General features: G+C 35.8%; 4 protein-coding genes and 1 long non-coding RNA gene across 17 annotated transcripts in view; 2 read left to right on the top strand and 3 right to left on the bottom strand.

Annotated features, from left to right (window-relative positions):
* Positions 1-7,486: 7,486 nt before the first annotated feature.
* On the bottom strand, positions 7,487-152,920 carry LOC142344801 (uncharacterized). 7 transcript variants are annotated; one of them, XM_075396753.1, is made up of 3 exons: positions 54,031-54,303; positions 53,265-53,534; positions 7,487-17,668 (listed from the first exon to the last, which is right to left on the bottom strand). In XM_075396753.1, exons 2-3 carry the CDS (start codon positions 53,319-53,321, stop codon positions 8,720-8,722), a joined length of 9,006 nt encoding a protein of 3,001 aa, XP_075252868.1. In that variant the 5' UTR covers positions 53,322-53,534; positions 54,031-54,303; the 3' UTR covers positions 7,487-8,719. The 7 variants fall into 7 exon arrangements, with proteins under 7 accessions (XP_075252868.1, XP_075252874.1, XP_075252869.1 ...); XM_075396759.1 differs by lacking the exons at positions 53,265-53,534; positions 54,031-54,303 and adding an exon at positions 152,902-152,920; XM_075396754.1 differs by lacking the exons at positions 53,265-53,534; positions 54,031-54,303 and adding an exon at positions 130,168-130,424.
* On the top strand, positions 84,844-112,457 carry LOC142344171 (uncharacterized). Of its 2 annotated transcripts, none has more exons than XR_012759250.1 (3): positions 84,844-85,153; positions 86,033-86,230; positions 111,352-112,457. It is a non-coding gene; the product is annotated as an uncharacterized LOC142344171 (long non-coding RNA). The 2 variants fall into 2 exon arrangements; XR_012759249.1 differs by having other exon boundaries at positions 84,844-85,148.
* A 12,154-nt stretch (positions 152,921-165,074) lies between the features above and the next one.
* On the bottom strand, positions 165,075-165,613 carry LOC142345097 (uncharacterized). Its single transcript, XM_075397182.1, has 2 exons — positions 165,578-165,613; positions 165,075-165,516 (listed from the first exon to the last, which is right to left on the bottom strand). Exons 1-2 carry the CDS (start codon positions 165,611-165,613, stop codon positions 165,148-165,150), a joined length of 405 nt encoding a protein of 134 aa, XP_075253297.1. The 3' UTR covers positions 165,075-165,147.
* Positions 165,614-169,704: 4,091 nt separating this feature from the next.
* LOC142344172 (uncharacterized) lies at positions 169,705-188,112 on the bottom strand. 2 transcript variants are annotated; one of them, XM_075395705.1, is made up of 3 exons: positions 187,896-188,112; positions 176,320-176,469; positions 169,705-170,117 (listed from the first exon to the last, which is right to left on the bottom strand). In XM_075395705.1, the coding sequence occupies exons 1-3, from the start codon at positions 188,101-188,103 to the stop codon at positions 169,777-169,779; spliced, it is 699 nt and encodes a 232-aa protein (XP_075251820.1). In that variant the 5' UTR covers positions 188,104-188,112; the 3' UTR covers positions 169,705-169,776. The 2 variants fall into 2 exon arrangements, with proteins under 2 accessions (XP_075251820.1, XP_075251819.1); XM_075395704.1 differs by lacking the exon at positions 169,705-170,117 and adding an exon at positions 172,591-172,959.
* A 14,090-nt stretch (positions 188,113-202,202) lies between these two features.
* Positions 202,203-288,358, top strand: part of LOC142344802 (TOG array regulator of axonemal microtubules protein 1-like) — a 94,380-nt gene continuing 8,224 nt past the window's right edge. The window contains exons 1-22 of one of the 5 annotated variants that reach the window (XM_075396760.1): positions 202,203-202,849; positions 203,425-203,541; positions 208,350-208,509; positions 208,995-209,928; positions 210,941-211,079; positions 214,842-214,962; positions 215,597-215,826; positions 221,147-221,207; positions 226,352-226,435; positions 229,224-229,361; positions 233,581-233,746; positions 234,871-234,967; positions 244,582-244,907; positions 245,903-245,946; positions 257,048-257,158; positions 257,460-257,651; positions 267,022-267,181; positions 270,837-270,857; positions 273,762-273,953; positions 280,408-280,600; positions 280,981-281,126; positions 287,846-288,007. In XM_075396760.1, the coding sequence (XP_075252875.1) occupies positions 202,547-202,849; positions 203,425-203,541; positions 208,350-208,509; positions 208,995-209,928; positions 210,941-211,079; positions 214,842-214,962; positions 215,597-215,826; positions 221,147-221,207; positions 226,352-226,435; positions 229,224-229,361; positions 233,581-233,746; positions 234,871-234,967; positions 244,582-244,907; positions 245,903-245,946; positions 257,048-257,158; positions 257,460-257,651; positions 267,022-267,181; positions 270,837-270,857; positions 273,762-273,953; positions 280,408-280,600; positions 280,981-281,126; positions 287,846-288,007 (4,097 nt within the window). In that variant the 5' untranslated portion in view covers positions 202,203-202,546. Of the gene's footprint in view, positions 202,850-203,424; positions 203,542-208,349; positions 208,510-208,994; positions 209,929-210,940; positions 211,080-214,841; positions 214,963-215,596; positions 215,827-221,146; positions 221,208-226,351; positions 226,436-229,223; positions 229,362-230,168; positions 230,184-233,580; positions 233,747-234,870; positions 234,968-244,581; positions 244,908-245,902; positions 245,947-257,047; positions 257,159-257,459; positions 257,652-267,021; positions 267,182-270,836; positions 270,858-273,761; positions 273,954-280,407; positions 280,601-280,980; positions 281,127-287,845; positions 288,008-288,358 lie in introns of all 5 variants that reach the window. The other 4 variants (XM_075396761.1, XM_075396763.1, XM_075396764.1 and 1 more) reach the window with 4 other exon arrangements.

A 288,358-nucleotide genomic window follows, 5' to 3' on the forward strand; every position in this document is an offset into this window, starting at 1 on the left:
CATTTACATAAGATTCTCCACGTGCATTTGTTGTTTAAGTCTTTTTTTATATAAGTTCCAGTAGATGTCACTAATTTTTTTTGCTCGATAGTTTTGTTGATTTGGAAGGAACTTTGGAAAAGATCTGGTAAAGTCGGTGGGCTGTGTGAAAGAAGTTTTCATCGGTCTTCCTTAGTCAATTGTTTGCTATTTTTAATTCCGCATTTGCGCTTTGTCTAAACTTTTCAAATTCTTGATAATCGAAGTTTACCTTGACGTCGGATTTATTGTCAATTAACGATAGTAAAAGTAGTAAACTTTTCACTTTCTCCAAGTTCTCTACATAAAATGCAACATAATTCAGCTTATTAGTTTCTCATTTCATATATGCAGGTACATCCTCCAGCCCGGAAGATGTTGAGAGGATCATAACAAGCTTAACGAGCGGACGGATAAGCGATCCGGACAACGTGCCTACGATGGCCGAGCGTGCGAAGCGGTCGGAACTCTATGGAAAGTCTGCAATCCAAGCCTCAGGATAGAAATTTCGAGTGTTGCTTTCTTCACTCATCCAGACTAAATCACCAATCTGTGCCGCTTTTCGGAAGGGGTTTGCAACTTAGAACTACGTTTCAGAGCAGGTTTGTACTTTCTCAGCAAACGCGACTAACAATGACTTTGGTTTCTGTAGATTGAGCGAATTCATTAATTTAGTCAGCCGGATCTGGCACATTGCTGCCAAACTTAAAAAGCCTGAACCCTTCTAAGTGGAGAACATGTACCAATTGCTTCAGCCTAATAAGGGCCCTCTCGGGGATTCCATTGAATTTAGGAAAATATCGATGTAGAATTTCTCAAGGTTGGCTTTTGGAGCCAAAGGATACTCTTTCGCGTCACCACGTGCCGTTTGCTGACGTGCCTAGTTAGCGCAAATGGCCAAGACTTTTGTCCCAAAGATGTTTATATGTGCGTACCACAATACTTGATGTGGCGTCCTCCCGTAAGAAAAAGCGCAAAGGTGGCCAATCACACGGTAGTACTAGCACTTGGCGGAACATTCCAACGATGTTGGCCCATACGGTAAATGAATATTGTCTAAATCGTAAAAGTACAAAGAATGGATTTTGCTGTAATTCGGGTCCGGTGAGCAACAACTTCCTAAGGGATGCGCCTTGGAATTTAGCTGCCCCATTAGCTTGCCAGCGTTTTCTGATTAACCATCAGAGAAGGTTGTTGTCATAGGTACTGAAGATTTTAACCAAACCAGCGCTGAGAACTAATTAATGAGCAAATTGATTTTATCTTTAGCCCACAGCATTCCAATATCGTAATATTTTCAATTACACACTGTGATGTTTTCAAAAAAAAATTTACGCAGATGCATCCGCGCTGGATTGTGGATTTACTTGCTTAAGTGCGCAAAACTCCGCAGGCCGAACGCGCGAAGCTTATGAGCCGGCGAACAGAAAAGGCGGAGAATTCTTGTCCGCAGCGAAGTATTCTAACTGGCGGATTGCTTGAAACATCCCGTCCAAGTATCATCTTGATGCGTCTAGAACTCCTAGGTGCGGATATGTTATTTGAAGTACCTTAACGCTGATTACGTCGGTGCCTGTTTACAAATTCTCCTCTACGTAAAGACTGACTTTGAAAAATTTCAAGCTTGTTTGTTGCGAAGTGTTTCAATTAATTCAAACAAATTGGTGTCAGTAACCTCTTCGCTACTTAAAACCTTGACCAATACCTTAAGTGCTGTACCGCTCAAACCAAACCTGCTTGCACGCCTATTGGACGCACACGAGTTGATGCAATTTTCCCCATCGCACAAATTCAATGCAGTGGTGTTTTTACCAGAATAGCATGCCAAATTAATTCATTCACCTACAGATGACAATGCAGTGGTCTTAATTGATGGCTGCTCTGCAGAGGGATTGGTTTGACTTGCGTCATTATTGGAAATACTGTTGCTGTATGAAGTGCATTGTGGGAGTTGATGCAAACATCATTCCTGCACTTCCTAGGTTTTGTGCATTGCTGGAACACATGCTTTTTCCTTAAACATGAAAAGCACAGCTTTCCACGGGCCACTAACTTTGCTCGCTTAATGGGAGGTTTTTTTGTCTTTCCAATTATAGCCCCCATTTAGTAGTCAGATAACCATATAGCCCCCATCTTAGTAATTAAAACCTAATAGGGGCTACAATTTTTTGGCGGGCTGTAATGGGAACGACCCAAATTTTCATCAAACACCCTACACTGCCAAATGCGGTGATTACCCTTTAGACGCTGCAGCGAGCGAAGGCTTATGTTTTTACAGTTTCAGCCGGTTTATATTTGCCCTTTTGTTGCGTGTTTGCAAAAAATGTCTTTGAGGCAGCTTTGGTCTTGCCTACTTAGCTGATGTCATTGTAATTTTTTCTCTTTATTGATGTTTGCTCATTTCAGCGTCGTATGAAGGTACCTTAAAGACTCCAACAGGACTTGAGATAGTAGCAAAGTAGTTAACGATTTTATCACTTTTGTGATTTTTCAGAAGTGGGATATTGCTGAGTTTGTCTAAATGCGCACTGACTGAGGCCTGCGGCTGGCCAAACTTCCATTCTAGAGTCCTAGGTGCATCCTTGTACATTAGGCCTCTGTATGCACACTCGGAAATGACATCTATTGCTTTTCATGCAACAAAAATTTTCGGGTACATCAACTTATTGTACATCTGTCCAGGAGTGCGGGTCAATCCCACTTTTTAATTGACCGTACAACTCATGTCAAATCAAAGGATTGCCATTGTACTGGGTTGGTTTCCTATCCGGCAGACAGTCAGTCTTCTTGCTGATAATGGCTTGTCCCTAGATTTATAAAATGAATTCAGACTTTCCGATGAGAAGCTGGTTGGAAGGGGGTGCGGAGGGCCACTCAAACACGAACGAACAGCCCTTTTGTGTCTGTATATTGGAGAAATTATTGGCGTGTGAAAAGTATTTTTAATACTGGTTGCAGCAGTTGCCAATGGAGGAAAAATTTATTCTGACTGAATACTCGGGGCACGGATTGAATGGCTGCTGCATTTTGGGGTATGCAGTGTTTTTAAGTAGTTTTGTGGGGATTAAAAACTGCCATTGGCACACGATTAATATTACATATGTTCTGATTTTTATTGGCTCCACTTGACGGATATTTTTTGCGGAAATGCCAGAAGTTAGGGTGTTGCAAAGTATTATGAACAATTGGGTTTACAAGAGTTTGGTATTTTTGCTGCGGAAGTGGTTGTTGATTAAAATGATGTGCAAAAATTTTTGCGTAAGAAGAATTGATTTGTCCAGCCAAAAGTCGGAGTAACTGATAAGCATTGTTTTTCACGCGGTTATTGACATTTAATGGGGCGGCCAGTGGTATTGTTTATGGAGTAAAACAGAACAGGGGCGTGATAAAGCGGAGTTGCTGGGTCGTGGAAATTAAATTGAAGAGGGCGGGGCGGAGAATTTACCTGTTTATGCTTGTGGCGGAATCGGCACAATAGTTGGTAGTGGAGCATTTTCGAAAGTATTAAAGCGCAATGGAAGAGGAGGGCTAATTATGACGTAAGTGACCTGCAAGCATATGTGACCAGCATATGTGACCTGCGAGCGAATTGTTCGTACATTGTAAGCCGCAGCTTGAACATAAGTATTGAATTTAGGAGTGTTTATATTGGGAGTTTGCGCTGCAAAATCAGGAACTACAGTTTTTTTTATTTGATTGCGCGGTTGATCCAGAAAGATGCAGACTCGGTTCATTTCCAAAATCTGCAACCTTCCCGGACGGTGATGATTTATCTCATTATTGGACAACTTTTGTTACCCTTTAAAATGCTTTTCCTGGAGGTCTCACGTGGCTCGCTTTGTGATTACTGCAAACTGATTTGCTCGTCAACTCATTCTCTTCGAGGGTGGCATTAGCTACCTGCTTGCGATGGTAATCTTCAAGCTGGTGAATTTGTTTTCCTCAAAATTGCATTTGCTTTTAACTCAAAAGCCCCTGTCGCGCAATGCGCAGCTATTCCTTCCGTTGTATTTCAAGTTGCCTCTTTTTAGTTTTTAGACATTCAAGTCACGTTTACGCTGGCTTGATCTTTCTGAGGAAGGCAAATACGAACTTGTTTTCGAGTGGTGAGATGTGTTTTGATCAGCTATCTTTTTGTCACCAAAGGCATCACTGTACACCCGAGCAGCAGCAATAAAAAGGTCGCTTCTCTGAGTTACTTTTTCTAACCATTCCTCAAATTTCTTACAGTTGTCATCCGGATCTTCAGTCTTGTTTGCAAGAGGAAAGAGCACCTTTTTCTTATAAAAAACTCTAGGGAAAGCATGTTTGCACTTAACACTTAGACGTTGGATCTTTATCTTGCTATCTTGCTTATCAATAAAATTGTCGATGTCACCACGGACGATATCAAGTTCGGTCTCTAAATTTGACCTCGCTGTGTGAACTCTTTTGAACTTTTCCTGCTATCATGTCATTATCTTTTGAAGACAAAAATTTCATATCAGTGATATAAAGAATGCACACGCACCCACAATAAAATAGAAACGGTTTTCACGACAAACCATCCTTACTTTAAAAAAAATTATTATGTTTAAATAAATTATTCTCAGTTCATCTTACAAAAAACAGTTTCTAGCAATCTGAAAGCATCTGCAAAAACAATTTTGTGTTATTCTTCCACTCTAATAAAGATTTTACAGAATTTATAATCTTTGTTTTGAAAGGTGAAGATGGAAGAAAAATTAATTTTTTTGGAAAGAGTTTAAGACTCACCTTACATTTACTTTAGTTTCCTTTAAGCTTTTACAAAATTGATGATCAATAATCTAAAATTGGCTAATTAGTAGCAATGACTTACTTAGACTTTAACATTTTCCTTAAAAGACATTAGTTTTTGTTGCTTTTTTCGTTTTTAAGTATCATATAGTCTAACAATTGCATTACATTCCATTTTAATAATAACAAAGTCTGCTTTTAATTATTAAAATAATGAACTTCTTGGTGATATGATTGTTTAGATAGAATAGACAACTGAGTAAATTTTATAAACACAAATACTAACTTGTTTATTCAATGAAATTGAGATTGTGCAAGAAATTGTCTATTGGCTCTAAAATTATTGGCTCTAAATAGGCAAATCTTATGTGTGTTGAGGCAACTGCTTTTCCAGTTGATGTTCAAAACTTACTTTCTACAAGTATAGCGATATAATTTCATCTATGTTTATTATCCTATCGATTTAGGTTCTCTCAAAAATCAACTCAGCCTATCAACGCATTATTCAATTGATTCTGTAGTGGTTTTCTTTCATTAACAGCAATATTATCTAAAATATGTTTGCGATAAATACCCAGGTTGAGATGCAGACCCAAATTGGTCTGGTCAAAGGTCAATTTTGATCTGAAAGTTCTGACCATAGGCATACTCGAGCGCACTTGAGTCTAATCATAAACGGTTCGAGGGCAATTGGGTCTGATCATAAACAGTTCGAGTGCAATTGGGTCTGGTCAGGGACCATTTCGATCAGGGACTGTTGCGCCTTATTTTTTTGTTTAATTTTTTGTTTTTTCAGATAATGGCTCTGCCAAGAGAAAAAAAGCAGCTTTTTGATCAGAGACTCATCTGGAGTCCAACCGACAGCAAAGGTCAATCCCCTTCAGAGGACTTTTTGATCAACTGGAGACCACAATTTTTTTTTTTTTTGGAAAGCTGTCTAAACTCGTCCATGGAGTCACAAATATAAAAAAAACGGTACACTGAATGAAATTGATTCTCAACAGTTGGTTTCGGTTTCTTTATCAATATTTTTATAAATGGTTTTTCCTTAGATGTTTTAATTACTGCAAACATCAGTTTTTTGAAATGAATATATATTGTAGCAAAATCAACAGATATGTTTATAAGTAAAATCTTTTTTTCCGATCAAACTATTTCGAGCGCACTGATCATAGTCTGATTAAGGTCTGGGCAATGTTCTGAATTTGAGTCTGGACAATGGTCTGAACGCCTTCGGTCTGAAAAGTGTGATTAGAGACCCTCTTTGTCTGAAAAATCTGATCAGAAGTAAATTGGGCCTGGAATGTCTGATCAGGGTTAATTTCCGTCTGGAAAATCTGATCAGACGAAAATTTGGGTCTGGACTTCAACCTCGGTATTTTTTTACTTAATGATATTCACTTGCAGCTTTTCAAATAAAATTGAGTAAAATTATTCAATTTTGTACGAATAGTTCTGTGAGTAGTCTACTCACATTCAAAAAATTTTTGAAATAAACTAGTGAGATCATTGTTCTGTAATAATGTCAGTTGATTTTTATATCATTGGTTGAAATGTGGGGAAGTGACTTCTTTTTGACCAGCCCTATACATTCCTTATTTTTGATTGTTCGCGTTTCGTTTGAATGAATCTGTTCCTTGTCTTTTTATGTTAAAAGATTTCGAAATTTGAAAACTCGATCCAAATCATTAATTTTGAATAACATTCTGTTCCAGTTCGAAGCATAGGCTTTTGAAAAGTTATTACATTTACTCGCAATTCCAGCGTATTTGCAAGCCTTCAGTTTTTGGAGTTTTTGCACCAGCTCATGCGCGGTACTTTTCTCTGGTTAATTCAAAGAATTTTAATTGCATTGGGGCGCTGTTTCTTTTAAAGATCTGTTCACACATTTTCATGATTTTTGAGTCAAATTGGAGTAGTGATTTTGGTCACGCCGAAACAGGAAGTGAAGCGAAAAAGCGAGTGGTTTTGAGACGTGAAATTTTTTCGCTCTAAATTTAAAGTAGAGTGAGAAAACGGAGTTTGAACAAAAATTCTCTAGTGGTTTTTTGTTCACATGCGGCAATTTCACTTTGATTTTCTGTTTTTTTAAAAATTTTTTGGACCGGATTTTTTTCTCAATAATCCGTTCTAGTTCTAGTTTTCTGTTTAGTCAATGAAAATTCCTCGAATTGTACGTCAGGAATTGTCTTGCTATATTTTGTTTTTTAGGCGGTCCTCATTATAGTAGTGAAATGAAGATAGTAGTTTTTCTTAATTTGCTGTTTTTGCCTGTTTCTTTTATTCAATTTTAGTTTTTGCTTTCTTGTTGTTTTTTTTCTCGTAATCTTTTTAATGGCAGATCTCGTAATGAGGCAAGGCATTATTTAATTCACTTATTAGTTTGGTTGTGTAACGATCTTTTTAAACTCAAACATCTATTTTTGCTTATATTTTGTCAAAAGTGTAAGACAAAAGACAGCTCAGTCAAAAATAAAGATGAGAGCGGGTCGCAACATTATGTGCGAACGCACATTAACGAGCCTCCTTGTTTCCTATCAGAATCAAAATGAGGGTTATTTTGCGTGAAGTTCGGGGGGGGGGGGTCTTAGATCCAAGATAATGATCAAACTCTCCTCTTATTTTCCCTTCTGACTGGGTGCCGTTTTTCAGCCAACTAGACCACTAATCAAACCAATTGAAATATCTCATTTAGATTCAAAAATTCAGATGAGTTCAATATGAATTGAATTTACGTAGTGACTCTACAAAATTAAAGACGTGCTCAAAAACAGACATTTTTACATCTTAGAATGCAAGAGATAGATATCATTATGGAACCTTCTTCTGTATCAGGTAACTCGAAATCAGTATGGCTAAAATGTATACATACACAATTGTACTTACTCGTAGAATAGAATCAAATAGAATTCACATGCAAAGCATTTAAAGAGAAACAACTGCACGTAATAAGAAGCCTCTTTTCACACAAAGCGATATTCACAATACACAATTCTTCACAAAATATTCTTAGCAATATTTCATTCACATTCTTGGCGTTTGAAAGTGGTCACAAACACTCCTTGAAACAACCTCTCTACTTTCGGTTCCCGTTATGACGTCATTGGGACTTTTTTTAGTACCAAATGCTCTGTAAGGGTAGGTTGTTTTTTAGTTATCCGGCTGCGGACCACCAAAAGTAGCTGATTTTAGGGTTAAAACTAGGTGTTTGTTTGGTTAATAATGAGTCTATTTGAGACATTTGAACGGTTCCAAAGTTAGGCAGCATCATCCTAATGAACAAAATATATTTTCAAGACAGAATTTGTTAGAATATTGGCAAAAAAGCTGGCAAAAAGCAACAAAAAGGCTCAATTTTAGCAACGATTATACTTGTTTGAAGTCACAATTAAGCACATATTTAGAGTTGAGTTAGTTTGTTTGTTCAGAGGGGAGTACAGTTGATGAAAATAGCACCAAAGACGCGCACAAAGATTAAAAAGGTTCATTCGAAGGTCAAAAAGACACTGAAATTACCACTTCATTCATTTCTTAAATGTAAAATGTAGGACATCTAATCTTGGGAAAATTAATTTTGACGTGTTCTGAAATGAAAATGGCGCAACATTGCACTACTGACATGCTTCCATAAAAGAAAGCTAAAAATTCAAGCTTTTCCATTGATCATAACAACTGTGACAATAAATTAGCGATAAAACATGAACTTTATAAGGACAAAAGCATTTTTGAATGCTCTAGAACAAGATCGAACCGACTTGGCTGAAATCAAAATAGAAGATAGTGTTTCTGTTTAATACTTTTGAGACTATTAATAAATAATTCAGAGTTTTAGCACAGTTTGGATCAGAAGTGGCGGTTTTTTGAGATAGAAGTTTTCAGAGCTAATAGTGAAAAGGCTCACAGTTCATAAGAAATATCATCTAAGTTTGTAAGTGTTTTTTGTTTACTTGGTTTTCGCAGCAGTTGAGCTCTTAGTAGTTGACGAAGTTTTGGATCCAGTTGTGGTTTTGTTAGCCGACAAAGCGGAAGGACGACTAGTGCCGGTTGTCTTTGACGAATCTGAAGATTTAGAGACGCTGCTAGTAGACTTCGTAGCCGAGGCTGGCTTAGCACCAACTGTTGACGACGACTTCGTGGCAGCTGTCGGCTTGCTTGCAGTGCTGCTCTTTGTAGTTGCTGAATCTTTCCTTGCAGTGGTTGCCGATGGTTTGCTAGGCAAAGCTGCTGGCATAGACGCCCGAGCTGCAGCGGGTTTAGCAGCCGAAGATGCAGATGTGGGTGTCGGAGTTTTGGATGCGGATCCAGGCGCAACCTTGGGTTTTACGCCTGAAGAGGCTGGTACTCCAGGTTGACTGGTACGTGCAGGTGTCGTGGTGGGTTTCGCTCCCGAAGTTGGAGCTTTAGCTGATGCAGGTTTGGCTGCGGAGGGACTAGGACTGGCTTTGGCTCTAGCAGGGGTGCTGGTCCCACTGGACTTTGCAGGAGGGGCTGTGGAACCCGTGGAGCTCTTGCGTGAGGCGGGTCCACTTGCCGTCGCTGATTTAGCAGCTGCTGAGTTGGATGCTGTAGTTGGTGGTTTCTTTGGAGCAGTAGCACTGGTTGCGGACTTAGCGGTGGTGGAAGTGACAGATGTTTTAGGAGCTGTGGTCGCTTTTGTGGCACTCAAAGGTGTGGTCTTTGCTTTGGCATCACTGGTCGATTGTTTACCAACCGACGGTCGAGAGGGTGTTGTGGTTTTAGCAGACGATGTTGTTTTGCTATCTTTGACAGCTCCGGCAGTGCTGGGTCTTTTCTCAGTGGGTGCTGTAGTAGTGCTTGTTTTGGGTTTGGTGGCACTTGTGGATGTTTTAGGAGCAGTTGATGACTTAGCAGTTGGAGCTGCAGTCGGTTTGGAGCTTGTGGATTTAGCTGCTGTAGTAGTCTTAGCAGTAGCTGAAGGTGCCTTACTCGTTGTGGATGTTTTGCTGACTGAAGTTCTGCCGGTTGTCGATGTCTTTTTATCTGACGGTTTTTCTGTCTTTTTGTCAGCCACTTTTGCTGCTGGTTTCTCTTTCTTCTCATCTGATTTGGAGTCGGTTTTCGATCCAGACGAACTGCTTCCAGTTGTCTGTATACTGTCTTCAAGACCGACATCCGACTCTTTGCTCGCCTCAGAGGCGACCTCAGGAATGTTTGCAGATTCTACAATAGCCACTTCGGAACTGCTATCAGTTGCCAATAAAACGGGAATCGATTCGAGTGCGTCGGATGGCTTAGCAGTTACAGATTCCTCAGCAATTGCAGCATCATTGGGTGGTTGTGTCTTTTCTGTGCTGTCAACTGAAGATTCCTTTTCAGCGTCTCCCGATTTCTCAAGGCTTTCCTCAGTTGCGGATTGTTCAGTTTCAACTGCAGACTCGGATGACTTTGGCTCCTCCACCTCAGCTGATGACTCTATGATTGACTCAGTTGTAGATTGACTGTCGGTTTTGACTGATTCCAATTCTGGCTTCACCTCCAGAGTCTCTGTTATGGGATCTGGCCTCTCTTCTTGTTCGGATGTCTGCTTTTCTATTGGTTCAACTGCAGGCGGAGCTTCATTGGTTTGTTCTATTTCCTCTTTCTGTGTAGTTTCTTCAATTTCCACCTGATCGACATCTACCTTATCTTCTGCGGGTGGTTCCACTGTTTCAGAAGCTGTAGCTTCGTCCAGTTTGACCTGATCAAGCGTGGGAGTAGTTTCATCCTGCTTGATATCATCATTAACTGCTGGTTCACTTAATTTGGTTTCCGGAAGGACTTCAGGTTCATTCGTTCTGTTGTCGACTGCTTCTGATGCAATATCCTCAACTTGCTTGTCAGCTTCAGTTTCAGTAGTTTTAGCTCCTTCTTCTGTCGCAAGAACCGCTGGCTTTGGTTCTTCCGCAACCTCGGACTTGAGTTCTTGATCCGGCTTGGAATCAGTTTCTTCAAGTTCCTTGATTTCCTCAGGTTCAGCTTCTTTTACTGGCTCAGGTTCAGATTCTTCAACTGCCTCCGAAACAGCTTCCTCAACGGGCTCGGGCTCCTTGGTTACCACGGGTGATGCTTCTTCGGCGAGCTCGGGTTCTTTAACTGTCTCAGATTCCAGTTCTTCAACAAACTCGGGCTCTTTAACAGCCTCCGGAACAGCTTCAACGTGCTCGGGTTCTTCAACCACCTCCGCGACGGCTTCGTCGACGGGCTCGGGTTCTTTAACTACCTCTCGGACAGCTTCCTCGACGGGCTCGGGTTCTTTAACTACCTCTGAGACAGCCTCCTCGACGGGTTCGGGTTCTTTAACTACCTCCCGGACAGCTTCCTCGACGGGCTCGGGTTCTTCAGCTACTTCTAAGACAGCCTCCTTGACGAATTCGGGTTCTTTAACTACCTCCCGGACAGCTTCCTCAACGGGCTCGGGTTCTTTGACTACTTCTGGGACAGCTTCCTCAACGGGCTCGGGTTCTTCAGCTACCTCTGAGACAGCCTCCTCGACGGGTTCGGGTTCTTTAACTACCTCCCGGACAGCTTCCTCAACGGGCTCGGGTTCTTTGACTACTTCTGGGACAGCTTCCTCAACGGGCTCTTGTTCCTTAACTACCTCCCGGACAGCTTCCTCGACGGACTCGGGTTCTTTGACTACTTCTGGGACAGCTTCCTCAACGGGCTCGGGTTCTTCAGCTACCTCTGAGACAGCCTCCTCGACGAATTCGGGTTCTTTAACTACCTCCAGGACAGCTTCCTCAACTGGCTCGGGTTCTTTGACTACTTCTGGGACAGCTTCCTCAACGGGCTCTTGTTCCTTAACTACCTCTGGGACAACTTCCTCAACGGGCTCGGGTTCTTTAACTACCTCTGGGACAGCTTCCTCAACGGGCTCGGTTTCTTTAACTGTCTCGGTTTCCGCTTCTTCAACGGGCTCGGTTTCTTTAACTGTCTCGGTTTCCGCTTCTTCAACGGACTCGGTTTCTTTAACTGTCTCGGTTTCCGCTTCTTCAACGGGCTCGGTTTCTTTAACTGTCTCGGTTTCCGCTTCTTCAACGGGCTCGGTTTCTTTAACTGTCTCGGTTTCCGCTTCTTCAACGGACTCGGGTTCCGCTTCTTCCACGAACTCGGGCTCGTTAACTGCTTTGGTCGCGGCCTCTTCGATTTGCTCGGGCTTTTTAACTAACTCGGGTTCATTTTCTTCAACAGGCTCGGGTTCATTAATTGCCTCGGCTGAGGAGTCTTTGACGACGGGCTCGGTTGCAGCTTCTTCTTCGGTAATTGCCTCAGTTGCAGCTTCTTCAACGGGCTCGGGTTCTTGAACTGTCTCGGGTGCAGCTTCTTCGACGGGCTCGGGTTCTTTAACTGTCTCGGGTGTAGCTTCTTCAATGGGCTCGGGTTCTTTAACTGCTTCTGGGGCAGCTTCTTCAACAGACCCGGGTTCCATATTTTTCTCTGGTTCAAGGTCTTCAACGGGCTCGGGCTCCTTAACTGCTTCAGCTGCAGCTTCTTCATGAGGCTCGGGTTCGCTCTCTGCGTCCGGTACATCTTCTTTAATGAGCACGGCTTCTTTACCTGCCTCCAATTCAGACTCCTCAACGGGCTCAGATAAAATTTCAACTGCTTCGGGTAGAATTTCTTTTGCTGGTTCAGTTTCTGTAACTGCCTCAAGTTCAACAGACTCCGGCTCTTTAAAAGCCTCGGGTTCGGGTTCTTTTATAGCCTCGGATTCAACTTCCTCGAGGGGCTCGGTTTGTTTGACTTCCTCTGGATCAGCTTCGGGGGTTAGGTCGGTCTTGGTTTCTTCAACTGTTTCTACTTGAGCTTCTTGAACGGGCTCCAGTTCTTTAACAACCTCGGGTTCAGCTTCTCCGACGGGCTCAAGTTCAGGTTCTTTAACTGTTTCCGCTTCAGTTTCTTCAATTGGCTCGGGCTCCTTGACATCTTCAGTTTCAGCTTCTTCAACTACCTCGGGTTGAGCTTCCTGAACTGGTTCGGGACCAGGTTCCGACGGCTCGGGTTCTTTAACTTCCTCGGCTTTAGCCTCTTGAACTGGTTCGGGCTCAAATTCAGAGTGCCCAGGTTCTTTAACTTGATTGGGCTCATCTTCTTGAATTACTTCGGGCTCTGGTTCCGTAACTTGCTCAGGTTCATTTTCCTGAACTGGTTCGGGTTCCTCAATTGCTTTTGCTTCCTCCTCCGTTCCAGGGGCCTGGCTTTGTTCGACTGGCTCGGGCACGCTTGGTTTAGATTCCTCGACATCTTCATCTAATTCTAATTTCTGGGTTGACTCTCCTTCATCTGTTTTGCCTTCTTCGGCAAGTATAGCCTCATCTGAGGGGATGTGGTCGACAGCCTCTGAACTGACAGCCTGGTTGTCTTCGAATGGTTGGAATTCATCTTCGTTACTGTCTTCGTTTGTCTTTGGCTCCACAATACCTACCGGCTCTGACTCATTCTCGGTTGCCTCTTGTGTGCTCTCTGGCTCTTGTTTAGTGTCATCGATGGCCGTTTCTTCAGGTTCAGGCTCTGGATCCTTTTGATCTACAGTTTCAGTAGACTCTTCGACTTTTTCTACTTCTTTCGAATCCTCCACCAATTGGTTTGTTGGGCTCTCTATTTTCGACTCCTCTGGTACTTGAGTTTCTTCTGCTTCAGTTTCTGGTGCTGCTGCCGAAGATTCGACAACTTCGGTTTTTGTTTCAGTGACCAACTCTTGTTCCACGGGTTCCTCTTCCGCGCCTTTATCTATAGCCGGACTTTCTGCTCGTGCAGATTCTAGTGGCTCAGCAACCACTGGCTCTATTGCTTCTGGAGTGTCGTTGATGTCCTCAGCTGGTTCCGGCTGCTCTTCCTGGAGTTCTTTCGTTTCTGGAGCTGGACTTGGATCATTGATCAGCTCAGGTTCAGTTTCTGCAATATCTTTGCTCTTCTGAACGTCCTCGGATTCAAGAACCTCTTCGGAAGTTTCTGGAACATTTACCGACTTGATTTCTTGAACGGATTCCTTATTCTGAACTACTTCAGAATCTTCAGTGACGTCACTCACTTGAGCCGTCTGATCTTCTTCAATCTTTTCTGGTTTTTCGACTGTTTCTTCAGGTTCTGTATGAAGTTCGGACTCATCGGTTGTTTTGTCTTCTACTGATGGTTCAATCTCTTGACCGCTTTGCTTCTCGGAATCCTCAACGAGCTCTGTGTTTGATGAATCAGTTACCTCAGCTGGCTCGGCAGATATCTCATCGATCTCTTTTGTTTTAACAATTTCATTGGAGTAATCCGAGCTTTCTGGTTCAGCTGTTTCTGGGTCTTCATTTTCTGCACGAGTCTCGATTTCGTTCACACTTTCATCGGCCTTGTCAGTAACTTCTGGAATAGATGACTCCAGTTCCTTTTGTTCCGGTTTGTCGTCCGTATCAGACATTTCTGGTTGAACGGAAACATCATCTTTCTTGGAATCGGAAGAATCAGGGACAGTTTCCAGTTCGTCAGAAGGCAGCTGATCGTGGCTGAGTTTCTCTCCTTGTTGTGACATACTTTGATCGTCTTGATTAATGTTCGATTCAGTTTGATTTGCCTCTGTGCATTCATCGGCTGTATCGCTATGCGATTCTAATTGACCCTCAAATTGGTCCTGCGTTTCTTGAATTGCAACAATTCCGCTTGTTTGTTGACAATTAGGCTCAAAATCGACACTTTCATTTGCTTTCATAGTTGACTCAAGGTCGCTATCGTTAGCTTGTAAATCTTGATTGGGTTCAGAAATAGACACACAGGGTTGTTGCTGTTCAAACTGCATGTCAAGTTTACCCTCTTCGGGTTCAAAGCTAGCCAAGTTATGATCCTCTAATTGAGATGTTTCTTCCAAATTTGACTCAATAGCTTCTGATGTTTGTTCGGTGTTATCCTCAACGTTAGACGCCGACGAATCTAAAACGGGTTCGGATGTTTCTAGTTTTTCTATTTCAGGTGGTGCGTCAAGAATCTCATCAACATGCGAAGGATCCTCAGTTTCGAGGTCATCGATTGCTTCTGCAGAACAATCGTCATCTTTTAAAGTTTGTTCAACTTCGGCTGGTTGCTCATTTTCATTTTCAGCAATTTGATCACTTCCCACCGAACAAATTGAGGCGGTTTCATTTTCCTCTATTTGTGCGATATCTAATTGTTCGTCGGTTTCTAATTGCTCATCCGTTTGGTCATTTTCAGCGCCTTCAAGTTCAACATCGCATTCAGTCGAATCTGCTTCTAATTTTGACTCTTCTAATGCCTCATCTTCAATCGAATGAGACACTCCAACTGTTTCAGGTGTCTCATGACTATCAGCTACTTGATCAGTATTGGTTACTTCCGAATCACTAAATGTTTCTTCAGTTTTCTCCGGCTGTTCACTTTCTGCTGTAAGATCGTTAGTGACTTCTGCGGGTGGAATTTCTGCGGTTCGATCATCTTCGGCTGTTTGATCATCTTCGGCTGTTTGATCATCTTCGGCTGTTTGATCGTCTTTGGCTGTTTGATCATCTTCAGCTGGTTGATCGTCTTCGGCTAATTGATCGTCTTCAGCTGTTTCATCATCTTCGGCTGTTTGATCACCTTCATCTTCAGCATCCTCGGCAGAATCAGACACCTCATCATCTTCGTCTTCTTGTTCTTCAGTTCCGGTTTGAAGCTCAGCTTCGGCTTCCGAGTCCTCATGACACTCAGTTTCCATATCGACCACTTGTGACTCTTCTTGTGTGCTCTGTTCCGGTTCTTCGTTTTCTCCCTCAACTTGTTCAGCTGTCACCTCGACAGTTTCAGTCTCAAGTTCTTGAGTACCTACATTCGCATCATCAGTTTCATCAAGTTTCTCTTCCGAAGAATCATCGACTTTTTCTGTAACTTCATCTGCGTTATTATCAATATCCTCGATAACGGTTTCCTTTTCAAGATCAGTATTTTTGTCCTGAACATTTGATAACTCATTTGAGTCGATTTTCTCGGAATCGCTTAATAGATCTTGCTCGATAGAACCAACTTGGCCGCTGCTTGCAAGCAAGTCCATTTCTGCTGCTTTGTAACAATCTGATTCGTCGCATTTTGCACCAAAATCTTGAGAACTTTCAGGGGCTGAAGAACAATCTTCCGACTGTTCAGTAACGTTGGAAACAGGAGACGGTTCATCAAATGCTGGGTTTTCAGGGCGGTGCAAACATATAGGGTCAAAGGTATCTTCTGTTTTATCTTCAGATTCTTTAGAATCATCAGCTTCGCTTTCAAGTTGAACAGAATGTGAATCGACCTCTTCGCGTTCGCTCTCTAGCAACTGTTCATCAGTTTGCTCCAAATTTTCAACTTCGTGAACAGCGCACGAATCTTCAGCCTTGACTAACTCGCTTTCTGAGTGATCAGTTAGCAGAAATTCAGGTTGATCTTTACCAGCAGAAAAATCAGCTTCGACTTGAGTCAAACTGTTTGTTTCTTCTTCATCTGCTGCGGCGGTTTCGTCATCTGGGTCGGTTTGAGTTTCGAGTGGTTCTGGAATTGTGTTATCAATATTTTCTGAGTCCTGGCTATCTGGAATAGCTTCGGGCTCATTTGATTCGCTTTCTGCGGATGGCGAAAACTGTTCCAAATCTTCCATTCTTGGACTCTTTTCAAAATCGTTAGTTTGTAAAATTTCGGTAGCCGGGCTAGTTAAACTGGAAGTTCCTGTATTTTCACTTAGTGGACTCAAATCAGCGTTGGATTCAGTTTTTAATTCAATTGTTTCGACGGTTAAATTCTGATTTTGTACATTTTCTGGCATATCTGCGCTGTTTTCTGTGTTATCCGTGCTTTCAGGCATACTAGGTTGTAGTGTGTCTAAGTTTTGATCAAATTTCGATTGATTAAAACTATCGTCTGCCGTGGTAGCAAGCTCATATGGTAAATTGAGCTGGCTTTCCAATTGGCTGCTTTGGTTATCCTCAGGTGTTGTTAATTCATAACCAGTCTGATTAACATAATTACCCTCTCCCTCGCCACCACTTTTGATGTCTGCAATTTCACATGCAGCATATTCACTCTCCTCAATTCCTTGGGGTCCACTAAGAGAGTGGGTGACGCCATCGCTCTCGCTGCCATTACTGCCCATCAAAGCCGTCTGATCAAAGTCCCCTTTATTATCCGAACCCTCGACATTTTCCTCAGTCGTCGTAACCAACCCATCATCAAAATGCCCGTTGTGCCCATTATGGCCGTTATGGGCATCCGGTTGGCCATAACTGGTATCATCATTAACATCGCAGGAATCACCAGTCCCATGATCAGTGCTCGCTTCGTTGACTCCGTTTATTAATCCGTTTTTAGTTTCATTTTCATCTGATAAGGTCGAAGAACCGTTGTTTTGATGAAGATTGCTTCCATTTTCAATATCTGTGCTTTGTACTGAACTCCTTTGTTGATTTTCCTCCTGAATAATTCCCAAAACTCCTGAACTATATTCATTTCCTTTCAAATCATCTTCATCACTGAACTCTTCCACTTTTAAAAGATCACCAGTTGAACTGTCAATATTCACCTCAAGGTCAATTTCGTTCTCCAGGTCATCCACAGGACTGAGGTCAAACTCACCTCTAGAGGTCATGCCCTTTGTTGACCCCTGTTCTGCGTCAACTGATGAAAAATCATCATGTAGGTCCAACAATTTTTTCTTGCTCGGGGAATCGAAAATAAGCTGTTCAATTTCTTCAGTGGTTGAAACTGCTAAATTTTTATTCATGTTTAGATCAAGTCCCACTTGGGGCTGGGGACCATCGAGGGGTGTGAAGTTGTCGGAAGTTTCATCGGAAGTAGATTTGATTAGAAAAGAGGAACCGGTTGTTTGTTCATGTTGGTCCAAACTTGGTTCGGTTTCTGTGGCTGACATGGCATTCAAACTGTAGAAATCCTAAACAACAAACAAACAATTGTCTAAAAGCCGTGAAAATCAATTTCGGCTTCCTTTTTAGCGCTATCGGGACAGTCATGTGATAATTATTTAAAACTATATTTGAAAAATTTGAATGTTTTCAAACATGCAAATTAACTCAAAATTTTCAGTTCTTCGGAGAATAAATTTTGGATACACGGTAAAAACTTAGAGAAAAGAGTAGGAGATCGGCGGCTCAAAGACCGTCAAATTCAATGCGAGACAACCAAATACTAATACAAGCGATCACTTCGCCGAGGATCAATCTTCCTAGGGGTTTTGTTCCTACTTGCAGGTTATGTTCCTACTCAGGTTACCGCGTTTTCCTGTGATTGTAGTGATCGATACGATCAATTAATCTCATCAACCTTTAACTAAGACCACAAAACCCTAATTCTCATTGCTTTTCTGTCACTAATTGGGAAATCTTACATGAAAAAAAATGAGAGAAACAAAAAACAAAGGTTTGCGAGTAAGTTTGGCAGTTATTAAACTGTTATACACAAAAATATAATTTTTGGAAAAAATTAACAACAAAATTTAATTATTATTGTGTTGTAATCATCCTAATTAAAGAAATGGAAGTCAGAATTAACTAATAATTCTGAAAAACAAGAGATTAACAAAATATGTTCTTGAACCAAAAGTAGTCAATAGTTGCATTAGTGATTGCTTACTTTTCTGACAATAAAAGATGTCAAAACTAAATAAATTTTTTGCATTAAATGGAAGTTATCGTTCTGTTAAAGTTGAATTCTCTTTGCCTGCAAAATCTGATTAAACGGGAAACTAAAATTTGGTAGATAAATTATGTAGATTTTTTTCCTCTGTTATGACGGCCAAAAAACGAAATATTCGGTAAATAATCAATTGATTTCCGTTAGAACGTCGTCGTAGTAACCGACAACTAATTGTCTCGTATCTGTTTTGGAAAGAGCTTCCCTGCAATTTGGTGAGCGTAAATAAGCAATCTAAAACGGAATAAACTTCCGATTAGAAAAGAAACGTGAAAAAAAATTAAATGGAAAATAACCAGAAAAATGCTTAAACGACACGAAAGAACTCCAATAGAAAGAAAAGCAGCATGATTCAGATATAATTTTAATTAGATTAATCTAAGGAAACCGAACCTTAGGTTATCCTAATTTAAGAAACTAATAATGTTTGATTTAGAAAATTCTCTAGTCTTCAATTCAGTGATTAATTGACCTTCAAAATGATAAGATCCAACTTTTTCGAACTCCATGGCAGGCCATTAATTTGCAAATGCTAAACGTTTACGTTGCAAAAAGTAAACTTGTAACTTTTAGGCTTCTCGAGCCTTTGTGCTACAACTTGTCACATTTTTTCCACACTTTATGTCACTGATTTCCAGGTTGAAAAAACGAGTTTATTTGCGGATAACAGTGACGAAATCAGCATGGATTTTGTCACTTGTATTCGTGGATAAATTGAATAATTTTGAGCATTTAATTCTTCATGGAACTTTCCAATGAGCCTAAAATTTTATAGCTCTAATTTAATTAGTAATTACTGGAGACTCAATTCAGAGACTTAATTGTTCTAATCAGCCGTGATATACGTAATTACGAAACGGCTGTTTGTATTTTTAATCCACAATTAGTATTGCGAGGGACATTTCTATAATTAATCACCGAATGGGTTTTCGTTCATATTGTTAACTATCGTGCAAATTAGATAATGTACCCACGAGTGATGGCGCGGACAGAAAAGTTATGGTGGAAGCATATAAGTGACAAAATCTTGTCACTGCTGTCTGCGCTTGCTCAAAGACAAGAATCGCAGACAAATGCGACTGATATTTCCAATTTTGAAGGAAATATGAACCAGTTTTGCTAACTGTAATTGTTTTTATCCACACGCTTACAACTCTGATCTCAAAACACGATAGCCAAAAACATTGAAATTTTCGAGTAAATTAACTCGATAAAATGCACTACTTGCAAGGTAATCGTAATTACGTTATTCAAGAATTTCGTTTTTCCTGGAAAATATTTATTTGCTTATCAGACAGAAAAAATTTTAGCCATTGATATTGATACAGTCAGAAAATATTTAACGCTAGAAGTAAAAAAAACAACTCCACATTTTAAATGGCCGCGGATTATTTTATGTTAACTAAAAGCACACCCGTACTTAACCCCAAGTCAATATCAGTACTGGGCAAGTCTAATTCCAAGTCTAGGTATCAGTACTGATTCAGAGCTATGATCATAACACATTTAAGACTTGTCAGACTTAGCAAGTCTAAGCCAATTGCGAAAATAAAGTTCCGTACGGGGATCGCACCCACGTTTTCCAGCTGCCTAAGTGTTTGTTCTCCTTACTGCGCCACCCTGACTGTTGAAACCTAACTTTTGCGCCGTTCAAATACACTTGAAAGAAGCAAAGAAGTTTGCCCAGTACTGATTCAAACTTGGAGTTCAGTACGGGCAACTAATGCACAATAGATTGACATCGTTCTGAAAATCGAACTATCACGCTAGCAAAAGAAAGTCGGCCTGTATGTCTTAAACAAACAATCCAACCCAGGGGATTTGTAATCAAAAGGCGAAGAAAAGCTAATCCAGTGACCAAAATAGGTAACTTACTCAACTTGCTTACTGCTGCGAGACTAGAGAACTGTATGAAAAGTTTCTGAGTTAATGATAACTTATAATGGCGATTTAACTGAACATGTACTGATTGAGGCAGAAACTTTTTGCTAAGAAAGAGCACTTGTCTAACAAAAAAGCAACAAAACAAAAACAAAGAGAACTCGCTACTCGAGGTTTTGCAAAGAACAGAAGAATCGCCAGCAGCTTAAATTTTGATACATGTAAGCATATGAATTGATATACTCAATGCCAATAACAGTTCATTTGAATGCAGACAAGTCAATTGAATCAGTTAAGTTCAATAGTACTCTGTTAAAGCTCTCGTTTTCTATTTAATGAGTTGATAATTTAGCATATCGAATTAACAGAACAGACCAGACTGAAAATAACATAATATGCATTGAATTTTTCTGTTCAGTTTCGATATTTGTACCACATGGATCACTGTTTCATGTACTGATCAAGATTCTCAAAAAATTGTACAGACGCATTTTATATATATATATATATATATATATATATATATATATATAAATATATATATATATATATATATATATATATGTGTGTGTGTGTGTGTGTGTGTGTGTATCAATAAGACAATGAGAATTACTTATCTTTGAGACTAAGCGATAAGACCACAAGAAAAAAAAACAAAGACGTGCAAGTCTAAAAAATCAACTTTAATTTTGAAAAGAGAGTCAAAATCATAAGAATTATTACTTTGAACTCTAGCAAATGATCAGATTTTCTTATTTATCATTAGTAGTCGATGAAACCTGTCTTTAATGAGACAAAATCATAAGACAAAAAATACAACCAAATTTCGCAAAACCATGAAAACTCGTTAACATTTTTGAAAACATAGTCTAAAAGTCGCAGAAATCATTAGCTGCGGACTGATACAATTATTTATATTAACTTAATCCTCATTAGAAACCGATGAGACCCATCGTTAAATAAAAGTAGCGATAAGAGAAAAAGATGTACAAGAAACACAAGCAAAACTAAAAAAAAATCACAACAAATTTTTGAATACAAATAGTGTCAAAGGGAAGAAAACAAACAGATTTGAATTCGAACCTTCAACGGATTTGAAATCGAACTTTAGGTTAATATATGCCTCATTACCAATCAATGACACAGGTTAATAATGCTTCTAAAAAATAAAACAAATAAAGGGGCGAAAATCAAATAATCACTAAACCAAAAGATTGTTCAAATCCAAATTAAAAACCAAAAATTTGTTCAAAAATCAATTTCTCACTCCATTTTGAAGACAGTTTTGGAAAAAATTATTTCAAATTTCTAATTTGACTTCTCATTGACGGGAAAAAAACCGAAAAATTAGAACAGATCATAAAAAGACAGCGCACCAATACAATCCAAATAATTCGGACTGTAAAAAACAAAACCACGCAGAAGTGACCACTAGAACAACGTTCAAACTTCCACACTGGAAATTTAAAAAAAAATCAAGTCATCTAAAGCTGTATCTAATGTTGTAAAATTTTGGCTGTATCTCGCTTGATTGTTGATAGCTAAAAGAGACTAAAAAATCAGATTTTGAATTTCAATGAAATTAGACAAATATTGCTCAATTAATTATTTGTCGTAAGATTAAAACGATAATTAACGTCGTCGACACCAGAAAATATTTCACAAATCACTAAACAGCATAAAGAAGGCCTACCGGAAGCACGACTTGATTGCTATAGGCAGAAAAGAAAACAAAAACAAAACTCTTACATTACAAATCGCAAAATAACCATTCTGATTTTAAAATACTTAATCTTCATGTCATCTAAACCAGTAACTGCTCTACTCAAAATAGAGCAAGTGAACACCAAGTTGAGACAAACAGAGTTTGGAAAAAATTGCGAAAACAACAACCAATTTTACAAAAATTTTAATGTTCATGACTTCAAAGCTAAATTTGCGACATGCTAGGCTGACAGACGCCTTCTGCCCTCTGAAACAGAATTTAAAAAATTTTTAAAAGATTTGAACACAAATCGTTAAAAATAATGTCAGTTCGATAAAAAGTATTGTAATTAAGGCCTTATACTTAAAACTGGCACTTTGCAACCTAAAAATTAAACAGCGACTCTAAAGGCAAACAAAAACCAGTGTTAATCCATAAAATTACAAAATACTGGCAAAGAATCCGAAATACTATTGAATTTTGGCGCTAAAGGATTCATTGTTAATACATATACCTCAAAAGGTTCAAACAAAAAAAAAATCTCAATTGAACATGGCCTCAATGAACTTCGATTGACGTCAAGTAAATCCCAAATTTTCTAAAATTCCTCTATATCCATTTTAAAAAATCGGACAATAAACCAAAGTCAACCAAAAAAAAACATTTTAAAAATAATTAGTCTTAAATTCATCGAGTAGGCACCAAGTAGATATGCTCTCAAACCAAATACTCATTGCATTGATCAGCCATTAGAAAACGAATAACCGGCATTTACCAGACTGATTATCAGACATCACAAAAACAAAAAGCGAAAAACTGAACAAGGATATGGAAATATCCATAAATCACACTTCATCTGTTATCTGCCACAATCAGAGCTTTAAATATAAATGTAGAATATTCTTTTGGAATTCAAACATTCTCAGCCAGGGTTTCGCTTTACTGCATCGATTACTAGGTAAAAAAGATATCGCTTTACGAGGATCAAGCGCTACGTAAAACGTCATTGAGATGCACCTCATTTCTAGAGAGAGGAAAAATGCATCTACTCAGAAGCATGAAAAAAAATTGTAGTGATATTACCATTCACGACTGGACATTTTGGATAACTTTCAGTAATCAATCTTTATATCTCAGCCAATAGTGGGAGGAACAAAGATGATTTTGAGCTCGCTGCTATCAGAAAATTATTCAACAATTCAAATAGCTTTTTCGTATAGTGCCCGTTCATTCGTATTAAAACATGAAGGACAGCAGCTGATGTAATTTTGAAACTTTTTAAATAAATAGATATTTTTTGATTTGAGAATTTTAAATCTTTTCAACTACACAAACTTCTATTTTTACATTTTTAGCCTGTCATTAACATGATAAAAACAACCATCATTTGTGTCACTTATAAGGTCGAACAAATCTCAAACATTTAAAGACTTATATTTTTTACACTCCCTTAGTTTTATAAGGTGTCCCATAAATAGAGCACAGGAAACCATCCAAAAATCAGTTTGCCTGTACTACGTAGTTAACGCACTGATTTCAAGAAAAAAGGTTCAATGAAAAAATATTTCCATTTTATATTGCATAAATCTAGTGTGAATAGTTTAGAAGGCATCAAAAAAGTCATCAAGATACGCATTACAATGAAGTCGGCTGTTAATAAGAACTCAAATTTATTTTTGCATTATGAAGTTTTATGACTACAGCTTTTCAATAACATAAAGCAAAAAGTTGTAATCTGAGGCGCAGATTTCCGCTGATTGTAGAATAAGTGTAGTGTTATGCAACGACATCTAACCTTTGATATTAACTTTGTGTGATGAGATGACGTTCAGTGGCGTGATATCGTAAAAATTTGCTCATAAGTATTGTACTTTCGTTTGAATCACTTTTTGAACAATAACCACTAACAGCGGGCATTATACTCCTAACATCGAGTAATTGACTTGGACTTTATTTTTGCAATAAAAGCTTGCGGTATACCAATTTGAGAATACGATATGGTGAACAGGACTGGTGACCCTCGGGGGCCGCATCCCACAGAAAATTGATTCAAAGACGATGATTACTGCACGAGTAACACTATTCAGTCAATTCAACCAGTATCATCCAATATTCCTATTACATCTAACATGCGAGTTTGATTGTTTTGGAATGGGGAAGGATTGGTCTAACAGCATCGAGGTTAATCGACCAAAAACAGATTGAATAACAAAGTTCTAATTTTGATTATGCGGAACCTAGCAGTTTATATACGATCGTCTCAACATCAGTGGGAATTGAGACGCCCCCACGAAAATTGATTCAAAGACGATGATTACTGCACGAGTAACACTATTCAGTCAATTCAACCAGTATCATCCAATATTCCTATTACATCTAACATGCGAGTTTGATTGTTTTGGAATGGGGAAGGATTGGTCTAACAGCATCGAGGTTAATCGACCAAAAACAGATTGAATAACAAAGTTCTAATTTTGATTATGCGGAACCTAGCAGTTTATATACGATCGTCTCAACATCAGTGGGAATTGAGACGCCCCCACGACGACGTATTTCCTATTCCCCTGCCCCCTGCAGTAGTTCGACGACAAATCAGCAACTTACTTTTCTCAATATACCTGGAAGTGATTAAAGGGTAGTGTAAGGTCATGCAACGAACTCTAACCGTTGATATTAACTTTGTGTGATGAGATGATTTGTGTTCAGTGGCGTGATGGTGATATCGCAAATATTTGCTAATCAGTTTTGTACTTTCGTTTGAATCACTTTTTGAACAATACCCACTAACACCGTTATTATACTCCTAACATCGAGTAACTGACTAATTGACTTGGATTTTGTTTTTGGTGAGTTCTCAGTCATTCACTAAGTTTTTCCGAAGATACCTGAACGTTTAAGCAGCGCAATAACAGTTTACGGTATAACAATTTGAGTATACGATATGAGTAAACGATAAACTGTTATTGCACTGCCTAAACGTTCTCGTATCTTCGGAAAAATTTATTGAATCACCGAGCGCTCACCGAAAATAAAGTCCAAGTCAATTAGTCAATTACTCGATGTTAGGAGTATAATGGTGTTAGTGGGTATTGTTCAAAAAGTGATTCAAACGAAAGTACAAAACATACAAGGAAATATTTACGATATCACGCCACTGAACATCATCTCAGCACACAAAGTTAATATCAAAGGTTAGAGTTCGTTGCATGACATTACAATAAGCAATTTCCGGAACATCTCACAATTGTGATGTCTAAATTGTAGGTTGGCAATTCTTTTTGTATGAAGTTCTATGACAACCACTTATTCATAAATATGGTATCACTGAAAAGTAATAGTTTCCGATTCTTTTTCACACTAATTTTTTGAAACACTTTCTTTGTGCTTTGTTTTAGCCCTTTTCCTGATTTCTCCCTTTTACGAATAACAACTTTCAGATTATGAAAGCTCTATGACTAGAGCTTTTCATGGACGCCATAATATGAAGTTGTAATTTGATAACTATTTGAATTATGGGGTCAACCCGGGTAATTCAAGAAAGAAAAGTCCAAGAACTCTGCCATCAGAATCTAAATTGAGCTCAGTCACTTGGAATATATAGCCGGAACCAATTGAGAGATCTCACGTGGAAAAAGAGCCAATTGGAAAAAGAATAATCCCTACTGGCAGAACTCAACTGAACTCACCCAGAGGGCACTAAATAACTAAGTTATTATCTTGTACAGTAAAACGATAAAATTATTGATCAGCCTGATTTTTTTTTTGTTAATGCCGCTACAGTTAAACATGGCACAAATAATCAATTCTATTTTCAACAAAATGCGCAAATTTTCAATGTATTGATAGGAAATAGAAATGAGAACTATTCTAGCCAACAATATTTCAATCAAATAAAACTCAACTTCCGATATCTTGTGCCATTAACTATATTATAGTAATATTTACACCAAGGCACAAATATTAATTAGACTATAACTCAAATTGAAAAGAAAGACAAATAGCTCAGCCTAAAAATCAGCAAGTCTAATTCATCACGTGTACAGTCAACGTTAGAGTGACATCTTAATTACAGATCTATCGATTTGGACCATAATGGTTTAGTGCTTGTCATGGAAATATGTATCTAAGTAGCGTCAATTGATCACCGTTTTTCGGATTTAAGGAAAGACTTTATTTAGACGTGCAACCTTTTGCGCCAGTTAGACGTGCAACCTTTTGCAAAAGGAGTCGTTAGTTTACAAACCGAGAAAACACTTCATCAATGTTTGCGCAAAATAGCCATGACCTTAATTCGAGTGACTAGTTTCGTAACTCTTGACAAAATGTCAGAGCCTTAGGATTCTGTTTGCTCATCAGAACAAATATAGTTGACATTAACGTAGTTATGGAGAAATAAATAATCGGACAAGTTTCAAATAAACATGTTTTTGAAATGCTTTGATCCATTTGCGGCTCTCAAATAAAAACAGCTATATAAATTAGTTTAGTGTAACTTTCTGACCAAATGTCAACAAACCTGTATACTAGACCGACCTTCAACTATATATAAATTTATTTTTAGGTGATGACTTTGAAAGCAAACCACAAGTCTTAATAATCAGTGTTCAACTTGATAAAACACTGTTGCCTAGAAAAATTGGCTAATATCAATTATAAGCTTTGTAAACAGTCCGTAACCCTTTAACCCTCCAACCCTTTCTCTTGTTATTCAGTTCAAATTTATTGAGTTCATATTCAAAATCGCTGTAAAAGTCGTATCTCTAACTTAGATTTTTCATGACTTTCGATGCCGAAACTTTTGCTTGACTTTCATAAAGGAGTTTTATCGTTACACGCTTAACTTTGATGATAAATGCGGGTATAACCGCACCTTTGTAAGTTATTATTTAACAACCGTACAAGCTTAAGCAAATATACACAGCACAATAAACTTTTGAAAATCAGTTGTTTTCTCTCAAAGCGGAGCAGACTTACAAAAGATAAGCTTAAAGGACAGAAAACTGTTTAACCTTTTGCAGCGCTACTCACAATTTGGACGTAAAAAGATATTTCATAAACTGCTTGATAATGTCTTCATGGCTCACCTCTTTGGACAGAACGATAAATGTTTCGCCGTTGTGAAAACAGAGGGACCAGCTCTTGATGCTTAGATTTTTCTGCAAACTTTTTTTAACAAGATACCTTAATGCTTTGTTTAAAAAAATGCAGCAACCTTATTCGAGCTAATGAAAATATGTGGTATCATTATTATTTAAACTCAATTTTTTTAAACGTCATCTATTTAATCTCAATCAGACAAATTGCATTTGCTCTTTTAATTAGATGGTTTATTGGCGCTTAGAAATCTGATACTTAAAGTCTAATCCATGATTTTTCAAAAGCTCCAAAAATTGGCTAAGCAAAACAGCAGCGTTACCATCTTCTTAGGTCAATCAAAATGGTTACCGCTTACCAAATTAAGGAAATTGCGTGGGCTTCACCCGGTTTGTACCTTGTTGGATAGTAGTGTTTGCTGATTAACAGTTCAATTTGATAGTTCACCGTATGAAGTAAATAATGAGAGATAAAAATTTTAAATTTTTCTTTCAAGCTAGATCTCTATTAGGGCTTTTGAAATCGTCAGGTTAATCAGCATCATGGCGCCAGAAAGTTAAATTTTCAGTGACTAAAACGGGGTTTCAAGGACCCGTTTTTTTTGTTAGGGACAGTATTGTGCCTCCACTCGATCTTGTGTGACACACTTCTGGAGATTTTAGCCGACAACGCGTCTTAGAAAGTCTGCTGCTCTTGTAGGTCGAACACGACCAGACTTGCTAACTTATTGTAAAATCAGCAATACAAAGTGAATCGAATAGTAAAAACGTTACGAAAAGTTTACCTGATATTAATTAATGTCACCAATTAATACATATAAAACCTAATGCGTTTGAAAAAATTCAATTCAAGCAATAGGAAAACAGAAACCATGAAAACAGAATAGGACAGATGTCAGGTTTTATTTTATCAAAAGAACGCGGCTGCAGTTATCCGAAATGATTGTAAAGCTTGTAGTAGGCGCTCTTTTTAAATAAATCAACCTTAGCTGCCGAGACACCACCCACACAAAATCCATGGTTCCGAAAATTACCTTGAATTCAGAGTTGCTGTGTTCAGCTTTGATCACAGCCTGTTTTTGAAGACATCTTCTATCAATTTTGCAGCTTTTATCTGCAGACCCTTAAGACTACCAGACGGGAAAAAAATACGCTTGGCTAAACTAAGTTGTCACTATAACAGAAAATGGCATCAAATTGGAAAGTCTGGACAGGATACTAGTTAACATGTATAATCAGAAACGGAATTGGGGGACAGCAGAAAAGCGTCATGGTCAACTGAACTGCTAATTGCTTTTAAAACTCTTTGAACACATTAATTCCTGTTTTCTGCATTTTGTCAAAATTGATTTGATTTATCTAGGACTTAACGAAGTTCATGTTTAACTGGTTTAAACACTTCTTTCTAATAAGAGTTCAAAAGCCGCCCAGACAAAGTATACAGGGAGTGTGGGTATGTATATATATACCATAAACATAAATATGCATTAGAGGGGGATGGTAAATCCAGATGCATTCAAATAAATCAATCTCAGGGGAATGGGCTAGTGGGGAAAAGAGGGAGGGGGCGAGACAGAAATTAAATAGAAGCAGGAATCAATTTAGAAGATTAAAGCAAATGCCACTACAGGAAGAAGGTGTCTGCTCCAGGCCAGCATAGCAATACATAGATAGATAATACATCATACCAGGCTAGACAACAAAGGGCAGACTCAAAGACCGAGAACGAGCCAGCATAGCCGAGAACGCAAGAAAAAACGGGTGTATGGTACAAGGCGAGAACTCGATTAGGCGAACCAAATTTTTGTCAACATTCGGCACTTAAGGTCAGCACTTTAAGCTATGACGTGGTCAAGTGGCATTAACATTGCCGAATCCTGGCTATTGTCACTCTTGGTTTAAACTTGCCAAATAGCCAAAACGGGTCTTCGTTTACTTGCCAATTTTAAATTAATTCAAAATAAATAAGAATATATCAAATACTACCATTTATCAAAAGACCGCGACATCTATCGTCATTGCATCTTTGATGCTCTGAATACTATCGACGCTTTTATTTGATATCAGATATTTGATATTTCCACACCAGAATGGCAAGCATAACTTCAATATCCTACATTAAAGGGAAGTAGAAATGGGAAAATTCATAGACACCATTATGTAATAAAAGGTTCATCGAACTGAGCAGATGAATCATCAAAGCGGTTTGAAGGAAAGACTGGAAATTGAAGTCACCTTTATAATCTGCCGATCTGGGAATACCCTCCATTTTGGGTCTACAAAGCCTGCCTTAGCTGTACGTAATTCCGCAGAACAGGTACCAATTGACACAGGTAAATTTGCCCCGTCGTGTAGGGGTAATCCATTTTCTATTCGCAAACATGGACAGAGCGGAGTATTTTACGGATTATACATAGCTTATAGTTCTACGAGTTTGAAATCGTACTTGTCAATAGTATGTGTAAAGTTAAAATAATGACTTTCTGCAAAAGAATATACACAACACCAATATTGTGGATTTCTTTGTTCAAAAATCTTGTCTCCATAACCCACAAAAATGGTTGTTTCCAAACAAACAAAATCAAGAGGCCTAAAATTGAATTGTAGCGATGCATTACCGGTTCTGTGGAGATGAATGAAGATCCAAAGACACTTATGACATTTAATGATTACAAACATTATGTGGAAAAATCTTTACTCAATGCATTAAAGAGAGGCGATGTATCTATCTATAGAGCCAAAAAAACTCTTGACAATCCTAATTTTAACTTTTCACTGATACCCCCTGAAGAAATCTTCTGTTTATAGCACTCATTTTAGCGTCTTAAAAGCATACTTTATCTATCAATTTGCTGTTCAGAAAACAAATAACTAATAAATCAATTTGTTGTCTAGAAAATGAAAGGGGCACATTGGTTGAATCGATAATCAGGAATTGTTAATCAGAACCAATTAATAGACAAGAATTAAGAATAGAACATCGTCGATGATCGCAAAGCAAAGCAGAAAAATCGGATCTTTTCTGCTAGCTCCCCCCCCCCCCCCCCCCCCAGCCTTATAAAGCCGTTAAATTTGCACCCCCCAAAATCTAAGTTTTCGCGAATTGTGAGAGCGATATTTGCAATTCATTGAAATAAGAGTGTCTAGGTAGATTCAAGGCACTTTTAGAATAGTTTCCTTAAGAAGTTTTAAAAAATCAAGCCCTTATTGTAGCCAAAAACACCAAAAATGATCTAATACAGAAATTTTATTGATGCTTACGTTATATGCAACAAATTTTGGTTGAATGTGTAATACTTTCAAACCATAGCTGTGCTAGCTTTTAGTAAATGCATATTGCTCATATATGTTCACGTATAAGATTACGTAGCTTTAACAATATGTTTACACATTTATAAATGGGGGGTGCCTAACTAAGCGGGGGGGGGGGGCGCTAGCAGAAAAGATCCGAAAAATCGATCAACTTTCTCTTTTCCCTCAAACGTTCCAACACTTGGGAATATCGTAACACGAAAGGAGCAACGCAATCAAAAAAACAGTCCAGTTAAGCTGCAAAATCGTGCGCGTATAATTAAGGGTATGTGGGCTAACCTCCCGAATAAGCAGAGCAGGAATGTTTATTACAGAAAAGACTATTTTTGAAGAGCACAGAACGGATTGAACAGAAAATCAATGCCAAAAAATGTGAAAAATTCATGTAAACATGAGTCTAAAAATTACTTTACCCATTCAGTGAATAAAAATTTGCCAAATAACCTTTTTATCTTCCCAGATTATAAAACATAGCAATTCCAATGTTGAGTTTTATATCAATGACGCACATCTCAAAGAACCTCAAAGATTCAGAACAATTTGAATAATCGATGTTTGGTTCTTAACGGCATGATCGAATTTGACCAAGTTCAGGAGTATACGATGTCACGCCCCTATTTCGTACCTCATATTTACGCGATGTTTTCCTGAGTAAAGCCCTAAATATCCTTAATTAATTACTATATATTGGTTTATATTTAAATTGTTCTCAAGGCCATATTGCTCTGTATTTCCATCTAGGACTGAAATCCCTAATTTGTTAATATTCTTTGAAATCAACCACAGAATGGCAGATTACTGATAAACATACTACTTACCCAAAAGTCCTAATGTTTACCTTTTTAAATTAGATGAGGATTAAATTGTATAATTGGGTAAATACTGTAAAAAGAACAGCTGTACTTGGTGAAGCAATTATGCCGCTAAAGTATGGTGCTATTACGGAAATTTATAAGTACCTAATCAACATCAAAAGAGGTACAGAAACCGGAAATAGTCCAATTTGAAGATCACTGAATATTTAAGAGGCAACGATACCGCTCAAGGTACAAACCTGCGGAATGATCGAAACACAACAGCGGAGAACCAGCCAGGTTATCACAATAAAACTAGTCTTGAAATGTTCTTGAAATCTTAAAATACCTCTTATTCTGAAACCGGCAAATTGAAAGAAATAACTCGAAACAAATTTTTTTAAATACCAAGTCAGAATAAACACTGAGAAATCTTAGAGAACACTAGTGGATAAACGGTAGTGGACAAAACACGCATCCGATCCGCTCAAACTAAGGCTATTACTAGCTAATTGTATTGTAACTATATCTGCGAAAATCGCACTATGGAACAACTATAAAAGTCCTTGTAAAATAACAACTATCCCAGTTAATCACTCTGAACATTAACACTCTGAACTCAAAGTAATATTTTATAAAATTTAGTGCGTAACATGAATTTAAAGATAGACATAAAGTTTAACGTTGTGATTAAAAACTGGATACTAGACCAGCAAAGTGTTTAAAAAATACTTCTCAAATATAAACTACAAAAAATGTCCAAAAATTCAAAATACGTTTTTTTTCCAATCAGAGCACTTTTGATACAGGTAACCATCTGTTTTGTCCAATATTGCAAAGTGTTTATTTTCATCTATATATATTGAATGACTTTGTGTGTGTTCCTTGTGTTTCTGTATTTTTGTTCTGGTACTGACAAATTAAATTATTAGTATAGAAACTCCGAAACAATAATTCTGAGCTTTGCCTAGCTTTCCTTCTCATCAACTCTTATCAATAAAAGTGCTGATTTTCTGAACTGAACAAAAAACACGTAGATTATAGGCGTCTCCTTTCCACATCGGCACCAAAACTTTAAAAACGGCCAGACTCGGTACGCTACTTATGACAAAAAATGAAGTAAATCAGACAACCATAATTACGACTAGCTTAAGGTAGCAAAAAAGAAAAGAGGCTTTTACCAATTCGTTACAAATTTTGGTCCGCTAAAATAATTTTTGTTTTTATGAACGTAGTATCACTAAATCTCTAGGCCTAAAAATGTTCAAAACTAACCTAGTAAAAACCAATTTTGAAAATTTTAATGGATTTTGTTTGCACTCGAACGAAGCTGGAAGCAATTGTAGGCGGGGTGTCTATTTCATGCGAAGTATTTGCTGTGCCGATTTCAATATAAAATTTGTTTTTTTCCTGACCCCTTGAACTAACAGTTTACTAGTGACAAACAATTTAAAGGAAGCGCCGAATTACAAATCATTTTTTATTTTTAAATCAAAGCAGTAGTGGCCAAAAAGCTCTAATAATGTCAGCTCATGACCATCAATGAACTTACTCTCCACAATATCAACCCCGAGCCAAATTAAGTTATAATAGAATCTACTTCTTACCTGTCATTTGAGAAGAATTTCGAACACCTTAGTAGGGCATGTTTGTGTGAGTTTGTACGAATTTGATCAAAAATTGATTTTCTAACTTGCCGGACGAAATTCTATGGCCTCGGATATACTAACAAACTCAACTAACAAAAACAATAGTGACCAACAATCAACAGAAAGCCGGCGAAAAATAAAATTAAAACTCTAACGTAACTGAAAAAACGAAATTGCATTTCTCATCGTCTGTACAACTCTACACCCCTGAAATGTAAGTTGAAACATAGAAATCCAAGTTGAAAAGTGGAAACATAACGCAGATAGCAAAGCATTTGAAGATGTGAAAAAACATTGCATATCCTATGAAATATGAATGACTGGTTTTCTATAGAATTCAATTAGCGCACTCATATTATTCCGAAGTACCCCTAAAATGACAGGAAACGAAAAAAAAAACAATTTGACGCGAAAAAAATGCGACAATCCTATTAAGTTCTAGTTCAACAATGGAGTTAGATGATAAACTGATGATCGCTGATATTTTTTAACACAAAAATGGGGTGAAGTTGTTACAGAAGATAGATATTAATATTAAAATTGAAAAATGTCTTAAAAAACCTACGCAAAATAAATAAAAAATTATTCATGCAGGCAAAACAATCTGCAAAAAAGATCAATTGAAAGAGAGCTAAGAGATCTTTGAAACCCCCTCTATTTGTTAAGTTTGAACTCAAAATTATTGAGAGATTGCACAATCTTTGCATCTGTGTCAACAGATACAAGTGGAGATGTTCGCAGTTTGAAAAAAGACTACTGTCATGAAAAAAAGTTTAATTTTATCCAAATTTTGGATTAAATTTTGTGGACTTCATTTTAAGAATGAATTATGCGAGTGGTTAGTGATGTCGATATAGTTTTCAGCACGACTGTGTGGGTCTTTAGTGCTAAGTGTTAGGAAAATCTGAGCGCAATGGTTTTTGTCGCCGAAATGTTTTTCGAAAAAAAAACGATTTCCGTATATGTGGTAGAACAACCAACCGACACGTAGAAGAGAGCGCAATGTTTAACTCGAAGACAACCGAGATTGATCAAACTATCTTTTCCGACATAGTCTCTAATCACTCCCATTTGTAGGGCGCATGGGGTGACAGACCAAATTGGATTGTTTTTTTTTTCAAAAAAAAATTACTCTTTCAATATGTTTTCTAGCCCCTTACCGTAAAAGGTAATTTTGTTACAAACAAACATGTAAATCTCAACAACGAAACCTATGCAATGTCTTTAGCGTAGTTTTCACTTCTCATCGCCTAAAGTTGGACATTGCTTTTTAAAAAGCAGTCTCTTTAGGGGCTGGTTAATATTACTGTCTCGGGGACTGGCTGTTTTCAGTGGCTTGGTTCTAATAAGACTACCCAGATTCTGGATATAGTTCTGATCACACCGTAGAGGCTCTGTTCAGATTATCCAGATCATATCTCCAGACAAGAAAGACTCTAAACTGCTCTGATCAGACCATGCAGTCGTGATGCGGCCCTGATCAGACTTTCCAGGCCGTAGCATTGGTGCCAGAATCTGGATTTCGCTTTACCCGCCTGTGTGCCACCTAAGTTGGTCTGATCAGCTGGCTTAACTGGGTCGCGCACCTCTACTTGGGAACAGCGTGGAATCGGAGACAACCCATTTGGACAAAATTAAACAAAATTATTTTTATCCGAAGATGAAATGAAACAAATGCAACAGATTGTCAAAACAGGGCGATAGAGACGATATGAAGCATTTTGCCAAACAAGGCAAAGTTTGATCACGGAAATTTAACTGCCGATTAGAAGCATGATTACAGAGCTTCTTTGCTGTCAGAAATGGCCAAAGTGACCCAAAGTTACTTTCTCCGAACCTCTTCGAGAGCCATTTACTTTTATAGCAAAATAAGGAAGCGAAATATGTCAGCTAGGATGAGAATTACATCTTGCAGCAATTTGAGCTGTTACATGTACAACAAGCGCTATGCTCTCCATTAAACAAAAAAACAAAAAATACTTATAACGCACTATTGAACAAATTATGAACCAAAACTTTAAAAAAGGCCAGACTGGGTACGCTACTTATGACAAAAAATGAAGTAAATCAGACAACCATAATTACGACTAGCTTAAGGAAGCAAAAAAAGAAAAGAGACTTTTACCAATTCGTTAAAAATTTTGGTCCACTAAAAAAAATTTTTGTTTTTATGATTGTAGTATCACTAAATCTCTAGGCCTAAAAACGTTTTTTTCCTGACCCCTTGATCTCAGGTGATTTAAACTGCTCTGAGTAAACAAAACAGTTTACTAGTGACAAACAATTTAAAAGAAGCGCCGAATTACAAATCATTTTTTATTTTTAAATCAAAGTAGTGGTGGCCAAAAAGCTCTAATAATGTCAACTCATGACCATCAATGAACTTACTCTCCGCAATATCAACCCCGAGCCAAATTAAGTTACAATAGAATCTACTTCTTACCTGTCATTTGAGAAGAACTTCTAAAACCTTAGTAGGGCATGTTTGTGTGAGTTTGTACGTATGTCCGCGAATTTGATCAAAAATTGATTTTCTAACTTGCCGGCCGAAATGCTATGGCCTCGGATATACTAACATACTCAACTAACAAAAATAAGTGACAAACAATCAACAGAAAGCGGGCGAAAAATAAAATTAAAACTCTAAGGTAACCGAAAAAACGAAATTGCATTTTCTCATCGTCTGTACAACTCTACACCCCTGAAATGTAAGTTTAAAAAAGAAACATAACACAGATAGCAAAGCATTTGAAGATGTGAATAAACATTGCATATCCTATGACTGGTTTTCTATAGAATTCAATTAGCGCACTCATATTATATTATTCCGAACTATCCCTAAAATGACAGGAAACGAAAAAAAAAACAGTTTGACGCGAAAAAATGCAACAATCCTATTAAGTTTTAGTTCAACAATGGAGTTAGATGATAAACTGATGATCGCTGATATTTTTTAACACAAAAATGGGGTGAAGTTGTTACAGAAGATAGATAGTAATATTAAAATTGAAAAATGTCTTAAAAAACCTACGCAAAATAAATAAAAAATTATTCATGCAGGCAAAACAATCTGCAAAAAAGATCAATTGAAAGAGAGCTAAGAGATCTTTGAAACCCCCTCTATTTGTTAAGTTTGAACTCAAAATTATTGAGAGATTGCACAATCTTTGCATCTGTGTCAACAGATACAAGTGGAGATGTTCGCAGTTTGAAAAAAGACTACTGTCATGAAAAAAAGTTTAATTTTATCCAAATTTTGGATTAAATTTTGTGGACTTCATTTTAAGAATGAATTATGCGAGTGGTTAGTGATGTCGATATAGTTTTCAGCACGACTGTGTGGGTCTTTAGTGCTAAGTGTTAGGAAAATCTGAGCGCAATGGTTTTTGTCGCCGAAATGCTTTTCGAAAAAAAAAACGATTTCCGTATATGTGAGTAGTATATCGTGAGCAAGACAGGGGGGGTAAAAGGAAGTACCTATGTATTAAGATTAGGTATAGCCCATTTTCGCTCAAATTCCAAGGAAGTACCTCACAGCATGATACCCAAGCTGTTCACACGAGGGGGATTAGCAAGTTAATCCCTTAATATTAAATTAGGTCATTTACTCATTCCCATATTGCACTTAATAATGTAAATTTTCAAAGTCGTACCTCACAGCATGACACCCAAGCTGTTCTCTCAAAGGGGATTAGTTAGGTAATGTTTTCATTTTAAATTAGATAGGGTGACTCATTTACACTTACGTACGGTTTACGTGATTTTCAAAAGTGTACCTCACAGCATGATACCCAAGCTGTTCACACGAAGGGGATTAGCAAGATAGAACCTTACAACAAATTAATAAGGTCATTGACCCTCTACCATATTGCACTTTACTAATGTCAATTTTCAAAAGTGTACCTCACAGCATGACACCCAAGCTGTTCAGACTAAAGGGATTAGCGAGACAGTGTCTTAACAACAAATTAATAAGGTCATTGACCCCCTACCATATTGCACTTTAATAATGTAAATTTTCAAAAGTGTACCTCACAGCATGACAACCAAGCTGTTCACACTAAAGGGATTAGCAAGATAGTGCCTTAACAACAAATCAGTAAGGTCATTGACCCCCTACCATTTTACACTTTAATAATGTAAATTTCCAAAAACGTACCTCACAGCATAATACCCACGCTGTTCGAACGAAGGGGATTAGCTATAAAATGTTTAATTATTAAACTAGATATGATGACTCACAGATATGTACGACTTAAGTGATTTTCAAAAATGTACCGCACAGCATGACACCCAAGCTGTTCACACAAAGGGGGATTAGCTAGGTAATGCTTTAATTTTAAAAAAGATAGGATGACTCATTTACACTTATGTACAGCTTACGTGATTTTCAAAAATGTACCTCACAGTATGATACCCAAGCTCTTCACACTAAAGGGATTAGCAAGATAGTGTCTTAACAACAAACTAATAAGGTCATTTACCCACTCATTCCCATATTAACAAAAAAGTACAATTTTTTATTTTTGATTTTTACAGATTTTTGTGCAATTTTTTGTTTAAAATAGTGTTTCACTGTGTCGTTTTAAACTGAAGTTCCAATTGTTCCAAACTGAAGTTGTATTATTGTTTTGAAAATGTACATTTCTTATTTTTTCAGCCAATCAAATAATCTGTCAGATCTGATTTTGGAATGTTGATGCTGAAAAACATTATCGATTCATTTTGTCTTTTGTCTTGGTTGAAAATAAGTAGCCTAAAAAAAATGCAAAATACTCCAATTCTTCCTTTACTTCCTTCAACATCTTTTCTTTCTACTTTTCATTCAGATTTAGATTACGTTCCCATCACGGAAGCATCAATATTTAAAACGGTAGTAACCGATAACAATTTGGAATTATCTTTTGAGGTGGATTGCACTAGAGTAACAATTAAAACTCAGACAACTAGCTTGACACTTCCGAAGGATTTGTGGAGAACTTTAGAGGCAGCTAGACATCATAACCTCCACCTAGCCGAAGAAAAAGTCAACAATTCATTGCTTTCTCTCCAAACTTATTTTCAAACCATTGAAAGAATTCGAAAAGAACAAGGGTTTCACCCGTTGAAAGACAGCAAAGGAATTATGTTCCCGTACTCTCGTTACATAAATCACTACGGTGTTTGGTGGTTAGAAGACATGTTCTCCAAGCATGCTGACTCATTTTCTAAAAAACCAGAAGCCTTCAATCTGCCCGATTTCAAAGACCTTATTCTTCCTCCGATCCAGGAAAATGACAATGATGAGAGTCAATCATCTCATCAAAATATTCCTTTCTCGAACTATAGGTGTTCTCCAATAGAATAGAGAGATACCTCGCTTTTGTTCGATGCTAAATTCACCCTCACGTGACTAAACATAGAAAACTCATCTTTGACATCACGTGATGTTACTAAAAATAGAAGTGACATAACTATTACGTCATGATGCACACACTATTTTCATTGGTTACGAATTATTTTATAACATCTCATTGGATACGAAGTTTATTTTTCGCTACTGTTCTCGTTCTTTCTTAAATTTCATTGGTTCAAGATATCAAGCCCTTTCTTGAAGACAATTCATTCATTTGTTTCTTTCCACTCTCAATATTCAGTTACCCTTGTATACCCAACTTTTCTACTTTAAAAACTCATTTTTACTTACTGATGGATCAAAGCTCAGTCTCGCCTAATTCCAAAAAACAATTCTCCTTTCCCATCCGCAAACGAGATTACAAAGGAAAACCAGTTGTTCCCTCACCACAATTGGAATACCACAATGAGAGCATGTTTTCTCTATTTAAAGACAACAACGATAAAAAAGACAACACCGACCCAAAACCAAATGAGGAGCACGATGGAAGAAACAACTGTTGGTCCTTTCAAGAATACGGGAACCGGAAGTTTCAAATCAGCATCCCAGAGGAAACAATCAACTCAAACTCCAACTGGACTCACTTGAAAGTATTTCGCGAAAATGTGGAAACTGAATATATTCTGCATCAATTTCTGATGCTATCGGCCAGAGAATTGAAGCTTGTTATTGAAAAGATACCTGAGATGATAAAAGAAGCACTACTGTTCGAACCTACTGTAGGTACTGCGAAGCTGGTGATTGACGAAACTGTGTTCCAACCAACTGATGTTGAGGAAAAAGCAAAATTTGATGTGTTCTGGGAGGTGAGTGAGACTGCTCGACGGAAGGTGTGTGTGACTAGAATATTTTTCCAAGATGATCCGAATCGATGTTATTTCACAATCAAGCTGTTCACACGAGGGACTGAAAAGGACAGTTTTAGAAGGAAAGGCTTTCTTTCGGTCAGAATTGGCGAGATGGAGAAACTACACAGAATGAGCGATGAAATTATTTCAGTGCTGAACAAAGTCAAAAACCAAAAAAGATCGCAAAGTGCATAAAAGTAATTGTAAATTTTTTATATTGTATGTTGTGATGTTTGTATTTAATCACTTTTTAAAATTTAATGTTCCAGTACAGTTGCTTGATATGAACATTGAGGAAATTGTAGCGTTAGAGAAAGAAATCAGTAAACTTTTTGTTGGAAATACAAAACGCAAAAATTTTTTTTTGGCTGTCTGTCGAAGCTTGAACAAAAATGTAGATCTGGATAAAATCAACAGAGAAACTCCGTTTGGGGGACTAATAGGAGTTGGCGACTCAAAGTTAGAAAAACTTCTCAATTGGTCAAAAATTTTTCGATTACATGCTACATTTCATGATGCCGCAGGATACCTGAAAACAAATCTAAATATTGGCCCTGGATATTGTTACGTTGTTCCATTTTTTAATTCTATATTGAATTTTTGTTTCTAGGGACATATAACAGGTCTTGCATTTTGTTGTTTTTTGAAAATGTCATCAAGATTCCAATTTATCAAAGTGTGAATCATTATTTCCTAAAGACGAACAAAAATCAGTTGCTCTCTAATGACAGATCATCTCAATCACGCATCTGACTTTATTTTTGATAATAACAATCAGGAAAGACCTCCTTGGAAAATCTGTGGTCGCACTTGCTCTCGAACAGCTTTTTTGTCAATATTTCAGTGCTTAGTTGTATTAGTACTGCTTCTGTTTTCAATTATTAATCTTATTTTTGCTAGAACTTGTGACGAACGAACAGTTTGGATTGCTATTCTTTCAAGTGCCGTTGGTTATATACTTCCTAATCCCCGAACATAAAATGAACAAAATCATTTCAACAAACGAACGAATTTTCATGTATCTTGTTGGTCCTTCCGGATCTGGAAAAACGGTTTTTATCAGTGATATGCTACGAATGAAAACTTTTCAGCCATCATTTGATCGAATTTTATACTTTTATAAGCACTTTCAGCCAATTTACGACACAATGATTCAATCAATTGCAGATATAGAATTCATTCAGGGAGTTGACTTTGATTTAATCGATAACTTACCCGCTGACGGTACTAAATATTTACTTATATTCGATGATTCATTAGACATTCTTTCCAAGTCGGAAAAATTCAACGGAATTGCGACAGCCGGTAGACATCGAAACCTAAATTGTGTATATATCAAGCATAATCTCTTCCACAAAAACAAAACTGGACGTGATGCCGAGCTGCAGACTACTCACAATGTTTTGTTCAAATCACCGAGAGATGTGCAGCAGATTGATATCTTGGGGAGACAGCTAGGTCTCGGAAGACAACTAAAACAGTGGTATGATGATGCAACACAAGAACCATATGGTCATCTTATGATTGATTTGAGACCATCTACACCTGATTTGTTGAGATACTGTTCAAATGTAACATCATTTCCCTCAGATTTCTTCGTACCGAACAGTCGTGCTCGTATTACTGATATTAATGATAAACGCACAGAACTATTATACTCTGAAGCTCTTTCGGAATCTCAGCAAGAAATTTCAACCCGCTTTCCTTCTAAATTGTGCTAAAGAGTTCATCAGATTTCTCTGTGAGTGTATTGTAAACTTGATTGAAGGAAACCTCACAGGAGTAAGAAAAAATCAGTTTGTTCGCTTCCAAAAACAACTTAGAAAGCTCACGTCAAAATCAACAACCCTCAATTCCAGAAGACTTATATTGGGCTCGAAAGCTGGAATAACAATATTAGGTTACATATATCAACCTTGTATGAACAAATTTTCAACTTTCTTCAATGAGTGAGGTCAGAAAGTTTGTTCTTGTTCCAAAAGAACTGTGGGAGTTCAGAAAAGGGAAATTACCGGAACCCTCCAGCGAGATCTATAAAAAGGAAGAAACTGTTTTTCCAGTTATCAAAAAAGCGAAAGAAGAAATTAGTTCCGAAAAAACCGATCGTCCACCTAAAGAACTTAAGACAGATCTGGAATTTCACTATAAGAACAGTCCCGAGACATTGAAGACTTTGAAAGAAATTTACGAAAACAAACGGTTGAAAGTTTCACTTTCCAATACAATTATTGTTGACAACGTTGACACTGGAGTTGATATAAAAACATTCCTTCATTCAATCAAATTGAAAAACGCTCCAGTTGATCCAAACTATTTCCTAATTCTTAAAGTTCTAAATCTGAGACCACATCTGGTTAAAAACAACATTTTGAGGACACAGTATGGCTCAGACTGGTTCAATTACAGTTTCAGATAGAATCAAATTGCAGAAGTTGTATAAAGGGAAGGGATCAACAGCTTTCGGTTCTATCAACAACCTAACAAAATCAAGTGGAATAAGTCGCGAGAAAGTTACAGAATTTTTACAATCAAAAGACTCTTATACGAAGTACAAAGGGATCAGAAGAAAATTTCCCCGGCTAAATGCGCATGCTCGCTATATTGATGAGATTTGGTGTTTGGATCTTGCACAAATGGATAAACTATCACAATGGAACCGAGGTATCAACTTTTTACTCGTTACTGTCGATGTTTTTTCTCGATTCTTGCGAGTAGAAGCATTACGAAGCAAAGGAGCAGAGGGTGTGAAAGCAGCTTTTATCAAAATGTGTTCGAAAAAGAACGAACTCAATTTCCCGAAAAAATTATGGCTAGATCAAGGAAAAGAGTTTTTTGGAGATATGGCCAATTTTTGCGAGGATGTGGGAGTCAAATATTATCACACTTATAGTGAAACAAAAGTAGCTTTTGGCGAGAGAGCTATACGAACCCTCAAAAACTTAATTTACCGCTACCTGGAGGAAAACGACACATTATCTTACATCAAAGACCTGCAAATGTTTGTTGACATCATCAACTCTAGAATAAATCGGAGTATTGGTTTGGCACCCAAAGATGTAGTAAATGCTGACTTTTTGACTGTCTTGTACAAGCGGATGAAACTACGAAAAAACAAGAAGCCTAATTTTAAAGTAGGTGATAAAGTTCGGTTGGTATTAGTAGGGCACAATTTTCAAAAAGGATATAAGCCTCACTATACACATGAAATTTTCCTAATTCGAAAAATAAACACTTTGGCTCCCTTCCCGACTTACTTTGTTGTTGATCAGAAAGGAGAAAACATTGATGGAATCTTTTACGAGCAAGAATTGTCAAAAGTTAAATAATCATTTTTCAATTAGTCGCGCTAGAAAATGGACGGTTACAATCTGCCTTATTTTAAAGGAGTTCCTCGTCAGAGAGGGCGTGGCTTTGGAGCCTTGGCTAGAACAGTCGCTAGAACAACTCTTCCAATTCTCAAGAAATACGTTTTACCTGCAGCAAAAAAAATTGGACGAGATGTAATCGAGTCAGCCATTCCCGAAATTGGAGGTGTTTTATCAGGACAGACTTCAATTAAAAAAGCAGTAAAGAAGACTGCGAAATCAACAATACGAAAACAAGTTGGTGGTGGTATGAAAAAGAGGAAAAACACGAGACAAAGTATCGTTCGGCAAAAAATTCGGAAAGACTTTCTGAAGAACCTTGACTAATCATTTTCCCAAACAAACGTCACATAGTACAGTCAAACATCATGAATTCGTTTTATCTTGAATTAGTATCCAACGCTTCCTCTCAAGTTTATCCTCAAAATACAATGGCTTCATTCACTAATTTTCTTCCCGACAAAATTGAACTAGATGGATCTTGGGAAGTAGCTTTAGTCGAAGTATCATATCCCGGTATATGTTATAACGTTGAAGGAGGATTGATGACCTTTCACTATGATGAGAAATTTAAGCATGTCTTTGCCATTCCACCAGCAGTTTTTAACTCTATGGATGAATTTGTAAAGAGTCTTACAGATATTCCCAAAAAAGCACGACATCCCAAAAACTTAGATCCTCAATTTTCCATCAATATCGACAAAAAAAGTCGAAGACTAACTTTTTGCAATAGAGAATCTCAAAATGTATCATTCAGCAAAAGTTTGGCTGCTAACTTGGGCGTTGAAGCTGACAAACCTGTTATGCCTTATTCGAAAAGATCATACAACACCAAGTCCTGGGCAACGGCAGATCTCCCTTTTGATATTACTGGAACACATACAGTTTTACTCTACTTGGATATAGTTGAACCCAATTCAGTCGGTGATGTGAAATGTCCTCTTCTACGCTCCTTTCCATTCAAACACCGAGAGTTCCATAATGATGAGATTAAGAGATCGCAAGTTCTGAGTTATCGCAGTTTCGAACACTTGAGATTCCATAAAGTAATCAAATCGAACTTCCACAGTATCCATGTAGAATTAAGAAACGCTGCTGGACACCTTGTTCCCGTCTTCCCTATTGGTCAAGTTCAACTTACTTTATTATTCCAGAAAAAATCTTGATCATTTCCTCAATTATCATTATAAAAAACGGTCGGCTAAAATGAATTCCTTATCTCACTCTATGCTCGACTTTTTTGGGAAAGTTCCAATTTTAGACCCAATTCTTTGGTCCAATGAACAACAAATATTTCCAACAAATTCCTTAAACGAGTCAACAATCGAATTTCAATTGGAAACTGATCGTAATATTTTCACTGACTTGCGATCTACTCGATTATTCATCAGAGGAAGGGTTATTAAAGGCGATCGAACACGTTTGCATAATGCCGAAGAAACATTATTGGTAAACAATGCTCTTCATTCACTTTTTTCTAATTGCGAAGTCTATCTAAACAATGAACAAGTTCACAGTGCCAATTCTCTTTATGCTCATCAAGCTTTTGTTTCTGCTGAGTTTTCAGGTACAAAAGGAACGAAGGAAAGCTTGTCTCAATGTCAAGGATATCGATACGAGATTGAGCCAAACGATTTTGCTAAAAGACCATTTACAGATGTTGTTTTTCAAAAAGATAAAGATGAGTTTACTTTTTACGGTCCGTTGGCAATAGGCCTATTTGCTTGTGAAACTTTACTTCTCCCAAATGTCAACCTCAAACTGAAATTGATCCGGTCTTCTCCAGCGTTCTATATGATCGATACTGGTGGACTGAACTCTGAGGCCTTAATTTTGGAAGCTTGCCTTTTTACTAGACAGGTAGCAATCTCAGATAACTGGATGAGGAGTTTCAAAAGCAGACTGCTTCGAGAACCTGCCATATTTTACTATAATGAAGAACTTCCAAAGACGTTTATTATTCCCGCAGGACAGAACCAGTTTATACAAGAAAATATATTTTCAAACAAACCAATTCGAATGATTGATATTGCTATGAATCTAAATAATGAGTTCAGTGGAACATACAACACGAATCCGTTCCATTTTCGTAAATTTGGTCTTCGGCAAGTTAAAATTGTGCGTGGGAATCAAACTATAGTCAACTTGAAAACAGAAAATCACGTGAGAGCTTATGCTGAAACAATGAAAGCACTCAAGTTTGATGATGACGGTCCTAACATTCAATACAAGGATTTTGAAAACCATTTTCATTTATTTTTCGATCTTACTTCAACACAGGAGGCCAATGTCGAAATGCATTTTCCTGATGTAGTTGGAGCAGGAATTCGTTTAGAGCTCTACTTTGCTAACAATTTGACCAATACTGTAGAATTATTCGTTAGTGGTGAACGTATAAGTTCAATTGCAATTGATAAGGAGGGATCAGTCACCAAAAATGGATAATCAACAACTCTTACATGTTGTCAACAGGTTCCCACACCTAAAGTTCAAATACCTCGGTTCCTTCCCTGCAGATCTTCGACCAAGATATTTACCTACAAACACGTTTTGTATAATCAACATAGATCCATCTACTCAACCGGGCTCCCACTGGATTTTGCTTGCGAATAAGAATGGAAAGTTGTTCTACGGAGATTCTATGGGAGAAATGTTGCAAAATTATGGTATCAAGACAAAATTAAACTTTGGTTCATTAGTACAGGAGAAACTCCAAGATTCAGAATTGTGTGGTTTATATGCTATTTATTTTGCACATGTGCTATTCTCTAAAGTTTCGTCTAAAAATTTAAATGATTTTCATATATTGAAGTTCTTTGCTGATGTTTTGTCAGTTTTGAAAACCAAAATCTTTAAATGTTTAAAAAATAATTCCTAAAATGATGCAAATGGTTTTCAAAACTTTCTATTGAGGTTTTGTAATTTTGTATTTAATTATTTGTATGTGTATTTGTATCTAATTCATTTATTTCAACAAAAAAAACGGCTTTTGTTAAAAAGAGATATTGGTAGGTAAACTGTGAATTAAAAACAGAGGCGATATAAATATAAGACTAAAGAAAACGAGTTATAAATCTAAAGGAGTAGTGTGAATACCATCTTCACAGACTTTACGCTTGGGATAAAAATATGACAGTCCCACTTTCTTTAGTTCATAGGTACAAACTTTCTTGTTGTCAACAACTCTGAAGCCACGATTTGTTGAATAAACTCGCTCCTCATTGAACAGAACTTTTCTGTACTTGTTTAGGGGCTCCTCAATGTTGCTCTTGTTAAGTCCTTTACTTGATAGTTTAACTGTGTCTGTTTCCTCATCGTAACAGCAATACGTCTTTGAACAAAGAGCAATCATTTCAGAGCATCTAAATTCTTCCTTAAAAAGTCCAGGAGTTCTCTTGTCGTAGGCAGCATGTTTTTTGCAACATTCTCGTGGGAAGAAATTGCTGCTGGAGTTTGCTGCAAAGTTATCATTGCAGTCGCTCTGTCTCATCCAGTACCACACTGATCGCATTTCCGGTCGAATGATTTCATCAATTTTTTCCTCACTAAGGGCCATGTAGAGACTGTCGGTATCCATTTCAATGAGTTCGTACTTGTTCTTATCACAGAAAGGGGAGAAGAAGTTGTATTTAAGTTGTAACATGGTGAGTTTGGCGTACTGGAGGATGAAGAATCCTACTATTATTGGTTCCTTATGCTCGATGCGTGTCTTGCTCATTTCTACCTCATATATCTGCTCTGGTAGCTCATTCATAGTCTTGAAAAATCTATTGTTAATAAATTTGTCCACCTGTGAGCCTTTCACGTACTTGGTGTTCGTATGTCGACTACGGTCCATGATCTGATATCCATACGAACTGTTTCCAATCAGCTTCATTGTCTCCGCAACGACTGTTGACTCCTTATTCTGGTCTCCTTCGCGGCGGGCATCGACAACATTCTGAACAAATGTCTCAAAGCAGCGCCGGGGAGTGTATTGGAGAAACCAAAAGACGTCTTTTAGGATCACACCTTTTTCTAGATAAAATAACAAAAGTGGTGTAATAACTGGTCCTCGTTCAAGCTTGAAACTGGAAATGAGCATTTTTCTGGGTCTGGGTAGTAATTTGTTGCGTTCTGCAAACTCTTTCATATGGTCCCCAATATCATCTCGTCCAACTTCACAATTCTTGAAAATTGGAGGAAAGTCTTCAAAGTACGGATACATTTCCTCTGGAACCTCAAGACTACAATCGACGACACCAAACAGTTCTCCACGTTTAATTTTCTCAATGAGCGAGTTTTTGTTCATCGATGGTTGGAAGGGATAATTTGACTTGAGAAAGTCTTTAACCCCTTTTGTGTTGTCTGTCCGACATTTCTTCCATTGACACTCCCAGATCTCTTCAACATTCAACCCCAATCCCTTCAGGTACTCTCTTCTATCATTGTCACGTTCTCTTCGCTTCAATCCGCTTTCTATGTCCTCGAAGAGAAGCGGTTTTTCCTCTTGACACGGACAAAAATGAAAGAAACAACCCATCGCTTCAAAAACCGTGTTGCAATGGTTACAAAACCCATCAACTAAATAAGGACCGAGCTTCTTTTGTTTCTTGTGTGTGAACTGGGTTTGTATTTTACAATTGGGGTGAACCTGTTGGAAGTAGTCCATGACCTGCTGTTCAAAGTAGCTTCTCCAGTTCCTGTTTGGATGAAATTTTTCGGTCTCTTCATTGTACTCCCACTTTGTATAGGGTCCTGTTGGCATCTCTTTTGTCATGGAAAAAGGGTACAACTGACTGGCATCTATTCCGACGATGGACTTGCAAACGTTTTCTGACTCTCGAATTTTTGTTTCACCAACTTTTGCATACCTTGTAAAGATAATTGAGGGTCCCCCTGTTAGCCACTTTCGAATGTAATTATCATATTCTTTATCCTTCCCACAAAACGGAAAAAAAGCTGCATCTGTTGACGAATGAAGGAACCGGTTTGCCAAGTTGGGAAGAGTGTAGCCCAACTTCAACATGTCTACTTGTCCTGAGTGGTAAAAACTGATCATTTTCTTCATAGCCTCAAGTGTAGGTTCGACATCTTTGTTATTGTACCACATGAGGAAGCCACGAAACGTCTGCATACCTTTTCTTTCCCATATATTTTGGAGCTCCAAGTAATTTTCTTCGGCATTTTGTGGAACTTTCTTGAGTCTCAACTTCTTCAAAATTTCATCCTGCTCCATTCCACCGTTTTTCAATTCCACAAACTTATCGTAATCGACTGAAAGAACGTTGTGATTCTTCAACTTGCTCCAAAAGCTGTCAATTGGTGGCAGTTGGGATACATTCAACTTCTCAATACTGTCGAACCATTCATAGGGGAAGAAACCTTTCTCTTCACTCGCTCCATAGGCTTTTAGGAAATTATCCAAAGTTGTCGCTCCTCCCAGGAAGTTTAAAATGTCCAGAAACTGTAGACCAAGAAAATTCATGCCAATATATTTATTCCCCATTCGAATCACTTTAGGAATAACGTTTTTTTCTAATAGGAGGTGATGCAGAAGATACTCTTTTATTAGGTTTAAATCATACCGAGAGCTGTTGAATCCGAAAACAGGTATGTTACTGAAATAATTTTCAAAATCTTGTCTCAATTTTGATATCACCCTGAGCTCGCTTCTCAGTCTCCTAATTTCAAGATCTTCGTCTTCCTCCACCTCGGGTTCAGCTTCGTTCTCAAATGAGTCTTCCGCTCCGGTGGGTACCTCCTTGTCTTTCAATGGAACCAGTTGTCGAAGAGCCCAATATTTTTCTTCCAATACAAGTACGAAATCATTGAGTTTCTCCCTCATTAGAAGCGTGCTCTTTTCCGCTATATGTTTTAAGTTGGACACAAAATCACGAATTAGTTGATTGGGATCTTCGTTGCAAATGAATATGGGGTCATCAAGTAGGTTGGAAGCTATCGACACGCTGATGGGAACATGTTTTCCAATCCATGAAGTCAAATCTGTGTTTTTGAGTGTACTGTCGGGGACTGTTATTGACTCAAAATCGAATACGATAAGATGAGAAAACAATCTCAGCTCTTGCGGAACAATAATATTTACATCTTCCAAACGTTCAAAAATAGTTTCAGATAACTGATAGGCTCCTGTTGGATATTTGTGTTGCGTGTTTTCTGAGCAGTTTTGCATGTGCCGCAATAGGTTGAAGGATCTGTCGAAAAACTGATCGCATACGTAGCATCGGAATTTTTTGAGGAACTTGTTGATGTCTGCTGTCCAACAAATGTGATTTTCATATCTCAGTAATGAAGTTGTCTTTGAACGTTTCATCGAGGAGCGACGAGTAAGTTCAGCAAACATTTCCGATTCTTCGTCAAAAAATATTGAGTAAACTTGAATATTTCTGTCAACTAGAGCCTCAAGAACAGGAATATCGTCTTCATGTATTCCTGGAAAGGTTTCGTCATCTCTCCTTGTCGCTGAGAGGAAATTCTGCATCAATTTCAACGTATTTTGCTGTAGCTCATCGCTGCCATGTAATTCATAGGCCAGTGCACGGAACATACACAAATTGTCTTGGTAAGGTTTGTTTTCGCAGTCAGATACAAAACATTTAACTATTGGATTCTTGACTAAGGCTGATGGAATAGGTTGTTCTATGCATCCTAGCGGAACACCACTAAGGAGAAATACAAAGAAAGTGACATTTGTAACACAATAAAACTTCCACTTTGTGTCTGGACGTTGATTAATTAGATTTGGTAAAAATTCATCTTGTCTCAGCATTGATTTAACATAATTGAGATCTGAGTCATCAGAGAGAACCATGGGATTTAGGAATACGGGGTTGTTATCTGCTGCGTAGTAGTAGCGAAATTCGTCAGGATTTTGCACACTCTGCAGCACGAATCCAAACGAAATATTGATTTTAGCTGAACTGGGTAACTCGTTGTAAACACAATCCAATTTGTCGATCACCGTTTCATGGTTGATCTCCATTATTTTGAAGTTGTGAACTTTCTTTCTGGACAATTCAAGAACCGAGTCTCTCAGAAAGTGTTGAACCGTTCGAAGTTCACTATGAAGAGCGGGAGAGTCTCCATAGATAGATAAGTCAACTTCCTCGTAGGTGCTAGGAGTTGAATGTTGGTGACTGTTTCGTTTGTGATGTAGAAGTTGATAATAAGTGGAGAAGGATAAGGGACAGCCCCTACAAGAAAACTTTCTCTTGATAATCAGAGATGGAGCATGTTTAGAGGCAATGTGTTTCTGCAATTTATCTTGGTCAGGAAATGACTGTGAGCATTGTGAACATCTTTTTGCGTGAAGCTTCTGATGTCTGCTCATATTGGATTTCATAATAAGCTTATTGCATGACGAACACTGTTCCTTTGGGTTAGAATTTCTGGGCATTTTCGCTGAAAATAAAAAATAATGTTAGATTGGAAGTGAGAAAGGAGGAGTAAAAACAATTGTTAAAATGAAAGTTGCGATGGAATAAAAATTTGTCAGAAGTTGGAATGATTATTGTACTCCACTGCACTCCATTCTGTAAATCAGAAAAATGAAAATAAAACGGAAATGAAATGTCCTTTATCAAATATGACGTAATTATGACGACATAATGACGTAATTGTGATGACAAAAAGACGTAACTATGAATACATAATGACGTAATTGTGACGACATAATGACGTAATTGTGACGACATAATGACGTAATTGTGACGACAAAGTGACGTAAATATGATGCCATTATGAGGTAATTATGACAACACTATGACCTAATTGTGACGTGCTATGATGTTATTGTGATGTTATGATTAATATTGACTATAAAATAGTGACTAATTGTCTAATCACCTGAGAATTTTATGATTTTCAATGGTTTTTTTAATTCAATAATTGGGTATATATTCCTACCTCAAAAACATTTTTAATAAAAAGTAAACTTACCAGTTTCTTTTTTGGATTTAAAGGTGAAGTGAAGTGTTGTATTATCTACTATAGGGGGAGGTTTTGGCTGGCTAAAATGGTCCAGTTTAAATACAGGAACAACGGAAGATTTCTATTAAATGAATTTATTTGCTTACCCGCTTCAACACTGCAAGTGTTCAACTTGAAACTGGCAACAAGGAGAAAGAAACAAAGACTATCTGAAAAAAATATAAATTTAAATATAGTTGTGATCAACTGATTTTTAGAAGTTGTTTGAAATAATGAATGGGAGTAGTGGCTTGGCAATAGGAGTAGTGGCTTAATAAAAGCAAGCTTACCAGTTTGTTTTTGGACTTGGAAGCGAAGTGAAGTGTTGCAATATCTACTATTTGGGGATATTTTGGCTGGTTAAAATGATCCAGTTTAAATACAGGAACAAAGGAAAATTTCTATTAGCTGAAATTGTTTGCTTACCCGCTTCAACACTGCAAGTGTTCCACTTGAAACTCTTCTTGCTGCAAGGAGAAAGAAACAAAGACTATCTGAAAAAATGATAAATTATACGAGAATTTTGACCAACTGATTTTTAGAAGTTGAATGAAATAATGAATAGTAGTGGCTAATATATGAGCAAGCCAAACTAATTTGTTATTGAGGGATTATCTTGCTAATCCCTTTCGTGTGAACAGCTTGGGTATCATGCTGTGCGGTACATTTTTGAAAATCACGTAAGTCGTACATAACTGTGAGTCATGATATCTAAATTAATATTTAAACATTTTATAGCTAATCCCCTTCGTGTGAACAGCGTGGGTATCATGCTGTGAGGTACACTTTTGAAAATTGACATTAGTAAAGTGTAAAATGGTAGGGGGTCAATGACCTTACTGATTTGTTGTTAAGGCACTATCTTGCTAATCCCTTTAGTGTGAACAGCTTGGTTGTCATGCTGTGAGGTACACTTTTGAAAATTTACATTATTAAAGTGCAATATGGTAGGGGGTCAATGACCTTACTGATTTGTTGTTAAGACACTGTCTCGCTAATCCCTTTAGTCTGAACAGCTTGGGTGTCATGCTGTGAGGTACACTTTTGAAAATTGACATTAGTAAAGTGCAATATGGTAGGGGGTCAACGACCTTATTAATTTGTTGTTAAGACACTGTCTCGCTAATCCCTTTAGTCTGAACAGCTTGGGTGTCATGCTGTGAGGTACACTTTTGAAAATTGACATTAGTAAAGTGCAATATGGTAGGGGGTCAATGACCTTATTAATTTGTTGTTAAGGCTCTATCTTGCTAATCCCCTTCGTGTGAACAGCTTGGGTATCATGCTGTGAGGTACACTTTTGAAAATCACGTAAACCGTACGTAAGTGTAAATGAGTCACCCTATCTAATTTAATATTAAAACATTACCTAACTAATCCCCTTTGAGAGAACAGCTTGGGTGTCATGCTGTGAGGTACGTCTTTGGAAATTTACATTATTAAAGTGCAATATGGGAATGAGTAAATGACCTAATTTAATATTAAGGGATTAACTTGCTAATCCCCCTCGTGTGAACAGCGTGGGTATCATGCTGTGAGGTACTTCCTTGGAATTTGAGCGAAAATGGGCTATACCTAATCTTAATACATAGGTACTTCCTTTTACCCCCCCCCCCCCTGTCTTGCTCACGATATACTACTTATGTGGTAGAACAACCAACCGACACGTAGAAGAGAGCGCAATGTTTAACTCGAAGACAACCGAGATTGATCAAACTATCTTTTCCGACATAGTCTCTAATCACTCCCATTTGTAGGGCGCATGGGGTGACAGACCAAATTGGATTGTTTTTTTTTTCAAAAAAAATTACTCTTTCAATATGTTTTCTAGCCCCTTACCGTAAAAGGTAATTTTGTTACAAACAAAGATGTAAACCTCAACAACGAAACCTATGCAATGTCTTTAGCGTAGTTTTCACTTCTCATCGCCTAAAGTTGGACATTGCTTTTTAAAAAGCAGTCTCTTTAGGGGCTGGTTAGTATTACTGTCTCGGGGACTGGCTGTTTTCAGTGGCTTGGTTCTAATACTACCCAGACTCTGGATATAGTTCTGATCACACCGTAGAGGCTCTTGAAAGGGGCTCTGTTCAGATTATCCAGATCATACCTCCAGACTAGAGAGACTCTAAACTGCTCTGATCAGACCGTGCAGTCTTGATGCGGCTCTGATCAGACTTTCCAGGCCGTAGCATTGGTGCCAGACTCTGGATTTCGCTTTACCCGCCTGTGTGCCACCTAAGTCGGTCTGATCAGCTGGCTTAACTGGGTCGCGCACCTCTACTTGGGAACAGCGTGGAATCGGAGACAACCCATTTGGACAAAATTAAACAAAATCTTTTTTATCCGGAGATGAAATGAAACAAATGCAACAGATTGTCAAAACAGGGCGATACAGATGATATGAAGCATTTTGCAAAACATTGCAAAATTTGATTACGGAAATTTAACTGCCGAGTAGAAGCATGATTACAGAGCTCCTTTGCTGTCAGAAATGGCCAAAGTGACCCAATTATTTTCTCCGAACCTCTTCGAGAGCGGTTTACTTTTGTAGCAAAAATAAGGAAGCTAAATATGTCAGCTAGGATAAGAATTACATCTTGCAGCAATTTGAGCTGTTATATGTACAACATGCGCTATGCTCTCCATTAAGCAAAGAAACAAAAAATACTTGTAACGCACTATTGAACAAATTATGAACTAAGGATTATAAAGGCGGGTAAACTGATCATGGAAAATTGATAACATAGAACACAAAACAATAATTGATTAATGATATTAGCCTTGTGACTAAAAATATGAGAAAAAAGGCTTAAAATAGCACTACTTACATTTGGATTAAAGTGGTAACCGTTGGATGACCCGTTGAAATAAAATGGGGAAGACATTTTATTGTATAAAATAAAAACAAACAATTCGTATCAACTAAAGTGAATAACTTTTCAACTTTTGCTGTAGATTAGTAAAAGCAGAGTCGTGTTTACGAATATCACAGCAATAAAAAGTAGGTAACTTCTCGATTAACACGGTCAACTTTTGAGAGAAAGAATGAATTTATTTCAAGCAGGGTTAAGATTCGCTTCAACTGATCGCGAGGGACGCTTTGAGTTAAGTTTGAAATAGTAACCTTAGACCGCTTTATGGCTATCACGCACTCTTAATCTACCACGCTATTTATTACGCAGGGTTTATAAATATTTATTTCCTTTTAAGGACCTACAAGTTAAAGAAAAACGAGACAATCGCCCGAGAATTGAATCAATTTTGGAACCCCGGGTTTTTGGAATTTCTAACGGCTGGGATATTAATTCTTTGGTAAATTTATTAACTTAGTAGCGGGCAAAATGTAGTTAAATCCCGTTGAGTTTATTTACGAGGCAACTGCTATTTTCAGAATTAAAAGTTGAAACCAAATTTTGGCTTGGAGTTATTTTCTGGATTACGTTATACGCTTTTGATTGCAATAGTTGAACACACTCACATGTAAATAGCGAGTAAACAGGAATAGACAGAGCGGCAATTATTCAACGCATAAAATTGTTTGTTTAGTCAACTAGAAATTTGAACAAAATCACATGATATTTGTGGTTCATTTACACTTTTAGTCAGGTAATTATTTGTGAAAAGCACAGAACAAAACGCCCCAAGTTGCTGAAACAGAAAACAATTAATAAAAGCAATGCTGTGCTAAATTGTTAAGCAGAAATATAATTTTTTTGATATCAGAAAAAAGCACAAGTTTTTTTAAAGCAGCTCTTTACAATTTACAATAAATGCGTGGACACAATTTGTGAGAGATTTAAGCATATTGAGCAGTCGATTTTAGCATTATAGAGACGGAAGGGGCTTTTACATGGACTGACTATGCACATTAAATGCCCTCTAAATAAGTCTGTCTTTGTTATTCCCTCTCGCTCTCAAGATTTCGCTTTTAATGGACGAATATTTCAGTAGAGCCGCACTCACACAACAACTAGCGAGATTCGAATGTCAAGGGAATTATTCGGGTCTTAGCCAGAAGGTTGTCATTCTTAGCTTACACTACTCCAAACCTACACTCACACTAGCCGAGAAATGTTAAGTTAAAATAGTACTTTTTGTTATTACTGTTCTGTAAATGATAACATACTACAGTGACTTATTTTTTGCTTTAACGTATATCTTGCTTTTATCTTTAGGCTGTTTTTCAATTCGTTCAAGCGCACTTGTTGCGTCGGTTTTTCTGATTACAATGTACATATACTTGGGCCCGACTAAAAAGTTCGTTCTCGGAATAGTCAGACAGTAGTCATGCTAGCCTGCAGATACAAAATATATTATTTGATAATATAAGGTATTTAAAAACATTGCACTACACGTAGGCGCAGTCTTGCTATATTATACGTGAAAACGCATTACACCGAGCCTAAACATTGGCAAACAAAATTACGCAGTGTAAAATTTCTTCACGTTGTTTTCACAACACAAGGCTGTGAAAATAATGTGAAAAACCAGTTAGTTGCTACCGGAATTTATTCAGAAAACGTGTCAGTTAGCGAGGCGTTATTTAGGTGTGAAAACTGAGAAATGACTGCATACAAGTACGGAAGGAACTACTCTCAAATTTAGCAGCAGCTCAAAAAACGGGAAAATGAGCCCCACTTCATTTGGGTTTACATGTAATAAACCCAGGGAGATTATGGTGGTTATAAATCTAATTAGTGGGCTTCTTTCGCTTCAATTCCCCCCTTATTTTGTCACACTCGGGGGGAAATACGTCTCATTTTTGGAAATCTTTTCCAGCTTACTCTTCCAGCAGTGACACCACGCAGCATACCAGATAGACACATGATAATGAACTCCAAAATCACAACCAGTATTTTAATTAGGTTACGCATGTATCCTCGCATTGTTGTGCAAACTAAATTTGATAGCTCATGATGGGGTAGAGGGCATGGTATGTTACAAGAGACAGGAGGGTGGGGGAGGGCTATAGTAATGTAGTTTATAACGGGAAGTCATTAATCAGTTCAGCAAGAAGCTCCGCATTGATATCCAGTGGACCAGCAATCAAGGTCTCAAATTGTCTTCAGGTCCAGAAAACTGCGGGATGACTACGGGCTCTTTTGATTGCATTGCTTTTTTATAGTTCCATATAGTCCTTTAAAACATATGGATGGAGCTGGAATTATCTCAGATATACAACAACCGTGAATAAGGATGCTTGCAATGCGCGTTCACCCTTAATGCTCAGATCCTCTCATCCTCGAAACTGCTCAATGAGAGCAGAGCTATTTTTAGAACCAAAAAATACTATCACATTTTGGTGCATAAATTTACTTGTTCAAAGTTTTGTTTTATTTAAGAATTTATGCCGCCAAACTTTAAGACAAATTCTGTAAATTGAAAAGATAATTTTAGGATTTTTGTGTTAGACAACACCGTTGAAGAAAAAAGGTACACAAATCTCTTCAATGACTTCAAATATAATTTAAAAAACCAATTTTTCTTAATCTATCGATATTTCACTCATTCCACAATATTTTTGAACGTTACGTGAAAAGCAGAATACGACTGTTTATTTTTTTTACATGCATCCTTAGAGTTGAACCGTGGAATCCAAATAACGAAATAACAGATGACCAAAAAGTAAAAACAAATTCAAGCATCGCAAGCAGGTGAGAGCAAAAGAGTATATAATGTTATCAGTCGTTTCTAAATAATTTAAAATTGATTGAAATTCCCCCTGCAAACTTACGACAATTTGAACGAAAAGAAGAAAATGAAGCAAACAACTGAAAAAAGATCAATAATTGAAAGAAACAATTATAAACAAAAGAATTATAACAAAAATTTTTTGATGAATACTGTATAAGTTATTGACAGCTTTGCATATGTTGATCAGTACAAACACATCTTTTTCTTTTGGAACAAAGAGTTCTTTCCTCGCTGTTTTAAGATTCCGAAACAAAATATTGAGTTTTTGAAAGCAACAAGAAATACAAAACTGCACATTGCATTGGAATATTTTATCCTAATTCTTAACTGATTGTTGATCTTTCCTAAGCTTTCCTAAGTTTGAACATTTCAAAAATTCTGACTAATAAAAACAATCACCGCTGCGAATTGAAGTAATTTATGAAACAAAAGAATATGATTTAAAATTTGGGAAACAGTAAAATTAAAAAACCGTGGACTGTACCTATTGAGTACTTATTTTTTATTGAAAAATACCTCCTTTCATCCTTAGCAATTTTTTAAACATTAACACTCATCTGAAGATCTTGAAAAACAAAATTTTATCACAGTCAAAGTGATGAAGTTCTTTTCATAGACAATTTAGGATATTTGCGAAAATGAGGGAAGTTCCGGACAAAACAAAGGTGTTCGCAGGCCTTCGAGAACATTCAATTCTGAAACAGTAAAATTTAGTTATTTGAACGGTCTTCAACAACCAACTTAATCTCTAAATTGTTAGAAATATGAAAAAAATATATAGAAATGAAGAATTAAACTACGGTTTTCGATTTTTTTTGCAAATTATATTCGTTTTTGTTTCTGCCTTTTCTGTTTTTTATATCTCTCTCTTTCTCTGTGTGTGTTTGGATGTCTGGTTTAAGCTTGTGGAGGAATGTCTTTCTCAGGTTTTTTCGCATGTGGTGTATTGCTGCGCATTTCCCGAGCTACAAACCAAAGCATGTAGCTTAACCATTCATACATTTCATACGCATACTCTTACTCTTTCAGTATTTCCAACAACCGTGCCAATTTCTCACTACAAATTCCCACAGTAGTTGTGGTAAAGTAGTACATGTCATTCTGTGGGCTATTGATTTGGTGCAACAAATCAAAATTATTTTAAGTTAAATCAATTTAGTTCATTTTCAGTCATCATTATTTCATTCATCAATTAGTTCTTGTTCTGAAGATCAAATCTTAAGTGTTCACAATTTTAAATTTGTTTACATCATGTGTCTGATATCTTTTGTCTGTTCAAGTTGTCTCGTGATTGTAAGTTGCCACAATTGAAAGTGAAGTGTTGTGAACAAATTGTTGATCAGTTTTAGTTAATCTTTAATTTGAATCATTCTGCTCAATTTCTGAATTCAATTTAGTTGTCTCTCTCTTAATCTAGATTTCGCTCCGCCAAAATCTTAATTTAGCCTAGATAAAATTTAAGCTCATTTCGCTCAGCAAAATACCCCTTCAAACAGAAAATGAACTTTTGCTCCGCCAAATCTACATTTATTCTGCATTCAGAATATTAATTCAACAAGCATCAAAATTTAGTGTAGACTCGCTCCGCGAATAGACCAACAAGTTGGAATAGTTAATTTGAATAAATTGGCACCGCGAATCAACTCAACCTACAGATTGCTAATCTGTACGACATGGCGCAGTCAGCTCAAGAATCTCGAAAAACACCATTGTCGATAGAGCCATTTTGGGAACGCCCAACGTCGGACCCACCAATCAGATGGGAAAAATGGCGGATACAAGTCAAACTTGCGATCCTCGCACGTGAGAATATCACATTGTACACACTGCTACAACCGAAGCCAACGACGGTTCGACTGCCAGCTGAACCAAAGTACGAGATACCAATTGAAGATGCAACACATGAAACGGAGAGAGACCGTCAGATACGAAACAGTCAGTTGAAGTTGCAATGGGACTTAAAATGTCAAAAGATAACAGAAGCAAGAGTACTATGCGGGGAACGGCCATGGAATCTTTGCGATCAAAAATGTGTATCTCTTTTGTACCTAAGCATTGGTACGGAGGGAAGACGCTTACTAACACAAAAATTTCCTCATGATAATATCTATGACTTGACTACCCTAAAACTTTGGGAGATGATGGAGATAACTTTTATCCGTAAACGAAATATCACATTCGATCGATATGTGTTCTTTTCTCGAAAGCAGAAAAAAGGTGAAACAGTAGAACAATTCTACAGCATTTTGAAAGAATTGGCTGAAAATTGTGATTTCGAAAATCGTGAGGAGGTAATCATCAGGGACATATACATCACAAACATGTTGGATGATGATATTCGACGGGAACTTCTCCGTGATTCAGTTGACCCAGAAAGAGCACTCAGCATTGCAGTAAATATTGAAATGGGCCATCAGAACCAGCAGAGAATTTCATCTAATAACGGTGCAACTAACAGTACAGTAAACGCAATACAATGATTCAATCAGCTTCGCGGCGCGGGTGTGCGTGGAAATCAATCAGGTAGAACAGTAGTAAACTTTGCATCAGTTGGACAATGTCGTGGTTGTGGTCAAGCTTTGACAACAACGCACCGCCAGGTTTGTCCTGCTATGGGTAAAAAATGTAATCACTGTGGTTTGCTCAACCATTTTGCAAAGGTATGTCGAAGAAAACTTAACAATGCACGAAATACACAAAAAAATAGTCGTATTAATAATGTAGAAACTGCAGAAACTACAAATCAAAATTCTAGTCAGGAAACTCAAAACGTTAATTATATAAAATATAACGAGCAAATTAATTCGGATTATGATTCTTCAGACGACAATTACATTGCGACAGTAGAAAATGTTAATTCACCGGGAGTAGCACTGAAAAATATGACGATAACGATCGGAAATACAGATTAAGATTTGCTTCTCGATTCCGGCAGCGGTTGCACTATTATCAATATGTCGCTCGCTAAAGAAATAATGTATAACTGTCCGCAATCACAATGGTCAGAGAAAAAACCATTAGAATTAAAGTCTTTTTCTAATGATATTGTCAAAACTCTAGGCACTTTGAAAACGCCAGTTCGATCCAATGATTGGAAAATTCAGAAAGCAAAAATCACGGTTGTAGCTGATAGTTTCCGACCAATTCTCTGACGAGAACTTTTTGATCAATTAGGCATAATAATATCGCAGAAACCTTGCCCGAACGTAGAAGTCAACAACAAAGATCAAATTTGTGCAATAAAATGATCGTTAGCAAAGGAATTTCCAGATTTGATCTCAAGAATCGGAAAATCTAAGCATCACACGGTTAATTCAAAATTTCGTAGAAATTATCGAGTGACTCATCAAAAAGGAAGAAAAATGTCAATACATCTCCAACCGAAAGTGAAAATTGAACTTGAAAAATTGGAGGACATTTAGAAAAACTAACCAATTGTTTTGATCAATTTTTTATTTCTCCAATAGTCATTACAGTAAAAACGGTTCAGTCAATCAAAATAGCACTAGATTCCAAAATTCTAAATAAGGCCATTCACAAAAACAAGTATCAAATGCCAAACATAGACTCGCTAATTCAAACGATTTCTCAAAAACTGTCAACGGCGCCGCAAGAGACTGCTTATTTTACAACTCTTGATTTGCAGTACGCATATAGCCAACTAAAATTACATAGTGATTCGGCCCGCCATTGTAACTTTACTATCATTAGCGGAGATATGACTGGCACATATCGCTTCAAAACTGGATTTTACGGTCTTACGGATAAGCCAGCCGAATTTCAAAAAGCAACCGATTGCACTCTTGCAGTTCTGGATAATACTTTCTGTTTCTTGGACGATATATTGATAGTGAGCAGAAGTGGAATAGAAATGCATCTCGATTTAGTACGGAAATGCCTAATAAAATTAGATCAAGAAAATCACCGAATAAATCTTGCAAAATGTCAAAAAAAATCGAGTGGCTCGGACATAATATTACACAATCAGGTGTAAAACCACTGTCAAATGAAACAGATGCAATTGGAAAATTATCAGCGCCTACTAATCTTAAAAAAACTCCGATCGTTTATGGGTTCAGTACATCATTTAGGAAAATTCATTTCAAATCTGTCGCAACTATGCTACCCACTCCGACCTCTCCTTAAGAAAAATACAAAACTTCTCTGGACGGAAGAACATGAAAAACAGTTCTCATTGATTAAATAACAAATTGCGGAAACTACCGAAAATAAACATTTTAACCCGAAGTTAGAAACACAAATAAAATGCGACGCTTCACGTAAGGGTTTGGGATGTGCATTAGAACAACGAACACCTAATGGATGGCATACAGTACCATTCGCGTCACGATTCTTGAATTCGGTTGAAGACAGATACAGCATAAATGAGCTCGAACTTTTGGGTGTTGTCTGGTCCGTGGAACACTTTTAATATTATTTATACGGCAATCCATTTACTGTAATAACTGATCATAGGGCTCTTCTCTCAATCATGAGAGAGAACAGATCTAACAAATCCTACAACAGTAGATTGACACGTTGGGTAGAACGATTACTCCAATTTGATTTTTCAATTGATCATCTCCCTGGCTCAAAAAAGGGATTAGTGGATTATATCTCTCGCAACCTGCAACAAAAAGCTGTTAATATATCTGCATATGACGAGCAATTTATAGTAGCAAAATTGGATGTAATTAAACGCGGTGCGAAACGCTTTTTATTAAATGCAGAAAATTACGTCAATTTCGCAGCGCGAAATCCGCTTACAAAACAAGCCTCAAATAAATCAAATTCCTCTAACAAATTATGCAGTGAATTCGCACCGCCAAATCCAGAATATTCTACAGTTACGAATAATTATAACTCAATTAACGAATTAACAGCAAATAACTTAGATTCCAATATCAAAATCGAGACAGCTAACATTCCTCACTCGCATTTTGCCTTGAATCGTTCTACCAAACAGTCGCTACTTGAATTAAATAATTTCCAAAGAATCACAGACAAATTCAATAAAGTCTACATGATGTCGCAATCAAATTCAGAAACTTTGATGCAAGTTAACAATCGACGCCTTCCAGAGTAAGATTCGCAGACGAAGCAGGACCGTCATCAGCCCAAGTAGTACCCGCAACGCCAATCACCCCTACTACTGATACAACAACAGTCACCTCGCCTTCAGTAGATGATCTCTATTTGGACTCCTTCAACTTCGCACTCTCAAAGATCTTTTCCAGTTCCCTAATGGTTAGCCTTACAACTAAGGATGCGATTCTAACAGAGATACGGGATTGCATCCCAACCCAAAATGAGGACAGATGCAAGCAGATATCAACAAATATACATTCATTCTGGAAAGATCTACATGTTAAGAATGGATGTGTCTGCATCGACGACAGGATAGCCCTTCCCCATGCCATCAAAGATGCATACGTTGACACCATCCATGCAACTCATCCTGGTACATGGGGAATGACAGATATGGCAACTCAAGCTTGGTGGCCGTTGATTCCGGCAGCGGTTGCACTATTATCAATATGTCGCTCGCTAAAGAAATAATGTATAACTGTCCGCAATCACAATGGTCAGAGAAAAAACCATTAGAATTAAAGTCTTTTTCTAATGATATTGTCAAAACTCTAGGCACTTTGAAAACGCCAGTTCGATGCAATGATTGGAAAATTCAGAAAGCAAAAATCTACGGTCGTAGCTGATAGTTTCCGACCAATTCTCGGACGAGAGCTTTTTGATCAATTAGGCATAATAATATCGCAGAAACCTTGCCCGAACGTAGAAGTCAACAACAAAGATCAAATTTGTGCAATAAAAAGATCGTTAGCAAAGAAATTCCCAGATTTGATCTCACGAATCGGAAAATCTAAGCATCACACGGTTAATTCAAAATTTCATAAAAATTATCGAGTGAATCATCAAAAAGGAAGAAAAATGCCAATGCATCTCCAATCCAAAGTGAAAATTGAACTCAAAAAATTGCTAAACGAAGGACATATAGAAAAACTAACCAATTGTTCTGATCAATTTTTTATTTCTCCAATAGTCATTACAGTAAAAACGGATCAGTCAATCAAAATAGCACTAGATTCTAAAATTCTAAATAAGGGCATTCACAAAAACAAGTATCAAATGCCAAACATAGACTCGCTAATTCAAACGATTTCTCAAGCACTGTCAACGGCGCCGCACGAGACTGCTTATTTTACAACTCTTGATTTGCAGTACGCATATAGCCAACTTAAATTACATAGTGATACGGCCCGCCATTGTAACTTTAATATCATTAGCGGAGATATGACTGGCACATATCGCTTCAAAACTGGATTTCACGGTCTTACGGATAAGCCAGCCGAGTTTCAAAAAGCAAACGATTGCACTCTTGCAGGTCTGGATAATACTTTCTGTTTCTTGGACGATATATTGATAGTGAGCAGAAGTGGAATAGAAAAGCATCTCGATTTAGTACGGAAATGCCTAATAAAATTAGATCAAGCAAATCTCCTAATAAATCTTGCAAAATGTCACTTCGCAGTGGCTCGGACATAATCGAGTGGCTCGGACATAATATCGCAGTGGCTCGGACATAATTGAGTGGCTCGGACATAAAAATGGAGTGGCTCGGATATAATATTACACAATCAGTTGTAACACCACTGTCAAATGAAACAGATGCAATCGGAAAATTATCAGCGCCTACTAATCTTAAAAAAACTCCGATCGTTTATGGGTTCAGTACGTCATTTAGGAAAATTCATTCCAAATCTGTCACAACTATGCTACCCACTCCGACCTCTCCTTAAGAAAAATACAAAACTTCTCTGGACGGAAGAACATGAAAAACAGTTCTCATTGATTAAATAACAAATTGCGGAAACTACCGAAAATAAACATTTTAACCCGAAGTTAGAAACACAAATAAAATGCGACGCTTCACGTAAGGGTTTGGGATGTGCATTAGAACAACGAACACCTAATGGATGGCATACAGTACCATTCGCGTCACGATTCTTGAATTCTGTTGAAGACAGATACAGCATAAATGAGCTCGAACTTTTGGGTGTTGTCTGGTCCGTGGAACACTTTTGATATTATTTATACGGCAATCCATTTACTGTAATAACTGATCATAGGGCTCTTCTCTCAATCATGAGAGAGAACAGATCTAACAAATCCTACAACAGTAGATTGACACGTTGGGTAGAACGATTACTCCCATTTGATTTTTCAATTGATCATCTCCCTGGCTCAAAAATGGGATTAGTGGATTATATCTCTCGCGACCTGCAACAAAAAGCTGTTAATATATCTGCATATGACGAGCAATTTATAGTTGCAAAATTGGATGTAATTAAACGCGGTGCGAAACGCTTCTTATTAAATGCAGAAATTTACGTCAATTTCGCAGCGCGAAATCCGCTTACAAAACAAGCCTCAAATAAATCAAATTCCTCTAACAAATTATGCAGTGAATTCGCACCGCCAAATCCAGAATATTCTACAGTTACGAATAATGATAACTCAATTAACGAATTAACAGCAAATAACTTAGATTCCAATATCAAAATCGAGACACCTAACATTCCTCACTCGCATTTTGCCTTGAATCGTTCTACCAAACAGTCGCTACCTGAATTAAACATTTTCCAACGAATCGCAGAAAAATTCAATAAAGTCTACATGATGTCGCAATCAAATTCAGAAACTTTGATGCAAGTTAAACAATCGACGCTTTCCAGAGTAAGATTCGCAGACGAAGCAGGACCGTCATCAGCCCAAGTAGTACCCGCAACGCCAATCACCCCTACTACTGATACAACAACAGTCACCTCGCCTTCAGTAGATGATCTCTATTTGAACTCCTTCAACTTCACACTCTCAAAGATCTTTTCCAGGTCCCTAATGGTTAGCCTTACAACTAAGGATGCGATTCTAAAAGAGATACGGGATTGCATTCTAACCGAAAATGAGGACAGATGCAAGCAGATATCACCATATATACATTCATTCTGGAATGATCTACATGTTAAGAATGGATTTGTCTGCATCGACGACAGGATAGCCCTTCCCCATGCCATCAAAGATGCATACGTTGACGCCATCCATGCAACTCATCCTGGTACATGGGGAATGACGGATATGGCAACTCACGCTTGGCGGCCATATATGCACAGGGACATAGCTACAAAGACCGCAAAATGCAACCCCTGTGTCAAGATTGATAAAAATTTAAAATCTATTATACCTGCTAATAAATGGGCACCCTTAAAGTTATGCAAAGTTCCAAATGAAGAAATTCAAATTAATTTTGGTGGAGCCATCTATAAAGAAAAAAAAATCAAAAGATTTACTTTCTTGCATGTATAGACCGATTTTCAAAATCTCCGACAGCAAAAGTATTTGATAGAGCTAATGCGGATAATATTTTGAAATTTCTCAAAGAATATATTTTGCTACACGGAATTCCCCGTACAATTAGATTAGATCAAGCTCGTTGCCAAACGGGACAACAAGTTAAAACATTTTGTAGTCAAAATAACATACAGTTAATTGAAGCACCAATACACGATCACAGAACAATTGGCTTAGTTGAGAGGCTAATACAAACAATCAAGAATCGATTAGCTTGTATTAAAACGGCGGAGCGAAATCAGTTCAATGTGAAAGCATCAATAAATTCAATAATTTACCAGCTTCGAATATGCCGTCAAAAGACTATTAATCTATCACCATTTGAGGCACATATTGGTAGAAAGGCGAATACTCCATTAAGTAATGTAACGACAAAACCGGACCCAAAAAGTCTGACCTACAAAAATATTTTAAATAAATATTTAGATTTGGAGACTGTCAGATGGGAGGAACTCATTTCTGACGAACACTGGGACAATGAGGGACGAAGCGACACAGAAATTGAATTGAACAAAGACAGGCTTAGCAAAGATGTGACAAAACGAAAAAATGAGGACCCGAACAAAGAATCAAGAGTGATTCCTCACCCAGATGTCGGACAATCCGTGCCACGAACAGAAGCTTCATTAGAAGTAAAACTCGCAAAAAAGAGACCGCGCACGAAACGATCTAAGAAAAACATAGATGGGTTATTCGACGTGTTGGCGCCCGGTTCTTCGGTGGTAAAACGGATACATTTACCTCAGTCATTAAAGAACCAGGAAAAAGAGACGTAACCATCAGAAATTCAGACTTAGCAAAATATGGCACAAAAGCCGAACGTCAAACCGAAATGCAAGTATACGCAAATCGACGTCCAAAGACACCAACGGGGAAAACAACCAAGGATCTGATCAGCCATCACGCGAAAGAGTTGAGGAAGAAACTAGAGGGAGGTAAACGCATGAAGCACAGGAAATTAGCAGATGATGTCAGTACGGTCTCTTCAATACACTCTAATGTAACACGCGCTCTTCGAGTACGAACGCCCACTAAACCAAAGAGATCGACAATGACAGCACCGCCAAAACAACCCACAGAAGTAAGAATTAATTTCGCGGTGCCAATGGAGATGCCATCGACTTCAATTGTAATATCGGAGCCACCTAGCAGATCAAAACGTAAAGCTGCTACAAAAGCCTCAGCTGCATTAATTCCTGTAAAACGAAAACGATCAACACCCTCGGTTACTGAATCAGATGAGTCCGTCACATCCGCACAAACCTGTCCCCCTACAACATCCAGTCCTGGATTAAGTGCGAGAAACAAAAGGAGACAGATCATCAAACAACAACAAATACGTAACAAATCGATAATCTCAGCCATAAAGACGGCCGCTGCCCAATCTCAACAAAGCGAAACTGACTTTACAGTCGGCCCATGTTCACCAACACAATTGTACCCCACACAATACTGCGTTTCGCCTAATTACGAGGGACCAGAATCATCGATGACGGTTGGCGAGGGCGAAAGATATTATGGAAGTGATAGCGACTAAAACATTCTAATCAAAACTATTGACATTTAACAAATGAAACATTTCTGATTCAAAACATTATAGTGTTATTTATTTAACCAGTACATATGTTAATAATTTTCTGATAAATAACTTTGTCATTTATTTTCGTCAACGGGGAAATGTGGTACAGTAGTACATGTCATTCTGGGGGCTATTGATTTGAAGCAACAAATCAAGTTTATTTTAAGTTAAATCAATTTAGTTCATTTTCAGTTATCATTAATTCATTCATCATTTAGTTCTTGTTCTGAAGATCAAATCTTATGTTTTCACAATTTTAAATTTGTTTACATCCTGTGTCTGATATCTTTTGTCTGTTCCTGTTGTCTCGTGATTGTAAGTTGCCACAATTGGAAGTGTAGTGTTGTGAACAAATTGTTGATCAGTTTTAGTTAATCTTTAAGTTGAATCATTCTGCTCAATTTCTGAATTCAATTTAGTTGTCTCTCTCTCTCTTAATCTAGATTTCGCTCCGCCAAAGTCTTAATTTAGCCAAGATAAAGTTTAAGCTCATTTCGCTAAGCGAAATACCCATTCAAACAGAGAACGAACTTTCGCTCCGCCAAATCTACACTTATTCTGCATTCAGAATATTAATTCAACAAGCATCAAAATTAATTGTCGATTCGCTCTGCGAATAGACAAACAAATTGGAATAGTTAGTTTTTATAAATTGGCACCACGAATCAACTCAACCTACAGATTGCTAATCTGTACGACAGTAGTGTCAATTGATAAGTTCAGTTCTGCTTCGTGGTCTACCGCTACTATGAGGGATTCAGATTTCCTCATTTTTTTAAGAGAGGGTTTGCATTTCAAAACTGATATGGCAGAGACATAAGCGCGAATCTTTTTTTTTGCTATCGTATCTTATATTTTTTACGTTAGTTCTGTCAATTTCGCTGAATTGGTGATTCAACTGGCAGTTCCTTCCCAATGCTGTTTGTTATATTATTAAGTTTTAATCCAATTTTAAATGCGCAATTAGTAAAGCTTTTAACCACTTTTACGTTTTCAATGGATTTAACTCACATCCACTTTTACATGCTCAAAAGCGCGCGTTAAATTAGGCACATTTGCCGGTTATAGATACATTCAGTGCAAAAAATAGATACCTAAAGTGCTCGATAAACTATTACAAGAGTTGTCTTCTAATTTCCAACTCAAAAGCATCTCAATTCTGCAAAACGGGAGGAAAAAATTTTGCGAAAACTAGACACTAAGTTGTCTCCTAATTTTGCTGATATATTGTATCTATTTTCCAAGCGATTTTGACCGAAGAGAAAACTTTGGGGCATACCTGTGCGGCTTTTTGTCTTATCAGTTATTACCTATAACAGCTGTTAGCATTGCCAGATCCATGAGCTTAAATGGCTCCTGAAGTTAATCGGAATAATTAGATTTGACAGCATATCCTGGAATAGAATGATATTGTATTAAAAGGACAGGAATTGTCTCCACGTTTGTTCGCAATCTGCTAGTAATATCAAATATCATCAAAAACCTTTTGATTTCTGAAAAACTGAAAAAGTGCGTCCCAGTAGGAGAGTGAGAGATAGAGAGCAACTGTAACAGCAGTTGCTGTTCGAAAATAATCTTAAAACTATTTCTGAACTTTTGTTTTGAAGCAAATTCATAAATACGCAGAGCTTTACAAAACAAATTGGTGGCCATTAAGAACGAATAAATTAAAGATAAAAATAATATAAAAGTACCGAATATTCAGATAATGTGTCAAGACTATTCTTTAAAAACTCTAAATGTGTATAAATATTTCTTCAATTTTAAAATTCTGAACGACGCATTTATTCTCTAAAACTCCAGGATAACTGAAAGTTGAAGCACTTTAAACATATTGTAAATTTTTACAATAATTCATAACGAGACTCTACCGGTACCGAAAAAACTACTTTCAAATAAAGTGACTGGTGCTTTCCTGTGCCGACTTCTAGTCAATGCGGAAAGCGCTTAAATTTTGTGAAAGTGGTATCCACAAAGCATTTGAAAGCTTTAAAAGTGTGAAAAGTAGTTACGTTCGGCTGTAAGGGCATTTCACAAAATTTTATTCTTTTTAATTTTTTTGCCGTTTTTTTTACGATTTAATGTCCTAAGATTACTAAAATGATGGTTTATACTGCAATTAATCTGCCGCACAATTCTTTGGGGAACGGGCTTCCGTCAAACATTTTTTGCGGTGGAAAATATTTTTCACTTTTTAGCTTCCAGTTTAAAAGTGAAAAACACCGACTGTAATCTTCATATAGATCACCGCTTTTTCGTCCACGAAGTTTATAAATATGTTTTACACGCACAATGCATTAACATAGGAAGTTTGAAATCTAGAAATAAAAACAAGTAAATTTATTCGAAAGTTTGTTAACAGTAGACGCCCGTAATGTGGTCACATGGTATAGCAAGAAATGGTGAACTGAATAACAATATTATTAATAATAGATCAAGAAAGATGTGTGGAGAAAACCGTTTTGAAAAAAAAAAACAGGAAATTGTTACCGACAAAGGTAAGACGCGACTCAAATTGACGACTTAAAAATTACTTGAAAAATTTTAGACTGTTTATTTCTGCTCGATTTCTGTTTCGATCTCAGTTTCTGTACTATCAATGTGTCAGCAATTCTACATTAGATTTTTTCTATTTAAGAACTGCCCGGAGAACATACAGCAGAATTTTTTAGGCCTGCATATGGGCTCAGAGAATGTTTAGGTAACTTCTTCAAGTGGGTACCAGATCAGAGATTAGCAAATACTTCAACAAAAGTCAGAAACGACATCAGCTGTTTAATACATGCCTCTCTCTAAATGCCCGATTTTGATGATCCCTGTTTCATTTTCGACCAATATAATATAGTATTTTAAGAAGTTTGGACGGTCATATTAGTTATTTGACGAAATTTATATTTTAACTGGAAGAAAAACTACGCTAAATTTCAGATCAATGAGATTTTGAAAACAAAACAAAATTGTGTGCAAAATGTGATTTAATTAACTGTTAGATTTTTTGAATTTCGATTTGGCGAGGAGGGTTTCTTCAAAAAAGTGTCAATCTTGGCATTTTTGACTGCTTGTTTCTCTAGCGTAAAACTAGCACAAAATTTATGCTGGTTTAGAAAAACGTTGAATGTTTACTCGAGAGTAAATTGGATGACTGCCGATAACCTACAGTAGAATCCCTAATGTATTGCTGGTGAACAAACGCCTTCCTGATGGAAACTAACGACTTCACATTTTTTGTTTTAAATTAAGTTTAGTCTCGTAAGTGAAATTTTATGCAGCAGCGCAAAATTAATAAATCAAGTTAACCCCTTAACTGAAGCAATAAAATACTAAGCAAATATTATGAAAATAAATTTGACGCACCTGTTAGCTCTGATTACAATTAGCGACATGTAAAAATATGGAATGGAGTAAAAGCAGTGTTAAAATAGACAAAACAAGATAAGTTGAGAAGTTGAAGAATTAGGTCACTGGCAGAGTATGATTGTAGAATGTTTTCAGCTTCAATGCCTTTCAGCACTTACACACACTTACACATACTCATGCGTACTATTTAGAGGTGACTCCATTTCTGGTGAACGAGCACGTCATTACTGGGCAAAAATGGGACACCTAACAAATGTTGGACCTGATTGCCCACTTAAACTTGTACCGACTAACTCACTGTTGAGTAGCTTTTAAGTTTGGCGATACTGAACTACTCTGCTTCAACCCTTCATGATCTATGGTGCAATAAATAAGAATTGTATGCATTGATAAACATATTATGCAAGGACATGTCTGATCTAAAAATTAATATGGCACGATGTGAAGAGTAGAATATAATTCAGAAAAAGAGAGCAGAAAAAAATGAAATCAGGCGTAGGATATCAGGCTAAAACTCGATTAGGTGAAGCCAATTTCTGTAGCGATCAGTCGAAAATTTTGAACCAAAATATCTGGACATTAGGCAAACTTTTCTACTAAGTGTATGGGCCATAAAATCACTAATGAGAAAATTTGGGAGCGAGAGCAGGAGAAGAGATTGCTCGTAGAAGGTAGCGAGAGTGATTTCTATGTTGATTCGAACTGAGTGAACTGATAATAATCACAAGAACAATGATTGCCTGTGAACGAAAATTTCATTAAAGAATTTCAATATTAGGCGAATACTAATTAAGATCGACTTGACAATATAAAGTATTTAAGTGTTCCCAGAAATTGCATTTACATAATAATAACTTACCAAAACACAGTTTTTTTTAAATAATTAGCATTTGCAGCAACTCAACTTATTGCAAAATTATTTCAATATTTTTCTCAAATTTTTCCACGTCCGATTGCACTAAACCAATTAGAACAAAACAAAGTAGATTTTTTGCCACGTTCTTCTCTCTTTACCCGGAACTGTAACCCAAATCCTTAAAGAAATGTTGCAAAAAATAATTTCAAAGAAAATCATTGCATATTTCGGTTATATCTCGTTCAATCTTTCGGTTAAAAATTAGCAAACAAAAACATATCGAAAGATTAAACGTTGGTTATTTGAAAAAAAATACCCAATTAGCTTCCTTTGATCTAAAGTCCTGATCTTTTTTTCATTAATCTCATTACCAATAAGCAGTTCCTATTTCCAACATGTTTTGTACTACTCATGCAAATCAATACTTTGGATTTTTGATCGTTATAGTTTCAAATCAAAATCTTAGTGCTAATAGACGGGGCCAAAAAAATACTCTTACCATTCAAATTTGAAAAAATTTTCACATTTTTTCCAAAGTATTATGTATTATTATGATAAATAGCTTTTCCAAATATTCTGCTAACGAAGAAAAATATTGTGTTGCTTATGGGCATATGCATAATTTGGGATACAATGACAGTTGGTTGCAGATTGCTTTTTGAACATAACAGAACTTTATCATTGTTTAAAATTCTACCAAAGACAATATTTGCTAGGGTATTGTTTCAAAAAAGCAAAACAACTTTTTGAAGTAATAGCCTAGCAAATAAAATCTGGCATCTCGAGCAAATTTAACTGATTAAGGACAACTTGAAACCTATAGTTCGATGCCGATTTGACATCCCTTCCTTGAATACTAATATTTTTTATTTCGGTTATATCTGTGAAAGCCCACATTTGCATCCTAGCTGTTAATGATAGCACGGAAAACTTATCAAATCAATTGGTAACAGTAATGTCGCATAGTAATCTTGCGGCTTGCCCCAGACAATACATCGCAAAATTAGAGGCGAATGGGATAAACTGCACTTCATTTTGTATCATTTGACCATTGTGGCAGAACTCTTTGTACTCAACCCCTCAATCATTTAACCTCGCAATTTATTCACCCCGAAATCGGTTTAACGCCGAAATCTTTTATCTGTTTCGGCGTTCAAATTAACATTTAGCAAGGCTAAAGTTCAAAGGACTTTAATAACACAAAACAAGAAGTTTTCCAGAGTTCAATCCACTTTTCAATTGCTTTTAACTGCTCCCTTAGGGACAAGATGAGATAACGAATTCGCTAATTGTTATAATTTTGCTTTAACCATTGAGTCGTTTGCTTTATTTCCCTGAAAATTATGAGCCATGAATTTAAAATGAATAAATATGAGGTAAAATGACTTAGGTGTAAAAAAGTATTTTCACACCTCATTCATTTTAATCTTTGTAATTAGGCTCATTCGATTTTAACCTCATTCGATTTTAATCTTTGTATTTAGGCTAAATAAAATTGATTGAGACTTATTTATTCGCAATTATAGGGAGCTTAAAATCGGAGTGAAACAATATAGGTTGAAATAATCGAGGGGGTTAAATGATATAAGGGTTAAAAATCGGGGTTAAAATATAGGGGTTAAAAGAATAGGGGTGAAAAACAGGATACCATACTCAACAAATATATACCTTTAAAGCAACTGTCATTTAGTAAAGAATCTGGAAAGAGCTGTTAAAGGAGAAAAAATTGTTATTCTTTAAAAATTATTTTTGCCGATAAAGGCAGTAGGTAATTCATCCGGAGTTATGCCTCTGGAACGACGGTTTTATTTTATGGGATGTGATAATGTGATTGCTTTATAAGTTTATAGTTTATGTTAACCTGATTAGAAAAACAAATTGCCCAAAATACAAAGCAAGATAGCGTTGGTAAAATAGGCCTGTTCTCATCTGCCTTTTTCTGATTATTCCCAAAATTTCAGACTGTTCTTTTCGTGAGAAGTTGCTCGTTTTGGTGGAATTTTTTTGCCTATCAAACGTTCAAGTCGTACCATCATTGCAGCCAAGAGTTTTCATGCTACGATTAACCTGAAGCTACGGACAACTGAGAACTCATCCTTATAGAGACAGCTTCACGTAAACAGATCAAAAAATCATTAATTGGCGTTTGAATTACAAATCCTAACTCTCAGTTATCAAGCCCAAATTTAATCTTTCGTGATATCGCAGTCATTTCACATAAAAACCATAAATATTAAGAACAATGCAGTTTTTAGAAATTATAATAAATGTTGCTCGTTGCTAAATAACGGCCACTGCCTATAATAAAAAGCAAGGCTAAACAAACTAGAGTTGTTATGGACTAAACCCATCAAACCAAATTTGCGTTGACTCAAGTATGGGACAGATGGAACGGGGTAACTGAAGCTCGTCGAGACTATGAAATTTGTCGCATCGGAGCCCCTGTCTGCAGCACAAGTCGCCCAGCACGTTTCTGTTTTGGGCCAAGGTCTTCATTCTGCTCAATCAAGTATTTATTTAATTTATGAAAAAGAACAGTATCCAAGAAGCTTCTTTTTTAAAAAAAGTTTAGAAAGCTTTGTACTTTTAGTATTGTTTGAAATCTCTGTGTTTTAAGAATAATATATCTCTACAATACATTTTTACTACAATTTCTGTGAGTTGGTTTTCCACTATCATCAAGATATCTGGTTATTGAGAATTGCATCGAAGTTTTGTCTTTCTTGATTTCATTTTTTCAGCTATATCTGCGGTTTTATTGCTTCTTTCAATTCGCTCACCAAATGAATAAGAAGCAAATCAATTGTTCGTAATTAAGACTCCTTTGCTGCAAATGACTATGCAAAAACATCTACTAAGAACTTACCTTACACCATTTTCCCCCATTCTAGGCAGCAAAGAAAGATAAGGTCGAGCATCTATAATATTACGATTCGATGAGGAGTAATGGTGATCTGTTTTTTAATCGGTGATTTCTATATTCTATACTAGAGGATATGTTTTAGAGAAAGTCAAATGACGCATGTGGAAAGAAGGGTTTCAACAATTCTGCTGAATAAAAGTCAAAAGCAGAGGGAGAATTTAGAGTGGTTGTCGTTCATGCATTATTCTGAGAGAGAGCGAGAAATGTAGGCGTGAAAAAGTTTTCGCTAATCGAGCAAACTTTTTGATTACGTGCGGATTTTTCAAAGCAGTTTTTTTTAAGTTTTAATTTAACTTTATCAGTAAACGGTTTGTCTGATTCAACTATGATAGTATTAGTGCATTTGGAAACTTTTTTGATCTTCTGATAAAATATTATACTTTTATACTCAATTTTGAGCTAATTTTCCCACTTGGCCCTGCTGGACGCCTTTTTAGGAGTTTTGTAATCTGATTCCATTTTTATAGCATCTGGGGCTTTTTTGGTTGATCTTAATCATTTTAGAAATTTTAGTTGGTCTTATATCAGCGGCATCTAAAAATATTTAATGGCTGACATAATTTGCTAAGAAACATTTCCATTCTATTGCGAATTAAAAATTATACTTCAATTATAGGTAGCTATTACCACATATTAGTTTCAAGACCTTTTTAATTTGCATTTCGATTTGAAGTCATATCGATTTTTATTTCCAACAACCAAGTGTTATCATCTGCAACCATAATACCCAATCAAACAGGTAGTTTTTTGTTATCTTGAGGACAAAAAAATGTCGCTGAAAGTATAGAAAATGTTGATTGTAAGGCCCGCTTATTCGAATGGTATATAGCCAATTTATAATAAAATACAAAATTGAACTCGTTTTTTTTCCAGCCGCTTCTGTCATATCAAGAAGGGCATCCAACGGATGAATAAAGACTAATAATGGTTTTCACAGATACGTTTTAGATATTTAAAGGAATTTGGTATTTGTCAAGTGAATTTTTAACCAACAAAGAAATTTTTGTTGCAAAATTACTAAGTTGAAACAAAAGATTAATTATCCAATATATGTAAAATTTGCTTTTCTTATTAATTGTAAAGTTTAGTGACATTCGGATCAATTAGTCTTATCATTACTCTCAATTTAGTCTGACAAATTCGATAAATAGATGATATCATGTCTGCAATTTTCCACATTTGGAAATCTAAAGAAACAACAAATCCAAAAAAAGTAACAGAAGGAAAAAGGCTGCCGGTCTCCCATGTTTAAAAAAATTTCTGTATTAGATACTTATATTTTTGGAGATGCGTTGCAGTCTCAAAGTACTGATATTATTCAACATCTGATATATTTTTAACTCAAGATTTTGACTCAAGATGACTTTACAAATTGTGGTTCGAAACTACATTTTTTAGCGGCAACTGTTCGCATTTGGTTTAATTTCATGTATAAAATCAAATGTTTAAAACATTTTGACGATGACAAGGGAAAACATAAATATCAAAACCATAATTTTCACCTGTGAATACGATGTATAAAACCTTATTCAGCTGAGAAAAAAATTTTCTGTATTTGATTTTCTGCTTCGTGAAACCAGCCATTTTGTCGGTTTGTAAAAACTCTACTACCCGCATTAGCTTGTAACTACAGCAGAATTGTTTGAATAACACACGCGAACAAATTCTTTCATAACATACCTAAAATTTTTCCACTGTCTTGTTATTTGTCTATTTTTTTGGAAACGCCTAATAGGCATGTGATATGCACATTTAAAATGACCAAAATTAATAAAAACAATAGATCAAAGAAATTCATTTTTCTACTTCCTGTAATTTTATTTTCTCTTAGTCGAATAAATGAGCTCACATTCAATGAGTTTTTTGCCCATTGAAATGATAATAAAAAATCAAAGTAAAAATGTATTTATAAGTAAGTCAGAAATTAAGACCGAAGGTTCGAAAACATTTCGGTTTTGCTGAACAGATAACGTAATGTTCTGTAATTGTGAAAATGAAACATGGATTTGTGAACGCAAAACGAAACAATAAAAGTGTTGGATTTTTTGGTTGGTTTTAAAATAAAATATGATAAAACTATAAAGCTAAGTATTGAAAAAAACGAACTATATATATATATATATATATATATATATATATATATACACATATATATATATATATATATATATATACATATATATATATATATATATATATATATATATATATATTTATTTTTATATATATATATACATATATATATAAACATATATATTTGTATACTTATTTTATATATATATATATATATATATATATATATATATATAGAAGGAGAGAGAGAGAGAGATATTAGGTAGTTACTCTTTGCTTCGTTGTGAGCGTTTTTTTTTTCAAAATAAATGTTAGCGTCTTTTGTTTGGGGGATCTCATTCTTGCTATTTCTACGACAGTTCAAGAGATTAAGTATATTAGCATGGTAAATAACCAATATATTGAAAAACTGATAATCAAAAATAGGTGAGAATGAATTGGACAAGTTGGTCTGATTTATTTATTTTACGAGTCATTTGAGTTCAGACAATTTTGTCTGATTTAAATTCTCCCACTCCAATTGAAAGGAAACGTAGTAAAACCCTCGATTTTAAAGTTCTCAGTAATTTTTGAGGAAGGACCAAAATTTTCGAAGCTTTGGTTTCATCTATGTTCTGTTTTTTTCAGGAAAAATATTGGAGATCTGTACGTTTTCACTTGACCATGGATCTTAGAAACCTGAAATTTTACTCTAGTTAGACAACAATTGATCATCTAAGCATAAGCTATTTGAGATAAAAATGAAACAAATCGACTATCAGATTAAAATGTTTGTTTTTTTCGATGGTTGACGTTTTGATTTTAATGATGAACAGACAAATTTTCAGTCAGCAAAACATCATTTTAAAATTCTACCAATTCAAATTTTTTCCCCTTTGCTTTAAAAGTACTCGAATTTTTTGTTGATTTAGTAAATCAAACTTATATCTTAAATCAGAAGGAGGACCGTTTTAGAAAAAGCTTATAGAATCAAATACGATACCACAGATTTGTTGCTAATTACTTACTCTTGAATTTTTCGTTCATTAGATAGCTAAAACACTCCAAAACAAACAAACTAACATATAACGAAAAGCTCAATTTTTACACTTTTCGAAGTTCCTTGTCATAGGAGATTTGACATACATAATTTCATAAGCATGTGGTATATACATAATTTCATAAGCATATCGAAAACTCTACAAAATTTTTTTTTGAGGTGTGTATTTTCTTCTCACTGCACTTTTTTTAGGTTTTCCTTCAAAATTATGCAAAAATTTATTAAAAAGCAAGAAAAAAGACCTTGATGACTGAAAATTTTTGCGCATCAACAACTTTGTGCATCTTTCTTCAGATCACGGCAAATAATAGATCTACTTTTTTAAATTTCTGGTTCTTCGTATTTGAGGTTTTTTTAAAGAAAATTTCGACGATGAAATATTTAAATGAGCTGCATATTTTTGCTCTTTGACTATACAAGAAGATATTTTAGCCACTATGACAGATAACTCTCTTTGCGTGTAAAAAACTGACTATCTGGAAATTTAATAGTATTTATCTGGAAATAGTATTTGCTGCAAGGAAATAGTATTTGCTGCACCTAGATAACTCTCTTTGTGTGCAAAAAACTAATAATCTGGAAATAGTATTTGCTGCAAGTAGTTTACGTTTCGCATCACAAGCTTACAGCGACTTAATGTCAAGTTTTCACTATTTTTCACTTGATTTAGTGAGAGCTTGCCTATTTTATACTTCAAGCAGTAAACTGAAAGAAAAAGAAAAAATCAGTTACTGATTCAAAAATTGGCAGCTAAAAATCTGCTATTTCAGTTTTTTGTGATTGTGAAAATTACACTCCAAAGCTTTTCTACGGTATATAGCAGGTTGAACAAACATTGTTCAGCTATAAGGCATTGAACTTCTCTATGTTTGAACTTTAAGAAATATGATTATAGGTCTTTTTGGATTTTTTTTGAATATTTTGTCAGTATAGAAAAACAAGACATAGCTTCAACATGGAGTGTGTTTGGCAAATAAGACGTCGTTGCAAAATTTTGCAGCAAAATATTTGCCATCAGAACGTTTTTTACGTATTATAGAAAAGTAACTTTTTCTGTTTTATATTTCCATTTTTCTCCATTTTAAACTAGTTGAGAATTATTTAGAAAACTTGATTGGAACAAAACTAAGAAAAACATCAAACAATTATTGATAAATTGAGAAACCATTTCTGTTTTTCTCTATGGCACTGTTTACTGACTTTTGTAATCTCTACAAATAGCAATTTTCATCGAAATGAGGCTGTATTACCAGATTTAGGTTTATGCTGTAAAGCGAAATTCACCAAGTCCACTGATGCAAATTTAAAACATCTTTTTTTACAAAGAAATGTGCAATTAATCTCAAGCTATTCCGAAATTTCTGTAAATGATTCTTTGGTCATGATAACCTCTGCAAAGAAAACGATATTAGTAAAATCCAGAATTGAATAAGTTACAGACACCTGTCGACAACACTTGTGCCCGGACGTTTTTTTTTTCTCGTTGATTTTCAATCATTGAAGAGTCTGAAATGTGAAAGAAGAACATTCTGTTTATTTCAGTCTGATTTAAAAAAAAAACAACTGTCCTGTCTGAAAGGTGGGGAATATTAAGAAAAAAAGGAAGCTGAGAACAAGCTGCTGTGTTCTAATACTGTTCCAGAACCACAATCCCTCCCGAGCATCCGGCACTGAATTGCCTATAGTAATTGACAGAAAAACCTCGCAATCTAGGGTTCAAGGTTTCTAACCTTGAAGTGAAACCTTGATTCTGACAGATAGTAGAAATTCCTATTAGCAGAAGAATAGCTCATTGAGCGCTAACCATTGAAACTTGAAATAGACAATTAAAGAAAGCAAACTCCGAAATGCGAAAAAACAACTTCGATAAGCAGTAGCACCAATGGATTAGAAAATTTTGAATTTTTTATTTGGACTTTTTGGCGTTATTATGAGTTTCTCATAGACTCTTTATACCAATGGCAAGAGACTCTGGTGGAGAAGAGAACATAAGAAAAGGAGGAGCAGCTTCGAAATATTTGTCAGATATAATTCGGAGGAAGGATAAAGCCGACAGTGTAGTCGTCAATGGCAGAGCTATTTTGCTTTGTATAGGAAAAAGGATGACTGATTTGTGCGTTAGTATACTGGAGGCTCTGACACAATACCCAAGTAGGAAGATGATCAAATAAAAAAAGTAAATCTGGTAAAAAAAAAACTGTTACTAGACACCAAACTCTTTTATTTACCTTGCCCTCTTCTCCAGAGCAAGAAGAGTTTTAGAAATTATAAACCTACAAGACGAAATGAGGTCGAATAAGATATTTTTTTCACTTGACCTGGACTTAAATTCGGCTGGGGCAGCATAAACTCGACTATGCAAGTGAAAAACGCAAAATGGCAAAAAATGATCAAAAGTACAGTCCCGTTTTTGGTGAATACAATTTTATAAACTAGAGAAAAAAGAGAATTCATAGACGAGATGAATTTTTTCGTAGTAGATTAGATGCCAGGGTTCAAGTTCTGCATTGCGCTTGAAGACCAATCAACAGAGAAGTGTTTTTAGACTGCCCGTGGACAGAAAATGAATCACTGTACAGTATGTATGGATATTTCTTTACTAGTGTATGTTGTTGTGGAATCTAAAATAAAATATTGCTAAAATGTGAGAGCCTACTACTTTTACTCATATATAAAACATACAAAATCTCAATACCAAAAAACTACCAAAATGTCACAAAAGATTGGGTGAATGGTTGGGTGCAATAGGATGTTGCCCGAGTTAGACATATAATTGCCCATTGACTCAGAATTTTCCGATCTAACACGAGGATTGCAAAAATCTACACAGACAGCACTAGAAAAGTAGCTGTAATAGTAGAAAATTACTCCCAATAAAATTGAAGTGAGATTAAAAGCAGCGCCTCCAAACTGTTTATTGTTTGTCATTTTATTTGAAGATTTTTGGAGAATTAGAGATATTTGCTGTTTCGAATTGTACTCGTTGGGAAGTTAGAGATCAAGTTATGACACGCTGTCCAGATCAACTGGATAAAATGAATCATTTGAGAGACTGGCAAATTCTGAAGTCGTTTCATTTTCAGAATTAAGTCAAAATATTCTGTGCAGTTAACGAGATCGGCCAATGAAAGCTGAGCTCAAGGCACCATTTTGATTCTGAAAGGAAATTGTACGCAGTTGCATTACTCCAGTCATTTAGGTCAAAAAGAGGAGTTTTTCTCAGTAGTTCTCATATTGCATTACCATTATAGAACAGCAATTGTAAAAAAAAACAAGAAAAAAAAACAGTGTAGTGCAACACACGAAGCTTATACACCGCCAACTTTCTCTCACTCACCAATTGAGGAACAAATCTGGAGTGACACTCAACTCTGTCAGCCTAACCTTGGAACGTTTTAGTGAAATCTAAACTTTAGTCCATGTTTAGTCTCTTCCTCGTCATAAGTCCGATATTTTCTGATTTGGAGTAATTGGTCGGTTAAAATGGATTGGGCCAAATTGCGATGAGATCGTAGATTTTAAGATAAATAAAAACAGAGGTTATGAATCGGAAATTTAGTTCTTTTTAACCCCAATTATTTAACCCCCTATAATTCAACACCGTATAAATTCAACCATCAGTCATTTAAAACACAATTTCTGCACCCTGAAACCTGTTAACACCGAAATTTTTTGAAAATCTATTTGGGCGTCCAAAAGAACATTAAGCTAGGTTAAAATTCAATGGATTTAATTAACACAAAACTATTGACCTTCAAGAAGGCAGCGTTGAAACTCATCTCTAATGACGAGACAGTTTTTTTAGCTTAATGCCTTTGATCAAAAAAATTCAATCATGTTTGGCCTGACAAGTCTGGCCAGTTTTATGTTGTACTTTTGATCTGAATCAAAAAAGTTTAAAAAATTTTTTGTCTAGAAAACGCAGAAACTAAATTTCAATGTAAGGATTTGACGTAGCTCCATGATGAGGACACAAGGAGGGCACCGAACCACAAATGTTAAGATGGATTTCATACACACAGAGACTCAAATCAATACAAATACCCGATCCGTTGAACAAGGCGACTTGAATTCTATAGTGTCAATCTTTGACTGCTTTGGTCGTTCCAGTAATTCCATCTATGGCGGCTCCTCTTATATTCCAATTTATTTGGGGATTATGAGAAGGCGACTCATTAGGGGACAATTGATAGTATTTGATTGAAAAAGGAAACACAGCTCATCTATTTTGTTAATAACAGAGCATTCAGTCTCAACGCAGTCATTTGAGCTGCATATTGGTCTCCGCTAAAAGGAATGATTAGAATGGATTGAGGCCTTAATTATCCTCGATTATATCGGTGAAAAAATCTAGGGTTTAAATTATTGCGGGGTTAACGAATAAAGGGGTTAAAAATTGGAGTTAAAACATTAGGTGATAAACGATAAACGAATAGGGTTGAAAAAATAGAACACCCTGAAATTGAAAAATTGAGGTAACGATACTCAAATAGGAGAGAACTTCTCAGGGCATTATGTAATTAATTTGCAGAACTCTTACTTTTCCCGATTTTTACAATTGATGACGTACTCGTTATATTCTGTACAAACAACTGAGAGAAATGGATTACTTTGTTTCTTTTGGTCTAAAATCCGTACCAGTAAGAGTTTGTACTCACCTCAGCCTTCCGTCAAACAGATTTGTGTAACACATGAAGTTTTTATGATTACAGCTTTCTTCCTCACAACATGTACGGCTGGAGAGAACATATTATTTTGAGAAGCTAGATTAAAAAGGAGGAGTTCCAACAAAAATGCCAACAATTGGACAATGCCAACAAAAAAAACAAGAAAACCAAAAACAAGCACAGAGAAATTTACAAATGGTATGATGAAATCTAGGATCCCTTCAGAGAAAGTAGAAACTTTTTTTTCTGTCCAGGGGCGCTACAAAAATATTGAATGATTTCAAGTTGATCATCGCAAGCGCTCAAGCAACCCAGCTAACTTGGATTGCAAATTTCAGGCAGCAAGGAACGAAGAAACGTAAGTCGAGCAAAAAATGGTCAGGATGGGTCACCTGTTGATGTCGCGAAACAGTTTAGGCGAGACATCATTGTTAATCGTGTACACACAAAAATGAACTCAATCAATTTGAAATCAAAACTGAGAGTGTATATAGCAACTTTTGATGTACAAATAGTTCCAAACCGTTAAAAATGGTTACCGCAGAAAAAATTTGTCAAATTTTAGAATCTGGAAAATTGATCAAACTGTTAGGGTTATATCAACGACCGAAAACAGCATCATAGGCAACTATATCTACTATGTTAAGCTCAAGGGAACTGACGGAGAATACAACTAGGGTGCCGTGAATTAGGCGAGAGTTATGACATCAACGACAAGTAAACGGGACTCAGGAGCACTTCGCCTGAAAAAAATTTGTAACTAGTTTGTCATTCAAAAGCACCCAATAATAGTTAGAAAACGAGGTAAGACATCGAGTTATCAAAATTGCCTCGACCATGTCATGTACAAATCAAGCAAAAGTGAACCGGATTTCAGTACGTTTACAAATTCAATTGATTTCAGTACGTTTATAAATGACAACACACTATTTCACAATAATTTTACACGTATTTTAAGTAGAAGCTCCCGCAAAAGGTTTAAATTGAGTTTGCTCAGCTCTGTCAGCTCACCTTTGAACTTTTGTGTCGTAATTTATGTTTGAAATCTATCACTCTAGCTTAGTTTGACGGAGGTTCAGTTTACAGTGTATAACTTAACTTATCAATAAGTTAAATATCCTATGATTCGAAGTAATCGATCATTGTAAAATTAACTGAGTCAAATTTTTTGCAAACAATCAAAAACTTCAAGGTAATTAAAAATAGAGTTTAAGTTTTAGATTTAGAATTGTCCGAGCTTTTAATTGCAAAAATTTTGCAGTAAAGACACTTAAGAGGTATGAACAATTCCAGGGAAAGATGTCAATATTTTATCGAACTCTTACAATTCCCTTCCTCAATTGATGACGCGCTCAAGTAGCTTCAAATTGAAATTTTCGCAATGATAATAGGTCTGTATGTCAGTAAAAGTGGGCCACTTTAATCTTGAAATCCAGAACATCAGCTTGATCTATCAAACAAATCTGAACTTTAATGTTTCTGTTAAGATGGCCCTGTCATTCTCTGATTATAAATAAATGTTTTTAATGCTTTTTTTCCACTTGGGATGTCCATAACCAAATAAAATTATGGGTAACATTATATTGAATACATTCTAAGTTTAAGATGGACCTGAATTAGTAAGGTCGGTTGGAAAATGATATAGTAATAGTTTTGGCGCAGATGAACAAACTTAAGATTGCAAACACTTTACTAATAAGTGATCAGAAGCGAACTTTCGAACGGCTAAAAACAATGTTTCTGCTAATTGACATCTGAACTAGAATTGTTTTACGAAGTGTTGTTAATGTTCGAACATTCTATCTTTTCCAATTAATACAGTTAGTGATTATTAGGTGAAAAAGAGACACTAACCAATCAGATTTTAGAACACCCAAAAGTTATTGCGAGAATAACATCGTCGGAAAAGATATCGCGTTCCATTGTGATAGATTCATATCAAGTTCCATAGGCCGCTGAGGCTCAGAGTAGGGTAATTTTTCACGTTTTTTTCGCTACTTTTCGAGGTTTTTGTTTGATTAGTCTTGAATTGACGTTTGTCAAAATTGATAAAGGTCTTTTACAAAACATAATTACTTGCTATGGCCCTTATATGAGCTCTGTAATTCTGTAATGCAAACAAATTCACGAAAAATGATACTAATTTTTGCAACTTTTTTCATGTTTTTTGGAACAATTTTGTCATTTTTTTAAGGTTTTACAGTCTCAGGGGCCATAAAACCTCCCCGAGGGTTTGAAGATAAGTGGCACCATAATTCCCATTGGCAATGGAACTTTCTATTTTTTAAAGTGTTTTCGAAAATCTTCATCATTTTTGAGTTTTTGCAGCCTCAGGGACCAGAAAACCTCAGCTAGGGTTGGTTTGGTATTTAAGTTTTTCAGCGAATTTTCGCAGTTCTTTTAAATAAAAACTGCAGTTTTTTCAATTTTTTTTCACCACTAAGTGTTTCCCGTAGCAGTGGCTCAGGATTCTTGTCTAGGGTTTGCTATTAGGTTACTGCATAGTTGCTAGAGGCAATGAATTGGTTATAATTTTTTAAATAATACGAGTTTGAGCAATTTTTTGATAAAAGTTAAATTTTTATTTCAATTTCTCTTAAAAATTTATTATGTCCCAAAGTTATCAAACTTTATGAGCCATTGAAACGATTTAGGGCTTGAAATAGGGTACTAGACAGTCTCTGGAGACAATGAGATGGTTGTGAAGATATTAATATCACGAATTTTAGCGAGATTTTGTTAAGATTTGCTATTTGCTATTATTTTTGAATTGTTTGAATTTTCTTTGTAAATTTCTGAGTTTAACTATCTTAGCTAGTCAACGAAACTTCTTTAAGTTGTGCAGATGCGTTAAATGACAGAACTCCAGAGACAAAAAATTATTGCACACATTTTGATTTCCGAAATTTAGAAATTTTCTTTAAATTTATATTTTTCAGTTTTTTTAAGCATTTTTCATATTTATCGAGTTTATCTACATTTAGTGGAAAATAAATCTCTTTCAAGGCTTGTGCGTGAGGTATTGAGTATAGTGCATTGTATCATATTTGACCTTCATGGTAAAAGTTTCAAGAGTTTTAGCCATGATTTTTTTTGTTTTGTTTGTTTGATTATTTTAGTTTCTCAACTTTTGAGATTGTCTATTTGGCTGGGACTGTTCAATTGATCTGCAGGTCAGGTACATTAGTTCACAGTTTTTCATTCAATTCTTTGGATTTTATTTCAGGACTTGTCCTGCTATGTTTTTATAATTCGGCTCTGCGTCCACTCGGCTATAACTCTCTTAACATTTTCTTATATATTGTTTTGGGGCAAATAGTTTTGTATAATATTAGGTACTAGTCTACAGATAAAATGAAAATGGCAAAATATGCTAGGTAGAGTTGACATTACAACTCAATCCTACCTATTCTGCTGCTCAAATTCGGTCCTAGCTATGTTATACTCAAAAGGTTTCCTCTTTTCCTTAAGTATAGTATCAATCGTAACTGATCGAGCAATTTGGGGACAATTAAATTCCGACTATTCTCATAGCAAGTGAAAAACAACATATTTGTGGTGAGCCTAAAAAACCATTAATTTTTTGAATAAATTGATTTAATGTTTGGTTGTGATATATTCATATCAAGTCCAACGGGCAACTGAAGCAAGGCCATAGTCCGTGGGACATGCCCAAACGCTAGATTTTACAAATTGAGTATTTACAGAATGCAGGTTTGAAGAACACTTTTCTTTTACAATACTATATACTATTTATTATTTTTGGTATAAATGTTTGTTAACATTGGTATACGCGTCTGATATAAACTCACAATCGTTGGTTCAACGTTCAGAAATTACTTTGTAACACAAGCTGATTTTGTTTTACGTGCATTCGTACAAAATTTAATAGGCACAAAACATTCTAACTTAGCTTTTCCCTCGATATTTTACTTATTATCTTTCTATTTTCACTTACATCTGCCCATTAATTTTTATAGTTTGCCCATCATGTTGAATTATAGAAGCGAATGTTCGAATGCGGGACATGTTACACTTTGATGCCATCATTCGATCAGACGTCCTCGAAATAGAGTAACCAGACATAACTGCGTCATTTAGTTCAGTTTAGACCACCTATATACAGGGTTTATCAGTACTCTAACAAAACAGTATATAGCTCTAGGTACAGTCTTTGCTGTCCTCTAAGCGAGGAGCACTCTTAGAAGAGTGCAAAAAAGATAGAAATATTTTGCGTCACAACTTGGTTAGTTTAGTATCACTCTTAAATATATCAACTCGACTTTTCTGCAATGATATCGTTATCTTGCGCTCTGTAATTGGTTTTTCGTTGGGGGTCTGCTTCCCCGTTGTTCTTCCCGGGAAATTCAATAGGGATTAGATCTGTATAATCATCAATGATGACTGAACAGTTCCATTTTGCAGCTCCACATGACAGTTTGCATATCGAAGATGGTTTAAAAATTCTCATTTAAAAAGCAAATTGAAATAGTATTTTCTGTGATGCTGCAACCAATTTAACCAGCATGAAACCATTTTACGTTGTATATTTTGTTATAGTATAGTGCTAGATGGCAAAACCAATAAACCAAATCAAATTTTCAGTCTTAAGTTGCTTTTAGTGTAGCAGTTAGACCATACCTGATGCTTCCCAAATCAAGCATCCAAGCTCTATTTTTCAGGAGTTTATTGATTTTCAAGAACAAAATTGAGACTTCTATGATTTTGTAGAAAAGCGAAAACTACACAACTTTATACAAAGTGCCATTTTTGTCTTGCCACTCTATTTTAAACTAATTGCAATTGAGATTTTGAATGCAATTCTTGGTTTTGAGTGCTATGTTGAGCTTCGTTGCTTGAAAAATTCTTCGTTTAGCGGAGCAGTTTTCTTCAAATGTTTTTCTCAGAAAATAACTAAATTTGGTATTTTTGATGAGAAATCACTTTCTGTCGCCGATTTCGATAGGTGGTCTAAAACAATTAGAGATTCACTTTTGGTGCCTATTTGATTAGTGCCGAGCTACGTTTCAACTCGCCTTCACCTCGTCTTCAGTCTGCCTGGTACACTAATCAATTCGTACATGCAAAAACAGTTTTCTGACAATTACGTAGAATTCTTTGAGCGTCATAACTTCAAAGGCAATCAAATCGAGCACTCAAGTTACGCGACACATTACATAAGGTGAGAATAAAACATCAAATGCGAAATTGTTGGCAATTTTTGTTAACTGAGAACCCTTATTTGCTTGTTTAAGCATGATAATAGAACAATTTTTAAGCAGACATTTCGGTTGCTAAATTTATTGAGTTGTAGAAAAACAGCACAAGTAACTAGTTGCTTCAAAATTCTGATTGTTTCCAGTTGACATGTCTCTGCTGTTTTCAAATTATAGCAAAATTTAAACGAGACATATGACAAAATTTAGAAGAGGACATCAAAACAACAATTCAAAAATGAATCTTTTCGAAAACAAAACACATTTGCGTCAACCATTCAAAGCATTGGAAACCGATTGGTCAGAAATCTTTGAATCTGAAGTAAATTATAGCGTTCAAGCATAGAAAAAGACAATAATCTAGATGTCCATAGATCAACTTTTACCAGAGAGTTCTGCATCATACGCCTCTGGCAGAATTGAAATTTGGAAGTTTTTCACTCGTATCCTTTCAGATGTTCTTTCTTTCGGATAGCTTCTACTCTGACGTAACATACAAAATGTTTTCTTGTTAGATCAACCTCTTAATAAATTAATTGAACTAAGTTAGAATAATGAACGCCATTTAAATGCATTCAACAGATTGAACAGGAAAAAATATGAACAAAAATTAGTGTTATAGTTTTTCGCAAATTTCAAAAGTAATGAGACTTCAATTTTCCGAAGAAAAAATAGTTTTCTCTCAAGTTTTATTGTTGTTATCTATGATCAATAGTTCTAGAATTCTTTATTTTGATCAATGATTAAAAAAACAACAAAAGAATTACTTACCTAAAAGAAAAACTTAAAGAAAGACAACAAAAATGAATCTGATAAAGTGTAATTGATAAATGTACATATTTTTAATGCACGAGGTCTTCTTGTTTGTCAGAGAAGCATCAAAATTTTCTGAAGCCTCGGTGCAACTTGCTGGGCCACAAATTTATAATCAGTTTAGAATTAACGCTAAAACATAAAAATAAGGTATTTTTAAATGTTTTTCGTCTAAATTTTTAAATGTGCTGAATGTTTTTTTAAAAAAAACTAGGGCCGCATACATTGAAAAACATTTTTCTTCCGCAAAAAGTTTCAGTTATACCGCACTTTTACCGCATTGTATAAGTGAATGTGCAACTTCAAAGAAATGAGAACAGAAAGAAATTGAAACGACAGGAACATTGAAGGATGCTAAAACTTCAAACGTTCTTTAAGATTTCTCATTGTTGGGTTTAAATGTTTTAGTTCATTGTTGACTGGCCTTCAGTTTTCGTTAACACTTCCAGCAGCGAAAACAAAAAATACTGTGCATATAATCAAGAAAATATGACAATATAAACAATCCTATTATATAGATTAGGATAATAACTACCAAGAGACTCATGATTAAAGATTTATTTTTTTCAAAAAATGTTTTTTTAAGCGTTGTTCTTTAATTAATTTCAAAATATTCTATACCTTAATTATTTATAGCACAGCATGAATATTATGATTTTATTGATTTTATTTTACACAGTTGTTTACACTGTGGGTTGCTTCAAAAAAGTCGCACTAGAAGCCAAAACTTTATTTCGTTATGTATGTTTTAATTTCGACTGCACTTGAGAAATGAAAACAATTAATAAAATTCAAAATAGTTGTTTTTAAGATTTCGGCGGGTTATGTCTGTTCATTAGACCCCAATTGTTGTGCAAATAGAAAACAGATATTTCACTGAACAGGACAATGAATTTCAAGATATTCCCTCTCAAGAAGTCGCGAGCAGGTTTTTTTTTCCAATTCTTTGCACTTGTTTTTATTTTTTAAGAGCAATTTTGATCTACTGTGCGACAAAAAAAATGAGCGGATTACCGAGCAAATTTAACTGAAAAATTATTCGACACTTTAAGGCTGGCTTTATGGAAAGATTCTTAGCAACCCAATTTTAGCCTTGCTTCGGCGCCCAGATTAGTTTGCATAAAATTTTTATGCCTCCTGGCGTACGTGCTATTTTTTCATAGTAACGTACTATAGTACAACTTATAATTCGTAAGGGGGTTATACTGCTGGTCCGTACATTAGATACTTAAACGACGGGGTTAATCGCGGGACCACATGTATAACTTGAGAGTTCAACCCCTAGTTCTACTCTTGGTATTTAGTTAAGTATTAAAGAAAGTTAAATGCAAATATGAATTAATAAGTTATGTTAAACAGCATCAAATATGAACCGAGCATTAAGGGATAGAATAATTAAAGTTATAAGATTGAAATAGCACAGATTGAACTATTCTAAGTTAACTTATAACTTAGATAGAGTTTGAGAGATGTTAAATTATAACTTAGAGAAGTTAAGCTGAACTTACTTGATTTCCAAATTTGTGCTAAGTTAATATTTTATGACTTAGAGAGTTCTTAGTTAAGAACAAGTCACAAAATATTCTAAGTTAGAAAAATATCTCAAGTAAGCTGAGATTGAGCAAGGGAGCAATACGGGAGTATGATTTTAAATCAGAAGTTATCAGGGACCAAATTGTGCTGGTGGTTGAGCGTGCAAGCTCCTTTTATACTTGCGGACACGTGGTTCTCTAGTATCCTATTGGATAGAGATAACGAGTGTCGACAGAGTTACCAAGGTTAACTTGGTGTTATCTGTGTGGCGTGATAATATCACGTCATAGTATTTTAGTAATCTTAAAATAGTAGCTTATTCAAAACTACTTAGTAATTTGTTCACACGTTAAAATGGACTTTGTCCAAATCAAAATAACGTAAACTCTCAAAATAGCACTAAGATTATCAAATAGTGTTACTGAGTGTAGCACACTTCAGTACATCCCATCCCGGTCCATAGGTATTAAATCAAAACATCAAATTTTACATAATCGAATAAACTATTTAGCTTAATTTTATAATAATTAAGCATTTAAAGTTTGTGAGGTAGACTACTTGGTTAAAGTTCTAAAGTTCATCGTAAAGTTCATCTTAAAGTTAAAGTTCTAAAGCTTCTTGTTTCTGAGTTCTCTCTTGAAGAAGGGTTGACGATGTCCTAAGATACAGGGCTGTACAAAATAATAGATCCAATTTTTTTGGCTGGTCGTTATAATAGACCTTTTGAAGTTTTTCTATAAAATTGTGCTGCTAGTACATCTGACGTTGAATAATAGAATAATATAAGTTGAAGAATATACTGGTTAAAATAATGGTCTATAATGACAAGCGAGGTAAATGAATAGGGAAATTAAAATTACTGCGCACAACACCATAAAGGCTAGAGTTGCCGCAATGACTCCCCAAATAAAGAATTCCGTTTCATAATTCATCTTTATTTGAGTATTGTTGAAGAATAAATCAATTGAAGTAAGCTTTGTAGCTATAGTTTAAGGAATTAATACTTAGACTTAGTTGATCATTATGAATTAGCTTTAAGAAATAATTAATCTTGCTTTTTGTCATCAGTTCAAAATAAATAACAATTTCTTTTTGTTCAAAGTCTTCAAGAAATAAAATGACTTCGCATTGAAATTCAGAATAATATAATTCGCAGATTCTGAAAACTTTATCGTTAAAAATAATCTGTTTAGAAAAGTTAACCCATGCGGATTCAACATGATCAGAGATTTGACAATAATCTTTAAACCATAAGATATCAACACCTCCTTCAAAATATGTGTTCATTTTGAATAATGCAGTAATTCAATTTTAATGTCAATGGGGAGAATGGAAGACCCATTAATTTTTGAAAGGAATTGACAGGAAGATCCAAATAGTACTTAAACTATAAATGGCGGATGGCGATGAATGCATACCTGTTAACGAAAGATTGTAACATTTCTATATCCGTGATCACCAAAGTATTGAAGATTAACATATTAATTGAAATAAGTGAGAGGTCGAAAGTTTAGATTATTGATGTTAAGAATTTCTTCTGTATGAACAAGTTTTAGAATTTCAAATAAATCGTACTCAGGAACTTGATGAAAATAAACTACAATTTCATTAGAATTGTTATCTTGTAAGAATAAGATAATCTCTTGTAACTCAAATGTCCAATGAACTGACAATGGTGTATAGAATTTATTTCCAACTAAGAATGTTTTCGAAGTTTTAATAACTTGCGATTGAATAAATTCAGCGAGATCACAATATGTTTTGAAATATTTAACGTCTACTGAAAGGTTGTGAGACATTAAATAAATTATGGAATTCGATGGAACAATCGAATGATGTCGTAAGCAAGATAAATTGGTAAAGATAAAGAACAAATCAAATCTGTAATGGACTCATTTTTCACCATAAATTGCGCTAATTGTAATCATTGAAGATTGTTTCGATGAAGATTGAAGAAATGCGGATTACTTTACTTGATATAAGTAATGTAATAAAGGAGAGTAAGGTAACCAAAATGGCTAATAATTAGGCGTTTGAACTAACGAATAATTTTCCTCACCGCGGGAGAAAGAAGAAGAAGTAATGAAGGAAGTACTGAACATCAACAACCACAAAATTATCTATTCCATTCCGTGAGTGCTCAACGTGATGAGCGGAGGATGTGGAGTTGATGCTTCAGATTTGCGATCTCCAGTTGGAGCTCAGTAATCCGTTGTTCGAGCTGCTGAGAGCGTTGTCTTTCTGTTAGAAAGTTTTGTTGTACCTGATAAGTGAAGGTATCAAGCTGAGGAGTGAGGTTTGCTGTAATATTATCAAACGGGACTTGTATTGTTTGTCCTTGAAGGTTGTGATTAGTTAGTAGATAAGAATTTTTGTTCGACAAATAACCAATGAGATTGAATCTATTGATGTTGGGTTGCAACTGGTAGATTAAATTTGTATCGTAGTTCGGGTGTCCACTAAAACCGGGGGTTTTAGCTTGTATCTCAGCTTGATGTTGTTTTTGTAGGCGGTCTTGCAAGGGGGTAGTTGTGTAATGATGAAGATTAAGAAAGTTTGGTCGTGACGATTGAGTAGTTGTAGTGTTTGCTAAGACGTTGGGTACCGTACTGTTTGTCTTGGGTATATTTACTTCTAGCGGTGTCGCTGGGTTGAATGTCTCTCTAATGAATTGTTTACGTGGTTGTTTCTTTGCAATTGTATCTGCAGTTTTAGTTCTCTTCTTGGATGATGTAATCGTCGTTGATGAATTTGCACTAGTTGCTTGAGTTTGTACTGCTGAAATCTTGATAGCTGAGAGAAAGGTTGTAGATGGGGTAACGTGAGTTGTGGGTTGTACTAGTCTGTCGAGTTGTTTAACTCCAGATTGAGGTTTAGAAGTTGATGGTGTATTGTATTCGGGCCAACCACTTGAAGGTTCCTTCTGAAAGACTGGTATCAGTTCGTTAGGGATTGAAGAAAGTTCCTGAAATATCAAGTATTCTCTACTTTTATTCTATTCTAAGAGTATATTTTTTGAAGTTATTTTGCTAGTATTCTCTTTTTCTTATTTTTTTTTGTATTCTCTTTCAAAGTAAATCAGTAGTATTTTTGAAGTCAGTCTGTATTATCATCATATAGTTTGATGATATTAAAGTAATAGAGGAATTAATCCTATACTGGAGACGTAGGAACGTTGTGATCGTTTCTAATTTCGTCTTTATTATTCTCATCATGTAGGTTTGGGTAACCACTTTTATTCTCAAATCTTAAAGCTTGTAAGCCTATATTCTCTGCATAAGGTGGAGTTTGAATAACTCGCTCTCTAATATTAATATTTTCGGTTTTTGGAATTTGCATTGTCCGTTCTCTATTTTCATCAGTGTTATTATTATCAGAATTTGTTGCTTGATAGATAGAAGTCAAAATTGGAACTGACATTAAATCAAATGTGGCAGCAAAGAGTGCCTTACCAAAGTGAATGGATGCATCTGTAATTTTGTTAATTTGCATTGCTCGAATTAAGCATAAGACTATGTCGATGAGTAGCTTAATGAATAAGAAAGCGGCAAAGAATATTCCGCATCGCTCAATTATATATTGTATTTTACCAAAGGTTTCAACAAATTGATTATTAAAGAAGTCCGGTGAAATGAATGAATCTAGATAAATAGTTCTAGAGTTATAATAATTCGTGCCTGAAATATTTGAAAATGATTCTCTGCTATCTATTAATGACTTAGTAAAGTGTTTGAGAACTCCTTTCATATTGGAGTTGAAAGTTATTGAATTCCAGAAAGACATCATTTCTTTATATGTGTAGTTAGAAGCATAAATACTTGCAGTAATTACATTCGCAATTTGTTGAATAACTATATGTGGTTTAAAGAGTGCAGGTCCTCTTACTTTTGTGATTTGTGGGGTTAGTTCAACCCATGAATTATCATCGTCAACATCTAGTTGAAATAAGTTTGAATGTTTATCAGAGCACAATTGTTCTTCGGCTTCAGTGAAAGTTTGTCTAGAAATCGGATCAACGAAATGAATTTCATCTTCATAAAGAATTGGTATTCGATTATAGCACTTATTAAGAATCTGTAAGGGTGAATGAAATTCAGGACAATTATATAGCCAGGCAACATTGCCATTTGTTTTGAGAAACATAGATCTGTTTCTTGTTAAGGTATATCCAGCTAAACGTGGATTTTCATGAGAAATCATTAAAGTGTTAAGAATAGTTGAGCGCTCTAATTCACAGTCATTTTTTAATAGCTCTAGAGTAGAAGTTTGAAGTTGCCGAAGATTATTAAAGTGCAAATAGTCAATTTTTGTTCCAAGATGTGCTTCGAAATCAATATTCTCATAAACTTGAGAATATGTTGTATCAACTGTTTTGTTGTCACTGGAATAGAATTTATTTTTCATAATTATAGCACCAGTATCGGATTTAAATTTGTGAATGGGTTCTCCAGTGTTCATATCAAATCCGTCACGAAGACTAATGTATAGAGAGTCATATGGCGTAGGATATACTATTCGTGGATGACTGCATAAAGACTGTGGTTTATTATAAACTTGGAACATAAAGCTTTGTAAGTCGAAATCTGACTGAGCTGAAGTAAATTTAGGATCCTTTACTATGTAGTATTTGTCATTAGCTTTAATCATTTGAGCGTCAAAAGTGCGAATTATAGTGAAAAGACAATTATTGGGTTCATCCCAAGTGTATGCAAATGGATCAGTAGATGTAGAATCGCAGCCTCCGGCTGATAAAGGACAAGGTAGAGGTATATTTTGCCAGTTATTAACTGTGCCATCTCTAAGGTTTATATTCAGGCTAACATTTTGCATATATGTTTCATAAGTGTAATGTGTAATCCAACCTCGGGAGTTACATTCATTGTTTCCAGTTCCAACATCGCCTGAGTTAAAGTTTGAAAATAAAGATTTGTCAAAATCGAATTCTACTGATTTAGAAGAAGAGGAAAGTTTTATCTTTTTTCTTTCCTTTGCAAGTTTGCATTTCTGAGCATCAAGTTTAACTGAAGTAGTAATAGTATTATGTCTGGCATCTATGCCGCTAGAGTCAAAAGAATCGCAAAACCAACGTAATTGCTGTTGGGTTGCTTTACACATAGTTGCTTCTAGTTTAACTTTATAATTTCTTTGGTAGAGAGTGACTCGTGCTTGATTAGTGCTAATTTTATCAGGGCGAATTTCGCAAGGTGCTACTTTGTTGAGAGAATACATCTGGTTTGAAATCATTTTTGAGCAATCAAAGTGGTTAACATGAAGGTTAGGAGCTGTGTTTTCATAGATACTCATCTTTTCAATTGGTCTGGCGTCAGTGAAAGACGTTAAGAGTAATAATGCAAGAAATATAATAAAGATCAAATATTTTGTATAGCAAGTAGTTATAACGCAGAGAAGTGCAAGAGGTATTATAGCAATAAGTTTAAGAAACTGAACAGAACGAATTTGGTTTCCTATGTAGGTAATAAAATACTCTACTTTTGAAAGAAGCGCTTTCTTATCAGTAAGTTTATCTTTAAAGAACTGGTCTTTAATCAGTGATAGTGGCATATGGACGTTACGTTTTGACCAAATTAATAGCTTTTCAGGAGGGTCTAGAAATTTAAGGTACGGAATTTCTTCAGGTAGACAATTATCTCTACTTACGACACATTCTATGAAGTGTGGATGAGAATCGTTATATTCAACTAGGAGTTTTAATTCTGCAATATGCTGAGCAATTTCAGATTCAATATCAGTTGTTACAGGTAGGAACAGAGTTAAGCAAAGTAATATAAAAATAAGCATTTTGTAACTTACGTTTATTACTTCGTCTATTGCTGGTGATTTCTTGATTTCGCCGTCTTCCATTTAATAAACGAAGACAGTATAAGGTGAGTCTAACAGATTCAAGTTAATATTATCCGTGAATGCAATCTGATATTTTAGCTCGTGAACGTGAGCGGGATTATAGGGTACCCAAAATATGACAAACTTTGCGTTATTTTCTGATGTTACAAAGAATGCAACTGTTCTCTGTTGATTAGAAACAAAACACTTGTCAAGTGCTACAGTTTTATTTCCGAATTTCAATATTTTCTGTAGGAGGAATATTCTAATATACGATAGCGGGTCGAATGCAAGGGCAGTAAGAACTTGTGTTTCAAGGGAAGGTGGTAACATAGATTAAGGGTCTACAGTAAAGGGAGCTTCGATGATATCAAGGTCTATTTCGTCTCTGTTGTTCAATTGGAAATGAAAGCGTTCAATATGTTCTGGTTTGTTAGGCGTCCAACTAACAATTATTTCTAAGTTTACAAACTGGTCTTTAACGAAGAAAATAATAATGTTCTCTTTATATGAAATGTATGATCGATCAATTGTGGCTGTTTTGTTATTATACTTTAAGGTTTTATGCGGGATGTTATAAGGACTGTAAGAAGTGGAGAAAGTTGTTCTTGAAGCTATAATCCAATAATCATTAAGCGGAATATTCATTGATCAGTTGGTGGTTCTAAAATCAAACAAGGGACATTGAAAATGTCTAAGTCAACTAAACTTGAATAATGAATTTGATTTAATAAACTGTTAAGTTGTTGAGGGTTATACTTTCCCCAGAAGACAGTAATAGGGTCTTCGTTAGAATTAGTAGCAAAGAATACTACAGTTCTCACTTCGTAAGAAATTTGACAACTGGTTAAGGTGTTTATCTCACTATTAAATTTCAGCTTTTGGTTTGCTTTAATAGAAACTTTCACAAGTGTATCAGGGTTGATAGAAAGAGAAACAAGAAGACCGTTTCGGTCGAATGAGACTTCGGTCATAAATGAGATTGATTGGTTTTAAGGTCGTTGTGTATGTTAGCTGGTGAAGAAAGTGTTTAGTGTGGGTAGTGTTGTTGGGACTTAGAAACTTTCTGAATTGTCAGTCTCTGAAGAGTTATAGTTACTGACTGAGAATTGAATTGAGAATTAATATTGAACTGAGATACCTGATATATGTGTTGTGGAGATGTGTTGTGACAAGTATTTGGTAGTCACAAAATGAAATTGTTGGGAACTTTGCTAAGTTTTTCTAAGTTTATTTGAAAGGGGCAAAAATGTGAAAGATAGAATTTGGGACAGAGAGACGAGAGAGAGAGAGAGAGAGAGAGAGAGAGAGAGAGAGAAGTGTTTAAGTTGGAGCTGTAATTGAGAACGAAAGAAGTAATTGATTTCAGAAGTTAGCTGAGAAAAGTGATTTTGAATTTTGGGTAAGGCTCTTAAATAGTGGTTCTCAGGGTTAAGTTACCAGAATATGTGTACTCAAACCTGATTGGCCAATGGCTGACCTTGACTAGTGGCATGTAGCATGGTGATAGATTGGTCAAATGACAAGAACATGACGACAACTTTGCAAAATTGAATGTTCAGGATTTGCTATTTTTATATGTTCTATGCGATTAAAATATGTGTCTTGAAAAGGAAATTCTGACATTTTCTACCTATTATTCGGGCTAAAGTAAATGACAAGCACAGGAAACAGATGTTTGGCATTTGTGGTCACTTGACCTGACCTTTAAGCACCATTATGGAACATATGAACACTCAAATGCAATCGAACTTTGACAAAATATGACAAACACACCGTAAAACAGATAAATTTGGCAAAAATGAGGTAAAAAATGATGTGAAATTTAGGTCAAAGGTACGAGTTGAGACCTATACCATTGATCGTAGTTTGGTCCCACTAGAAAAACAAAGGGGGGGTTTAGGGTTCACAGATCACCTCCTGAGAAGATACAGCACTTTAAAAAACAGGCAAAATTAGCACTTTTTGATTATAGGGTAAATTCTAACCTTTTATCAAGTTAAAACATTACTAGGGCACTTTATATGGTTCTATTTGACTATTTAGGAATTCGCAAAGTTATATACGTTCAAAAGGACCTAAACAAATATATAAAATGAGTATCAAAATTTTTTGATCGCAACAAACATGATATAGAAATTTCGCTCTGAACGTTTTGTTCGTTAGGTTTTTGTGCATATATGGACAAATTTTGAGTATCGTATCAGGACTCCTTCACAGAAGATAGGTCAAAAGGTAACTAAATTTTAATTTTTTTGGATAATTTCTATGATTTCTCTCATTTTATCATTTCAAGTTAGTGGAGGATTGAAATGCATGCTCAACTGACTGGTAACAGAAGTGAGTTTAGCCATATTACTAAATCGATTTCTATTTGTTCTGGTAGCGGGTATTTGTTTGTTCTTAGTTGCATAACTCTTGTGTGTAGAGGTTGCAATTTTGTGGTTAGTTATTTGCTCATAAGTGCTCTAATGTTTATTTTAAACATTCCTTGGGTCCTTAAGCTAGTAATGTTAGCTCTTATCTGTTGACTATGTACGTTGCTTTAAATATGCGTTTCCTGACTAAGTGCGATTTTACGTGGGTTAAATAGTTTGCAAGGGACAAATTTCTGTATTTAAGGTATTTAACTTAGATAAGGTATTTGTTCATGGGGGACTTGCTTCTACTTAGCTTTGCTTTGGGTAACATGTGTTATCAGCGTTAGTTTGCAATAAAAGGTATGCAAGAATATTAAAAATGTATGATTGTTGAACATGTATAGAAGTTATGGGTGTGTAACAGCTTGCAACGGTGATTAATTGCGTACTTTGTGTAAGATTTGTGTTGAGTGGGCTATTTGCTTTTTGCCTTTAACTCTCGTTAACTCAAGTTGCTCTCTTGATTATTAGATTCCTTCCAAACTTTAACTTCTTATTAACTCTTAATATCAACCTTTGATTCTTCTTTAACTTTTTCCTTAACACTTCGTTTCAACTTTCATTTCTTCATTAAACTTAAATCTTTTTTATTCTTTTCTCCTTAATTTCTTAATCTTGTATCTTCTAATTTTTCTTTCTTTCATACATTCTTTTATTCACTTCTTTCTTCTTCATATTTTAATTCGTTTAGTCATGAACTGGTATACGATAAATTATTTGAGAGAGACCGAGGAAGTGCGAGAGGAGTTAGATGCTGCCCGATGGAGCATTGCTGTGCGGGGGATGGAATTGGAACAAGTGAGCGAATCGGTGGAGCAGATTCGAAGGGGGCAGTATCTACACTTCCTCTACTCTGATGTGGATGGATTAGGGGTACAAGATTTCTTGTTCTTCTTCTCAACTAGTTACCGGACCTCATCATTGGTATTAACCGATGATGAAATTGATGGGATACTTCGAGCAAGAGGAAGTTTCTCTCCTTGGGAGAGGAGATTTACTCAATGTGTGACAGAAGACACGGCTGATATGATCAAGTTCTTCCTGGGGGATGATGAGAGTTTACTTTTTTAATTTTTGGTTTCTATGTTTTAAACTCTAAATAACAATTATGATTTGGTTATTTGAGGCTTTCACCCGGGTAAAAGAATAGACAGAAATGTTAGGTGATATTAAGTGGAAATGTGTAATATTCAGGTGCATATTTTGGTTTCAGTTCTTCATAAGATTGTACGCAAGACGGAGGAGTGAGGGGGTTGACGAGTGGTGGGACAGGGTGATACAGTTGGAAAATCGCTTGGTGGCATTGCAAAGGGCCTGGTGGGATCTGCAAGTGGGACCTGTATTGCAGGACTGTTACTTGCAGAGAAGAAAATGGAACTATACGAAGTGCTTGGCATTCGAGGAGGAATCTTTAATGTGTCGAGTTGTGAGGGGGCTTTTGGAGAAGTTTCTCTGAGGAAGCAAACGAACTTATTGGTTTGTGCAGTTTTGTAAATATTATTTTTATTATTTTTATGATTTTGGTGCGCATGGCGCTTTTAAAGAGATTTTGATTCTCTATTTCTTTTTGAGTTTATGTATCAAGTCAGAAGGAATAGGTTCACCAAAGAATGTATGTGCTTTTCTATTACGCTGAGGTCTGCTTAATACTTCATTTGCGTCTGGTAAATTAGATATATTAGGTGATGCTGTAGGTGTAGGATTATAAGGTGATGATATAGGGCTATTATGCGCTGCTTGGGGGAATAATTGTCGTGTAGCTTTAGCTTTACTAGCATTATTAGGTGGGGAAGAAAAATTTTCTTGCTGTGGGCTATTAGGTGAATACATATTTTGTATAGGGTAGGGGGTTGAAATGCGTGGGGGTAGAAAATTAGAAGAGCTTGTGCCTTGTATATGCGTAGTATTATCTACTCGGGTTTGTAGCGATTCTAAGCCTGAGTCTTTTGTTGGTGTAGCCTCAACATTATAAGTTGGCTGTAGTGGAGTATTAGAATTTATAGTAGGTTGTGTTTCTACTAAGGGCCACTGTGAAATAACAATATGTTTTGCGCCGCTATTAGCGTTAGATTTAGAGATATTATGCCTATTATATTGGGTATAATAATCATCAGTGTCGTCGGGAACTACATAGTTCTCAACTAACTCTTGTATTTTCTCTTCTTTCGGGTAATAAGGTACTATATGGTTTCTATGCACTGTTTTCTTTTCATTTGTTTTGTCATGCTGTATTTCATATGTAGTATTAGTTAACATTCGTTGTACTGTATAAGGTCCTGAGCGTAGCTCTTGTAGCTTTTTGGATTTTAATAGTCCTTTAGAGTGATTCTCTAATAGTACTTTTCTACCTTCAGGTATAGGTTTTCCGAGTTTAAATCTATTTCTATACTTGTGCGCTTTATTCGTAGTTTGTCTACATTTAGTGTAGGTATTCGAGTATATAGTTTTAAATGTATTCTCTCGTTTTAACATTTCGTTAGATAATCTGTTTTGTAATAATTTCTCTATCTTTTTGTTATTACAAGTTTCTTCACTATGTGAGTGTGGCGGTAGATTACTACAATACTCTGATGTGCATTTCTTTTGATTATCTCGTAGTAGTCCTAACTTTAGTGATAAGGGTATTTGCGGTTTCGTTCCGAATAGTATTTCATAAGGGGTATATCCCGTACTGTAGTTTACTGCAGTATTGTGTGAAAATGCAAATTTACTAGTGTACTCGGACCAATTAGATCCACTTTTACTAATAAAATGTCTTAGGTAATTTGTCAAATGTTTATTTTGTACTTCTACTTTGCCGTTAGTCCACGGTGAATATGCAGTTCGGGGGCATAGTGTAATTCCCATTTCGTTTGTGTAGTGAACGAAATCATTACTAATAAAAGCATTGCCGTTATCATGTACTATTTGTTGCGGTATACCAAATGTAGTTATAAATTTCTCTAGTTGATTTACTGTTTCGAGAGCTTCAGCATTCTTGCTAGGATATACTTGTATAAATCTAGAGAAAGCGTCTACTATTACAAGACAAAATCTATTTCCTTTGCTAAGTGGTCGTAGTGGACCTTTATGATCAATATGAAGTGTATGTAGGGGTATAGCTTCTAATTGTCCCCATGGTTCTAAGGGTGCTTCGTTCAAGTCTTTGCGTGCTGACTTATTAGTTTGACAACTTAAGCAATCTAACATTAACATTTCAATCCATTTAAACATACCGGGCCAATAGAAATATCGCTTAACTCTATTGTAAGTTGTGCTTTCTGCTCTATGACCACTAAGTTCATGCGTATGTGCGACTTCGAATATCTTTATAAATAGTGAAAGTGGTGCACATATCCTAACGTCAAAAGAGCCGTCTTCACAAGGTTCGGAATAACAGAGTAAATCATATTGATTCTCTAGAAACAACAAGTTGAAATTATTCCTATAAGTTTGTAGTGCTTTAGATTGTTTAATAATATAGTCCTTTTCTGGAGCTTTGCCTACTTTTAGCCAATCTCTAACTTTATTTATCACGGAGTCGTTTACTTGTTCTTCAAGAATATTATCAGTGTCAAGATTAGCGTTTTTTGCGAAATCTGTAACTTTAGCTATTAAATCTAATGTATCTGTGTGGACATCCTTTTCTGAGATGTTTTGAAAAGCTTCTGGTTCAATAAGTTTCTTAAATTTTGTCCGTCTGATATAGTCGGCTTTAGCAGATTCTAATTGTTCAATAAGTGAGTTTTCAATATTACCTTCTACTAAGTCTAACCAATCTTGGTCATCATAACCTTCTCGGTCATCACTTATTTCAGCTATTTCTTCTATCTCGGAATAGTAGTGATTATCATACTCGCTAGTTAGTTCTGAAGTTAATTTCTTTATTTGATTTATTTGTGTGCCGTAGCGAAAACAATCAGAGAAGCTGTGTATAGCATTACAGTGTTCATTTATGTAGTCTGGTGCATCATCTACGCTAAAGTCACCTTCATCATTTATATTAATAAGTTTCTTTCTTTCGCCTTTGACTTGAGCAATAATTGGATAACAGTCGTTAGCTGAGGCGTCCTTATCGTCTTGATGCAATACAGAGTAGTTAACTTCTTTTCCGTTAATATGAAACTTTATATCTTTAGGTATCACTTTGTGTTCTAGTTGATAAAGTTTAGCATCTGCTAAGGAAACGTTTCGGCTAAGAATGTCAGGGAACGCTAAGTTTTTGCCTTCAGTGTATATAATTTGCAAGTTTTGGAACTTAGTTATTACAACTTGATACTTAAAGAAACGATGTGACATTTGTCCTCGTCGTGACCAAAGAAATAGAATTGGTCTGTGGTCACAATATAGGTAAATTGGAAAAGGGGATCCAATCACATAAAATTCATATGTTTGTAATGCAGATATTATTCCGCATAGTTCTCTATGTTGAGGGGACATCTTTTGTTCAGCTTTATCAAATACTCTTGAGTTTGCTGAAATCATACGTTTTCTATCAGGAAAATCTGGTATAAGAACACAACCTGTTCCTAAATTAGATGAATCAGCATGTATATGAAAAGGATAGTCATTAGAAGGAAACGCGTTAGAAATATCGTGACAGAATCTTTGTTTAAGGTCTGTGAATACCTTTTCGTGTTCTGGTAACCACTTGAATAGTGTTGTATCTTTAGTTAAGTCATATAGAGGTTTTGCATCTATGTGAAAGTTCAAAATATAGGTATGATAGAAACCCATCATTCCTAAAACTCTTAAAACTTCTGTTTTCGATTCTGGCGTTTTTAGGTTTCTAATATCATCTATGCGCGAAGCAATAGGCGATAATCCGTCCTTAGATATAACATGTCCTAGAAATTTCACTTTTCGTAAGAAAAACATTGTTTTATCGGGGGCTGCTTTAAGGTTTGCCTTTCGAAGCAAAGAATGATACTCTTTTACTATTGTGAACATTTCTTGCTTATCTTTAGCTTGTAATAAAGTATCGTCTATGTATGTTATGGCTTGTTTACGTTTTATAAGGGGTCCAAATGCATAACGCATTAGTTTGCTAAAGAAACTGGGTAATGGTGTAAGACCATAAAATCCTACTTGATAGGTGTACTGTCTGCCTCCTACAATAAAACTTGTAACCTTCTGTGTATCTTCAGTTAGTGGTACTTGATTATAAGCCGATGACAAATCACTACTTGTAAATATAGTTCCGGTTATTCTTGTCATTAGAACGTTTAGTGGTTCGAGTGGCCAACTAGAATTACTTGTATCAGTTATAGAGTTTAGGTATCTAGCATCAATGACTAGTTTTACATAATCCTTCTTAGGTAATATGATGACGGGATTGACAAACCAACTATTCATATCATCGTTCTCATTGAGTTCTCTGATTATCCCTGCTTGAATTAATTCGTCCATTAGTCTTTCTAATTTATCTCTGAGATGAATGGGTATTTTGCTTGGTCGTTGCTTTTTAAAGGTTGCATCTTTCTTCAAGGGTAAATGGAACTTATGTTTAGTTCTGCCAATATCATACTTATGATGTGAATAGACATCATTATCCTGAAGTATTATTTCTATCAATTCAAACAATTCATCATCAGTCAAATCACTTTGCGTGAAATCAAAGTTATCTAAGAACCTTTCTAGATACTCTATGTCTTGAACTGTATTTCTATTTTGCTTAATTACAAAATCACTAACTGCCTTATTTATGATTCGGTTGCTTTGTAGTTTATCTCTAAACTTAGGAAACTGTTCGTTGACTTTAGGTCTACATAACTCTTTTGCTTCGGTAGAGAAGTCTGTGGCTAGTTCTCTCTCATATTCTTTGCATTTTTCTATTAACTCACTCTCAATAATTTCGAGCACCTCTTCCTGTTCTAGTGTATTGGTTTCTACTTTTTGTAGTTTATCAATATCATCCTTGCTTGTATACACATAGATAGTTATTCCTGAATTGTTAAATGTTTGTTCAATTAGAGAAGATATCTCTCTCCAATCCATTCCGTCTAAACCACAAGCTATTTTTGGCATCGCTATACAGCGTAAATTTAGTCCTAGTGCATGATCTCTCATAGCAAGTAGTGTTGTTTTGATTGTATCAATTGTTGGCTTTTCATAATGATTAGCCTTAGTGATGAGATTATATACTAAGTTATTATCTGCTCTGAAAGTTATTATGTCACCTATATCACAGTTTCTACTTTTACAGTAGTCCTTTAATAAGGGCATTCTTTTGGAGATTGTGTTAGCAAAACCTTTTCTCATTTCTGCATCTGAGGATATCGTGTGCGCTATAGGCATATTAGAGTCAAATATAGATTGGGTACGAAAATCTATATATCTAATGCAAGAATTAGTTTGGATTTGCTGTCCTTCTTGTAAATTGTTTACTACTGTGTTCAGTATGAAGCAACTGTTATAGTCCTCACTTTCGTTTAGTATTGTACTTGTAAATTCGGCACAGTTTTTGATATTGTATCTTTGTATAGGTTTGTCAGTTATATCACACATAGCATAACCTATTATTCCTCTATTTATCTGTATTGGGTGATTCTTTTGATTCTCCATAAATATGGGTAGAAATTCTTCAGGTTGTGGACAAAGTGTGTTCACAAAGACTAGGTCAGTTTTTGCAACGTTAATATGGGGCATGAAATATGTTCCTGGTGGAAATAAGGCTTGACTGGGGTGCTTTTGCTTGTGTAATTGTGTACTTTTCTGTTGTAGAAAGATTGGTTGAGCTATGTTTAAAGCAGTCATCTCAGTTATGTATGGGTAATCTTTCTCATTGTTAAGTGAGCCGTAGCAAATTAGGTTTCTCTCAGTTTTTAATTCTACTGCGGGGATATCGAAGTGAAGTGCTTTTAAAAACAAATGACAAAAATCAATACCTATTATGTTCTGTCTCTGTTCTTTAGTAACGAATACTTTATGAGGGACTGTATATTTACCGTCAGTTTCGAAGCTAGATTGAGTAGTTGTGTAGCCAAGCATTCTGATTGATGAACCAGTATATGTTTTTGAATCACAATTTGTATTTTGTAAATGCAAATTTTGCCCAAGGTTTACTAGTGCAAGGTATGTAGGATGATTGATAATAGTGCAAGTTGATCCTGGGTCAATCATGAATTCTACTTCTAAACCACTATTATTTTTAATGTCTCCGGTGGCAAAGTGATATAAGTTGAGATAAATTCTTGACTTAGTACTACTTTCTTTAGTAGCGTTCGGAGACTTCAAAAGTTTAAAGGAAAGAAGTCTGTTATAGCATTTACGTAGTCATCGTCGCCTTCAACGAAACTTATTTGATTTGGTTGTTGCTGAATATTGTTGGGTTTTGATTGTCTTTGTTGTAGATTGTTATTTCTACTTGGTGTATAGAAGCTAGCACTTTGTTGTGGCTGTTGCTGTTGTTGTGGTGATGGTGATTGTTGTTCAAGATTGGGTTCATTATTTCTATAGGTGTTTTGCTGAGGGAAGGTTTGTTCGTATGGTTGAGTGAATCTTTTGCCATAACTGTTGAAAGATGTGTTTTGTGGTTGATAGTTAGGCTTGTTGAACCTAGGATTATAGTTTGAGTAGCCACCTCTTGGTTGATAGCCTTGGTTTCTAGGACCATTGAATCTTGTATTTCCTCGGTTATTCTTTCTATAATCATTAGAGAATGTTATATTTGGCCTTCTTGGTTCAACTAGTTCCTTTCTCAATTTGTTAACACTATCATCTATCTGTTTCTTTGTGCATCTAGAGATGGAATGACCATTGCTTCTGCAATAATCACAGAATCTAGTACTGTTAGGTCTACCTTTTATATTAGGGTCTCTTGGCCTAGATGTATCTATAGCATTCACTTCGTTGCTTTTGAAAAGACTGGTTAAATCGTTAATTTTGCTCTCGAGTGTTTTAAGTTTATCTATTCCTGTAGCTCCACTAGATTCTGTTGTTACAGAAAATGTTAAGTCTTTCACGACTAAGTGATCAACAAACTGTGTCCAAGTTATTGAAGGATTTTCAATGAGTTTCTCGTGCGCTTTGCGTTTTAAACCTTGTGGTCTTAGTCCTCTTATAGCAAAATCTATGTATTTCTGACTTCGCTGTCTTTGTTGGATTTCTTTCTCTTTCCTGATATTGTCATCACCTTCAATACTTGTTGGTATCTTTTCTGGCCAACCTTTATCAACTCCACTCTTTATTCTATGTAGATAATTCTTTATTAATTCTCCTTCTTGCCTGAATGTGTTCTCAACCTCAAGTCTAAATCTAAATTGGTCTCTACCGTCTGTAAACCTTTTTATAAATTCATCTTTTAAAGTATTCCAATCTGTAGTATCTGTGACTTCACTTTCAAACCATTCTAGTGCTGTATCAGTTAAAAGTGAGCCAAATAAGGGTTGTTGCCTTTTATCATAGCGAGTTTGTGCAGCGGGTGCTGTAGGCCTAGTTCCTAGTGAAAAGAGTATTTTGTTTTCTACAGAGTTCCAAAAAGAAGTGGCATCCTGATTAGGATCATTGCCTGAAAAAGATACAAGTGAAAGATTTGGATGTGTTATGGAAGTTTCAGGTGGGGGAGTAACGGCAGGTGGAGGAGTACTACCACCAGGACTGGCCATTGTTTAAAGGACTGAAATTATTGTATTAGAATTATTAAGAACAGAGGAATAGTTTAAATCAAAATCAAAAAGGGATTTTAGTAAGAAGCCCTTTGACTAGTTAACTTACACAAGTTAATTTAATGACTTTTCTACAATAAGTGAACAAGTTAAATTTAGGCAGGCTTCTCTTATAGTTTAAATGAACAAATTAAATTCAGAATGCCTTTTCTATATTAAATGAACAAGTTAAATTAAGTTGCCTCTCTCTATTAAATGAACAAGTTAAATTGAAGTTGCCTCTCTGGGACCACCATTTATTCTGCTGGTCCGTACATTAGATACTTAAACAACGGGGTTAATCGCGGGGCCACATGTATAACTTGAGAGTTCAACCGCTAGTTCTACTCTTGGTATATAGTTAAGTATTAAAGAAAGTTAAATGCAAATATGAATTAATAAGTTATGTTAAACAGCATCAAATATGAACCGAGCATTAAGGGATAGAATAATTAAAGTTATAAGATTGAAATAGCACAGATTGAACTATTCTAAGTTAACTTATAACTTAGATAGAGTTTGAGAGATGTTAAATTATAACTTAGAGAAGTTAAGCTGAACTTACCTGATTTCCAAATTTGTGCTAAGTTAATATTTTATGACTTAGAGAGTTCTTAGTTAAGAACAAGTCACAAAATATTCTAAGTTAGAAAAATATCTCAAGTAAGCTGAGATTGAGCAAGGGAGCAATACGGGAGTATGATTTTAAATCAGAAGTTATCAGGGACCAAATTGTGCTGGTGGTTGAGCGTGCAAGCTCCTTTTATACTTGCGGACACGTGGTTCTCTAGTATCCTATTGGATAGAGATAACGAGTGTCGACAGAGTTACCAAGGTTAACTTGGTGTTATCTGTGTGGCGTGATAATATCACGTCATAGTATTTTAGTAATCTTAAAATAGTAGCTTATTCAAAACTACTTAGTAATTTGTTCACACGTTAAAATGGACTTTGTCCAAATCAAGTTTGTGCTTCACGCACTATAACGTAAATTCTCAAAATAGCACTAAGATTATCAAATAGTGTTACTGAGTGTAGCACACTTCAGTACAGGGTCATGGTTTGTAAGGGAGGAGAAGAATTGACCCGTATTTAGCTTTTGCTTATTTTTGCCTAGCCACCAGCCAAAATGACTCGAACACCAAAAGTGACAATACAAATGAATTTCATGACTGCTTCAATCATTGTGATTTATTGTTCCGACCCCACTTGTGGGGGAAGGAACTATATACTCAAATGGGTTTTTTTTTTTTGTTCAGTGAATTTTGGCCGATCGATATATTCGTCGTAGAGAAATGTGAGTGGTATCATTAAAAAGCTGGTCCAGCGTAGAATTCAAAAGTAAAAAGATTTTTTTGAATTTCGTTTTTTTCGAGGAGTTATCGAGGATTGAAGTTTTGTGTGAACAATGGGATCTTTAGCATGATTGTTCACTTTTAGTACAATTTTCTTCAAACTAAGATCTTTTTTACGAAAACATTAATTCAAATTTCTATAAAAAGAATAAATTTTGAGTTCGTAAAAGTTGAATGCAAGGCGATAGAAAGACTAGTTCTGGTCTCATAGGGAAGTTCACTATCAAAAAAAAATCGAACTCTAATTGAGAGCCCTTTTTTTAATAAAACTTTTCTCTTTTTTGCTTTTTAAAGTCACCTAGAGACAAGTCACATTTTATATCGACGTTCTATTAATGACAAAACTCCTTTATAGTCGAATGAAGCGCAATGAACAAAAAACGTCGTTTTCAAGGAATTGCTCATGTTTTTTTTTGGCTTCGATTCTGAGTTTTCGTAATTTTGAATGAAACTTTGAATTTCTTTTTGAAGTTTTACTATTTTTTTGGAGTCCTATGGTAGGGATTCATTGACTAACAGTGCAATATGTTCCATAATGAGCATTAGGTGAACAGGTCTATTTCATTGAGGGGGTGGCTAATGGCTGTTAAGACTTCAAAAATAATTTTTCGAATTTTTTTTTGAATATTAAAGAATCATAATCTTATTATAGTGAATTGTAAGTCAGTCCAGGGGTGAGAGCACCCTCTTCCTTCCTACTGCAACCAAAATTAAACTGGTTAGCGGTTTTATCTTCTATCTATTGGTTATATGACTTCAATGACAAAAAATTTCAATTTTTTAAAAATTTTTTTGGATTTTTACGTATTATTGGTTACTTTTGAAATCTTATCACATTATCCAAATATTGACAGTTCCCATTAGCTTAAAAACGATGTTCTGTGGATGGCCAATAAAAATTTTAAACAAAAATTTATGGTTTAAATGGCTTCGACACGTTCTTCTTGCACTTTTCTACTGATTTTTTGGTTTTCTCCTGTTTTTTTTTGTTGTTTTAATAGTCATTATACTTACTGTGATCTCATAATGAATACCTATGCATGACAAACATAAATGTACTGCCACCGGGGCATCTTTGAGCGTTTTTATTGACTTCCGTTGAAAGCTATTGAATTTAATGTCTGTTAAAATAAAAATCATTTTTCGAAAATTTTATTTGAACAATAACAATTCCTAAATTTTTCTTGAACTGTTAGTGAGTTTCAGTATTGACTGGACCCACTTGCTTTTTACTGCGACTAAAAATATTCTGTTTAGCTGTTTTATCTTCTAGCTATTGGTTATATGACTTCAATGACAAAGATTTCAATTTTTTTAAATTTTTTTTTTGGATTTTTTGAATTATTGGTCATTTTTGAACTCTTTATCACATTATCCAAAGATTATTGTAATCCAATTGGCTTAGAGAGGACGTTCAGTGGATCACAGAGAAAGTTTTCAGAGAATAGCTAATGGTTTAATTGTCTTCGACACTTTCTTCTCGCATTTTTCTACTGAATTTTAGTTTTTGCTGTTTTTGTTATTGTTTTCTGTCATAAGACTTATTGTGATGTCTTTTTAACTATCTATGCATGACAGACATCATTTTCCTCCCTATGGGTTATATCTGAGCATCGTTATTGAGCTCCGATGAAAGATTGAGTTTACTGGCTGTTAAGGGTTTAAAAATAATTTTTCGAAACTTTTTTGAAATTCAACCATTGCTAATTTTTTTTCGTGAATACTCTTGGTCATTGCTGGTTCTAACAGAATCCATTTCCGTTCTACTATAGCCAAAATTAATCTGGTTAGCGGTTTTATCTTCTACCTATTAGTTTTAAAACATCAATGCCACGAGAATTCATATTTTTTTTGGGTACTTTATTTTGTTTTTCGATCCTTTTGAAATCTTATCACATCATCTTACTGCTGAGAGTCCCTATTGGTTTAGGGAAGAAGTTCAACGGATCATAAATAAAGTTTTCAGGGAAGAGCTTATGATTTGAGTTGCTTCGACATTTTCTTCAGGCACTTTTCTACTGAATTTGTGGTTTTTGCCTCTCTCTGTTGTTGTTTTCATAGTCATTAACTTGTTGTAAGGTCTTATTGATGAAATACGATTGGCAAAAAAACTTATTGTCCCCTCGAGGCATCATTTATTGTATATACTGGCTTCCGTTGAAGGCTAATGAATTTAATGGCGTTGATAATACGTGTTTTCCCGCAATTTTCGTGCGTCTAATGTATTTGTTTATATTTGTTGATTTTTTGAAATTATATTGATAAAAAAGGTTTTCCCATTGCTCCTGAAAAATTAATTTAAAATTGAAGAGTGTTTAGTGAAAAGTTCATTTTTTAATGCCTTCGACCCTTTTGTCGCTCAATTTTTTTTCCTGAATTCGCTGTTTTTGTTCTTTAGGTAGCCGTAAATTGCTCACAGATCTCATAGGCTTGTAATTGAGGACTGAATGAATGATGTTGCTCGAAACATTCAGTATATAGCGAATAGGTTCCTTTCGTCAAATTTAACTTCTATTCATCAATCAGATGTCCCATCGAATTTCGTGTATTTCAAGAAATAACATATATATTGATATTATGTGCCACTGTTGTTTCGTTTTTCTGAACGTTTATTGAATGGCCATTTTTTGCGTTTCTTTTTCTCTTCCTTCAGAACAATCGCGTAATAACAGATCCCAATGGTTTTTAAATGTGGCCCAAGTAAACTTATTTAATCTTTCAGTATAAATCCTTCAACTGAAATAGCAGAAATAACAACTGAATTAAAAATACATATTCAGATGATAGGTATTGATTTTAATGGTAGCAAAGGTTTGTGTTTTCGCAAATCGTTTGTAATTTTTTGAGTTTCTCTTTAGTTTGTTTCTATGGCATAGTCTGACCACAGACGGGTGCTTTTGGTTTTGTAATGACTTTTTAGTAATTTATCAAGGATTTTTTTATTAAAAAACCAATGTTTTTTAAGATTTTTGAATTTTCTTGGTGCAAAAAATGTTGATTAATTTTTAAGTTTCGCCTCACTGTTCGTTCTTTTTGTCGGCTTGTTACCTAGTCTCGTTAAGAAAACTTTTCATCTGCTGTATAGTTAGTAAAAGGTAAACTTGTGTAGTTAAGGTTTTATCTGACTGCATTTTGACGTTGTTACCAGGTGCTTTTAAATTTAGATATTCTTTTTTTGCCGCCAAAATTTTGTTGGTGCTATTTTTTTTCTAGTCTCTTCAATGTCAGGTCACGTTGGTGCTGTAATGAAGCATGGCATTAGTAATTCAATTAGTAGATAGAATGTGTAACGATTGTTTTAAACTCAAACATCTATTTTTGTTATCTCTTGATTTGGTTGACATTTTAGTCAAAAATGTAGATGAGCTCGGGTCGGAACATCATGTGCGAACGCACATTAACGAGCCGCCTTGTTTCCACTCAAGAGACAGAACTATCATTTTACTTTTTGATATGATAGTTAACTCAATTTTTCAGCGTTTTATCTTCATGTGCATCAAAAAGCAGAATTGGGGGTTAAATTAGGTTAGAATTTACTTCTGAGAATCCTTCGGCATTTAGAACTAAGCCGTGGGCTCTCGGTTCTAAATTGTTTACTTATTATGCAAAGTTTATAGCGATTTTATTAGTCTTGTGGTATTTTTAATGTGATTTTATGCCTGACGGATTTTTCGTCTGACCCATTTGACTTTTCGTCCTTAACAACTCGATAAATAGGTAGCGCCCGGAGGCACTATACCGCCGTAGCCAACCCCTCGCCGGTCGTATGAGAACAACTCGCCGAACGCTAGTCGGTTATTATAAATATGAGCTAGGTGTACAAAACCATAAGCGAATTTGAACATTTTAGGAAAGTTTTCGAAGGAATGTGAAAGTAATACTCCACTGTTGGTTTTTCACATTTTTTTGGTGGTTTGTACGCGATTTTAAGTTGAAAAAAAGCAATTGTTCGATGTGTGCTGATTTCAACGTCGGAAAATTGAAAACCAGCACTACTGCACTAATTGCCCACGGTAGGCCTAGACCTGGGTATTGTTACTGTCATTCGGTAACCCGTTTGATAATAGAAACACTCACATAAATGTTAGAGAAAAGATATCAGCGCGCAAAATGGAAAAATGTAACTGCTTTTAGGTTTTTTTTTTGTTGAACCGCGATGCCAACTTGGTTTAGATATTGTACAATTTTGTGCGTAACACATGACTGTTCGTTTTTACATTTTAATATTTTGTTTGGTGCTTGCTTAGCAAAGCAGGAATTATATTGGAATTTTCTTCATCTTAAATGATAATTGTACGTTCTCTCATTTTTACAAGTGTATATATTTGACAGCAAATGGTAAGCATGTAAATTTGACCTTGAAATATGAAGTATTATCATTTAACCTACTTAGGCGTACAAAAACTTATTGCTTCGAAGTTCAGTTTCACGATATTCAATATTTTTAACGCTTAGCATTACTCAAAATTTACGTGAAGAAAATTAATTATCTTTTTTTCAGGCTGCCCGCTAAGGAACCAAAGCAGTGATAGCCAGAACAACGACAACGGGTGCCAGAATTCACGTGAATAATGAGAGGTACCGCAGGGGGTGTTGTTATCCTTTGCATGGGGGCACTTGGCTATGCTTTGGGTTCCCTTTGTTTTGCCAAATCGGGAGCAGAATCAGCCCAAATTAACACCTGGGTTGGATTACTGGGTGCCCCATTGTGTATTGCCCTACTTGCCTGCGATGACAACTTCTCGCCATTCGATCATAGAAAAGACCCTCATTTATACTTGAGTTTTGTCAATGGGTTTGTATTCGGAGGGTCGGCATTATTCCTACACTTTTGGTCGCTCGAATTCATACTCCCTTCCGACAACAATATGGTGGCTGTCTTTTTCCAAATTTGTGGATCAGGAAATTATATTTGAATAACAAGGGCACGGGATGTAAGGTAACGACTTGATTGGGTCAACTTGTTGTTTTTCTAGAATAAATTTTGCGTTACGTAGATCTCCCATAGAAAGGACTCAATCTTAATCTTGAAAGATCTTGTCAGATCAGCAATATTTCCATAGTCGGTTCTCGGCCACGGTAAATTTTCAATAGTGAGGTCTTTGTTTTAGCTAATCGCAATAACAAAGACGCAAAAAATTTGTAACTTTGAAGTTAAAAACAAATAAAAATGGATGGTGAAATCATTAGTGGCAAGGTAAAAATTATTTTTAAGAGCTGTACTTTATGCGTTTTCAAGGCCTTTTTTATTTTAATATTTCTGCTTTTCTAGAAGACTAATAATGTCAAAATGAATCTTATGCGTTTGAAATATGAGTTTTAAAAAAACTAAATCCGATAAACTATTTTATTGCATGGGGACCAAATAGCAACAATTGAATAATTCCTAAGCACAATTTGCCGATTTGTTTTACTATCTCAGCATCACTACCCCTAAATAGATAACAAAACGATGAATAGAGATATCAACCCGTTCGTAACTTTCAGTTTCAGAGCAAACACAACGGGTCAATAAATTTGTGTTTTTTTATTTCATTGTCAACCGATTTCAAAGGAAAAGCGTGACAGTTTGATAACTAATTTGTTTAGTAACAACTTTCTTTTTGATTTCTCAAGGACAGATGTCTCGCATGATATGTTTTATGGAATTAAAAAAATCTGTTTTATAAAGAACATTTATTTTTCTCATTAACAGGCAAAAAGTTGTTGGCCTAGTTGAGTGTTACTCTATATCCGGGTTTTTGTTTCTTTCCCCACTCAATTTATGCTTAACAAAAAAGATTCTCGACTTGACGTCATTGCAATTTTCAAAGTTGCCAGTCATATACAAAATTTTGAAAAATGTTTTTAAAATTATTTTAAAAGGTGTTCCAATTTAGGATAGTTATTTGAAAAAATATTTTTATAAACTGATTTTGAGGGCCTTTAACTTGAGTAATTTAGAATAAATTCAATTTAAACTTGGGATAAAATGCAGAACATACTTAGGGAAGACATAAGTTTGAATAAAAACAAAAATTTTATTCCAACAAACGTTAAAATGAATTGTTATATACGACACGGTTTTAAACAGAAAAGATAACATAAATCACATATTAGGTGTGCGGTAAAAAAAATTTGGGTCATTCCCATTATAGACCCCCGCTTAGTGGTCAGATAACCTATAGCCCCCCAATCATGGTAATTATACCATAATGGAGGCTATAATTTCATGGTGGGCTATAATGGGAAAGAACCAAAAAATTTTGCAGCGGCTAATATAAAACTAACTTAAACGAATAGCAAAAAAATTAAACCATAGTTCTACCACTAAAATGTGTTCAAATACTGTTTCAGAAATTACATGTTAACCTATTGATTAACGCCACTAATTAAAATGTCGAAATCACGGAAGTATTTCTTACTTGTCAATATACGTTAGATTTTTAAAAATGTTTCGGAAGTTTTTGAGCAGGAGATATCCATGGAAACGTTGGCAATGAATTTGTGCGTTCAGCATTAAAAATGAGCTTGAAGACTTGATTTTTCAACCCGTAAAAATTTGATTTCAATGTTCCATCAAGAAGACGTATTTGATCACTAATATTTTTGTATTATTAAAATTTATTTTTCTATTGTAATATTATGATGAAATTGTACCACAGCTGCAAAAGTTCAATTAAAAAGTGATTTTTTTACCTACATAAGTGATTTTTTACCTAAATTTGAACTTTAGACAGAAATAAATTGCTTCGTTGAAAAATAATTGTAGAAAAATGACACTAATTGAATTTAGTATCTCTACAAAACTAATTTGTTAGTTCCGAACGACTAAAGATTAAAAACGTTCAAAATTGAACGTTAAAAGTAACTGGAATCGTTACTATACTCAATAACAAAAGTGAGCGTTGAAATAGCAAAATAACAAGGCATCACTTGACTAGGCTTCTTTGAAGCCTATTGATTACCTGTCAGATCTGAGTGACGTGTTTGTGTTGAATGAAAAACATGTCTTTAGATTTTGAAAACAAATTTAATTAAATTAAATTACCTGTTTTAGATGAGGATTTTCTCTACAAAATTCCAATATCCGTTTCCTTAGAAAATGAAACGAATAGACTAGAAATTGATGGAAATTGAAGAAAAACAAAAGTACTTACAGAGAAAATCTCTGGATAGAAGTCTGAGTTTGCTAGTTTTCCATAAAATCAATAAATTGAGTTAACTACTATCTAGAAAATTCGATCTGAATCTAGTATGTGCAAAAAGTTAAAACTTCACAGCATAGTTCAAAAACAGTTCCCGTTAATATTCACTAGACCACGTAATATCGTATAGGGGAAAGAAAACAATCTATATGACTCCAGTATTCATGCAATTTGTAGAAGACCACCAGATACCCTCGTTTCTCACTTTTATTTCTATTGCATTGGGATTGACCGGAACAGCATTTGTGTGCAATCCTCAGGATTTAATGTCCAAAAACATTCTACAACTGGAAAATCTCAAAGGCGTGGCTTTAGTTGCAATGGCAGGGCTTTGTTTTGCAGCCATGTACGGAAACAGTCGCCGCTTCCCAAAAATATCTCCAATTTGGAGTTGTTTTGGGTTAGTTTTTGGTATTCTTACATGTGGGCTCGTATCCTACAGGCCATGGCGTGTGAACACAAACCAAGCAAATTGCCAGTCATTTTACCTCCATTTATTAGCTCTGGCAGCTTCTGCATTCCAAGTAATGTCTCTTGGATTCAATCTAACCGGGATGGGAATTTTTTCCTCTTCATCTCTATGGATAAAAATTTTTTCACAGGCCTCAGTGAACGGAGTTTTTGCTGTGCGTGTATTGCCGTGACAGCTGTTTAAATGGTTTAGTTTGAGGTAGTAATATTATTTATAAACAATATAGAGGACGTCTATATTTTGCTTTTTCGTAACTTAGATAACAAAGAGAATGAAAATGGAACATGTGCTTTTTGAGCGACCGAAAACCCATTTCGAAGAAAAATATTGGACAATAAAGCCCATTTCCACTTAATAAAGCCCATTCCACAGTTTTAGACACTTTTTGACCGCTCATTTCTAGTAGGGAAGAAGTGAAAAGATATCAGGTACAGTTGAACTAGTGGATTAGATCATACTCAAACAGTGGAAAAACAGTAAGATGGGTACTAATTCTCATCATCAGTTTTTGACCCTTCATTTGAAGCTTTGGGAATTAGTGTTATAGTATATAGCTTTTAAAGTAAGGGTAAAGGAAAAAGTTTCCCCAGGGACAAAAGTAGCCACAATAACAGTGACAGCGATGGCTGTGATTCAGTTACTATCACCAGTCTTTAGCTTCCTTATGCAGTTATGGATGTTCTCAACTGATAACATGTGGAGATCATTGACTGGGATTGTGTTTATTTGTTTGGCTGTTGTAACTCAAGTGACTGTTTTGAGACGGAGAGAACGAGAAATGGAAGACATTGGGAAAATTGGAAACCCAGAAGAAAAAGATAATTAATTAGATTCCAACAGTGCTCCAAAATTAGGTTCCGACATGATGGAAAATGAAAAAGACTTGGATTGGGGATAAAAATGGAGAAAGAAGACGACGGGCGCAAATCTGTGCATTCAAATAAAATTGCGGTCCAGAATTAAAGGAGAATGTCAACGTGAATGTCACAAAATGTGGAAAGAACTTTTGTGATATAGCAGCAATTTTTTCAGGGCCATATCTCTGCTCAGGTCAAATTTTGTAATTCACTATTAATTTCGCAAAAATAATGACATAACAATCTACTGTTTTTCAGAGCATGATTAATTGCTCTCAGAAGAAGTTTGTGGCAATTATATTAGTCCTGTGGTCATTTTAAGCAATTTTTCATTTGACTGATTTTTTGGCTGACTCATTTGACTTTTCATTCTCAAAACCGGATAAAAAGGCAGCGACCAGAGGGCATTAAATGGCCGAGCAGCTCTCTTAGAGCCTTACTTCTTACTGGTCTCTAAGTATAGGTTAGAACAAAGGCTTAGTCGCCCCGAGGACTTAGTGCGCTGACACTTAGGGCGCTTGAGCCCGAGTGCTGGGCACGAGACGTAAGGGGACTAAAGTTTTGTTCTGACGTGTTTAGAGAACCAAAGGGTACGAAAGTCTTGAATTTCGTTTGAAATTGAAATTAAGAGTACAATTTTTCAGATCAGTGAAAGAAAATTTTCCTTCTTAAAAAATACAGGAGTTGGAATAAACCAAACGTCTCCGTCTCCGATAGCAAAGAAGCCAATTATTTATAGCGGTTTCATTCAAGTGTCAAAAGATAGACATTAGGCTCTTTGCTCCGGAGTTTTAGAGTCCGATGAAATCGTACCCTGGATTCTCTAAGTATGTGATTGACCAAAAAATTTTTAATGACAATTTCATGGTGTGAATAGCGGTTCTTATTCTGAAATGTTTGACCCCCTTCGCTCCATTCAGCCCCCCCCCCCCCCCCCAATGCTAGCATCGCTAAGGCTCAGCTGGCTACTACCAAAGCCAATCGCCGGACGGTCGTTTCAGAGCAATTCGCCCGACGCTAGTCGGTTATATTATCAATTATGACTCTTAACCTCGACGTGCTAATTGCTCAAACATTGTAGAGAAACTTTTCCGATTGTTTCATAATTACTTTACAGTTGAAACTTTCCAATTAATTAAAACGTTCTAGTTTAATTTGAAATTTTTAGATTTTTAGGACGCCGAAGTGCAAAATACAAAACGTAGGTATCTGGAGAAGAAATCGCTGTACTGGAATCCAAATAGGACGCCTGAACTTGAACTTTAATGACCCCAAAAGCTATTAGTTAGGCGCTCAAATTTTTATGCTGTCCTAAGAAGTTGGGTTTTATTGGTGCTCTGATTTCTTTCGGCGCTGTTTTGATAAGTGAGTGAGCAAAAAGTCGGAAGCTAACGGAGCGAATGCAGTTGGAAAACGCGTTTTCGGTTGACTAATTCGCAGAGCGGAGAAGAGAGAGAGAGAGAGAGAGAGAGAGAGAGAGAGAGAAAGAGAGAGAGAGAGAGGCTATTCTGTTCAGACCTTCTGTGAAACTGAGCGAGCAATTTAGGTGTGAAAAATTTTACAGAGCCAGCGAAATATTATTTGTGTGCTGCAACTTCAAATGGTTTTGTTAATGAAAAACATATAACACTTGACAGTTTTAAACAAGTCATCTATATTTCAAGTTTATAATTTCAAGCAACCATATTTCAAGTAAAAAGACGGCCGGTGCTCTGATTTCTTCCGGCTCTGTTTTTAGTGAGCGAGCTAAAAACCTCTTCAAAACTAGAGTTGTTTTTGAGTTCTTCATAATTTGCCTATTATTGTCTTGGCAATCGATAGCTTAGGTGATTTCGAAAATCTTTTCACGGTTAGAAAATTAATAAAGTTTCCCTAATTTTCATTGATTTGCTTTTGGTCTAATTCCTTTCTCTTTAGTCGACTTAATTTGGTTACTTTTTCTTTTGATTCTTCCTGTCAGTCAAAACCAGATATTTGGAAGTTTATTTTGTTCGATAAAGCCATCGAGACAATTCAAGAATTCTTCAGGCTTTATCTTTTTACAGGAAATTTTTTTCTTCATGCGATAATTTGACCATGGTTTTACCAAGCGACAGGAGTTTTTGGTACATGTGCCGAGTGGAGTAAAAAAAGCTTCTTGACTTCAAATTTTTGCCAATTTCATCATTTTTGCTCTTTTATATTTTGGCCGGTTTATTGAATAGGCATTATTTGCAATTGAGTGCTTAGATCAGTCAAAAGAGCATCAAAAAACTCATAATGAATTGTACTCTAGTCTTTAAGTGTTCTAAGCAAAAACATTGGCCAGGAGATTTTGAAAGTTTTGTTTGTTTTTGTTTTTAACAACTTGTCTGTTAGTTTTTTTTGCAATTTATATAGAAGCAAGATTTGATTTATTTTTTTAACACTTTAGAGTTTTAATCTGAGCAATTTTGAAACCATGGCTTATAAAATAAATTTCTTCAAATTTTCAACTTTACAAAATATTTTTTGTTTCGAACTCATCTTGTTCAGTATTTCTACAGAACGTAATTTTACTTGTCCGATAGTTTTACAGAATCATAAAAAATTATTAAAAAGAAGTTTTTCCTCTTGTTTAATTTGTTTTGCGTTTGGTTTTGCTTTGGCAAATCGTATTGAGATTTTTTTGTCTGATTACAATTGTTGTTTTGCTCATTGAGAATATAATCTAATGTGTTCAGCAAAATCAGTCCGTATCAAGATGATTTAAGTTTTGATTTGCCAAGTTTGCTCCTTTTTTGAGTGTTTTAGTATTTTTTTTAAATTTTGGATCTCCTGGCAAGTTAGTTAGATTTTTGCGTGCTCTGTCTTTCGTAAGAAAATGATGAGCTATTAAGGAATAAAAATTCTGTAAATATTTCCTTGTTTTAATTAGTATTCAACCGCTTTTGAACAGTTTTTTAACAGCTAAAAAATTATAGCCGATTTTTTCATGCGCCTTTGGTTTATTGCCTCCATTAATTTTTTTAGTATTTTAAGTTAGAAGGTGGGTATTTCTTATTTTATGCGGTAGATAGTGTGTAATCAGCTAGAATAAGTAAAATTTGAACTATTTGGTCTTTGTTGGCGTAGCGCATCGCTAGTTATTGGTTCAAACCAGTTTATATTCAAAATATCAATTTGATAAGCAAAATGTTTTTCGCATAATTTTTTGGCAGTTCCGGCAACAAGTAGTTCAGCAAGAAACGGGAAATATTTTGTACGTAATCTTGAAATCTTTTTAGAAAGGATAACATTTTTTTTGTTCTGACCCACTTTTGTGGGGGAGGAAATATATACTAAAATGTTTTTTTTTGTTCAGTTAATTTTGGCCGATAGATATAATCATTGCAGAGAGTTGTGAGTGGTATCATTAGAAAGCCCGTCCAAAACAGAATATGGAAATAAACTTTCTTTTGATTTTCTTGTTTTACAAGGAATTATCAAGACTCAAAGTTTTGTGAATAGTAGACTATATTTAGTTGCTTTTATTGTTAATTTCTGTTTTTTTACCTAATTTTTGTCGCTTGTGCTTAAATATGTAAAAATTGTTAACGGTAGTGCTCATGATTTAAACTTTAAAGATAAAGGACGGTTGCTAATTTGTCTGATCCGAGTTTTTCAAAATTCAACGTCAAAAATTTGACCAAATATGCTTTTTTAGCCCACTTTCTTTAAATTTGCAGGAAGTAGGCACCTTAACACTGCGGTCAAATTTGTCTTGAATCCCCAAAGAGAGCTAGTTTTACTTCTGTTGGCTTTAAGAGTTCTCTGGAATTATAAGTTTGCCAATTTTTTTTGCAATTTTAAAAACGATAATTATACAAAATGCGTTGTTTTTGAAAATTTGATCTACTCTGCAACCATTTGAAGAATGAGTCTTTCTTAGACGCGTAAAATTGGATCTTTATGGTAAATTAAAAATCACGGCTTGAATTTTTATGGTAACAATTTTTTAGATTTAAATGGGGCGCGGCCTATTTTTTTCAAGAACGATTCCGCATTTATAGTTTTTTATGTAAATTTGTGCAAAATTTTCAAAAAGGGCTCAATTACAGCCAGATATTATTCACAAAAAACAGACTAAGCCAACATATATTGTGGTTTTAGAGTTAAGTCCGTGGTTTTTATGGCTTTGACCAATTGTTTTCATATAGTTTTATGGACATCTTATGTTTTGCTTTCATTTGTTATACTTTTGTAGTCCAATGACCTAGTATCCCCAATCAAAGATCAAATTGGTTTTTTCAAGAGGCATAAGCGAGTCTAGAAAATGGTTTCAGATTTCAGCTCATCTCTCCTATGACTTGAAATTATTTGTTTAAGAAAATGTCGCTGATTTCCTGAACTTTGCGACTATTTTATCTTCTTTCTCTCAATTTCTGAAGTAGTCTGAGTAGAAAGAGGCAGAAAACTAAATCCTGTGAGTTATAAATCAATGTTTCATTGGTTTTGTATTTAAGTAATTGTTTCTTTGTTTCGATACAAGTTTTTTTTAAAATTCTTTTTGAGTATAATTGAACATTTTATAAGTTCAAGTGGGTTCTTTGACGCATTATCACACTATTGGAAACCCAATCTCACTAATAAGAAGTTTTAACTACTTTTGTTTATTCGAACATTTTTTTTCGCGGTTGGTAACATGCTTTGACTGATGGCTTTGCCATCAGTCAGAACCTGTTACTTACTGTTTACTGTTCAATTTTTGGTTATTTACTGTTCAATTTTTGGTTTCTTTTTGTTGTTATTTCTACGTAGTCGATTTACAAGTAAGACTCGTTGAAATTCAGATGAGAAAATTTGATGATTTTCCGTTCTCGCAGATATCTTATAATTATAGTGCCTTGAACAGTGTGGAAGCGTAAATTGATGTGAAATTTTGACTTTTGCCTGTATTTTTTGTTATGTCGTAGTCTCGTGAACAAGTCTCATTTTTGATTAGCCCAATTGGCTTACTGAGGAGTTTCAATTTAATCCATCTCTTGTTGTTGAATAATTATGTCCGTTATGAGCATTGAAATTATTTTCTTCAGAACCGTATTTTGATTTTTGAGCTTCGCATTTTTTAAATCGTTTTTGGTCGATTTGTAGCTTGGTCTCTGTAGATAAAAGTCACAGCCCGTTTCAAGAGCTATAATTTATTTTTTGCTAATAACCGCGAAACAATAGTGGCTATCATTGGGACATCACGTTTTTTTAATTCGTCGTCTTCATTGATGATTTTTACGACATGACTTCTCGGAATTAACTTTTTCAATGACTTCAGTGACTTCTAAAGCTTTGCCATTAAAATTTGTGTGTGACGTCATTTCTGCTTTTTGGTCAACTGCGAGACTTGTTGCACTTAAAAATTTACTTCTTCTGAACTCACTAATGGCCTTTTGAAAATTTTATGAACATTTACTATTTAAAGATAGTGTGCATCTAAGTAGTGCCAAACATATATGCCCTAATTCTTGAGTATTAGGCTTTTGTTTTGATAGTGAATAATAATTTTGAAAAACAATTGAGGGTGTTTTTTTTATGGACCGTATGTGTCATAAAATTGACAGTCCCGATAAAGTTCAAAAAGTCTAGTGGTCTATTAAAGGACTGGTGGTCAATCAGTGTATCTTATTTATTTAGTTTTTGCAATTATTGGGAGACCACAAGCGACTATCGCCGCAATTTTCCGGTAATCTGTCGGATATGTTAACAGTTTTAGTTCCAAACATTTGTCTCTTGGATTTGTAACTACCGTTACCTCGAAATTTCAGAATATGTTTCAGATCGATTTCTTCATTTTAAAGGAATTTTGTTTTCCTTTAAGTTATAACCTTAATGGTAGGCCCCCATTGGCTATAAAATTAAACATTTTTATGCTTTAATGACAAATTGAAGTTTTTGTTTTTAACGGCTTCACTGCCATTTTGGCACCAAGTTTAAATGAGCTTTGTATTTCTGCCGGTACTTGTACTTTTTTGTAGTCATATGACGTACAATTGATAATGAGAGGTTCTAAATTGCTTCCTATAGAGATATATTTGAATAGTTTAATGATTTCAGTTAATATCTATTGACATTAGTTTTTTTTTAATTTAATTGTTTCCAAAAATAGAAACGTATTTTTGAATTTCGCATTTTTTTGCTTTTTTTGTCGACCTGTTACCCAGTGGCAATGAGGGCAGGTCCCATATTTTTTCTAATGAAGTATAGTATAATTTATTTTTTTCTGATGCGAGTTTAATTTTGTTATATTTTGCTTCAATATAGACGTAGAGGTTTGGTCCTAATTAATGATTGTTATTTGATTTTAATACCGTTTTTTCTAGTAGTCCTATAAACAACAAGTTTCATCGGCCCTTCATAAAATGGCTTAAAATTATTCCATTAGTGGTCTGTCGAATGATGCGTGAGTTTTTGAAAGTTTTCTATCTCCTCAATTAAGTCAAGATTGTCGATAAGCGGGGTGGGAACATTATGTGCGTATGCACATTACAGTTGTACTTCTTGTTGTACTTAGTTTCACTTTTTCATTATCATAAGCAATTTGCTTTCATTGACGGATAAATTGCATGAGAGTGTAGGTACCACTGCTTTTGAAGGATGGTTTCAGCAATTAATGAAAACGTATGAGCTTAGTGCAAACTTTTTGCTAGAACGTTCTCTACCAGCAGATTTTTTGACAAAACTGAGAGCATTGAATTTCTGAACTCTCGTCTGACTGATTTTATATTGAACTTTATATGTCGAAATTATCAATGCGTTTTTATACCCCTGATCTAAGGCTGGCCTCTCTTTGCTGAAGCCAGCAATAACCTGGCATGATCACGCACCAATCGTTCTACATTTTGGGATGTAGTTTTGTTCGGGAGGTGCCGGCGTTTCAAGTATTTTCCCAAAACAATTATTGAAGACCGAAAAGTTTCCCCCAGAGCTGTTTAACGATACAAAGGTGGTTACTCAGGTAGCAAAAATTTACCAAAGCTAAGTTGCACAATTTTAATGGAAAGCTTCAGAGTGGTCTAGTATGTTCATTGCTACAGTAGATCAACGACCAATACCAGACTCAGAGAAGACGAGCCATCTGATGACTCTACTGACAGGCAAGGCCAAGTCAGCAGTTTTTGGAATGGGCTATCGCGGACAGTTCAATGGTGCTGCATGAATCAATGTGGAGAAGAAGTTTGGAAAACTTCATGTGATCATCGATGTGCAGCTAGAGAGTATTCGCAATTCTAGTCAGGTGAAACCTCACATCTCAACAAGTCTGGTCAGTTTCTGAGTTATCGTTTCGAATTTGTGAATGTGCTCAAAAAGTACAAGCAGACTGGTGATCTGCAACCAAGCTCGACACTGTATATGGCAGTACCTCAATTTCTCAGAAGCAGAGGTGGTTCTATGATGATGATAAAGCTGAAGACTGGCCCGATCTAATTAGGATTGAACAATGGCTCTTTAGGATAGCATTTTTGTATCAAGGGTTTCCAGCTTTCAAGGGCGAGCGAGAACACCAAGACCAAAGAAGCACAAATAGAGACAAATGGTTCTCGAAATCATCCATTTTCAGTGCTAGTTCGAACGTGGAAGAAACGAAACAAAAGCAAGTGATCACTGTTCATTAGTTGATGGCACTCTCCATTATTCATGGAACTCTCCATTATTCAGTAACATAAGTGTGAATGATCGTTACACAGCTGTGAGGAAGCAGCGCTTATGTTACGGATGTCCAGACAAAGACATGTAATAACAGATTGTAAAGTCAATGTGTGCGGTATCAATGGATGCATCAAGAAGCACAACCCATTGCTTCACTCAGAAAACCAAGTGGAAAAGGGGCAATCTTGTGGTCAACGTAAGCGCATCTACAATCAACCAGATTAACGAAGTTACAAGCTTTCTTCAGATAGTTCCTGTATCGATACAGAATGGTTGCCACAGGCTGAACACATATGCTTTCCTCGATAGTTGAACACTCATAATTGATTTCATGCATCAATCATAGTTTGCAAGAGAAGTTACAAGCCCAAAGTACCAATATTACACTAAGTAAAGCCGCTATACACAGAACGAAGAAGCTGATGACAGAAAAAGTTTCTCTAAAAAAGGGACTACAATCAAAGGTTCATTCAATCGAAGCATTTGCACACTCGTCAATATCATTTGGTAACACAAACCACAACTACAACAAGCAGAAGCTTCAATCATTTGAGTGTACAAAACAACAAATGCTCCAACTTGATTGAAGTTGGCATCATCCGTGACCAAGATGTTTACGAGCTACAACGCCCATTGGACTACAAGATAGGAAAAAGAAAAGAAGTTTTCGCCATTTTAACAGAGCTAGGATGGCTACTCAGTGGACTCATGACGGGCAAGAGAAAACAAAAAGTTTGTAATTTCGCCTGCACAGAAGATGCCAAATTGGCTGAGATTATTCAAACCTGGTGTGACATAGAAACCTATGCTCCCAAATTCAACTTCGTCAGTCAGTGAAAAAAAACAATCGAAGGCACAAAAAATGCTAGATAGTACAATGAAACTTACAAGCGAACAGTACGATGTGTGAATGCTGTGGATTGAACCAGAGCCAAACCTACCGAACAATTACAGCCAGCCTTGGGTCAGTTTTATTCACTGGAGCTAAGGTTCGAAAGGGACCCAAACCTGAACAGTTTGAATCAAATCATTAGATACAGATGTAGAAAAGGGATTAGTAAATATATTGAAAGAGTCCGAAGTGAAATCCATCTTTGGGAAAGAATGGTATTGGCCACACGTCCAGTACTAAACTCAAACAAGTCTGGCAAAATAAGACTTTTTTCCAATGCCGCATCAAAATGCATCAAGTATGCCTAATCGATACGCCACAAACAAGATCTGACCTGCTACACGGGTTGATTGGAACAAAATTCACGTAGGACAAATAGTCCTGACAGCTGGCATCCAATCGATGTTTCTACAACTGCAACTTTCTTAACAGAATGGAAGTTGCTTGAGAATTCTATGGCGTCCTTCAACCAACGAACTCGTTCAAATGTACGAATATTAGCGTCATGCATTTGTAGCTAAGCGTTCTCTATTTTTGTGCAAACTATGCTCTTATAAATGTATCCAACAGCAGCCAAAGCCATACTTAACAAATTTTACACGGATGATTTCATCAAATAAAAAAAATGAAAAAGCAGTTGAAGTCTTCAATCAACTACAACTTTTTCTCCCACAGTATGGATTTGAACTGAAGAAGTGGATTAGAAACAACGAAGCAGTTACAAAAGCAATCCCAGAAGACTTGAAGTCAATCAGCAACGAAGCAAGTCCAAGTGGAACCTAAAACAGAGGAATAATCAGTGCTTGGACTACAATGGACCGTAACTGATGATAGTCTTCATGTGTCGGAGGGTACGAGCAAAGAAATTGAAGCACCTAAAACCCAAAGGAAGGTACTGTCACTGGTATATGCACTATTCGACTCGATCGGATTGTTAGCTCCGTTCAGTGTTTACATGAGACTCCTGAAAAGCATCCGGACTAAGAATGGCCAACATTGGGACAACAAATTGAAGCCTTGTGAAGAAACAGAATTGACTAAGTGGGAGGAGCAACTTCCAATTGTAGCTAAAACAAGCATCAATAGAGGATATTTCAACACAGCGAGGGATAAAACCGAACTTCATATGTTTGCTGACGCATCTATAGACACGATGTGTGCAGTCGCCTATCTACGTTCACAACTAAAACAATACTCAGCTGACTCAACATTTTTCATGGGGAAAGGCAGAGTGGCATCGATGACGCATCTCTCAATAACACGACTGGAACTACAAGGGGCAGCCATGTCAGTGAAGCTGAAAAAACAGAAAGTGAAGGAACATGAAATGAAGGTGAACAGTTGCAGTCTGTGGTCAAACTCAACAACAGTATTGTAGTAGATGCACAGCTCACATTGTAAACAACGAGTGTTTGAAGCCAATTGAATAGCTAAGATACTGGATACAACTGATGTTTCACAGTGGAAAAATGTGAGCGGTATCAACAATCGAGCGGATATTGGCACCAGAGCAATCAACATCGAGGAACTCATGAGAAGGCGGTTGCTAATTGAACTGTTCTCATTGAAACGACCAGAAAGCGAATGGCCAGAGCTAGTTAACCTAATTTTTGTCTCAGATGAAGAGAACATACCTCATCAGTCTTCATGATACAGGCTGAAAAGAAAAAAGCTGTTATTCATTGGGAACGATTCAGTAATTTGAAAAGACTAGTGAATACAATGACATACGTACACTGATCATTGAGCAAATACAAACCAGCAACTTTTGTATTCGGTGTTGAAGAAAGAGAAAACGCAAATTTCTTCAAGTTACTACAGCTTGAACAGTTTGGTGAAGAAAAAAAATCTCTGAAAACTGAAAAGGAAGTTCCAAAGGGCCCACAAGTCTCATTTTTCCTGGATGAGCATGGACTTATTCCTGCAAAAAACAAAATAGGCAAAAGTCAATTGGTCTTCAACGCAAAGCATCTAATGTTGCTACATTGGTACTATCATGTGGTTGAATTGTACTTACGAAACGAGCACAAGGACAATCAACACGAAGGCACCAACCATGTAAGAAAACTTGTTCAGCAAAAGATGTGGATCCCAGGCATACGAAACGCTAAAGATCTAACAAGAACAAGTGTTTTACCTGCAGAAAAGGCAGAACTAAAACTATAACACTATTAATGGCCAACCTACCCAAAAAACGGTTAGATGCTTCAACGGCCTTTACAAATATTGGACTTGACTACTTTGGTCCTTTCTCTAAGATTATTTAGCGAAGAAACGAAGAGCGCTGGTGCTGTCTGTTCATATGTCTAAATATGAGAGCGGTGCATATAGAAGCGGTACCAAAGTTGAAAACAGACAGTTGTCTCAAAGACACTATCCGATTTTGTGCGCAAAAAGGCAAACGGAGTACAATCATCAGCGACAACAGGACAAATTTAGTCAGAGCTGAGAATTTGCAGAATACTTTGCGGCATGGAAAAAAGAAGAGATCGAAGAACATCGAATTCAACGAGGAATCAGATAGAAATTCAACCCAACCACTGCACCTATTGTACAGGAGGGGAACAGTTGGTGAGAAATTGCAATAAAGCAAAATATACAGTGTTGGGGAACAAATCGGTCACCGGAGACGTTCTTTCAACTACGATGTGTATTGTTGAGCAGACATTTAACGCAAGACAGTTAACTCCAGTCAGTTCGGACGTTAAAGACTTAGAAGCATTGACTCCCAATCACTTCTTGCTTGGCAGCAAAAACGTGCAATCACCCTATCTACCATGCGCTAAGAAATTTGTCGCTCATCAAAAGCTGTTTCAAGATACCGAAGCCTAAGGAAATCTCATGTGGGACAGATTTCGTAAGGAGTATCTGCCAACTCTGAAAAATGGGCAAAAACGGCGATCTACAGCAAAGGAAACCCCTAAAAAAGGCAATGTCGTTTGGTTGATCGAAGTCAGCAGGAAGCAATGATATCAAAATGTGTGTCAAGTTAGGAAGACCATCAATGGGTCTGAAGAAGTGATTCGATCAGCGATAGTTCAAAAAAAACGACGGAGTTTACAAGAGACCAGAAAGAAGCTCGCCCCTGTAATACAGGAAAGAGATGTTTCCGAAATGGAAAGCACGGCCAGCGATGTTGAAGCTACGCTTCACGCTAAACTAAAAAATGACTGTCGAATCAAGCAATGAAGTTAGAATAGCATGACAAGCGAAATTAAACGGTACATTCTACCGCAGCCATAATAAATTGTTAATTTTTGTCAACATTTATACTTAGTAACTATAATTAGTACGCAATCGTCATACATGAAGCAAAACTGAAGCTAGAACTATCTCACTATCATCAAAATAACATCAGCTCTTAACAAAAATGCATCAGATTCTTTGCAATTGGTTTGTGAAACAACTTGTTGTTGATACACATTATTCGACAAAATTTCTACATGGTTATCGAACTTACCATGACATCTCTTTTCACTGGAAAACAACGTTATGGAAAACAGTTCACATTTTGTCCCCATTCTTTTCAACAACCAATTAGATGCAAATTTGACATGTAAACTCACGTGACTCATGGCATAAAAGAAAAAACTACCAAAAATCAATTGAATTTTGCAATTTTGGTCATTTAGAACAGGGCATATTGAAGCACAGTTCTTTGAGCGGCAAAATTACTTGCTATTATGTCTTGTATCTGTAAATCATCTTAGTAATTGTACAGTTTTCACTTAATTTGAATTCTGAATGGAGAATTAATTTTGATGCTCTCCAGCGTTCCTGAAATGAAAATTAACATTGATATTCTCAAAGAAAGATAAACTTTGAGCAAAGCATAATTTCAGCTTCTTTTAATGGTTTTAATAAATTCTAATCAGGTTCGACATTGGTCTTAGTCGAAACCAATAGAGAGTTGCTATTGTGGGAATTAGAAAAAATTGTTTCAATTTGAATTATTTTGTTGCTCTGAGCGAAACAAGATGTTAAACAGCAAAGCTGAGCGATTATTTTTTGAGACTAATTGAGCAACTGTTAGTGGAAAGGTGTTTACAGTTTGGCTGATAAGACGGTTCACAAAAAATAACTGCAATAGCTCAATATCCGGACAGATTTGAAACCGTTGAAACGATTTGGGCAATGTAAAGTTTTCCCTGTCTTTGATAGGAGAGTAGCCGTTACATTTGGTCCACCGACCCGGAAAGTGGAAGGCAAGCTGCTTTCCAATCTGATGAAAGGAGTGCCGAAGTAACCCAAAAACAAAAATCAAACGAATCAACAGCAGAAAGCCAGTGAGGCGAACAGAAGAATGCCATAAAAAAATGAAGTGCGAACCCTGCTTAAAAGCAAGAACAAAGCAACAGCAAACAGCAGCCAGGCATTTCGATTTTTGTCAACAGATTATGTACAATACGTCTACCATACCAGCCAGCACGAATCCCATACGACAAGAAGTTTCATTATTTAGTGGATGAAGCTAACACCAAACTAAGGCTTGGCTACAAGATAATTAAAGATTCAGATCAACCCAACAAACTAAAGGTTCTCTATCAACAGACTGTTCATCTGCTGGAGGAGAAAATACGCAAACAACTTCAGCGTCGAAACAAGCTTGAACCCTACACAGGAGATTTCGTTGAAGAACATCTGAAAGAAGCAAGGGAATGCAAAGCAAGTTCGAACTATCATTGGCCTGCATATATAAGTAAAGGCACGCAACCAGCATTGAATGCAGAGCAAAGCAACGCAGCTCAAGCAGTGAACGACAGTGCATCAAATGAACGAAGCGGAGAATTGGTGGCGCAATTTTTTTTCAACACAGTGGTTGCAGTAGAGGTCAAAAGAAGAAAATTGAACATTGAGATTTACAGATGCAGCCTTATCACAGAGGCATTTTCTCAGAAGCATTAGAGGCATTAGATTGTCTGAGTTTGAGCTAATTGTGAACAGTATTGAGCTCAACAGCTGTTAGCTCAGTAGTGGAATTCGTTATAGTTGTATTTACGTAAAACAAAACTCCGTTTTCGAGCACTTTATGACACTTAAAAAAGCGTAACCTCTTCTATTAATAAGAATTAATAGAATTCTGTTTTGATCGGTTATGAGCTCAACGTTGTAAATAACAGAACCTGTACACTTTTAGACAGTTTCTTCGTGTATCGATTCAATTTTTCAAAAACTTTCAGAGATATGTCTTTTCTAGTTCTCACATAAAATGTCGATGGGCTAAAATTGGCACAACCTAGAAAGGCTGGCAAAAAATTCTAACACGCAAAGAAATTTGATGCTGGGAACAATAACCATAGCGTCCTTAGAACTATTGTTTTGTGTATGTTCAACACTACAGAATATATAGCCCATTTTCTCTGCAAATTTTTCCTAGCCCTTCTGGTGACAAGCCCCTCAAAATGGAAATATAGACATATTCAATCGCTCTGCGTTAGGATGAAAAGACCCATAAAAAAAATCGGCTCGAAAATAGAATTCAGAAGATGGCATTGCAGTCCGTTGTTATCTAATAATTGGCACATTTAAGAAATAGTTCACTGTATGAATTAATTGACCAAATCCTTGGATTCTGCAGTAAGCACATTCCGATCTTCGGATCTTGAAATAAACTTTTGAGTTTGCTAACAAATTTTGTAATTATTTATCGAGCAATGGGCATTAGCATGCAATTTAATTTCAACAAATATTTTAGTTTAAAACTATTCCTAATTTCTTGAATTTTGCGGAAAACACTTAGGGGCAGTTCAGCTAAGTAATAAAGTTCCAGTTGTAATATTTCCGGAAAAAAACAAGCCAAACTGTTGAGGGCTAAATTGCCGAGAGAAATCTCAACTAAGTTATTAGCAAAAAAGCCCGGAATAACTAATGTGCCTCATAATAATTGATGAAAACAACGTTTATAACAAATCTCTGTGTTTACCAAGCCCTTTTGAAGTTCCACCAGCGTAGGAAATAGGCTAATAGATCGAGAGGCTTGATTTTCTTCAGTAACTGTCATCGTTTATAAAGACTAGATATAATCTGAATCGATCTATACTAAAATTTACTCTTAAGAATTGAAGCGGCAATTTTAGCTAGCTGCCGAAATTAATCCAAAGCACTTTCTTCTTTCTTTCTTTCTATCACATTAATCAAAATGCACTCCATTGTGATATCTTAGCAAGAAAGAATGCTTTTCTCTAAAAAACATTTGAAAATAGAATTTAGTTCAAAAAATTTTTTCATGCTGAATACTTAAAAATTTAAAAATAACTGTGAGTACTCTTACCTTATATGGAAACACTGAGGGTTTTTGATGGCTTGTTCTGTCTAGGGAAATAAAAGTGGCGTCAATTATATAAAAAAAGAAGGGCTACAGTTGCAACAGGAAAAACTGCAGTAGTAGAAATAGCAGTGGTGTGGTGGTATAAACAACAGCAAGGGTAACAATGGTCTGCTTTTATTTTCAGTTTACCCTATGCAACTACCGAGTATTTGTTGTGAGGAACGGCTGCTCAAATTAACAATGGAATTAAAATTTCCCGTAATCTTATCTCTGTGGGTGTAAACCATTGGGGCCGGGACAAGGAGAAAATTCTTCCCTATTTTTGACCATCGTAATAGCCATTAATGCTACGAGAACAACAGGCCGAATAGCAAGCGTGAAAACGTGAAAAACAACTTTACTGTAGTATGAACAACAAAACCAACAAAACAGCGGCGCCGCGGTATTTATGGCTGTTTTGCAGTTTCTTCAAAGAAATTTCATAAAAATGATAACACAAAACCAGGGTGGCTGCAAAAATTTACTACATGCCGCTGAAATTATGTGCAGACAAGTCTACGATACATGAACAATTTTTCCAGTCGTAAAGTTGGAATATTTTTAGTTCACACAATCAAACAATAGTATTGATATTATTTTGCCTTGAGACACGGGAAACTGAATGCTATCTGAAAAATGGCTTGGGAGAACAATTACTGTCAATTTTCAGCTGCCCAAACCCTGATTAGACCTTTTCAATGGGCTTTCAAAGGGGGTTAATAAAAGCCATTCATACAATCACTCTCCCATTCATTCAACTGATTACACTGTTTTGTTCACGTGCAGTGAAGCAACGCTACGCAAGTCGAAGTTACAATAAGACAGCCAAAAGACAAACAACGATAACCAACAAAACATCCCTAAATGCCAAAAATATACAAAGTAAAAAGTAGCTGTACATTGGCACATTATCAAAAAGGCGCAAAAAAAAATCTAGAAAACAATTTGCTCGTTATATTTTGATCAATTCTGCTGTGTGACTTTTTCATTTTCGGCTATTCGCAACCACTGAATCTGCAAAATAAAATTAATATTGCCTATTTCAAATATTTAACTTAATTGACCTCTTATCTTTTTTTTATTTGGTAATCCAAATAGTTGTATATAGTTGAACTGAGTGTTTTGAGTAACCAGGTTGATTAATTGAAATCAGAGCATATAAAAAAATCTTACGTTTCTTGAGTTTTAACAAAACGGCAAAAAAATAAAAGAAATTGCATGTCCCAGACTGTTTTTTAATATAAAGCTTGTAATTTTACCCTCGCCTTTGACGAAGAAAATTGCATCATTTCAAACATCTATGTAGTGCAGTTTAAACCAGAACTAAAATTTTAAGAACTCAAGTTTCATTATGTTAGAAAAAAGGTTTCGTGAAACTGTTGAAATTAAAATATTATTCAACAAATTATATATTAAACTACAGACCAATTTCCAGCCAGGGAAGTGAGATTAAAAATGGTAAAAATTAAGTGTTTGATTAATTTGTAATTACAAGAAGAGAAATTAACAAAAACCAAGAGCAGGGCTAGTATAAATTGTATGACAAGTCTACCTCAATTGCATAGAAAATAGTTTTTTACTGCTAACTTTGAGTTGAAAATTGTGTTCAAAGTTTTGCTATAAATAACATAAAAAAAAATTCAAGTATTAACTTAACATCAATTACGAGATTGTTGTCCTCTGAAAACATTAAGAATTAGTTCTTGAAAAACTATATATCTTCAAAATACAGATAATAACACAGAATTATCAAATTTTACATATTATTCAGTCAAGTCTACGATACATGAACAATTTTTCCAGCCGTAAAGTTGGAATATTTTTAGTTCACACAATCAAACAATAGTATTGATATTATTTTGCCTTGAGACACGGGAAACTGAACGCTATCTGAACAATGGCTTGGGAGAACAATTACTGTCAATTTTCAGCTGCCCAAACCTTGATTAGACTTTTTCAATGGGCTTTCAAAGGGGGTTAATAAAAGCCATTCATACAATCACTCTCCCATTCATTCAACTGATTACACTGCTTTGTTCACGTGCAGTGAAGCAACGCTACGCAAGTCGAAGATACAAAAAGACAGCCAAAAGACAAACAACGATAACCAACAAAAAATCCCTAAAAGCTAAAACTATACAAAATAAAAAGTAGCTGTACATTGGAACATTATCAAAAAGGCGCAAACAAAATCTAGAAAAAATTTTGCTCGTTATATTTTGATCAATTCTTCTGTGTGACTTTTCAATTTCGGCTATTCGCAACCACTGAATCTGCAAAATAAAATTAATATTGACTATTTCAAATATTTAACTTAATTGACCTCTTATCTTTTTTTTATTTGGTAATCCAAATTGTTGTATATAGTTGAACTGAATGTTTTGAGTAACCAGGTTGATTAGTTGAAATCAGAGCATATAACAAACTTACATTTCTTGAGTTTCAACAAAATGGCAAAAAAAAACATAAGAAATTACACGTGCCAGACTGTTTTTTAATATAAAGCTTGTAATTTTACCCTTGCCTTTGACGAAGAAAATTGCATCATTTCAAACATCTATGTAGTGCAGTTAAAACCAAAATTAAAAGTTTAAGAACTCAAGTTTCAATATGTTAGAAAAAAGGTTTAGTGAAACTGTTGAAATTAAAAAATTAAACAAATTATAAATTATGCTACAGACCAATTTCCAGCAAGGGAAGTGAGATTTAAAAATGGTAAAAATTAAGTGTTTGATTAAGTTGTAATTACAAGAAAAAAACTAACAAAACCCAAGAGCATGGCTAGTATAAATTGTATGACAAGTCTACCTCAATTGCAAAGAAAATAGTTTTTTACTGCTAACTTTGAGTTGAAAAATGTGTTCAAAGTTTTACTATAAATAATATCAAAAAAAATTCAATTATTAACTTAACTTCAATTATGAGATTGTTGTCCTCTGAAAACATTAAGAATTAGTTCTTGAAAAACTATATATCTTCAAAATACAGATAATAACACAGAATTATCAAATTTTACATATTATTCAGTCAAGTCTACGATACATGAACAATTTTTCCAGCCGTAAAGTTGGAATATTTTTAGTTCCACAATCAAACAATAGTATTGATATTATTTTGCCTTGAGACACGGGAAACTGAACGCTATCTGAAAAATGGCTTGGGAGAACAATTACTGTCAATTTTCAGCTGCCCAAACCTTGATTAGACCATTTCAAGGGGCTTTCAAAGGGGGTCAAAAAAAGCCATTCATACAATCACTCTCCCATTCATTCAACTGATTACACTGCTTTGTTCACGTGCAGTGAAGCAACGCTACGCAAGTCGAAGATACAAAAAGACAGCCAAAAGACAAACAACGATAACCAACAAAAAATCCCTAAAAGCTAAAACTATACAAAATAAAAAGTAGCTGTACATTGGAACATTATCAAAAAGGCGCAAACAAAATCTAGAAAAAATTTTGCTCGTTATATTTTGATCAATTTTTCTGTGTGACTTTTTCATTTTCGGCTATTCGCAACCACTGAATCTGCAAAATAAAATTAATATTGCCTATTTCAAATATTTAACTTAAATGACCTCTTATCTTTCTTTTTGATTTGGTAATCCAAATTGTTGTATATAGTTGAACTGAATGTTTTGAGTAACCAGGTTGATTAATTGAAATCAGAGCATATAAAAAAATCTTACGTTTCTTGAGTTTTAACAAAATGGCAAAAAATATAAGAAATTGCATGTGCCCGACTGTTTTTTAATATAAAGCTTGTAATTTTACCCTCTCCTTTGACGAAGAAAATTGCATCATTTTAAACATCAATGTAGTGCAGTTTAAACCAAAATGAAAATTTTAAGAACTCAAGTTTCATTATGTTAGAAAAAAGGTTTCGTGAAACTGTTGAAATTAAAATATTATTCAACAAATTATAAATTATGCTACAGACCAATTTCCAGCAAGGGAAGTGAGATTAAAAAATGGTAAAAATTAAGTGTTTGATTAAGTTGTAATTACAAGAAGAAAAATTAACAAAAACCAAGAGCAGGGCTAGTATAAATTGTATGACAAGTCTACCTCAATTGCAAAGAAAATAGTTTTTTACTGCTAACTTTGAGTTGAAAATTGTGTTCAAAGTTTTTCTATAAGTAACATTAAAAATTATTAAGTATTAAGTTAACATCAATTACGAGATTGTTGTCCTCTGAAAACATTAAGAATTAGTTCTTGAAAACCTATATATCTTCAAAATACAGATAATAACACAGAATTATCAAATTTTACATATTATTCAGTCAAGTCTACGATACATGAACAATTTTTCCAGCCGTAAAGTTGGAATATTTTTAGTTCACACAATCAAACAATAGTATTGATATTATTTTGCCTTGAGACACGGGAAACTGAACGCTATCTGAAAAATGGCTTGGGAGAACAATTACTGTCAATTTTCAGCTGCCCAAACCTTGATTAGACCTTTTCAATGGGCTTTCAAAGGGGGTCAATAAAAGCCATTCATACAATCACTCTCCCATTCATTCAACTGATTACACTGCTTTGTTCACGTGCAGTGAAGCAACGCTACGCAAGTCGGAGATACAAAAAGACAGCCAAAAGACAAACAACGATAACCAACAAAAAATCCCTAAAAGCTAAAACTATACAAAATAAAAAGTAGCTGTACATTGGAACATTATCAAAAAGGCGCAAACAAAATCTAGAAAAAATTTTGCTCGTTATATTTTGATCAATTTTTCTGTGTGACTTTTCAATTTCGGCTATTCGCAACCACTGAATCTGCAAAATAAAATTAATATTGACTATTTCAAATTTTTAACTTAATTGACCTCTTATCTTTTTTTTTATTTGGTAATCCAAATTGTTGTATATAGTTGAACTGAATGTTTTGAGTAACCAGGTTGATTAATTGAAATCAGAGCATATAAAAGAATCTTACGTTTCTTGAGTTTTAACAAAATGGCAAAAAATATAAGAAATTGCATGTGCCCGACTGTTTTTTAATATAAAGCTTGTAATTTTACCCTCTCCTTTGACGAAGAAAATTGCATCATTTTAAACATCTATGTAGTGCAGTTTAAACCAAAATTAAAATTTTTAGAACTCAAGTTTGATTATGTTAGAAAAAAGGTTTCGTGAAACTGTTGAAATTAAAATATTATTCAACAAATTATAAATTATGCTACAGACCAATTTCCAGCAAGGGAAGTGAGATTAAAAAATGGTAAAATTTAAGTGTTTGATTAAGTTGTAATTACAAGAAGAAAAATTAACAAAAACCAAGAGCAGGGCTAGTATAAATTGTATGACAAGTCTACCTCAATTGCAAAGAAAATAGTTTTTTACTGCTAACTTTGAGTTGAAAATTGTGTTCAAAGTTTTTCTATAAGTAACATTAAAAATTATTAAGTATTAAGTTAACATCAATTACGAGATTGTTGTCCTCTGAAAACATTAAGAATTAGTTCTTGAAAAACTATATATCTTCAAAATACAGATAATAACACAGAATTATCAAATTTTACATATTATTCAGTCAAGTCTACGATACATGAACAATTTTTCCAGCCGTAAAGTTGGAATATTTTTAGTTCACACAATCAAACAATAGTATTGATATTATTTTGCCTTGAGACACGGGAAACTGAACGCTATCTGAAAAATGGCTTGGGAGAACAATTACTGTCAATTTTCAGCTGCCCAAACCTTGATTAGACCTTTTCAATGGGCTTTCAAAGGGGGTCAATAAAAGCCATTCATACAATCACTCTCCCATTCATTCAACTGATTACACTGCTTTGTTCACGTGCAGTGAAGCAACGCTACGCAAGTCGAAGATACAAAAAGACAGCCAAAAGACAAACAACGATAACCAACAAAAAATCCCTAAAAGCTAAAACTATACACAATAAAAAGTAGCTGTACATTGGAACATTATCGAAAAGGCGCAAACAAAATCTAGAAAAAATTTTGCTCGTTATATTTTGATCAATTTTTCTGTGTGACTTTTCAATTTCGGCTATTCGCAACCACTGAATCTGCAAAATAAAATTAATATTGACTATTTCAAATTTTTAACTTAATTGACCTCTTATCTTTTTTTTTATTTGGTAATCCAAATTGTTGTATATAGTTGAACTGAATGTTTTGAGTAACCAGGTTGATTATTTGAAATCAGAGCATATAACAAACTTACATTTCTTGAGTTTTAACAAAATGGCAAAAAAAAACATAAGAAATTACACGTGCCAGACTGTTTTTTAATATAAAGCTTGTAATTTTACCCTTGCCTTTGACGAAGAAAATTGCATCATTTCAAACATCTATGTAGTGCAGTTAAAACCAAAATTAAAAGTTTAAGAACTCAAGTGTCAATATGTTAGAAAAAAGGTTTCGTGAAACTGTTGAAATTAAAATATTAAACAAATTATAAATTATGCTACAGACCAATTTCCAGCAAGGGAAGTGAGATTTAAAAATGGTAAAAATTAAGTGTTTGATTAAGTTGTAATTAGAAGAAAAAAACTAACAAAAACCAAGAGCATGGCTAGTATAAATTGTATGACAAGTCTACCTCAATTGCAAAGAAAATAGTTTTTTACTGCTAACTTTGAGTTGAAAAATGTGTTCAAAGTTTTACTATAAATAATATCAAAAAAAATTCAATTATTAACTTAACATCAATTATGAGATTGTTGTCCTCTGAAAACATTAAGAATTAGTTCTTGAAAAACTATCTATCTCCAAAATACAGATAATAACACAGAATTATCAAACATTACATATTTTTCAGTATTTTGTAAAAAGATTTACATTACAAAAAGTCCGACAGCGGAACTTGAGATAGAAAATTTGCTAAGATAGGTATTTTTTTAGACTTCTCCCGCAAGAAATAAAATTAACAAAATTCCAGAGCAGGGCTAGTATCAATTGTATGAAAATTCTACCTCAACGGCAAAAAAAGAATTTTTTGTTTCCTGCTAGCGCTGAGTTGAGGAATTGGGCTCAAAGTTGAACTACAAAAAACATTCAAAAAGTTTCAACAGATATTACCAATTTAATATCGTTTACAAAATTGTTGTCCTCTGAAAACAACAAAAAGAATTAATTCTTGAAAATTTAAATATCTGCAAAATATAGAAAAAAAACAGAAACTAAAGTTTACTAATTATTCAACAGAAAATAAATTGAACTAATAAAACCCAGCGAAGGGCTACATAACCAACGACGGCTGAGAACCTTGAAATGGAAAATTTGCTAAATTATGTCTTTTTTCATATTGTTACAACGTGAAGTCAAACAAAAAAACCAAGAGCGTGGATATTATAAACTGTACAAAAAATCTGCTTCAAATGCAATTCGCAAGGAAAAGTAGTTTTTTTTTTCACTGCTAATTTTAATTTACTAATTGGATCCAAAGTTTAACTAGAAACACCTCAATAGGAGATTGAATAAATTAACTTTGAATAAAACATCATTTACAAAAGTGTCCATTGGAAAGAACAAAAAATAACTATTTCATGAAATACTATATATATTTATATATATATATATATATATATATATATATATATATCTGCAAAAATACAGAAAATAAAAAACAGTAAATAATTTTTACATACTATTCAAAACAAAAAAGACCTACATATTAATTTCAAGCTGACCAACTTAAAATAGAAAATTGGCTAATCTGAGTACTTCATTAGTTTGTTATTACAAAAAAGTAATATCAACAAAAAAACTCAGACCAGGGCTAGTATATATTATATTAGATTGTTGTCCTCTGAAAACATTAAAAATTAGTTCTTCAAAAACTATATATCTTCCAAATACAGATAATAACAAAGAATTATCAAATATTACATATTTTTCAGTATTTTGTAAAAAGATTTACATTACAAAAAGTCCGACAGCGGAACTTGAGATAGAAAATTAGCTAAGATAGGTATTTTTTTAGACTTCTCCCGCAAGAAATAAAATTAACAAAATTCCAGAGCAGGGCTAGTATCAATTGTATGAAAATTCTACCTCAACGGCAAATAAAGAATTTTTTGTTTCCTGCTAGCGCTGAGTTGAGGAATCGGGCTCAAAGTTGAACTACAAAAAAAACATTCAAAAAGTTTCAACAGATATTACCAATTTAATATCGTTTACAAAATTGTTGTCCTCTGAAAACAACAACAAGAATTAATTCTTGAAAATTTAAATATCTGCAAAATATAGAAAAAAAAACAGAGACTAAAGTTTACTAATTATTCAACAGAAAATAAATTGAACTAATAAAACCCAGCGAAAGGCTACATAACCAACGACGGCTGAGAACCTTGAAATGGAAAATTTGCTAAATTATGTCTTTTTTTATATTGTTCCAACGTGAAGTCAAACTAAAAAACCAAGAGCGTGGATATTATAAACTGTACAAAAAATCTGCTTCAAATGCAGTTCGCAAGGAAAAGTAGTTTTTTTCCACTGCTAATTTTAATTTACTAATTGGATCCAAAGTTTAACTAGAAACACCTCAATAGGAGATTGAATAAATTAACTTTGAATAAAACATCATTTACAAAAGTGTCCATTGGAAAGAACAAAAAATAACTATTTCATGAAATACTATATATATATATATATATATATATATATATATATATATCTGCAAAAATACAGAAAATAAAAAACAGTAAATAATTTTTACATACTATTCAAAACAAAAAAGACCTACATATTAATTTCAAGCTGACGAACTTAAAATAGAAAATTGGCTAATCTGAGTACTTCATTAGTTTGTTATTACAAAAAAGTAATATCAACAAAAAAACTCAGACCAGGGCTAGTATTTATTATATTAGATTGTTGTCCTCTGAAAACATTAAGAATTAGTTCTTGAAAAACTATATATCTTCAAAATACAGATAATAACACAGAATTATCAAATTTTACATATTATTCAGTATTTTGTAAAATGATTTACATTACAAAAAGTCCGACAGCGGAACTTGAGATAGAAAATTAGCTAAATTAGGTATTTTTTTAGAATTTTCCCGCCGCAAGAAATAAAATTAACAAAATTCCAGAGCAGGGCTAGTATCAATTGTATGAAAATTCTACCTCAACGGCAAAAAAAGAATTTTTTGTTTCCTGCTAGCGCTGAGTTGAGGAATTGGGCTCAAAGTTGAACTACAAAAAACATTTAAAAAAATTCAACAGATATTACCAATTTAATATCGTTTACAAAATTGTTGTCCTCTGAAAACAACAAAATGAATTAATTCTTGAAAATTTAAATATCTGCAAAATATAGAAAAAAAACAGAAACTAAAGTTTACTAATTATTCAACAGAAAATAAATTGAACTAATAAAACCGAGCGAAGGGCTACATAACCAACGACGGCTGAGAACCTTGAAATAGAAAATTTGCTAAATTATGTCTTTTTTCATATTGTTACAACGTGAAGTCAAACAAAAAAACCAAGAGCGTGGATATTATAAACTGTACAAAAAATCTGCTTCAAATGCAATTCGCAAGGAAAAGTAGTTTTTTTTTCACTGCTGATTTTAATTTACTAATTGGATCCAAAGTTTAACTAGAAACACCTCAATAGGAGATTGAATAAATTAATTTTGAATAAAACATCATTTACAAAATGTTCCATTGGAAAGAACAAAATATAACTATTTCATGAAATACTATATATATATTTATATATATATATATATCTGCAAAAATACAGAAAATAAAAAACAGTAAATAATTTTTACATACCATTCAAAACAAAAAAGACCTACTTATTAATTTCAAGCTGACCAACCTAAAATAGAAAATTGGCTAATCTGAGTACTTCATTAGTTTGTTATTACAAAAAAAAAAATATCAACAAAAAAACTCAGACCAGGGCTAGTATATATTATATTAGATTGTTGTCCTCTGAAAACATTAAGAATTAGTTCTTGAAAAATTATATATCTTCAAAATACAGATAATAACACACAATTATCAAATATTACATATTTTTCAGTATTTTGTAAAAAGATTTACATTACAAAAAGTCCGATAGCGGAACTTGAGATAGAAAATTAGCTAAGATAGGTATTTTTTTAGACTTCTCCCGCAAGAAATAAAATTAACAAAATTCCAGAGCAGGGCTAGTATCAATTGTATGAAAATTCTAACTCAACGGCAAAAAAAAAGAATTTTTTGTTTCCTGCTAGCGCTGAGTTGAGGAATTGGGCTCAAAGTTGAACTACAAAAAAAAACATTCAAAAAGTTTCAACAGATATTACCAATTTAATATCGTTTACAAAATTGTTGTCCTCTGAAAACAACAAAATGAATTAATTCTTGAAAATTTAAATATCTGCAAAATATAGAAAAAAACAGAAACTAAAGTTTATTAATTATTCAACAGAAAAAAAATTGAACTAATAAAACCGAGCGAAGGGCTACATAACCAACGACGGCTGAGAACCTTGAAATGGAAAATTTGCTAAATTATGTCTTTTTTCATATTGTTACAACCTGAAGTCAAACAAAAAAACCAAGAGCGTGGATATTATAAACTGTACAAAAAATCTGCTTCAAATGCAATTCGCAAGGAAAAGTTCTTTTTTTTCCACTGCTAATTCTAATTTACTAATTGGATCCAAAGTTTAACTAGAAACACCTCAATAGGAGATTGAATAAATTAACTTTGAATAAAACATCATTTAGAAAAGTGTCCATTGGAAAGAACAAAAAATAACTATTTCATGAAATACTATATATATATATATATATATATATATATATATATATATATCTGCAAAAATACAGAAAATAAAAAAACAGTAAATAATTTTTACATACTATTCAAAACAAAAAAGACCTACATATTAATTTCAAGCTGACGAACTTAAAATAGAAAATTGGCTAATCTGAGTACTTCATTAGTTTGTTATTACAAAAAGTAATATCAACAAAAAAACTCAGACCAGGGCTAGTATATATTATATTAGATTGTTGTCCTCTGAAAACATTAAGAATTAGTTCTTGAAAAACTATATATCTTCAAAATACAGATAACACAGAATTATCAAATTTTACATATTATTCAGTATTTTGTAAAATGTATTTTGTTTACATATTATTCAGTATTTTGTAAAATTTTCAAACAATTGATACTAGCCCTGCTCTGGAATTTTGTTAATTTTATTTCTTGCGGGAAAAGTCTAAAAAAATACCTAATTTAGCTAATTTTCTATCTCAAGTTCCGCTGTTGGACTTTTTGTAATGTAAAAAAGTCATTGGACATTACAAAAAGTCCAACAGCGGAACTTGAGATAGAAAATTAGCTAAATTAGGTATTTTTTTAGACTTTTCCCGCAAGAAATAAAATTAACAAAATTCCAGAGCAGGGCTAGTATCAATTGTTTGAAAATTCTACCTCAACGGCAAAAAAAGAGTTTTTTGTTTACTGCTAGCGCTGAGTTGAGGAATTGGGCTCAAAGCTGAACTACAAAAAACATTAAAAAATTTTCAACAGATATTACCAATTTAATATCGTTTACAAAATTGTTGTCCTCTGAAAACAACAAAAAGAATTAATTCTTGAAAATTTAAATATCTGAAAAATACAGAAAAAAGAACAGAAACTAAAGTTTACTAATTATTCAACAGAAAATAAATTGAACTAAAAAAAACCCAGCGAAGGGCTACATAACCAACGACGGCTGAGAACCTTGAAATGGAAAATTTGCTAAATTATGTCTTTTTTCATATTGTTACAACGTGAAGTCAAACTGAAAAAAACCAAGAGCGTGGATATTATAAGTTGTGCAAAAAATCTGCTTCAAATACAAATCGCAAGGAAAAGTAGTTTTTTTTCACTGCTAATTTCAATTTACAAATTGGATCCCAAGTTTAACTAGAAACACCTCAATACGAGATTGAATAAATTAACTTTAAATAAAACATCATTTACAAAATTTTTGTCCATTGGAAAGAACAAAAAAATAATTATTTCTTGAAATACTATATATATATATATATATATATATATATATATTATTATATATATATATATATATATATATATATATATGCAAAAACACAGAAAATAATAAACAGTAAATAAATTTTACATATTATTCAAAACATAAAAAGACCTACATAACAATTTCAAGCTGACGAACTTAAAATAGAAAATTGGCTTATCTGAGTACTTCATTAGTTTGTTATTACAAAAAAGTAATATTAACAAAAAAAACTCAGACCAGGGCTAGTATATATTATATGAAATATCTTACTCAATCGCAAGAAAAGTGGTTTTTATCTTTAAGTTGAAAAGTTACGGAAAACAAAAAATTCTCTATCGCACACACTGAAAGTTAATTCAGAAGCTTAACAGTGAAATTTAGTAAACTGAGACAGTCCTGAAACACAAATTTTAATTGAAAGAATACCACCTCATGTTAGCAAAAACAAAATATCAAGCTTTTTGAAAATGAACAATCAACCAACTAACTTATTTTAGTACAAGAACCTTTTAAATAAAAATAAATTAGCTTAATCCCTAATAAACTTAAAACAATTAGAAGCATGCTTACAGGTGACATATGTCAGGCTTTACTAGAAAACGTAGAGACAAATCGATTTCTGCTGTCAATTTATAAATGCTAGTTGAGTGTCGGATTTTTCATCAATCCTCAAAAATTATTCCCTTATTAAAATGACAAAATCTATCTATCCATTTATACCCTGTTGACATATAGGCAGATCTAAATTAAGAGAAAGAGACTGAAATTTTTTTTAATTGATCTCGAACGAAGTTTGAAGCAATTAATAGATAAGTGTTGGTCAGTTTTTACGCAAAATTCTCTCGATCGAAGTTTGAAGCAGTTATTAGAAACGTGTTAGGTCAGTTTTCACTTGAAGTTTTTGCTTGACGGTTTTTGCGCCTTTGTTCTGGAACATTCTGTGACTTCATTAGAAACTTTTTCACAATCCTACATTTATATGATCTAAGTTGATCTCGTTCTTAAGTAAAGTTCGTTGGTAAAACTATTGTAAGTCAAAAGAAATCAAGGGCATTTTGGCTGAGTGGTTAAGATGTGAAAAAGCTAGCCGTGAAGTCAGTGGTTCTAACCCCCAAGTGGGGCCGGGTTTTTGCGCCAAGAAAACATTTCTAAGCTTCAACCTCTGTAAATAAAATTGTCCAAGCTTGTCGTTGGAGAGCAATTCATTCGATGTTGACCGGTTATATAACGGTGAGTCCAAAATGTTTGCGTCCTAAAGGCTGCTGCAACTTATGTGATTGTATAGAAAACAAACTATCCAAAATCATTAATTAATAAGATTTTTTTCTTAATTTTACTCCAGCCTCAATGTAGCAAAGAAAACCAAAAAGATTAGCATTAAAAATCTAGAACAGAGTGTCTTATAACTGAAACCTCTATTCAAAATACTTGGTTTCAGAAAACCAATTGAAAAATCATTTAGAACTCTGCAACAAGTAAGATCAATTCACCTTATCATAAGGTGTGTTTGGCTCTAGAAAATAAAACCCAAAGGAAATAAATCCCAATAGCAACAATGAAAATAGCTGGTGATGGCCTATTCTATTGTAATAGTTTTGTATTAAATCCCATAGGCCATTTAGGCATGGCCACGGCCGATGAGAGATGGAAAAGTGGGAGGGGGGTATTTTTCTTTTTGTGGGTCTTTTCCAAAAATTTTTAACAACAAAAACTCTTTCGCGGAGGACAAAACAAGTCCCCCAAGCTAAAAAAAATAACACACATGTAGTATGAAATATCACAAGATGTGACAAAACCTTCAAAAATATCTACAATTATAATATAATTACACGAGAAAGGAGATACAGCAATTCAAAACAAACCGAAAAAAAACCAGTCGGTTAAAAAAAACAAACCAGACGACGCAAAACTTACAAACACAGAAAACGAAAGTTTTGAGAGTTCCGGAGATCCGACTAACCCAATTAACATCGAAAAACAGTTTCCAAAAATTTTGAGGTGTCAAATATACTATTGAAAGCTCTATTCCTCTGGTGGAAAAATCGCACATAAAAAAATCTACTTGGCTAAAATAAATCTACACATCAATTCAATTTCACAAAAGAAACTTAAAAAAGTCAACATTTCTCAGTTGAAAAATGTACACCAACGTATACAGGCCAAATACATTGACTGAGCGTGCATTGAGTGAAACAAGCTGGCAAAATCCCCAAAAAACTTCGACCAAAGAGAAACTTGAGCGATTTTTATAAAGTCCTTGATCCAGGATCTGTAATCGTAAAGATTGATGAACATACATAGGATTAGAGAACTCGGAAAGTCAGAGCGGTTGTTCGAAACAGCAATGTTGCAGAATTCGGGACAAAAGATGAGCAAAAAACTGACCTTAGGAATACATTAGGCAAAAGACCGCTCGTACAGCAGAGAAAACAACTGACCTCAAAATTGAACCACATAATAAAAAATTTACACGAAAAATCATAGCTGAAAAGAAAATGAAGATCAGAAAACTCAGCCGGACTCAGCGCTGTCTCAACCTCAATGTGTTGGACGCAATGGTTTTTCCCTCAAAAAACCGGTGAAATCCACGACACGAAAAAAAACTACAAATAGATACGCTTTTTCAGCTTCAACGATTTCATATCCATCGACAAAATTTATCACTCGGGACGTTTCTAAAGAAAGCATAACTGTTCTATCCACTCCGAGTGGTATCCTCAACCAGTTATTGACGCAAACCGCTCCACCCATCCGTTAAAGTGCCCAACTAAAATATTTAATTTTCCTCGGATTTGAAACCTTTGTTCCATTAAATCCAACAGCTCTAAATTACTCGTCCCTCCAAGCCACAAAAAGCGAAAGAATAAGTGTCGGAGATGTTCCCACTATTCAGCTTTTGTCATCCATCGTCCGAACTATTGTGGACACTGCAGAGCGAATGCCTATACAGAATTTAAGTCTTTCACTTTGCCCGTCATGGGGTGCGTATCTCTAGACCTCAGCACCAAATTCATTGTTAATAGGAGCTCCTTTCATTTTTGAACTAAAACTGGCGATTGAAATAGATACGGAGAAGTTTTACAACTGCTGTAAAACTTAGAACAAAATTCAAGTTTAAATTTCAACTGTGAATTAACTTTATTAACCTATCACTAGCTATTCATAACCAGCAGTTTTAATTTGCTTAATATAAAACCGGTGAATAATGTATTAATTTATTGTTCCGACCCCTCTTGAGGGGGGAGGAACTATATACTCAAATGGGTTTTTTTTGTTCAGTCAATTTTGGCCGATCGATATATTCATCGTAGAGAGTTGAGACTGGTATCATTAGAAAGCTTGTCCAGCGTAGAATAAGGAATTCAAATTTTTTTTTCGTTTTTGACATGGAGATATCGAGGTATAAACTTTCGAGAAAATAGAGTGAATTCCGTTGATTTCATTCACCTTTTTTCGGAATTTTTGACTAAAATGTCGCCAATTTTGATAAAATTTAATAAAATTTTTCACGAAAATGTTGTTGATTTTACGTTTAAAGACAAAATATATTGTCGGCTGTTTTCATTGAATTTTTTTGTCACAAATTTCGGCTAAATATTTCACAAAATTTGGACTTTTTCATCAAAAACAGCACGAAATAAGTTTCTTTAGTCCACTCTGATTAAATTTGCTGGACGTGCACACCCAAACACCACTAACACAATCTTTGTAGACTGAAAAGGGGGCTAATTCCACTTCAACTTCCGTAAGGAGTGCTCTGTAAAAAAAAACTTTGCCGTTTTTGCTAACTATCTACGTTGATTATCAAAAACGCAGCATTTATTTTTGATTTTTTAACTAACAAAATATCTATATCAAAAATATTCAAAAAATTAAATATTCCTAATGGACAATCAAAAATATCAGGACTAGTTCTTTACCAATCTTGGACCGTTACAATCCAAAAATAATTTGGATTGTTGTCAGTCGGTTTTTTATAAAAAAAAAATTCGATCTTTTTTATATTAATTAAATAACAGAACATTTCAAATCAAAGCTCACTAGTGATAGGTCCTATTGGCTTCCTAATTAGCTCACAATTATTTTATCTAGTTGATTGCTTGAAAGCTTATGGTCGTTTTGACTTTCAACACATTTGTTTTTTTTTTTAAAAAAATCGTTTTTTGAACTTTGCCTCTATTTTTCTCTTAAGTTGGTCAACTTGTAGCTTAGTGTCAGCAATCAAAGAGTGCTCCTTCTTTCTGCTCATATTTAGTCTTTATTGTGGTTTTACGCCTTAAGTTATGGTGTTCTGGCTTTGATACTACTAGATTTCACATTTTGTTTAACTTTTAGTTATTTGCCCATTTTTCATGTTTTCTAGTTTTGTCAAATTATCACGTTATTGTCAGTTCATATATCCCTTTTTCGCGTTCAAAATAACGCACAATTGCTAATATTTAAATCCTTAAAGATATAGATTGTGGTTCTTTACCGCTTCGACAGCACTTTCTCGAAAAATTTAATTGAATTTTTATTAATTTTGTCCCTAACTGTCGTTTTTTACTTTGCCTTTTTAGTCGTATTTAATTTCCTGTAAAATGACCCGTTTGGTTTGGCTTTTCCTGCCAAAGTAGATGAGCCAATGTTCTGATATCAGAAGATAGATAATGGCTTTCATGACTTTGAAAACAATTGTATTCCAAAATGAAAAAAAAACATTTCAACTTCGCAATTTTGTTCCTTTTATTGTCTGTTTGTTACCTGGTATCGTTAATTAGAGGGTAAAGACGACATTATTTTTGTCAGGGGAAGGTGTCAAAAGGGATTGGTGTCGCATTATCTATTGTTTTTAAAAAATTCGTTTTGACTTTACTGGCTTCGACACGGGTTTTTCACAAAAAAAAACTAAATTAATATTTGATTTTTGTCAGATTTGACGTTCTTTTTGTAGACGTAAGATTGGTACTGGATAATTGCAGGTCTCAAGGGCTTCCTTTGAAAGAATAAACGAAACTATTCAATTTTTTCAATTTGTAATTAATGGCTTTCATGTCTTTGGAATAAAACATTTTTCGATAAAAACAAGTATTACATAATCTTGCTTTTTTTCTTTTTGGTCTAATTATTACCTAGTTTCATTAATGAGAAGTCACATAATACATTTCAAGGGATGGTGTCAAAAGGCAAAAGGGATTGGTGGCACAAAATCTAATGTTTTAAGAGAATTCGTTATTACTTTACTGACTTCCACACGGGTTTTTCACAAAAAAAAGCAAATGAATTTTTGATTTTTGTCATATTTGACGTTCTTTTTGTAGGCATAAGACATATTCTGGATAATTGAAGGTCTCATGTGATTCCTTTGGAGGAATGGACGAACCTATTCAAATTTTCCATTTTGTAATTAATGGCTTTCATGTCTTTGGAAATAAATTTTTTTCGAAAAAAAACAAGTATTACATAATTTTCCATTTTTTTCTCTAATTGTTGCTGCTTTTCATTAATGAGCGGCCACATAATACATTATCAGTGTTCGACAAAGGTGCAATCGAACATATTTTGGGGGCCAAAGTATGGCTTTATGGCTTCCAAAGCATTTTCTGGCAAGTTTTAATTGATTTTGAGTTTGTTGTCTATTTGTTTTTCTTTTTGTCACTGCAACAAAAATTGAAAACCGAGAGTTCCTATTTCATTTCTATAGAAGCATTGGTAATTGTAAACCTATGGGATATTTTAGTTGCTTCCTAATGGTTTTCATTACTTTGAAACTAATTGTTTTTTTTAAAAAAAAATACAGCGAATTTTCTAACTTTAAAGTTTCTGTTCTTTTTTGTCTAATTGTTAACAAGCTTTATTATGAACTGGTGAATAACCATTTTTTTCTGGTGACTTACAAGTTATTTTGTTTATTTTCAGTTTTATCTGACGCTATTTTGACTTTGTTATTAGGTTTTGTTTTTTAAAACGGACATAATTGTTTTGGTGTAATTAATGTTTGTTGTTGTTGTTCGATTTTGCCGTTCGTCTTCGCTCGTTTTCTTAATATCGGCATATCTCATCAATCTAATGCATCATTTTTTACTCCACTGAGTTATTTGCTTTGGAGGCTATCTTTTCGTTCATACTTCAGTTTTTTTTTGAAAAATACTTGATTTTTTTGTGTTTTTCCATCTGTTCCTCATTTGGTAGACAATTATGCCAAAATTTTGGATGAGCGGGGTCGGAACCTTATGTGCGATCGCACATTACCGAGCCACCTTGTATCTTATGTTACCATAAAATATTGTCAAACTACTCCTCAATATTTTGTCAGCAAATTCGAAAAATGATGCACATAATAATTGTATCATAACTTTCTAAGTTCAGTTTTTAGGTTCATTAAAACTGGTTGATATTGTAATTTTGTATATGAATCATTCTTTGCCTTAAACTCATTCGTTCTTTTTTATTTCACTAATTTGCTCATCTTGTTCACCATACTTATTTAATCTTCGCCAGGCAGAACGCTTCATTGTTCATGCTTCTCTATAGAGTTAATTTCATTCCCTTTATTTTGCACCTTTTCTAAGGTCGCGTAAATAACTCTCTCAATTCGTTAAAAAGATAAACAGATACTGTCTTTTTCTATATCAAAATTAAATAGATTTGATTTTATTGAGTCTTTTTTTGCTTAAACTTTTTTGCATTTTAAATGTTTAGACCAGTTGCAAAAAATGCTCTCGGACTTCACAAGTAACTCTCTTAATTATATTTGTTTGAGATGCATTAAAATGAGCAATTGGTCGCAGTTTTTTCATGCAATTATTTTTATCGAAGAATAATTATTTTACAAATGGCTGATAATGACAAAAGCAGATTGAAATTGATTATTCTGTTTGACCAATTAAAGTCTCATTGTTAAATTTCATGAAAAAAATCGATATAAACATCGTTTTTAAATTCTATTTTCGGGTTTGAGAAATTTAATGGGTAAATGTCATCATGAATTTTTGCTACACTTTGATCTGACCTGCACGCAAGAGTTCCAGCTATTTTGTGCATTTTACTCAGCGTTTCAGGCAGAAATTTGACCAGAAAAACATGACTTACAAGAAAACTGAGGGCTTGTTCAAGCAATCTGTAATATTGTTATCTGGAAATCTCTTGTGAATGAGTAGTAAACAGGGCTCTTCTGCCGTAAATTGAGATTACCAATATCTTGTTGTCTTTGGCGGCTACAAAAGTTTCTCAATAATTTTCCTAAAACACCAGACCTTTGTTTCTCCTTCCAGCCCTAATTTCAATAACTCCACGCCTTCATTCCTCAGCAGCAAATTGGAGCCTTAGTTAAATAGTATTAAAAAACAATCAATAGTTAACATAAAACAATTATATTGATTTGAACTTTCGCAACAGATTTTTAAGTTGCAAATTAATTTTGCGTTTTGCTCTGCGACTTTTGTGCGAAATTCAAGTTAAGTAAACCTTTAAAAAATAATAAACATCCTTAATAATAATAAATTCATCAATTTTAATAATTTCAGTAAATTATTTATCTGTTCTCTAAAATTTCCATTAAGCTCGGCAAGCACCAACTCTGTTACGTAGTTCAGTTGCCTTGTTCTGAACGAGCAGTTTCATTCCAAATTTTCAATGTTTTAGTTTGAAATTAAAAAGGTCATAATTTCAAAACTTTTTCGTCAAATCTTTGCACTGCGAACATGATGAAACAAGTCCAGTTTTATAACTTCAATTTTGCTTCGGTAAATTAGTAGTATACACCACTGCTTAAAAATAATTTTAGCCGCTGAATGACTTAAATTAGTGCAACGATATTGGCAAACAAAAATGATCATGCATTGCCGGAAAATAGCCGCCTTTGATTTCCATAACCAAGATTGGGATTGAAAGAAGAGAAAAAACTAATGAAAAAAATTTTTTGTACAAGCAATTTTAAAGTACGAACTATTTTGATGTCATGTTGGAGCTAGACATAATCTTGATTCGTAGTGAGACGACACAGGGCCTAGTACCAATACCAAAAAGCATCAGAGATGGTAACTAAGAACAAAGTTTGAGTAACGGGCATCTAAAATTGAGCTTTATGGGTTTATCCCGTTTCATTTTTTGATTTCGTTTCTCGATTTTGACTCTGGTTCATTTGAATTAGTTTGCTGAGCAACTACTGTCTAAAATCAATTTTAGCAGAAAGAGAGAAGAGCAAAACTAGCCTACAGAAGTCAAAAAGATTTCACGCGAAATGTTGAACAAGCAGCGAACTAAGATAAAGTGAAAGAAATTTGATACGACGAAGTAAAAAACATAGCAGGACCTGAAATACAAATCAAAGAATTGAATGATAAAACTTAGAACTACTCTATCTGACCAGCAGATCAATTGAACAATTCCAGCCGAAACACAAACAAAATCATCTCAAAATATTGAGAAACAAACAATCTAACAAAGTGAACAAAAATATACTCATTACTAAATCTCTTTAAAGTTTTATCCCCTGAGCAAAATTTCATCCCTTTAAGTATACCTATATCAAAAATATGTTCAAGACCAATTTTTGTTTTTGAAATCGGTCCAGTATTATATATGCAAGACCTGAACAAACTCATTAGCATTTGAAGATCGATTAACTCAGAAATGACCGAAAAATTTAAAAATTGAAATCAATTGCAAACTTGAAGGAAATTTTGCTGAAAATTGTGATATTATTATCTTAAGAATCATTTCTGTGTCTCTAGTGGCTATCCATTAACCCAATTCCAACCATTAAAAAATTCATCGGCTCAAAGATCGATAGGCAATAAGTTTTAGAAAAAATCTCAAATTTCAAAAAATATAAATTGGTTCTATTAAAATGTTGAAAACCCCCTAGCATCTATCTTATAACATATTATCAAACCCTGGATGAGGTTAGCTGGCTACTGAGGCAAGAAAAACTGAAAAAAAAATGTTTCAAAAAAACTTGAAAAAAATTGCAAATTTTATCAAGACTTTTAAATTCTGAAGGTTAATTTGTTGAAAACAAATCCACTGAAACCAACAATCATGTGGTAACTTTATTAGAACGTGGAATATTTTTTCTGGCACTTGAGAATTGACAAATATCAAAAATTGACAATAACTTTAGGAAACCTTGAAAAAAATGCAGATTTTATCAAAAAAAAATGCCGAATTTCGAGACATTAAAAAATTAAAACCAATCCTTTATTACTAGAAACTATGCAGTGCCCTATTATCAAACAAGAAAAGACACTTCACGGCCCCTCAAGCTGGGAAAATAAAAGATTGACAAAAATTTTCAAAAAAATTTAAATTGCAGAAATTAGTAATTTGCGTGTTTGTATTTGTAGTACCAAAACATATAGCTCATAAAATGGTCAAAAACAGGTAATTTTGTCTTGCAAAAGGCCTTCATTATTTCTGAAAAACTTCAACTTAATCAAACCAAAAAACAAAAAATCACAAAAAACATGAAAAATTGCAACATTTTCAGCCCAAAAACTCCTAAAAATGACATTTTAACCTTAAATTAAGGCCATCCCAGCGGCTGCACCACTGTAAGCAATTGAGGGACTACTGAAGCCCACTTTTGGCTTCTAATGAAACTTAATGCCAGCTGGGATTTACCTGTTTATCCCGTTTTGAAAGATCTAAGTCATTCAAAAATGTGTGAAGACATCTTAAAAAAACACAGCACCCCAATACAATTCAAATTCTTTGAATTGTAAAAGCATAGCAAGAAACTTCCTGACGTACAATTCAAAGTATTCTCATTGATTAAACAAAAGACTAGACCTAAAAAAGACTATGAATGAGTTGTGAAAAACATTTCAAAAAAAATTAGATAAAAAACAGAACATCAAAGTTAGAAAGCCGCATGTTAACAAAAAACCACTAGCGAGGAAATTTTGGTTCAAACAAAAAAAACAACTAGTCTTAGAATGAACTATGAATGCATTGGGAAAACCACTAACAAAAAAATCCGACTAAAAAATTGAAAAAAAAACAGTAAAAAAGTGAAATTACCGCATGTGAACAAAAAATCTCCAGCGAGAAAGCGAATCTTTGTTCAAACACCGTTTTCTCACTCTACTTTAAAATTAGAGTGAAAAAAATTCACACCGCAAAAACCACTCGCTTTTTCGCTCCACTTCCTGTTTCGGTGTGACCGAAATCACTACTCCAATTTGACTTCAAAAATCATGAAAATGTGTGAACAGATGATAAAAAAAGACAGCGCCCCAATATAATTCAAATTCTTGAATTGTAAAAAAAAATAGGGGCGCTATAATAGCCGGCTGAGAAGCTGAGGCGGCTATTAAATATATTCTTTGAACAATTTGTTTTTTTATTTACAGTTTTACTTGTCTCAATTATTGAGATGAATCATTGTCACCGCAATTGTTCGCTGCAAGTTTTATTGGACTTGGCATGCAAAAATTTTCTGAAGTTTAATTTATAAATTAAGATTATTTGCCTCAAAATCCGGATTCTAGACTTCACAGCCTAATGATTGTATCCACTTTGAATCACTTTGTGTTGACATGTTAACACCCGCTGCTAGGTACTATTCGTAAAAGCTGGCATTTAACATGCACGCATTCGCACTACCGAATACCGGTTACATCAGCTTAGCGCACTCAAAATAAATTTAGCACTGGTGACCTCTTGACCACAACCGGATATTTAACGCACTGCTTACCTGTCTTGTGTGAGATTGTCAGAAGAACAAAGAAACTGTCGTAATTGGAAGGTCAGTGAGAGGAATTATGGGGAGATGATTCCAGTTGGATGCAGGGACAGAAAATCAGTCAATTGTTGTGGCGTCTACTACTTGCAGAGCTGGTCCAAAATACGCCAGAGGGACTATCGGGGACTCGAGTGGTGGTAAAATTGAGAGAAATGAGAGAAAGAGAGGGAGGGAGAAAAAAGGAGCTTATCTTTTTTGATCCCGTGGCGTGGGAAGACAATAGTTGGACAGAGAGAGGGAGAGGGGGTCTGAATTGTTAAATGGAATTGCACTGTTTTCAATCTTTTGGCTGCTGGTTTCTGCTTTGTTCAAAACTGAATTTGAAGGTTGCACTAGGACCATTAACAGCTTCGAGGCTAGACCTGGATTAACATTTGGGATGCGTCGCTTCTTCCTAAGGAGCGGAAAGTGAACCAAGAGATGGCATGAAATTAATGGAGGCCCAAATGGGAAAGCCAATAGAATCTCAGTCACCTTCGATCAAAACTCAATTAGCCGACTTACCTGAGCAACCTAATCAATCTCATTACATAAGTCCTATATTTAATTAGTAGCCCTTAAAAGTTGATGTCAAACAAGATGAATCCACTGTACTTTTACAGTCGTTTATCAAACTTGAAGTATTCGCTGTTTAATGGTATTTCTTTAATGGTATTAATTTCCATTTTTTCAAAACATACAACCTATAGACAAGAAACTAAATTTTATGCAACGAGCGCTTTCGTTCAAATGGAACGTTGATTGTTTGCTTTGAGTGAATTGATTTTGAGAGAAGTAATAGATTTTGAGAAAATTCTCCTGCAATGTTAGCAGCAGACAACAAAAAAGTCTGGCAGCACAAAAACAGGTCTGGAACGGGGCAAGTGGGAGTTAAAAGAGGGAAAACACTCGCGCTCTTTTACTATTACTTTAGAGTGAGAGAGAGAGAGAGAGGAGAGGGGGGAGGGGTAGTATTATCATCGGGGGCAGGCAGGGAGGAATCCTTTTAGCAGTCTGAGTGTAAATTGATAAAATTAAGAATGCCTCTTCTAAATCAATTTACTTAAAATAGTGCTACTCCAACTTTGTCGCAATTTGTTCACGCTCACACCTGAACTTTCCACCAATACCCCACTTACCCCTGATTCCCTCCCCTCCCCTTTTTTGGCTCATTTTACAAATGGGTGCTCGACTTTGAAGCCAGAAAGTTTTACTAGTCCGCACTTTATCACCATCACCCAAGGCCAAAAATAGTAAAACGGCGAGACTTGGGATCATGAAAATAATTATGTCACTACTAGAAAAACAGCAATAACAGGTATGAACAAAAAGAGATGTACAAAAAGGAATGAACAAAAAGTTATGGACCTGTATGCACATTTTGACAGATTCCGTTTAATATACGTCAGCCTGTAATGTCTCTTCAGAAAAAATTGTTGGTATTGAAGATTTGAATTTAAAATAGGTATCATTTTATCACCTACATAACAGACTTGTATTGTCTTGTAAGTAATAAAAATTACAGCATAATCAACATAATAATCAATAACATCAACTTTCATCTTTGACCTCTCTATATGCACATTTATTACTCACAAAAGGCGAAGATATGAAGTGGATAAATAAACAAACTTTTTTAAAAGCAACCGACACATGGATTGCATTGGGTGGTATTTAGATAAATCACAAGTAGGAGCGCATAGTATGTGCCACAGAAAGTTTCACCACCCCATCATTTCTGGCACCACCAACTATACAAAATAGTTTCCTGAGTCACAAAAAATGAGCATCACAATGCTAGAAAAATGGCATTGGCTCTCCATTTGAACAAAATAAGAGGCAGCATAATTAATGACAAACAAGTTGTTAGTCAGCAGAAAAAAAAACACTTGGTATAACTCGCGTCCGGACAAACCAGTCCCAAATTGCATAATATTCCCAGACAAAATAGTCCAATGAAAGCAGACAAAATAGTCCCGAATAAAAATCGAAACGATTGTAATTATAATCAATGAACAATTAAGAAGCAATCTATGAGTTAAGCTTCTGAATGCATTGGATAACTTTATAGTCCATTGATTTTTTAAAAAAAATACGAGTAACTATGCTTTTCTATAGATATATCAGCCTACTAATGACAATCGTTAGACTACTAATAGCATCAACGATTTCTATTACTCTTCACTCCCAATTTAATGGAAACCTCCGAAAGTTTTATCCTGAAATTAATTTAATAAAAAAAATGATATTACTGGCATTCAAATATGTAATTGGAAGAAGTTCAAGTTCAAAGGATAAAAAAACTTTACCATTAAAAGTGCAGCTTTAAACAGCTGGCCTATAATGGAAAATGAACCGATTGACCATAACAGATCTCAGCCTTAAATTGAGTAAAGCTCAACAAAATTAGTTTTTGCCTTAAAAAATAACTATCCACATAATCGGGGCTTCAGTTAGCGAAGTTGTTCATAAAGTGAAGCCAATAAAGTCAGTGCAAATACCGGCACACCCAATTAGGACATCCTTGACTTAAATTTAAAAAATTTTATCATAGTGGGCCTTTTTAGAGGGAGAAGATTTACAAACCTGCTCCCAAAAAAATTTTTACCGAGATGATATTGTCCATTGAAATCAAGAACTTAATTTGAAAAAATAGTTATTGAAACCAATTACTAAAAATAACTTCTGTATTTAATTAATAGAGCTTGTTTCGATAAATTAGCAAATAGATCATTAATAGAGATCAATTTGTATTATGTTGAACTCAAACTTGTTTTTTAAAATAATCTAGCCTACCGTTCTCACGTTTTTTAAAACAAAGGATATCGGGAAACCTTAAGTACTATTTAGGCACACACACTTCAATGAAGCTTGAAAATCACTAAAACCCAATGCACAACCATACAATGGAGTCAATTAAAAAATCATTAATTCGGGTACTTTATTTTGATGATTGACATTGGAGCAAATTCTTATCTTCAAAATCAAATTATTAAATCCAAAAATGTCGACTACGTGATTATCAGAACTTTGCTCAATCTTACGATTATACTAAATCAATTCAGGTCAATCACACATTAAAATATGAAACCCAAAAGTATAAATTACGATGAATTCTAGGGATCAAAATTCCACGAGATAGCAGCAAATGTTCTCGCAAAAAAAAACGTTAACACTTGAAAAACTGAGAAAATTAAAGCACACAGGTTTCTATTTATACTATGAAGTAACTGTTTTAACTTCATTTGTTGTTAACAAGTATGAAATGGCTCATATACATTTGTGGCCCATTTTGGATGCAAAAGGTCTGCAAAACTGTGCTACCAAAAAGTTTGACACAATAATATTTGAAGGTTTGAAAAAGAGTGCAAATTTTCCAACGTAGGTTACTGTTGGCTATCTTTTTAACTCTACTGTTGAAAACTGAAACTATGATAGTTTGTTTATCTATTTCTAAAAGTATTTAAATCGAGAAAACTCTCATTGAAAATATTACCGTCGAAAATTAATCGAAAATATAATTGTCTAACTAACAATGAACCCACTTAGCTAAATTAACACACGAATTACCGAGAACATAACATATCACGTTGCAGGCATAGTCCGCTAAATTAAACGAGTCAAGTACTCCGAGGGTTTTTAAGTAAAATTTAGCCGGCCGATTGACGGAAAATAGCCGCGATACACGCTTGTGGCCTACCATGAATTGAAACAACTAAAGAAATAAGATTGACAGATCAACCACCAGCTTTTTAATAGACCACAAGAATTTTTGGGTTAGATTCGGACTAATTTTTATGAGACACAATTGCTCCGCCCTAATGGAGCTTTTTCAAAATTAATATTCGATATTAAAACTCAAGACTAATACTCAGGAATTAGGGCATATAAGTTTGGGACTACTTAGATGCACACTATTGACCTTTAATTAGTAAACGTTCATAAAATTTCAAGTTCCATAAATTAGTTCAGAAGTCACTTTTTTGAGTGAGGTAAGACACGCAATTGACCTAAAAGCAAAAATGACGTCACGAACACAAATTTTAACTGCAAAGCAGTAGAAGCCACTGAAGTCATTGAAAGTTTTTTGAAAATTTTTGTCATTTTTTGCGTTTTTTCAGCTGCAGGGGCCAGGGAATCTCCTTTAAGGTTTGATAATAGGGCACTGTATAGTTTTTAGTGATAATGGAATGAATTTCAACATTTTAATGTCTCGAATTTTAGCATTTTTTAAATAAAATCTGCAATTTTCCAAAAGTTTTTGTCAATTTTTGATATTTTTCCATTTTCAAGTGCCAGGAAACCTATTCCACGGTCTGAAAAAAGTTACTGCATAGTTGTTAGTTTCAATGGATTTGTTTTGAACATTTTAACCTTTCGAATTTTGAAAACTTTCAATGACTTCAGTGGCTTCTACTGCTTTGCAGTTAAAATTTGTGTTCGTGACGTCATTTCTGCTTTTAGGTCAATTGCGTGAATTACCTCACTCAAAAAAGTGACTTCTGAACTAATTTATGGAACTTGAAATTTTATGAACGTTTACTAATTAAAGGTCAATAGTGCGCATCTAAGTAGTCCCAAACTTATATGCCCTAATTCCTGAGTAATAGTCTTGAGTTTTAATATCGAATATTAATTTTGAAAAAGCTCCATTAGGGCAGAGCAATTGTGTCTCATAAAAATTAGTCCGAATCTAACCCAAAAAGTCTTGTGGTCTATTAAAAAGCTGGTGGTTGATCTGTCAATCTTATTTCTTTAGTTGTTTCAATTCATGGTAGGCCACAAGCGTGCAAATTGCAAAAACTAGTATCATTTTGTGTTTGTAGTACCAAAACATATAGCTCATAAAATTGTCATAACCAGTACTTTTGTCTCGCAAAAGGCCTTCATCAACTTTTAAAACCTTCAACCTAAGACTAATCAAGCAAAAAACTTAAAATCACAAAAAACATGAAAAATTGCACCATTTTGAGCCCAAAAACCCCTAAAAATGACCTTTTACCCTTGAATTGAGGCCATCCCAGCAGCTGCAACACTCTAAGCACTTGAAAGACTACTAATGTCCACTTTGCGCCTCTAATGAAACTTAATGCCCGCTGGGCTTTACCTGTTTATCCCGTTTTGAAAGATCAAGTCATTGAAAAAAGTGAGAACACATCTTTAAAAAAACAGCGCCCCAATACAATTCAAATTCTTTGAATTGTAAAAAACATAGCAGGACAAGTCCAGACGAACAATTCAAAGAATTTTCACTGAACAAACAAAGAACTAGACTTAGAAGTGACTCTGAGTGAATTGGGAAAACCAATTCTAAAAAAACTCAGATAAAAAACAGAAAATCGATGTCAAAATGCCGCATGCGAACAAAAAACCACTAGCGAGAAGTGAAAATTTGGTTCAAACAACAAAACTAGGCCTAGAATAAAGTATTAACGGATTGGGAAAACCATTTAGAAAAAATACAACCCAAAAAATCGAAAAAACAAAATAAAATGAAATTACCACATGTGAACAAAAAAACAACCAGCCAGAAGGCGAATTCTCAAACACATTTTTCTCACTCTACTTTAAAATAAGAGCGAAAAAGCCACCAGCCAGAAGGCGAATTCTCAAACACCTTTTTCTCGCTCGATTTTTCGCTCCACTTCCTGTTTCGGCGTGACCAAAATCACTACTCCAAATTGATTTCAAAACTCAAGAAAATGTGAGAACAGATCTAAAAAAAACATAGCCGGAAAAATTCCGGAAACGATTCAAATGGAAAACTTAAATGCAATTCAACTTTTCATCAGACAAAACGTGCCTCCACTGATTAAGGATTATCTTAAAACAAAACCATAAAAAAAGTGAAAAAAAAGAAAAGCAAATCTTAAAAAACAATTAAACAAATTTTGATCAAAATTTGCCATAAAATGCGACCCCGAAATAACTTTTTCTGCCAAAATTACTTCATCAAAACAACTAGTACCTACAAAAACCCACTGATGAGAATTTTTCAAAATACTGGAAGCCAAATCATGAAGAAATAGGCGCTTGAAAACAACTTGCACTGAAAAACTGGAAAAGGTTAATATGTTTTTTTAATATTCCAAAAGCACGTATAAGAACAAATCCCTCAAGCCAATGGGGTATCCAGATGCTCGCAAAACAATAGGCAAGGCATAATAGGCTAGTAAATTTGTCTAAGAAACAAAAAGAAACCGAAAAACTGCAAAAAATTATAATAGTTTGAATTTTCGCCATTTTTTGTCATATTTCTCAACAAAATGCTTCATACCACAAAACTGTAACCACTTGTTATCTAAAAACTGCACAAGTAATAGACGTCTTTTCAATACACATATGAGGCAGTTAAACAAAACAATCGCTTGCTCGCTTACAGAATTTGTTTTTCACACCTCGCTCTCAAGAAAACAGCGATATGAACAAAAAACCACCATTTTTTCGCTCCACTCTTCATTTTGTTAAGCAACAAAATCACTCCACATTTTTTCACGTGTTTCATTTCCTGCTTCAAAATTCACTCCAATAAAATTGATTAAAAAAGACTTCTCCAATACTCCTCTTCGAGTCGTAATAAAAAACAGAGCGCTCCAATACAATTCAAATTCTTTGAATTGCTAAAAACTTAGGAGCGCTATAATAGCCGCCTGGAATTGCTGACGCGGCTATTAAACAATAAATTGATACCTAGTATGAACACTGTCTTCAAAATTTTAGCTTGGCTAAACAGTTAAGGGATTCTGTTGCTGAGAAGATCAACGAAACATGAATATCAGTTATAATTTTAAGAAGCGCAGATAAAATTTGTTTGTTTAGCGATAAATACAAAAATTACCAGCATTGTTGGCAGCCTTAAAGAATTTCTCACATTAACTTGAAAACTTTGTCTCACTTGCTCAAAACCCCTGACTAATCTAGTAATTGAAATGCTTGAGAAAAATTAGGCTATGCACTTTAGTTAATTCTTTGTCTGACCACACCTCAGCTAGCTGAACAGATCATAGTTCTCTCTTTTGAGTTTAACGTTATCGCATCTTGGGTAAATACATTTTTAGGCCTTAAGTAACAAATTCAACGCTTCTTATGCAACTGATAAATCTGTAGCAGCGACCTCATTTGCTGATCAAATACATCAGCGTCAAACTCCGCGGTGCTATTTGCACACAGAAAAATCACAAAGACAGGTTGCAAAAAACAAAAAAAACAGACTCGTGTGAGTTGCTTTACTCGCCATTTCACGCCGAAGCTTAGCAAACATTGGCGTTCAACAAAATTTGCATCGTTCTTCTGACTTATGTTGCTTTTTTAATGCAATTTTTGTACTACCAACATTTCACCTGATCGAATTTCGGTTTGACTGCCAAATTTTCGTGACTCTTATTAAGTTGCTTTGCGCCAATGAAACTAGAGCAAGTGATTTTTGGAACTTTGATCAAACTTACGATGGTACAAAATTTGTTCAAACTTACGACGGTTCAAACTTTTGAAATCCAAATCTGTCATTTGAGAGCCATTGGTCTGACGTTGGTCGGTTATGTTTAGTTATACCTTAAACTTCAAAAAAAGTAGTAGACTGACGAAAGGGTCTCTACTGTCGCCGTAACCTCATCGTGGGCCATCCCGGAGAGACATTAACCTAACTAAGCGGCAAAGTCCTAGATTGATCTCACAATTCACGAGTATTCGGAGAACGAAGTCAAAATGCAGGTCAGTCATAGAGAAATGATGGATCGGAAATCTCAACCTCTAGACACCGCTCAAAACGAAGTGTTCAAAGGCAACGACTCGAGAACCTTAACCAATTCTCATGTCACGAGGACTCTGGCTAAGTCAAAACGGCACACGCCAGCTTGGCAAGAAAGATAACAAGGCTCTGCACTTGGAATTGCAAAGTTTGTTTTCTGAAATAACCTCCAGAATACTGGTTGATGATACGAAAATGAGACAAATTGCTTTCTGTGCACTACAGGAAAGCCACCAGAGAGAGAGAAAACTTCTGCCAGATTGATTGATTTTACGCTACTTAAATCAGGAGTAGACAGAAGAACGAGTAGACAAAAAATGAAAAATACGAATAGAGATAAATACGCCCCTACTTAGTATAATGAAGCAGAGTATGTCAGATACATTGATCAGCTCAAGATCAGCATGTATATCACACAAACAAAGTAAAAAGAAAATTAACACTGATGTTTCTTGGCGATCTGAATGCATGCATAGGCAGAAAATTATGGAAGTTAATACCAAGACAGATCGGGCCTCACCTACTCGGAAAAGAGAACAGTAGGAATAGGGAACTGCTAACTGAATTCCTATAAGATCAAAACCTCAGAGTTGAGAACGGCTTCTTTACTAAGAAACCGAGCAAAAAGTGCAGTTGGCGTCACCCAAGAACAAACAAACTCTCATTGAAAGCTTTGCCTTACACCTAGTAACAGAAGTTACAAGGCACAATAAGTGAGATGTTCATGTAGTGACAGCGCCAACAAGACCACGCAATTTCTAATTATTTTGAGGGGGCAACATGAAAAGTAGCACCAAGAAGGCAAAAAGAAGACAAGATACAAGAAGCAAAGTGCGGGAGAAACTACAATAATCACAAACAACCACAACGTTGGAACGGCTCAGAGAAACCGTCATGACAAAAGTCGCTGCCTTAAATACAGACCCAAAAGTCAGGGAAATGCTATTGTTACCGTGAGCAATTTTGAAAGTAAGAGTGACGTCTTCACAGTAAAGGGAAATTGCTGGGTAAACTTTTTAACATCGGAAGAGAAAAGATATTGGAACGAATGTTTGCACAGGCACTATCTTGCAACCAGATCTGACAGCCTTAAGGAAAGAAAGTCACAGCTGAAGAAAGAGGTCAAGAGACTAGCCTCTGTAAATAACAGGAGATTGATAAGAAGCTCAAAACCTTTGAAGGCGAACAAGATACAAGATGCGACTATAAGGCACTGAAAGAAGCACTGCGCTGTTATCGAATAATATGGTTTGATAGAGATAAGCAGGCAACAAATATGCTTAAGCCAGTTGCTTTCAAAAAACACTCCAAATATTTTCAAAGCCCAGCTCACACAGGATACCCGAGTAGAAAAACGCATGAGGATTAAAACAGCAATGAATGGGCACCTCCGACTCTAGCTGAAGTGAACTGTGGCAGAAGGAATATGAGAAGTGGAAAAATCCAAAGGAATAGCGGAATTACACTTGACCTGTTAAAGTAGCTATAAACAGAAATGAGTCCCGTCTTGAAACTATTCTTCACAGCACTGTGGGAGTGAGAACAAATACCACAAAGATACAAAAACGCCAATGTGGTAAACTTGTTCAAAAAGTGTGAAAGGCTAGACACTCATAAAAACAGATCGCTCTTTATGCTAGAAGTTGAAGTTGCTCTGCAAAATTCTGAGAGAAAGAGTCGATACAAAAACCCACAAGGAAATCGACAAATTTCAATTTGAGTTCAAAAAAAGGCATGATCACCCCGATAGCTCTCTGGCTACTCCGAAACAGAAACGAGAGTGCGAGAGAGAAGAAAGAAGACCTGATAATGGCCCTCATTGACCTAGTCAAATCTTTCGATTCAGTTGCTTAAGTAGCGCTGATAAAAGTCCTCGACGATTATGATATAACAAACCCCATCAAACGTCTGATATGGAACAAACAAAAACAGACAGGAGAGGCTAATCGCAAAAACAGCTTAGTTTTTGAAAGGGACGTACGTCAAGGCTGCGTAGTAGTACCAAACATTTTCACGCTGACTTTTGACCAATATGCAAAATTGCACTAAAAAGCACTAGCTTAGATCAAATTGCTTAGGCAGATAATCTGGTCTTCAATGAAAAAATTGCCATTTGCTATCAGAAAACGTCAAAAAATTTAATGGAGAAATTGAGATGGCCGCGATGGAGATATCATACCCGAACACCGAAGTCCCCGCTATATCTGACGGAAAAATAAGCGTAGAGTTGGGTGGCAAAGCACTAATAGCAGTCACACTTCAAATATCTTGGCAGCGTGATCACAACAAACTCTGATCCTCTAAAAGCAGTGTCGGCAAACTGTCAAATCAAAGAGTGCCATGTGTAAGCTAAGACCGGCACCGAAAAGTGTTGCATTGAAGATGAGAACACACACGCTGATAGTAGAAGTTTCATCGAACGTGTGCTTCTCTACGAATTACACAATTTAATCAAACGAGATGTAGACAATGACAAGCTGATTGCTGTGCTGAATAAAGCTACACGAATGACGCTAAAGCTAACTAGCAAATCTGAGTTCAATGTGATCGACCTCGAGAAGAAAGAACTGATAAAGAACATAAGAACTCAAGTGGCTGTTCAACGGGCAAACCTGTGGATTAGAATAGCGCGACTGAAAACCAGCGAACAAACATCAGTCAAGGAAAAAAAGACTTACGACAAAGACCGCGTAGGGGCTTTAAAAAAATGACCTGCAACTACTAAAAGTGAGAGAATCACCCAGGATACTGGCATATACTGACGAACTTGACTCGTCAGTGAAAATGTTGATCCAGAACCTCAAAATAGGGTGCATAGCCAGAAAGTGCTGCGGCATGTTTGCAGCAAATACAGAAGAGAAGCGTCACTTGAGGAACGATCCTACTTTAACTCTACGTATCAAGACAAAGTAACTAGACCGAAAAACCCACCCCATAAATGTCCATTGACCGGGTGCAAAAAGACTTACAACACAGTAGGATGGTGAACAAGGCACAAGAGAAGTGTCCACCCACAGTGCACAATCCTAGATGAGGGTAGCGGGGCACCGATTGTCGACACATTTGAATCAAAACGCTCAACCACAAAAGAGGTCTCCACCACCGAGGTTGATGTTGTTCCTAATGATACGGAAACAAGAAAAACTGATAGCAGAGATGTTTAGTTGCCCGCTCTGCTCAAAGACGTACAATGTCAAGAAAAGTCTACAAAAACACTGAGTTCAAGATTGATATTACACAAGAAATCAAGCAAAGCGTGGTAGAGAGACTGTAGGTTCTCACGACCGAAAGCACACATCCACCGGCGAGAACAATCGCTAAAGCGTGAGTCTAACGGTGGCCTTCTGACTGCTAAATAATCAGAGTGAACTTGCAGATATCCCCTCGAACGTCTGTTAGACTAAATACCTGAGGTATGTAGTACTTAGATCCTGGCAAAGGGAGGGGCCACCACACCCACTAATTCACGCCGGAGCTTGGCGCGAAATTTGTAGCAAGCATTGGCGTTCAACATAATTTGCATCAATTTAATTACTTATTTTGGCTTTTAATGCAAGTTTTGTACTACCAACTTTTCCCCTGATCGATTTTCGGTTTGACTGCCGAATTTTCGTGACTCTCATTCAGTTGCTTTGCGCCAATGAAGCTAGAGCACGTGATCTTCGGAACTGGGTTCAAACTTACGAAGGTACAAAATTTGAAACAAATTTGAATCCAAATCTGTCGTTTGAGAGCCATTGGTCTGACGTTAGTCGGTTATGTTTAGTTTTAACTTTAACTCCTCCACTTCAAAGAAATGTTGAAACAATTCATAAACGCATGATAAAGCATATCAGTCAACAGATCCCTAATTGTCCCATAGTAATATAAATTCGATTAATAATGCACTCAACAACAACATCTAGTACTCCAGTCAATTGGCAATATTACCGCAATAAATGCTTAATGGAAACTTCACGAGCAATTCAACACAATTTTCATTATTCACTGACTAGTCAAAGCCCATTATTTATAAATATACACTTCAAAGTTATCATTGCTGTCTAATTGTTTTTACACGGCCAAACAGATTTTTCCTCGATGTACTTTCTTCAACTACCGCAAAAATTCAGCACGTAAAAGATTGGTTAGATAAATTGCTCGTTTTTCAATCTGCATAAATTTGTAATATCAATGGATTTAAAAATCGTCGACAATTTTGAAAAAACTATCAAAACACTGTCACTTGGCGGTGTAATATGAATATACAACAAGTTATAATGAACAAGACATGGATCTGTTTTTTGTACCCCGTGAACAAATTTGAGCTTATGTGAACAAACTAATAACCGTTTTTGCATTGAGCGTCTGCTTCTACTGCCTAATAAGAAGTGGCATTAGACACTAATTAGAATTGAATATAATAGACATGTATATTGTATGACTTCAAGATGGGTTCGTTCTACTGGGGACAATAAACAGTTCCGCTAAGTTCATGAGTTGGGCGTGTTGACAGGTGCTCGCTGCCAGGGGTTCTGGCTGGCAGAAGAAGGCTGCTTTGCACCGCCACCCAGGCTGGGAAAGTCCGACTGACTTTGGACATTTGGGGGCTTGACGGTCACTTCTGCTCTGGCTCTGATTGGAGGCAGGTAGGTAGCACCAGATGTTTCAGCGAGGGTTGGTTGTTTGTTGCGCAGAGCGCGTGGTATGTAGCGAGACTCACTCGGGGTTGAGGAGGACTCACTAGGATCAGGCTGCTTTTCGTTTGAGGCTACTGGGTTACTGTGCGCAGCTGATTGGCTTGGGGCTTCAAGTGTAGCAGGTTGGGAGTCACCTACAATACAAAAAATTTCATCTATACGCTTTGATAAAAACAATTGCTACAAACACAACCGACTAGCGTGGGACGAATTGCTCTCAGACGATAGACAGGTGGGTGTCAGATGCAGCCTGCTTCATATTATAATTTCATTTAACGGCTTATGATGTTATAAGAGTTTATTATAGTCCACTAGTAAGATAAAGCGAAAAATTAAAAGTTCGCCCACATTTGATTAGACTTTTAGGAAACTGGTACCTATTTAGTTCAACTGCTCAAACTCTTAATGAGAGAAATTTAGATCACGCGACAATCAAAAGTCAAGCCTAAAAGAGTCACTCGAGAGTCAGGACAATTAAATCAGTCAGACGAATAAACGACCAGGAGCCAAATTATTGTTACTCAATAAGGAAGATCCGCATGGTTCTTACTACACATCCGATAATCGCCCTAATTGACATCAGTTGGCATAAATAACCTACGCAACTTTCACTATCTAATTCTTCCACCAATCACTTCCTGCTTAAATTCAGCCAAACAAACTGAAAAACGCGGTTAGCCAATTTTCCTCTTCAAGTAGCGAACATCCAACACCTCTAATAACATTTTTTAATTAATTGTTTTTTTCCATAAATTATTTTTAAAGTGATTTTGATTGATTTCGTAGTTAGAAATACTCCTGTTTCTTAATGACAGGACACAAGGACTAGTATATTAGCAAAAAGCACTAGACTAAATAGAACAAAGTTAAAATATCGGTCACCTAAAATTGCACTCTATGGAATTATGCCATTTCTACCTTTGATTTCGTTCCATATTGACTGTGATCATTATAGATTTCCTCTCTGGGCAACTGCTGTTTACAACCCAGGCACTTTGAGCAGAATGGGCGAAAAATGAAACCTGAGAAGCCAAAGAGATTTCACGCGAAATGTTGAACAGCTCTGAACTAAGTAAAGCGAACCAAAATGTTGGACAAAGTAGAAAAACATAACAAGAATAACATTGCCGGAAAAAATAATCTTTCAAATAGCTAACTGCGCCTGGTAGAACACATGAGGGCAGAGAAAATGACAATATTAGGTCAAATAACAACAAACTGGCAAAAATTAAATTACATAATTCAACAAAATTCAACTTTTCCATTTAGTTGGTTCAAGAACACATATTTTTTATCACGCAATCGAGACTATATAATTGCTCAAAAAGATGAATGGGCACCTCCGACTCTAGCTGAAGTGAACTGTGGCAGAAGGAATATGAGAAGTGGAAAAATCCAAAGGAATAGCGGAATTACACTTGACCTGTTAAAGTAGCTATAAACAGAAATGAGTCCCGTCTTGAAACTATTCTTCACAGCACTGTGGGAGTGAGAACAAATACCACAAAGATACAAAAACGCCAATGTGGTAAACTTGTTCAAAAAGTGTGAAAGGCTAGACACTCATAAAAACAGATCGCTCTTTATGCTAGAAGTTGAAGTTGCTCTGCAAAATTCTGAGAGAAAGAGTCGATACAAAAACCCACAAGGAAATCGACAAATTTCAATTTGAGTTCAAAAAAAGGCATGATCACCCCGATAGCTCTCTGGCTACTCCGAAACAGAAACGAGAGTGCGAGAGAGAAGAAAGAAGACCTGATAATGGCCCTCATTGACCTAGTCAAATCTTTCGATTCAGTTGCTTAAGTAGCGCTGATAAAAGTCCTCGACGATTATGATATAACAAACCCCATCAAACGTCTGATATGGAACAAACAAAAACAGACAGGAGAGGCTAATCGCAAAAACAGCTTAGTTTTTGAAAGGGACGTACGTCAAGGCTGCGTAGTAGTACCAAACATTTTCACGCTGACTTTTGACCAATATGCAAAATTGCACTAAAAAGCACTAGCTTAGATCAAATTGCTTAGGCAGATAATCTGGTCTTCAATGAAAAATTGCCATTTGCTATCAGAAAACGTCAAAAAATTTAATGGAGAAATTGAGATGGCCGCGATGGAGATATCATACCCGAACACCGAAGTCCCCGCTATATCTGACGGAAAAATAAGCGTAGAGTTGGGTGGCAAAGCACTAATAGCAGTCACACTTCAAATATCTTGGCAGCGTGATCACAACAAACTCTGATCCTCTAAAAGCAGTGTCGGCAAACTGTCAAATCAAAGAGAGCCATGTGTAAGCTAAGACCGGCACCGACAAGTGTTGCATTGAAGATGAGAACACACACGCTGATAGTAGAAGTTTCATCGAACGTGTGCTTCTCTACGAATTACACAATTTAATCAAACGAGATGTAGACAATGACAAGCTGATTGCTGTGCTGAATAAAGCTACACGAATGACGCTAAAGCTAACTAGCAAATCTGAGTTCAATGTGATCGACCTCGAGAAGAAAGAACTGATAAAGAACATAAGAACTCAAGTGGCTGTTCAACGGGCAAACCTGTGGATTAGAATAGCGCGACTGAAAACCAGCGAACAAACATCAGTCCAGGAAAAAAAGACTTACGACAAAGACCGCGTAGGGGCTTTAAAAAATGACCTGCAACTACTAAAAGTGAGAGAATCACCCAGGATACTGGCATATACTGACGAACTTGACTCGTCAGTGAAAATGTTGATCCAGAACCTCAAAATAGGGTGCATAGCCAGAAAGTGCTGCGGCATGTTTGCAGCAAATACAGAAGAGAAGCGTCACTTGAGGAACGATCCTACTTTAACTCTACGTATCAAGACAAAGTAACTAGACCGAAAAACCCACCCCATAAATGTCCATTGACCGGGTGCAAAAAGACTTACAACACAGTAGGATGGTGAACAAGGCACAAGAGAAGTGTCCACCCACAGTGCACAATCCTAGATGAGGGTAGCGGGGCACCGATTGTCGACACATTTGAATCAAAACGCTCAACCACAAAAGAGGTCTCCACCACCGAGGTTGATGTTGTTCCTAATGATACGGAAACAAGAAAAACTGATAGCAGAGATGTTTAGTTGCCCGCTCTGCTCAAAGACGTACAATGTCAAGAAAAGTCTACAAAAACACTGAGTTCAAGATTGATATTACACAAGAAATCAAGCAAAGCGTGGTAGAGAGACTGTAGGTTCTCACGACCGAAAGCACACATCCACCGGCGAGAACAATCGCTAAAGCGTGAGTCTAACGGTGGCCTTCTGACTGCTAAATAATCAGAGTGAACTTGCAGATATCCCCTCGAACGTCTGTTAGACTAATTACCTGAGGTATGTAGTACTTAGATCCTGGCAAAGGGAGGGGCCACCACACCCACTAATTCACGCCGGAGCTTGGCGCGAAATTTGTAGCAAGCATTGGCGTTCAACATAATTTGCATCAATTTAATTACTTATTTTGGCTTTTAATGCAAGTTTTGTACTACCAACTTTTCCCCTGATCGATTTTCGGTTTGACTGCCGAATTTTCGTGACTGTCATTCAGTTGCTTTGCGCCAATGAAGCTAGAGCAAGTGATCTTCGGAACTGGGTTCAAACTTACGAAGGTACAAAATTTGAAACAAATTTGAATCCAAATCTGTCGTTTGAGAGCCATTGGTCTGACGTTAGTCGGTTATGTTTAGTTTTAACTTTAACTCCTCCACTTCAAAGAAATGTTGAAACAATTCATAAACGCATGATAAAGCATATCAGTCAACAGATCCCTAATTGTCCCATAGTAATATAAATTCGATTAATAATGCACTCAACAACAACATCTAGTACTCCAGTCAATTGGCAATATTACCGCAATAAAGGCTTAATGGAAACTTCACGAGCAATTCAACACAATTTTCATTATTCACTGACTAGTCAAAGCCCATTATTTATAAATATACACTTCAAAGTTATCATTGCTGTCTAATTGTTTTTACACGGCCAAACAGATTTTTCCTCGATGTACTTTCTTCAACTACCGCAAAAATTCAGCACGTAAAAGATTGGTTAGATAAATTGCTCGTTTTTCAATCTGCACAAATTTGTAATATCAATGGATTTAAAAATCGTCGACAATTTTGAAAAAACTATCAAAACACTGTCACTTGGCGGTGTAATATGAATATACAACAAGTTATAATGAACAAGACATGGATCTGTTTTTTGTACCCCGTGAACAAATTTGAGCTTATGTGAACAAACTAATAACCGTTTTTGCATTGAGCGTCTGCTTCTACTGCCTAATAAGAAGTGGCATTAGACACTAATTAGAATTGAATATAATAGACATGTATATTGTATGACTTCAAGATGGGTTCGTTCTACTGGGGACAATAAACAGTTCCGCTAAGTTCATGAGTTGGGCGTGTTGACAGGTGCTCGCTGCCAGGGGTTCTGGCTGGCAGAAGAAGGCTGCTTTGCACCGCCACCCAGGCTGGGAAAGTCCGACTGACTTTGGACATTTGGGGGCTTGACGGTCACTTCTGCTCTGGCTCTGATTGGAGGCAGGTAGGTAGCACCAGATGTTTCAGCGAGGGTTGGTTGTTTGTTGCGCAGAGCGCGTGGTATGTAGCGAGACTCACTCGGGGTTGAGGAGGACTCACTAGGATCAAGCTGCTTTTCGTTTGAGGCTACTGGGTTACTGTGCGCAGCTGATTGGCTTGGGGCTTCAAGTGTAGCAGGTTGGGAGTCACCTACAATACAAAAAATTTCATCTACACGCTTTGATAAAAACAATTGCTACAAACACAACCGACTAGCGTGGGACGAATTGCTCTCAGACGATAGACAGGTGGGTGTCAGATGCAGCCTGCTTCATATTATAATTTCATTTAACGGCTTATGATGTTATAAGAGTTTATTATAGTCCACTAGTAAGATAAAGCGAAAAATTAAAAGTTCGCCCACATTTGATTAGACTTTTAGGAAACTGGTACCTATTTAGTTCAACTGCTCAAACTCTTAATGAGAGAAATTTAGATCACGCGACAATCAAAAGTCAAGCCTAAAAGAGTCACTCGAGAGTCAGGACAATTAAATCAGTCAGACGAATAAACGACCAGGAGCCAAATTATTGTTACTCAATAAGGAAGATCCGCATGGTTCTTACTACACATCCGATAATCGCCCTAATTGACATCAGTTGGCATAAATAACCTACGCAACTTTCACTATCTAATTCTTCCACCAATCACTTCCTGCTTAAATTCAGCCAAACAAACTGAAAAACGCGGTTAGCCAATTTTCCTCTTCAAGTAGCGAACATCCAACACCTCTAATAACATTTTTTAATTAATTGTTTTTTTCCATAAATTATTTTTAAAGTGATTTTGATTGATTTCGTAGTTAGAAATACTCCTGTTTCTTAATGACAGGACACAAGGACTAGTATATTAGCAAAAAGCACTAGACTAAATAGAACAAAGTTAAAATATCGGTCACCTAAAATTGCACTCTATGGAATTATGCCATTTCTACCTTTGATTTCGTTCCATATTGACTGTGATCATTATAGATTTCCTCTCTGGGCAACTGCTGTTTACAACCCAGGCACTTTGAGCAGAATGGGCGAAAAATGAAACCTGAGAAGCCAAAGAGATTTCACGCGAAATGTTGAACAGCTCTGAACTAAGTAAAGCGAACCAAAATGTTGGACAAAGTAGAAAAACATAACAAGAATAACATTGCCGGAAAAAATAATCTTTCAAATAGCTAACTGCGCCTGGTAGAACACATGAGGGCAGAGAAAATGACAATATTAGGTCAAATAACAACAAACTGGCAAAAATTAAATTACATAATTCAACAAAATTCAACTTTTCCATTTAGTTGGTTCAAGAACACATATTTTTTATCACGCAATCGAGACTATATAATTGCTCAAAAAGATTAAACTAGAGCTCAAAAATATCTAATCATGAAATGAAGAGAAAACATACCCGGAAGATTGCCAAAATAGCCGCTGTTGACTCCCATAACCAGGATTGGGATTTAAATAAGAGAAAAAACAACAAAAAATGATTTTTTTACACAAACAATTTCAAAGTGCGAGCTATTTTGATGTCATTTTGAAGCTGAACATACTCCTGTTTTGTAGTGAGACAACACAGAGGCTAGTATCGAGACCAATAAGCATTCGAGATGTTAACTAAAAACAAAGTTAACAATTCTGATTTCGCTTTTTGATAATGACTGTTCATTTTGGATTGCTTTGATGAGCAACTGCTGTCTAAAAACACTTGAGAATGAGAGAAGAGTGCAACTAGCCTAGAGAAGTCAAAAAAGATTTCACTCAAAAAGTTGAACAAGCTGTGAACTAAAGTAAAGCAAAACAATTTCAGTACGACAGAGTAAAAAAAATTATGAGCGCTATAATAGCCGGCTGAGAAGCTGAGCGCGGCTATTAAAAACTAGCAAATTGAGAAATATAACATTTCTAAGTTTATTAAAAAACTGCTTTGTACAAATAAAATTTAATTTAATTTTGTTGAACTTCACTTCAGTGACCAATCAAGCGCTACTCTTGACCCCACTCGCTTTCGTTGATCTGAAAGAGTAAGAGCAAATAAGAAAATTTGACAACTTCCTGATTTTTTATACGTGCCAACACGTGTTATAATTTGGTAAACACTACTAAACAACCAATATGATGAATTCACCTTCTAAGTTGGAGTACGTACCTAATGCCAGAACTCAATAAGAAGCTTATAATACCAGCTAGCAGTACACTACGAAAATTATACCCAGTCTTTAAATTATAATAAGCCTTTAAGCATTCGGTCTTTAAGCGTTTAAGCGTTCGATGTACTTTCTTCAACTACCGCAAAAATTCAGCACGTAAAAGATTGGTTAGATAAATTGCTCGTTTTTCAATCTGCACAAATTTGTAATATCAATGGATTTAAAAATCGTCGACAATTTTGAAAAAACTATCAAAACACTGTCACTTGGCGGTGTAATATGAATATACAACAAGTTATAATGAACAAGACATGGATCTGTTTTTTGTACCCCGTGAACAAATTTGAGCTTATGTGAACAAACTAATACCCGTTTTTGCATTTTGAGTGTCTGCTTCTACTGCCTAATAAAAAGTGGCATTAGACACTAATTAAGAATTGAATATAATAGACATGTATATTATCACTTCAAGATGGGTTCGTTCTACTGGGGACAGTAAACAGTTCCGCTAAGTTCATGAGTTGGGCGTGTTGACAGGTGCTCGCTGCCAGGGGTTCTGGCTGGCAGAAGAAGGCTGCTTTGCACCACCACCCAGGCTGGGAAAGTCCGACTGACTTTGGACATTTGGGGGCTTGACGGTCACTTCTGCTCTGGCTCTGATTGGAGGCAGGTAGGTAGCACCAGATGTTTCAGCGAGGGTTGGTTGTTTGTTGCGCAGAGCGCGTGGTATGTAGCGAGCCTCACTCGGGGTTGAGGATGACTCACTAGGATCAGGCTGCTTTTCGTTTGAGGCTACTGGATTACTGTGCGCAGCTGATTGGCTTAGGGCTTCAAGTGTAGCAGGTTGGGAGTCACCTAAAATACAAAAATTTTTATCTATACGCTTTGATAAAAACAATTGCTATAAACACAACGACTAGCGTCGGACGAATTGCTCTCAGACGATAGACAGGTGGGTGTCAGATGCAGCCTGCTTCATATTATAATTTCACTTAACGGCTTATGATGTTATAAGAGTTAGTTATAGTCCACTAGTAAGATAAAGCGAAAAATGAAACGTTCGCCCACATTTGATTAGACTTTTAGGAAACTGGTACCTATTTAGTTCAACTGCTCAAACTCTTAATGAGAGAAATTTAGATCACGCGACAATCAAAAAGTCAAGCCTAAAAAGTCACTCGAAAGTCAGGACAATTAAATCAGTCAGACGAATAAACGACCAGGAGCCAAGTTATTGCTACTCAATAAGGAAGATCCGCATGGTTCTTACTATACATCCGATAATCGCCCTAATTGACATCAGTTGGCATAAATAACCTACGCAACTTTCACTATCTAATTCTTCCACCAATCACTTCCTGCTTAAATTCAGCCAAACAAACTGAAAAACGCGGTTAGCCAATTTTCCTCTTCAAGTAGCGAACATCCAACACCTCTAATACCATTTTTTAATTAATTGTTTTTTTCCATAAATTATTTTTAAAGTGATTTTGATTGATTTCGTAGTTAGAAATACTCCTGTTTCTTAATGACAGGACACAAGGACTAGTATATTAGCAAAAAGCACTAGACTAAATAGAACAAAGTTAAAATATCGGTCACCTAAAATTGCACTCTATGGAATTATGCCATTTCTACCTTATTTCGTTCCATATTGACTGTGATCATTATAGATTTCCTCTCTGGGCAACTGCTGTTTACAACCCAGGCACTTTGAGCAGAATGGGCGAAAAATGAAACCTGAGAAGCCAAAGAGATTTCACGCGAAATGTTGAACAGCTCTGAACTAAGTAAAGCGAACCAAAATGTTGGACAAAGTAGAAAAACATAACAAGAATAACATTGCCGGAAAAAATAATCTTTCAAATAGCTAACTGCGCCTGGTAGAACACATGAGGGCAGAGAAAATGACAATATTAGGTCAAATAACAACAAACTGGCAAAAATTAAATTACATAATTCAACAAAATTCAACTTTTCCATTTAGTTGGTTCAAGAACACATATTTTTTATCACGCAATCGAGACTATATAATTGCTCAAAAAGATTAAAATAGAGCTCAAAAATACCTAATCATGAAATGAAGAGAAAACATACCCGGAAGATTGCCAAAATAGCCGCTGTTGACTCCCATAACCAGGATTGGGATTTAAATAAGAGAAAAAACAACAAAAAATGATTTTTTTACACAAACAATTTCAAAGTGCGAGCTATTTTGATGTCATTTTGAAGCTGAACATACTCCTGTTTTGTAGTGAGACAACACAGAGGCTAGTATCGAGACCAATAAGCATTCGAGATGTTAACTAAAAACAAAGTTAACAATTCTGATTTCGCTTTTTGATAATGACAGTTCATTTTGGATTGCTTTGATGAGCAACTGCTGTCTAAAAACACTTGAGAATGAGAGAAGAGTGCAACTAGCCTAGAGAAGTCAAAAAAGATTTCACTCAAAAAGTTGAACAAGCTGTGAACTAAAGTAAAGCAAAAAAATTTCAGTACGACAGAGTAAAAAAAATTATGAGCGCTATAATAGCCGGCTGAGAAGCTGAGCGCGGCTATTAAAAACTAGCAAATTGAGAAATATAACATTTCTGAGTTTATTAAAAAACTGCTTTGTACAAATAAAATTTAATTTAATTTTGTTGAACTTCACTTCAGTGACCAATCAAGCGCTACTCTTGACCCCACTCGCTTTCGTTGATCTGAAAGAGTAAGAGCAAATAAGAAAATTTGACAACTTCCTGATTTTTTATACGTGCCAACACGTGTTATAATTTGGTAAACACTAATTTGGTAAACACTACTGAACAACCAATATGATGAATTCACCTTCTAAGTTGGAGTACCTAATGCCAGAACTCAATAAGAAGCTTATAATACCAGCTAGCAGTACACTACGAAAATTATACCCAGTCTTTAAATTATAATAAGCCTTTAAGCATTCGGTCTTAGCCCACGGGATTTATTGGTTTTATCCCATTTCCTTCGATTTCGCTCTTTGACCTTGAAAGCATTCACGTAATATTGCTGAATGAAACCTAAATTCCATTCAGTTGAAACAGTGAGTCAGATAAGTCGAGCGCTAAGGAAGTCGTGACTTAGGTAAATCATAAACGTGATCAAATGGTGAAACAAATTTTTAAAGAGGAGAGCGGTTAGATAATAGCACTTGAGAGGCGGACGGCGGCTATTAAAAAAGTAACTTAGCCTAGATATTGCCAGAATCGCCACGAAATACTTGCGTGCCTTATAAAAAGACTTGTTAAAATTCAATCGGCAGACGTCTTTTATATTAGGCATCGTTATTGGACGTACCAATTTTTGTGACCTTAAACTATTTCAAATTAAACGCAAATTTCAAATAGCACAAATCAATTTGTTGAGTTAGGTAAGTCAAGTATGATTAAAATCTAATCACGAAAATTATCAAAAGGCTTTCGCTAAGAAGTGTAGAGAGAGTCAGAAATGACGTCATGCGCGTAAATGCTGTTTGTTAGAGGAGGAAATCAACCGATTTGACTTCGACTTTACTGTGTAAAAAATGTTTAGAAGAGCAACAAAAAACAAGGTACACAGCAATATAGCCACGCTCAGCTTACAGCTTTGCATCAATAATAAATATCCGCAAGACAGTAGAAAAATTTTCAAATCAGTGTCAAATCTCGTTAAATTGCCAAAAGGATTAAGAAGCTTCGAAAAGCTATCAAAAGAACCTGATTATTGCATTAGTTGTCAACTGTTTTCAAGCTGTTTTTTTTTTAAAAAAACTTTTCTGCTTGCTCACTTACGAAAAAAGTAAACCACCACGCCTCTTTGAGTCCTAAAAATAGGGTCAGAATAATAGCCTAGCCTGTTGAGATGACGGCGGCTATTAATCAGAAAACTAATCATGTCAGATCTCTAAAATGATGATGATCAAAGACACCCAAACCATTTCATCATTTAAACGGCTGACCTGTTTGTCTTTCACATGAAGCTGTGTTAGCGATCAGCCCAGCCTAGCAGAAACTGATATCCGGGCCAAGCAGTTGAACAACTCCTTGAGCGATCGATCAATTTTTTCGACAATCTTTGACTGAATGAATCTTAACCTCGCAAATCAAAGTACACGTTTGCCTCGGTCAACTTGCTACGCATATAATGCAAACTTTTGAATAGGGTTGCATATTGATCAGCTGCCGAGTTAGTATTGAATTAAAATATGATGCCTACCTGCACTCTCGGTCTGGTTTGATATCATGTTCCAGGGACCCTGCTTTTCTTTCCCATCTGTTGAGCTCTCTTCGGCAATTGTGTGCATGTTGTCAGAGGGACTAGTTGTCAAATTTGAGTTGCCGACTCCACCTTCATGATTGTCAGCTGCTACAACAACATCATCATCACATACAATTAATCAATTCTCGTTACATCAAATCAACCCAAAGTTACATAGTTTACGGTGGAATTGCATATCACCGCCCAATTAACCAAAAAAATTTTAACAAGACCATTTTTGCACCGGTTTTGTTACCACTGTTTAGCAGTCAGCTTGCCTAACAGCGTGTGATCATGGTGAATGCGGGATCGGAACTTTTGATATGACCGACTCATATTATCGAGGCGAACATTTATCAAGATTACAGGGAAAGGGGTGTTACGCATTGTGATCATTTGAGGTTCAGAAGCAGTGAAAGGGCTCTTTTGATGAGTTGAACTGAACTAAAGACAGGGAATTGTTGCCACAAATTATTGTTAGCTAAATCTGTACAATCCAAGCAAAAAACTTTAAACTGATTTGGAGTGGTAGAGTAGTTATCAACAACGTCATCGAATTACCTTTTGGAGGACACGTTTCTGTTGAATTTAACATCATTTTTCTCAAATATATTTATTCCTCGAAACAGTCATTATGGAATGCGTTTCATTAGAATAGATAGTATCCAGCGTTCACTTTGATAGCTTAATACATTGAGTCCCGGGGTTCAGCGTTCCTTTTCTTCTGTTTTTGCTCATTTGACCTTGGTCGTATTCCCTTCGCAATTGATTTTCTTACTACTCGTTACGTAGTTCATTGAGCAAGAATTTCAATCCATTAAATTGAAATTGAATGAGGTAGCTCAGAAGTCAAAACATAGCCAGCAGATTGCAGGAAAAAAAGCCGCCGTTGACGAGCTTGATGCACATCGGGATTGAAACAGAAAAAGAAAAGATAAATTGACCGAATTTTTTTCTGTTTCCTTTTCAGTGTCAAAAGGTTTCTAATTTGGCGTGCAGTTTTAGTTGGATTTTAAAACTATACTTAATTCAGCTTCTAAATTGAAAGCTAATAAGCTTAATGCCAAAATCAGCTAGCAAACACTCTAATGACCTTTAATGACATAATTCTCAATGACTTAATGACCGGGTTTCATCGGTTTATATCCTGTCTCTTTTGACTTGACAGTGTTCACCACATTGCGTAATTGAATGTGTGAAAGAATTTAAAATCCATTTAGTTTGAACAGTGAGTGACGTAAGTAAGAAGTCAAACGTGAAAATCGTGACTTCTGTAAAACGAAAAAACGTGATCAAAAGCTAAAGCGAATTTTAAAACATAGCCGGATGAATTCCGGAAACGACTCGAAGGAAAAACCTAACGCCCCTAACTAACATATAGCTTATTCTACTGGGAGACCACAATAACTAACATAATGCTTATCTTACTGAATAACACAACCACTTTCAAACAAGAAAAAGAAAAAGAACAATGAAGAAGTATCTGACCAGCAAAGACGATACAGCATGTAACAAAAACTTCACACTGAGTTGCAAGTTTAAAAAAACTTTTGGCGAAAGCCCCTGCAATACGTTTAGTTTTATTTCGGTAAACCACTGCAAACTGAGAGAAAAACCCAAAACAAAATTTTCAAATAGAGAAAACGGAGGTAAGAGAAAAGAAATGAAGAACAAAACTAAAAAAATTTTCTGTAAAATTGCAACAAAATTTATACACAAATCATCGATCAACTGCCATTATGCGGAATACAAATCATTATTTTAAAAAATATTTTACACTACTTCTGTTCAAGCGTCCACCAATCCAAAACATTGTCGAGTTAAAGTAAAAACGAAGAACGAAAAAAAAAGCTAAGAAAATTGTAATATCTTTCAATGAAAAGTGCACCCAATAAATTCTGACAACACCTCCCGAAAAGTTCCTATAAAAAGCTAGAACGCCAAAAAGTAGCAAAAAGCACACACAAAAAGCAAGAAGATTTCAGCAAAAATAAACAAGAAACACGAAAATTCGCAGAAATCTTCCTAAAAATTACTTAGGAAAATATCGTTACCAAAATGACTCAAAACTAAATTAAAAAACCATCAAAATGCATCAAAAGACAACTTTTTTGGATTATAGGCATCCCCATATAATAAAAAAAAACTTGAACACAAAGTTTATTCAAAAAGAACATGAAACAAAATCTTTTAAATTATGCGTTTGTTGATTTCACAAGAGCACATAGAACCGCAAAACTTTCATTGGAGCGAATAGACTATTCAAAAGCTTCCAAAAACAATAGGCAAGTAAAACAGGCTAAGAAACTTTTCAAAGATAAGAAAACAAAAAAAAAGCAAAAAATAAAAAATCATTAAACATTTCTCAGTTTATCGTCATTTTTCTTAACAAAAAAATGTTTGATACCAATAAAACTGTAATCACTTGGTATCTAAAAACTCCATAACTAATATGCTTCTATTCAAAGCCTATATAAAGCAGTATAACAAAATGCAAAAAAAAATGCTAAAATTCGCCTAAAATTCAGCAAAAAAGCTGAAAAACCTGCAAAATGGAGCAAAATTCGCATTAATGACCGGAAACCTACAAACCACTATGAAAACAAACCTAAAAATACAACACGACACTCAAACTTCTAAACCACAAACCAAAAAAAAATTTAAAAAGCCGCACTGTACACAAAATTTCGACGGCTAAGAGAAAATTTTTCACACAATTTCTCGCTCTCTTGAAAACAGAGGAATGAACAAAAAACCACTCCCTTTTCGCTCTAATCTTCAATTTCGTTCAGCACCCAAACCACTCCAAAATTTTTCCCGCGTTTCATTTCCTGCTTCAAAATTCACTCCAACTCAAGTGATTTAAAAAAAGTTCTTCTCCAATACTCTTCCGAGTCATAATAAAAGGGGAGCCGCTAAATAAGAGCCGTTGAGAGGCCAACAGCGGCTATTAAACATCGCGAATTAGACATAGCTCACTATAAACGGGCCGCTGCAGAGTTCACTCGAGCCAAAATAGTTTCAGGATCTTTTCCATTTGTGCCCCCAACCCAGTACATAATGCACCCCAGTTACGGAGCATGTTTCATTACACAGTAAATCAATGTTAAAATATGACACGTGCGTTTGGGGAGTGCAAATAATATTCACCCACTAAACTCGGGGATAGATCACTTTTTTATATTCCAGACCTAAAATGCCCAAGAAACTGAACACGTTTGTATCAAGATGGCTCGCGCGAGTCTGTGCGTAGCACAGAATGTCCCAACATACCTCTCAAGCTTTCAATAACTTCGAAATTATGACTGTCCTTTAATTATGAATGTCTTCTTTCCAGGTATACAAAAACTCTTCACCACAATCTGATAAACGTAGTACAAATTGAAACACACAGACACGGAAAAACCAACACATACCACCTTACACAAAAAACACTTTAAACTTAACACACAAAAAACTTTAAGAAATTTGAAAATTGGTCAACACTCAAGGTTCGTTACTGTTAATTAAGGTCTTCTGCAAAAAAAATACAAGTCGACTCTTTGAGGCAATTTCATAGGTAAATTTAATTTTGACACAAGTTTGAAATAACTTTTAAAGTTTTCGAAAAATTTCGATATTTTCAATTTTGATATTTCATGTGCATAATAAAAAAAATTATTTTTCAGATGTGTCCTCATTAAGATTTGAAAACAAACAATTAGAGTTTTGGGCTTACTTAAAGCCGCAATGGGTAAGCAAACATCAAGCAACTTTTTCTAGTTTGTTATGATTCCTGACAATTTTTGCAATCTGCCTCTACTTGTATCTAGCATTTAAAGGAAACCGCTCTCTCAGACCAGCTCTATCTCTCTCTCTCTATTACAAACATATAAAAGAAACATTACAAGCAGGCACACATATACATACAACCACAAGTGTGACCACTCCAATTTGTAGCACATATTAAACAATTTTTCATAATTTTCATGATTTTGTCATGACTTTTTGCGAAGCACCTACTTGTACCTAACAATTAAAGGGAAAACGATACTGACCAGCCCTCTCTCTCTCTCTCACACACACACACACACACACACATACTCGCCACAGACATTACGCACGTGCATAGGTACACATTCCCGACAGTTTTTGCATTCTGCCTCTCTATTTGCGACAAACATAAAGGAACAAACTCGATAACACTAACTCTCTTTCATCTCTCTCTCATACACACGCATACCAAACACATTTCATATACGCACGTACTCCCAAACAAGCCCACACACACAATACAAACCTCGCCACAATAAAGATTTTATTGGCCTCCGATCTTTACTCAAGGACGATCACAATTCAATTAGGTCTTGACTTTTTCCTAGAAAAATAGGTTCGGAATTCTTGAGGTAATTGAATCGATAACCGGTTCGAAAATTGACACTCAATTTGAAATGAAACTCTTCGCAATCAGTTCTTCAAAAATTTAGTATTTCTTAAAAATCAGTTTGCAGGTGGGTTACCAGCTAACTTCAACTTATGGAACACATTTTTGTTTTTAAAGATAATTAAAAGCGTAATTTGTTACAAATATTAAGTAATTTTGCTATTTTCAAGTGAGTTTTTGCACTCTGAATCCAATTGTCTACGTGTAAAGAAACGTCGAGATCTGTTTTCAAAGGCTCTCCATAATTGCCGTTGAGGAACAATGTTTATCAGCTGAATTTAAATTTTGGCGTTTTACTATTTAAGTACGAGTATTTTTAAAGAAATATAAACCGATAAATGTTGCAAGAATTGCTCTCGAACGACAGGCGAGGCAACTTAATTCAGGCGCTGTAGCCTAGATCAATTTTTCTTTATGGGTGCAAAAATCCTCTCCCACCGGAAATCGAACCACTGATCACCCGATCCACAACCACACGCATTATCCGCTGAGCTACGATTCACTTAAATCTGCTATGCTGCAACCGATTTTATATTATCAACATGCTTTACCTCGGAGCAGTAGAGATCACTCAAAAATGAAGAACGAAAGCGTGAAAAAGTCACTTGAGAAGTCAAAGAATGTTCTTGAAGAAAAGCGCAAAATTGTCAAGCAAAAAAATTTGCATAAAAAAGACACAAACTTTTACAATAATTGCTATGAGCTTCGTTCAAGAGCAATTAAAAAGGAACTTTAAATTCCTTTTACGTGACCTGAAAAAAAAGGATTACTTTTTCATCTTCCAAAAAAAAAAATTCTTCATGAGGAGTTCCACAGCCAAAAAAAAAATTGACTTTTCACTTTACAACAACTCCCAAAGACTGGAAAAATCAGTTCGATGAGCAATTTCATAAACCACAGAAATGAAAACAATTTTTTTTCAAAACAAATAAAAATTTGTATTATATTTTTCAACCTGGCGATACATAAACTCTTTAACTAGCAAATTTGTCTGTAGTTTATCATTTGAGAGATGATTATTTCGAACAATCTAATCTGACAAAAAAAGAATATGAAAAAGTAAACAAAGATTTCCATCTTAACTTTACATTTGATTTTGATTAAATGTTCATTTCATGAAACGGCTGTTTACGTCTCTAAGCTTTTGAAAATCTGGAATTGTTTAGTTTTTTTGAAAAAAGAACTATTCTCAAAATCATAAAAGAAATTAGAAAAGAACACATCTCTCTCTTTTTCGTTTTTCTTCTAAAGTTTGACATCTGCTATTTTGAGACCTCAAAATTGGCTGAAGGCATCGATTTCCCCTAACAATTTTTTCCATCAGAGGAGGAACGGTTCGAACAAAATTTTGTAACCAGCAGAAAACAGAGGGTTAAAAATTTTGTGATAAACCAAAATTGTTCACTGCCGATTCCCAGGGAGCGATGTTAATTCGCTTCCCAGGAAACTAAATCCTGAGGGCTACAAAATGATGTTTTTCCTCTACGGTGCGCAAGCCCAAAATGAAAAATAGACTGAAGAAAAAAGCCAGCCTCGCATTTAAATTCCTCCATATTGAAAATGTTGGAGCAATTAAGAAGCAATCACAGCACTACTGATACCCATTATACAAAATGTTAACAATTTTTCTTAAGTCATACAAAAGAAGGACTGACATCACAGTTTCTTTTTTATACCTCCAAAAATAATAACTTTTGAACAGTGAGCATAACAATTTAAAATGCCACATTTTTAGAGTGGATAAATTTGTGGTTAAAAGGTTCTTAAAGAAAAATTTGTGATAAAACTAAATAGTCTTTGAAATTTTCGTCAAATAGTTCATATTGTTAGTTTTTTTTAGTATTCAAGCTCTGAAGAATTACTGGTTACAAATCTCAACTCAACCTAACTTATTTCACTACAAGTTACCCAGTGAGAAGCTTCCTTTTCATTACACTCCTTCGAAAATTAAGGGTCCCCCTTCAAATTTTTGGAAAACTTTATATAACTCAAAGTTTTTATTGTTTCCTCTATAGTGCGTAAACAAAAAGTGAAAAGTTGACTAAAGCAAAAAAAGCCAGCCTCGCATATATATACCTCCCCTTTTTAAAGTTTCGGAAAAATAGGCAAGCAAAAAGCACAACTGATACCTATTATATAGAACGGTTAGCAATTTTTCTTAGATCATACAAAACAAGGATTGACATCAGTTTATTTTTTATAACTCGGAAACTAAAAACCAACTTTTGAGCAGTGAGCATAACAATTTGTAGAGCCACTTAGAGTGGATAAAATTTTTGGATCTATTGTGTAAAAACTCAAATAATCTGCTAAAGGTCAAAAATCTTATTTTTGAATTTCTCAACCTGTAAACGGCAAAATCAGCTGTTAAACATAAGTTCTTATACTCACACAGAAACAAACGGATCATTGCTGATTTTTTAAACCATCATTTAGATTCTATTGGTAGCTTAAAAATACTGGGGGCTGCAGAGATCACAAAGCGCTCCCATCTTGCCATAAAGAGACGTCATTCCACTTCATTTCCGGACCCGTAACAACAATGAGTCCACTTATTTTTTTTTAATTGATTGTATACGAAAAAGTTCGTTCAAGAGCAATTAAAAAGGAAGTTTAAATTCATTTTACGTGACCTGAAAAGAAAAGGATTACTTTTTCATCTTCCAAAAAAACTTCTTCATATGAGGAGTTCCACAGCAAAAAAAAACGATTTGACTTTTCACTTTACAACAACTCCCAAAGACTGGAAAAGATCAGTTCGAAGAGCATTTTCATAATACACAGAAGTAAAACAAATAAAAATTTGTATTATATTTTTCAACCTGGCGATACATAAACTCTTCAACTATCAAATTTGTCTGTACTTTATCATTCTAGAGATGATTATTTCGAACAATCTAATCTGACATAATGAACGTGAAAAAGTAAACAAAGATTTCCATCTTAACTTTACATTTGATTTTGATTAAATGTTCATTTCAAGAAACGGCTTTTAACGTCTCTAAACTTTTGAAAATCTGGAAATGTTTAGTTTTTTTGAAAAAAAGAACTATTCTCAAAATCATAAAATAAATTAGAAAAGAACGCATCTCTCTTTTTAGTTTTTCTTCTAAAGTTTGACATCTGCTATTTTGAGACCTCAAAATTGGCTGAAGGCTTCGATTTCTCCTAACAATTTTTTCGATCAGAGGAAGAACGGTTCGAACAAAATTTTGTAACCAGCAGAAAACAGAGGGTTAAAAATTTTGTGATAAACCTAAATTGTTCTATTTTTGCAATTTTTGTTCAAATTGTCACTCTTTTCACTATTCAAACTCTGAAGAAATAATGTTTACGTATTTCCATTTAGCTTAACTAATTTCACTAAAAATTTTTCACAGTCTAAATAATCACTGGTTAGAAATCATAATTCAACCTATCTAATTTCACTGCCGATTCCCAGGGAGCGATGTTTTAATTCGCTTCCCAGGAAACTAAATCCTGAGGGCTACAAAATGATGTTTTTCCTCTATGGTGCGCCGGCCCAAAACGAAAAATACACTGAAAAAAAAGCCAGCCTCGCATTTAAATTCCTCCATATTGAAAATGCTGGAGCAATTAGCAAGCAATCACAGCACTACTAATACCCATTATACAAAACGTTAACAATTTCTCTTAAGTCATACAAAAGAAGGACTGACAGTTTCTTTTTTATACCTCCGAAAATAATAACCAACTTTTGAGCAGTGAGCATAACAATTTAAAATGCCACTTTTTTAGAGCGGATAAATTTGTGGTTATAAGGTTCTTAAAGAAAAATTTGTGATAAAACAAAATAGTCTTTGAAATTTTCGTCAAATAGTTCATATTGTTAGTTTTTTTTAGTATTCAAGCTCTGAAGAATTACTGGTTACAAATCTCAATTCAACCTAACTTATTTGACTACAAGTTACCCAGGGAGATGCTTCCTTTTCATTACTCTCCTTCGAAATTTATGAGTCCCCCTTCAAATTTTTGGAAAACTTTATATAACTCAAAAATGGATCCTAAGGTCTATAAAACTGTGTTTTTCTTGTTTCCTCTATAGTGCGCGTAAACAAAAAGTGAAAAGTTGACTAAAGCAAAAAAAGCCAGCCTCGCATATATATATATATATATATATATATATATATATATATATATATATACCTCCCATTTTTAAAGTTTCCGAAAAATAAGCAAGCAATAAGCACAACTGATAACCATTATATAGAACGGTTAGCAATTTTTCTTAGATCATACAAAACAAGGATTGACATCAGTTTATTTTTTATAACTCGGAAATTAAAAACCAACTTTTGAGCAGTGAGCATAACAATTTGAAGAGCCACTTAGAGTGGATCAAATTTTTGGATCTATTGTGTTAAAACTCAAATAATCTGCTCAAATTCAAAAAGCTTATTTTTGGATTTCTCAACCTGTAAACTGCAAAATCAGCTGTTAATCATAAGTTCTTATACTCACACAGAAACAAACGGATCATTGCTGATTTTTTAAACCATCATTTAGATTCTATTGGTAGCTTAAAAATACTGGGGGCTGCATAGATCACAAAGCGCTCCCATCTTGCCGTAAAGAGACGTCATTCCACTTCATTTCCGGACCCGTAACAACAATGAGTCCACTTATTTTTTTTAATTGATTGTATACGAAAAAGTTCGTTCAAGAGCAATTAAAAAGGAAGTTTAAATCCATTTTACGTGACCTAAAAAGAAAAGGATTACTTTTTCATCTTCCAAAAAAAACTGTTCTTCGTATGAGGAGTTCCACAGCCAAAAAAAACGATTTGACTTTTCACTTTACAACAACTCCCAAAGACTGGAAAAGATCAGTTCTAAGAGCATTTTCATAATACACAGAAGTGTAAAATAATTTTTTTCTAAACAAACAAAAATTTGTATTATATTTTTCAACCTGGCGATACATAAACTCTTTAACTATCAAATTTGTCTGTATTTTATCATTCTAGAGATGATTATTTCGAACAATCTAATCTGACAAAATAATGAACGTGAAAAAGTAAACAAAGATTTCCATCTTAACTTTACATTTGATTTTGATTAAAAGTTCATTTCATGAAACGGCTTTTTACGTCTCTAAGCTTTTGAAAATCTGGAATTGTTTAGTTTTTTTGAAAAAAGAACTATTCTCAAAATCATAAAAGAAATTAGAAAAGAACACATCTCTCTTTTTAGTTTTTCTTCTAAAATTTGACATCTGCTATTTTGAGACCTCAAAATTGGCTGAAGGCTTTGATTTCTCCTAACAATTTTTTCGATCAGAGGAAGAACGGTTCGAACAAAAATTTGTAACCAGCAGAAAACAGAGGGTTAAAAATTTTGTGATAAACCAAAATTGTTCTTTTTTTGAAATTTTTGTTCAAATTGTCACTCTTTTCACTATTCAAACTCTGAAGAAATAATGGTTACGTATTTCCATTTAGCTTAACTAATTTCACTAAAAACTTTTCAAAGTCTAAATAATCACTGGTTACAAATCATAATTCAACCTATCTAATTTCACTGCCGATTCCCAGGGAGCGATGTTAATTCGCTTCCCAGGAAACTAAATCCTGAGGGCTACAAAATGATGTTTTTCCTCTACGGTGCGCAAGCCCAAAATGAAAAATACACTGAAGAAAAAAGCCAGCCTCGCATTTAAATTCCTCCATATTGAAAATGTTGGAGCAATTAAGAAGCAATCACAGCACTACTGATACCCATTATACAAATGTTAACAATTTTTCTTAAGTCATACAAAAGAAGGACTGACATCACAGTTTCTTTTTTATACCTCCAAAAATAATAACCAACTTTTGAACAGTGAGCATAACAATTTAAAATGCCACATTTTTAGAGTGGATAAATTTGTGGTTAAAAGGTTCTTAAAGAAAAATTTGTGATAAAACTAAATAGTCTTTGAAATTTTCGTCAAATAGTTCATATTGTTAGTTTTTTTTAGTATTCAAGCTCTGAAGAATTACTGGTTACAAATCTCAATTCAACCTAACTTATTTCACTACAAATTACCCAGGGAGATTTTTCCTTTTCATTACTTTCCTTCGAAATTTAAGAGTCCCCCTTCTCAAATTTTTGAAAAACTTTTTATATAACTCAAAAATGGATCGTAAGGTCTATCAAACGGTATTTTCTTGTTCGCTCTATAGTGCGTAATCAAAAAGTGAAAAGTTGATTGAAGCAAAAAAAGCCAGCCTCGCATATATACCTACCCTTTTGAAAGTTTCGGAAAAATTAGCAAGCAATAAGCACAACTGATACCCCTTATATAGAACGGTTAGCAATTTTTCTTAGATCATACAGAACAAGGATTGATATCAGTTTCTTTTTTATACCTCGGAAATTAAAAACCAACTTTTGAGCAGTGAGCATAACAATTTGTAGAGCCACTTAGAGTGGATAAAATTTTTGGATCTATTGTGTTAAAACTCAAATAATCTGCTAAAATTCAAAAAGCTTATTTTTGAATTTCTCAGCCTGTAAACGGCAAAATCAAATGTTAAACATAAGTTCTTATATTCACACAGAAACAAACGGATCATTGCTGATTTTTTAAACCATCATTTAGATTCTATTGGTAGCTTAAAAATACTGGGGGCTGCATAGATCCCAAAGCGCTCCCATCTTGCCATAAACAGACGTCATTCCACTTCATTTCCGGACCCGTAACAACAACGCGTCCACTTATTTTTTTTTAATTGATTGTATACGAAAAAGTTCGTTCAAGAGCAATTATTTATTTTTTTATTGATTTTATTGATTGTATACGAATTTATTTTTTTATTGATTGTATACGAAAGAATGATAGATGTAAAGAATGTTGCTCTCAGACAAGGTGGTTAGCTTTTCACCAAGCTGAAGCAAATTTTAGTAAAAAAACGCGCGTCCTTTCGCAAATAAGCGATGTGCTGTCAACTTTTTGAAAAACTAACAACTAACATTTTTTTAAAAAAAAAATCTTAACATTTCAAAGTAATTACTTAGTTCTTTTTAAGTTCTTCTTCAGCTCAACTTTAGGCTGTAAAAACGAAGCACATTAGATAATCATTTCTCTCAGTGATAAAGATTTGACTAACAATCGACCGTCATCATAACACTTTTGGATATATCATCCTGAATGACTCCCCACTCGTCGTGCTCTGCTGTGTCTGTTGTATTTTGAGAAGCATCGTTTCCTCCGTCAGCTTTATTTGATTTATTCTTCTTCCTGTCTCCACCCGCTCCTTTCTTCTTCTTAGCTTTCTTTTCAAAAAAGCTGTCCAAATCTGCACTGGTATCTGCCATTTTCAATTATCATCTGAAAAAAATTACACAAACTATCTGTGTTGAAAAAAACACTAAAAAGTAAATTAAGAAATAATGAACCATCAGAGGATTTAAGAAATCAAGTATATGCCCATAGCACCGTCAAACAGAAGGTAAACAAACACAATGGATTTATAGAGAAGATCATTGACCTAAGCTGAATCAAATAAAAACGAAGCACATCAGATAATCATTTCGCTCAGTGATAAAAATGTGATTAACAATCGACTATCTGTGTTGAAGGTAGCTTTGAGGCAATTTCTAAATATTGTCTAGTAAATGTCAACATAACTCTTCGTGCAAAAAGGAAGAGTCCTTGTCGGAAAACGTATATCAAAAAGTTCAGATCATCAGGGACATCCGCGCCTGTCCCAGCTTTTACGAAAAACCCGACAAACGGACTCTAACTGACATTTATGTGAACTTCTTCAAAAGGAAGTAGAACGAGACAAACAAATGCACATGGAGACTATTATGCAGATGTGGAAATTGCAACATCTTTGAAAAGCTACGACAAACTTAGAACTCGGACTGCAAAAAGGGGGAACCCACCTAGGGAACTTGCCCTGAAGTCTACTCTACTACTACCAAAACCAGTGAGATTATAGGGATCAGCAAAGGTCGATCACAACATTACACCATCACGACGGGAAGCTCGTACCATAACCACTGTTAGACAAAAGCTCCTAGAGCAAATATGAAAACATCAGCGCTAGATCCGAGCAAAAATTTGGAGAATTTGGAATTACAGCAGGACAGTTTCGCTCAATGTAAAGAGCCTGTATACTAATAATCCAGTCTCTGAAGAAGTTGTATTGAACAGAATTTAGAGTGACATCAAGGGTTTTCAACCATTTTACAGTTCAGTTGAGTTTTAATTCATTCAATATGTTAAATCTTCAGATTAAATAGTTTGTTTCATATCTAATGGAGTGCTCTGGAACTTTCGCCCTCTAGTAAGGAATTCAGAGCCAAGCACTTGAATGAGATACCATACATTCAAAACATCCAGTCATAGGAATCTTCTGATAGCGGACTCACGAGGACGGCAATTGAGATTTCGCAAATTCAACATCCTGTCTCTGCCCGGAGCAAGAATACGCGACGTCAATAACTTCATACGTGCTTGCAACGAATACGATATCGTGTTATTCATTGGAGGCATCAACCTGTTCAACTCAGGCCTCTGCGGTATCCCCCCAGTAAGTAGCAGACGAGTTGTCCCTACTTGCTAATCGTGTCCTTGAAGGAGCCGGAAAAGTTTATGCGATCGAAATCCCTCGCCGTCTGAACAATACCTCACGAAGCACAATCCTGAACAAGAAAGAGGAACATTGGGAATTCAGAAGAATCTCATATTAGATTTACAACAGAAGCCATCCCAGAGCAGGCAACATCCATCTTCACCCCCACTGCGTTGTCTGGAATCCAGAAAATTCTGAAGTCCAAGATTCTAAGGAAAAAGTGCTGCATCACAACTGATAACATGGGACCCCTACGAGACGTGGAGTGTAAATAACGTTGTATTTGCGGCTCGAGCAATTCCTAACCACTGCTACCCAAGTAAGTTTCGCAGTAATAGACACCACCGGTGCCCTCTTGGGCTCCACAGGTGTTTACTTCCTCCGTACCAACTGTTTTTATATCCCCCACTTAATATGACCGCGGGTGGCCCCATTGGGTTCTATAGGCTATAGAAATTAGTAACTGCAAAACGTGCCGCAGAAATATCGACGAGCTTATCACTGTGTATTATGTGAAGCAGACATGCATCAAACGGTGGGTTGCACTGGAGATTTTCCACCTGTGGAAATCAATGGCTTGAAAGATCTTGGAAATCAGGCCATTCTTTTCATTGATGACTGCATAGATAGAAAGACTTCATCAGAATGTCAAAATTGAACAAAGACTTTCAAAAATTATTTGAAAGGCTAGAGAGCCCAGACAACAAAGTCGAAATGGCAAAACAACAAAGAGTTGACCAGGCGCTCGTCAACAACGAACAAAGATAGAAGAAATTGTGAACAAAGTAGTAGAGAAGCGACTTCAACCGAAACTCTCCTAGCAAGCAAAGGTCAGGAAAAAGAAGGAAAGAACATTAGCGAATCGCAATGTTGCGTCAAGCCTAAGACTGAATAAAACTTTCCCCTAGCAGATTGGTCCACAAATCAAAGCCCAAATGGAGATATGAACGATCACCTCGACAGATTTGATCAGTTGAACCTCACACATCGCAACAACAAGGCGACACACAGGATCAAGAAACCGGACGTTATCATTTCCAAAATGCTCTTAAAGACAGAGCTCGCGAATAACTCCGAGAAATTCTTCTCAAGCTCTGATAATAGAGTCATGAGCTACGAACCTGAGCTTGGGTGTGATCATCCGAAACCATCTATCATTGATAATACCACAGCTTCGGCTCTACAGACTATGACGAAATAAGTATTCTCATGAAAGCGAACGCATTTGAGCCGGAGTGCTTTACTAATATCAATCAGATGTAATTGTAATTTACATCCTATTTCAAAATAATAAAAAAAATCATCGCCTGGAAAACAACACATCGTCAGAATCTTCCTGTTTGGTACTCCAGCAGCACCTCTTATCTCCTTTAGAATATTTATACCCTCAGGTAACTGTGGAAAGTCACCCACGTCCTATAGGAAAAGTAAACAGCTCCAGACCGAACAACAACTCTTAGATGAAGCAGAAAAAGACAAAGTTGACTACAAAAACCGGTTATTCAAGTCGCGAAATATTAGTCTAACGTATGAACACTTGAAAAGTATGACGAAGACGTCGTCGTTTCTTAACCAACTCGAGCTCGACAGGGAGTACCTGTTGAATTCAAAGGCAGAGTAGATCTACTGAACCGATGTTTTCAATCAGTTTAATCAGATAGAACACCAAGTTATATAAGACCGAAGGGAAGGTAGATGCAGTTCCAGGAATCGACCCACTCAGCGTCTCGAAGAAGAGAATACGAGAAGCCCTAGTCATGCTCGACGTCACATAACCCCGGCGCCCCAATGGAACCCCCTCCGTTCCCTCAAAAAGTGTTCAAGTCAATGGGAGTAAACGCCAACATTATCTTTCGGATTTTCAAATAGCTCGGAACGCTCCCAGACATGTGGAATATAGAAGCGGTCTCGCCAATTCACAAAACTGGATCAAAAATATCTCTAATTAGTTACAGGCCCGTCACATTTTTAAACGTCATCAGTAAAGTGCTCGAAAAACGCATAAAATAAACTCTGAACAGCTTCTTCATGGAGAAAGTTGCACCCCAGCAACACGGTTTCACCAAGAAGAAATCAGTATACACTAACTTGCTAAACTACTGAACAAAGTGTTACTGAACTTGACGACACTGGCATCAACGAAGTCAATTCCTTCTACACAGATTTTGTGGAAGCATTTGATGAGGTGCCCCACGATGGACTGATTGTCAAATTGCAGAGATTGGGTGTAATTAGATGCCTTCTTCAAGTACTAACAGACTACTTCAAAGGAAGAAGACATTTTGTCATAAAAGGCAATACAAAATCTACGAAACTGGACAACAAAAGCGATGTTCCGCAAGGATCCGATCTTGGACTTCTGCTTTTCTGTATCTTCATAAACGACCTCCCTAGCGTCTTCAAAAGCTCTTACTGCCTGATGTTTGCAGACGACTTGAAATTCCTCACAATAAACGCTGCAATGTCGGAAACGATCTTGCATCTGAAAAGACTACAAAATTGGACCACTGAAAATTGGATGGAAATTGCAAAAATGAAGAACATCTTTATCAAGTTCAAAGGATCGCACTCTATGTTTGTCCTCAATGATAAACAACTTCTATCGGATGCATATATGAAGGATCTTGGAGTAAATATCTGTCCAGAATTCTCGTGGAGTTATCGCGTCAACGAGAAAAGTAAACAGCAAAAAAATCCTCTATTTCATACTGAGGATCACGGCTGCAAAAACAAAGACATCCTCCAAATTGAATCTGTTCAAGACAATGATAATGCCGATGCTAAGTTATGCTTCCATTTGCATCACGCTATCAAGAAATACGAGTCGCATTATTAAAAAAACTTGCAGAGAAGAGTACTCCGCTGGGCAGTCAAAAACAAGTCAGCCAAATAACATTTTATTTAGGAGAAAGCAAAAATACTACCAATCCCCATGTATTTCCACTCATTAAACATGCTTTTACTCTCAGGTGTGTTCCACGATAGTGAGAAAAAGGAGGAGATCTTGGTTCCTGCAACCAAAGCCATAGCGTGAGAAAACACTGTGAGATTCGATTTACCCAAACCAAATAGATCCTGAAGAGTAGCTAACCAACTGCCAAAGGAAGTAGACTTTTTCAATCCCATTGGACTCAAAAGGAGACTCTCACATCTCTTTGGAATTATTTCAATGCAACTACAACGAATGGAATCCATGTACGTGGCAGTTTGCTTGTCACTGTCAGACCTGTCAAACAAGATGGAGAAGAATCTGAATGAACGGGAGAGATCTCACCGGGTAGCCTGGGAATCAACTATAACAACATTGTTTCTCAAATAAATTTCAGTATGCATTATTCAATGTTGTTTAAAAGTTGTCCAAAGTCAGTGTAAATTCTAGATATATAGTTGAAGAGTAGTTTCGTTTGTCATCATCATCAAGAAGTCATCATCATTTCTTTGGTTGGGATTTTCGTATTTTTTATTCACCTCTTTCTGTTTGTCTCGTGTTTTTGTTTTGGTTTTTCGTTTTCTAAACGTTAATGACATCATAACCCCGCTTTATTGAGAGAAAGACAAAAAGATCATGCATTCCAACGTAAAGACTTGGTGGCAAAGTCTCAGTCTTCAAGCGTTCTCGGTACTTTAGATTTGAGCCTAAAATCAATTTCGTTGCACGATGATGTAACTATTCAAACTTATGAAGATTTCGTTTTGTTGGTGAGCCAGGCGAGAGCACTTGAGTTACTTTAACTTGGCAGCTCTTGGCCCTTGACCATGTCCAGTTATCCCTTTAGTCTTCTTAAAACATTGTCTTAACGTTTTGACAGTTTTATCAATTGCAGCAAAATTGACATTTTCGAAATTATTTTCTGTTTTCCAAATCTTTAGTTTAAATTCGGATTTCATCCTAATTGTCGTAATAAACGTATTATAGAAACAAATTTGTTTGACATGGAATATATAGCTGGACCCGTTATCTCTCAATGCTGACAAAAACGTTAAAGCAAAAGGACAAGCGGAGGTTCAGATAAGAACGGCTATTCAACTAAAAAGAATGACTTCTCAAGTTGAAGCTATGGCTGGTTTCATTGTACTTCGAGAACTTCCACTGTACTTCGAAGATCCGTAAAAGAATACCCCGCAAAGAAAACGAAGAAGATTATTCAATATCAATTGCGAAACAATTTGTTCTAAAAAGTTGTAGTCATCTAATGTGAAAGAGAGAGAGAGTTTAGGCTTCTGTGTCGTTCTCACTAGTGTTTGCAGATGTCCTTGAAGGGTAGAGAGGATCATTTAGTGAACTGTAGTACTAGATACAATGATTAAGTCTAAGAAAATAGGTCATCTTTGAAATGTTTTTGACAACATTTTTGGCCATTTGCTTTCCAGAAGATTTTGGTAGAGATCTGTTTATTTTTGTTCTCGGGAAATTTTTGTAGAATTAATGCTTTAAAAAACTGTATCGAAAAATAAAAGCAACTTATGTCCTCAAGGTAGCCATTACAAAATTAATAGGTAAGTTATGCAGAAAATAAAACTGTCAAATAAAATTTGGTTTCAATAGAGTGGTTAAATCAGCTCAAATAATTGTTTTTCAGAGAATGAACAAGTTTCTACTTTGGTCAGTAACAAATATCGCTTCTATCACAGTGGTACGCTAGCAGAGTAAACAGTTATTTGTCAGTTTCGTTGATATGGTTTGAAGCCTTAGTTTTGGCTAAAACACAGTTTTTTTGACATCTCTCAAACGCAGCCGTTAATTTGGTAATAAATGAAACTTCAACTTAAATTTTAACTTAGAAGACCAAGGTTTTTAGTACTCGTTCTGTATACGGATGACACTCACCTTTGCCCTCTTAATAAATGTAGAGTTTACCAATCACCCAAAAACTTAAACAATTTTTTCATATACAATGCTTGTTTTATGAACGCCTTATTTTAAGTACTTCTCTGTATATAGGTTTGTAATTTTCAGAGAAAACAATTTCCATCTCAATTTTCAACGCTCATTAAAACTCATGTCAATTTTCAATTCGCGTTGTATTCTTCCCCAAGATTTGGCTTGCCCTATTAATGATCTTGAAGAACTCTTCATTTCCCCTAGCATTAGGATGCGTCAATAGGCAACACTTGTGATATTGCTTCTTTGTAAGAACAAAAAGCGTTCCAGAGTAGAAAATTGTCAGATCTGGAACTATATCTGATACCTTTGCATAGAACGAAAAAATTAATGAACTGCATTGCGGTTGCCACAGTCGCAGAGCACTGACCAGAACTAGGATATGACCTCTGAGTAGCAATTACAGAAGATTTTTAAAGAACTCTTTATCAATGTTCAATATTTGTACATTTCATGATAATATTTGATAGTTTCCTGAATCTCACCCAAAAATTCTCATTGTTTTTTATTGTTCCAGATTTATTGATTGCTATGAGCTCAATTTGTGATGTATTTATTGCATTTTCATTTAACTTAATTGTCAGTTCGATGTTGTAATTGCCCTGCAATAAGCTTAGAAGTAGTAGGTCATGGAGTTTGAAGTAGTACAACAATGGAAGAATATTTTCATGTACAACGCTTGTTCCGTGAACGTCTTATCATATGTACTTCTATGTGTATAGGTTTTTCTTTTCAGATGAAAAAAATTCCATGTCAATTTCCAACTAGCGTTGTATTCTTCCCCAAAATTTGCCTTGCCCGACTATTGGTCTCGAAGAACTCTTTGTTTCCCCTAGCATCAGGACGCGTCAATAGATTACACTTGTGATAAATTTTCTTTGTAAGAAGAAAAGACGTTCCAGTGTAGAGAAATGTCAGACCTGGAATTTTTTCTGATATCTTTGCATTTAGTGAAGCAATTAGTGAACTGTGTTGCGGTTGCCACAGGTGAAGAGCACTGTCCAGGAACATGATATAACCTCTTAGTAGCAATTTTCAAAGTAATTACAGTATATTTTTAAAGAACTGTTTATCAATAATCAATATTTGTGCAATTACTGGTAATATTTGGTAATTTGCTGGATCTCAACCAAAAATTCTCATCGGTATTTTTTGTTCCAGATTTTTGATTGCATTGAGCTTAATTTGTGATGTATTTCTTGCATTTTCATTTAACTTAATAGTCTTTTCCGTGGTGTATTTGCCCTGCATTAAGGTTATAAAAATTAGTATGCGATGGAGTTAGAAGTAGTACGACAAAGGCCGATTCTTGGGATCTGATAGCCTCTTTTTGTAGTTCAATAGTCAATTACTTAAAATCAAAGCACCGAATTTTTTGGGTCCGTTCTATGTCTTTGCATTTACTTTTATTTACACACCAAACAAATGAGGCGTAGTTTTAAACTCGTAGGAAGTCTCCTACATAAATTTCTTGTTTTGTTCTACAATTCGCTAAGATGGAGTGATTACGTCTAAGAAAATAGATTGCCTTTAAAGCTTTTGGACAACACTTTTGTCCAGTTGCTTTCCAGAAGATTTTGGTAGATTTCTGCTCAATTTTGTTTGAGAAATTTTTGTGGAATTAATGTTTTAAACAACTGTATCAAAAAACATAAAAGCAACTTTTGTCCCTCAGGTAGCCGTTACAGAATTAAAAGGTAAGTTATGCAGAAGATAAAACTGTTCAGTTGAACATGGATTCAGAAGGTTGGTTAGCTCAGTTCAAATAATTGGTGTTCAGAGAATGAACCAATTCCCTACGTTGGTCAGTACGAAATATCGCTTCTATCAGAGTAGTTAGATAGCAAAGTAAACAATTTTTTGTCAGTTTCGTTGATACTCCTTGATGCCCAAGCGTTGGATAAAAAACGGTTTTTTTTCATGACATCTCTGAATCTTGTATCCGCCGTTAATCTGGTAATAAAGTAAACCTCACATAAATTTTGACCTTGATGCCCAAAATTTTTAGTACTCGTTTTTGTAAACTGAGCACACTCACATTAACTCCTCTTAATAGGATCAGAGAGTATCATTCAGCAAAAAAGTCCAACAACATTTTCATATACAATGCTTTTTACATGATTGTCTCAATATAAGTACTTCTCGGTATATAAGATTGTAGTTTTCAGAAAAACAGTTTTAATGTCAGTTTTCATTGTTCATTAAACTTCATTTCAGTTTTCAACATGCGCTGCATCCTTTCTCAAGATTTGTTATGCCCTATTAATGGTTTTGAATAGTTTTTCTATTCCACAAGCATCAAGGTTGCTTTAATAGATTACATCTCTAATAATATTTCTTTGTAAGAAAAAAAGTGTTCCAGAGTAGAGAAATATCACCTCTGGAAATAAATCTGACATCTTTGCACAAAAAAGATGATTCATTGAACTTTGTGTCAAATGCCACAGTTGAAAAGCAGTTTGCAGAAACTTTTATTACCTCTCAGTTGCAATGTTCGAAGTAATTACAGTAAACATTTTTCAGGAACTGTTTATTGAGGTCCTTTAGTTTGTGCATTTCTTGATAATATGTGGTGGCCAATTCCATGCATGTCCTTCCAATCGCTAACTCACAAGAGCTGCCTAATCAGACAAGGGCACACCCGCGACGAAGTCGAAACTATTGCCCTGACAGGCGAATGGACATGCAAGAACTGCGACGAGCCCCAGCCACAAGAAGCAGCACCATCCGGCTCCCCGAACGAACCATCACAGAAGATGGAAATCATCCAGCAGAGAAAAATCAGGGTCTTTCAAAGGATATATGACGGACTGCTGACCAAATAGGTTGAGCTGGGAGACCGCATAGTCATGGACCGAATCGATATTGCCCTGATACAAGAAACGAAGATGAAGCCGAAGAACAAGACCCCCAAAATCCCTAGCTACGCAAACGTGAGATTTGATTGCACTGAACAATCAGGAGGTGGACTCCTCTGCTTGATCATGGAAGATATCCCGTTCACCACTCCAAAACGTTACAATCAATAAAGAGACAGCGGCCAGCAACACCTCAAAAACCCGCGTTTTGGAACGAAAATGGTTCACCACTCAGCAATGTCTACATCCCCCAAACAGAGGAGCCGAAAAAGAAGTTTTCCTAACAGACCACCTCCCCAGTGGTAAAGACTGCTTCATTACGGGGAACCTCAACGGCCAGTCCAATTTTTGGGACCCCGTCCAGCCGGCAGACAATCGCGGGACAAGAATCGGAGAATGGATGAACGACACGAAATTAGCATGCCTGAAAAAATAAGCCGTGACGAGACAAAATTGCTTCACTAGAAACTCGAGCAGCTCAGACATTTTTCTTGCACCAACCACATGGACGAACAAACTGAAGTGGCAAATAGTGGAGGACATCGGCGGGTCGTACCACCTACCAACTCTAGTCACTATACACTGCAGCGACAAAAGACTCAAGCCAACAGCGCGGTGGCAACGCTGGAAGCCAAACCACGATCTCAGGGAGCTCGCATGCAAAGTGAAAGACAAAATGGAACCCACACTCCACAAGGCACCACTTTGCAGAAAGCCAAACAGTTCAGCAAATTGGTCACAGAGACAGCTACTGTCACCGTGCCAAGAACCAAGCCTGGGAAAAGAACTCGCTGCTAGATCACGGCAGATATTAGGACTCTGATTTAGGAGAGGAACCACTTTCGCCGCAACCTCGGCTAGAAAGAGAACGTGTGAATCGAAACATGATGTCAGAGAAAAGATAGCTGCTACCCGAGAAAGCAAATGGGTGGAGTTCACAGAAGAAGTGGAATATGGAACTGAGCTCCAGAAACTCTGGAGCGTCCTTCACTCTATCGGGAGCTCGGCCTCTCCCAGCCAACCGAACGAAGCCCTTCGACTGGAGAAAATAATCAACAGTAGCACAGTAGCCTCAGGACAGTGGACGCCTTCATGTAGCACTACGCAACGGAAAGCCGGCTCAGGTTCTCATAGAAAGAAAGAGACACAAACCGAACGCAGATCAATCCCGCCGCAGATCAACCCCAACTGCCGATGACACAAGCGCCCAAGAATTCACCATTCCCGAACTAGGGAAAGCCATCGCCAGCATGCTGAGCCGCGGAGCATCGGGACCAGACGTAAGCCTTCCTACAAGGACCGCGAAGACCGCCCTCCTGGCACTCTACAATAAATTCTGGAACCGCACAGAAGTCCCCCATGATTGGAGAAATGCAACAATAATTCCCCTGCTTATGACTTGAAAGGATCCTGCCTCAATCACCTCGTACAGGCCAATCAGCCTGATTTCATGCCTAGCGAAAGTAATGGAACGTACGATAACCTCCAAGCTTGTGCACCTGATCAGAAACCGAGGGCTCTTCAGCAACGGCCAATGCGGAGGAAGAAAGAAGAGAGGCTGTGAATATTTCTTCATTAGACTCATGCAGGCCATCGACGAAGCGTTCCGAGCAAGAAAACTCGGAAAAGTGGTAATGGCCCTCTTCGACTACAGCAGAGCCTTCGACCGCGTGTGGAGACAAATCTTCTTATCATCTTCATCGACAAAGCTGTACCAGCCAAGTACAACCGTTGTGTTGAAGCTTTCCTTACGAACAGGCAAGCAAGTATCCGTGCTTGCCCCATTACTATTCTTGTTGTTCATCTTCAGTACTTAAAGAAGATCATGCACTCTTTATGGACAATCTCTCCGTGTGGTCGACCAGCCACGACGAAGGGAAAGCCACCGATAAAATCCAGGATGCAGTAAACCATGTCGGTTGGAGAAAACAAGCTCACCCTCAACGCACAGAAGCGCGAAGCAGCATGTTCCCAAATGTTCTCCGCAAGTTCCCAAATGCCTTTCAACGCAACCCCTAAATTCCTGGGTGTTCGACTGGACAGGACTTTTGCCTTTAATGCACTTATGAAAAATGTTACTGTGAAGGTCAAAAAGAAGACCCTCCGAAGGGTAAACCAGTCTACGCAGCGCTGCGTAATGGATTATGCAGGACCTGTTTGGCAACCATGACTAAGCTCATGAATTATGGACATATTGGATAAAGCCCAGAACCAAGCCCTCCGTGCAATGACTGGACTATACTGTCATTTCCGCTGGAAACCCTTCGCATGGAATAAGGATTTCCTAGCTATGGTACTCAAAGAAAAAGGCTGATAGCGCCATTGTAGTAGAAAGCCTCCCAACTGAACACCCAATAGTAGAAGCGCTTAACTCGTCCGTTAACAAGAGACTGAAACGCCAAAGCTTGAAATCCACGACACAAGATCAACTGCTGAACCTCCCAAACGAGCTCCGGAAAGAACGCAGCCAGCACACTGAGCCAGAGAGACCACCGTGAGATGTCAAAGAATCAGCAAATTGGACAGTGTAGGTTACCATTGCTGGCAGCTAAACCAAATGCCCAAAAACTGCACTGGAAACCCTGAAGAATCTGGAAGGTGACGTCTAACTGTACACAGACGGCTCAGCGTCCAATGGTAACCGAAATGGTGGATGCGCAGTTGTTGTGACAACGGAGATCAAAGCATGCCAGAAAAGACAGCGAAGCTCAGAAAGAGAGGAAGAACTATCTCACCTCCTTCGATGAAGAGAAAGCAGCAGTGTTTGCCGCGATCATGTGGCTCCTGTGCAATCCACACCCGGAGAAACATGCCATAATCTGCACGGACAGCCAATCTTTCTACACCGCACTTGAAAAGAGGAGCGGAAGCACCACCATCCGCGCCTACCCAGACAATCACAAACCGAAGGTCACAATCCAATGGATCCCTGGACACTCAGACATCTCCAGAAATGAAATCGCGGACTCCGAGTCTCGGTAAGCAGCAAGCAACGCAGAAACAGAGCCAGAACCGACATGACTTGTGCACCTCTAAGTTGCATCCGCAGAACATTTCAAGACCCCGAGCCGTCCCACCATCGTGCCATGAGAACCTACAAAGGCTACAAGCTCAAGCCAGAAGCAAAAACCGTAAATGCAAACAGGACGGCGTCCTCGCACAATTCCGCAGTGGATAGTGCAAACTGCTGAAAGCCTACGCCAATCTAATGTAGCCCACGGTCGACGCGATGTGCCCCTTGTGTGCCCAAGAGCCGCACACATTAGAACATTGGCTGAATTGCCCGGCCACATCCAAAGACCGCCAAGAACCAAGAGATCTTTGGCACCACGACTGGAACTGCTGACTGAGGAACCTGATGGGGGCAGTGGCGCTCACGAGACGAAATCTGAGCGCTTTAACCACAACCACACACAACAACAATATTTGTTCAATTTTAAAGTGAAATTATAGGGGTGAATGTTTGTGAAAATTGAGGAAATTAAATTTAGTTTAGCTGAGGGAAATGATTGTTTTTCAGGGTCACACAATTTAGATCTTTTCATTTAATCCTCCTCAGCCTGTTGCTGCATATTATTTGACACCCCGTAACAACTGTTATTTTAATTTATTGAAGTTTGGATTCGGAAGGAGCGAAAATACAATGCTCATTACCCGAAATGCCAGGATCAGGGTGTTTCGTTCATGTCACTTAAAGTGGAATTAGGAGTTTTGGGGTTTGCCGTCCAGCTTGAAAAAACACTTAAAAAATTGTAGTTTTTTCAGGCAAGCGCATTTTTGAAGGACCATTGGTGACCTACATTAAATTGACGGGGGTCTTTCCCATCATACCCCCCACACAAAAATATAGCCCCCATTATGGTATAATTACCATGATGGGGGCTAGCGTTATATTACCACTATGCTGGGGGGGGGGGGGGCTATAATGTGAAAGATTCAATTATCACAGTCTTTGTCTGCCATTGTTATTGGGTTCAGCTTCTATATTGTTTTGGGTTGTTTGATGAGAATTTTATCCCCTTTTAATGGTTTGCTTTTCTATGTTTTTTTGGAGACTATTAGCGGACAAGTCGTTTCACTCGAAGCGCAATGCTTCTCACCTATGATGCTTTTATCTAATTCAATCAACCCCTTCATTTATCTCGAGTGTAGTTATCAATTTTCTACATGCTGTTCTTTATAATATGCATTTAATGATAATTCGATGTTTACTCCTGTCAGAATTTATAAATGTATATACGAGTTGACTTGCCGCGCCCGAGTTGACCGACTCTACCTATAAGGGGAGGGGCATTCTTATAATTGACTTAAAAAAACTTAACTAAATATATTGTCATCAAACGCTTCGCGCGAAAAAAAAATTATTTAAACCTGTAGTTATTTGAAAAATTTAAACCAAGTTTAAGTAAACCGCGGCACATTTTAATTCAATTTACTCTCGAAAGTTTTTTTTTGTGTAATACATGCTATTTGACAATACGATTTGTAACAGGGTGGAATTAACGGAAACATCGCTGTAATTTTTTAGGCTCTGTAAAGATATTTTTGCGTGCTTATCAACGTCCTATTTAGTGCTCAATAATTGATGACAAAGCTGGCTTTGATTTTTGGCAAAGAGGTCAGTGGATAGAGAGCACTTTTATGGAGAGTGTTCGGAATCATAGTTTGATCACGTGTATTGAAGCAGTTTTTCGTCTCCTTTGAAGTTAGGCAGAATGAATGGATGCTCCCCTTTTTGCCGCTATCCTCTCACTTGTGACGTTTCATTAAAAGAAGAATCTCAGTGCAATTTGTCAGTGCTCATAGAACTGTAATTTTGGCTTTTGTTGAGGAAAATGACTGGTAGCGAGTTCAATGTTGCATGCCAAATTATGCCATAAATATTTGGAATTATCCTATTAAGAATGAAAATCTTATTATCATACGCCAGGAGAGCGGCAGTACTGCAAGCGAGGCACGTTCAAAATTTGAACGGAACCAGCAGCGGTCTTTCAACCATACGTTTCAATCTATCGTTCTCGCTTTTACCTCTGCGCTCTTTAAAACTGAATACAAATCAAATCAGCTTTGCTTGCTTGCTATTTGTGTAGTTTCATTTTTTATTTTTACTATGTCTCCGCTCTGCCGTGCTCTTTCTATTGTGCCTATTAAAATATAGAAAAAGAATGAAGCTGTATTGTAACTGATTGTTTTACCACCAACTTCTTTGCTTGCACGCGACTCTTTCAGAACTTCATGTATATATGTATAAGGCTCGTGTGGATATATATGTAAAAGCCGTGGCTCCATCACCGTCAGCAATTCACCGAATAAATCAGTATATTTATTTTAAATTATTCATTTTCTGCTCTTACCACCACAGATCCCCTACAATGTTCGTACATAACGTCAAGTTGGTTTGAACTGTTACCGCGTTCAAGTTTTGACCCTGTTGACAAATGGAATCGGAGGTCGAGCATCAACTGATAGTGTCCCGACTAAGTGAGCGAACTTCCAGTTCCCGAATCGAAGGTCTTGAGTTGCTTCGGGACCATTTGAAACGGAACAATGGAATCCTGAGGTTTAAAGACAAAGAATCAATATTCAAAGGCTTGTCTCTGAGTTTGGAAGATACCAGTTGGAAGATCAGACATCTCACAATTGAGTTGTTGAGAGATATGATACCGAAGTTTGGAGATGAGCTGGACGATTTGTACGCTCCCATGTTGCCTCAATTAATAGAGAATATCGGAGACAATAAGGTATATTTGCACAATTATTCAATTAATTCAATTAATTTTTGGATTTTTATTTGTTTTTGAAAAACTGATATTTTCCGTGCAATTAGAACTGGGGAAACCCGAAAAGGTTAATCTACTCCTGGGAATGTTATGGATGTGTATTATAATTTACGCCTCTGAAGCTGTTGTTATTGATACGAGGTAGTTTCTGTTCTAAAAATCAAAAATGATTACCAAAAATGAGAACGTCACTTTCGTAATTCAACCAATGCCATATACGGATTGCGGAAACTGGTTCAAGGTTTAAAACTTTTCAACATCAGCTTCCTGGAACCGCAGAATTTTATATAATGAACACTGGGCTCGGAAATATTTGAATAATTCATTCTTGATGGCAGATACTAACACAATGGACTTCGTCTCCGCAGCAACTTGCAGTAAGGCGGCTCTAGCTGTCAACAGCTTCAATCTCGAAATGAAATATTTTATACCGGGAGACAGACTTTCAACGAAGCTCATCTTTTTAGATAAAATAAGCATCGATTAGATATTTTTCAAAATTTAGTGTGTTAAAAGTAGAATTTGTTGGTGTTTAGGTCGAAATACGGAAGGATGTGGTGCAGACTCTGCACACTTACATGAGGAATTCCTTGAATGTCGGATTCTTGCTTCAGTTATACTTGGAGTTTGGACTTCAGAGTGAGGATGAAAAGGTAAGACTACATCTAGAGTTAACAATTCCCAACAACTCTTCTAAACGTACAAGGGTTCAATCGAATATTATAGAAGTACACTTAAGAAATCTAACTGAAAGTAAACATTTAAGGTTTTTTGAATAAAAAATGTATGGAATTGATTGATGAATGTTTTGGATCTTCTTAGCCATGAAACGAAGAAGCCACAAAAAAGCATATTTTTAAAGATGCTGGTGGTATTTTTGGTCCTAGAAATGATTGTTTCATCAGTTTCTTCCTGTTTTGGCTGTTTCTTATTAAATTGGTGACGAGAGTGGGCATTGAGTTAATTTTTTAGAGTTTTGTCCAGGGTTTTCACGTTTTTGGCAGGGAATCAATTTTGGCGGCAGAAACATTCTTTACAAATGAAATGTCGACGCTTTGAGTGTGTTGGACTATGCGTGGCAGTTTTAGTTGAAGCTTAAAAGAAGTTGAACTGCAATGGAACGGTTTATTAATTGCTCTCAAACGAAGTTTGTAGCAATTATATTAGCCCTGTCGGTCTTTTTATGCGATTTTTCGCTTGACCGATTTTTCGTCTGATGCTTTTGACTTTTCGTCCTCCAAAACGGGATAAACAGGTAGCGCCCAGCGGGCATTAAGTGTTCTTAGAGCCTTTCAGCTCTAACTTCTTGAGACCTATACTTTTGGTGTGAAGAGCGGTTCTTAGAGGTTGAAGACACCCCCACTGTTGACAACCCCACTATTGCCCCCCACCCCAGTGCTGCCCCCCCCCCCCCCCCCCCCCGGGCTAGCTATTGACGAACAACCGCTTGCTGAAAACGCAAGTTTTACTATTTTGAAATTTTTCCAAGCTTTTTGAAAATGTTTGACATTTTTGATTTTTATCAGCCCTAGGTGTTAGGGAACCTCCTTTAAGTTTTAATAATAGGTTACAGCATAATTTTTAGTGGGAATGGAATGGTTTCAACATTTTAGCATTTTTTGGACAAATCGTGCAATTTTTTTTCAAATTTTTTGACATTTGTTTTTCTTTATTTTGGTCTTTCTGGACCCAGGGGCCAGATAACATCCTAAGGGGTTTGATAATTTTGATAATATGTTACCGGCAACTTTTTATTGGCCATGGACTAGTTTTTCATTTTTTTAATGTCACAAATTTTAGAAATTTTTTGATAAAACTTGCTTTTCTCCATTTTTTTTGAAAATTTTTTTCCTTTAGGTTTTTTCGGCCTCAAGAGCCTCGGACCCTCTCTAGGGTTTGAAAATAGGTTACTGTATAATTTCTAGATTAAATGGAATGTCTTGCAAGATTGAAACATCACGAATTTTAATATATTTTTGACATTTTTTGCATTTCAATTTTTTAACAATTTGTCATTATTCAGGGTTTTGAGCCTCAAGGGTCAGAAAACCTCCGTTAGGGTTTGATAATAAGTTACTGGAAAATTTTTTTTGTCCATGGAATAATTGTCAACTTTTTTTTATCAGAAGTTTTAGCATTTTTTTAAAATAAATATTACAATTTTTTAAAGTTTTTTTGAATTTTTTTTAATTTTTTTTAGGTTTCTCTAGCCTCAAGAGCCAAGGAACTTCCTCTAGGGCTAGATAATATGTTACTGCATAGTTTATAGATGTAATGGAATGGTATTCAAGATTTTATTGTCTCGAATTTAAGCAGATTTTAAAAATATTTGCAGCTTTTTCATGTTTCTGATTTTTTTCGGCAGCAGAGGCCCTGGTGCCTCCTTCAAGTTTTGATAATAAGCTGCTTGCTGCATAGTTTCTAGAGTTAATGGGATGGTGATCAACGTTTTTATGACTTCAGTTTTAGTTATTTTTGGATACAATTTAATTTTCATTCAAAGTTTTTAATTTAGCCTTTTTCAGTTTTTTTCTATATGATTTATTTACTAACAACGCTAGAAAACTAGAAGATGCAGAGTCGAATCTCATCATGGAGAATGTTCTTGTTTCTATTTCTTTCTCTGTCAGTTAGGGTTCCTTTCCTTCTTTTTCTCGTTCACGATTTATCTCTCTCTCTCACACACTCTATCTCTTTTTGTTGATGCCGCACTTCAGCTGCTGTTATGTGGCCTAATGCCATCATCTCCGATCCTCATTAACAATGAGTTATAGTAGAAATATATTTTTTCAAATCTTAAATGACTTTACAGGCACTTTTTATGAAATCATTGTTAATTGCTCTCAAAAGCAATTTGTAGCAGATATAATAATCCTGTTTGTCTTTTATGCAATTTTTCGCTTAGCCGATTTTTCGTCTGAGCCACTTGACTTTCGTCTTCAGGAACGGGATAGAGGCAGCGCCCAGAGGTCACTAAACCGTGGCTAGCTGCTGACGAAGCCAACCGCTCGCCGGTCGTTTGAGAGCAATTCGCCCGACGTCAGTCGGTTATGTTTCTTCATTCAGTTTCGGTATTTGATAAGCAACTATAAAACATAAGCAACTATAAAACTTGAGTTAAACCAACTTAACGGAAAGTAGTCTTTTCAAAAAGCAGATAAACGTAAAAACAGCGAAATGTAGTTTATGATTTATATTTTTTGATCTATTCTAGTCTTTAAATTTAATATTTGTTCTTCTATAGCTATTATACTGCGTAAAATGAGAAGTGCTGGTTAGTTATTGCACAAAAGACCATTAATCATTTTCTTTTTTCCCCAATTTTGTTTTTTTGTATTCTTCTGGATTGATTCCGGCTTCTAAATCATGCTTGTTAAGGACACTGTGACTTTTTGTTAAAGAAAAGGCCGACCATTGCAGAGAAAACATAATCGTTATCAAAACTGGACGGAAGTAACTGACTTACCAAAAACTGCAACAACAAATCAAGCGAAACAAAACAAACTGAATTTTGTTTTCAGAATAAACTGTTCCAAAATTATAAGATTAACGCCCCTCGCGTCATAATTCAATAATAATACTTATTTCCTTCGATCTTGTTTTGAGATTCATTCTCCATCTCACGGTTATTGAACTGTAAATCTGTAAATAAGCAATTGAACGTGTTTGCTTGATATAATTTGCTTGCTGAATGTGATTGCTTGCTCGTCTGTGGTCCGAGAGCATTTCGTCCTTAATTTTTCTTGAATCACTGCTTGACAAGGTTATTTGTTTAACTCGAAAACATCCTTACGCTTGTTTTGACAGACGAATCAATCAATTTTAGTTTTTGTGTGAAGTTTATTTTGTAACCCGAATACTTTTAGGGTACATTTTGGTTATTCTTTGGCTCATTCATGACTGACTCGTGTAAATGTTTTTTGGAGAATGGAACTCGTAATTCAAAGATAGTGGAATGCACTAAACGTTGACTAATTAACTAAGCGTTGTGGAAACATTTGCTTAATTGGTGTCTCAATTTGGCTATCCAATGTTATTATTGCGTGTATTTCGCGGTTATATTCCTATAATCTGTCTGTCTTCTGTAAATTTTTGATGTTTTTTTTTTGAGTGGCCAAAATAATAATACGCCACTTTACCAAATGCTTTTACAGCATTGAGTTAAATACGTGCTTTTCGTTTTTTTTTAACCTTTTGGAAGTTTTTTTTGGCAAAGTACAATAAGAGCTTTCTGAATCATGATTCTTAAATGATGATTCTAATGCAGGGAAATCAGATCGAGTAGTGAAGTGATAGTTTGGATAGTGTTTCAATTCGTTTGCGAGGTCGGCGCCCGCCTGAAACGCTGGACAGAATGATCTCATTCTGCGAAAAATTTTGTTCAATTTAATATTTCATTTTATTTATAGCCTTTAAAAATTGTTCTATAGTTTCTTATTTGTTGATTATAGCTGCGAAGCTATAAGTTGAGCGTAGCTATATTGAGGTGATCTTTAATTTTGTTTTTGTTTCGTCGTCTGACGCTAAAGAGAATTCTAAGGAGTAATTATGTTGAGCTTTTCATGCCGCTTTTTCACTGCTCTTTTGCTACTTTTATGTGCGGGACATCATTTCCTCAACTAAATGGCAGTTAGTTTTAAGCTGAACTGTATGATAAGTTTTTTTACCTCACTCTCTGAATGACTTCTAATTTTATTAAGGTCACTTGGAGGTCACTCTAACCCTTTTTATGGTCATTGTAGTATACCTATATAATAGTCAATTTTAATGATAAAGAATTGAGACCAATATTGTGAATTTGAATTTCAACGGCATCAACTCAATTTTTGAATCTGTTGCTATCTGTATTCTACGTCACATAAAAATGTCAAATATATTGAAGATAATTAATTGCTCTCGAACGAAGTTTGAAGCAATTATTGTAACCGTGTTGGTCTTTTTACGAATCGAAGAGGAGTATTGAGATTCTACATGGTTTTTTAGCAGACACAAGTTTGTTCATGATTCAAAATTTCGACTTTTGCTTTAAAAAACTGACTTGAGTGATCTAAATTTCTCTCATTCACAATTTTAAGCAGCTGAACTCAAGTGTTGGCAGTTTTTTTGCTAAAAGTTAAATGAAAAGTGCGCCGAAACTTTAGAGTTAATGGTGGTATATAATAACCATTAATGACGTCATGTGAAGCCCCTTAAAAGATTTTAGCCCCACCCCCAGACTGAAGCAGGCTGCAATAGATTCCAGCTCCCACTAGTCGTTCGAGAGCAGCTCCTACTAGTCGTTCGAAAGCTTTATAAATTTTATGAAAATTTTTAAAAATGTTTCTTTGTTTTAAATTGAAGCTTAGTATATTATGGTAATTGGATGGTCTATAGGATATAGCCCCTCAGCTTTAATTGGAAGTAATTTCGAATTTGTTATGGAATGACGAGACTTGGGTAAGCAAGGTGATTTTGTGGTTAGGTGCAGAAAGAGAGCATCATTAACTTGCCTCTGCTGATGTCAGCCGAGTTTGCAAACGAGGACCTTTTTGAGATATCCCAGACACTACTTGGCAAGATTCCGGGCCACGATGAGCCCAGGTCTATTTGGAGGTGCATTGATAGACTCAAAATGGTCGTTGGTAAGTGAATACTCCACCATTCACATGTCAATTCTGATAACTACATTACACTCTGGCTATACTTATTTAACGCATTACACTCCCGCTATACGTATCCAACGCGACAATTTTTTAGGCTGAAAAGAGCCAACTGAGTTCTTAATTTCGATGATATCGTAAACACTGTGGAATATTTTGTAAATCACTTAAAAATGAAAAGTCTTGAAGTATAAAATCTCGGATAATCTGAATATCGTATCAAATCCTTGTTTTGGAATTTTAATTGTGAAATAAATATTCGAGATCCAAGTCCATTTAATCAAAATCTTGAAGTGAGAAAAGGCAGCCATGGTTATTTAAAAGAAATTGAAAAAATTGAGCTTGAGCTAATTCAACATCACATCTGACTTCTATCTATCAGGCAGCTGAAAGGAGAACAAAGTACGACTGGGCAGGATGTGAGAATGTAAACGTGGACTGGAAGTTTGAATTGAGGTGTGTTTTAGGTGAAGAAAGATTCGAAAGCTACGTTTCTCACATGAATCGAGACATGCAGACTATTTACCAGCAAAAGCCTTACGCCACACCGAACTCAACTTCCCAGGCGACACCTTCAGAAACACCACCAGTACAGACGCCACATTCTACCCTCACAGCCAGAGAATTGGCTGCAAAACTAACAGCTGCTTCCAAGAATGACCTGGACAACAGTAACATGTTTCACTCTTCGGGCAAAAACAGCAGTCGCTGGCTCGAGTTTGGTATTGTGAAACCAGACGTCATGATCAAACTGACAAATCGCGACGATTGGCAGCTTCGGTTGCATGGCATTGAAGACCTGAAGACAGATGTGACTCAACTGAGTGACATTTCAAACTTAAAGCCAGATTTGGTCGAGTTCATCGCATTTCTGTGCCGGTTTTTAACTGATGAGGTAAATTTCAAAATTACAATGTCAACACTCGAAATCTTTGTGGTGCTCATTAAGAAACTGGGAACTCTGTCGTGTGAGTACGTGGAACCTTTGACCGCGGCGCTTTCTCATCGACTCGGTGATTCAAAAATTGTTATCAGACAACTCAATTCAAGAGCATTCCGAGAGCTAATGTACACAGCAACTCCAATGCCAGTACTAGAACAGATTTTACCATGTTTAAAACACAGAAACTCGCGAGTGAGAGAGGAAACAGTCAATGTTATTATCTCGGCATTGTTGACTTTTCCAACGACTGATTTCGATTTTACGACTCTCTGCGACACTATAGCACCGTGCTTGGCCGATCCAAAGAGACGAGTTCGTCAGAGCTCACTTGAAGTGTTTGCAGTCTTGGCTCAGTTAATGGGCGTGAATAACTTAAAGCCTTTAATTCGGGCAATTGAGATGCTTGAACCTGAGTTTGGCGAAGGACCAATGAATGCGATTAAGGCCCGAGTTGCTAGGTAAGCACTGGCTATAAATGAGCTCACAATAAGTTGTGTGAAATATTTCGCACCAAATTTTTTTTTACTATTTTAGAAATTTTAAAATCTGTGCTATTCTTGGTATTAAAAACTGGCCAGTTGTTCGTTTTACTTGAAATTTTTACGAACCAAACCGCTGCTCACTACGCAGCTGAGGTGTTAAAAATCATTATGAATATTAATAATTAATAATTTGTAAAGTTTTTGGGAGTGCTAACTTCGTCTCTGAACTCACCTCGTCTCTGAACTCAACTCATCAGACAAAACGTCAAAGTATCAAAAGTCAACCCAATTCATCAGACAAATAACTATTTAACATGTGAAGCGGTTTCTTCTTAATTCTTATAGAAGTTTGCTCCAAGTTTATGTAATCAGTAAAATCTTAGTTGCTTTTAAACTTATTTTTGATCACACAAATCAGAACTTGATGTCACAACAAAATGGATCTAAGTTGCAAGTTGACTTCATCAGATTACTTTTTTCTTTAAATACATTTCTTGTTAGTCTTTCTGTCTTCCTATACATTTTATTTGACAACAAGCAGCCATGGCCTGTTTCGATATCTAGAGTTTGTTTTTTGTTCAATTAAATGCTTTCTTTATTATGACGAAACTCTATGAGTTGCAACAGCATTCTCTTTAGCGCAGAACGCAAGATTTTAAAAATAGATATAAGCAGGCTACATAATTGAAGACGATAATGCGTACTTCAATAGTTTACGACGCGAGATAGTCTATTCTAATTTTACTAAGCTTGATTGACAATATTTAGTGTTTTTTGTTGCATCCGCTTAGGTTTATGCGAACTAAAATAAGAAGTTTTAAACCTCGTAAGCACGTGCTGACAGACGGCTTAAGGTCAGAGTTCTCGGAACCAACATTCAGATAGAACTGGATCTGCGAGGACAATACGAACTATAATTGACTAACAACAGTTAGCGTTGTTCTACTGTGAACAGACTTTTATCTAAATGTGGTGTGGTTGATTTAAGGCGACAGCTGCCAATGATAAAGGAGAATGGGATGGTGGATTATGCTACTTCGATTGTGACGTCATCTGCTATCTCATCTGTGGCTGGATCTGCAGCATCCTCGGCGGCCAAAAGTCGTTCTTACTCCTCAAATCGGCAGGTAACCGGCAATGAAACCTGATTTGTGTTGCGTTGACCGTAGACCAAATTGTAGAACAACAGGCTTGTAAATGTTGATTTAGAATTGTATTAAGCTGATGGACCCCTGCAATGTAAATACATTCGTGAACGCTCACGTACCACTGACGTGTGCACAGTTTAACACCTGACTTTTTTGCCATTCTGAGTTTGCCTATGGATTTCGCTTAAAGAAAAAATGTCTCAGTAACTTTTTGTTGGTTTTTCTAATGCAACTAATCGTTTGATTTTTTTGGATTAGGCTTTTGAGTGTTTCAAATAGATGATTTAATTGATCTCAAACTAAGAAGTGATTTTTTTGTCTTAGGACTTTTAAGCGGCTTTTCTATTTTTTTTACCCCGATTGATTTGAATTTTCAGAAAGGGGATAAACTTCTCGTAAAGTTCTAGGACATTTAAGATATGCGAATTTTTCTTAGAGCTGTAGCAGTCTCTAGCTGTGCTGTTCGCTGGATGGAAATTTTGGTAGTTGGTAGATTGGGAGCCTTGCACAATCACTGATGCTAGCCCCTAAACTTACGACAGCTACAACATAATGTAGAGAGTTCTTGGGACGCCTATTGATTCTGGTTACAATTGCTCTCGAACGATGTTTGAAGCAGTTATTGTAAACGTGTGTGTCGTTTTTTATGCAATTTTTTTTGATTGACAGTTTTCTAGAAAATTATTCTTTCGATTTAACTTCTCCAGTGACTTCCTCACGCTTTACTTTTTAGTTTCTATTATTGATTTGAGTTGCCTGCATTCAGAAATTAAGTCTGTTGCTAAAATTAAACCATTTGAGAGCGGCTAATGTACATAGCGCTTGTAGCGTAGTGGTTAATGTCACCGACTCTAAGACGGTAGTTCGCGGGCGCTAACCCCAACATAGTCAGAAATTTTTGCGGCATAGAAGTTTCTCTAGCCTTGCCAGTCGTTCGAGAGCAAGTTCGAGAGTTGGTTTATGTTACATTTAATTGCTCTCTGACAAAGATTTTAGGCAATTATTGCAAACTTGTGTGTCTTATGCAAAATTTCTGCTTGACCGTTATTGCGCTTTTGTTCCAGAATATTCTGAATTCTTGAGTGATTTTTCACCCTTGAGTTGCAAAAATGATCCAAATTGCTCTTTCTGAAATAGTTTGTTGCTAATATAAAAGCGATTGTGAGTGACAGAGAAGCAAAGCTAATGTTGCGTAGTGTTTAAGATGCCAGACTGTTATTGCTCTTGAACGAAGTTCAGAGCAATTATTTAAACGTGTGTGTCTTTTTTATGCCAAATTTTCTATTGACAGTTTTGACTTTTCGAGTGAATTTTACGACCTTGACTTTATGCGTTTCGCGTGATCTAAAATTTGCTCTCAATCACAATTTCAAGCAGCTGAGCTCAATGGGCGGCAATTTAATTCTAAAATTCAAATGAAGAGTGCGCCGAAATTGGTGCCATTTTTACTTTAAATCTTAATAGTGGTATATGTTAATATGTTAACCTCTAATGTGGTTATTTGAAGCCCACTATTGAACTTCTTAGTCCCATTTAGGCTCCCCCTACTGAAGCAGGCTGCAATTGATTAGAGCTCCCGCTAATCGTTCGATATTAATTATTCCGACATTTAGTCGGTTTTCTGTAGGTTGTTGGTTCGAACTCCACTGGGGTAAGCTACTCCCCTATAAATTAAATTGCCCCGTCTATCTTTCGACAGCAATTCGTCCTACGTTAGTCGGTTTATGTTAGCGCTTAAAGATTTGTGCTTAAAGATAAACATCGGGTAGCTCAAATTAGGATTTTAGTGTTCAAAAATATCGCGTCATGTAATTTTTAATAACCGCCCTCATCTTCTCAGCCGGCTATTATAGCGCTTGTATTTTTACAATCCAAAGAATTTGAATTGTATTGGGGCGCTGTCTTTTTTTTAAGATCTGTTCACACATTTTCATGATTTTTGAAGTCCAATTGGAGTAGTGATTTTGGTCACGCCGAAACAGGAAGTGGAACAAAAAAGCGAGGGGTTTTGCGGTGTGAAATTTTTTCGCTCTAAATTTTAGGTAGAGTGAGAAAACGGTGTTTGAACAAAAATTCGCCTTCTCGCTAGTGGTTTTTTGTTCACATGCGGCAATTTCACTCTGATTTTTACTGTTCTTCGATTTTTTGGATCGGATTTTTTTTCTAAATGGTTTTGCCAATCCATTCACAGCTCATTCTAGGCCTAGTTTTTTGTTTGAATTAAATTTTCATTTCTCGCTAGTGGTTTTTTGTTCACATGCGGCAATTTCACTCTGATTTTTACTGTTTTTCGATTTTTTGGATCGGATTTTTTTCTAAATGGTTTTGCCAATCCATTCACAGCTCATTCTAGGCCTAGTTTTTTGTTTGAATTAAATTTTCATTTCTCGCTAGTGGTTTTTTGTTCACATGCGGTTTGTTCACATGCGGTTTGTTCACATGCGGTTTTTTGTTCACATGCATTTTGACATTGATTTTCTGTTTTTTTTTCTTATTTTTTTATCTGATTTTTTTGAAATGGTTTTCTCAATCCACTCATAGTCCATTCTAGGTCTAGTTTTTCTGTTTAGTCAATGAAAATTCATTGAATTGTACGTCAGGACTTGTCATGCTATGTTTTTTACTTCGTCGAACTGTGGGCATTATGGATTTAAGTCTGTTGTTAAAATAAAATGGATTGTGAGCAATGACCGTACATAGCCCAGGTAGTGTAGTGGTTACTGTCAATCACCTTTCGCACAAACTCTCCTCTCAATCTCCGAATGCTCACTTTCTCTCTCCCTGTATCTGTCTTACTATATTTATCTATCTCTCTTTTTGTGTTTAATAGCCGCCCTCATCTTCTCAGCCGGCTATTATAGCGCTCCTATTTTTTTTACTTCGTCGAATAAAAAAATGTTTAGCTTTACCTCATTTTACCGCTTTTTCAGCATTTTGCGTGATATCTTTTTGACTTCTCTAGGCTAGTTTATCTCTTCTCTCATTCTGCTAAAAGTGAATTTGAACATCAGTTGCTCAGCAAAGCAATTCAAAATGAACAGAGTCAGAATAAAAATTTGAAATCAGAAATAGAAACGGGATGAACCCATAAAGCCCAATTTTAGATGCCCGCTATTTAAACGTCGTTCCTTTAAGTCTTAGGTGCCATCTCATGCTTATTGGTATTGATAGTAGCCCCTGTAGCCTCTCTCTAAGAAACAGAAGTATGTTCAACTACGAAATGCCATCAAAATAAATCGGACTTAAAAATGTTTTTGTACAAAAATCTTTTTTTTTGCAATATCTTCTATTCTTTCATGCTTATTGGAATCAACGGCGGCTATTTTCCGGCAGTCTGACGGGTATATTTACGAATTGCGGTGAGTGGTTTCTCAGATTTTTTTAGTTGAAGAATTTTTATAGCTGCGAAGCTGTAAGCTGAGCGTAGCTATATTGCGGTTTCGTTGTCTGTTCTCTTTTTCATGCCGCACTCTTTTTCGCTTTTACGAACGTGTCGTCATTTGTTACTCTTTGGAAGCGGCTGAAGTTCAATTAGGGGATTGTTTTTTGGGTCTTCAACGGATTACCTTACTCTCTAAATCACTTTCAACACTAATATTGAGTGTTTTAAAAGTTTAAGTAATTGCATAAAGAGACATGAAAATATATTGTATCATGTATTTCTCTGGCTAAGAATGTTGGAACACTTAAGTGTCACGGACAGTCTCGTCTGAGTTTTATTGTTGATTTTACTGTTTGCAGTCTCCTCCTTCGTCAGTACCTCAAAGTGCGTCCTCTAGTGTGTCCACTGCATCACAGTATGGAGCAGACATTGACTGGATTCTGAAGGCATCCGGGTCATCCAGAGGAGGAAACTTGCCAGGTAACAAATTATAGAATGGCAGTGATGCCTGCCATAACCGTTAAGTGGAAAACATGCGGAGTTGTGGCTTCTTACTGGTTTCTTTTTCAAACTGGTGTCCATAACTGATATTTCACTCAATATCTCTAATTGCCCTTACCATCTCGATTGCAATTTATTAATTGCTCTTGAACGAAGATCATAGCAATTATTGTAAACGTGTGTGTCTTTTTTTATGCAAAATTTTCTATTGACAGTTTTGACTTTTCGAATGACTTTTACGACCTTGACTTTTTGCGTTTCGCGTGATCTAAAATTCTCAATCACCATTTCAAGCAGTTGAACTCAATTGGCGGCAATTTAATACTAAAAGTCAAATGAAAAGTGCGCCGAAACTGGTGCCATTTTTCACTTCAAATCTTAATAGTTGTATATGTTAACCTCTAATGTGGTTATTTGAAGCCCACTATTGAACGTCTTAGTCCCATTTAGACGCCCCCGCCCCGACTGAAGCAGGCTGCAATTGATTAGAGCTCCCACTAGTCGTTCGAGAGCAATTCTTCCGACGTTTAGTCGGTTATGTTTTCATTGTTACAAATATACATAAGTAAATTATACAAACCATGTTTGTTCAAATTTGAATTGATCTCCACAGGTGATCCTGGGAACACGTCTCTGATCCAGAGCACAGCCAGTGAGAGTGTGGCGAGTGAGAGTGTGCCTAGCAGTGCAACAGAGAGAAGAGCTGTTGTCTTGAGCAGTGCGGGTAAAAAACTCCCATGGGACCAACATCAACCCCCCACTAGTACTAATCAAATTTCCAATACTGGCAATGCAAGGGGAGGAGCAGTGGACAGTACGGACCATTTGCCAAATGGATTCAAGGTTGTTAAGGCTTGCACTGTAGTTTTGCCCCTGATGTTACTTTACTTCTTTATCTTTTTCTGTGTATTATGGGCCGAACTGACCTGCAGTTAAGTTAACTTGCTGCTGTTGTTTCTGGCGGTCTTTTTATCCTTTTGAGCAATTCATCCTTCGTTAGTCGGCAATGTTTTAATGACTCAAACCATCCAAGTGCGCAATGATGGATGAAACTATTGACACCTTCATATGGATCTGAACAATTAAAACCCTGTACCATTATGACTACAATAAAATGTACTTCATCATTTTCATGGGACTGAATTAAGGGGACAAGATTTCTTGGTAGGAAAACCTTCTTTGGTTTCAGCAATTCGTTTCACGTCGGTCCGCTATTTAGTTTTATTTTTGCTTCTTCGTCGTTTCTCGTTGCAGACGAATGTTGTTTGAAGTTCTGAATGTTAATGTATATAGGTTAGACTTCTTTGAAGCGCACAATAAGTTTTTGTTCCAGATTTAAAGTATATTGTACAACAAATAGTTGTTTGTTTCAAAAAGTTAGTTAACCCCTATTTGACCTAATAGAATAACTTAATTATTCACGTTTCTCGTCAATGGTATGCTGTCAGCTTTCAATAGGAATTTTAAGGAACATTTTCAGAATTTTCTGGAGTCGTTTGTTTTGCTTTTGAATCAACGGAACATCACAATTTCGGGGTCTTTAATTTCTAGAAAAATCACGAGAAAAATTAGTTGATAGATGTGTGATCAAATTGAAACCATTTAATGTGATGATTATTTGCTCCTAAACGAAATTTGTAGCAATTAATTTAGTCCTGCTGGTCTTTTTATGCAATTTGTACTGCCGACTATTCGTCCAGCCGTTTTTTTTCGGCTCGTCATTTCACGTTCGGTTCTTTAAACGGGTATAAACAGATAAAGGCCGGAGGTCATCAAGTCACGGGACAGTTGAAGAGACATAAATTCATGGTGTGAAGGGTGGTTCCTAGAGTTTGACCCCTTTCACCCCCTCCCCGCTAACACCCCCTCGTCACTGTCCCACACTTCCCCTTACTCCACAACTGCACGTCAATCCAGCAGTAACCTCGCACACTTGACCCTAACGCTTGCCTTTCAATATGTTGCGGCCGCTCTGCAGTTCAATATGATACTATGGATTTCCAATAATATTTCATACTTGAGAGTCGGATTAGTTACCCTCCAAAGAGCTGTAACGACATCATTTGAGGCCTCTTGTAGACTTTGTTCCCCCATAATAAAGCAGGTTGCAATGCGGCAAGCAATCTTCTCCCGGCAGAAGCAGCAGGCCACCGTTCTCATTCGAGAGCAATTTGTCCGACATATTTGTGCTGGATAATTTTTTTAGTAGATGCGGGAGCGATAGCTCGCTTTAAAACCTTCTAAGCTCAGTAAAATTTAATTGTGATTATTACTCGAAAGTCATTTTCAGCTCTCACTTATGATTAATCTTCGTTTTTTTTTATTTGACATCAGTGGTAATTTGTTCGATGGTATCAATCCTTTTGTTCAGTCGCTGGAATCTGTTTTTTTTCTCAGAGGTGAGATAATTCACTCTCGAAATGGTGTTTACCTACTTCAATCCGAGGAAGTAAGGTAACTGAGGGTATCTAACTCTAATTGAAATTAATTTAAGAGCAGTTTTTAGAAATAATTCAACAATTTCAGAAGACAAAATCTATAAAATCAAGTAAAAAGTTAATAGCAATTGATTTAAAGACTTTTGTTCACACTTTTAGTCCTTTGAGTTTGCAGCTATTTTCTTGCAATATGGCAGCTCTCTTCGTTGTGTATGTATACTTTTCTATTTTCACTGTATTTGTGTACTTGTGCCAGCACGAGCTATAACATTTGCTTATAGATTTTTTTCTGTGTTTATCTTATAATGAAAAGGAAGGCGAAAACACAGCCAATGGGTCTCAAAATTATTTAAAGGTAAAAGAAACCTATATATTTGTCAAACATAAAACAAGCAGCTAATTGAATATCTCATTTTTTTTATCCCTTAGAATAGCTTGCTGACTTGCTCCGAAAATAGCCTAGACCTCTGTCTTAACAGAAAAATTGACCAGGCGCTCGAACAACTATGCGATTTCAAAGATTTGATATCAATAGCTTTACAATTATTGCGTGAGCTATCACTTAGCTGGAAAATATGAATTTAAAATTTAAAAAATGGAACGAATATGGAGTTTGTATGAATTCAATTAGGCCAAATTTTTCCTCTGACCAATTGTTTATTGAGACCAGGCGTCTACTGAAACAGAAAAGCCGTCTTTTTGCGATGACTGGTGTGGATTGGTGAAGAATTAATTAAGTTAAAAGTTGTGTTTATAGGACGAGCGCCGCCTGTCGACTTATCGTCTTAATACATGATATCAAAAGTACTTTTACGTCAGATGTGATGTATTTTTGAAACAGTTTAGATCTTAACGCACTAATTATGCGCTCTAATATTGGACAGTTCATCAAAGTAAATTCAACTGGCTTTGTTCAGTGTTGTTTCAGTGGTTTTGAATTATTGTTTCTCTTCAGTTCTCGTGGCTTCAAACAGTCCAAATGAACTCTTTATACATTAGCCCCTTTTGTTATCCTAATATCAACTGTTCCAACCTTTTTGTCTCTGGTCTCTTTGTTTGCCTGTTAGCTTCCAATCAAAAGCCAGATTAAATGGGATTAAAATAGGAAAGAGATATTCTTTCTTATTTGCATGCTAGGTGGCTCTGAACGTGGCAGTTGTTGTCTGTGTGTTTGATTTGAGCTGCTCAAGTAGAAACAAATTTAGAATATGGAGGTGGAGGAATTGTTGTTTACTAAAATGCATACCAAGAATTTGTTTAATGTGTTTAAAATAGTTGGTGTCTTTTGAGTGTATTGGGAGCAATATTTGCTGCAAGCTGAACAATATAACAGAGTTTGCTCCACTTTAATTAGGTCATACGGAACTGCGGCTATATTACGGTGAAAAAATCTTCATGAGCGTGGTTGAGAAAAAAATATTTTAATTAAATCCGCAAGATCAGAACATTGTTACACATCAATAATTGGTATTGTTTTGACATCGTATTTTGATCTAAATTGTTCCGGTCCCAGTAAATAGTGAAGTAGCTACATGCTGCCTTGGCCTTTTTGACCACCCCTTTTAAATATTGATAGCAGGAGGACAGTAAAATGCGAAAGCCCCTAAATTTCAGAATATTCCTGCAAAAGGATTTTTCTATTAACTGTTTATTTAGTATATAATAATTTTGAAAGAACTGGGTTTTCTTTCTTAAGGAATTAAGAATTAATAATTTAGTCCATTCGCTAGGTGTCGAACTTATAAAATCTCACCTTCTGTCTTCTAATTGGCATAGGTTGAGCGAAGAAAAAGATACGAGTCGGAACGCATTCTAGTTATATTTCTTTTTGATGAATAGATGTACTTGTGTGATGAAATGGCGAACGACAATTGATTTCTTGAAAGACAATTGATGAATTTATATGCCCATGGTCAAGCCTATGCGTTATTTTTGAGTTTTCTCCAATTCTCAAGGTATCGTTTCTCTCCAGTGTCAGCAATTTTAACTCTGTAACAGGATCAACTCGGCGTATTTTCTTTCATATTCTTTTCTCGTCTCTGATAAAGCTTGAAATTTTATTGAGAATTTTCATCAAAGAGAAATCTTATATTTTGATCATTTGAACGGATCTGTGAGCAGCGATGCTTTCGTCCTGTTTGAAGGTATTTGTCCTACTAAATGTCATCGCCTTCTGATACTAAATCTCTTCATTGGATAATTGCTGTGCTGACAGCTTTATTATTAGAATTGTCAGAAACGACAGAAAGTGTGTGGAATGTGTTTGAAGGGTGATCAGCATTATCTCAAAAGGTGTCTGCTGCATAAAGCCATGAAATCGTGGAAACATTAGTTGAGATAGATGTGAAAGAGATTAAGAAGAGCTGTAAGTAAATAGAGCTCCGACGGCTATTTAATTCTAACACCATCAATAGTCTGTTGGTGAAATAAGATTCAAAACAGAACATGAATCTGTATGTTTTGGGTTATGATTTACCCTTCATAGTAAATTCATTATTTGAGCGCCAACTCATAACTAAAGTTTTTTTCAGTACAGATTCACATGCATAGACAAACATAAGAGGGACCATTTGAAGTTGTTTGCTGACCTCTTCGAGCTGACTTTTCTGTTCAAATGTTGAAACTAACTGTAGAAGTTCTCCTTGCGATGGAAATTTATGGCAATTACGGCTGCTACGAATCTTTTAGCGCGATTTTTTTCTGCTGACTGACTTTCAACCGATTGATTGCCGGTGATTTGCTTTTGTTTGCTAAATCGGTTTTGAACACACCCTACATTTGGCTTAAAATTAATACCAGAATTCAGCTCAAAGTGAAGCTGTGGTTGAGTCGGGACTAATCTAATCTCTTCCAGTCGCCAGTGAAGTTTGACTCCAGTTGCAAATTGTGTTAAACAGTTCATTATTATTTTAAAATACCGTACGTTTATTAATTGCTCTCAAACGAAGTTTGTAGCAGTTAAATTAGTCCTGTTGGTCTTTTTGTATGCCATTTGTCGCTTGACCGATTTTTCGTCTGACCCATTTGACTTTTTATCCGCAAAAGCGGGATAAACAGGTAGCGCCCAGCGGGCATTGAGTTTTCTTAGAGCCTTCCACCTCACTAGTCTTCAACTGTAAGATTTACAGAAACTCTAGGAGACTTATACTTGTGGTGGGAAGGGCGGTTCTTTGAAATTGACCCCCCCCCCCCGCCCCCTCACTGTTGCCAACAGCTCGCCGGTCCGTTGAGAGCAATTCAACCGACATTAGTCGGTTATGTTGTAAAAGTTTTATGCGCACTAAGCAGTGGAGGGGAGAGAATAAATCACTGGTAAAGTTCTAACATCTTCTCAGTTCATTAATGAAACAGGTGTATTTCGCAGAATACTCGTAGACAAAAATAAACGTTTAGATTGCTTCAAATTTCACACCAGACTTCATTACTGGATAAATTAATATTTTATGGTAATCATTACTTTCAAGGTTTAGCTTGTTTGCTCCTATTTATTGAGTCATGAGCAGTCTGGTGCGAATTTTGAACTGATCTTGAAGTTTACTTTTGTCTAAGAGTCTTCTGCGAAACACTTGTTTCATTAATGAACTGAGAAGATGTTGAAACTACTGTAATTTATGAACGCGCTTATATGACAGATTTGAGTTTTCCGCCATACGTAAGGGCGGCTGTTTGGTCAATTGCTGATGTAAATGGCATATTGTAAGTTAATATTTGTTGCTGTGTTTCAGAAGCCTCTCATTCCTCCTTCGAAGAACAGAAACAACTTTGCCAACCGAACCAGAGCCTATAGTAAGTGCTCTCTTGCAAATTAGCATAAAAAATCTCAACCCGTAGCATTTAAAGTATTACATCGAGATTGGGAAACGAAACATTTTCATTTTGAAAAAGAAAAGGTTGATTTAGGTGCTTAAAAAACCGTCCAATTATTATTTTGCCGTGCTTTTTCTAAGTTATGTTTTTTTGGTTTTCTGTGGAAAGATTGATTTTTAAAGCTGTGATGACATCATTTGGAGCGTGTGGGCAACTTGCCCCCTCCCCCTAGCTATAAAGGAGGCTGGGATCCGCTGCTAGACTATCCAAATCTCTTCCGAGTAATTTACACGGAAATTCAGTGTTATTTTTAATTGCTCTTCAACGAAGTTTGCATCAATTATTGTGTATACACCTTCTTAATGCAAAAGTTTTGCTTAAACGTTTGTCTTCCTCTCCCCTCCACCCCGTCCACCTACCACTCACACCTACCTATCATTCCTTCCTACTTAACTATCTCCTCCCAACTGCCACCTATCTACTCCCAACCAAACAAAATTTTTGTTCATTTTATGATTTTCGCTAAGGTTATTTTTTTCCATTGTCATAATAAGCTTATTATGTCAAATGATATTCCTGGTTTTTGAATGATGTATGAAAAGCCTGTCAGAGCTGCAGACAGCTCTAAGTTTTTCTATACGCAACAATAATTTTTTTATTTCCTCGAATACATTTTAATTCTTAATTGCTCACGTGAAACAAATGTTTGAAACAAATGTTGTAAGCGTGTGTCGTATACAAAATTTTGCCTGACTGTTTTTGCGCTTTTTTCTTGAACATTCTTTCGATTTCACTTCTTGAGTGACTTTTTCACGCTTGCCTTCTTAATTTTTGCGTTATCTAAATTGCTCTCATTCAGATAGAAAGTCTTGTTAAAACAGAAGTGGTAATAAGATAGAATATAACTCATGCCTGATAACCTAATGGTTAAGAATTCTGTCGAGTACTTCAGTGGGCAGGGTTCGAATCCCTCCCTAGTCGGAGTGTTTTTGCACCCATGAAGAAATTTTTATTTAGGCTACAGTCCCTGAAATAAATTGCCCTGTCTGTCGTTCGAGAGCAATTTGTGCGACGTTAATCGGTTTTTAATTGCTCTTGAACGCAGTTCATAGCAATTATTGTAAACGTGTGTGTCTTTTTTTATGCAAATTTTTTGCTTGACAGTTTTGCGCTTTTCTTCTAGAACATTCTTTGACTTCTCAAGTGACTTTTTCACGCTTTCGTTCTTCATTTTTGAGTGATCTCTATTGCTCTGAAGTAAAGCTAATATAAATTCGGTTGCAGAATAAGTGAGGTATGTGATCTGTAGCGCAGTGGTAAGTAGTTGTGGCTGTGGATCGGGAGGGCAGTGGTTCGAATCCTGGCGGGAAAAAATTTTTTGCACCCATTATTTGATCTAGGCTACAGCCCCTGAATTAAATTGCCTCGCCTGTCGTTCAAGAGCAATTCTTCCGACATTTGTCGGTTTGTTTTTTATAGCAAGCTACGGTTGCATCGAGCGTCGCCTGTCATTCACGCTGAGGCTGGTAGGTTGTGCAATTGTTGTATTCCGAATTTGATAACATAGACCAAAGCAGGCTGATCGCTCAACCAGCCTTTTTCGTACTTCATTTTATATTGTACTATTCGAAATCAGCCAAAAATTGCTTCATTCATATGTATTAAGATATTGATAGAGATCGATTCAAATAGCGGTTTTTATTCAACTAGAAGCTTGAGCTCTTTTTACGTACGTTTTCTAAGACGAAATAATTTATACTTGTTCTATAAAAAGCTGGAAAAGAATTTTGCAATCGAGAATATAATTTTTGTTAACGAGTACTGCAGCAGACTGATGGGTTTATTTACTTCAACAGACAGATGGGTTTATTTAGTGATAGAGTACAAGGTATCAGTCTGTAAGGTAGAGGACTAAACTGTTTTTAAAATTCGTATTACCTTTTGATCACGTTTTTCGTCACTCTTCCCGTTTGAATTCTGACTTGCTTCACTCACTGTTTCAACTGAATGGGTTTTAAATTCCTTGACACATTCAATTACGCAATACAGTGAATACTGTCAAAGTCAAAAGATCAAAATCAAAAGAGACGGGATAAACCAATAAAGCCCGGTCATTAAGTCATTGAGAATTAGGTTATCAAAGTTCATTGGAGTGTTTGCTAGCTGACATTGGTATTAAGCTTATTGGCTCTCAGTTTAGAAGCTGAATTAAGTATAGTTTTAGAGTCCAACTGAAACTGCACGTCAAATTAGAACACTTTTTGACACTGAAAAAAACAGAAAAAAATTCGATTGATGTCTCTTCTTTCCCTTTATCTGTTTCAATCTCGATGTGCATCAAGCGCGTCAACAGCAGCTATTTTCCGGCAATCTGAAGGCTATATTTATAATAGCGATTGTTAAGACGCCGACAATCAAAGGGTGTTTACAAACCAAAAAGTTCTGGAATTGAACTCTGTAACAACTGTTGTACTCAAAATTCACGTTTCAATAAAAAACTATGAGTGGTTATGTTCTTTTTTGCAATAATGCAATTTGCCCTCAAATTTCTTATTTTCATATTAAAAGCGGTCAAGCTGAAACACTGCAAAAACAGAGATCTTTCTGAAAAAATAGTGGGTTAGCTTAATGCCAAAACGAGTGCCAAATACACTTGATTTATCGCTCAATGTGAGAGAACCCGCGCAAATTTCAATTCTTCTCAAGTTTTTCGTTCTTTGGGAATGTGCTGCTGATAGATCAGATTCTGTTCTTCATTTTGAATAGCCGCACAGCGATAGCTGGGGCTATTATTGGCCTTCTCTTGCTTTTTACGACTCGAAGAGGTGTATTGATTTTCTTACGGTTTTTTTTTTACCGGAAGTACTATTCGTTCAGACGATTTTTTGACCTGAAAGCGAAAGTGAGTAAAACTGCAGTGTGAACTAATTTTTTCTGAGCAAGAGAAGTTTTTTGATCATGCGCTGCGTTTAGTGAATGACTTTTTGACTTTGAAAAGTAGTTTTTGACTGAATGGCACATATAGATAACGGTTTTTGGCCGTTTTTTCGTCCAAGTGCCCCTTTTTTTGCTTGCAATTTGCTTTTTCGTAGAAATAATGTTTATTGGATGCTATATTGAAACGTTAACCTCGGAAATTGATACCATAGTGTTTTGCAGAGCCTGAAAATGCGTTTGAAGTTCAAAATTGTCACATATTTCTTGATTTTTTAGTTAATTTTTGTCCTTTTTTCTAGTAATTTCTTGATTTTTTTAATCTTTCGGCCGTTTTTTGTCAAAAATCCGATTTTGGTAGTTTTTTTCCAATTGTTCTCAGTCTTTTGTTTGTTATTTGGTTTTAACGACTAGCACTAGTCTTTTTGTGCAGCATGAGGGACTTAAATTTCGTTCAATAAAAAATCAATCATATTTTGGCGTTAAGTTTTTGAAAAGCTATTTTTTTATTGAAAAATTTTTTTCATAAATGCGGTCTGAAAATTTTGAACATTTTTTTTGCAAAATGTTTTGTAGGTTGGAGTTCTGATTTTGCCTTTTTTTTGTTCCGTTTCGTTGGATGATAGATCTTTGTCTCGGATGTTTCCTTTTTTTTACTATGTCTCGAATGCTGAAGATTAATATGTAATCGTTTTCTTCATTTATTTAATTTGATTTTTAACTTTCAAAAATCAAGAATTATTCTTTTTGTTACTGTGTTCCTTACATTCTGTCCTTTTTTTCACATTCTAGTTTGTATCATTCTGGCTTTGTCCTTGCATCTACATTTTTATTCGTTTTTTCAATTTTTTCAGTTGTTAAAAATTGAATGATTTCAGGTTTTTCTTAGATTTTCGTCATTTCTTTGGTTTGCAATTAATTTCATTCATCCTACATTAGTCCTGAGAGTTTGCTAGAAAACCAATTCCAAAATTTTTGCTTATTACTACTTATTGCAGTTATCTTTAGTCCTTTGTATTGTTTTTAAACAGTTTTTTTGCCTTCTGTTGCTGATTTTTATTCTGTTGCTTGTGTTTTCTATTAATTTAATTTTTGAATTAGTATGAAATCATGCTGTCTGGAATATATACATCAAGGAAGAAGTATGTGTTGTTTTTGGCTTAATTGCAGTGATTAGAAATCTAATTGTAGTGGTTTTCCGATTCTTAAATTTGCGCATTTTTGAAAAATGTAACTCAGTTTCTATGGTTATTATTTGCCGTCTGCTTTCGCGACCTTGAGATTAGAATCATGAGTTATTTGAGCGCAATTGATAACCCTGTCAGCTTTTTCAGGCTGTTGGTATTTTGGCCATCCTAATTATGTCGCACTTTTTTAATGTTGCCAAACGTTTTCAATAATATAAAATTTTGCTGCATTGTGTCTCTTGGTGATAGTGGTTTAAATTTAGCTATTTTTTAGATCAGACCTGGGGAGGTAAAGAGTTAAGATTTTTTACAAAGGGTAATGACTTCAGCTGCAATTACGGTTTTTTTGTGTAGTTTTGATGCTTCGAGTCGCTTCCGGAATTCTTCCGGCTATGTTTTTATTTCGTCGTCGCGACTATTGTTACGACCATATGACGTCACAATCACTTCAAATCTGCTTTTTGTTCATTCTTTCATGCAATTTCAACTGAAGTGCCTGTGTGACGTCATTTTTCGCTCTTAGTGGAGCGAGTTTTTTTGTTCATTCGCGTGATTAAATTTTTGGTCACACTTGACTTACCTCACTCAAAAATGACTTCCTCACTTTGAAGTTTATTTACTTTAATTCAAAGAGATAAGGTCAAATGGGCGTGTGTCACTCTAAATGAAGGTTATTTGAGAGCAGCTAATAGAGGCAGCAAAAACTTATACAGATTTTTAATAAACAAAATATAACATATCGGCCTTCATGAAAAGACGAATTTTTTTGGTCTGTCTCTTTTACTTTTTTTAGAATGCAGATCTACAAAGCTATTGCGGCTATTTTCTGGCAATCTGCCAGCTATGTTTTTGTTTTTGGTGTAATCTCTTTATTTGCCTATAATAACTGCTGTTTTTACAAATCAGATTAGAATTAGCCTAAAGGAATTTAACACGGTGTTTCTCTAATATGCATTTTGAGGCTGTTAAACGTGAGAAAATGTTCAATATCCAATATTTTAGATTCTGAGGAGTTGGAGTCATCTAACCTGAGCAGTGGATATATCTCCATGCGCAACACAGCCAGACCTCACTCTGACACGTCGGGTAAGTTCATTATGGTGCAGTTGGATCAAGTTTGCGTCGCCAGTTGTATTTCGAAATTCCAAAAAATGAGCTAAAAGTTTGGAACAATTTTTCTTCATTTTAGCTCTGCTTTTAACAATATTTGATTCTTGAGATTTTGAGGGCGGACATTTATGCTGGCTTTTGTAACGTTTTACAGAAAACTATTATACACTGTGTAAATCGCCTCCCTTATCCCGACTGAGTTGTTTCAAATTTAACAGTTGGTGCTCTCGTCATAAGTACGATTACAAATGCGAATACAAAGTCTCCGGTTTTTCCGACGAAGCCTGAATTGTTAATAAGCATTTTTACTTACAGTTTTTATCGCTCTATTAACTTGCACTGTTCTATGTCCATATTCGGTTTTTGTAATTGTTCATAGCAGTATAGATAGTTTAAAGTTGGTTAGGCAAAGCTTTTAAAACACATAGTTCCTTGACATAACAGTTTGCCATTTGTTGCTCGTCTCACTGACCCCTGCGTACGTTTCAGTGTTTCAACCTTGATTGGCTTTAAAGGATCACATTTTGTTCCCCAATTCAGTTTCTGTTGAGATTCCATTGTGATCCATCCATTTACTCTACCCTGGTTTGTTATTGATTGCTCTCAAACAAAGTTTGTAGCAGTTATATATGGGCATGTTGGTCGCTCATTATGGGCTCATTGAAAAGGGCTCATCATTTTATTTATTGAAAAGCTAAATATTACGTGGTTCTTTTATGTCTAAAAGTCTTATAATCTCCCGGACCTGAGTCTGATATTTCAGTACTGAATCATGAAATTTCCATTGTAATTTTTACTCTGGCCAGATTTCTGATCATGGCACTTTATAGACATTTCATAGTAAAATTCTTAAACTAACGGTGAGTTTTAAGCTAAACTGTGTGATAAGTTTTTTTTATCATAACTGACTTACCTCACTCTAAATGACTTCTAAATTTATTACTTGAGATTGCTCTAGTCCTACCCCTTTCAAGGTCACTGTAGGACTGTTATATAATGATCAATGTTAATAATAAAACATGACGACCAAAGTAAAATCACATTTTTTAAAAGAACTTTCAGCGTGAAAGCGTTTCATTCTATGTAATAGTTGGAAATTGCATCAACTCAACGGTGTTGTTATCTATTGCTATCTGAATTCGACTTCACGTAAGTCTGTTTCGCAGCTAGTTCGGTAATCTGCCAGCTATGTTATGCTGCATAGTGTTTGGCATCTTTTTACATTGTTTGACTTCTTATCTGTCGTATTTTTTGTCGGTCAGAAAACTGACTTTGAAATGTAAATGAGGACAAAAACTCTAGTTGAATGTCAATTTAGTGTGCCTGAAGTAAATTTTCTATGGCGTTTTTCCTGTTTCAGTTGTTCTTATATATGCAGATTGCACAACAAATGTCACTTTTATTTGCTCTCGAACGAAGTTTGAAACAATTATTGTAAACTTATGTGCTTTTTGATGCATTATTTTCCCATGATCATTTTCTCAAACGAAGTTAGTAGCAGTTATATGCGAAGTTTGTAGCAGTTATGTATGGGCATGCTGGTCTTTTTAATGCAATTTTTTGTACTACCGATTTTTTTTGCCTGACTGTTTTTAGAACATTCTTTCGATCTCACGTCTCGACTGATTTATAACCAATTGTGACAGAAGAACCGGTTTTGAGAAAAGAACCTTCATAACCCGTGTAGCGTTGTGGTAAATGCCACAGACTCTGATGCGAGAGGTCGCGGGCCCGAACCCCTCCTTAGGGAGAAGTTTTTCACCATAGATGTTTCTCAAGCCTATGCGCCTTCTTGATTGTTAGCCTCGTCAGTCGTTCGAGCGCAATTCGTCCGACTTTAGTCGATTAAGGGTGAATTTCTATCAAACGAAAGCTTGGCTGTCTTTTTTTAAAACAATTGTAAGTCCTGCTCGTCTTTTTAATGCAATTTTTTCTACTACCGACTCTTCTTCTACCGACTGTTTTTTTTGCGTCTGATCCTTTAACTTCTTGTCCTCAAAAACTAATAAAATCTAAAGCCCTAATGTGAGCGGTTCTCTAAGAGTCTTACTTTTCGTTCCAGTCTCTAAGTATGCATTCAACGCCGAAACTGTTGAGCCAAAATTCATGTTGTGAAGGGCGTTGCTTAGAGATTGTCTCCCCCCACCCCATCTCCTTGAACCTGTAATTCGGAACGCTGGACCCTCTTGAGGAGATATCCTTTTCACTCGCCCTTGTAGATATTATTACCTTCATTCGATGAAGACGCTTGAAAATTCAAAACAGCAGAATGATTCACTCGCTTCTGCTATTCGTCAAGTAAAGTTTCGTCTGTGAGATCATTTATGATTCAACGATGTTTGGAGTAGTACAATGTGATATTACATGATACCCCTGGGATTAAAAGTTTTTCAGTCAGCCGATTCCACCTAAGCTATGATGTTTTTACGTTTCGTGATGTTTAAAAAACAATTTTGATTGTACAATCAAGAGTTCAAAGCTGATACCAAAAACTCGAAAATTTAAATTCCACAATAGTTCTATCTTTCTTTGCAGTAGTCTCTAAGTAATAAAAGAGGTAAGCTTTTTATTTCGCGACTATTATGATGCAATCTGCCGGCTGTTTGTGAAATTTTTGTTCATGATGCTCGTCGACTTTATTGGGAATATACTCGGAGTTGTTTATTATGCATGAACTACACTTGGATTTAATTTTGCGTCTGCCAATTTTTATGCATTGGATTGCATTGTTGTTAATGTATAGTGGTAATTTTGGTGGTTGAAGATGCTTCGTCTCTTCACTCTGCCGACTCCTCTCTGTCGTCTGCATCCTCTATCAACAACACCGCCACTTACTCGTCCTTTGATCTGGCGCCCCTTCGGCAGAACAGGGCTCGTTTGGCCCATCCCAGACCCACACCTGGTAACTAAACAATTACTCGCTTAAGGCAGGCTGGTAAGTGGGCATCGATGGCCACTCTGTCTCTTTGTTAATTTAATTACTCTTTGAGCTACCTGCTTTCATTGCGAAAGGGGATATTATAATAAAGTACAAGGCGGTTAGAGGTGCTATTGTCTATTTGAACGATTTTCTTCTTTCTATCGTCTCTCTATTCTAGACCGGTATATCTATCAGACAGTCGGCCCTCAATCATTAAGATTTGGCAGGAAATCTGTAAGAGTGAATTCCTGAATTTATTATTTGCTTAAGCATGTCGAATCGTATTTTTTTAATGAAGTTATGTTCTCCTCCACCTGTCAAAGTTGATAAAATCAGAATCGAAGTTTTTAGAACCCCCGATAAGCTTCAGCTCGTAAATTTTTGTGATGATGATCTTTGAGTCAGTAGGACTGTGAAGTCTCGTGACTATTTTATGGCTGACGGCCATGTTTTTGTAAAGGATATTTGGATCTATTCTGTTTTGTCCCCCTAGTGTTTTTAACGCCCCCAGTTACAAATTAAGTGTTATATAGCACGTTACTATGTTAAAAAAATAGCGCTTGCGGCTGGGGGCGTAGAGGATATAAGCCCACTGAGCTGGAGGGGGGACAGAATAGATCCGGATATTTAGACCAACCGGTGTTTTTTTGTGTACGTGTCATGGGTGTTATAATGGAAAGAGATATTCAAATTTCTTGAGAAATGTTTTTTCGGTGTGCGTACGGGGTGCGTATTGTACGGTGTGCGTATTCTGCTAATATGTTAATGGTTATTTTTTGTTATTTTTAGACAATGATGAGATTGGTTTGTATTAGTATCATACATTTATAGATGAGAGGCTGTTAATCAGATGTAGCTGGATCATAATGTACTAAATATTTATGCACTGCTCATATACAATCAAAATATGGGCATTGATAAAGAAAACAAGAACCCAGAATTATGTGTCAAGATTTGGAATTGATGAAAATGTAGCTAAGTGTTCCATAAAGCTCTAACCAACTCCCGTAGATAATTGTAATGATAGTCTTTTTAATAGCCGCACAGCGATAGCTGAGGCTATTATTGGCCTTCTCTTGGTTTTTTTACGACTCGAAGAGGAGTATTGGTTTTCTTAAGGTTTTTTTTTTTACCGGAAGTACTATTCGTTCAGACGATGTTTTGACCTAAAAGCGAAAGCGAGTAAAATTGCAGTGTGAACTAATTTTTTCTGAGCGAGAGAAGTTTTTTGATCATGCGCTGCGTTTAGTGAATGACTTTTTGACATTGAAATGTAGTTTTTGACTGAATGGCACATATAGATAACCGTTTTTAGCCGTTTTTTCGTCTACGTGGCCTAGTTTTTTTGCTTGTAATTTGGTTTTTTTATAGAAATAATTTTTAATCGATGCTATGTTGAAATGTTAACCCCGGAAATTGGTAATACAGTATTTTGCATAGACCGAAATTGCGTTTCAAATGCGAAATTGGGACATATTTCATGATTTTTTAGTTAATTTTTGGCTTTTTTTTCTTAATTTTTTCGTTTTTGGATCTTTTAGCTGTTTTTTGTCAAAAATCAGTTAATATGGCAACTTCCCTTTGATAATTCATATACTCAATGCCTCTTTCTACCTCGATGAAGATTTGTTTCATAAAATTGTACATTTGCTAATCCGATTTTCGTAGTTTTTTACAATTTTTTTTCAGTTTTTAGTTTGTATTTTGCTTTTAATTACTAGAAATAGTATTTTGGGAAACAGGAGGGACTTTAATTTCGTTTCAATAAAAATGCAATCATTTTTTGGTGTTAAGTTTTTGAAAAAACAGATAAATTTTTTTCATAAATGCAGTCTTAAATATTTTTTGACCACTTTTTTTGCAAAATGTTTCATTGTTTCGCATGTCGGAATTCTGCTTTTTCTTGTTTTATTCTCTTCAGCAAGTTGGACTTTTGTCTCGCATGACTCGTTGTCTTTTCTATGTCTCGAATGCTGATCAATGAAATGTACTCGTTTTTCTTGATTTTAAATTTGATTTCAAAAAATCAAGAATTGGTCTTTTTGTTACGGTGTTCCTAACATTGTGTCCATGTTCCTCACATTCTCGTTTGTATCATTCCAGTTTTGTCCTGGCACCTACTTTTATATTCGTTATTAATAGCCGCCCTCATCTTCTCAGCCGGCTATTATAGCGCTCCTATTTTTTTTTTTTTACTTCGTCGAATAAAAAAATGTTTCGCTTTACCTCATTTTGCCGCCTTTTCAACGTTTTGCGTGAAATCTTTTTGACTTCTCTAGGCTAGTTTCTTTCTTCTCTCATTCTGCTAAAAGTGAATTTGAACATCAGTTGCTCAGCAAAGCAATTCAAAATGAACAGAGTCAGTATAAAAAATTGAAGTCAGAAATAGAAACGGGATAAACCCATAAAGCCCAATTTTAGATGCCCGCTATTTGAACGTCGTTCCTATAAGTATTAGTTACTTCTCTCTAATGCTTATTGTTATTGATAGTAGCCCCTGTAGCCTCTCTCTAAGAAACAGAAGTATGTTGAACTACGAAATGCCATCAAAATAAATCGGACTTAAAAAAAATGTTTTTGTACAAAAATTTTTTTTTTCAATATCTTCTGTTATTTCAATCCCAATCATGCTTATTGGAATCAACGGCGGCTATTTTCCGGCAATCTGCCGGGTATGTTATTGATTTTTTCAGTTGTTAAAAATTGAATGAATTCAGCTTTTTCTTAGATTTTGGTTTCTTCGGTTTGTAATTGATTTAATTCAAAATAAGGCAGTACTGGGAGTTTGCTAGATAGTCTTTTCCAACATTTCTACTTATTACTATTCATTGCAATTTTCTTCCGGGCTTGGTATTGTTTATAGACGATTTTTTGCCTTTGAATATTATTCTGTTGCTTTTGTTTTTCTATGATTAATTTAATTTTTGAATTAGTATGAAATCATGTTGTCTAGCATATATACAACAAGGAAGAATCATGTATTATTTTTGTCTTAATTGCCGTGATTAGAAATCTAATTGTAGTGGTTCTCTGATTCTTATGTTGGAGCACCCTTTTTTGAATAATTTTGACTTTCCTGTCTTTTTTGAAAAGTTTTTATCTGCCGTTTGCTTTCGCGATCTTTTTGATATTAGAATCAATAATTATCTGAGGGCAACTGATGGCCCTGTCAGTTTTGTCAGGTTATCAGTTTTTTGACCATCCTAAAAATTTCTGACTTTTTTAACGTTACCAAACGTTTTCAATTATAAAATTTTGCTGCATTTTCTTTCTCTTGGTGACGGTGGTTTAAATTTCACCGATTTTTAGATCAGACCCGGGGAGGTAATGAGTTAATGGTTTAATACAAAAGGTAATGGCTTCAGCTTTTTGCGAAGTTTTGGTGATTCGAGTCGCTTCCGGAATTCTTCCGGCTATGTTTTTTTATTTCGTCGTCATGATTTTTGTTACGACCATATGACGTCACAGCCACTTTTTGTTCATTCGTTCATGCAATTTCAACTGAATTGCATGTGTGACGTCATTTTTCGCTCTTAGTGGAGCGAATTTTTTGTTCATGCGCGTGATTAAATTTTTGGTCACACTTGACTTACCTCACTCTCAAAAATGACTTCCTCACTTTGAAATTGACTTTTATTTACTTCAATTCAAAGAGATAAGGTCAAATGGGTGTGTGTCACTCTAATTGAAGGTTATTTGAGATCAGCTAAAAGAGGCAGCAATAACTTATACATATTTTTAATCAAAATATAACAGATCAGCCTTCAATGAAAAGACGAATTTTTTTGGTCTGTCTTTTTTACTGTTTTTTTAGACTGTCGATCTACGGGTCTATTGCGGCTATTTTCTGGCAATCTGCCAGCTATGTCTTCTAAGACTGCTTAGTTTTTTACATGCTAAGTCTGCAAAATCGATAGCCATCTTTGCAAGCTGTCAATTTAATGAAGACTTGATAGAATACTCCAATGGAGACAACCAGCACTTCCGCTACCATCTAGATGGGACTGTTCCACGTCCACGTTACTCTCCTAAGTTCGAAAAGCCAGAAAGTTTCTAGCATGTAGTGATATACTATTAGGTCCGTGCCATCACCGCTTGCTTACGATTCCTGGCAGTCATTTCGACTTCTATACAATATTTGGTTTTTGGCTCTGCCTGAATTTACTGAAAACTGCGGAAAGTGAGCGTGCTTTCTTTTCAGCCAAGATGTCTCCAAATAAGAAGGCAGCCCTCTACACTGCTGCAGATCATACGGCAGTCAACAGTGGAAACAATAGCTCCTCCTCTGGTTTCCATTCTGGCTTCGAAGCTTCACCATTTCTGGGACGGGGATCCGAAGGCTTTCCCACCAAACCACAACTAGCAAGGTAGCAGTAATCTCAGTGAGCTTATTCCTTTCGCACATTTATTTCATGCAATAATGTCACATTGCGTTATTAATTGCTCTCAATCGAAGCTTGAGGCAATTATTGTAAACGTGAGGGTGTTTCTTTTATGCAAAATTTTTGCTTGACTGTTTTGACTTTTCGAGTGACTTTTACGCTCTTGACTTTTTCGTTTTGCCTGATCAAGGTTTCCCTCTCATTCACGAGTGTTATCAGCTGAACTTAAGTGGTGGCAGTTGACTACTAAAAGTCAAATGAACAGTCCGCCGAAATTGATGTATTTTTCACTTTAAATCGTATTAGCGGTTATAATGGTAGTAACCTCTAATGAAATCATTTGAAGCCCTCAAGGAATTTAGTTAACCCTCCCTCGACTGAAGTGGGCTGCATCAGATTTGGGCTCCCACTCAGATTCGGTCATTGATTCACAGCAAGTTGCTGGGATTTTAAGCTGTCTAAAAATTGTTGAAACATACGCCAATTTTTTTTACGGATTTTGCATTACAAGAGTGACCATAAGGCCAATTTTCTGATTTTCTTGTTGATGAAGGCAATGTTTATCCTCAGATTACCGGTTAAAGATGTCAAAGTCGAAACTAGCTGTGCGAAACAGATGAGCGAGCTTCTTTGTTAACTGCATTTTGAGATTCTTTTCTGTTAGTGAATATACTTCATTATCTACGGGATTGATGAGAGTCAGCTGATGCTTGGAGGCGCGAAAGTATGATATTTCTAAAATTAATTGATACAAATTACTTTTTAATGCGAGGAGTTATACTCTAAAAATTCTAAGTTCTTAACTAATGTTGAGTTTTAAAATGCCAAATATTTCAAAATTATCTTTCAATATATGCAGATTTTGTATGCACCAACGGTGTTCTTTCATACTGCTGGGCTACGCCGACTGCTCGCTGCTATTATATGTCAGTCCGACGGGGACGATGATAGTCCAATTTTGTATCGAGCAGTTGATGTTTGTTATCCAGCAAGTTAATTCTAGGCTTCATTGTTGAGAGCTTATAATGTTGAACCCTTGTAAGATAATGTTAAATTTGCAACGTCGTTTTTCTGATTGTAGGTCGCCCTAATCGCAATATGTGTTATAGATCAGCGACATCCCGTGACCAGAAAGGACTGAAGATGGGTGAGAATAGTAATGGTCAGCCTACAGATGGGACGACAGACGACTTGCCAATTGACGATGTTAGTACATTTATTAAATTTGGTCAAGGTATTTTTGCTCAACAAACTTAAAACTGATTTAAAGCATCACTGGACTAGCTCTTTCAAGTTCATTGATGACCTGTCAAATCTAAGTGATATGCTCGTGTTTATTTCGTAATGTGTAGTTAGATTTGAAAAACAATCTACTATTAATAGCTGTCCGCACCTAACCCGGCTATTATTGCGGCGCGTAATAGGACTCGAAGATGAGTATTGGTGCAGCGTCTTTTTTATGGGTAATTAATAGCCGCCGTTGATGCTAGACAAATTGTTGAGGTTTTGAGAAAGACTTTTTCACGTGCGGCAATTTGGCTTTTGCTTTCCGAAGATTTGCTCCACGAAAGCTGCTAATGTTTATTAATAGCCGCCGTCAGCCTCTCAACGGCTATTATTTAGGCGCTCTCCTTTTTTAACAATTCAAGGAATTTGAATTATTGGGGCGCTTTCTTTGTTTTTAAGATCTGTTCACACATTTTAGATCTATTCACACATTTTTTGAAGTCAAATTCGAATAGCGATTTTGGTCACGCCGAAACAGAAGTGGAGCGAAAAAGCGAGTGGTTTTGCGGCGTGAAATTTTTTCAGTCTAATTTTAAAGGTGAGTGAGATAACAGTGTTTGAACAAAAGTTCGCTTTCTCGCTTGTGGTTTTTTATTCACATGCGGCAATTTCTCTATGACTTCTACTGTTTTTGATTTTTTGGATCGGATTTTTTTCTAAATGGGTTCCACAATCTATTTGTAGTTCATTCTGGGCCTAGTTTTTTTTGTTTGAATCAAATTTCTCTTTTTCGCTAGTTGTTTTTTGATCACATGCGGCATTTTGACATTGATTTCCAGTTTTTTATTATTGCTGTAAGCTGAGCGGAGCTATATTGAGGGGCTCTTGGTTTTTTCGTTTTGTCGTCTGACGCTCTTTTTCGTTATACATTTGTTCACACAGCAAAGCTGAAAATGTCAAATTTTCTGAATGACTTCTTCCTCTCGCTAACGGTGTTTGGCCGAGTGATGTCATTTCTCATTCTCTCTTCAGTAAAGTTTTTAAGATCATTTGCGTGATTAGATTTTGATCTTACGTGACTTACCTCACACAATAAAATGACTCTTGCTCTTACTTAAGTTTACTTTGAATTATTTTAAGGTCAAAGGAACTCAAGTGCAGTAAAGGTCCCTAATAAGAGGCCTCTGCGGAATGAATTTTCAAAAGCTTTATTAATTTATCCCTGAATGTTTTAACTTAGCTTTTTGAGCGGCGTCGATTTTTCAACTTAGATCTGTATCTGTTTCTATCTCTATTATACGGCACGCAAGTCTATTCTTTCGCAGCTACTCCGGCAATCTGCCGGCTTTGTTTTTATCTGATTTTTTTGGAAATGGTTTTCCCAATTCACTCATGGTCCGTTCTAGGTCTATTCTTTGTTTAGTCAATAAAAATTTTTTGAATTGTACTTCAGGACTTGTTCTGCTGTTTTTTAATTCGTTCTACTTTTTGATCACGTTTTTAGTTTTGTTAAAGTCTCGATTTTAACGATTGACTTCTGACTTACCTCACTCATTGTTTCAACTGAATTCTTTCACGCATTGAATTACGCAATGTGAATACGGTCAATGTACAAAGAGCAAAATCAAAAACGACGGGATAAACTGATAAAGCCCGATCATTAGGTTATCAAAGTTCATTAGTGTGTGCTAGCTGACATTTGTATTAAGCTTAACAGCTTTCAGTTAAGAAGCCCGAATTAAGTAGAGATTTAGAATCTAACTGAAACTGTACGCCAAATTAGCCCACTTTTTGAAACTGAAAAAAAAACAAAGTAAATTCGACCAATTTGTCTTATTAATAGCCGCACAGCGATAGCTGGGGCTATTATTGGCCTTCTCTTGTTTTTTTTATTTCGTCATGATTTTGTTACGACCATATGACGTCACAGCCACTTTTTGTTCATTCGTTCATGCAATTTCAACTGAATTGCATGTGTGACGTCATTTTTCGCTCTTAGTGGAGCGAGTTTTTTTGTTCATGCGCGTGATTAAATTTTTGGTCACACTTGACTTACCTCACTCTCAAAAATGACTTTTTACTTTAATTCAAAGACATAAGGTCAAATGGGTGTGTGTCACTCTAAATGAAAGTTATTTGAGATCAGCTAATTGAGGCAGCAATAACTTATACAGATTTTTAATCAAAATATAACAGATCAGCCTTCAATGAAAAGACGAATTTTTTTGGTCTGTCTTTTTTAATGTTTTTTTAAACTGCCGATCTACAAATCTATTGCGGCTATTTTCTGGCATTCTGCCAGCTATGTTTTTAATTTTTCTGTTTCAATCCCGATGTGCATCAGGCGCGTCAACGGCGGCTATTTTTGGGCTATCTGCTGGCTATGTTTTTAATAGATTGTTTGTGAAACGGGAAACGAAGCGCGTATAAACATATATTATATAAACATTTACAAACCGCTGCAGTAATTTACCAATACTTTGTTTTTGTCACTCTTTCCCTTTGTGTTATTACTACTTGAATTTGTTTGATTTGGACGTCAAATATTGTGATGTGCTTAAATAATTTACTATATTGTCCCTTTTTTCCTTGACTTACACGTCAAGAAATTTCAAAACTTATTTTCTTGTTTTAAAATTGTTCTACTCTAATTTTTTGTGGCGTTAGGTGCTCTGTTGACAGTCACTCTAGTTTTGTAAAACTGTTGATGTCATGTTATGAGACTTTTACAGTTTTGCATTATCTTTCAGAACTTGTCATCCTGTATTTCTACATTTCATAGCAATTACAAATCATTTTAAATTCGCTTTTTCGATGGTATTTTTTTGCACGTTGGCAGTTTGACTTCTGTTTTGAATGTTTGTTTTTGTTTGTCTGTCAGAAATTGCATCTTTTCTGTTCCAAGCTGTTTTTAACTTTTAGCGTAAAATCTTTTTGAATTCACTGCTTTTTAATTGCCCTCAAACGATGTTTGTAGCAAATATTTTAGTCCGGTTGATCTTTTCTATGCGATTTATCGCTGGACTGATTTTTCGTCTGATCCATTTGATTTTTCGTCCTCAAAAACTTGATAAACAGGTAGCTTGAAGAGGGCATTAAGTTCTTCTATAGCTTTTCAGCTCACTGGTCTCAATGTATGTGATTCCCAGTAACTGTTATGCAGACTTGTGGTGTGAAGGGCGGGCTGTTCTTGGAGGTTGCCCCCACCCCTCCCCCCACTGTTGTACCCCTCCCCACATGCACCCCCTCCCCCCGTTACGCTCACTTCACAAGCCTGTCGTTTGCGAGAAATTAGATTTGACGCTAATCGTTTGTTTTTCTTCGCTCTTTGTTCAAAATTATATTAAACAGGAGTAGTCAGTATCATCCAACAACAAAATCAAAAACGGAAACTGTATAAACCAAGAAAGACCTGTTTTCTATCCCAAGCGGTTGAACTTTGTTCTAATTGGCCTTACTTTTGTTACCTGTTTGTTTTTCGCTAGTTATATCAACGTCTGTTTCCTCTCATTAAGAAATGGGAGTGTTTCTGACCACGAAATCCACTACGAAAATAGCCCGCAATTGTAAACTTTTTTGGAACAGTCAAATTTTCACTTTTTCTGCTCTTTCAAGCCTAATTGGGGCTATGGGAATCAATTTGGATATTTTCCCACCTTCTGCCGTGTATGTTTATTAATAGCCGCAAAGCGATAGCTGAGGCTATTATTGGCCTTCTCTTGGTTCTTACAAGTCTTTTTCAAAGATCTGTTCACACATTTTCTTGATTTTTGAAGTCAAATTGGAGTAATTATTTTGGAGTAGTGTTGCCGAAGCAGGAAGTGGAGCGAAAAATCGATTGCGGCGTAAAATTTTTTGCTCTTATGATAGCCGCAAAGTGATAGCGGCTATTATTGGGAGCATCGTGGTTTTTTTTACGTCGTCGTCTCCATCGATGATTCTTGCGATCATCGACTTCTTCAATTTCAGTGACATCTGCTTGGCAATTAAAATTTGCGTGCGTGACGTCATTTGTTCTGCTTTTAGGTCAACTGCGTGACTTACCTCACTCAAATGATTTCGGAACTCGTTTAATGAACTTCAATTTTTATGCACATTTACTGGTTAGAGATCAATAGTGTGCATCTAAATAGTGCCAAACGTATATGCCCTAATTCTTGAGTGTTGGAGTCTGAGTTTTTGATTTCGAATATTAATTTTGAGAAAGCTCTATTAGGGTCTTTCCCTTATGGTGCGTATGTGTCTCATAAAATTGACAGTCAGAATGTACACAAAAATTCTAGTGGTCTTTTAAAGGGCTGGTGGTCAATCTGTTTAACTTATTTCTTTAGTTGTTTCAGTTCCATGGAAAACCACAAGCTTCTATCGCGGCTATTTTCCGGCAATCTACCGGCTATGTTTTCAAAGTACAGAGAAAATAGTGTTTGAACGAAAAATTTGTTTTCTCGCTTGTGGTTTTGTGTCCCCATGCGGCGTTTTGACATTTATTCTAACGTTTTTCTAATTTTTTCTAAGTATCTCAGATTTTTTAAATCTGATTTGCTAAATGGTTTTCCTAACCTATTCATAGTCCATTCTATGTCTAGTGTTTTTGGTTTAGTCAATGAAATTTTGAATTGTATGTCAGGACTTGTCCTGCTGTTTTTTATTGGGGTGCTGTCTTTTTTTTAAGATCTCTTCACACATTCATGATTTTCGAAGTCAAATTGGAGTAGTGATTTTGGTCACGCCGAAACAGGAATTGGAGCGAAAAGGCGAGTAGTTTTGCGGCATGAAATTTTTTCGCTCCAAATTTAAAGTAGTGAGAATACGGTGTTAACAAAATTTCGCTTTCTCGGTAGTCTTTTTGTTCACATGCGGCATTTTGACATTGATTTTGTTTTTTAAAATTTTTTTATCTAATTTTTTTTTACAAATGGTTTACCCAATCCATTCATAGTCCGCTCTAGGCCTAATTTTCTGTTTAGTCAATGAAAATTCTTTGAATTGTACGTCAGGCCTTGTCCTGCTATGTTTTTATATTTCGTCGTGAAGATTTTTGTTACGACCATATGACTTCACAATCACTTCAAATCTGCTTTTTGTTCATTCGTTCATGGTCTGTTTCCTTTACCATCTTTTTGAGACGGCAGGTCTATGAAGATATTGCGGCTATTTTCTGGCAATCTGCCAGCTATGTTTATTAATAGCCGCGAAGTGATAGCTGTGACCTTAAATTGAGCATATTAGCTTATATTGCATAGTTTGATACGCCTATTTTCTTAACAGTCGATCGACCTTCTTCGCCTTTGTATCATGTATACTAATTGAACAACTTTCAATGTGAATAGATTGAAGTGCAGGTTTGTCATGCAGCCCGTGCATTTAGGATAGCTGAATATAGCAAATCAATGTACGGATTTTGACCGTGCTAATAAAATGAACTAGTTTTTCAAATTGATTGCAATAGCAATTCGACTTCAGAAATCTCTTGTTCTCCACTATGTTTCAGCATTTATATGTTTTTGAACCTTTTCTATAAAAATGCATATTTTCATTTATCATTTGCATATGAAAATTATTGGGATCCAAATTCCTATAACCGGAACATGGTCAGTTTTGAACAAGTTCTTTCAAGATAGCTGCCAGAGATAAAAAGTTTTGAAGCGATTCTTATTTTATTATAAAATGAAGGTTTTTTTTATTGCTTTAGTATTAATATTTTGATCAAAAATAGCATTTTGGCGGGCGGTGGCGTTCTGCTTGGTTGAGTGTGCTTTGAAAAATAGAGATTTGGCAATAATAAATGTGCTGTCATAAAAGCATTGACGTCATTTTACGACGGCAAATGTCCATTGATGCCACTTGCACGTTGCACGAGACAATGATGATTGAACCAGCCAAGGAGAAAGAGTTCTGTTTTGACATCAAACGACCGCTTCTAAAATATTATCCTCATAATTGCATTTTGAAGTTAATTTTATAATGGTTCTGTAAGTGCTAGAATATAACAGATGTTGACAGTTCAGCCTGAGACATTTGGACCACATATTTGGGATTTTGCGTGGCCCAGAGTGCTTCAAAACAAAACGCCATCGATCATGATAAAAAAGATAACATTAAAAATTTTCTGAGATATTGTTAAAGCCGTTTTGAATGCCAATCTTTTGCAGCATTGTTTCCGTAATGGTTCGATTTTACAGATATTTTATCAATATCGTGAATTATTAATTGCTCTCAAACGAACTCTCGTCGGTCTTTTTTCATGCGATTTTTCGCTTGACCTATTTTTCGTCAGACCCATTTGACTTTTCGTCCTCAAAAAGGGATAAACAGGTAGCGTCAAGCGGGCGTTAAATTCTCTAAGAGCCTTTCAGCTCTCTAGTCTTCAAGTATGCGATTCACACAAACTGTTTTGGAGAATTATACTTATGGTGTGAAGGGCGGATCTTAGAAGTTGACCCCCCATCCACACACACACACACGCACACATCCCTCTCACTTCACCCCCCCCCCATCCCCACCCCTGCGCATCGTTCAGGCCGTAAGGGCGCTGTGCAGCCAAAAACCGCCCTCCCACCGTCACCCCACTGTTTCCCCCCACCCCCCCCCCGCGCTGCGCTCACCTCACGCCCCTTCAATTAAGCTAAATCTAGCCTCACTAAACCGTGGCTAGCTACTGACGACCGATCGTTTGAATGCAATTCGCCCGACATTAGTCAGTTATCTTATTAATAGCCGCACAGCGATAGCTGAGGCTATTATTGGCCTTCTCTTATTTTTTTTATTTCGTCGTCGCGATTTTTGTTACGACCATATGACGTCTCAACCACTTCAAATCTGCTTTTTGTTCATTCTTTCATGCAATTTCAACTGAAGTGCGTGCGTGACGTCATTTTTCGCACTTAGTGGAGCGAGTTTTATTGTTCGCGTGATTAAATTTTTGGTCACACTTGACTTACCTCACTCTCAAAAATGACTTCCTCACTTTGAAATTAACTTTTACTTACTTTAATTCAAAGAGATAAGGTCAAATGGGTGTGTCACTCTAAATGAAGGTTATTTGAGAGCAGCTGATAGAGGCAGCAAAATCTTATACATTTTTTTAATCAAAGTATAATATATCAGCCTTCAATGAAAAGAGAATCTTTTAGTCTGTCTTATTGTTTTTTGAGACTGCAGATCTAGGAAGCTATTGCGGCTATTTTCTGGCAATCTGCCAGTTATGTTTAATTGCTCTCAAACGAAGTTTGTAGCAATTATATTAGTCCTGTCGGTCTTTTTATGCGATTTTTCGCGTGACCAATTTTTCGTCTGACGCTTTTGACTTTTCGTCCTCAAAAACGGGATAAACAGGTAGCGCCCAGCGGGCATTATGTGCTCTTAGAGCCTTTCAGGTCTGTTTCAGCTCAAACTGTCTTGGAGACTTATACTTATACTTATGGTGTGAGGGGCGGATCTTAGAGGTTGACACCCCCCTTTGTTGACCCCCCACCCCCACTATTGGCTCCACCCCCCCCCCCCCCACCGCGCTTTTGCCCCCCCCCCCACCCACCCAGTGCTGCCCCCATCAGCCCCCGGTGCACCCCCCCCCCCCGTGGCTAGCTACTGACCAAGCCAACCGCTCGCCGGTCGTTTGAGAGCAATTCGCTCGACGCTAGTCGGTTATGTTTAATAGTTTTTAATTGCTCTCGGACGAAGTTTTAAAGCAGTTATTAATAGCGGCGGTCAGCCTCTCAACGACTTTTTTTTACTCGTTCTTTTTACAATTCAAAGAATTTGAATTGTATTGGGGCACTGTCTTTTTTGAAGTTCACACATTTTCATGATTTTTGAAGTCAAATTGGAGTAGTGATTTTGGTCACGCCGAAACAGGAAACGGAGCGAAAAGGCGAGTTGTTTTGCGGCGTGAAATTTTTTCGCTCTAAATTTAAAGTAGAGTGAGAAAACGTTGTTTGAACAAAAATTCGCTTTCTCGCTAGTGGTTTTTTGTTCACATGCGTCAATTTTACTGTTTTTTGATTTTTTGGATCCGATTTTTCTGAATTGTTTTTCCCAATCCATTCATCGTCCGGTCTAGGTCTAGTTTTCTGTTTAGTCAATGAAAAATCTTTGAATTGTACGTCAGGACTTGTCCTGCTATGTTACTATGTTTTTTAATTCGTTCTACTTTTTGATCACATTTTTAGTTTTATTAAAGTCTCGATTTTAACGATTGACTTCTGACTTAACTCACTCATTGTTTCAACTAAATGGATTTTAAATTCTTTCACCCATTCATTTACGCAATGTGGTGAATACAGTCAAGGTTATTAAAGATCAAAATCAAAAGAAACGGGATAAACCTATAAAGCTGTCATTAAAGTTTAGAATACTTTTCAGCTTAGAAGCTGAATTAAGTGTAGTTTTAGAACCTAACGGATTGCATGCCAATTTTGAGCACTTTTTGAAACTTAGGGAAAAATTCTGTCAATTTCTTTCTCTATTTCAATCCAGATGTGCGTCAAGCGCGTCAACGGCGGCAATCTTTCGGCAATTTGTAAAAGTGTCTTTTTTGCTTAGTTTTTTCGCTCGACCGCGTTTGCGCTTTTGTTCTAGAACTCTCAAGTGACTTTCCCGCCTGACTTAATTTTTACTTGATATAAATTCCTCGCACTTTGAATTTAAACATATTGATACCATAAAGACGATTTTAAGATATGAAGTAGCAAAGGCGTTATGGAAAGCATAGAGAATGCAAAGCTTTATTGTTATTAATGGTCTAGTTAAATGAATTACGCAATACGGCGAATGCGGTTAAGGTCAGAGGAGCAAAATCAGAAGAAACGGGATGAAGCGCGGTCATTAAGTCATAGTGCATTCGGCTATTAAAATATGCCTTCATTTTTTTCAAAATCCCCTCCCCTTTTCAGTTATAATGGTTATATAGCGCCTAGTCATTGTTTTGGGATTGTGATATCACTATTTGTCCAGAAAATGGAGTTCTTTTTGGAAGCTAATTGTTAACCTTCAAGTGTGTCCTTGTGATAATCTTGAATGGTGAGTTATCATACACTAACCAGCAAATGTTACTTAAAAATTGATGGTCCTTATTATTCTAGATATTATATTTCTGCATATCTAGGGGAACTCAGGTAAATCAGCAAAATAAAACGCACAATGAAGCATTCTTATTCGTTTTCTAAGCAGGAATCAGAAGGCTAAGGGCTTTTGAAGCGGGGATCTTGTCTTGTTTCTAACGATATTGCTTCCTTTTCCCGAACTGGAGTTAATTTTTGTTTTTGACTAATCTAATACCTCTATGAATCTAAGATTAAATCCGCTCTTATTGTAGAAAAATTATACCAAGTAAGGACAAAGACATACGGCATGTGAAAACTGGCTGTATTTGTCATTATCAGTAGAGAAAAATTAAAAATTGAGTTTTTTTTTCGGAAAGTATTATTACCAGGAGCATGATAGTATTACATTAGTGTCGGCGGCTTCAATTTTTAACTATTGCGTTTTATGCAAAGCCAATTTTAAGCCCTCATTTAGATGAAATCCTTATGCGCATTTTTATTGTCTCCCACATCTAAGCGTTCCAAACATTGCGGACCCCGATTGCGTTACAGAAAGCCCTGAGTTCAGTACGCAACTCAGCCGCAAAGAAGAAGGCCGAAAAGAGGACGAACACTGCAGACTCTCCTTACAAGAGTGGTGAAAATGTTGCAGATGTTAACAATACTTTACAAAATCAAGACTCAAAAGAGCATGCGCAGCGCAATGGCCATGGCCACCATGCAACATCATCCAACAGACATCCAGTAGTTGTAAATGGACATCACAACTCAAATGCTCTCAGAGGTGGTCATCATGGACACGAAGCCTTTCCCTCCTCCAGTGACAAGTTGGATCTGGAGAATCTGCCGGTTGAGACGCTCCAACAGAAAGTGGAAATGTTAGTCACATTTAGCTCCTCTCTGTCCTACTTTCGATTTAATTTATTGTGGTTAAGCTACGTCAAATTTAGATAGGCGCTACAATTAACTAACTTAACTAACTATCTTATTGCCGAAGAAAGCTTATGGTCGTCCATTTCAGTTGATAAACCAAAGATGCATATGAGCTGACCAATTATCTTTAAGCAATTGTTACATTATAAGAATGAGAATTGAGATCAGAGTATACATGATCAGAATTGAGAAAAATCGGAAGTAACAGACTAAGAAAGTTGACCCATTAGACAAGATTTTAGTCAGAGGTCAGTTCTCGATAGTTTTTCATGGCTTGTCTTATGTCTTTACAGGTCCGTGAAGCATTAGTGCAATTGAAGAACTTGTGTGGTTTATTATTTTACGCCGTATAAAAACCAGCTGAACGTGTCTTTGTGATTAAAGTCTACTTGCAGTATTATGTAAATCTTTTTCATTAATATTTTTGTGTTGTTACTATCTTGAGTGACTACGTTTAAGTGACTTCTGTTAGTGTACACAAACTGCGTTGCACTACAGCTGTTTTCTATTTGACGTTGTTTGTGGTGGTTCTGGTGACGTTTATCTATGGAGTGAAGGTGTAAATCAATTAACTGGACCGCCCTTATCAGCTGCTAATTAGTCGCAGTAAATTAGATCTTATTGGTCGCACAAAAATAGAATTGGCCACAGGTAAAAAAATTAGTTGATCTCATTTAGAAATTTTATGCAAACTGTTTAATTAGTGAAACTGTTTTTTTGATGCAAACTATATACATAAAATACATTCAATGAGTTCTTGGTACCTCTTTACCCATTATTGATATAAATGTCGAAAATACTGAATCATATTGAGTCAATGAAGCTGATTGGATATTTTGTTGACCATGTTTTTTATGATGATACTATAATATTTACAAGCTCACCATTTCACAACAATCCGACTGTTAACTTTGATTGTAATGATATTGTGTTTGTTTAGGTACACAGCTGTCAGGAAGAGTTACAATCCCCAACTGTATAAAGGTCAGTTCAAAAAATTGTGTTCCTATCTTCTTCACTCGACCAAAATTTTATCAGCTTAGATATTGATTAATTTTGAGTAATAAACAAAATGTTAAACTACTAGCTCAAAAAAGTAAGCAATTATTATAGTCTGTTTAGTGTTGTGTCTGATATGTTTGACTTTCTCACCGCATACTCGCACGATTTCGCAATTTTGTCGTTTTATGAGTTACTTCAATAAACGCTATGGTCCGTTCAAACACTTGCTGTAAGACGAAGTCGTTCAACATTCATATTGACAAAGAAGTCGCGCCAGCCAGTCGCGCCACACAATTCTTTCATTCTGTACAGTTGCTTCTTGACCTTCATTTTTTAAACGTTTGAAGCACTTTCTTATGCATTGCTAGTTTTAAACGTTAGCACAATAGTTCTTTTTAAGCAACAGATTCTGTAACAAAGTTCTAATTGTAAATATCAAGAATTGTAAATTACTCCTGTAAATATCTTCCTGTAATATATTCCAATCATGATGATGACTGCAGAAAAGTTTAATAGTTATTCGAAGGCAGATCTTTATAAAATTTATTGCGAATTTTATCAAAAATTAGAAGAGAAGGACAATCTCATCGCCGAGCATGTGGTAACCGTGAATTCATTGAAAAATCGGCACAGGTAACAACTACTTCAGCTATAATAACCCCAACGATTAACACGAGTGCAAAAAATGACGTTTTTATTCGAAAGTTTGAAACATTAAAGATCGAGAAAACAGAAAATTTTTTAACTGGTAGTAGTATCATCAAACACCTGGCAAGAGATCGGACATTTCCTCAGGACTGCAGTATACATGCTTACCCAGGCTCGGCGACAAAGGAAAAACTGCAATTATTACAGGGTTACGATCAAAAAAATATGAAAGCAGTCATTTTACAGGATGGGACCAATGCTATTCTAAAACGAAAAAGTGATCATTTAGAAACATTATTCTCAGATTACAAAGATCTTGTCTCTGCAATAAAGGAAAAGTTCAGCCCAGAAACATTGGTATTGATGTAAATGCCTCCCTTAAAAAAATTGCCGAAAAACGAACAGACAAACAACAAAATTTACGAATTCAATGAAAAACTGCGAGAGTATATTACACAAGAAAACACTGAAAAAATCAAAATACTTCCTGTCTGCAACATGTTGAGTCAAATGGCAATTTACAGCGCTCTCTTTTACGACGATATACATTTTAATTTTCAGCAGGGAATTCCGTTCATTAAAAATGCAGTTTTAAGTCATTTTCTTTTAACTTCTTGTAATCTCGTTCGTTTACAACCTATGCAATATTCTCAAAGTGCATACGTGAGTAGGGCTAACACTTACAAACCATGGAGGTAAACATATCGTTATACAAATGGATTTTAGCTGCAGTTTCTGTTGTTTCTAAGCTATTTTGCAACGTGTAATGATTTATAATCAGATATAGCCAAAAATGGCAGGTATTCGACTCATAGTTATACTATGTGTACTACTCATATCCTCCGATAGTATTTCAGAAATTTTTTTTACAGTTTTCCTTATGCATCTCTAATACCTTCATTCAAAGGAAGCTGTAACAGCAAACAATGTGCTTTAACATCCAAATTCAACCTTTCTTTTTTCGTGGTTGTTATATGGTACCTTCTACTAAAAAGTGGTGATATCGAAATAAACCCTGGGCCAGTTTTGCCATATGCACTTATGATGAAAAAGTTGAAATTATTTGATTCCAGAATAAAAATTCTACATCAAAACGCCAGAAGTTTAGCAGGACAACATCTGCTGTTGAAAGAACTCATTCAGGACATTGGTTACAACTGCATATATGCGTTTAGTGAAACATGGTTGTCACAAAACCATCCGGAAGAATTTTGGCATGTAGATAAGCAAAACTTTGACTGTTTTCGAAAAGATCGCATCCAAACAACAATAGCAAAAGGTGGTGGTTTTATCATGTACATGTCCCGAAAAAAACTTGTAAAGATGTTTTTGGAAAAATTGGTCCTGGGAATTGATCTTGCTATGGCTGAAGGAAAATCTGTCATACTTGCTGGAGACTACAACTTAAACTATTTTACAAAGCGCGACAGAAGTCTGCTACAATCTGTAATTTCTCCATATGCTCTTAAACCAACGAATAATGATACAGCTACAAGAATGACTAACTCTTCTTCAACACTTATCGAGTATATCATAACAGACGATTACGAAACAGGCATAGTAGCGGATACGATTTTGAAAACTGATCATTTTGCAACAATCACAGTTCTTAAATCTGTGATGCTAAAATCAAAAACAACAAAGAAAAAATTTTTTGCCAAAAAAACTATTCAGCCATAGCATTCCAAAATTTTATTGAAAATTCAGACTGGAGACACTTTTACGGTGCAGTGACAGGAGATATGATGTTATTAGAATTTCAAAGAATTATTGAAAGAGAATTAGGACTACATGCTCCAATTAAAGCCTGTTATATTAGAACAGATAAACCAAAATTTTTGCTTCAGGAAAAATGGCTATGTGAGGAGACGAAAAGACAGTTTTCAAGAGTTAGCGATGATGAAACTAAAAACGATTTAATTCGTCAAAAAGAAAAACAACTTTTTTCAAGTTTTATGGAGTTAAACAGTGAAAAAGCCAGTTGGAAATTCATTCAAGATCTTCTTAATAAAAGAAAGACTCAAGCAAGAATTCAATCTTTATTAAACAGTTTTGGTGATAAGATAACAAAGCCCATGGAAATTGCAAATCAATTGCAAATTGACCCACTCAATTATAGACCTATTTCTGTCACTTCTGCTTTGTCAAAAATTTTTGAAAAGGTGTTCAGTTCACAAATCACAAGTTTCCCAGAAAGGGAGCAATTATTGTCTGCTAGTCAATGTGGTTATAGAAAACAAATTTCAACAATTGTTGCTATCCTGAAATCGACAGAACAAATGAGATGAACTCAACAAGAAAAAAATGTTACAGGGGCGTTTTTAGATCTTTCTAAGGCTTTTGATTCTATAAACCACAAAATACTGTTACGAAGACTTGAAAATATAGGTTTTGACGAACATGCTACCAATTTAATAGAGAACTATCTGAGTGAAAGAACGCAGAGAGTTGTTCTGAATGGATTTGAGTCAGACTGGATAAATTTGAAAAAAGGAGTTCCACAAGGTACTATTTTAGGACCTCTATTATTTAACATTTACGTCAACGATTTAGCAAAGATTGTAGAAAAGGATTGCACGGTCGTCCAGTACGCAGACGACACTTTTTTTTACATCGGACACTGATGAAATATCGTCAAAAAACAAAACTTGAACATAACATCTCAAAAATTATTGACTTTGATTCCAGAATAAAAATTCTACATCAAAACGCCAGAAGTTTAGCAGGACAACATCTGCTGTTGAAAGAACTCATTCAGGACATTGGTTACAACTGCATATATGCGTTTAGTGAAACATGGTTGTCACAAAACCATCCGGAAGAATTTTGGCATGTAGATAAGCAAAACTTTGACTGTTTTCGAAAAGATCGCATCCAAACAACAATAACAAAAGGTGGTGGTTTTATCATGTACATGTCCCGAAAAAAACTTGTAAAGATGTTTTTGGAAAAATTGGTCCTGGGAATTGATCTTGCTATGGCTGAAGGAAAATCTGTCATACTTGCTGGAGACTACAACTTAAACTATTTTACAAAGCGCGACAGAAGTCTGCTACAATCTGTAATTTCTCCATATGCTCTTAAACCAACGAATAATGATACAGCTACAAGAATGACTAACTCTTCTTCAACACTTATCGAGTATATCATAACAGACGATTACGAAACAGGCATAGTAGCGGATACGATTTTGAAAACTGATCATTTTGCAACAATCACAGTTCTTAAATCTGTGATGCTAAAATCAAAAACAACAAAGAAAAAATTTTTTGCCAAAAAAACTATTCAGCCATAGCATTCCAAAATTTTACTGAAAATTCAGACTGGAGACACTTTTACGGTGCAGTGACAGGAGATATGATGTTATTAGAATTTCAAAGAATTATTGAAAGAGAATTAGCACTACATGCTCCAATTAAAGCCTGTTATATTAGAACAGATAAACCAAAATTTTTGCTTCAGGAAAAATGGCTATGTGAGGAGACAAAAAGACAGTTTTCAAGAATTAGCGATGATGAAACTAAAATCGATTTAATTCGTCAAAAAGAAAAACAACTTCTTTCAAGTTCTATGGAGTTAAACAGTGAAAAAGCCAGATGGAAATTCATTCAAGATCTTCTTAATAAAGGAAAGACTCAAGCAAGAATTCAATCTTTATTAAACAGTTTTGGTTATAAGATAACAAAGCCCATGGAAATTGCAAATCTTTTAAGTTACAGATTTTCCACTCTAGGAGAGTTCATTGGCTTGCAACAAACAAACGAACAACATTCCTCCTAAAACTGCTCCGAGAAAGTGTTTCAAGTTCCGATATATAACAACCAAGGAAACAAATGTGCTCATAGATTCATTGAATACAAGTAAACCTGTCGGTCCTTCAAAAATATCAGCTTGGGCAATAAAAGATGCTAAAGCAGCGCTAGCGGAACCACTATGTTATCTCATTAATCAGTTCATTACAGAAGGAAAATTTCCAGAAGATCTTGAAAAAGCATGTGTAACTCCACTCTTCAAAAAAGGGAACCTCGAAGACCCACTCAATTATAGACCTATTTCTGTCACTTCTGCTTTGTCAAAAATTTTTGAAAAGGTGTTCAGTTCACAAATCACAAGTTTCCTAGAAAGGGAGCAATTATTGTCTGCTAGTCAATGTGGTTATAGAAAACAAATTTCAACAATTGATGCTATCCTGAAATCGACAGAACAAATAAGATTAGAACTCAACAAGAAAAAAATGTTACAGGGGCGTTTTTAGATCTTTCTAAGGCTTTTGATTCTATAAACCACAAAATACTGTTACGAAGACTTGAAAATATAGGTTTTGACGAACATTCTACCAATTTAATAGAGAACTATCTGAGTGAAAGAACGCAGAGAGTTGTTCTGAATGGATTTGAGTCAGACTGGATAAATTTGAAAAAAGGAGTTCCACAAGGTACTATTTTAGGACCTCTATTATTTAACATTTACGTCAACGATTTAGCAAAGATTGTAGAAAAGGATTGCACGGTCGTCCAGTACGCAGACGACACTTTTCTTTTTACATCGGACACTGATGAAATATCGTCAAAAACAAAACTTGAACATAACATCTCAAAAATTATTGACTTTTTTGCAAAGTCCCAGTTAGTAGTGAACAAACAAAAAACAGAACATATTGTGTTCAGCACCAGGAAGAGGTTAACAAATACTGTTCTGAATGTCGACAATGAAATAATAGCAGAATCCAAAAGTGTGAAGTAGCTTGGCGTAATTATTGATAGCAAACTAAAATTTGATGGAGAAGTGAAAAAGATTCTTCAGAGAATGACTTGTGGAATAAAAGTTTTGAATACACTAAGTAAAAGTTTACCAGAGAAAACGAAAGTCTTATTACTTAATGCAATAGTAATAAGTCATCTACATTATTCCGCTCTATTTCTGACAGGGTTGCAAAAGTCATTACTTACAACTTTGGAAAAACAACTGAATTGAGGAATTAAATCCATTTTTAATAAGAGAAAATACGATCGGTCTACAGATCTCAAACTTCGCAACAAAATACTAACAGTTTCTTTTCTCTTGAAATACCATTGCTCAAAATATATATTTTTCGCTTACTCAGCAACGAGATTCCAGCATATAAAATTGAACCTCTCTCTACCATGAGAATAAAACAACATGACAGGTCAAAAAAAGTAACGTTCGATATAAGAAAGAACAATAAGTTTTTAACTGATTCTTTTATTGCACAAGCCATTCCAATTTATAATAGTCTGCCTTCTAATATTAGACTGAAAACAACATCGAAAGCTTCCCTAAAAAAGAACTGAAAGAATGCTTTGGGAAAGAATTTTTGAAGGACCCAAAAGTAACTGATGTAAAAGATGACATTGAGAGCATTAGATTTTAATTTTATTTTTTAATCTTCATGATGTACATATAAAATTGTGAGAACATTTTATGCTAGCATTTTAGGCCATTTTTTAATAATGTAAGGTCAAATTTTTAGTTAAGTAATTTAATGATTTTATAATTTTACATAATGTTGTATTCTTAACTTTACATTGCCTCTTACCATTTGCTTTTTATACTTATGAGTACCAGAGGAAATTAACAAGGTTCTTTTTTTCACTGACCTTGTTTTTTGCTCGAGCTTTGCATTTGAGTACTAAATGTTCCCAAGAGTCGAATTTTTTCACAAAAGCCACAAATTGGTGACTCCGAAAAAAAAATATCAGCCATCTAATTTGTTTATCAACGCGGCATTTAAAGGCAGAGCGATGCAATAAGTTTTGCTGTTGAGGTAATGAGATAAGAGTGTTTTTTCTAAATTACTCTGTAGAAATGAATTAACTCAGACGTTGAACAGTAGTATTTGATAACCGATTTCTTAAACGTTTGTCAATAATACTTGATGGACGAACTTTTATATACATGTGGAGGGCTCTTGTTTATGGAATTATGGTGAAGTTTCATTTTTGTTTAAAATAACAGAAGTATAACGTTCTCCTTTTGAATGACCTTGATCTTTCAGAAATTAAAAAAATCGTTGTCTTTTGAAAACGAAATTGGATTCTCGTGGGTTGAATTTCTTTCATCTATGAGTTTTATTGAAATTAATTTTGAAAAGATGTGTGGCAAAGAGATGAGGTGCGTGGCAACTGGTTGGTTCTAAGTTTTGCATTTATTTTCTGTTTTATGACCGCTTTTGAGAACATTGTTGACAATGCTTCGAACATTTAATAAAGTTTTTATTGTTGAGTATTTGTGCTTTGGCAGAAGGAACGTTTGAAAGGGTAAAAGTTTCAGTATTTTTTTCTTGGCTTTCAATGTTTTAGCTCGAAATGAGCATTCGAGAATAGATGGCTTTCGGGGTTTTTACGAGATCAATTGGAGTTGCTTCTGATTTTCCACTGGAGAATTGGATACTCTGCGATAATAAGAAGTTTTTCGTCGCTAGAATTTCACTATTTTTGACGTTGGTTTCCGGTTGAGTCCGTTCACAATTCTTTTATAGTAACAAATAGCAGTTAATTTTATGATTTACGGACTGAACGGTCATCTGCGAATGCTTGCTACAGTTTTTGCATTAGTGAAACTTTTAAAGTGGTGTTGAATTGTTATACTGCTTAATAATGGTTCAGTAGCAAGAGTCAAGAGTAAAGCTGAACTAGGGCAACCTTGTCTAATTCAACGCTCGAGCATAATTGTTTTTTAGAAGTTAGCCATCCATCTCAATAAGTTTCTGTTTTTTTAATGGTTTTACATATTTTGTATATTCGTCAACGCCAATTTTACCAAGAAGCGCAAATATGTTGTCGCTGTCTGTTATATCAAAGTTTCTCGAATTATCCAGAATAACAGTGCATCCGTTATTATTGAGTTGCCAATGGAATGTGCGGACTTCCTTCGGTGCTGTATGCCTTTAGGGGAGTATGCTCTTGTTGACCCAATGTGTTCGGGATTAGTTATAATACTGTAAAATGAAACGTGCGAAATAATTTTCGGCTCGTTGCTGAGTAATATTATCCGCCTAAATTAATCTATTTTACTAGATTTTCACTTTTGGGAAGAAGTTTTGGGTTTGGGATTTGCTGGCTTTCTGCATTTTAACACTTATCAAGAATATTCGCGTACTTTCACATGATAGCCTTACATTTTAAAATATTTGAACAAAGATTTTGGTATTTGTTCTAGTGCTCAATTTTTTATGATACTATTTCATTATTCATATATCGTTTCAAAAATTTTTCAAGTCGGAGATATTTTTCTGTTTTTCCTTTTTTTATAGCTGAGCAAAGCTATGTTGCGGTGCTCTTGGTTTTTTACAATTCAAAGAATTTGAATTGTATTGGGGTGCTGTCTTTTTTAAAGATCTGTTCACACATTTTCATGATTTTTGAAGTCAAATTGGAGTAGTGATTTTGGTCACGCCGAAACAGGAAGTGGAGCGAAAAAGCGAGTGGTTTTGCGGCGTGAAATTTTTTCGCTCTGAATTTAAAGTAGAGTGAGAAAACGGTGTTTGAACGAAAATTCGCTTTCTCGCTAGTGGTTTTTTTGTTCACATGCGGCAATTTCGCTTTGATTTTTTCTGTTTTTTAGATTTTTTTAGGATCGGATTTTTTCTAAATGGTTTTCCCAATCCTTTCATAGTCTTTTCTAGGTCTAGTTTTTTGTTTAGTCAATGAAAATTCTTTGAATTGTACGTCAGGACTTGTCCTGCTATGTTTTTTTGTTTCGTCGTCTGATGCTCTTTTTTCGTTTTACATTTGTTCACACAGCAAAGCTGAAAAAGTCAAATTTTCTGAATGAATTCTTCCTCTCACTTACGGCATTTGCGCGCGTGACGTCATTTCTCACTCGCTTTAGCAAAAGTTTTTAGGTTATTTGCGTGATTAGATTTTGATCATACGTGACTTACCTCACTCAATAAAATGACTTTTGCACTTTAAAACTTAAAATTAGTTTGAATTTGTTTAAGGTCAAAGGAACTCATTTGTGCAAAGGAACTCATTTGTAAAGGTCCGTAATAATAGGCGTCTGCGGAATGAATTTTAACAAGCGTTATTTATCGCTGAATGTTTTTTACCTAGTTTTTTGAGCGGCGTCGATTTTTTTTTCAATTTAGATCTGTATCTGTTTCTATCTCTATGATATGGCACGCAGGTCTATTCTTTCGCAGCTATTCCGGCAATCTGCCGGCTATATTTCTTGAGTCGTTTTTTTGGCTGACCTGTTCTTAGTTCTCAAATTAACTCTTGTTTGTTCATCGTTGTTCATCGCCAGTGCCTGACATACATTGCTTATATAGGGAGTTGCCTGACATACATAGGGAGTTGAAAATCCCTTGGTAAATGAAATCACCCTCTATGTTAACTTTCGTGCGTTTAATTATCTCGTTGTGTTCTATTCTTTCTGGAAGTTTGATCAGGTTGTAATTTTCGATTTACTAATTTAATGTCTTGTCTTCTAGGATAAGTTTCTTTCCGTAAGTAGAACATGTTTGTCTATAGGAAATGCGGTTTTACCAAGTTAGTTGAAGCCTCTTGACAATTGTATTAGAAAATACAAAATTCCAGTCAGCGAGTATTACGCTTCGTGTGATGACATTTGTCTGGAACACTTGAATTTTTAGCGTCAAGTGGAAGTACCATCTTTAAGTTTTTTTTTTTAAATCGGTATTCGCCTAATGTCCATGTGTTTAATAGCCGCCCTCATCTTCTCAGCCGGCTATTATAGCGCTCCTATTTTTTTTTTACTTCGTCGAATAAAAAAATGTTTCGCTTTACCTCATTTTGCCGCCTTTTCAACATTTTGCGTGAAATCTTTTTGACTTCTCTAGGCTATTTTCTCTCTTCTCTCATTCTGCTAAAAGTGAATTTGAACATCAGTTGCTCAGCAAAGCAATTCAAAATGAACAGAGTCAGTATAAAAATTGAAGTCAGAGAAACGGGATAAACCCATAAAGCCCAATTTTAGATGCCCGCTATTTGAACGTCGTTCCTATAAGTCTTAGTTACCACCTTTAATGCTTATTGGTGTTGATAGTAGCCCCTGTAGCCTCTCTCTAAGAAACAGAAGTATGTTCAACTACGAAATGCCATCAAAATAAATCGGACTTAAAAAATATTTTTGTACAAAAATCTTTTTTTTTCAGTATATTCTGTTATTTCAATCCCAATCATGCTTATTGGAATCAACGGCGGCTATTTTCCGGCAATCTGCCGGGTATGTTTTGTCTCGTATCTGTGCGAATGTTCTGGTAATCGTTATCTGATTCCGTTTCTCTTGTGGTTTTTCTCTCAATATTGATTTTTCGGACTGAAATTTTGCACCATCTATTAACTCAAATTATTTCAAATTATTTCAAATTATTTCTTGTAAACGGTTGAATAACTTGCATGACTATAGGTTGAAAATATTTTGGTTGATGGACCATTTTGTGCGGCCGAAGAGTGCATTTTCTGCTGTACATTGGACGTTGGAACAGTTGACGGAGATATAGAATTTAAAAAAAGTTTTACAACAAGCAACTTTTTCAAATCTTCAAGTAATATTTTAACATTAGGAGGAGTCAACTTTGATAAGTCGGAGGGCTCAGCAATAAAAAAGAGGGGCTCACTTAAAGATTCAAAAATTATGGAAACTGCAATAAAGTGAGTTTTGACTTTTGACAGTTATATTGAAGAGCAAATAAAACGTAAAATGTAACTATAATGTGGATGGCAAAGGAAAAGTTTTTTCCAAAAGAAAAAGTTTTACGAGGTTCCCACAGTGTTGGTGCTACTATGTTTCCCATTTGTACCCTCAACAAAACCACTGATCTAGGTTCGTTTTGTTTTACTAGCATAACAATTTGGCTACACACCCAATAGACCAGGCTAAATAGGAATAACTCACTACTCAGTAAATTTAAAAGTGCTTGCGCAGAATCTGCGTCTCTCAATCTGCTAAAAGAAGTGGTGATTGACGAACCCTGCCATCGCTGGCTGGCTTTTTAGGCTTAGCTGCTGAGGCTAACAGAATCCTGTTTTTTTTAGGCTAATAATAATCCCCAACAGAAATTTGACGTCTGCAAGCAATTCGCCCGAATCTAGCTTGTTTTGTTCTGGTCCAAAATCAGATGCGTAAAGAAGTATGCTATTAGCATTCTTATCTTGGTGCACCGATATTTTTTTACCTAGGGATAGAGGTTGCCGGATAATTTTGGACTGCTTTGTTCTGGACCAGTTTAATTCCATTGGTATATTGCTGAAAGAGTGGAACTATAAACAAGACTTGTGTTTACATGACACAATTTAATTCAGACGCAAGTTTTTATCAAGCCCAAGTTTCTCCAGTTAAGCGTTTGTTTACAAGCTGAAATAGTAATACAATAGAAACCAATATCAGATTTGACATAATGCCACTTATTTTAAACCGTTCATGTGATGTGCTGATCTAATGGTTTCAGACCCTCAAGCAGAAGACGACGATTTGAAGTACAAGTCGGCTCCTCTCGACAACTTCTACGCATACAATGCAGCAGGTGATCCTTACAACCAATCGAGAGCCGCAGCAGCAGGTGAGTTGATTACGGAAGATTTTTGCAAGGTTTTGGAATCGTACAAGAAAATTGCAGATGAACATATAGTACCGCAATATAGTATCATCTATTACTGCATTATAATATTGTATGCACGAGATCTGATGAAATTTAGACGAGCAAGAAATTTTTTCATTTTCCCTGTAATCTGATGGCTATGTTTTTATTGCGTGAACTAGGTCGGCTACACGGTTTTGAGTTAGTATATTTGATCATAACCAACTTCTACAATTATTGCTGCAGTCAAGTTGCAGTGTATTAATTTTACTTGTGCCTTTAGTAGCTATGGGAGCGGGAGATTCATCAGTGACACAACAGCAGCAGGGAGAGATGAGTGGGTTCACGAGGCGCAAGATTGAAGATTTGAAAGAGAAACGGAAAAAGGAGAGAGACGAAAGACGGAACAGTAATCAGAGAGGTGGTGGTGGCGGCACGGTGGATACTAGTAAACCACCCAAAGGCAGGGAAGAGGGTTAGTTAATCCTTGTTGAATTGAAAGGAGCAAGCGTACTCCAAGACAAGAATTTTTGAATGTTCTCAAATAAGATTTCCAGCAATTACTTTTGCTACTCGAAAGGGTTTGGTTTTTAATAGCCGCGTTCTCAATTCTAGGCGGCTATTACAGCGCTCCTAATTACGACTCGAAGAGGAGTATTGGAGAAGTCCTTTTTTAATCAATTTTATTGGAGTGAATTTTGAAGCGGGAAATGAAATACGTGAAAAAATTTGGAGTGATTTTGATGCTGAACAAAATGAAGAGCGGAGCGAAAAGAGAGTGTTGTTTTGTTCATATCGCTGTTTTCTAGAGAGCGAGAAATTGAGGTGTGAAAAAAAATTCTGTAAGCGAGCGAAATTGTTTGTTCACGTGCGGCATTTTAAAGCAATTTTTTTCAGTTTTTTGGTTAAGAGGTTTGGTTATGATTTTCTTATAATTTTAGGCTGGGCTTGGTATGATTTGGAGGTTTCTGGAAATTTATAAGAATTTTATGCTAATTCAGTGGTTTTTCATGTATTTTGCCGATTTTTGGGCTAATTTTTTTGATTTGTTTAAATTTTGTTTTGTTTTACTGCCTCAAATGGGCTTTGAAAAGACCCCTATTACTTGAGCAATTTTTAGTTTACAATTGGCTACAGTTTTGTGGATATAAAGCTCTTTTTTGTTGAGAAATATGGCGAAAATTGGGAATATTTTTCTTAATTTTTTGCTGTTTTTCGTTTTTTTCTGTTCTTTAGACAAGTTTCTTAGCCTATTATGGCTTGCCCATTGTCTTGCGAGCATTTGGGTATCCTATTGGCTGAAAAGAATTTTTCTTTGAATTTATTTGCTTTTGTAATATTAAATTTTTTTTTAACTTTTCCCAATATTTTAGTCGAAGTTGTTGGTAAGAGCTAATTTTTTCATGATTTGGCTTCAAGTGTTTCTAAAATTTCTCATGAGTGTTTTTAGTAGTTATTAGTTGTGTGGATGAAGTAATTTTGGCAGATATAGTTATTTCGTGATCTCAATTTATTGCAAAATTTGATCAGATTTTTTATCATATTTTAATAGATTGATTTTTTGTATTATGGTTTTTTGTTTCAAAATAATCCTAAATTAGTGGAGGCAGGTTTTTTCTGATGAGTAGTTGGATGGCATTTAAGTGGCATTTCACTTCGAGTCGTTTCCGGAATTCTTCCGGCTATGTTTTTTTTACATCGTCTAACAGATTTTTGTTTCGTCTTACCGTGACTTCTTGGTAAGTGACTTTTTCAATGACTTACCTCACTAAAAAAATGACTTCTGAGCTCACTTATGACACTCTAAAATTTTTGAACATTTACTTATTAAAGGTCAATAGTGTGCATCTAAGTAGTGCCAAACATATATGCCCTAATTCTTGATTATTAGAGTCTTGATTTTTTGATTTCGAATATTAATTTTGGGATCTTCTCCGTTTGTGCCCCCACCCCAGTACGTTATGCGCCCCCCCCCCAGTTACAGAGCTCGTGCCATTACATAGTAAGTCATTATGTAAAAAATTATTGCACTTGCATCTGGGGGGTGCAAATAATATGCGCCCACTAAGCCGAGGGGGCACAAACAGAAAGGATCCTAATTTTGAAAAACTTTATCAAGGCTTTCTCCTCATAGAGCTTATGTGTCTCATAAAAATGACAGTCCAAAGCTAACCCAAAATGTCTACTGGTCTATTAAAAGACTGGTGGTTGATATGTCGGTTTTATTTCTATAGTTGTTTCAATTCATGTAACGCCGCGTCTATCGCGGCTATTTTCCGGCAGTCTGCCTGCTATGTTTAATAGCCGCGAAGCGGTAACGGCTATTATTGAGGACATCGTCGTTTTTTTTCAATTGAAAGAATTTGAATTGTGTTGGTGTGCTGTCTTTTTTTAAGATCTGTTCACGCTTTTTTCGGCTTTTTCACGTCAGTGAGAAGTCAAATTAAAGTGGTGATTTTGGTCACACTAAAATAGTAAAGGGAGCGAAAAATTGAGTAGGTTTGAGGCTTGACTTTTTCCAGAATATCTTATTGGAGTTAGAAATTAGTGGCTTGCCAAAGTGGAGTTAGAAATTGGTGTTAGAACAATTTGGCAGTTTTTGAGATGGATTTTTTTCAGGTGCGTCAATTTGACTTCTATTCTCAGAGTTTCCTCTCCTTCAGTGCTTTTAAGACGGTACATATGTGTTCTAATTGTGCCTATTTACCTTTGCTTGAATTCATTAAGGTGCAGCTGAAACTTTTTTTGACTTGGCCACTATTTGTTGTCATAAAATATTAGTGAATTTTAGATTTTCCCCCTTTTTTAAAAATTATCTTGTCATCAGATCACTTAGTATCATCAGTCGCAGGTCTAATTGGTTGCTAATGAGGCATAAAAGAACCTAATTAACGGCTTGAGTTAATATTAGCTCTACGCATGACTTACCTCAATCTCAAAAAGAGTTCTTTTGTTCATGCGCGTGATTAAATTTTTGGTCACACTTGACTTACCTCACTCTCAAAAATGACTTTCTCACTTTGAAATTGACTTTTATTTACTCTAATTCAAAGAGATAAGGTCAAATTGTCGTGCCACTCTAAATGAAGGCTATTTGAGAGCAGCTAAATGAGGCAGCATAAACTTATGCAGATTTTTAATCAAAATATTACATATCAGTCTTCAATGAACAGAAGAATTTTTTTGGCCTGTCTTACTGTTTTTTGAGACTGCAGATCTACGAAGCTATTGCGGCTATTTTCTGGCAATCTGATGCTTCTAATGGGGGTTAAGTTTATCGACTGAATTGTTTTTGTTCAAAACCAGTGCTTTTTATGGATTTGACACTGCATGTTTTCAATAATAATTATCGAATTTTTTGAGTTTTGCGAGACTTTCTTCTCAATTTTGTCGTCTTAACTCTTAGTCTCATTATTGGCAGGCCTCATTGGTTGATGAAAAGACTTCAACTAAAGCCAGTCATTTCAATTCATAGCTCTTGCTTTTTTGTGACTTATACGCTTGTTCGTTTTTAAAAAAAGAATCGTAGCCGCACAGCGATAGCTGGGGCTATTATTGGCCTTCTCTTGTTTTTTTACAATTCAAAGAATTTGAATTTCATTGGGATTGGATTGGATTTTTTTATAAATGGTTTTCCCAATCCAGTCATAGTCTGTTCTAGGCCTAGTTTTCTGTTTAGTCAATGAAATTTCTTTGAGTTGTACGTCCGGACTTGTCCTGCTATGTTTTTTTTCATTTCGTACGCAATTTTTGTTACGACCATTTGACGTCACAACCACTTCAAATCTGCTTTTTGTTCATTCGTTCATGCATTTTCAGCTGAAGTGCGTGCGTGACGTCATTTTTCGCTCTTAGTGGAGCGAGTTTTTTTGTTCAATCGCGTGATTAAATTTTTGGTCACACTTGACTTAACCTCACTCAAAAATGACTTCCTCGCTTTGAAGTTGACTTTTTTACTTTCATTCAAAGAGATAAGGTCAAATGGCTGTGTGTCACGCTAAATGAAGGTTATTTGAGATCAGCTAATAGAGGCAGCAATAACTTATACAGATTTCTAATCAAAATATAACATATCATTCTTCAATGAAAAGACGAATTTTTTGGTCTTCCTTTACCGTTTTTTTGTGACTGCAGATCTACGAAGCTATGGTGCCCATTTTCTGATGCTGCTAATAGGGGTTAAGTTTATCGATTGAATCGTTTTTGTTCAAAGCCAGTTCTTATGATGGATTTGACACTAATTGTTTTCAATATTAATTATTGAATTTTTTGAGTTTTTCTTTTCAATTTTGTCGTCTTATTTGTCGTCTTTAAGACTTCAATTAAAGCAAGTTGTTTCTGTTCGTAGCTCTTGCTTTTTGTGACTTATACGCTTGTTCGTTTTTAAAAAGCTTCTTAGTGATTTTTCTAATTTTGCTAGTTTTTGTTTTACTTATTGCTGACTAATCATTTAATCTCATTGATGACAGGTCTCAGAAGTGATCATTGAGGACTCAATTAATTGGTGTATTTGTATCCTTGAGTAGCTGTTGCGTTCTAAGACTTCTATACTATGTGTTTTCAAAAGGTTTCAATGAGTTTAATTGCGGTTTTTGTTTATTTTTGTCTCATTCTTATTTTGTGACAGGTTGCTGATCAGTTGAGTTCGTAGCATTTTTTTTGGATATTGATCCTGTATTTTCAAAAAATAAAAGTTGAATTTTTAACCTTGCTTGTTTTTGTTGTTGTGTTTTATTGCTTAGTCTCACTACTAACAGCTATCATTTGCCTTTCAAAGCGGACTAATTGGTTGTTAGGTCATAAATGAATACATGTCCTGCTTGACATGACTGGTAAGAAATGACTTGTCCTGCTTGTATTCTAGGACTTGTCCTGCTATGTTTTTTTTGTCTACACCGATTATTCCTACGACCGGACTTCTTGGAAATGTTTTTTTAATGACTTCAGTGACTTTACTGCTTTGCAGTTGGAATTTGTGTGCGTGACGTCATTTCTGCGGGGCGATTTTCGGGCAATGTTTTTCAGCGGGAGCTAATTTGTTTTACCGTTTTTATAGCTGCAAAGATGATATTAGAAATATTGCAGTTGGCTGATATTAGTAATATTGCAGTAAGAATTTGGATTGTATTGGGGCGCTCGTTTTTACAACTCGAAGAGTATTGGTTTTGTTCAAGTTTTTCACCGGAAATACTGTTTGCTCAGGCGGCGTTTTGACAAAAAAGCAACCTCTAGTAAAGTTGCGTTTTTAACTAGTTTCTGAGCCAGATATAAACGTATTTAGCTCAATGTTTATTATGTGTGGTCAGCCTCTTAAAGACTATTTGTTTAGGTCTTTTTAAAAATTTGTTTTACCTTTTGATCATGTTTTTGGATTCACATGTGTCACGATTTTCACGTCTGACTACCTCACTCACTGTTTCAACTAGATGGTATTTGGAATTCGTTCAGCAATATTACGCAATGTTGTTCAAGGTCAAAAAGCGAAAGCAAAGGAAATTGGCTACCAGTAAATCTGTTTCTTTTTTTTAGTTATCTTTTCACGAAATCGTAACAATAATTGATATCATCGGCCTTCTATTGCAACGAAATTTGATCCATTTAATGGTTTTGCGCTGCTAATAGTTTTTATGCTTAAACATTTGTTTCCGTTCACGACCAGTAAATATCGTCCTAATTAATTTGTAGTTTTTTTTCGCACTATCCCCTATTGTAACTAAGAGAAATTTTCTGATTTTTTGTGCTTTATAGCGTTAAATAGTATGACTTGCTCGAAGATTTCAGTATCGCGTAGTCACGTGTTTTAATGACTTCCACGTAAAAGAAGGAAAAAGCATTTTGGTTTCGAAATTGCTTTTCTGATGTTTTGCTCGTGCTATGGGGCCGGCCCTCTGCTCTGCTGAAAATCAGAGGCTATAGCTTTTAAAATATATGCCTGGGCAGGTTATTGGATTCTTAATTTCTGAAATTCAGCGTGTCCTGCTATTTTTTAATTCATCTTTCCTATTTTCGTTACCACCATTAGCTCACGTGCCAAAAATTTAACCTTTGACATTTTTGGTGACTTCTACCACTGTGCGTCTATATTTGTGGGTGGGGTCATTTGATACTATATTATTCACAGGTTTTTCGGTCATCTGTGTGACTTGAGTATACAAGACCTACCGCCACTCAATTAGTTGATTTCTGCACACACTTTTTAAACTAAATTGATAATAAAAATCTAAATGAATTGAATAGAGGTCATTCAAGCGTGACAAATGTAGAGCTATTTTACTTGCAAGACGTTATTAATGGCCGCCGTCAGCCTATCAACGGATTTTACTTAAGCGCTCTCCTTTTTTACAATCCAAAGTATTTGGATTATATTGGTGTGTTGTCTTTTTAAGATCTCACGCATTTTTCGGATGTCTTTTAGCTTTCGAAAAGGGATACACAGGTAAACCTCGACGGGCAATAAGTTTCTAGGGAATTCCTCAGCTATTTTTTAGTAGTCTTTAAAGTGCTTAATATATTGCAGTTGCTGGGAACGTCTAAACTCAAGGTGAAAAGGTCATTTTGAAGTTTTTGACCCCAAAATTGTGTCCTTTTTTGAGTTTTTGTCTTGAACAGGACTTCAATTACATTTTTGATCTGTATATGTTTTGGTAATTTAAACTTAATTACAAAAATAAATTCAGATTTTGAAAATGTCAATTCGAGGTTTGTGAGTCAGTGAATTGTTTTTAGTTCTTAAAAATAGGTTACTGGATATGTTTAGTGGCAATGGTTTGGTTTTCAACATGTAATATCACGAATTTTAGCAATTTTTTGATAGAAAATGCAATTTTTAGTTTTGAAAATGTTTCTTGTTTCTAGTTTTTCAGACTCAGGGGGCAAGGTAACCTACTTTAGGGTGTAGTTTACTAATAAGTTACTGAATAGTTGCGGATGGCCCTGGAATGGTTTTCAACAATTTAATATTAAGAGTTTTAGCGATTTGTTTAATCAAATTTTCCATTTGTTTCAAGTTTTTTGAAAATTTTCTCTTCCGATTTTATCGCTCTTTACGGGCAAATGAAACTTTTATAGGCTTGAAATTGAGTTAGTGGAAAGTTTCTGGAGACAATGCAATGGTTTTGAGAAACCTAAATAATCAAACAAAGTAAACAAAAATATAATCTCTGCTATGACTCTTGAAGCTTTAACCCTGAAGACCAGACTCGATCCATTTAAGTAAACACATGAAACCACGCGAAGCCTTGAAAGGGGTTTACTGGCCAATGAAACTAGAAAAACTCAAGGAATAGGACAATGAGTTGGAAATTGCAATATTTGTTGACGGTTTCCAAATTTTGCGAATTACCATAAACGTATTTATAAACACTGAAGGAGGTTACCTGACCCACTGAGTCTGGGCATTAAGTGCTCTTAGAGCATTTCTGCTCAATAGTCTCCAAGTATGTGATTCACAAAAACTGTTTTGGAGACTTATGCTTTTGGTGTGAAGGGCGGTTCTTAGTAGCTGACACCCCACCCTCAACCATACACACCCCCCCCCCACCACATCAGCCCCTCCTCTCACTTCAACTCCCCCAATCCCCGCCCCTGCACATCTATCAGGCCGTAAGGGCCTCGTGCAGCCAAAAACCGCCTCACCGTTGACGCAGCCTCCCTCACTGTTGCCCCCTGCCCTAGTGCTGCCCCACGGTCCACCCCACCCCCCGCTTGACTAGCTACTGACGAAGCCAACCCGTCGTTTGAGAGCAATTCGCCCGACGTTAGTCGGTTATGTTTGCTGTTTCAATGCCAATGTGCTTCAAGTTTGTTTATAACTTGAAGTTTGTTTTAAAATAGGTTTTGAAATAGGAAGTTTGTTTTAAATCAGAATATCCTATTTTTAATCGCAGTTGTTTTGTATTTTGATGTTTTTTTTAACTAGCGGGCCTCAATAGGCTATATTGCGGCTGTTCTACGGTAACAGGCCGGATACTCAACAAAATTTATCTTATTAATAGCCGCCCTCATCTTCTCAGCCGGCTCCTATTTTTTAATAGCCGCACAGCGATAGCTGGGGCTATTATTGGCCTTCTCTTGGTTTTTTTTTTCATTTCGTCGTCATTATTTTTGTTACGACCATATGACGTCACAGCCACTTTTTGTTCATTCGTTCATGCAATTTCAACTGACTTGCATGTGTGACGTCATTTTTCGCTCTTAGTGGAGCGAGTTCTTTTGTTCATGCGCGTGATTAAATTTTTGGTCACACTTGACTTACCTCACTCTCAAAAATGACTTTCTCACTTTGAAGTTGACTTTTATTTACTTTAATTCAAAGAGATAAGGTCAAATGGGTGTGTGTCACTCTAAATGAAGGTTATTTGAAAGCAGCTAATAGAGGCAGCAAAAACTTATACAGATTTTTAATAAACAAAATATAACATATCGGCCTTCAATGAAAAGACGAATTTTTTTATCTGTCTTTACTGTTCTTTTAGACTGCAGATCTACAAAGCTATTGCTGCTATTTTCTGGCAATCTGCCAGCTATGTTTTTGGTGTAATCTTTTCTTTGCCTATAATAACTGCTGTTTTTAACTGCTCTTGGACGAAGTTCATAGCAATTATTGTAAACGTGTGTGTCTTTTTTTATGCAATTTTTTTTCTTGACATTTTTGCGCTTTTCTTCTAGAACATTCTTTGACTTCTCAAGTGACTTTTTTACGCTTTCGTTCATCCTTTTTGAGCAATCTCTATTGCTCTCACTCCGAAGTAAAGTGGGTAGTGCGGGTGCCTAGGGATTGGGAGGGCAAGGGTTCGAATGCCGTTGAGGGCTAGTGTGTGTCACTCTAATTGAAGGTTATTTGAGATCAGCTAATAGAGGCAGAGGCAGCAATAACTTTACAGATTTTTAATCAAAATATAACAGATCAGCCTTCAATGAAAAGACGAATTTTTTGGTCTGTCCTGTTTACTGTTTTTTTAGACTGCCGATCTACGAATCTATTGCGGCTATTTTCTGGCAATCTGCCAGCTATGTTTTTTTACTTCGTCGAATAAAAAAATGTTTCGCTTTACCTCATTTTGCCGCTTTTTCAACATTTTGCGTGATATCTTTTTGACTTCTCTAGGCTAGCTTCTCTCATTCTGCTAAAAGTGATTTTGAACATCAGTTGCTCAGCAAAGCAATTCAAAATGAACAGAGTCAGTATAAAAAATTGAAGTCAGAAGTAGAAACGGGATAAACCCATAAAGCCCAATTTTAGATGCCCGCTATTTGAACGGCGTTCCTAGTTACCATGTCTAATGCTTATTGGTATTGATAGTAGCCCCTGTAGCCTCTCTCTCTCTCTCTAAGAAAAAGAATTACGTTATGTTCAACTACGAAATGCCATCAAAATAAATCGGACTTAAATGTTTTTGTACAAAAAATTTTTTTTTCAATATCTTCTATTCTTTCAATCCCAATCATGCTTATTGGAATCAACTCCGGCTATTTTCCGGCAATCTGCCGGGTATGTCCAGATTTTCGACTGTTTAAGACAAGTTTTTCTGCCTGTCGCTAATGTTTAATTGCTCTCTATATTATTCCTGTGGTCTTCTTGAGTGCGATTTTTGTGCTACCATCTTTTCGTCTGATCATTTTTTTTCGTGTTATTACTTGACATCGTCCTGAAAAACGGGATAAACAAGTAAAGCCAGAGGACATTAAGTTCTTTTAGAGCGATTCGTCGGAACTGTTTAAGAGACATAAACTCACGGTGTGAAGGTTGGTGCGGTTCTTAGAGTTTGACCCCATCATACTTAACGTTGAGCAATTACTCATTAAAGACTTCCTGGTGCTCAAATGTACGAATTATGATGTTTCAGCGTGGGTAGTGGACGCTAACACGGAAACGAGTAGAACATCTTTGGGCTCTGCACCCACAGCCGGCAAGCATGCCAACTCCAACCAGCAGCAGCAGTCTATTAACCCACAGCAGAATCACACGTCGCAGTCCTCTCAGGGACCAAAACACAAGTCCAGTTTGTAAGTTGTTTAACAAACCGCTTCATTTTGTGCGCCTTCGAACTCTACACGTGGAAAATTCACTTTCTTTCCGATATGAGTTTGTATAATTGCTCTCTAGAGAAGTTGTGCAAAATTTTTGCTTGACCGTTTTTGCGCTTTTGTTCTACAACATTCTTTGAACTTTTCACGTCTGTATTCTTTTTTGACTGATCTTAATTGCTCACTCCGAAGTTAAGTCGTTTGCTAAAACAAAAGCGATTGTAAGGTAAGAAAGAACAAGGGCCTGAAAGGCGAGTGGGAAATGATTCTGTCCAGGAATCCGGAGGTCGGTGGTTCGAATCCCTCCCTAGTTGGACGTTTTGCGCCCATAAAGAAAAATTTACATGGGCTATAGCCCCTGAATTTAATTGCCTCGCCTGTTGCTCGAGAGCAATTTGTCCGATGTTAGTCGGTTTATGTTTCTATATTGTACCAAAAAATTCACTTGCAATGTTTAGTCTACTTAATGTGTTTTATGCTGTGGCCAAATTTAATAAAATTGAATAAAATAATGAATTTAAAAACAACGCTAAGAAAACTGGCACTAAAATTGAACGCTGAATCGTCAGTATTGAAGAAACGGAAGCAATGACTAGCATTGAAAATATAATCTTTTGCTGTCAAATTAAATCATGCTGAAATTATAGGCAAAATATTTAAAATTTTGACACAATTGGCTAAAAATGTACCATCTCTTCAATAAAAACAATTTAAAATAGGTAAAATTAAGCATAGTGACCTTGAGGGGCTGGTGGCAACCAATACTGCCTCCTTTGACTGAGAAATCGGTCAGAAAAGCAATTATAATAGGGGAATGCAAAATACAGTTGAGTATAGAATTTGAAAATAGTTCAAAACAATAAAAATGAGCCACTCTTCAACTAATTATGTATTATATCTTTTATTAATAGCCGCCCTCATCTTCTCAGCCGGCTATTATAGCGCTCCTATTTTTTTTTTTTTTACTTCGTCGAATAAAAAAATGTTTCGCTTTACCTCATTTTGCCGCCTTTTCAATATTTTGCGTGAAATCTTTTTGACTTCTCTAGGCTAGTTTCTCTCTTCTCTCATTCTGCTAAAAGTGATTTTGAACATCAGTTGCTCAGCAAAGCAATTCAAAATGAACAGAGTTAGTACAAAAATGGATGTCAGAAATAGAAACGGGATAAACCCATAAAGCCCAATTTTAGATGCCCGCAATTTGAACGTCGTTCCTATAAGTCTTATTTACCATCTCTAATGCTTATTGTTATTGATGGTAGCCCCTGTAGCCTCTCTCTAAAACAGAAGTATGTTCAACCACGAAATGCCATTAAAATAAATCGGACTTAAAAAATGTTTTTGTACAAAATTTTTTTTTTCAATATCTTCTGTTATTTCAATCCCAATCATGCTTATTGGAGTCAACGGCGGCTATTTTCCAGCAATCTGCTGGGTATGTTGAATAGCCGCACAGCGATAGCTGGGGCTATTATTGCTCTTCTCCTGTTTTTTTTTCAGTTCAAAGAGTTTGAATTGTATTGGGGCGCTGTGTTTTTAAGATCTGTTAACACATTTCATGATTTTTGATAATGATTTTGGTCACGCCGAAACAGGAAATGGAGCGAAAAAACGAGTAGTTTTGCGGCGTGAAATTTTTTCGCTCTTTTTATAAAGTAAAGTGAGAAAACGGTGTTCGAACAAAAATTCGCTTTCTTGCTAGTGGTTTTTTTGTTCACATGCGGCAATTTCACTGTGATTTTTACTGTTTTTTTCGATTTTTTGGATTGGATTTTTTTCATTTTTCTTAAATGGTTTTCCCAATCCAGTCATAGTCCGTTCTAGGTCTAGTTTTCTGTTTAGTCAATGAAAATTCTTTGAGTTGTACGTCAGGACTTGTCCTGCTATGTTTTTTTTTTATTTCGTACGCAATTTTTGTTACGACCAGATGACGTCACAACCACTTCAAATCTGCCTTTTGTTCATTCGTTCATGCAATTTCAACTGAATTGCATGCGTGGGGTCATTTTTCGATCTTATTGGAGCGAGTTTTTTTGTTCATTTGCGTGATTAAATTAAAGGTCACACTTGACTTACTTCACTCTCGAAAATGACTTCCTCACTTTGAAATTGACTTTCATTTACTTCAATTCAAAGAGATAAGGTCAAATTGGTGTGTGTCACTGTAAATGAAGGTTATTTGAGAGCAGCTAATAGAGGCAGCAAAAATTTATACAGATTTTTATTCAAAATATAACCTATCAGCCTTCAATGAAAAGACGATTTTTTTTGGTCTGTCTTTTTTACTTTTTATAGCTGCGAAGCTGTAAGCTGAGCGTAGCTATATTGCGGTGCTCTTGGTTTTTTTTGTTTCGTCGTCTGACGCTTTATTTTCGTTTTACATTTGTTCTAGAACATTCTGTCTCGTCACTGCTTAAATGGCTTTTTCGCGCTTGATTTCACGCTTTCTGCGTGACCTAAATTGCGGTTATTCAGAGACAGAATCTGTTCCTAAAACAAAGTTGATTGTAAGAAAACAGATTGTATGGTCCGACAGCCGAGTGGTTAAGGCGACTGGCTGTTAATCCGGAGATCGCCGGTTCGAGACGCGACAGGGAAACTGTTTTTTTGCACCCAAAAACAACCTCCTTTGAAATAAACTTGTAAGTTTTATAGGCGGCGGCGATAACTATTATCAACTCACTTCTGTGTCTTTTTCCATCTGTATTTTACGGCACGCAAGTCTATTTCGCAGCTATTCCGGCAATCTGCCGGCTATGTTTTTTATACTGCAGATCTATGAAGCTATTGCGGCTATTTTCTGGCAATCTGCCAGCTATGTTTCAAAACATATCCAAAATATTAATAGAAATATATTATATTAAGAAAACCAATTTGGCTTAATAAACAGAATCACAAGCAGAAAACTGCTTAACAATAGCTTAAGCATAATATGCGGACAGAAATCTTGCTCGCTGATATTTTTTTACTTTTATATTTTCTTATCTCATTCTGCTTCAAAAGATTGTCAAGAACAGACACTCTTTTCGACCCTCGATTTTCTTCGCGAAACCAGCTTCTTCAAAATTTATTAACAAGTAACATCCTGGTTCTTTTTTCGCTCGCTCACCCTATCAAGAAAAAGATGACGCCCCTTGAAGTCATAAAAAGAGGAAGAATAAATAATTTTCCTCACCTCAGAAATTGATAGAGAAAAATCTGAGTGACAATTTTGGACTATAACGACATCAAAACAAATTGTGTTCTACCGTGATGAAAATATCAATTTCTGAAAATCAAAGAAAAGAATTGTTTCAATAATATCAATGCTGCGTTAACAATTATTGCATGGCAGAATTTCTGAGCATAATTTTTTTGGTAATAGTGACAAGCAATAATGTTCGGATTTTTATTGTTTTCTCAATATAAGCTGGACTTTTTTCCCTCTAAATTAATTTGTGATAGAAAAAAAGGATGAATTATTTACGGAGGATGCTATCGACGCCTTAAAGAAAAAAGAACATCACATTTTGGTTACTGAGAACAATATGTCTGATCTCTTTATGCTTTTATGTTATTTGTATTCTCATAATAGGATGCTGTCTCCTGTTCATATCAATTGTCATCTACTGTGCAATGCTCTCACTCCTTTTAGGCCTGACTATTGGCCGAACAGGTAATATCGCTTTCTATGCCATCATTGCCTCCATCATCTGAATGCTCTTCAATTCTCAAGTTGATTTGCATACCTTTCCTGCGCATTCTTAACATATATATTATTCATATTCCTACTTCGACCAATTTTGCGTATCTAATGCGATCTTCCATCTCTTTGCACATCATATGAACATGTCAACATGTCTGCACATTGTGCCACATCAGATGTCACTTTTGTGGATTGTATAGGGTCTCTGAAAACTTGTTAGGTGCTTCCAGTAGAAGTGTGTAGCAAATATTTCAGTCACATTGTGTTTTAATTAAGCAATTATTGTAAACGTGTGTCTTTTTTATGCAAAATTTTCGCTTGACCGTTTTGACTTTTACGCCCTTGACTTTTTGAGTTTTGTGTGATCTAAAATTTCCTCTCAATCACAATTTCAAGCAGCTGAACTCAATTGGCGGCAATTTAATACTCAAGTCAAATTGAAAGGGCGCCGAAACTGGTGCCATCTTTCACTTTGAATCTTAATAGTTGTATCTATTAACCACTGTGGTTATTTGAAGTCCACTATTGAACTCCTTAGTCCCATTAGGCTCCCCTGCCCCCCCCCCGCCGACTGAAGCAGGCTGCTACTGATTAGAGCTTCCACTAGTTGCTCGAGAGCAATTCTTCCGACGTTTAGTCGGTTATGTTTATACAATGTTATATCAATTTTAGTCTAACCGAGTCAACTTTGATTTATTTTGGCGCCTAAATGCCTAATTTTAGCTTCCTCCGGCCCCAAGTTGTTGGAGTTTACAGTCAAACACATTCCTCTCGTTTGAGAGCACTTACGACGTTAGTGAGTTTTGTCAAGTGTTGTTAAAGAATTTTAAATGAACTCTTATTCTAATTTAAAACCATAATTTCCTATTTCCCCCATGATATTTAATTTGCGTGAACTTATCTGCACCCAGCGAGAGTTTTGGACTGTTCTAATTGCTCCTGTCAATTAGTGAGCCCAATTAGTTGAACGGATGTAGAGCTGCGCCGGGCTATGTCACTTGTACAAAATCAAGACTGGTCAGTTTACAATTACTGGCATTTATATCTAATAAAAAATGTTTTATAAAGTGATTACCCAAGATCGCATATGTGCAGTTCTAATGAAAGTGGAACCTTCATGTTTTACAGTCCTTGACCTTAATTATTGTTAAACCAAATTGTCACGATTCAATTTCAACCAACAATTAAATTGAAACGGAAAGGTGACCACTGATAAATTGTATCAATTAGTGAGCCCAATTAGTTTTAATTGCTCTCGAAGAGAAGCAATTATTGTAGACGTCTTTTTTATGCAAAATGTACGCTTCACCGTTTTGACTTTTCGAGTGACTTTTACGCCCTTGATTTTTTCGTTTCGCTTGATATAAAATTCTCTTTCAATCACACTTTCAAGCAGCTGAACGCAATTGGCGGCAATGTAATACTAAAAGTCAAATAAAAACTGAGCCGAAACCGTTGCTATTTTTCACTTTCTTAATAGTGGTATATGGTAACCTCTAATTTGGTTATTTGAAGCCCACTAAACTTCTTAGATCCATTTAGCCCCCCTGCCCGACTGAAGCAGGCTGCAATTGATTAGAGATCCCTTTAGTCGTTCAAGAGCAATTCTTCCGACGTTTAGTCGGTTATGTTTGCTATAAATAGCCGCCCTCATCTTCTCAACCGGCTATTATAGCGCTCCTACTTTTTTTTTACTTCGTCTAACTTTTTTTCGCATTACTCATTTTGCCGCTTTTTCGACATTTTGCGTGAAATCTTTTTGACTTCTCTAGGCTAGTTTCACTCTGCTGTCATTCTGCTCAAAGTCCTTTTAAACAGCAGCTGCTCAGCAAAGCAATTCAAAATGAAGAGGCAGTATTAGAAAAATCAAAGTCAGAAATAGAAACGGGATTCAACCCATAAAGCCCATTTATAGATGCCCGGTACTTGAACTTTGTTCTCATAAGTTTTAGTTACTATCTATAATGTTTATTGGTATTGATACTAGACCCTGTAACCTCTCTTTGAGAGACAGGAGTATGTTTTCAATTACGAAATGACATCAAATTAAATCGCACTTAAAAATGTTTTTATACGAAAATCAATTTTTGTTGATATTTTCTTTTCTTTCAATCCCAATAGAGTTATGGGAATCAACTGCTTCTGTTTTCCGGCAATCTGCCGGGTATGTTTGTTTTCTGCTCACTAATTGATATGAGCAATTTGATCAGATCAAAACTCTCGATGGGTGTAGTTAATGTCACGCAAATCAAAAATCATGGGGGAAGATAGGAAATTACGGCTTGAACTTAGAATAAGAGTTCATTCAGAATTCTCTAGCAACACTTGACAAAACTCACTAACGTCGTAATTGCTCTCAAAAGAGAGGAGTGTGTTTGATTGTTAACTCCTTCAACCTGGAATTGGGGGCAAAAATCTATAATCAGGCATTTGGGAGAGTAAATAAATCAAAGTTGACTCGGTTAGACTAAAATTGATATAACATTGTATAAAAAACATTGTGACTAAAACTATTTAATTTAAATCACAAGGGCGATTAGAAATCAACACTTTGTTCCCTTTGTCATCTGAAGTAAGTATGTTACATCCATGCAGACGTCTTTGCAACCGACTGCTTATTTGAAACCGATTCTTCTCATTTGATCCTATCGCCTCTCTTGAAACATACGCAAACTTACTTTGATTTTTTCAACCGTCTTAAACTTCATGTACAAATGTCTAACAGAGAGGACAGAGCAGAGTACGCGTCTTAGCGGCATTGTTTTCATTAACTTATTTACGCAAATGACTGTAACTTATTAGTAAAGCACTGAGATGCGGCTTGATGATGCATGCAAAGTGATGGTATGTGATGTTTGTTTGTCTGTTTTCTAGTGCCCCGAAGGGTGGTGCCCAGGTTTCACATCCATCGTCATCGTCCTCCTCATCTGCCCAAGGTCAATATCCTCCCCACCACCTTAACCACTCTCAGCATGGAAACAATCACCACACTCAAACCCCACAACTTAGGAGTACTCCGGATGTAGAGCTGCGCCGGGCTATGTCACTTGTACAAAATCAAGACTGGTCAGTTTACAATTACTGGCATTTATATCTAATAAAAAATGTTTTATAAAGTGATTACCCAAGATCGCATATGTGCAGTTCTAATGAAAGTGGAACCTTCATGTTTTACAGTCCTTGACCTTAATTATTGTTAAACCAAATTGTCACGATTCAATTTCAACCAACAATTAAATTGAAACGGAAAGGTGACCACTGATAAATTGTATCAATTAGTGAGCCCAATTAGTTTTAATTGCTCTCGAAGAGAAGCAATTATTGTAGACGTCTTTTTTATGCAAAATGTACGCTTCACCGTTTTGACTTTTCGAGTGACTTTTACGCCCTTGATTTTTTCGTTTCGCTTGATATAAAATTCTCTTTCAATCACACTTTCAAGCAGCTGAACGCAATTGGCGGCAATGTAATACTAAAAGTCAAATAAAAACTGAGCCGAAACCGTTGCTATTTTTCACTTTCTTAATAGTGGTATATGGTAACCTCTAATTTGGTTATTTGAAGCCCACTAAACTTCTTAGATCCATTTAGCCCCCCTGCCCGACTGAAGCAGGCTGCAATTGATTAGAGATCCCTTTAGTCGTTCAAGAGCAATTCTTCCGACGTTTAGTCGGTTATGTTTGTTATTAATAGCCGCCCTCATCTTCTCAGCCGGCTATTATAGCGCTCCTACTTTTTAAAATTCAAAGAATTTGAATTGTATTGGGGCGCTGTCTTTTTTTTAAGATCTGTTCACACATTTTCATGATTTTTGAAGTCAAATTGGAGTAGTGATTTTGGTCACGCCAAAACAGGAAATGGAGCGAAAACGCGAGTGGTTTTGCGGCGTGAATTTTTTTCGCTCTAATTTTAAAGTAGAGTGAGAAAACGGTGTTTGAACAGAAATTCGGTTTCTCGTTAGTGGTTTTTTGTTCAGATGCGGCAATTTCACTCTGATTTTTACTGTTTTTTCGATCTTTTGGATCCGATTTTTTTCTAACTGGTTTTCCCAATCCATTCACAGCTCATTCTAGGCCTAGTTTTGTGTTTGAATTAAATTTTCTTTTCTCGCTAGGGGTTTTTTTGTTCACATGCGGCATTTTGATATTGATTTTCTGTTTTTTTCTTATTTTTTTCTGATTTTTTAAATTGGTTTTTTGAATTCACTCATAGTACATTCTAAGTCTAGTTTTTCTGTTTAGTCAATGAAAATTTTTTGAATTGTACGTGAGGACTTGTACTGCTATGTTTTTTAACTTCGTCTAACTTTTTTTTCTTATTACCCATTTTGTCGCTTTTTCGACATTTTGCGTGAAATCTTTTTGACTTCTCTAGGCTAGTTTCACTCTTCTGTCATTCTGCTCAAAGTCCTTTTAAGCAGCAGCTGCTCAGCAAAGCAATTCAAAATGAAGAGAGTCAGTATAAAAAAAATCAAATTCAGAGATAGAAACGGGATAAACCCATAAAGCCCATTTTTAGATGACCGGTACTTGAACTTTGTTCTCATAAGTTTTAGTTACTATCTATAATGCTTATTGGTATTGATACTAGACCCTGTAGCCTCTCACTGAGAGACAGGAGTATGTTCAACTACGAAATGATATTGAAGTAAATCGCACTTAAAAATATTTTTGTACAAATATTAATTTTTGTTGATATTTTCTTTTCTTTCAATCCCAATAGAGTTATGGGAATCAACGGTGGCTATTTTCCGGCAATCTGCCGGGTATGTTTTTGTTTTTAGAACTAAAAAAATTGATTTGTATTGAGGTGCTGCGAAGATGTAGTCTGAGCGTAGCTATACTGCGGTGTTCGTGGTTCTTTTTTCGTCTTCTGATCCTTCGTTTTATGTATATTCACCCAGCAAAGCTGAATAAGTCAATTTTTGCGAATTACTTCCTCTCACTAACGGCGTTTGTGAGCGTGACGTCATTTCTCTCCCTCTCTCTCTCTATGACTTTCTCACTAGCAAAAATTTTTAGGTGATTTGGCTGATTAGATTTTGGTCATAAATGACTTACCTCACTCAATAAAACAACTTCTGCTTTTCAGAATTTAATTTTTATTCATTTTAAAGTCAAAGGAACTGATATCTGTAATAAAGGTTCCTAATAAAAAGGCTTCTGTGGAATGAAATTTGCCAAGCTTTATTAATATATCGCTAAATGTTTTTCTACATAACTTTGAGCGTCGTCGATAAATTTTTCGACCTCTAGCTATGTCTGGTTCTATCTCTATTATACGGCACGCAAGTCTATTTTGCAGCTATTTCGGAATATTGCCGGCTATTTTTTAAGATCTGTTCACATCTTCATGATTTTTGAAGTCAAATTAGGGAAGTGATTTTGTCACGCCGAAACAGGAAGTGGAGCGAAAAAGCGGGTGGTTTTGCAGCGATTTTGTTTCCACTCCAACTTCAAAGTAGAGTACGAAAACCGTGTTAATTAAAAATTTGTTTTCTGAATTGTGCTTTTTGTTCCCATGCGGCAATTTTATTCTGATTGTTGCTAATTTTCAATTTTTGGTCAATTTTTTGACCGTGGGTTTTCCTAATGCGTTTATTTCCCATTCCAGGTCTAGTTTTTTGCTTGGTCAATAAATTTTTTTGCTTTTGCCCAGCTATGTATTACTTCGAACAACATTGGAAACATGAATAACATTTGCTTAACATCATTTTGCAGCCTTTTTAAATTTTTGCGAGAAATCTTTTTGAAGTCTCTAGGCTAGTACAATTCTCCGCTCAAGTTTGCATCTTCGTTTCATTCTGCTGAAGGTGCTTTTTATAGCTGTGAAGCTGTAAGCTTAGCGGAGCTGTATTGCGGTCATCTTGTTTTTTTTTCGTTTCGTCGTCTGATGCTCTTTTTTGTTTTACATTTGTTTACACAGCAGAGCTGAAAATGTCTCTGTCTCTCTGACAGCATTTTTAGGTCATTTGCGTGATTATATTCTGATCATATGTGAGTTAACTCCTCAATAAACTGACTTTGGCACTTAAAAAAATTACTTTGAATTAGTTTAAGGTCAAAGGAACTCATATGTGTAATGAAGGCCCCTAATGAAAGGGTTTTTGCGCAAAGAATTTTCACAAACTTTTTAAATTTATTGTTGAATATTTTTTACATTTTCTTTGAGCGGCGTTGATAACTTTTTCAACTTATATCTGTTTCTGTTTCTATCTCTATTATACGGAACACAGTTCTGTTCTTTCGCATCTATTCGGGCAATCGGCCGGCTATGTTAAACAACAGTTGCTCATTAGAGGAATCTAAAATGATGAGAATCCGTATCAAGAACTGAAATCAAAATTAGAGCTGGGATAAGCCCTTAAAGCAGAATTTTAGATGCCCGGTACTTGAACTTTTTCTTAGGAGGCTTAGTCACCTCTTATGCGTCTTGGCATTGATAAACCTGCATCTTTTGATTAAGAGACAAGAGCTATATTTGGAAATGGTTTGAATGTTTTTTTGGCATGTATGTGTGTTATGTGAACGGTTATCAGTGGTTTGGTTGTCGTACGTTTTATGAAATTTTTTCTGAATGCTGTTTTCAAATTGTTTCATGTATGTTCAAGGCTGTTTAGAGGGTTTTTGTCTGATCACGGTGGCAGAGAAACGCCCTAACTTCGGGAGGATACAAATCTACCTTTTACAAAAAATTTTCCAAAAACCAGTTTTCCTTATTTCAGTTAATTTTAATTAAGTACCTAATCTTTTCAGTCGGCCATTATAGCGGCCCCGTTTTTTTTACAATTGAATTATATTAGGGCGCTGAGTATTGGAGGCGTGTCTTTTTTAATCAATATTTTTGAAGTAAATTTGATACAGGAAATGCCGCACGTGCTAAAATTTCAAGTGGTTTAACTTCTGCACAAATTTGAAGTGAGGAGTGTTTTTCCTTCATACCGCTGTTTGAAGTGTGAAAAAATTTTCTAAGCGATGAGAATTTTTTTTGTTAACGGGCAGCTATTTTGCCGACTATTTTTCTGGTTAAGAGGTTTGTTGTGTCTTTTTTAAGTTTGTTTTGTCTTTTTAATATTTTTGGCCATTAATCTGATTTTAATGCGAATTTATAGGATTTTCAGCTTGTTGTTTTCTTTCATTACAATCATTGGGGAGTCAATAGCTGCCTATAGCTTGATACTATTCTGATGCACCAGTAGTTTAGGGTTTTTACGGCATAAAACCTTATTTTTGCTGAAGTATGACAAAATTTTTTTTTTTTCAATTTCTTGCAGTTTTTCATTTTATCAAAATTAGTAATGTTTATACGTCAAGGGTGGCTTTTTGTTTTTTCTTTGATCGCTTTTTTGGTCAGAGTTTGATATAATAATGTATTTAATTGCTCTTGAACGAAGTTCAGCAATTATTGAAAACGTGTGTGTCTTTTTTTATGCAAAATTTTCGCTGACAATTTTGACTTTTCGAGTGATTTTTACGCCCTTGACTTTTTGCGTTTCGCGTGATCTAAAATTCTCTCTCAATCACAATTTCAAGCAGGTGCACTCAATTGGCGAAAATTTAATACTAAAAGTCAAATGAAAAGTGCGCCGAAACTGTCGCCATTTAATACTTTAAATCTTAATAGTGGTGTATGTTAACCTCTATGTTTATTTGAAGCCCACTATTGAACTTCTTAGTCCCATTTAGGTTCCCCCTCCTCCTCCCACGACTAAAGCATGCTGTAATTGGTTAGAGCTCCTATTAGTCGTTCGAGAGCAATTCTTCTGAATTTTAGTCGGCTATGTTTGTTTTTATTTGCGCTTGTAGTATATTAGGATGTGATTGAATTTTTCTATGTTTTGTTTAGATGGTTTTTGGCGCTAATTATTTTATTAATTCACTTTAGATAGCTTTTTGGTTCTTCTTGAGTTATTTTAGTATCTAATAGTTTTCTGAAGAAGTTGTTTTTGATTACTCATAGAACCGATTCCTTTTTCTTGGAATCCATTCGTTTTCTACAATTCTCTGTTAACATTTTTTTGTTTTTATTAAATTCAAATCGGAAATCTGATTTTTATCACGCCGAAGCAGGTTGTGGATCAAAAAGCCAGTAATTATGCGGAGTAAAATTTTTTCTATCTAATTTTGTAATTGAGTGAGCCTTGGAACGAAATTTTGTTATGGGTTTACTGTTCACATGTGGCAATTTGACTTAATTTTAACCGCTGTTTAAATTTTTTGAACGGATTTTTTCAACTGTTTTTACCAATCCATTCTTGGACTCTTATAGGTCTAGTGGCTTCGTTAGTCAATTGAACTTCTCTGAATTGTAGGCCAGGACTTTTCCTGCTAATTTTTTTGTTTCGTCGAATAAAAATTTGTTCCTCTGTACCGTATATGTCACAGCCTGTTCAACATTTTGCCTAAAATCTCGTAGACTTCTCTAGGCTAGTTGTTTATTTGCTCTCGAGGAGAAGCAATTATTGTATGTATGTGTCTTTTTTTTATACAAAATTTTCGCTTGACCATTTTTTGACTTTTCGAGTGACTTTTACGCCCTTGACTTTTTGCGTGATCTAAATTTCTTTATGAATATCAATTTCAGCTGAACTCATTTATCTCCAATTCAATATTAAAAGTCAAATGATAAGTGCGCCGAAATTGGTGTCATTTTTTCACTTTAAATCTTAATAGTTGAATATATTAACTTCTAATGAGGTTATTTGAAGCCCCTAGTGAATTCATTAGTCCCATTTAGACTCCCTCGACTGAAGCAGGTTGCAATTGATTGGAGCTCCCACTACTCGTTCGAGAGCATTTCTTACGACGTCAGTCGGATATTTTATTCTTCAATCATTCAAAGCAATCTAAAACGAATCGAATCGAAAAGAACGAAACAATGAGTAGAAACGTGAAAAACTCATAAAGCCCAATTATAGACGCCCATTACTTGGACTTTGTTCTGATGAGTCTGAGTTAACATCTCTAATGCTTGATATTGACACTAGCACCTGATTAAGAAATAGGAGTATAGGAGAAAAGGAGTCTAACTTCGGAATTACATCACTTGTTGTTCGCACTTCAAAAATATTTTTTTTTAAAAAAAATCAAACTTCATTTTTTTCTATTCTCTGAATCTCATTCGGGGTTATGGAAATCAATGGCGGCAATTTTCTGGCAATCTGGCGGGCATGTTTTAAATTTAGTATTAATTCAGTCTGAATAAAATTATTATGGTCTTTATAGTGGGATATAATAACTTAATTGGAGGCGGCCAACTCTTCCACACGCCATCCCCTGCTCACTTCAAACTGACTGCCATGGAGCTCTCTCCCCGACCGCTAGTTGTTTGATAGCAATTTTTCGGGCTTAGTCTATTATCTTTGATATTCAAAAATGCAAAAAACTACTTATGGAATAGAAGAAAAATTCATTTTTCGTGCGTAAAAAACTTGATTTCCAACTGTTCAATTTGTTCAGAGCTGAGGGCTGAAAAAATTAAACATTGTTCGCAACTGGTAATTTAATTATGATGTTTTTAGGGGTTCTAAGTGCGAAGGGATTGCACTTCTCTCTGTTCTGTCTGAGAAGTATCCTGAGGTGTTGGGTGCTCAGATGCACGATGTGAACTTGGCGGTAGTGGCAGAAGTGAAGAACCTTAGGTCACAAGTCGCCAGGGAAGCTATCAAACTCATGCGCACTCTCTTTAAGAATCTAGAAAAGCGCATGGATTTGGTAAGCAACTCATTCAATTTTTGACGTTATCAATGTGAAGTGGATGCATAGCCGAATTACGCATTGAACCTAAAAAAGATTTCGTGATTAATTTCTTTGGTCAAATGTTTGTTTTCAAAAGTTTGAGTAGTCGGAGTATCATAAGTGTTCGAGCAATCATTGCTCACGGTTCCAACTTAGTGGTCTAGAGTGACACTCATGCGGCATATTTCTTTCCTACAATGGACGTCCTAAGCAATGACCCACATAAATGAGAAGGCATTTCTTTTATCAATTTTTAGTTTGTGAGTAAATTGCCCATTAGGTTAACGTAATTTAAATTTCCTCATAGCGTCGTGCTGTCTATTATCTGTTGTCATGGTGTTATGTAATATTTGTAGGATCTAGAGTTGACTGTGGGCTGTCTTTTGAACAAGACCGGAGAGTCGAGTGGCTTCATCAGAGATGACGTTGAGAAGGCATTGACTACCATGGCTGAGAAGACAACTCCCAACAGATCCATAGCAGCTATCTCTGTCAATTCATCGTATGTTCATATTCAAATGAAGCAGCTTTTTCTAGTTTTTCTTTACTTGCTATTGCGGCTATAGTTCCGCTAGAAATTGACGTGAACGATTAGTTTACCCGTCATTCTGTAAATTGGATGCACATGTATGGAATTGGCAGGGATAAAATACTTGATTATAGACAATCTACTGTTCAGACAATCTACGCAAGATAACGTAAAGTTTTTGCAACAAAATTCAACCCACGTATTTTCCACCTGTAACCATTTTTTTTATTAGACTGTGGTCAGGTAATGCGTTTTTTGCTGTATTTTTGTACCGACTATTAATTATGTGTGAGATATCGCGAAGATCAGAACTTAGAGTTTAAGTTAACTTCGATATAAACAAAACTTTCTTACCTGATGTTGGTGAAATAATTTTATTAATAGCCGCACAGCGATAGCTGGGGCTATTATTGGCCTTCTCTTGGTTTTTTTTTATTTCGTCGTCATGATTTTTGTTACGACCATATGACGTCACAGCCACTTTTTGTTCATTCGTTCATGCAATTTCAACTGAATTGCATGCGTGACGTCATTTTTGCTCTTAATGGAGCGAGTTTTTTTGTTCATTTGCGTGATTAAATTTTTGGTCACACTTGACTTACCTCACTCTCAAAAATGACTTCCTCACTTTGAAATTGACTTTTATTTACTTTAATTCAAAGAGATAAGGTCAAATGGGTGTGTGTCACTCTAAATGAAGGTTATTTGAGATCAGCTAATAGAGGCAGCAATAATTTATACAGGTTTTTAATCAAAATATAACAGATCAGCCTTCAATGAAAAGACGAATTTTTTTGGTCTGTCTTTTTTACTGTTTTTTTAGACTGCCGGTCTACGAATCTATTGCGGCTATTTTCTGGCAATCTGCGAGCTATGTTTGAATAATTGCTACTAAATTGAACCAAACCGTTGATTCAAATTTGTTCATACCACTAGTTTATCAGTGTGCATAAACCATACATTTGAGCGATTAATTCGACCTTCCCAACTTCAGCGATGACCATAAACTAACTCGATGATTCTCCCTGAAAATACCAATGACTCGTTCTCAGGTTAGAACAATGTGTTGAGTGCAAAAAACTGCACTAATACTTGCCATATACGGCAAGGGGAAAACTTGTTCTTGTTTAACTAGAAGGTGTAAATTAACCATTTTCAGTTTATATTTATCTAGACGATTCCGTAAGTTTTCATACTGATAGCGGCTATAAATACTTGTGAATTTTTGTACTTTTTGGCCATCTTGAATTTAATTATTGAAATAATAAAACTCTTGTTACTCGCGCTCGAGACCACGATAATGGTGTCCAGACCACCGACCGACCGACAAATTTTGGATCTGCAGAATGCTGAATCCTGTACTATGTGGATTGTGTTTTTAGGCGAAATTTCGCGCAGAGAAGCGAAGACAAACTCAACACCGACGGTATAATTTTGGACCAACGAATCTCTTTCTGAGTATGTATGGACAAGACGTACATCTGCAACTTAGGAGCCCTATGAGCCCTAAAAAACTACTAGACATTCCTTTTAAAGAGATCAGAGTAGTAATAGTTCCGCTAGAAATTGACGTGAACGATTAGTTTACCCGTAATTCTGTAAATTGGATGCACATGTATGGAATTGGCAGGGATAAAATACTTGATTATAGACAATCTACTGTTCAGACAATCTACGCAAGATAACGTAAAGTTTTTGCAACAAAATTCAACCCACGTATTTTCCACCTGTAACCATTTTTTTATTAGACTGTGGTCAGGTAATGCATTTTTTGCTGTATTTTTGTACCGACTATTAATTATGTGTGAGATATCGCGAAGATCAGAACTTAGAGTTTAAGTTAACTTCGATATAAACAAAACTTTCTTACCTGATGTTGGTGAAATAATTTTATTGAATAATTGCTACTAAATTGAACCAAACCGTTGCTTCAAATTTGTTCTTACCACTAGTTTATCAGTGTGCATAAACCATACATTTGAGCGATCAATTCGACCTTCCCAACTTCAGCGATGACCATAAACTAACTCGATGATTCTCCCTGAAAATACCAATGACTCGTTCTCAGGTTAGAACAATGTGTTGAGTGCAAAAAACTGCACCAATACTTGCCATATACGGCAAGGGGAAAACTTGTTTTTGTTTAACTAGAAGGTGTAAATTAACCATTTTCAGTTTATATTTATCTAGACGATTCCGTAAGTTTTCATACTGATAGCGGCTATAAATTCAATTATCATCTTGAATTCAATTATTGAAATAATAAAACTCTTGTTACTCGCGCTCGAGACCACGACAATGGTGTCCAGACCACCGACCGACCGACAAATTTTGGATCTGAAGAATGCTGAATCCTGTACTATGTGGATTGTGTCTTTAGGCGAAATTTCGCGCAGAGACCAACGAATCTCTTTTTGGACCAACGAATATCTTTCTGAGTATGTATGGACAAGACGTACATCTGCAACTTAGGAGCCCTATGAGCCCTAAAAAAATACTAGACACTCCTTTTAAAGAGATCAGAGTAGTAATACAAAACTAAATTTCTCTCAAAGGGGGAAATTTTTGTTCGTTATCCAAGGCGTTGGAGAATCCGACGATGATTTTCTGGCGCGCCTTTGAGAAGAGCCATGCTATTGTGAATTCGAGACACTAAAAACAGTGACCAACCCCGAGGAGGAGTTGGTAAAAAATAGAGCTTATCTCAGGTTTGAGAGACCCTGACGCAAAATTAAGACTATTAGAGGGCATTAAAACTAAACCAACGATGACTCTTTCTGAAATGATAATGCCTACAGTTCAGAAGTCAATCAATGGTTTTTGCCAGTTCTTCAACAGGTAGTGAAGGAAGAGGTGGGATAGAACTTCATAAATACCCTCAGAAAACCGAGTGAAAATTTCACTGGTAAAGGCAATGGTCACTTGTGTAATAGATGTGAAGGTAAGCCACACATTGGCAAGCCGTGTCCGGTTTTGAACAAGAAATGTAGCACCTGTGAAAAGATGGGGCACTTTGCAAAAATTTGCAAAAGTAAAACCCAGCCTTGGTTAGGTAAGTGCGACCAGCACCAATTTTTGCGAGGAAGAGGTTAAGTTGTCTGGTCAAACATCTTCCGAAATGGACAGGACATGGGAATGTACTACAAACGGAAAAACATGATTAGCATGTCAGTACATGGTAAACATTACTGTAAAAGACCATAAAATAAAATTGCAGGAGTACCGGTGCTAATAGCACTATGATATCATTCATCCGGACTGAGGACAAACCTCAGTTAGATGTGAAAATGAGACGTCTTGAGGCCCGTGATGTTCATCAATTGGCGCTTCTGTGATCACTAACATGTGATGTTGATTTGAACGAGAGTAAGTGTAGGCAACAACAATTTGCAGTTGTGCAATCCGACAAAGAACTGGACTACTTGGGAGAGACATACTACCCGAAGAAGGCATCAACTTAGTGTGTGATGAAAAACTACCTGCAGTCAGAGGATACAAAACGCATGTGAAACTCATACCGGAAATCACAGCCGACGTTCTGCAAAATATCTTTAACCCTACAAGACAGGATGAAAGAAAAGCTTGAGACGATGGTGCGACGGTGCATCCTGGAGCCAGTGCCACCTGGTGGGAGCGGAACAAAAATGGAGCTCTAAGACTATGCGTGGACCTGAAAGTTCACATTAACAGCAAAGTTATGGACGAGGAGTATTCACTCCCAGACATGGATACCATAATCTCCATGGGGCCTCATACTTTGACAAAATTGACTTATCATACGCATATTATCAAATTGAATTGGACGAGGATGGAAAAGAGATATGTACAATCAACACATCACAAGGATTGTTCAAGATGTGCAGGCTTTCTCAGGGCTTGAAGAATTATTCACCCATCTTCCAGAATGGCATCGAGTCAACTCTCAAAGGAACAATGTTGTGGTCATCTTTCAAGATGAGGTACTAGTATATGGAACAACAAAGAAGCAATGAGAATCGAATGCGTGCAGTCAAAAGTCGACTACGTGAGAATTTCACCCTCAATGAAATTAAATCCAACTCTCAACAAGTCTCAAGCGTTAGTTTTCTTGGTTTCTCATCTTTAAGGGAAGGATTAGCACCCGATCCTAAACTTGTTCAGAAAATCAAAAATGCAAAACCACCATCAAATAAGAATCAACTAGTGTCTTTTGTCGCCCTAGCAATTTTCTATGGACAAATGATATCGGATTTTGCTACAAAAATGTTGCCTTTGAACGAAATTCAGAAAGACGAGTTCAGATGCGAACAAGAACAGAACGCTTTCGAAAACATAAACAGTCAGTTTTGTGCTAACCCACTTGTTCAGCCTTACAGCTTGACGAAAGAAACAACCGTGACAACAGATGCCTCCGAGTAAGCAATAGGCGGGGTCCTCTCACAGGAAGGACATCCTGTGATCTATTTCTCAAGGAAGTTGTCACAAGCCGAACAAAATTACTGCAATATTGAGAGAGAGGCATTAGCAATTGTTTTTTGGTCAGGAGATTGAAACAATTCCTGCTCGGAAGTACGTTTACCCTACAAACAGACCATAAACCTCTCAAACATCTCTTTTCACCAGACGAGGAAATTTCTGAGACAGCTACAGCAAGAATCACGAAATTGGGCTATAGCGCTGATGGGATTCGACTTCGGATTGAAATATACACCCGGAGAGCAGATCCCCCACGCTGATGCTTTGAGCAGACTAGATTGGATGACGATGACGACAATGATCGAGTCTGCTTTGCTCTCGACGACATCTATTTTGTTCAATCCGACCAGATGACCCAGTCAGAGATCAGAGCTGAACTGATATCGATTCGACTCTTCCAAGATGTCATCAAAAGAATAAAAAGTGGAAACAGTGCTGAGAAGCAGAGAAAGGTTTCGAACAACAGAAAGGAGCCTTATTTATCCACAGCGGAATCATCTTTCGAGGAGTTGTGCCTTTCATTCAACCCAACCTCAGACATGTGGTGATGGCGAAAGCTCATGTGACCCACCCAGGCAAAAATGCAACTGAAACAGCAGTCCGAATGATAGCTTGGTGGCCCGGCATCAGTCAAGATGTTCTCCGATATTTCAGTAAATGTAAGGAATGCCAAGAAAACAGGCCTAGCCTGGGGAAAACAGTATTTACTTGGCCAGAAGCAGAAACTCGGGAAGGACTTGATATGGACGGGGGTTTCGTTAAGGATCAAGGAAATATCTAAGTGATAGTAGACGCGGGATCAGGCTGGATAGAAAGTTTTCCCTGTGGGAAATATAACTTTACAAACAGTGAAGGTGTATTTGAGTCAAATCTTTGCAAGTTTTGGGATACCAAAAACGTTAGTTTCAGATAATGGTCCCGAGTTTGTAACCGTTGACTTAAAACAGTGGTGTAAATCACTGGGGATTAAAAAGAAGCAGTCACCCATATAGCATCCAAGTGCAAATGGACTTGCCGAGTGAGCGGTCCAAACAGTGAAACAGGCTATTCAAGCTGGGAATCCAAATCTGAATGTGTCACTGGCCGTTTTCCTACAACAGGCTTTGATGACACACCGGAATACTTTCAAGACGCAGAACAAAACTCCTGTGGAACTAGTGCTAAGACGGAACGTGAGAATTACAGCAGTCACTGACTTTGATCTCTGTGAACTATTCCTCTTCAAACCAACGAGCAGATCACAAACAGTTCCAGCAACTTTAATTATAAGCAAAGGAATGAACACTGCATTCATCCAGCCAGAGAATTTAAACATGACAGTGCTTGTTAGTGACAACCAAATTGCACGGCTGGAAACTTATGACATCAAGACTGAAGCTACTGATCGGCAATCTACAATCACAATCTGACAACAGTAGGGACAATATACGTGGCATTACTCAACTCCACTGAAGAAACTTCAGTAACTTAAGGAGAACAACCTTCAGGGGCCACGACAACTTCAAGCAGAATTAAAAAAACAGCCAGAAAGGTTTGAAGAAGCTATCCCTACAAACTTGCTGAAAAAGGAGAGAGGATGTGATATATCGCGAAGATCAGAACTTAGATTTTAAGTTATAACTTGGATATAAGTAAAACTTTCTTACCTGATGATGGTAAAGTAATTTTATTGAATAATGGCTACGAAATTGAGCCGAACTTGTGCTTCAAATTTGTTCATACCACTGGTTTATCAGTGTACTTAAACCATAAATTTGAGCCATTAATTCGACCTTCCCACCATCAGTGATGGCCATGAACCATCTCGATGATCCTCCCTGAAGATACGAATGACACTTTTTCAGGTTAGAACAATGTGTTAAGTGCAAAAATCTGCACTAATACTTGCCATATACGGCAGAGGGAAAAACTTGTTCATACTTTACGTGTAATTTAACAATTATCAGTTTATCTATAACTAGACGGTTCTGTAAGTTTTCATACTGATAGCAATTATAGATACTGTGAATTTTTGTACTTTTAGGCCATTTTGAATTCAATTATTAAAATAATAAAACTCTTGTTACTCGTGCTCGAGACCACGAAATAATGTGCGAACAGCTATTCCAATAAAGGTTCAGCGTAATGATGTTGCACAAATATTCCGCATTTAATGACAATATTTGCTGTGGAATAGGAATGATACCAATTAAAAGGGTTTTCTGACGAGATAGTAAATAACGATCATCGTGTTTCAGGCATAAAAGTAAAGAGGTGCGGAAGACCGCATCCTATATCCTGTGTATAATCCTGGAGAGGATACTGGACCCCTCTAGAGGAGTGAAGAACACGAGAGAGAACATCAGTCAGGCTATCGGTGCCATCGCAACATTCTCACTCGACAGTGCTCCTGAAGCCAGGTCAATATTACATTCCTCATCTATTCTAATCAGTAGAGAATCAGTAAATACATCAATATACTAGGGTGATACTTATAATTCAAAAATTAAAGCATATACCCTCAAGTAAACCGAAATTTAAATAATGAAACTTGGTTTTCTCAATATAATATAAACACAGAAGTATAACCTTGTTGTCCTTCAACATACGATCAAATTCAAATTTTGTATGGTCATATTTGCGATTGATTTAATTGAGTTGAATGTTTTTATGCAAGTTGAAGATTGGACAGTGAAAGTTTTGTTAATGTTAAATGGTTTTGCACGTTTGAATCTATTCTGATTTCTGCTTTTGTTTAAAAATAAATACTT

Source organism: Convolutriloba macropyga, chromosome 8, assembly GCF_964194025.1.
Source record: "Convolutriloba macropyga chromosome 8, txConMacr16.3, whole genome shotgun sequence".
Classification (NCBI taxonomy): Eukaryota; Metazoa; Xenacoelomorpha; order Acoela; family Convolutidae; genus Convolutriloba; species Convolutriloba macropyga.

Excerpts from the sequence above, each read along its gene's own strand:
- LOC142344172 (XM_075395705.1), bottom strand. The coding sequence starts at position 188,103 with ATGGCAGATACCAGTGCAGATTTGGACAGCTTTTTTGAAAAGAAAGCT. Across the intron at positions 176,470-187,895 it reads TGTTATGATGACGGTCGATT|CAGCTGACAATCATGAAGGT; the intron begins GTTAGTCAAATC and ends ATGTTGTTGTAG. Across the intron at positions 170,118-176,319 it reads AAACCAGACCGAGAGTGCAG|GTGACTCCCAACCTGCTACA; the intron begins GTAGGCATCATA and ends TTTGTATTGTAG.
- LOC142345097 (XM_075397182.1), bottom strand. The coding sequence starts at position 165,613 with ATGAAGCAGGCTGCATCTGACACCCACCTGTCTATC. Across the intron at positions 165,517-165,577 it reads CTGACACCCACCTGTCTATC|CGTATAGATGAAATTTTTTG; the intron begins GTCTGAGAGCAA and ends TTTTTATCAAAG.
- LOC142344801 (XM_075396753.1), bottom strand. The coding sequence starts at position 53,321 with ATGTCTTCCCCATTTTATTTCAACGGGTCATCCAACGGTTACCACTTT. Across the intron at positions 17,669-53,264 it reads GTTACCACTTTAATCCAAAT|GATTTCTACAGTTTGAATGC; the intron begins GTAAGTAGTGCT and ends TTTGTTGTTTAG.